The sequence below is a fragment of the Eubalaena glacialis genome, chromosome 6 (genome assembly GCF_028564815.1).
Source record: "Eubalaena glacialis isolate mEubGla1 chromosome 6, mEubGla1.1.hap2.+ XY, whole genome shotgun sequence".
Lineage (NCBI taxonomy): Eukaryota > Metazoa > Chordata > Mammalia > Artiodactyla > Balaenidae > Eubalaena > Eubalaena glacialis.
The window spans coordinates 4,205,461-4,413,184 of NC_083721.1; the positions used below are offsets into that span (position 1 = coordinate 4,205,461).

A 207,724-nucleotide genomic window follows, 5' to 3' on the forward strand; every position below is an offset into this window, starting at 1 on the left:
GTCACCTTCGTAAATGCAGAGAGAGAGACAGAGACAGAGAGATGGGAGAGAGACAGGAGAGAGAGAGAGAGAGAGAGAGAGAGAGAGACAGGGAGAGACATACAGAGAGAAAGAAAGAAAGAGAGAAAGGGAGAGTATTCTTCCTGTGGACCAGGCACTGCTCCAGCCTCGTTGGTCGCCCTCTTTTGGGGCTGCCCGCCCCCCTCCTGTCCATTCTGCCCAGAACCCACTGTAGACTCGGGGGCATTGTTCCCTGATGATTCCAGACGTGGGATTCTAGCTGCCCGAGGACAGCAACTCCCCGGGTGGGACATAGGATGCTCCTTGACTCCTGAGCAGGTGCATAGCTGTGCTGGGCATGGGAAAAGCTCTGCCCTTCGACATCAGAAGGCCTGGGTGGCTCCTCTTAGAGTGACACGTGAGGTCTGGCTTTGATCTAAAATACGTGTGCAGGATAACTCGATGACCACTTTCTCAGAAGGGCCTGGGCTAAACCCTGATCGCAGGCTGTGGAGGAAGCCGTCCCGGTGGTGCCGTTCGGTCCGCAGCTCCCCTGACTCATCCAAGAGGCAGAGCGCGCTTGCACCACCGGCTCCATCGTTCTGTCCTTCCCAGGTGTGTTGTGTCTGGTTGCACCTGGGTGACCCACTGGGCAAGAAACCATTCAGGAAGGGAGGGAACTGGGTCATCGTCAATGCAGCAGGGAGACAGGAGAGCTGTTGGGAGCCCACTGCACAGGTAAAGAAACCAAGGCCAGCCTCCTCCCCTGCCTTTTCTCTGACCTGTCCAGGGGCCCCTCCTCTCCATCCTTCTCACGGCTGCTGCCCTCCGCCTGGCCCCGAAGGAGGATGCCCCTGACTGCTCATCCCCTTCCACACCCCTCTGAGGTGGCTGGGCTCCTGGCCTCAATCGATTACCCTCCTTGAAGGCTGGCATCTGTTCCCAAAGCCCAGACAGCTTGCAGGTCTACTGAAGGGGAATCCAGAGACCCCAGCACCTTCGGGGGCAAACCCATGGGGTCCTGAGTTGTTGGAATGGATTTCCCAGGTGGTCAGAGACAGGGCAGCGCCACCTCTGACACAAGGAAGGAAAGTCAAAAACCACTGACCTGCGCCCCCCGGAATTCAACACCGAGTTTGTTGGGTTTTGTAAGGGTGAATCGTCCTGACGGGGGATGTCATGACCCAGCATTGTATCTGCAATTGTTTCCTCAGGAAAAAGCAGAGCGGGCTGGCTGTCACTCCAGACCCATCCCTGTAACCTCCCACCCTGATTGCTTCCGCTTCCGCCGCAGCTGCCCCTGGAGGGACCGTCTGTGAACAGATGCAATGGACGTGACGTTGGCCTCTGTCCATCGATTCTGCAAACCACGTGCCAGGCCTCGTTCCTGGACGAGACGGCGGCAGTGAATTTGGGGCACGGAGTCCCTGCCGGCTCCAGCCACCACTCCAGGGGACCTTAGGAGAGCAGAAGTGTCTCAGCACGTTTTTTAGAAAAAAGAATTCGTGACTCTTTACAGTAAGGCGTGAACAGATTTTTAAAGTTTTGAGTACTACAGGAACATCAGCTATTAAAACGTATATACTGTAGACATTTTCTCTAAAGGAAAGGAAATTGCAAAGAGTACTTTTATCATTTTCATCAGTAAAGTTAGATGACTTGGGGGGATGGCAGGATTCTAGGCTGCATGCTCGTCTCCTGCAAGGGGAACTAGGATGGCACACGCACCTGTGCCGCTTAGCCGGTTCTGGTCTCATTTTCTCTCCCTCTTCTACAGGCAACCTTGGTTCGCTTTGTGTGAGTTGAATGCAGAGGAGATGCCCCGCCACCCTTGTCCTAGGTGGTCACCAGGAAACCCACGAGGGCAGTGGAGTTCTGCCTGGTGATTGGGTGTTTCTGTGTCTGCTGAAAAGTCCGAATCTGCTGCCCAGGCCAGCATCTCCCCTGAGGCCCCAGTCTGTTCCCAGGCATCACGGCGGATCCCCTGCATCCAGACTGGGGCTCCACGTCCCCTTTCCTGTCATTGTAGTGAATGAAGCACCACCTGCTCCAGGTGAAGCCTCAGTGCCGTCCTCGACTCCTTTGTCTCTCACGCCTGCAACCAATCAACCTTCAAACCCTCACGCTTCTCCCTCCAGACCCCCAAATCCTTCTCCTCTTCTCCAGTCCTCCCACCCCAGCCCTGATCCAAGTCCCCAACTTTTCTTCCCCAGACTATCCTGATGAACTTTTAAAAAAATGTATTGAAGTAAGTTGATTTACAATGTTGTGTTAATTTCTTCTGTACGGCAAAGTGACTCAGGTATACGCATATATATATTCTTTTCCACATTCTGTTCCATTAAGGTTTGTCACAGAGTACTGAATATCGTTTCCACTGCTCTACGGTAGGACCTTGTTGTTTATCCATCCTATATACAACAGGTTGCCTCTGCTAATCCCAAACTTCCATTCCTTCCCTCCCCTCCTCCCTCACCCCCTTGGCAACCCCAAGTCTGTTCTTTATCCGATAAACTATTTGTCTCTTCCCTAACCCGACCTTGACTCTTCCCATCCAGTTTCTCTGCTGCAGTGACCAAGGTCTCATAAAACACACCGCAGCTTAATCCTTGCATGGCATCCAGGTGCTTTAGGATAATGTGAAGATTCCAAATTGGAACCTTTCTACTCCTTTTGCAAAGCTCATCTTCATAAGATGTGGTATTCAGAAAACACCAGTCGGATGACTGATGAAAAGTAAAAAGAAAAAAGGAAAAAGCTGTTTAATCCTTTATGAATTCTCTGTACACAAGATGGATTATGTAGCACATAGGAAAAACTGCTTAAAATCCCCTCTCCTCTCTCGGTAGCTGGTCAAAGGCTCCTGCCTGACTCCCCTCACCCTCACCCAGCCTCACCCCTGCTCCCAATGTGAGCAGCTCTGGCTTTTCTCTAAGCCTTTCCACACAGCTCACCATGCCATGGATTCCAGAAGCCAAGCAAAGGGCAGGTCGTTAGCCAAAGTCCTTGGGAAAGAGTCTTATTGATTACCTCCTGCATCTTCTCCTGGAGGTCTGCAATCTGCCCTTTGGATTACAAATCAAGGTCCAAGGATTCTGAGGGAAGTCAATTATAGGACAATTGTGTGGATAACTCAGCCAAAGCCAGACCTAATTTAAGAAGAAATTGGGGAACCTTTAGCTCAATGATAAAAAGTCACTAGAATTTGGACTCTATCACTCACCAGCCATTGGCCTTTGGACAGCATATTTACTATCCCTAAGCCTCAACCTCCGCATCCATAAAATCGGATGGTGGTGGGGCCCATCCCACCCCCATCAGTTTATTGTGTAAACTCGCTGTGATAAACTTAACACAGTACTTAGGATGCTGAGTCATTTGTTCAGGATGCTCGGCCTGTGCATGACATGAATAAATAACATCTTACCTAAAGTTCCATCAGGGCAAGTGGGTCCCGCACTGAACTTTGTGTCCTTTGAGAGGAGTCCCAACGACAAGCATTGAATTCTGCCAGCTCCTTTTAGACACAGCCTTCGGGAGACGTAATTTAAAAAGAAGCAGTGACAATTGTTTGAAAGATGACACAAGATATCCTACCATAAAAATCTGTTTGCCTATTTTTTTTCAGACTGATACACCACAGGTCACAACACCCACATGTGAATAATGTTCTCAGGCGATCCACTCTAGGGCAGAATTTTGGGGAAAGGAAAGGGACAATGGGGAAAGAACAGTAGGTGACAGTTCTAAAAGGAAAGCTGCTGTGTGTTAAGGGCGATTTTGCGGCACCAGGAAATGGAGGCAAGTTGGCGGCTTCGAGCTGCTGGGGATGATAAATCATGAGAGAGGAAGAAGGCTTGGGGAAGGAAAAAGGGGACACCCCAAGGAAGTTCATGCAACACTAAATACCCGTCGAAAGCCATTTAAAGAGAAAGCTGTGAAAAAAAAAAAAAAAAAAGCAATAAATTTAGCAACAAGGAAACCACCAGGCATTTGGGGAGCTACACTTTGCTCTGGTTTCCAGGGACTAGTGACTCATAAACCACACCAGTCACCCCTGGAAACTAAGCATTTTGCTACACTCAATGGAAAAATACAAAAAGGTATCAGGGATGGGGCAAGTGCATTCTAGGCATTTCTGGTGATAGGACAGTAATTATTCTAGTGTGGTTCAGCAAGAAACTGAGACCGGGGAGAGGTGAAGGTGACCAGGGTCACCTGCTGGAAAAGCCAGAAGCAGAGTTCACACCGAGTTCAGGTCTGACGGCAAACCCCATGCACCTGGCGGGCCGCTCTCGGAAAGCAGGTCATGAGCCTATGCCAGGATGCACCTAAACGTGGATTCGTAAATGTTCGCTGAACAGAAACGCATGATCCTAGAGCTGAAAATATATATCAAGTCTGCAATCAAACAGAATATTAGTATCTACTTCTTTCTGGAAAGTACCTAAAATGAAGCATAGTGGAAAAAGAATATTTGGCATTGTCACTTTTTCCTAATCTTTCATTTCAGGAGAGAGAGAGGGAGGAAGGGAGGGAGGGAAGGAGGGAGAGAGGGAGAGGTGCGTGCTGTAAATATTCCCGTGTGTAAAGCCGCCCACCCCCCATGCGCCTCCTTTCCTCTGTTGCCACCCAGTTTTCTTTTGACTTTCTCAGTGGTGCTTCTCTGTTCCCTTCCTTCCTCTTCCCACTTTGGTGAAACCTGCCGTTGCCTACAGGATTCTCCATCTTTGAGGCTCTTCTCTGACCTGGCTCCCTCCAGGTCTCAGAGGATCTCTTTCCTACCTTCCCGTCAAACTTCCCAAACCACCCCCTGCTTCCGATGTCTTGCTATCTGGCGTCTGCCTGGAACTTGTTGGAGAGTGAAAAGCTAAGAAGACACCTTCCTTCAAGAGCCACTTCCTCTCCACTGGTTGAAATCCCCACGACCTACCCAGGGTCCTTGAAACCTGGGGGCTGAATATCTACCAGCTTGGGCTCCCAGGATTCCCTGTTGGGGAAGCAAGGAGGCCTGACCCCGGAGCCGATGGAGGCAAAGGGAGAACAGAGAAGAGAGAATAGACAGGCGGAAGGCAGACCGTGGCTTCTGGTGGCATCATCAGGGCTAAAGCTGCGCTGAGGGGCCCAAAGAACTGTCTTCTCTACCATCTCTCCTGAGACCCCTGGAAGGTGCTGAGACCCCTGGATGCTCCCCCTGGGCTGTCTCGTCCCTCTCTGATGTGTCTGAGTGGCTCCCCCAGGGGATGGAGCAGACAAGCTTCCTGGTCCCAAGGCTGCCTGAGAGACAGAGCTTAGGTAGAGGGTGGGTGGACAGTCGGTGGTCCAGAGCCAGAACAGACAAGATGCCAACGGGCAGAGAATCCAGGGGGGAGAAATGAGGGGTACAGAACCAGAAACTTCCCGGGTGCGTCTCCTGGGGGCCTGGAGGGGGAACAAGAGACTCAGTGGAAGGAAGGCAAGCGTTTCAAGGGTCAAGTGTGAAGACAGAATTGAGGAGCTGCAGGTCTGGGAGGATGAGGGCAGACTGAAACGGGGGTCCCAGGGCCAACTTAGAGCAATTTCCAGAGTTCTGGGTGGGCGCCGGGCTGCAAGATGTGACAGCAGGAGACTGGTGAGACTCTGCGGGTGGTGGATGCTATTCTGAGAAGTCTGCCCGGGAAGGTAGGAAAGGGATGGTGTGAGACAGGGTCTGCCTTAGCTCAGCCGCTATGACAAAACACCAGGGACGGGGAAGCTTATAAACAGCTGACAGTTATCTCTCACGGGTCTGGACGCTGGGAGTCCAAGATCGAGGTGCCAGCAGAGTCAGCGTCTGGTGTGGTCCGTCTCCCTGGTTCATGGACCGCGTCTTCTCACTCTGTTCTCGTCTGGAGGAAGGTGGCAGCAAGCTCTCTGGGGTCTTTTTTATAAAGACCCCGATCTCATTTATGAGGGTTCCACTCTCATGGTCTAATCACCTCCCAAAGGACCTACCTCCTAACGTCATCACCTTGCGGGACAGGATTTAACCTGTGAATCTGGGGGGCACAGATCATAGCGGGGTCAGGGTGGACACAGCGGACTCAGTGGGCAGCGTCTCCCACCCGCAGGTGCCGCGGCCCAGTGTTGGTGACCCACAGAGGCAGAATTTCTTTGGATTAACAAGCGCAACCCTTCAGGTGTTTTGGGTCGGGGACGGGCTCCAGGGAGGACAACTGTTCATAGCTTTCTTGGTCTATTGAGTGATTGTTGTTTTTTTAAAGTTTCCTTTCTTATCGGTAAGACCACAGTCGGCCAACATCCGATGTGGGCTAAAATGCAAAATGCTGGGAGCCAGACATCCAGTCACCTGTCCTACCAGGCGTTTGCTTGCCAGGGGCCCTGGGCACCCAGGGGACAAGGCTCACTCCGGCCACCACACCCAGTTCGAGTGCCCCGCTTTTCCTGTTCGCATGGTTTGGGAGGCAGTGAGGGGACAACGGGGTGAGGCGGGCGTTGCCCTGGGTCACAGTCTTTTCCCTCCTGAACTATTGTGAGTTTGGCCAGGGTTGACCACAAAAACCCCTATGTGTGTGAGTGTGCATGTGTGTGTGCGCGCGTGTGTGTGTGTGTGTGTGTGAGTATGTGTGTGTGTCTGTGTGAAAGAGAGAGCCAGAGAGTGCCGTAAGCCTGTTTACCCTTAGATAAGAGAGGTCTTGGCAGCCCTGCCAAATTCTATTTAAGAAACATGCCCCCGGGGGGAAGGTGGCTTATTCTGCCCCAGGGAGAGAGAGCCATTCTACAAGCAAAGGGGGATTGGGGGCCTTTCCCCACTTCGCTGTGGCCACAGACCTGGGCTTTGGACAATCTCTCCTACGGTGTGGGCTTGCTGGTCCAGAGCCTGCGTACCGCAGATGCTCTGTGCTGATGGAGAAACACCCAGAATGTGGGAAGCCGGCCCTTCCAGGGCATCCAAACACGGGAGAATTTGGACCATAAAGACTCCTGGAAGAATCTAATGAAGCGAGAAAAAAAGGGAGTGGAGCTGATTGGAGCAGAGGAGATGGGGCAGCTAGTCTGCGCACAAGGCCGGGCTCTGCCTCAGTGCTGGGACCTGGGGAGTCCCTTGCCTTTGAAAGCTTCAGTTTCCCCATATGTAAAATGAGGGAATCAAAACCAGTCCAGTAATCTCGGAGACACGCTAATAACCCAGCTCTCACAGCAGCAGGCCGTTAGCTGGGTCCCTGAACAATGCCGACAGCCGTGGGCCCCCTGACCGCGTCCTGGCACTGGATGGTCTTTCATGATGACAACGGTCACCCATGGCAACTGAGTCTCCAGCAATGCAGCATTGATACTTGGAAAGTGCTCCGGGAAAGAAACAGTAAATTCTAGATCCCTACTCTCATAGCCGTGCGGCGGATTTCAGGGCACTGCAGAAGTGACCCCTGCCCCGACGATGGCCGCACCAGGAGGGACACAGCAGACGTACCTGGTGCTGGAGGCCCCTCAGCGTTCCTGGGAGGCTGCTGTAAAATGCAGACGCCTGGGCCCTGTCCCAAACCCCCTGACTCAGAGCCATGAAGGGTAGGTCCAGGGAATCTGGGTCATGTGCTCAAGGGGTTTCCATGCATATTAAAGTGTGGAAGCCCTGAGAAACCGGGTAGCAAAGTTTGATTTATAAAACGTGAATCCTTCAAAAGTTGGCCAGCTTTTACAAATGAACCTATCTACGAAAGAGGAATAGACTCACAGACAAAGAGAACAGACTTGTGGTTGCCAAGGGGGAGGGGGAGGGGAGAGGGAAGGATTGGGAGTTTGGCAGTAGCAGATGCAAACTAGTATATATAGAATGGATAAACAAGGTCCTACTGTACAGCACAGGGAACTATATTCAATATCCTGGGATAAACCATCATGGAAAAGAATATGGAAAAGAATGTATATATGTGTATAACTGAGTCCTTTTGCTGTACAGCAGAAATTAACACAACATGGTAAATCAACTACACTTCAATAAAAATTAAAACAATAAATAAAGTAAAAATTATTTTTAAAAAGTTGGCCAGCTTTTATTTTATTTTGCTGAAAAAGTCTCACCTAATTCAGCTCAGAAATGCCCTTGGTGTAGACAGCTGTGTTCATGAACATCTTGGTTTTAAGTCCCCAGGTAAACAACACCCTCCTACCAGCTCGCCTTCTGGATTCCCACAGTCTTATCGTCTGGTTCCTTGGGCATTTATGTTTGCAACTCCTGTTCCAAGAGTGGTTATTTGAGACAGATTTCAAGTTTCAGGGCAGGGATGCTGTCTTACCCTTCCTGGGCTCGTTTATGTCAGGGCAAGAGGCTGGATGCAATGGATACTCCGTGTAAATGCTTGTGGAAATGAATTAAAATGAAGTGCCTGGATAAAGGTCACTAGACTTTCGTGGAAGGCCCAGATAATCTGCTTTATCATCCATAGGCACCTAGTGCCTTTTTGAGAGCTCGCTATCAAATTATTTTATAACCGCAAATACGTGGGATTGGTCAGGCTTCTCCCGGAAGTAACCTCAATGAACAAGGAACAATGAACTGATTTGTCTAAAGTCTCCCAAGTAAAAACACAGTTGAGATAAGAGTTCTGAACCACTGTCATCTTCCAATGAGCCCACAGTGGTTCCAGTTGTGGGAAGCAGAAGTAGGTTCAGAAAAAACTATGAGTAAGCAATTCTTTAAATGATCCATGAATTCTCTAGACAGTTCCAAAGTTTAGAAAACATTCATGTGGTTAATGCACAATCTCTGTCTAAGATAACTGTGAAAATAAGCCATGTTTGTACCTTCTAAGGGATTCAGCAGTCCCATTACCCATTATTTCTAAGAGGCTTCAGAACAGTTCATTGGACGCAATGCTTCTTTCTGCCTTCTCTTTGCTTCTTTTGGTGTCCTTGGCCCAGAGAATCTGTAATTTGGTGGTTCTCAGACTTGACTGCCCCTGTGGAGATTTGAAAGCTCCTGTCAGAGAGGCCTCACTCCTTATCAATTAAAACAGAGCCCCAAGGAGTGGACCCCAAGCATTAACAGGTTTAAAACATTCCCCTGGTGTTTCCGATGGGCAGAAAGATTGTGATCCACTGCCTTCACAAAACGAAACTGGACTTTCTCCTCAAAACAAATCTTAATCACTTGACAAATGAATGAGAAAAATTCACTTGGAATAGAACGAACCAAGTGAAATTCAGATTGTCCAATAACTGCCTCACCAGAACCAATGAGATTGTTGCCGGGGATTTTATTTCTCCCCAAACAATAGTTATATTAACTGATGTAATTTACTGATTTCTGTTCTCTTGTTAACCTCTCCTGTATTTGCTTTTCTTCTTCCTGAAGTTATTGGGTAGCACAGTAATGTCAGTCCTGGCTGAACAGTGGAATGACCTAGGGAGACCAAAAATAACTGATGCCTAGTTCTGGGGTGTGGCCTGGGCACTGCAACTTAAAAATTTTCCCCAGATACTTTAATGGGTATGCAAGGCTGAGAGCCACTGATTTTGTAGTTCTTTCATCAAAAAGTCTGTGTTAAACGCTTCAGTCTTTTTAAGTTTGAAGTCTTTCTTCTGCATTTGGTCTTGATAATCATTTGGTTGTTCATAGAAATTCTAGGTCGAAAGTCATTTTCCTCTGCCTTTTGAAAGTTTCCACTCACCACCTTCTATCCTTAATGTTGAGATGTCAGCTTTTAGTCTAATTATCATTCCTTTGTGTAGCTCACCTACCATTTTTCTCTCTGCTACCCTTTAGATTTTCTCTTTGTCCTTGTTGTTCTGCATTTTTACTGCAATGCATCTGACAGTGGGTTTATTTTTATGTATCCTGCTTGCTTCTCTGTGTTATCTTTCTATTTGAAAACTCATGTCTTTCTTCAATTTTGGAAAGTTACCTTCTGCTATAAGTTGGATCTTTCCTCCACTTTTTCCTATATTCTCTAGTCCTGGAACACCTATTAAATGCATGTTGTAGGGTCTCATTTCATTTTCCATATCATTTAAGTCTCTTTTATGTTTTTCATTTCTTTATCTCTCTGTCTGTTAGCATTAATTCCTTGGTACTATCTTCTATTTCACTAATTGTCTCTTTAACTGTGTTTAAATCACCCTGTTCATTAAGTTGTTTATCTCAATATATATTTTCTTAATTTCCAGGATCTCCAATCAGCCAGTTTTTAAATCTACTTCTTCTTGATTCACAGCTGCTTGTTTCATGGAATCCTATTTTTTGTTGATTTCTGTTGTTATCCTTTCCTCTGTCGCTTTGAAGAACACACACAGCAAGTTAAAGTCCTCTGATGATTGCTCTATTATTTAGATTTCCTCTGGAGCATTCTTCCGTTTGTTGCACTTATTGGAAATGTTTTCAAGGCATTTGTTTTCCCTATGCGTTGAAACGTCATTTTGCAGCTCCTGTTTCTTTGTTTGTTAGCTCTCCTCTTCCTTCTCTCATCCTATTATGGTTGACAGACTCCTGGTTAACTCACCCGCAACTCTACCCCACTCCAAGGTCAAACAAACAACCTTTGTCAAAAGCAGTCCAGCTTTTTGTTCATGGGTGGGAAGCCATGCCCCTCCTCTTTGTTTCCTAGAGTGAGCTGGCTCTGGGCTTCTCCCACACACTGGGTGCCTCTGGTGTCCTTTCCCATTTAGGATGTGAAATCCTGGTGGCACTGCCCATGTCTGGACCTGGACACATATAGGCTGGTAGCTTTTTCCTCTTCTCTGAGTTTCCTCATTCAGTTTCAAGCCCATAATATTTTAAAAAAATAACGATGTACATAAAATATTTTCTGTATACATATTAGGATGCTTTAGGGTACAAGAAACAGAAAACCCAACTCAAAGTGACTTTAAAACAAGGAAAGTTCCCATGTCGTGCAGCTGCACATCTGGCAATTCTTGTCCGTTTGTTCTACAATGTGCTGGAAGCTTCCACTTGTCTTTCTAGACTGTCCCAGCCCTCCCTGTGCTGCCTACTCAGCTGACTGCCTGAATAGATGTCCAGTCAAATGAGGCTACTGGAGAGCATCAACAGGAGATCCTAGAGGGAAAGGAGAGTGAGGGGGTATTTATTCTCCCTGCTCTCTCCCTGCAGGGACCCTCAGGCCAGCTGCATCCTCCACGGACCAGCCCAACTCCTCTCAGAAGGGCATCTCCACACAGCAACTCTGTCTCCAGGTTTCAGAAGTCTCCTGTCTTCTTTCAGGACTTGGGGGTGGAGGGCAGGATGGAACAGCTCCACCCCATTACTAACTCCAAGGGGGGCACTGCACTTATTTCTTCTGCACTTTTTAAAGCAGTTACTTTATTAAAATCTTTTCAAGGGAATTCCCTGGCGGTCCAATGGTAAGGACTCCACGCTTTCACTGCCGAGGGCCTGGGTTCAATCCCTGGTCAGGGAACTAAGATCCCACAAAGCCGCACTGCGTGGCCAAAAAAAAAAAATCTCTTCAAATTATTCCTATTTGAATGTGCCATCTACTGGGAATTTGCTTGATAAAAAGTCACCAGAGATCAGTGTATTTTTGTGTCTCCAATCTGCCATCCACAGTATGAGCTTCCTCCTAACGGTGGTTTGTTATTAGATGGCTACGGGCAGTAATTGTTGATATGTGTTAGTATCCAGTGAGAGAGAAAGAGGCCATCCCTTTAGAAAACAAAGACTTTTTTCGAGAAGCCACCAGCCAACTTCCCTTGATATTTCATTGGCCATAATCATGTCCATTCTTGAGCCAATTCCTTTCCACTGGGGAAATGCCATGTGTTGATTGGCTTAGACAGGGGTGTTCTGACCAATTGTTACTGAGGAAGTTGGAATTTCTGTGACTGGCTTAGATTTTCTACCTCTGAGATCCATCCTTCAGTCATAGGGCTGCTGCTATATGTTGGGGCAGGGATGGAATGAGTGACAAGGAGACAACCATCATCTCTGCTAAGTTGGGAGAGGACAGAGACATGGTGAATCTCAGGGTGTGTTTCCATGACAACTCCCTTTGCCATGTTGCCTGGCAGTCTATAGAATTTCGCAGTTCAGAAGATACTTGCTATTTGAAAGCAATGGTTCCTAAACCCTTCATAAGTCCCCAAATCCAAGATTACAGCCAAGATGCAAAATGCCCTCAGCCTCCTTACCTGAAACAGAATGACTATCACAGTGTTGCCTTGAAGCTTGAATGAGATCTGGTGTCCCGTGAGGACATCCATGCCGGGTGGGGAGGTGGTGGCCTGGATTAGGCACTGCTCTGGGCCTGGCTCCTCTGAACCTGCAATGTCCACAACTCAGCGTGAACATGGCAACAATCCGAGGACCATAGTCAGAGGCTTGAGGGATTGCTTGATGGGCCAAAGGCAGACTGAGTGCCAAGTGTCAGGTACCACACCCTCTGTCCCTTTCTGTGGAACTTGATCTTGAGACAGTTTTTATTTCAAGATGGATCAGTGAAGGACTTTTCTTCATGAGAAGAGAGATGAGAAATTACGTGAATCATTTCAGATCATTCCATACAAGGATAAAAGGGAGCTTATATATGGGGCATGTGAAACTTAATAAAGCTTAAGCTTAATTTAAACAATTGAAGCTTACCCACTCTCCCTGGGGAAAACTTGACCTAGAGAATAAAACTGTTGAAAAGAAAACAAAGGATGACATGTGTGTGTGTGTGTGTGTGTGTGTGTGTGATCATGTTTGAGCATATGTACATGTGTGATGCCAAGTCCATGCATATGTATATACATGTGGGTGTGACCATGTGAGGTCATGAGCATGTACGTGCATGTGCGTGTGGGCATGTGTGTATGTGTGTGAACACATGTGCATGTGTGTATGTACACACAACTGTACTCTCTACCATGCATGGATCTCCTGGGCTCCTAGAAATCAAAAGTAGAATAGAATTTAAAGATCAACTAACTCACAATCTCTTTTGATCCCAATCTGAACTTAATTAGAACAAAAGACCCAGAGGTCTACCAACATCTGCCCATTTTCATCCTGCAGTAGAAAAAACTTGTTGGAAACAACAACAAAAATGGAGAGAGATAAATATTCAACTTGCCCTAGAACTGTATAGGAACCCCCTATGTGCACCTCAATTAGAAAAGAATGTCGATTTCTATACGTTACTTGATATTATAACCAATGCTCTATAAAGTTTCAAATAATCCAATAGTGTTAGTACACTGAACTAGAGAGAATTTTACAGACACTATCTTCTGTGCGGACTCACAGGCAGCGCATCGTTGCGGCTCCAACAAGCTCCTTGGGCACAAGACCTCAACCCACACCTGCTCATCAGGAAGGGTTTGGGTAACACATGTGAACTCCAAGGCACAGGGCTTAGTTATTAGAAAATTCTAGACCAAAAATCCTATTGATTCATTTCTCTTTAAATAACCGAACAACCCAAATCAAGTTAAATTGATAATAAAACAAACTAACAAAACAGTCATTTATAAGCAGGCAGCTTGATAGCAGCAACTGAAAACCACAGCCAACTCAAAACAACACTAATGATGCCAAGAAAGAAAAATCTTCAGAAATCACAATCACTGCACAGATCCCTAAATAAAGTGTTTTCCCTAAAAAACTCATCCCCCAGTAAAAATTATGTTGCCTTCTATTTAAGTTCTAATAAAGTTTATCATATTATAAGGCACTCATACTTGTTTTTCAAATTAATGTTTTTATTGTGAAATATAACACCAGCTTTTTTTTTTTTTTTTTTAATACGAAAAGCAAGCTTCTTTTCCCTGAAAGCACAATAGCCTGAAATGACCTCGATCAGGGTTTGGTTGGGATGTTTAGAGCAGCCACCTTGTTGACTCACTCACAAAAGATAAAGAAAAAAAGACATTTAACAGGGATTGAATTATTCCAGAAGGGATGACCTCACACTCAGGCACCTAGGGTGTAAAGTAAGCCTTTTAAGAACCACATTAAAAGCAATATGTTATGTAAATTCACCTACAAAGGATGAAACAGAAACAATGTTCTCATGTTATGTAAAAAGTTACAGCTTGGGATACAGTTTCTAGTGACAGCACCCTGCTTGAGTCAGCTTGCTCTAGCTCAAAGAAATGAGACAAAACTGAAAACCATATAATGTACCCTGGAAAACTATTAACTCAAAAGTGGCAAAGAAACTGGATGACAAAGGGGCAAGTAAGGAGTTTGAATGATATGGCTTCATCGAATGGGAGCACGGAAAATCAGCGACACGGTCGTTTGGAATTGATATAGATAATACCTGATATTTTAATGTATGTAATGAAATTAATACATTTTATATTTTAGGGAAAGATTTGACTGTTTAATCTGGGTCATTAAATCTTTTATGGATTTTCTCATATGAAAATGTCTTTAATGGTCAGGGTCCCCTATCTTCGAGGACATGAGGGAGCTTCCTGAGTTTAGATTGAAGCAGCAGACACTCAGGGCTATAGCATCAATACCGTTTTTGCAATTTTAGCTAATTAGCAACATGCTAATTTTTTAAAAAAATTTTTTGGCTGCGCGGTTTGCAGGATCTTAGTTCCCCGACCAGGGATTGAACCCACGCCCTCGGCAGTGAAAGAGTGGAGTCCTAACCACTGGATCACCAGGGAAGTCCTGCAACATGCTAATTTTATCCAGGGCCTTTAAGACAGTCATCTTTAATAATTAATTTCATAGGCTACAAATAAATAGCCCGTTATTTTACACAAAAACAAAGTCAACACAATTAGACCTCTTTTTCAGGTAAGAACCAAAAAAAGGCTATTTCTTTCTGCCCACTTCAGTCCCCAAGGAAGGACAAACTTTGAGAATGTGGAGGACAGATGGGCCAACAGGTAGGGAGCAGAGAGAGGGCAGAGCGAGGTACAGGAATCCCCGTAGGACGAGCAAAGGGGCTGCATCTGAAAGGAGAGAGGAGACCCGGGGCTTCAGGGCTGGGGTCCCTTTAATAACAAAAACTCACATCGCCTTTTTCTCAAACACTTTGCTCCTGGTACAGCAGATCCCTTTAAGCAGAGGCATTCTACCTGGGCTCACCTGGGAATCTCCTGGCAGCAGAAAATCCTCCAGAGCCCCAGGTCTTGCCCCCATTGATTCGGACCTGAGTGGCCTGAATGTGGCCTGAGCATCCCTGGTTTTCCTGGAGCCTCACAGGTGAGTGCAAGGGGCGGTCAGAGCTGAGTACCGCCTCCAAAGAGTTAGGAACGTGCTTCCCTTCAGAGATGGGGAAGGAAGGTGGATGCTAGGCCAGTATGTTCAGAAGAGTCGCCAGCAGCCTGCAGGCCAGAGGGCTGACCCCCAGACCGACAGACCCCTCCGGTCTTCCTCCAGCCCCTCTCCTAGACTGAGGGGCCCCCCTTGATGGTGGGGAGCCAACCCCGCCCCCCCCAACAGGCGGCCTTTGAGAGTCACCTTTAAGACCCAACTCCCACCCATTCTTGGGGGTGGTCTTCAAATTTTCACTTCTCTGACTTCTAGAATATTTTTGAAAGACCAGGTGCCTCCTTGCACTTCCTAAGCTGCTATCTAAACACTTCTATCACACATCTAATTAGTGAAGTATGGAATCCAGAATATTGTGAATATTGACATTTTAAGTACAATTTTTTAATCATCTTTAAAAGGTATCCAATAGAATCTAAATAACTTACAGATCTGACCGCCACCACTGGCCACTTAGAAAGTACAGGAACCAGTCCTTCTTTTACAATCAGGAATTTCACGTGGATTTTTTTCCTCCCTGAACTTGCATTTCCACCCTCCCGCCCTCCCGATTTAATCCCAAAATAATCGGTTCAATATTGATAATGCTGAATTTTACCTGAAGGTTTAGACATCCCCTGACCCTTCTGTGTTCCGGTAAATGGCTCACAGCAAGGGCCACCCCCCACTTCTTCATAAGACTTAAGAAGGCTCCCAGAGGCCCCCTTGTTTACCTGTGACGAGGCTGTGTGCAGACCCTCCGTGTTCGCATTCTTTGCCTCATAAATGATTAGCTGAAGTGGTCATTCCCACTGATCACGGAACAAAACACTGGTTACCTAGAGCGAAGCTTCTCTCCTTCCAGCCTCCTGAATTTTGGCCTGTGCCCCAGGCAGCCTCTTCTCCACCAGAATCCCTGTCTTCCATTCATCTCACTTCCCTGGGCCCCGTTCTTTTCTAGTTTTGTTCTCTCTACTCTAGGGAAGAAACCCCCTTTCGCATCATGAGATGCTTGCAAGTCTTTGCTCAGAGTGGCTCTCCTTTTGCAAGAGGCCCTTTTCCTCCCTTGCAATAGCCTTTCAGAAACTGTCTCTCCTTACCAAGCCTGGATTCAATTTGGTTTTGATTTGACAATATGTATTTACGGCTTTTTGGATTAACCTGTCGGGCTTCTTTGGAAGAAAATGTAATTTTTAAATTACCTGAGGCATAGGGCACCGAGCGTCAAAAAAGCTCTTGAATTGTGAGTTTTTGTCACAATGCTTAATGCATAGCTGATGATGGCAATGTGAGTATATAGTATAAATTTTGATGCGATTGTAACTTCTATGTTTAATAAACCGTTTGTTGGAACTGTTAATGAGATGGTGTTTGAGAATGGAACACACGCACACACAGCTCCTTCTAAGGAAACGTTACCAACCCACTGTCTTCATAGCATGATGGTACCACTCCTGGCGTCTGCTCCCAGGCAGATGGCTCGATCTTTCCTTACAGGAAATTCCCCAGAGGCCCATCAACACCGCAATGGCAGGTATCCGCAGACAGCACAAGATTCTTTCAAACCCCTCACCTCAAAATCCTCTCCTGTCTGTGTCCACCTATCCTACCATCCGGCCCAATTCTAATCAAACCTCTCTCCCGCCAGCCAGCCAGACTTCCAACTCACGAGAAATCCCGACCTTGTTCCCCCTACGAGACACTCCCTCCCCGGCTGTGCGGAGTTGGATGCTGCGAGCCTGCTGAGCAACGATCTCGGCTTGTCATGGGAATACAGGCAACGGGCTGCTCCAGTTTTCCCACCTTGCTTATGTTTCCAGATGCGTGAGAAGTCGGGCATCAGCTGGATTTCTGCTCTTTGATGTATAAATGTCAGGGCTGAGAAGCTTGGTGATCTCAGTAAGAAGCTGGGAACAAAGGGCTGGTCCAGCCACACTGCCCAGCTTTGAAGTCCTTCCGAGCGCCTGGCCAGAGTCGCATGATGTAAGCCAGGCAGCCAGGCTCACTAGACCTGACACCCCTCTCCCGGTCTCCCCACCTGCCAGGTGGGCCCAGTGCTGTCCAGCCCTGGGGGTATTCGTGGGCTATGTCAGTGGGGCCTCCAACAGTGCCTGGCACACGCGACGGGCCCCCTCCGGGTGTGAAATAATTTTCAGCATGCTTTCAATGATCTCTCCGTGACGACCCACTCAAGGCCCTCATCTGCCCGGGTTTAAAGCCAGCCTGGAAGCTGCACCCCTCACTTCCTCCGACTTAGGGGAAGGGCAAGGTCAGGAGGTGGGAGGGGGCTTGTTTTCAGCTGCCTCTCAGCAGAACAATTTGAGTATGGAGGCAAGTTTGGAGGGTGAGGATTAGACAGTGATAACCTTGACACCATCCTTGCCTAGCAGCCATCAGGGACTCTCCGCTGCCCCTGACTCAGGAGCTCATCTCCTGAGCCTTTTCCTGGACTTCTTCCAGCCCCACGGGGACAGCCTGTTCTGAGCTGCCTTTCTTCTTTGAAAGCAACAAAGGACATCTGCATTCAAATACAGTTCCTTTCCCCAGAGCCCTCCCCTCCCTTAAATCCTCCCCGACTTCTGAGACGACCTCTTAGCTGCTTTGTCTTCTCGGCAGTGACCTGGGAGATGCATCTGAAGGATCCTCTCTCTGCTGGCTACAACTTCTGTTTCCAACACAAGAGTCAGCAGCAACTTAAAGGGGGGTGCGTTGGGGGATGTGTTTCCTGACCTACAGAGCCCTCGGTTCAGATCCCAGCCCAGCCACTTATAAAGTGTGAGGCAACTCAAGCTACTTAACATCTTCGCGCATCTTTCCTTGGTAAAATTGAGATTCCATCAACCTCATAAAGGCAGGACCTAGGCTGAGCAGACACTTAACTAGGTCTCAGATTGGGACCTGGCCGCTGGAAGGGGAAGCCGCTCAGTAAATGTGTCCAGACGAGTACCATCCCTGCCCACTGCTGCCCGGGCCTTCAGGCACCCCAGATATGGAGACAGGTGTCCCCCACCACACCGCCACAGTCTGCCCAGCCCTGGGCCCCTGATGGCCTCCAAGCCAACAACCTTTCAGGCCAGGTGTCAGCAGCGGACCCAGTTCTAACTGCAGCTATTCCTGTAGAGCTGTGAGTGAAAAAATATTGCCTGTCATGTCAGTAAACAAAGGATGTTGCAGCCATCAAGCCATCACACACAGTCGCCCTGATGATGAGCCCTGAGGGAACTCAGGATGGAAACAGGATGCCCCCCATCCAGCAGTCAGTTGCTGCAGTCACCCCTGACGGTGCCCCCTGAGGAGACACAGGATGAGAAAGCACAGGGTACTGGCCCCAGAGAGCTGAGGTGCACATCAAAGGAATGATTTCAGTGAGCCCGGACTTTTGTGTCTTCCCATACAAGTAAATTCCTTAACTTGAGATGTCTGGCTTTCTTTTATTAACAGTAATCTTTTGATGTTCCGACTGTCTGGTCTTTATTGCAAAAACCCCGTACATCCTGGCTTCTCCCTGACCTCTTCGGAGCTGACCCTCAGAGTCATCTGAGATGCTGTGTCCCAGGCTTAAGTCCTCAGAATGTCCACCACATAAAGCATAATTCTCATCTTTCAGGTTGTGCATTATTTTCAGTTGACAGAGCCATACCTGTCACTCCAGAATGAACTCGTTCTTCAGGGTGGGGAGTCTTGAGGGTGGGCAGGCAGTCGGCACATCAGCTTTCCTCTGCCTCGGGTCAGGTGGTCCCAACTCTCAAAACCCACTGCCTCCCCAGGCCAGTCCCGGGGCTGACGAGGGAATGGTCCCTCCACCCACGCTGTTGTCAGGATGCCTCTAGCCTGTATCGGTTCCCCATCAACGTGTGGGACGGTTCCTTCCTTCAAGTTCTGTTCTGTTACGTTGGTCTGTCTGTGGTTCCCTGAATGGGCCCAAACTGGTGTAACCACTAGTCCTTTAGTGATGGTCTTTTTTTTAACATGCACAATTGACTACACATTTTCTTTAAAACATAAAGAAAACCAACATTTCTATTTCCTTCATGCAGGAGACATGGACACCCTGACACCCAACCTCTAATGATCACTATTGTCACCTACTGGTTAAGCTATTTTAAACACACAACAAAGGGCTGTGTGTGTGTGTGTGTGTGTGTGTGTGCCCACACATACTTCTCTCTGTATTAGTTTTCTTCTCTATTGCGGCTCTAACAAATGACCACAAACTTGGTTGGTTAAATAATACAGATTTATTATCTTAGAGTTCTGGAGGTCAGAAGTCAGACGTGCATCTGAGCTAAAACCAAGGAGTCAGCAGGGGGCTATGCTCCGTTCTGGAGATTCTAGGTGGGAATCTGTTTTCTTGCCTTTTCCAGCTTCGTGGCATGTGTGGCCCTGTTCTCCATCTTCAAAGCCAGCTGCCCTCTATCTCTCTGATCCTCCTTCAGTAGTCACAGCTATCTCTTACCTGCACTGGAAAGGTTCGTTCATGATTAGGTTGGGTCCACCTGGATAACTCCCCATCTCAAGGTCCTTATTTTAATCACATCTGCAACACCCCTTCTGCCACACAACGTTGAAGAGTCCCAGGTTCTGGGGATTAAGGCATGGACATCTTCGGGAGCGCCATCCTTCTGCCTGCTGCACTTTCTCTCAATAGAACATTTAATTTCCCGCTGTTTTGTCAATTTCTGTGTTCTTCATTATTTCTTGAATCACCTGCCTTCCCTGAGTTTCGATTTACTTCTCACTCAAGTTCTTATGCTAATGTTTTGGGTTTTTTTTAATGAGAAATGGTGAGTGGGAAACTCCATTAACCTTTCCTTGTCTAAAATTATCTGTATTTTCACTCTCACTCTTTTTTTTTTTTTTTTAATTTATTTTTATTTATTTATGGCTGTGTTGGGTCTTCGTTTCTGCGCGAGGGCTTTCTCCAGTTGCGGCGAGCGGGGGCCACTCTTCATCGCGGTGCGCGGGCCTCTCACTATCGCGGCCTCTCTTGTTGCGGAGCACAGGCTCCAGACGCGCAGGCTCAGTAGTTGTGGTGCACGGGCCAGGTTGCTCGCGGCATGTGGGATCTTCCCAGACCAGGGCTCGAACCCGTGTCCCCTGCATTGGCAGGCATATGCTCAACCACTGCGCCACCAGGGAAGCCCACTCTCACTCTTGATTATACCGTTGCTGAGTATGAGATGCTAGCGTGACAGTGACTCTTGCTCAGTGCTTTGAAGATTGCCCTTCCTCTGGGGTCTATCACTGGTGATGAAGAGTTTGCTGTCTGCTAATTTTTGTCCTTTTATTGGTAATCTGCTTGTTCTCTCTGGCAGCCTTCAGGATTTCCCATTCTCCTTAAAATTCTGAAGCATCACTGCCATATCCTGCATCAGCCTTTACCTTCATTCGAGTGCTCAGGGCTTGGAGGCCACTCGGGTGTCACAGCCGGGGTGAGGGTCCCCACCAACAGGCTCTGGTCAGTCAGGGACCTCGGTGCCTGGGTGGGTCATCCCAACTTGCTCTGCATGTCAAATTTTTTAATTGGTAGGTAATTGACTTTTTTAGTAGCTTTTTTGAAATAGAATTCACATACCATACAAGTCATCCATTTAAAATGTACGATTCAATGGTGTATATTGAAGAGTATATATTCAGTAGATATTTAGTATATTCACAGAGTTGTGCAGCCATCATGACAATCAATTTTTGAACATTTTCATCACCTCCGAAAGAAACCCTGTCCCCTGTCATATATCCTCATCCCATCCCCCACTGTGACCCTGGGCAACTTCTAATAAGCCTGCTGTCTCTGTCTTGCCTGTTCTGGACATTTTGTACAAATGGAATCATACGATATGTGACTTTTGTAACTGGCTTCTTTCACCTGTCATAACGTTGTCAGGTTCACCCACATTGTAGCAGGTGTCACTGCTTCATTCTTCCCTTTTGTGGCAGAATAAGATTCTAGGTAAGTCATTTCTAACCCTAAGGAAGGCATGAAAGAGAAGCAGAGGTCAGAGCTGAATTTACCATGAAATGAATCCAGCTTAAGCTTCAGGCTCTTCAAGTGCAAGAGCCCCGACCGAGGCCCTGGGCACTAGAGACAGTGAAAGTCCAGCCCATGTGTATCAAGTGAAGGCATAGCCAGGACAATCTTGGGGTTTAAAATATTTTTAACAGTTAAGAGAATTTGCACTATTTGAGAATATAACAAACTGGACTTGTGATTCCAACCTAATGTGTTTTTGAATAATTGATGCAGATTTTGATATCAACTTGAAAGATAGAATCTTACTAAGTTTTTAAAAACATTATTAAATATTGGAAGATGGCTGACAAGTCACTGTATTTATAACCTTAGATTGTTAAAATTACTTGGGTGCCTCAACAAGTTTTGTTTGTGAGATAACTAAAGTATTTGAAACAAAAATATAAATATTTAAAAATAAGAAATGCAGTTCAAAATGTTTAAGGACATTGAATAAACAGTTTTTGAAGCACCCTTCCTCCACTAAGGCTTATCAAAATTCTCCAGTTTTGTAAGTAGAATAAGATAAAGTGAACTTCAAAGCCTAAGGAAAAAAAACAAGTTTTAAAACTTTTCACTATTGATAAATCAAATATTAAATTTTTTAAAAAGGCAGTTGTGGGTAGTTTTTCCCATGCACAAAAGAGGTCCTCCTGGACACCACGAAATCCAAACAGAAAAACACAAGTTCCTCCTCCAGTTATAGCTCTGAGAGGACCCACATCTTCTGTAAAATTAATTTGCCAAGAGAGAATTCATGTTCCAAAGATCAATTTCTTGCATGTCTCCCAGCATTGGCATTTATGATGGGGTTTGGGTGTCCAGCCCCTTTGAGGTGAGCTCACCTGTCCCGGTGCCGTGGATTCCTGTGGCTCCCTCCTCCTGGCCCCCTGCTCTCCATCCAGAGCCAGGTCCAACCCTGGCACTCAAGGGCCCTGTCCTGTCCTCACTGGGGGCCCAGGCCTCCCAGGACCAGTTTCCTGACAGCACCCCAGCGCGGAGGGGTACAGAGTTATTCTAGCCTGTGCTTCAAGCCCTGAGTCCGAGTCTGGCTCTTCATCTCTCCGGATGCCCCTCACCCGCCACCGGCCGTCTCCCAGGCCCCTGGTGGCCTCAGGGGAAGCGTTCTTGTCATTCAGCCTGTGGCCAAAACACCCACTGGTCACTGAGTACTTTGTATTTACCTTGCCTGCCCCCACAAAAGGGGTTTTTCTGTGTATTCCTTTTTGTTTCCTCTTTACTTATGTCATCCTTTATTGCTATACGTTTTGAGGTGACAAAAGAGTCTCAAGGTACCAGACTCTGGGGGAGGTTCTATTTTCCTCTTTATATATATTTCTGCAACATTTAAACTATTTGCAAACATTTATATGCTCATTTATTATCAGAAAAAAATTTCAAAACACAAATTGGGAAGGAGAGATGTTGTGGGCCCTCATCTGACTTGATCCTCGGTGGCACTGGATCCAATGATCATGACTGATCACGCCCTCTGGTGCACGGTTTCTCCTGGGTTTCCGTGACCCCACCCGGAGTAGTAATATCATAGTACTGCAAACTGTGCAGCTTAAACAACAGAAATTTACTTTCTCATTGTTCTGGGGGCTGGAAGTCAGAGATCAAGGTGTGGGCAGGGCTGGTTTCTCCTGCAGCCTCTCTCCTTGGCTTGTAGAGGGTCGTCTTCTCACTGTGTGCTCACGTGGTTGAAGGGGAGCAGAACATGCCACCCCAAAATGTGCCTCTTTAGCCTGTGGCTTATTTTGAGCTGAAGGCAATCAAGACCCAGCTGACTTATATAAAACTTTTACCTCTCCCTTAACTGCCTGAAAGAATTTAGATAGAGGGCCTGGCCCAGAAAGAGGGTTCTTATCAGAGATAATTGTTTATCTGACAGACTTACCTGCAGGGCAGGGCAAACATCTAACGACCAAACCTCTGCTCTTCTTAGCGTGAGTGACCCTCCTCCCCTTTGGAGCCTAGGCCCCCATCCCGTTCCTTAGCTCAGGGTGGTATATCAGCCTCAATTGCGGGAAGGCCTCTGGGTCTCGTATTTTTATGCGGATCCCATACATACAAATTAAATGTGTTTTTCTCCTGTTCATCTGTCTTACATCAATTTAATTATCAGACCAAAGAATTTAGAAGGGAAGAAGGGAAAATTTTCCACCACGTGGCCTTTCCCATGTGCACGTGCACCCCCGAGGGCTTTCCGAGTCCTCCTCTCCTCTTATTGGAAGGACACCAGTCAGACTGGATTAGGGCCCACCCTGAGGGCCTCATTTTACCTGAGTCATTTCTTTAAAGACCCTGTCTCCAAATATAGTCACACTCAGTGGTATGGTGGGGTGAGGGCGGCAATGAGGGGGTAGGGCTTCGACACGGGAATCTGGGGGAGGCCACAGCCCAGCCCATAGCCCCACCTTGCCTGGTCTTCCTCCCACCCCTTTCCAGGATCTCTGCTGCCCACAGGCCTCCACCCAGAGCTCCTTTCTCTGGCTTCCTCCCCTTGGTGACCGCACACAGCCACAGGCTTTAGACATTGCTGTCTCCACTCTGTACAAATGATTCCCATATCTCTCCTCCCGCCCCGCCCTCTCGCCCCAGCTCCAGCCTCGAGTTCTCAGTCCCCTCTGTGATATCTCCATTTAGGTATCAAGTGAGCATCACAGATTTAACTTGTCCAGACCTGTACCATCACCTCCCCACAGACTTGCCCCTTCTCAGCTCAGTAGCTGACAACCCTATCCTTCCAACGGGTCAGGCCAAGAACCCTGGAGGCATAAGACTGGTCCTTCCCACTAACCAGGAGAGCAATGCGCTTGAGTGCCTTTCTTCTAAACTAACCACATGAGGCTGCAGACAAATCAAGGCCCAGAGACTTGCTGCCGGCTGATGGCGGGTCTGGGCTTCGTGCCGGATCCCCATCACCTGCAGAAACAGGCTGGAAGGGCTTGGAGCATCCAGGTGAAGAAGGCCTTCCCAGCAGACCTGTGCTGGCTGGGCGTCTGTCCTCTGGCAAAGGCTGAGCACTTCACAGCCCTGCGACGAGGCAGGGCTTGGTACCAGAACTTCACCTTGGAGCACAGAGTGGGGTTTACCTGGACGCTAATGAGGTGAAAGCCTTGGGGCCCTGGGAGGGTGGTGTTCACGTGAGCATAGCATTTTTGCAAACATCACACAAGTAAGATGTTATACCTGCCATCGTGAGGACCGCTGTCTCTGCTCACACTTGCCTCCAAGCCAGTTCTCTTGGTGATGCTGCAGCTGCCATGGACTTATTTGGATGGATGCTCAGGGGAAGCTGAGTCGGGGATACATTGCAGTTGAGATGAGTAATTTTTAAGTTGTCTGCCATCGTGTGTAGGTAATTCGTTGTTAACTGGGAGGTGTGGGAATGGCTTCCAGGAATGCTCCAACCGCCCACAGGGTGAGCTGGGGCGCAAGGATGCTGGACAGGCGTCTCCCCATCATGCGAGCACAGCACGTCCTGTGGTGCCCAGCACCCTACCTTTGTGGGAAGTGGAGTAGAGCAAAGGTTCTAGACCTATGGAGCCAGAAGCTGCCCTGCTAAGGAAAGGCAGGGGGTTCCTCCATCCTCTGCACAGAAATGCTATTTTTAAATTGTTGTCATAAGAAGTAAGCAAAGAGTACGCTCCCCGCCAAAGTGTAGTTTAAACGTTATTCTAGAATTAATAAAACCCTTAGGTTATTTATCTGAATTTGTACTATCGTGGTACTGTTAGCTTGTTAGCATTTGCCATTTATTGTGGTTTCTCATTTTATTTTAGTTTTTTTGAAATTAAACATTTTAATCCTATCCATAAACACTTCTTCTCTATTCATGTTTTATTACACTTAAAAAAAATGAATTCATGACATGTAGTATAAAAACGGAACAGCACAAAAGGAATGAGAAAAGAGTAACTATCTCTCCCCGTCCCTTAGTTACAGAACAGATTCTTACAGGAAATGCAATTACTTTAAAATATTTCTGTGAGCAGTATTTTGTGATTATCTTCAAATTACAAAATATCACTATTTATTGACGTTCATGTTTTCCTGTTCCAATCAGCAAGGATTTTGTCTATTCCAACACCTCTGTTACTCCTCCTTCTCCTCCTGGATTTGGATTGTTCTATCACTGATTTTAGTTCCTTTGATGGATATCTCTGCAATGTGGATTCTCATTTTAAATAGATATCTGATCTTGACCTGCTTTGGGATTTATAATTTTGTATTTTACTCCTTCAAGAGGGTCTTTCCAAATCAGATAAGCTCCAGCAGTGGGTCTGGTCCTGGTAGGGCCTCTTGCAAATATGCATCCCCCTCCTCCAGTGGCGCTGGGTTCCCAGGTCTGTGCAAACAGGCGGTTTGTTGACAAAGAAGGAGAGCTGGAGCAAGCCAGTGCCACAGAAAACCGGGCTTCCCACCTGCCCGGTTGCCCGTCCCGGTCCGTTTGAATTGAGGTTTTGTTTGGTTCTCTGCAATAGCTTTGCTCTTTCTTCTCTTTTCAAGCCACCTTCAGATCCATCATTTCCTGGACCGTTGACGCAATAAGGACGGGCACACCCCCAAGTCCCTGCATTACAGAGCTGGACACGGTCGCCGGCCGGCAGCCGTCCCGCTGGACCCTGGGGGCCTAGAACCCGAACCCAGATTTCCTGGAAACTCCAGTCCTGGCCTGGATGCATGTATGTCCAGTGAGGGAAGTCGTCTGAAATTTCCAGCAACAGCAGAGATGTGCTCAAGGAACCGTTCTCTCCTCCGGGCCCAGAGAAAGAAGCCCACGGGCCCCAGGGCTTAATTGCCTCTGTGGGTGTTTCTGGTCCAACTGGAAAAACCAGGTAGGCTGGGCTCTGGGTGATGGGCCAGTGGGAAGAGGGGAAATGTTTCCTGGTGCACCTGGCGAGAAAGGGGAGAAGCAGAGAAGGTGAACCATTCAGCAAGGAGCACAGCCACCAGATCTGCTGGGGGAGGGACAGAGCCGGTCCTGGGGGCGGTCTAGGCCCCCCATGCAAGCACCCCGGCTATGGACCAGGCCACACAGGCCCGGCAGAGGAAGGGTCAGGACTCACTTCAGTCTCTTGCTGAGTCCCCATTTCTACCAACCCCCCAGCTCCCTATCCCATCTCCCAGCTGTCAGCCAGCTCCCTGATAGGACAGGGGACCACACTTCATCTAACAACCTGGCCAACACTTGCTCTGTGGCCTAGAAGTAAACTTGGAAATGTCAGAACCTGCCTGCCCGCCGTGCTAGACCACCTGGGGCTGGGTGTACGGCCTCTAGGGCTCAGGCCTGGGCCTGACTTTGCTGCCTCCATCTCCAGGTACGGTGCAGGCCTGGCAGCCACCTTGACCGCAGCCCCCTGGCACGTGGGTGCTGAGCCTGACGACACAGCTACGTTTAAGGACACGCAGCCCCTTCCCCACCCCAGCCTCGACTACCTTGCGACTCTGAACAAGATGCTACAACTCTGGGCCTCATCTCTCAAGCAGGGCTAGTGACACCTAACTCCTTATTCACACTCAGGAAGCACCACTGATGTATAGAGCACATGGTAGACCCTCCAAACTTAAAAAAAAATTAAACCTATTAATCTATTCAGGCTTCTATAACATAGATACCATAGACCAGGTGGTTCAAACAGCAAACATCTCTCACAGTTCTGGAGGCTGGAGCTGAGGATGTTCAGTGTGTGGTCAGGGCCTCCTTCCTGGTCCACAGATGGCCGACTTCTCACTGCATCCTCACATGGCCAAAGGGGCAAGGCAGCTCCCTGGGGTCTCGTTCATAAAGACGCTGATCCCATTCATGAGGGCTCCATCCTTAGGACCTAATCACCCCAAAGGCCCCACCTCCTAATACCATCACATTGGGGGTTAGGATTTGTGGATGAAGAATGTCACCTGCCATACCAGTAAAAAAAGAATGTTGTGACCAACAAGCTATCAGCTACTGCAGCAGTCCTTCGGTTCTGCATCAAATGGTCACCACCGTTATTCCCTAAAGATAGCAAGACACTTTCCTTGCCTCTCCATTTTCTTGGGTGAACTGGACCCTGGAGAACACAGCGAAAGAATTGTCAGATGCTGTCCACGTACAGTAATAACAGGCTGCACTTGTGCAGAATCAAGCAAACATAGTGCCAAGGCTGCTACACAGCTTATGTCCTTTAATCTTTCTAATAACCCCATGGAGGCAGGCGCTACCGGTCCCATATCACTGATAACTGAGGCTTAGAAGATTTCAGTAGCTTTTCAAGATTACACATGTTGAGATTTTAACTCATATATTTTTCTTACACCTCCCCTTTTCCCCCTCATTCAGCTAGAGCTGGCTGTGGACATTATTTCCTGGAGACGGAGTGGCAGGTGGACAGAAGTGGGTCTTTCTGGTTCTTTTAGTCCAAAAGCCTAAATCCTTAGGAGAATTATTTAGAGAGCATCCTTTAAAAGGCTGTAAAATGAAGGGAGGAGAGACTTTGCTAAGAAGGAGAGGAGAGGGCTGGGGTTTTGTGTTTGGTGTCTATGCCGTGCCCTTTTCTAAGTGGAGATCAATTGTTTCAACTTCCTCTTGTATAGACTGCTGGTCACCTTCTCCACAGGGGATGTGGGTTTCCAGGTAAGACGGTGACACAGTCGGGCATCCTGAGTAGCAAGTGCTGTGGTTTTGCCGGTTTTGCCTTTTCCCCACGTGGGGCCTCATCTGGGCACCGCAGGGCCCAAGGAGACAGCTACCAGCAGTTGTTATTCTTTACATTTGTGCTTTTTTTTTTTACGGGGCTGCATGGTATCTACTTTTAAATTTTTATATTGAAATGAGTGGATTCATGTGGTTTGAAAATTTGAGAATTTAATGTAGCCGTTGTGATAATGAAACATACCTTGAAAAAAAGATCCAGGACTGGGAATCCCTACAAGGAGGCCTGAAAGGACTGGGCAGGTGTGTTATTTACTAGAATTGATTTATATGCCACCTGTCACAAGAGTCTGATGCAAGACTGCAGAAGAGAATAAGAAGACCAAAGCAATAAGGTGACTAAAGTCAACAAGCAGGATAGAAGGACAAAGAGGAAGCAAAGCATACTGACTACAGAGGTGAACACAGCAAATGTATTTCCGAGCTTCCTGGAAACCGAGGGCATGGGGGGCAGCACGGCAGTTCTCCTTGGAAGCAGACAGTCCTTTCCAGAAGGACCAGATCTGACACTGACATCTTTTCACCAGGCACAGACAGGACCGTGTGTGATGTGGGGTCCACGCCCACAGGTAGAGCTGATAGCAATGCCCATTCCTAGGCTGGGTTTTCCTTCTATAAATAATATAGAAGAAAATCCTCCATTCTTGGAAGGACCTTAAGATTGTGCCTCCAAAAGACATGAAGTGTCTTCTCCTCCCCTTCCACTCTCTCTCGACTCCCCAGTAACCAGATGTATCACCACTGGAATCGCCCTCACGGTGGTCCTGGGATCAAGCCAGGGTCCAGTCTGGTCCTTGCTTACATCACAGGCCAGCTTTTCCCTTCTGCTAGGAACCCCTTCTTCTTTCAGCCTCCCAGGCCCTCTCGCCCCTTGGTCCCTCCCGACCCCGATCATGGGCTGTGTCCTCTCATCTTCCTTCCCTGGGCTCCCCCCGACCAGCTCCATCCGTGGGGGACACTCTCTTCCAGGGGGCCTGTCTAGACCCCTGGCTCTCAGTAGCATCCTCTGCGGGTAACTCCAACTTTGGGTCTCCTTTCCCTCAAGTCCAACGCAAAGTCAACATCTCCACTTAGAGGCTCAACTGTCAACCGTGTTAGTTTCCTAGGGTCATTGTAACTAAACACCACACACCGGGGGGCTGAAACAACACAGTTTTTTCCTCACAGTTCTGGAGGCCAGAAGCCCAAGATCAAGGTGTCGGCAGGTTTGGTTTCTCCTGAGCCTCTCTCCTTGGCTTGTGGGTGGCTGTGTCCTCACATTTTCTTCCCTGTCTGCACACATCCCTGTTACCTGTGTGTCCAAATTTTCCTTCCTGTAAGGACATCAGTCAGATAGGATTAGGGCCCACCCTATATGCCTCATCTTAACTGAATCACCTCTTAAAGGCCCTACCTCCAAATGCAGGGTATTCTGAGGTCCCGGGGGGTTAGGGCTTCACCATATGAATTGGGGACAGACACAATTCAGCCCATAACAGCATCTCAAACTCAATCTGCCCAAGACCACATTCTTAATCATCCCCAAATCTGCTTCCCCATCTCAGTAAATGGCCCCTCCAGTGCCCCAGTTGTTCAGATGAAAGCCCTTGGGGGTCCTCTCTGAGCCCCCGCTTGCCTCTCAGCCCACACGCAGTCGCTAAGGCTGCTCCCGTCAGCTCCATCACCATCCCAGCTGCCAGGACACTCTTGGCCTCACTGAACGCGCCTTCTCCATGGACCTCCCTTATCCGCGTGGCTCCCCGGTAATTCGCTCTGAACACAGCGGAGAGCAGCGTGCCCCTTCCAAAGGTCAACCAGGCCCTGGCATTTCTCTGCTCCCATCCAACTCAGAATACAGCCGCACATCCTTCGCGAGGTCCCGAGGGCTCCCAGAGCCTGCCCCGTTCCCAGTGCCCCCAGCTCTCCTCTCTTACGTGCTTTTTACGGTTCCTGTTTCTTCTCCCACACAGCCTAGGGCTGCACCCCTGGGCCTCTGCCTGGAAAGCTCTTCCCCTACACAGGGGCACCTGTTTCCCTCCAGCCTCATTTCGGGGCCTCCCGAATGAGAAGGAGCCCCCTCTCTGCCCCCTTGCCCTGGCTGAATTTTTCTTTTTCGCTCTTAGCCCCATCTGACACTCCTTGTTTATTGTTTATGAGTTTCTGCCTTTTCTGGTGTAGCAGAAGCTGCATAAACACTCGCTCTCCCAGAGCCCCCAGCGCAGGCCTGGTTCACGGCAGGGGTTCAGTACACGTGGGGGCCTCCAAGAGCAGAGGCAGGCGTGGGCGGGGGGACCCTCCACTGGTTCCCCCACGGCCTCTACGTAAGGATGTGAAGAGTAGAGAGGGAGCACCGAGGAAGGCGGAGGTGTTTGGGTTGCTTGTCCGCAGCTTCTGGTCCCAACCTTCCAGGGAGACAGGGACCCAGAACACGTTGCTGGGCATCCAGCACTGACCGTGCTCCAGAGCTTCTGGAGCAGATCGTACAGTGGTTCCAAGTGTGTTCCGTGCCAAGGCCAGCCAAGCAGATGCCCACGTAAACAAAGGAGAGCAAAGAGCTTTGTCAGGCACCCACTTCTACAAGGATGAAGTCGTAACCCACGGCAGTGCCCAGTCAGAAATGAGGGCAATGACGGGAGGAGGTACCCTGTGCTGTGGACAAGGAGGCCCCCCTAGATAGTTACATGCATGTTTCAAAAGAATGTCAGTGACCCCAGATTCTTGCATCTTTCATGCATAGAAAAGCACTGACATCATTAACTCGAGATATTTGTTCTTTGTGACCAGCAGTAAGTAATCTTTGACCAGGATGTATGCTTGCTGGCAGGTGTTTCCCAGACAAAAATCATGCATAAATCAGCTTCTCCCCAGCCTCCTGGGAACAGTTTCCTCAGAGCTGCTATGAGGCTGTCTACTGGGCTATAGTCCACAGAAAGCCCCTGAATAAAACTTAAACTCACAACTCATACGTGCTGTGTTTTTTTCTTTAAGTAGACAGGCATGGGGCTCCTGGGGCCACCCCTGTTCCATCTAAAAGGTGTGGGCCCACTCACCCAGAACTTTCAAGTCTTAAAGAGAAGCTGAAAAGCTGGATTTATGTGAAGTTTCCTGATTTTAAACTGTTGGTTCAAAATGGTTTTAGAATGTTGTGTTTCTGGGAAGACATGTCATACCTGGCTTGGACACTACAAACAATTAAGAGCTTTGTTCTAGATGAATCTAAAGTGCCTTGACACATTTTTAAAGTGATTGACACTTTTATGTCTGGCCTCTAGCCATATAGTTAAGTCAAAGAGAAATTAGGACACAAAAACAGTGATTTAACTTTGCAAACCATGGAGAGGAGAATACTGCCGTAGGGTTCATTCCTCCTACTTACAAGATGCTGCGGGGACAGGCAACCTCACCACTAGCTTGTTCAGCACTTTCACGTGAATTAGAATAAGTCACTCTTTCCACAAGACACTTTCTGACATCTGCTGGAAACTGTCGTGTTAAAGATACGCATCCCTCATGACTACAGATGTGACCGGCACCCCCTGGAGTTGTGCAGTCCACAACCTGCACATCCACACATGACACCCTAGGTATGGACGTCTCTCTCCAGCCCTTTCCAGACCTATACCAGTTTGAGAGTTGTCTGAATTCTCCACTCCTTGGAAAAGATGAAATCTTGGATTTGCCTAGCTCTTTCCAATTTGCAAAGTCTCTCCTTATTCACTGGTTAATCCCACAGAAATATTTATGTTATTATGCCTATTTTGTGGATAAAGGAACTAGTTAAGCAATTTGCCTGTGAGATTACAGAAGGAGTTAGAGGCAGAGGGAGCTGGAACCTCAGCGCTCTGACCTCAGGGGTCCCTGGAGGCGTGGAATGCTCCACCCTGCGTGGCTCTGGACATCCTCTTCCTTATCCTTTGGGTAGGTGGTGCTTTCACTCCCATCCCAGCACCCAGAGTTCACTGGGGGGCCATCTCCAGTCCCCACCAGGGCACCTCCTGGGGGCGACTGGGGAGGACTGGGAGCCATCCTTTTTGAAGGACATAGTAAAGGAGAAAAGAGATTGTTGTTCTCTTCCATCTTTAATGCACAGTGATTTATTGTTTTACAGCAGACATTTTGTACCCAGGACTGAAAGACTTTTACAGCAGGGAACATGACTGCTGTTTAATTTTCTTTATTAGCTCTATTGAGTAATTTATCACTGTCCATCTACAGAAAATTGGCCCATTACTGTCAGGTGCAGGCTCCCTCAACATCCCTCACCCTCCGAGACAAAGCCCAGCTCGCTAGTCATGGTGGAAAGGCAGAGCTCGCCTGTGTGGGAGAGGGGGGCAGGTGGGATCTGCCCTGGACTGGAAATTGGGGGCTTTTAGGGGGTGGGGGTCTGGGGGTGGGGACAGGTATGATTAGGGTTGGGTGTGGATCATGCTACCAGAGCCGGATTGGTGGGAACAACCAGGCAAGGAATTTGAGGCAGGGGTTCAAAGAACCTTAGGGCACAAACTGTTGATACTTTCCATTGAAGAGTTGGTGGGCCGAAATGGACAAATTCTTAGAAAGGTATAACCTTCCAAGACTGAACCAGGAAGAAATAGACAATATGAACAGACCAATCACAAGTAATGAAATTGAAACTGTGATTAAAAATCTTCCAACAAACAAAAGTCCAGGACCAGATGGCTTCACAGGTGAATTCTATCAAACATTTAGAGAAGAGCTAACACCCACCCTTCTCAAACTCTTCCAAAAAACTGCAGAGGAAGGAACACTCCCAAACTCATTCTATGAGGCCACCATCACCCTGATACCAAAACCAGACAAAAATACTACAAAAATAGAAAATTACAGACCAATATCACTGATGAATATAGATGCAAAAATCCTCAACAAAATACTAGCAAACAGAATCCAACAACACAATAAAAGGATCATACACCACAATCAAGTGGGATTTATCCCAGGGATACAAGGATTCTTCAATATATGCAAACCAATCAATGTGATACACCATATTAATAAACTGAAGAATAAAAACCATATGATCATCTCAATAGATGCAGAAAAAGCTTTTGAAAAAATTCAACACCGATTTATGATAAAAACTCTCCAGAAAGTGGGCATAGAAGGAACCTACCTCAACATAATAAAGGCCATATATGACAAACCCACAGCAAACATCATTCTCAATGGTGAAAAACTGAAACCATTTCCTGTAAGATCAGGAACAAGACAAGGATGTCTACTCTCACCAATACTATTCAACATAGTTTTGGAAGTCCTAACCATGGCAATCAGAGAAGAAAAAGAAATAAAAGGAATACAAATTGGAAAAGAAGAAGTAAAACTGCCACTGTTTGCAGATGACATGATACTATACATAGAGAATCCTAAAGATGCCACTAGAAAACTACTAGAGCTAATCAGTGCATTTGGTAAAGTTGCAGGATACAAAATTAATGCACAGAAATCTCTTGCATTCCTATATACCAACAACGAAAGATCAGAAAGAGAAATTAAGGGAACATTCCCATTCACCATTGCAACAAAATGAACAAAATACCTAGGAATAAACCTACCTACAGCGGTAAAAGACCTGTACTCAGAAAACTATAAGACACTGATGAAAGAAATAAAAGATGACACAAACAGATGGAGAGATATACCATGTTCTTGGATTGGAAGAATGAATATTGTGAAAATGGCTATACTACCCAAAGCAATCTACAAATTCAATGCAATCCCTATCAAATTATGAGTGGCATTTTTTACAGAACTAGAACAAAAAATCCTAAAATTTGTATGGAGACACAAAAGACCCCAAATAACCAAAGCAGTCTTGAGGGAAAGAAACGGAACTGGAGGAATTAGACTCCCTGATTTCAGACTATACTACAAAGCTACAGTAATCAAGACAGTATGGTACTGGCACAAAAACAGAAATATAGATCAATGGAACAGGATAGAAAGTCCAGAGATAAACCCATGCACATATGGTCATGTTATCTTTGATAAAGGAGGCAAAATATACAATGGAGAAAAGACAGCCTCTTCAATAAGTGGGGCTGGGAAAACTGGACAGCTACATGTAAAAGAATGAAATTAGAACACTCCCTAACACCATACACAAAAATAAACTCAAAATGGATTAAAGACCTAAATGTAAGGCCAGACACTATAAAACTCTTAGAGGAAATCATAGACAGAACACTCTATGTCATAAATCACAGCAAGATCCTTTTTGACCCGTCTCCTAGAGAAATGGAAATAAAAACAAAAATAAACAAATGGGACCTAATGAAACTTAAAAGCTTTTGCACAGCAAAGGAAACCATAAACAAGATGAAAAGACAACCCTCAGAATGGGAGAAAATATTTGCAAATGAAGCAACTGACAAAAGATTAATCTCCAAAATATACAAGCAGCTCATGCAGCTCAATATCAAAAAAACAAACAACCCAATCCAAAAATGGGCAGAAGACCTAAATAGACATTTCTCCAAAGAAGACATACAGATGGCCAAGAAGCACATGAAAAGCTGCTCAACATCACTAATTATTAGAGAAATGCAAATCAAAACTACCATGAGATATCACCTCACACCAGTTAGAATAGGCATCATCAGAAAATCTACAAACAACAAATGCTGGAGAGGGTGTGGAGAAAAGGGAACACTCTTGCACTGTTGGTGGGGATGTAAATTGATACAGCCACTATGGAGAACAGTATGGAGGTTCCTTAAAAAACTAAAAATAGAATTACCATATGACCCAGCAATCCCACTACTGGGCATATACCCAGAGAAAACCGTAATTCAAAAAGACACATGCACCCCAATGTTCATTGCAGCACTATTTACAGTAGCCGGGTCACGGAAGCAACCTAAATGCCCATCGACAGACGAATGGATAAAGAAGATGTGGTACATATATACAATGGGATATTACTCAGCCGTAAAAAGGAACGAAATTGGGTCATTTGTAGAGACGTGGATGGATCTAGAGACTGTCATACAGAGTAAAGTAAGTCAGAAAGAGAAAAACAAATATCGTATATTAACGCATATATGTGGAACCTAGGAAAATGGTACAGATGAACTGGTTTGCAGGGCAGAAATAGAGACACAGATGTAGAGAACAGACGTATGGACACCAAGGGGGGAAAGCGGGGGTCGGGGGGAGTGGTGGTGGGATGAATTGGGAGATTGGGATTGACATGTATACACTGATGTGCATAAAATTGATGATTAATAAGAACCTGCTGTATAAAAAAAAAAATTAAATTGAAAATTAAAAAATAAATAAATAAAATAAAATAAACAGGAAAAAAAAAAAAACCAACTGGTGGGCCTTTTGGAGGTTTCTGGAATGAATGAGCAAGTCATGTGCCTGGGCCTCCTGGAATAGCAGTCATGCTATGAAGCCAGTGGAAGTAAAATCTTGTTGATGCAGAGACAGGGAAGTCTGGGCATGGGCATGGGTGCTTTCAGTTTTTGTATTTTAAAGGACAGAGTCACTGAAGCAGCTACAATTTCTAAAAACCAGTGAGAAAAGGAATATCTGTGTATTTGGATCTTTAAAAAAATATACACACACATTGCATATACATACTGTGTATTTATATGTGTATGCACATGTATGGGTTTATGCACACATACATATGTGCACATATATGTGCATAGATACCGAAATTGTGCTCAGTGGGTCACACATCTCAAATGAACTGAACTAGAGGCATGTGAGTCCAGATGAACTAGGCAGCGTACTGATCAGTTACAGTTCGTTTCCTGAGTGGGGGTAGCCACACGGAGAGCATCCTCCTACCTGGAGAAGTGGAAGGAGGGCCAGGCAGTCCCTGCAGGCTGCGGACCACCCCGAGGTTGCTCCTGTTCCACTTGGCAGCACGTGGCCCCCATCCCAACAGAGCAGCCGTCTCTCTCACATTCTGCATAGACTCATGGCTGGACATTGTGTCTCTCTGGGGAGAAAGAGATTGAAGGGTTTTATGAAACTTTGGGCCAGCCATTAACAGGGAGAAAGAACCCAGAAAACAGATGCAGCTCCCGAAGTTGCCTTCCTGACCCAGAGCAGGAGGGGTTTTTAGCGGAAAGAACGTACTAGGGGTGGTACATTCAGCCAGTGCCAAGGTCTGGCTATCGAAGCTTGGGGATCCCGAATGTCTCCTCAAAGTCTGAAGGGGCATTTAAGCATGAGTGCCAAAAAGAGCGTCTGTAGCATCACCAGCCAGGCTTAATCTTTTTCCAAAAGGTTATTTGAATGCATATGAGCCAGGAAAGAGAAATCGGGTACAAGCATGAAAAAATCAAGCATGTTTTATAAAGAGAAATACTTGTGAAAAACAAAACCTCTGAGTTTTAGATCTTTAAGAACTTACTATGAATGGAATAACATCTCTAAGTTTTCTCTTTTGCAAGGAAAAAAATTATCCGGATCATCAATACCACTCTTTGTCAGCAGGGTGAAGATTCAGGGCTCACATAGGGGTTCAGTGGGGTCCATTTCATCAGAGCAACCTTTCTGCAAATATATTGCATTTGGTAATGAGCACATTTTAATTTCTCTTGACTGTAATGTGCATCTGCAAAGAATAATGAAAACTGTATCGCTCATTTAGAAAACAATTTTAACAAAATGCTAAGAAACATAGGAGGGGTGGAATATTATTTGCTATGTAAATGAAGCTTATCACGAGAGTCCCCTGGGTGTCTGACCTCACTGAGCACCCCTCCCCCACAAGCACCTCCCCCTTCCTGCTGTATACCTGTGGGGGAAGGGTGGGGAGAAGAAACCAGGGGCGCAAATCCATCTCATCTCCCCTCTTAAGCCCTTCAAGGATGCCCCTGCACTGAGGTCCAACCAGGCTCTTCGAATGGGTCTGTGAGGTCTCCGAGGTCTGACCCAGCCCAATGTTTTCAAAGCAGCACATTTCCAATGAAATCTTGTCCACGCTGCAAAATGGACCCAAGCAGACATGGACGAAGGAGAGAGTTCAGACTTGCCGGGATTGTCCCACCTTGGTCTCCATGCGCCCACAGGACTTGGTCCTCTCCAAGCATGTGCAGTGGTTACAGGCCTCCCTGCCGGGGCTGGGGAGAAGCAGCTTCTTTATGCTGTCTCTGTCCCCCACTGGAGCCACTCACTGGCCCCTTCCTCCCCCATCTTGCCAAGACTGCCAGCCTGGCCTTAGTCCTGGTCCTGGTTGGGAACTCCCAGCCCCTGGACAGTCCCCGAGGGACGAGCTGGCCAGCAGAGCTGCTGGTCTCGGTCTTCTGGAAAGCACGAAGCTTGAAAGGAAAGGATCTATGACCACGACCTCCCCCGAAAAGTGGCCCTTTATGCCTCAGCACCTGGCTGTATACAACCTTTCATTCAACTCTGCGGTTTTCAAAAAGCTCAAGATGTGGGCTTGAAATATAACTCTGCTGCCTGACCTTTAGGGAAGTTTATTTAACAATAAATTGTTATTGTGAGAGTAGTGGGGCATCTACTAAAACGCTTTAAAGGGCATGGCAGGCACCTGTATATGAGCTCGCATTTGCACTTTACCTGCAGTTCTGCTGCCATTTGTTGTCTGAAAATGTTGGCATTCAACGATATGATGAAAATATTAGTCTTGACCTAATAAAAAAGTCTTTCACTCACTAAGGGATAGAAACACAATCCACTGGGCTCTTGACAGAGGGTAGGTATTGGGGGGTCTGATGATAACAGTCTTTGGTGCTCCGAGGTAGAAATGTGGTTTGACAAGAGACAGAGCTTGAAACTCACCAGGCTGAGGTTGATGGTTCCTCCATCAAGGGGTTAATTCCAGAGTGGATTAATTAGAAATGGATGAATTCACATACGTAGGAAGTGAATACCCTTAATTTATGGTTCTTAGGCGCATGGGTACCATCTTGAGAGTCAGGAACACGTCACCATGATGATGTGGGTCCGAGTCAGGGGAGAGGTTTTGCTAGAGGGGTAGCAGGTATGTTTTAGGGGGAGGTGGTGTGTCCTGAGAACTACTAGTAGTACTACCAGTAGTAACAACTGGGTAAGAGTAATACTTTTTCTAAACCTTTTACATGCCGCTTGCTCTTCATTTTAACCAAACTTCCTCTCCATGGCTTTTCCACTGAGGCACTGAGAGGTTGAGTGACTTCTGTCCTGTGCCAGGTTCCCTGGGAAGCGGGAAGTTTCTTGAAGAGTGTTACTGGGGTCAGTGTTTTGGGAGTGAAGGAAGCAGAGTTGGACAGGGGATGGGCTGAGCTGTGGTGCCGTCACCACAGAGGCCTGGGCCACCTCTTGGGGAGCAGAGACCTCCTACTCAGCGGTCATTGTGCAGATGCCCTCCTGGGAGAGGGGGGTCCTGGGTCTGGGAATCTGGTGCGTCAGGGCCGGAGGTGGGCGTTTGGGCGGGACGCAGCGGGAGCCACCCAGGATGTCATGGAAGAGCCGGTGCTCTCAGAAGCACTGCAGTTAGAGGGTTACAGGGCTGTCCCTTCATCGCTGTGAGAGGGGACAGTCACGGGTGAATAAACCTATCAGCTCAAGAGTTCATATTCTTGAGAGGAGAAAGAATATCAAGCGAGAAAAAAAGTCACAGAATCATGGAAAAAGCCAGAGCATGGCGCATGCCCCTGGCCTGGCCGGCACAGGAGGCCCCGGGAGGGAGTGGTGTCCCTCCCCAGCACCCTTCATTGTCTGCACCAGGCCACCGGCCAGTCAGGGCCAAGGACCAGGCCTGGGTCTAGCTGTGAGGAGCCTGTCTGACCAGAATTGGTTGATGGAAACCAAAACCCAGCAAGCTGGCCACAGACCTGGAACCTGCATCACCAGAGATGCCCCAGGCAGCATGGAAAAGCCATAAAGCCTCTGCCCGGAATTGCAAAAGGAAGTCACTCCAGGGCAGAGCTGGGGGCCACCAGCACCTCTCAGGACGACAGCAGGGCAGGGAGTCCCGGCCCTCCCCACTGGAAGGTGTAAGGGATGGCCAGGTGGCCACCAGATACTGCTCTCCTCCTCCCTTTTACCAAGTGGCATTTTTTATTGCCATTGTCCTGTTTTCTGTCCATCATTATGAATCTGGTGTGCTGGGGACAAAGTTGGAACTTAGCCCCCAGAGCCAGGCTCAAGGAGGCCTGCTGACCTGAGTGAGTGCACATCCGCCATTGCACGGTCCTAGGTCCCTGGGTGCGGGGTGTCTCCCCATGGAGGTGAGAGCAGCTGGGTGGGGAGGGCCAAGTTCGGATGCATGGGACCCAGGGCACTGGAGGAGGCCGACAGAGGGAAGCAGGAGGTAGGGTGGGCTGTTCCTCGCTCACTGCCAGCTGCTGTGGGTGCTCCCCACGCCCCTGGCACACCCTGTGCCCTTGCAGTTGTCTCTCCCTGGGTTCTGGGGCAAAGGGGGCCAGTAGGACTTGGGACAGACTGGGAACACTGGCCCCTCCCACATCCTCGTGCCAGGAGCCCCGGCCCCTGTCTGATGCAGCCACCCAAGCGATGGCTGAGCCCATAGACCCAGTTCTAGTCTCAGCCCCCCACCTGTGTGTCAAAGGCAGGCCAGGTCCCACCCCCCGCCCCCTGCCCTGAGCCCCAGGGTCCTCAGCTGTAAAATCGGGAAATCAATGTACCTGTCTCACAATGAGGCAGTGTAAACTCCAGTGTGGTGACTGGCACAGTAAATGTTTAACGAAAGGTAATTGTTATTTTTAGAGGGCCAGACACCCAGGACACGCTGAGCCTTGGAGCAAAGCCTTACAACTGGCTCCAGCCACGAAAAACAACAAACATTGAAAACCTTTTCCTTGTTTGAACAAGTGGGATCTGAATTCACCCAAAGAACTTGCTGAAAGCACGGAGACGGTACCAAGCAACCATGGGAGATGCTTTTCCAGCAGTGGCGTTTGGGTAAGGGGCCTCATCCACTTCAGAAGGACGGGCCAAAGGTCCTGAGCTTGCCCAGGGATGGCTTCATGTGTCTCTGAACAGTCCTCCCCATCATTTTGGCTTGGAATAAATTCTCTGTGTCCTGCATCCCTATAGTTCAATAGACTCGATTCTTTTTTGCTCCTTTTGAGTCTGGGTACCCATGGGCCTCTTGGAGCTGGTGAGTACCAAATCCACAGCACAGGACTTCCCTGGTGGTCCAGTGGTTAAGACTCTGCACTTCTACTGCAGGGGAAACGGGTTCAATCCCTGGTCGGGGAACTAAGAGCCCACGTGCCGTGCAGCGCAGCCAAAAACAAACAGACAAACAAACACCACAGCACAGAATTATCATCTCCATCTTAAGCAGTGTGGGCCCAGAGATGGTCTTATTACTGACAGATCATGACTAGCTCCATCATTCCCATCCGGCGAGTCATGTTCAGTTACACACATTTTAAAACCAATTTGGTTAATGATATCACATCAGTTGTAAAATTATGAAATATTCCATGCATACAATAGCATATTTATAACGCAAAAAAGCTATAAAGAAAACATAAAGGGAACACCTACTAGGTAGTCACCATCCAGGTTAAGAAACATATTATCACTGATACATTATGCATTATGTCCAGTCCCCCCAGTTTGCATCTCCCCCCCCACTGAACTCTATCCATTTCCACTGGGGGAAAACCACAATACTGAATTGGGTGTTTATCCATTTCTTTCTCTTTTCCACAGTTTTGTCATATATGTATATACCTCTAAAAATGTTATTTAATATTGAATGTTTAGAACTTTATATAAATGGACTCCTCTGTATGTTGTCCTCCTGCAACTTGCTTTTTTGCTCCACATGTTGTGAGATTTATCCATGGTAATGGGTACAGTTGTAGTTTGCCCATTCTAATTGCATCATCTGAATAGATCAATACATACTTATTTCTTTTCCCATTAGAAGGGACTGACAGGAGTTTCCTGTCAGTATTTAGGTTGTTTCCAGGCTTTTGCAATAGAAATAGTGCTTCTGTAAACATTCCTGTAGAAGGTTCTGGGCACTTTGCAAGAATTCTTCAGGGCACAAACTTGGGGGTGAAATTGCCGGGTGAAAGTTTTAAACACCTTCAACGTTACTGCAGAACTCTGAAGTTTTTCAAAGTGTGTTCACCAATTACACCCTCCTCCTTTATCCTCTCCTCCCCTCCAGCTGACTCAGTTTGGGCCATACATGGTAGCGAGTAATTTTAATTTTTGCCAATCTGGTATGTGTTTGTTTTTGTGGTAAAACATACATTACATGAAATTTACCATTTTAACCATCTTTAGGTGCACAGTTCAATGGCATTAAGCCCATTCACGGTGTTGTGCAACCATCACCACCATCCATCTCCAGAATTTTCCACCTTCCTCAACTGAAACTCAGTCCCCATTAAACACTAACTCCCCATTCCCCGCCCCCAGCTCCTGCCACCCACCATCTACTTTCTGTTTCTATGCATTTGACTCCTCTAGGGACCTCATATAAGCAGAATCCCACAGTATTTGTGTTTTTGTGTCTGGTTTATTTCACTCAGCATAATGTCCTCAATCTTCCTCCATGTTGGAGCCCTCACTAAGTTTTAATTTGTGTTCCACATTCTACAGTGATATATCTACAAAGATATGTCTGTTCTACAATGATAACAACCCCCAAAAGGGGTTGGTTAGAGGATTTGACCTTGTGCTTGAGGAGGTTGTCTAACCAGTCTCTGTCTGGTTCTTGTGTTCTCATCTGATGCTGAAGCTCGCAGACCACAGGGCACTGAGTGATTTCGTATCACTCTGCTCAGGCCACCATAAAAAATTATCACAGATTGGGTGGCTTAAACAGCAGACATTTGTTCCTCACAGTTCTGGAGGCTGGAAGTCCAAGATCAGGGTGCCGGCCTGTTTGGTTCCTGGTGAGGACCCTCTTCCTGGCTTGCAGACAGCTGCCTTCTTGCTGTGTCTTCACATGGCCTTTCCTCGGTGTGTACAGAGTGAAAGAGAGAGAGAAAGAGATCTTCTTTCTATAAGGCCATCAATCCTATCAGTCACCAATCTACCTATGACCTCATTAAACCTTGATTACCTGAAAGTTCTATCTCCAAATACAGTCACATTGGGTTGGGGCTTCAGCATATGAATTTGGGGTTCATAATTCTGTCCACAACAGGTGTAAAATGGGGGAGGGCAAGGGCAAGCTGTAGCCCACAAGGTTAGACTGTTGCCCCTGACCTTGACAGGGGTGTCCTGCAGAAGCTGAGGTGGGGCTCATCATCACAGAGGTAAACACATGTGGCCAGGAGTCCCAGAAGTGGGAGGGTCGGGGGAAGGGCCTGGCCACTGCCTCATGCAGGAGGTGAGCCAGCTGACCAGCAACAAGTGTGGGAAACCTTTCATTCCTGCTTCATTTCTCCACAAATCTCCTTTATCAGGTAAGAAACCTTCCTTTTATTTTATCTTTGCAAAGCACTTTTGTCATGAATCCATTTTAAATTTTATTGAATGCTCTTTCTATATATATTAAGATGGTTTTATGATTTTTCTGTTTTAATGTGTTACTGTGTTGAATTACACTAATAGCTTTTCTAACGTGAAATCAGTATTACATTCCTAGGACAAACCCAATTTAGTCATAATCTTTTTTTATACATTGTTGGATTCATTTTCCTAATTTTTTAAAGGATTTTCACTTTTATATTCATGAATTAGATTGGCTTATAATTCTTCTTGAACTTTCTTTGCTGGCTTAGGCTCTGATGAGCTGGAGAGTATTTTCTAAATCCCTATTCCTTGGAAAAAATATTTGAAAGACTGGAATATTGTGTTTCTTAACTCTTTCTAAGAATTAACCTGGAAAATCCTCTGGCCAATTATTTGGTGTAGGCATCTACATATGTCCATTAATAAAGTTTGCTCATTGCATTGTTCAAATCTTCTATATCTTTACTGAATTTTTATTTGTTAGTTTGTTTGTTTGACCTATCATGACTAAGAGAGATGATGGAGGATTTGAAAAGATCTTGCAGTTCTATAAATATTTTTCTTTGTACATTTTTTGGAGACTATGTTGTTAGGTATAGGCAAGTTCACAACTGTTATATTTCTCAAGTGATTTGTTTCTTTTACCATTACTAAGTGACTCTCCTTATTCTCAATAAAGCCTTTTATTCAAAAGTCTGTTTTGTCCATTATTAAATTAGCCAAGCCAGTTTTCTTTTACATATGTTCATTCTATATATGTCTCATAAATTGCATGTTTCTGTCTTTAAAAATTAGACAATCTGAAAATCTATATCTTTCAAAAAATCTATTCATATTAACTGGACAGTTGGGAGTATTTACATGTATTATGATTACTGATGTATTTGTATATATTTTTAGGTTTGTATTTTATGCTTTCTATTTGTCTTATTTTTTTTGTGGGTTTGATTTTACTCCTCTTCCTCCCCTCATCTTTCTTTGCTTTATTTTGTTAAATTTCCCTGAGTTTTTTCTTCCTTATCTCACTTTTTTCTTCTTTGGGTTTGGACTAGGTCAACATACATTCTATTTTTATTCTTTTACAATTTTCCTTTTAACAAGCATACTCAAAGGAGTCTCAAGTTAATCTATGTGTTTATTCTCCTCCAGAAGATTACAATTATTACAATGCTGTAATTCTGTTCCTCCCACTTAGAGGAACAGAATTAAAGCATTTTCCAATATTTTAGTTCTACTTTTTGTTGTTGCTGTCACTGCTTTACCTATATAGATTAACCATTATCAGTGGTGCTTTTTTAGGGTGTCAATATTTGTTTAGATTTATTTACATTTTTACCTTATTCTTGCCTCACCATTTCCTTTTGCATGTGAGATTTGCCTTCTGGGATTATTTTTCTTCTTCCTGGACTTCATCCTTTTCAAGTTTCTTTGTTGTGGTCAACACTGTCTTGGTTTGTCTGTAAATGCCTTTTCCCTCTTTCTTGAAGGACATTTTTACAGGATATAACATTTTAGGTTGACAGTCATTTTTTTCTAACATTTTGAATATTTTATTCCACCATATTCTGTCTTCCATCTGGGGGCTAGGTCTTTCACTTCAGGATGTTTTTTTAGATCTTTTCTTTATTTTAAGAGTTCTGCAGTTTCGCTATATTACATTTAACTCTGGATTCCTCTTTTTTCTGCTCAGAATTTGTTGTGCTTCAATAATCTAAGGATTCATGACATATCAATTTTGGAAAACAATTTAATCATTATTGCTTTTACCTTTGTTCTCTCCATTTTCACATTTTTGAGGTCTAATCAGACATATTTTAGATCTTCTTACTCTGTTCTCCATACCACTCAGCTTCTTTGTCATATGTTTTTAAAAATAATTTTGTCCTTCTATGTGAATTTTGGATAATTTCTTCAGGTCTATATCCCAAGTCACCAATTCCCTCTTCAGCTATTGAAAATTTACATTGTTGTTTGTTTGTTTCTAGAAGTTCTATTTAGTATTTTACCCCTAATTCTGTTAATTTTAAACAATCCTTGCTTCTCATTCATTTTTAGAGTCTCTGCTTTATTTTTTCACCTAGCAAACATATTTATTTTGTCATTTGTATCTAATAACGCCAATATCTCTGGCCTGATTCCACTTTTTGTTATGCTTGTTGATTTTTTTCATGGTGTCTTATTTTAATTGTTTTTAATTAAATTAAGCTCATTTTAATTGACTGTGTGGGAATTTCTCCTGGGTTGAGGAGTGTATTAGTCAGGGTTCTCCAGAGGAAAAGGAGCCAGTAAGAGATATATGTTATGTGCGTGTGTGTATATGTGTGTGAGTTTATTATTATAGAAATTAGCTCACCTGATTATGGAAGACAAGTCTCATGACATGCTGTTTGCAAGCTGGAGAATCAGGAAAGCCAGTGGCAGAATTTAGTTTGGGTCCAAAGGTCTAAGAACCGGGAGCATTGATGTTGGAAAGCAGAAGATGGATGTCTCACATTGGACAGAGAGAGCAAATTGGCCCTTCCTCTGCTTTTTAGTTTTACTTAAGCCCTCAAAGAAATGGATGAGGTTCACCCGTATTGTTGAGGATAGATCTTTACTCAGTCTATGGATTCAAATGCTAATTTCTTCCAGAAACACCCTCACAAACACACCCAGAAATAATATTTTACCAACTACCTGGGCATCCTTTAGCCTAGTCAAGTCAACACATAAAATTATCCATCACAAGTGGCATTCCATTAGAGAGGCTATGAGTTTGCTTCTGCCACGTGCCTGGGGCATTGCCAATCTGGGGCCGCTTTTGAATAAATTCTTGATGTTTTTCTGACTACAAAGATAGTGGGAATTAGGGTTCAAAACGTAAATTCTCGTAAGAGGGCTTGCTGGTAGTTATCAATTCTCAGGAGAGCATTAGTCCCCCTCCACTGAGAGCTAGGACTAAGACATAGACAAGTTTATTGGTCATCACCCATCAGTGGGGTAGATACAATTATTTTTTAATCATCCTTTTTCTGAGGGTAGGGCTTTTGGGTGTTGACGTTGTGGTATCCTAGCAACCTCTCACCTTGCTGAGGCCTGTGACTTTGTTTGTCATTCACCCCACCCCCTGCCCACAAAACTCTGCAAGACTAGAGGTGTTTAGGTGATTTCAGGATGCCTGCCACGACCCTGACTTCCCTGCATATCTGCTCCCACTTCACTTTTGTGTCTGAGTATTTTCCAAGTTTTCTTGCAAAATCAGCTGTAATTTTAAAGCATAGTAACAATATATAGTCTATCGAGCCCTTTTGGTTATTTTGTAGTATGAGCATTATTTCAGGATATCTGGCCTGCACACTGCCATGAACAGAATTCTGCTACTTATTTTTAACCTATAATAATATTGTTTTGTTTTCATTGTATTATGGCTACTCCACTTGGTCGAGAATTCTGACTTCCACTTGTGTTCATGGAAGATGTGGTAAAGGGTGCTTAGCTTCAGAGATGGTTGGATTCAGTTTTTCAATGCTGTCATCAAGAATTGGGTTTCTTGTCACCTCTATGCTGTGGGTTTTTTGTTTTTAATTGAAGTATAGTTAATTTACAAAGTTCTGTTAGTTTCAAGTGTACAGAAAAGTGATTCACTTATATATATTTAATTTTCCATTATAGGTTATTATATGATATTGAGTATTGTGCTATACAGTAGGTCCTTGCTGTTTGTCTATTTTATATATAGTAGTCTACATATGTTTATCCCAAACTCTTAATTTATATCTCTCTCACCCCACTATCCCCTTTAGTAACCATAAGTTTGTTTGCTATGTCTGTAAATCTATTTCTGTTTCGTAAATAAGTTCATTTGTACCATTTTTTTAGATTCCGCATATAAGTGATATCATATGATATTTGTCTTTCTCTCTCTCACTTCACTTAATATGATAATCTCTAGGTCCATCCATGTTGCTGCAAATGGCATTATTTCATTCTTTTTTATGGCTGAGTAATATTCCATTGTATATATATACCACATCTTCTTTATCTAGTCATCTGTCAATGGACATTTTGGTTGCTTCCATGTCTTGGCTATTGTAAATAGTGCTGCAATGAACATTGGGGAGCATATATCTTTTCAAATTAGAGTTTTCTCCAGAGATATGCCCAGGAGTGGGATTGCAGGATCATATAGTAACTCTATTTTTAGTTTTTTAAGGAACCTCCATACTTTTCTCCATAGTGGCTGTGTCAATTTACATTCCCACCAACAGTGTAGGAGGGTTCCCTTTTTCTCCACCCCCTCTCCAGCATTTGTTATTTGTAGACTTTTTAATGATGGCCATTCTGACTGGTGTGAAGTGTATGCTGTGCTTTTTGGTGGAGGAGCTATCTTCATCCTGGTACTAGCTCCCTGGTGATGGAAAGATGGCTATCAACAGTTCCTGTGACTAATTGCTTCTTCTTCCTCCAAGCACAAGGAAGAGGGTCTCTGGAAGCTCCAGCAGAAGAGTAAAAAAATACCAGCTTCCCCACCCTGACCCCAAACCTCAGAAAATCTCTCTTCCAAGTCTCACTGGCCAAAAGTGGGTTGTGTGTTCTCCCTGAAGCATGAATTCGGGCAGGGATGGGATTCAGCTGCTGAGCCAGACACTGGCCACGTGCTCCCCTCCAGCAGTGGGGTGGAGTTGGCTCCCCAAGCCGGTGATCTGCTCCTGCGAGATGTGTAAACTCCAACAAAAGTTCGGGAAAGTTGCCAAAAGAAGGGAAAATGAATAGTGAGAAAACAATCACAAGAGGGATGAAGGTACAGACACACATACCGCCTGGTGTGTAGGTGGACTTTGGGGTTTGCTGGAACAATGGTGCTATTCCCAGAGGGCTCCAATTACGCTATTTAAAACAGAAATAAGTGAGTCGCCACCAGAAGACCACCTGACCTGACCTGTCTGCTGGAGACGGTCCTCAAGGGTCTTCTACTTGGACAACCTGGACACCAGTGATGGGAGAGAGATGGGAAGGGCTGGGGCATAGGCAGGATGGTCTCCTGTTGTGGATATAAGGATGGGAGCCAAAGGAGAGGGTGGAAGGAACTTACTAGGAAAGTCCAGTCCCAGGTCACCTGCTCAGGAAGGAGCGCTGAGCTAGCGCAGCATGTGACTTGGAATGAATTGGGCTTTCTTCCGCTTCTACCTGATTCTAAAGCAATCCACGTTAATTTGCGTATTGCAAACAGCATTGAAAAGAGCCTCTTAAAAGGAGGCAAGATTTATCTTACCCTCTTTCCTCACCCCCTGTCTCTTGCCTTAGGTGGGCGGGAAGACCTCAAGCCACTCTTGGGGACGTTCTGAGGGAGGAGGAGGGAGTTGGGACCTGAGGGCAGAGAAAAGACGCCCAAGAGGACTGGGGAGGGTCCATGGCGCAGAGGGCTGTGTCTTGGGCTCTAGTGTCCGGGCCAGCGGCCCTTGGGAGCAGACACCTGGGTCCTCTCCGAGGGCACAGAGGCCAAGCGGGTCCCCAGCGCCAGGGCTCGGCCGGGTCATACGAGACTCGGTCAGCACTCCCCAGAATCTCCCTCCTGAATCCAGACTTGAGTGTTCGGGCGCGAAGCGCCGGCGACCGTCTCGGTCCAGGGGAAGTGGGGAGGGAGATGCGCTCCTCCCCAACCCTAAAAGGCGGGCTGGGGACGAAAGCGTCCCCGGGCTCCCTCTGGGTCCCGCCGAGAGCGCGTCCCGGGCTTTCCCCGGAAGAAACTCCTCCTCCTGCCGCCCCCGCCCGGACCAGCCTCGCCCGGGACAGCCGTTCCGGTCCGTCCCTCCCCCTGCCCGAGGTGACCCGGTACTGGCGCTTGGGGGTGTTACCCTGGGCACTCGGACACCGCCTCCCGGATTAAAGCGAGAGCCGGGGAGGATCAGGGACTCCGAGCTGGGCCGAGGAAGACGCGAACTCCGGCGGAGGCGGAGGAGAAGGAGGAGGAGGAGGAAGGCACAGGGGCGGGGAGCGCCGGGACCGGAGCTCCGCAGGTAAGCAGCGCGCGCGGTGGGTTCCTGGGGGTCCAGGGTGCGAGGGAGGCCCTGGGCGCCGGGGAGCGACCTAACCGCCCCCCGCGCTGGGTGGGAGTAGCGGGAGGTGAAGCCAGGTGTGAGCAGCTCCTGCCCGGCAGGTGCGTCCTCCCGCCCGCGGGACGCACGGGGCTGAGCCGAGCAAAGCGACCTGCGTGAGGTCAAGAGGGCTGCGCGTGCCTGGGACGCCTTGGCGCGCGGGTCAGAGGCCCCCGGCTGCCCCGTTGGCATCACTCGCCCGGGACAGGTTGCCCTGCGGGTCCTTAGCCAACTGGTAGGAGACAAGCGTGCCGCGGGATCCCTCGGGGTGGGTCCCCTCGGCTGAAGTCGGCTCCTGCTCCCCTGGCCTCTGGGCCCCGAGCTGGGGACGAGGGGTGCGCCTTTTCCCTTTGGGGACGAGGAAGAGGGAGGCTTGTCCCTCCGCTTCTTTGTTTCGGGAAAATCTCTGCAGCCCCGTAGTGTTACCTGAACTCCTGCTTCTTGGTTGCCTCCCGAAGTAGGGAGAAACTGGAAACTCTCTGAGATGCCGGGAGCGATATGGCCGGCGCTGCGGGGACGGGCCCGCAGGGCCCCCGGGCGAGGTGCTAACGGCTCGGTAGCCCCGGGAAGGCACTGCCCACAGCCCGAGACCCACTGCAGCGACCCGGAGGCGACGATCAGGGCTGGGCCGCCCGGACACCGGGCACCCCTGCCCCGGGAGGAGTGGTCCTGGTCTCTAGGCGCACGCTCCCCGCCAGGGACAGGGCCAGGCACCCGGGCGCTTCGGTCCACGGCAGGACCCCGGACCGGGGCCGGGAGGCTGAGCGCGCCAGCCAGATAGTGGGCGCCGTTACCGCGGCTTCGTGGGCCCTGCGGAAGAATTGCCTTATGGCCCCAAATTGCGTGCTTCCAGGCCCCAGAGGGCCTGGTTGCAGGTGGCCGCCGGCACTGGCTTGAGCCCGGGCTTTTGCGAAGGGCCCGCCGCGCCGAAGGGCGCAGCGCGGTGATCCCAAATCCCGAATCCGTTTCAATTCCGTTTCGGACGCCCAGGCGGCAGCGGGCCTGTCAGGTGGAATCCCAGTGGATCGTTTGGGAGGGAAAGGATTGCGACCCGAGGTCTGCCTATCGGGCTGGGGTTCCCCAGGGCTCTGCCTCCAGCCTGCGAAGCCCGCCCGGATCGAAGCCCGCGCGGTAGTCCCCGGGCCAAGTACGGTAGGGGGTACACCGGGGCGCCAGTGCGTCCAGGGACTGCTGGAGCTCACGGCTGCAGAGAGCCAAACAAATGACGGAAAATTACACAGGCTGCTAAGGAGAGTTTCAAGGTGTTTAGAAAACCTGACGTGAGGGGAGGGTTGTTGACTTAGCCTGGGAGGTCGGAGAAGACTCTCCAGGAAGTGAGGATGGAGCCAACACCCCACCGCAGCCGGAGGAGAATGGGGGCTGGGAGTGTGGGCAGGGCTGACACAACCAAGGGACCTGGGGGCGCAGGCACTGCTGCTGCTGAGTGAGGTGGAGGGGTTGGGGGAGCCCAGGGGATCACTGAAGGGATGCTCCCCTTCCTCAGCTTTACCAGAGGCGGGGCAGGCCTGTGTCCCCCCACCCCGGCCAAGCTTGCTGGACCCCCGAGGTCAGGTTGAAAGGCCAGGGAGCACCAGCAAGCACTCAACACAGGAGTCCGGGGGTTGCGGTGGAGGCCTCTGCCTGGAGATTGGCCGCGGACACCTCCCTCTCTGCTTCGAAAAATATCACCTGGTGAGCAGCAGGGGGCTTTGTTCTTGACTCCGCAGTCTGTTTGGTCCCCAGCAACGTCTTTCTTATTGACGCCTCCAAGGTCAGTCTTCTAGCAAGTTTGTGTAGTTGCCAGGAGCCTACAGAGCCCAGGAGATGGCGTGGAGCTTGGCCCCCTGGCACCCTGGGCTCAGTCGCCTTAATTTTAGGAGAAAGTTGGGCCGCACTGGTGTTATCATAATAACAGCAAATGTGGATGTGGCGTTTTCTTCCAGCCAGGCATCATTCCAAGCTCTTTATGATGTATTTAACTCAGGTGAGAGGAAACTGAGGCAGAGGGGTGAAATAACTTGCTGCAGGCCCCATGACCTGTAGGGAGAACTGGGGATGCAGGCAGGCCACCTGGCTCCAGGGAAGCTGAGCGATGCCTGGAATCCTCGCGGGAGAGGGGCTTGCTCGCGAGCCAGGCTGGCTTCCCCATAACCCAGCCCCACCTGGGCTCCGTGCTGCCCGCTTCCGGGGTGACCCGGGCAGGAGAGCCAGGGGCAGTGCAGAGGGTTGACCTCCCTGGGTGATGGGGCCAAGGGTGAAAATGTCTTGCAGGCAATGAAGCCTAGACACATGAAAGACATTATGTCGGTTGTCACCGTCATCATCCTGTAAGCATACTGACTGCGACTCTGGGCCTGGCCTGGGGCACGGGGGTCTATCAGGATGTGCAAGCCAGGGCTCTGGGCTGGTGTCTGTCACTCTTTTCCACCTAAGCCTGGGGCAGGAGTCCTGGGGGGCTTTGTAACCATTTGGGGTCATTGCCTTGGTTTCAACTGCTGCATCAGACTTGGAAGGAATAGGAAATCTGTTTTTCTAAGTCCCCTAGAAAGTTCCAGGCTTGGGAACCAGGGCATGCCTGAGCCTTAGGCAGGGAAGTAGAAAGGAAAGGCGACTGGCTCAACACAGTGTCTGGTCAGCCTCGCCTACCTAAGGAGGGGAAGCTGGCCCTGCTTGAGTGGGGGATGGAGAAGGGCACTCAAGTCCCACATACTCATCTGCCCTCTGCTGCTCTCACAGCTCTGGGTCTCCTGGGGTGCTGCTGCTTCCCACAATTGCTGAGCCTTTGCTGCTCTTCCTGGTCCCTCCTTACTTTCCAGGGCACCTGCCAGGGGACCCCTGCCACTGGGCCGGCCCCAGGGCAAGCTAAGTGGCCTCTGGGGATAGGGATCAAGGGTGTCACACACGTGAGTGCTGAGATGTGGATTGGGCCAGTCTTGGTGAGTTCCTTCCTAGCTCGGGGATGGGGAGCCCTATACATAGGCCATCTTGGGGAACCCTGGCTTGCAAGCCCCCCGGGGCTGTAGGCCTGGGTGTGTGGGAGGGGACTCCGGGTGCCCCCTGTGCCATTGACCATCCAACTGCACATGGAGTAGCAAAGGGCTCGGCTGATCACACAGGCAGTTCCGGGGAACAACCCAGAGACAGAACTTGAGGTCAGCAGGAAGGGGAGGTGACCTAGGACTTGGTTTGCCCTGGCCACTGGACAGCGGTTGGGAGAAGAGGAATTGGGAACGTGGAAAATGTCATGGGCAGCCTTACAGGCATCCAGGGAGAACGGCAGACGCTGATATTCTGGTGAGGGTGTGGGCAGTTCCTTGGACTGTAAACAGTGTGGATTTTGAAGAGGGAAGGTGACCCAAGGACATGCTTTTTGCTCCTGTTAGAGGCAAATCAAGGAGAAGGAGGGAAGGACTTGCTGTGGGTGGAAACTGCAGGCATTTAGTTTGTGTGTACCATCAGGCATCAGTGGGGTGGGGTAGGGTGCAGGAGGGGTGAGGGTGCAGAAGTGTGATATGAAAGCAGGAAATGTTTGAAAGGCACCAGCTGAAGTCTAGGAACTCATGCAAGGGCAAAGTGGACAGAATCGTTGGGAGCTCAACCAGGTAGGCCTGGGAAGAGAGACCGTGCGTGGCCTTCCAGTGGACGATTGTTAGAGAAATATTTTCTAGTGAGCTCTCATCTGGAAGATGAGACTAAGCCCAGGCTTTGTGATTACTTGTTTGTATGTGACCCCATGTCAGAATCCCTTTAAGGTCCTTGATTCCCGAGGGACCCTCCTGGCAGGGCTCACACCTGGCCTCATTGGAGACTTGATCTGTACACAGGGCACATGGAGCCTGTGTTTTCTAGGGATGCATTTGGAGTTTATCCTTTGCATTTCCCATCAAAAAGAATAAAAGATCGTCATGTCTGGCCTCACAGCTGAAGCCTAATTTGGTTCTAGAATGTGCTGGAGAAACGACCTTCCAGTGTTGGATCAAACTTTTTCTTTGGTTTGAGGAACTGTTTCTTCCAAGGCAACCCAGTCGATATTGAAACTTTCTCATTGTTGGAAACTTGGTTTCCCTGGATTGAGTTAAATCTGCCTTCCTGATATTTCTGACCATTTTGATCCTGGATTCTTCCTTTGGATTTTCACAGAAAAAAATCGAGTCCCCTTTCCACACAGCAGTCCCTTAGCTGCTATCATTATGTTATTCCTGAGGGCTCATCATGTGAAGGGCACGGTGCTAGGACACGTACACACTTAATCCTGGCAAAAACCCCACTGACGTGTTATGCCCATTTCACAGATTGACTCGGGCAAGTTCTTCAAACCTTAGACAGTGGCTTTTGCACTTTGTCGAGGCCTCCTCCCTCCCCGAGGGATTGGGACACCTCTCCTTCCTGCCTGTCATATTCAGCATGCAGTCAGCTCTGTACACCTGGACCTGTGAGGTCACCCACATCCTCAATTTGGAGGCTGTTTTTGTCCAGGTGCAGGCTTTCCGGCACTCTCTCTCTCTTAAATTTCATCCTACTCATTTGGCCTTTGGGATGCAAATATATGTATATATATATGGGAATGCTTTCTTTGTATGGTACAAAGCTAGATTTGAAAAAAAAAAAAAAAGGACCAGACCCAGGTCCTGCCCTAAAAAGTTTGTAATCTCGTTTGCACCATGAGGCATTCATAGAAAAAGAAACTTGGATGATGCAGGCAGTACTTCTGAGCTGCTGTCTCTCTCTCCCTCTCCCTCTTTCTCTCATTCCTGTGTCAATCACAGTGTGTGCCATTTTTCTGATGGTCTTATACTTGTTTATATTGAACTGTTACTTAAATCCACCACGGTCTGTTACCTTCCCTCTAACAGTGCATTTTGTCCCCAACAGGACACGAAAACATCTTTACATGTAAGGTGATTTTATGCAGTGGTTGAGGCATAAGGGGTTCCATTGGTCATGGATCATTGGATAGGGAGTGTCTGTTGGTGTCTGGAGTTTGCAGAAAGGATACTGGATCTGAGGTCAAGGAAGGTGGGGCTTCTTCCTCCCATCACACCTCATCACACCACCAGCATCTCGAAGGTACCTGGCGGGGCCCAGTGCAGGAGCCCCTGTGTGAACGGTGTGTCGGGGGAAAGTCAGTGGAGCCTTCATTACAGGGAAAACCCCTGACCCCCGGATGGGGGTCAGTATCTATGAGGCTGACCTCATTTGCGTTGGTTTGGTAGTTTTCAAAATAAACCTCCAGCAAATGTGTTCTGAGGTCCAGAGGAAAGACACGACAGTATAAGGAGAGGCTCTTCTTGTTTGGAAATAGCTTCAGTACTTCATGGGAAGCTGGTAGGATTCCACGGCAGCATCCTGTTGAGTGGTGGCCGGGCAGGTGACTCGAGGCATGAGTCAGCCCTCTGAAAGGAGAGCCCGGGGTGGCCCGGGACAGCCGTGCTCTGTTGTGTGGCTCAAGTGGGTGAAGTTGGAGCGGGACCTCGCCGGGAATAAAGAGGCGGACCGAGCTTCGGCACACGTGCTCTTTGTCGCTTCAAGGAAAAGTGCTTCATTGAGGCTGGCTTTCTGGAATTGCGGGCAATCATCTGTGTCCTTTAACTGACAGGAAGGAACGTTGGAGAAGCAGTGTTGTCTCTCACCATCTGGGTTGTCTTTCTCCTTTCAGAAACCAGTTAAAGAGATTTACTATCTTGTGTGGGCGTGGAATTGCCTGTTTCAAAGATGAACCACATGGAACGTGATCTCCTGGTCCTTTTGGACAGCAGTGCGTCTCCCGTCAGGTCCAGTTCCCGAGGGAGACATTTCCCCCTTCCTTTGTCTTTGGCCACAGAGAGTTAGAGGGGGCACGACTCTCGTCTTTCCTTCCAAAGTCCATGCAGCCAACCTGGGCACACTTGGTGTTCCGGGTTCTAAGGGTTTGTGGGCCGTGGGATCGCTGGGTGAGACCGGCTTGCGCTGCGATTGCTTCTGGGTCCTGGGCTTTTACGGGACAATTCCCGGCCACGGCTCCCGGTGCCCCTGGAGCTCCTGCCTTCCTGGTCTCCCGCTGTTAGGGATCTTGAATGAATAGGGAGCATGGATTTCGGGCACTGATTCATCACTCCTTTCCGAGGGCTCTTAAACTGGGAAAGCCGCCAGTGGGATCAAATTTTCATTTCCTGAAACTTCAACCAACCCTATAACTGGCAAGATAGCTCAGAGGCACAGGGAGTGACAGCCACCGAGGGCAGAGAAACCAGGGGTTAGAATGTTCGCTGGGGCAGGACTCGCCTGAAACTAATCCGAGGAAGGTGCGAGCTTTTCCTGCTTGGACTAGAGGATATTGTGCTGCTGTCAAGTCTCAGAACCCTCTCTCTTTACAGAGCAGACGTAGGAAAGGTTATTAATATGTGATAATCACACCCACTTAAAGGCTTAAACGTCATATATATTCTGAATGGTGATCTCTTCCTCCTGTATATTGTTCAGGTTTATTTCCTCATACTCGGAAAAGTGTTGACTCTTTTTTTAAATCTTAAAAAAATCTTAACGCTATCAGTACAAACTGGTTCTTTTATTTTATCTTTGCATGAAGAGTAAATAAATGATCTGGTGCATCTTTCTTGTGACTTGTTCAACGAGGTTTCCTGAGATTAAACAGCCATACTTATATTTTTATTTATAGCAAGTTAATGTTTTTTATTTTTAACACCTTTATTGGAGTATAATTGCTTTACAATGGTGTGTTAGTTTCTGCTTTATAACATAGTGAATCAGCTATACATTTACATATGTCCCCAGGGTTTTCTTTTTTTAATGTAATGAGTCAAAGAATAATTTTGCTCTGGAGTCTGAGAGGCAGTGCCCGGCAGGAGCTGGCTCAGTTGCCTTTGGCTCCATTGGATTTTCAGAGCTGGTGGAGTTGGTATCTTGAGCACCCTTTCCAGATGCAAATCTGCAAATCTGCAAATGCTACCAATCAGGCCCATCCTGCCTCTGTGGGCTGTTCAACATTTATCAGCTTTATGATCACTTTTTTTTTTTTTTGGCTGCGTTGGGTCTTCGTTGCTGCGCGCGGGCTTTCTCTAGTTGCGGCGAGCGGGGGCTACTCTTCGTTGCGGTGCGCGGGCTGCTCATTGCGGTGACTTCTCTTGTTGCGGAGCACGGGCTCAGTAGTTGTGGCTCGCGGGCTCTAGAGCACGGGCTCAGTAGCTGTGGCACACGGGCTTAGTTGCTCCGCGGCATGTGGGATCTTCCCGGACCAAGGCTTGAACCCGTGTCCCCTGCATTGGCAGGCAGATTCTTAACCACTGTGCCACCGGGGAAGCCCTTTCTGCTCACTTTCATTTAACAAAAGCGTATGTAGCACTTCCTGTGTGCCAGGCACTAAGAGCTTCTTTATCGACTCATTTTACGCCCCTAACAACCCTGTAGTGGGTGCTACTGTTAACCCCTTTTGCAGACAAGGAAACCAAGGCCCAGAAACATTAACTGAGTTGCCCCAGGTCACAGGTAGTGAGTGACTGAGCTGGGGTTTGGATCCAGAGTCTAGTCATCTTGCTGTCTGCATCTGCTGTGTGCCAGGCACTTTACAGATGAAAAATGATCAGACCTGCTCTGGCCAGCTCTGAAACCCAGAGCTTTCTCACTGTGGATGGGGTCCTGTGGAGGCGTGATTGTGAAGGCCGTTTCTTGGAGTATTGTTTGGTCAATTCAGGGCAGCCAGGAGTGGTGGACAAAGGCCATTATTTGCTTATGATGGGAAGAGTGACGTCAGATAAGCCTTTACTATAAAACTTTTTACGTTGATGGTCTTTCTAGATACTGCTGTTCACAAACGTCTGCGAACAAGGTGACCCAGGGCTTTCTCTTCATTACCGATATCCTTAGAAACCACCCAAATGGTTAGTTCTGAATTTCTTTCTTTTCTGGATTTGGGATAGTGAGTGGAGTAGCACGTGGGTATGGATGTGTTTTATGGAATTTCTCAATATATTTGTTTATTAAGATTGGGGCGGTTCTGTGCGGATTATTTGAAAAGTCAGGTGTGGCCTCCACGTGGGTCTAAGCTCTAGACCACGTGCTCCACGGTGGGGTCGGTGGCGGCTCCATCGTCCCAGTGGATGCTCTGCAGAGTCTCATCACACCTGCCATGGCCTGGGCACCTGAGGTGTCTGCCTGCGCCCTCGCGTTAAATCCGCACTTGAGCAATCCAGCGTGATGGCTGCGTCCGCTTCTGTCCGAGATTCAGAGAGGTCGGTTGCCCAAGGACACCTCAGGGTGTGACACTGCCAGGAGTGGACCCGGATTTTTGCCTTCCTTCACCTCCACCCGACTCAACGGTCCATAAGCCCCTGTGCGTGTTTCTCTTTTCCTGGGTTCTCCTTGGGGTGGAGGTGACGTCGGGGAAGTCTGGGCCTCCGGTGGGAGCTGGGTGAGTGCCGCAGGCCCTGGGCTTAACAAGTAAGTGGGTCCCAGTCTTCTTCAGGATAAGCAGCGGCAGGAGGAGGTGGTGAGGTGAAGGCGAAGGTGGGCGGGCAGAACCGCCATGCTTCTGGCGAGAGGTGATCCTTTACTCCGTTCTCGATTCATCGTCTGCAAACTCACCGGTACAGAAATAGCACAGTCTTGTCGTTGTTTCTTCTAGGTCAGCTTGGACGTTCCAAACACCTCCTTTTACCTGATGCTGCTGATAAAATCAGGATGGCTTTAAACTCAGTAAGTGGTTAATCATTACCTTCCTGGCCTTTCCTCTGTTCCCGGTTCCTTCTGTTATTTCCAGCTATGTGTGTGGGTCAGCATTTTCAGAGCTGCTTGCAGGACTGCCTTTGCTCCCTGGATGCTGTGAAGGCATTCTTGGGGTGAGGGGTGAGCAGGGGTTGGGAGGGGGGGAACCACGTGACAGCTGCACAGCCGGGCGTCTCAGAGCTCTTGGAGGGGGTGTGGATGTGTGATTCTCCCCTGGGCCTCTTCTCTTCCTGTTCAGATTGGGGTGGGACAAGGGACAAGGGTGAGGGTGGGGGGACCGATAGAGCAGGACAGTGGTGAGAGGGAGTGAGTCCTGGGGAGAAAAGAGCGCTTGGGACACCGCCGGCCAGCAGAGCACAGAGTAGCCTTGCTTCCTGGTAGCCTGGGACAGGCTATGGCTGCATGGGGCATTGGGCTGGCTGCCCCTCTCCCTGAGACCCTGCCCCCCCCAACACACACACTTTGGAGACAAATGCACTATCTTTATTCCCCATCGCATCTCACTCATCGTCTTATACCTGGGAATAAGTGCATTTAGTAGTTATTCTACTGGTTAATGACAAAATTCTTCTCTCTCTTCTATCTGGAAAATAGACGTTTGCTTCCCCTGCCCCTTTATTTAGTATTATGTATTTATTTATACTAGATCCTTTTTAAATTTTAAATCCACAGCGCAGGAATTCACTGGGCCAAACTGCTATGCTGGCTCCCACCTTTCCTGGGAAGGACAGCATGTTCTTAGATGCTTCAGATAGAGGCCAAATGCCTGCGCCGCTTTTTGGCCTCTGGTTCCGCCATTTAGATGAGAGATTACATTTTGTATTCCCTTTCTGTTACTGCTCTGGTTTCGAGTGTAATCTTTGGACTTTGGAAGGAGCGCATTGGTGAGTTATTAAACTCGCATTTGGCCCATTGCTTTCTAATCACGCTGCCCTGGAGGCCCTGTTTAAAATTCTCAGCATCAGGTCACCTCTGCTCAGAATACTGGTCCTCTCTGAGCTCTCAGTCAACAAGGAGCAAGGGGAGAAATTACTGAGTGGGGAGGAGTGTTGCATGTGGACACTCAGATAAGAGGGCAAGTGTGGCTCCCAGAGTGGCCCAGCCAGTGGGCGGTTCAGAGGGGCTGAAGCAGGACAAGGTGGCAGGCTGCTGGGGTCTGGAGTGTCCAGTGGGGGGCAGGGCCTGGAGAGGGCAATTTTTAAGTAGGCAGAGGGGGAGGGGAGGGCATTCTAAGAAGATAGAAACCAGCCAAAGGATGGAGCTGAGAGTGAAATGGAGTAGCTGGGCCCCCCTTTCCACGTTTGTGTGTGTACACACTGTGTCCCAGAAATTCCACTCACAGGGACGGAGCTGCTGAACTCCACACACTCTCAACAAACGCACGTGCCCTAGAAAGATGCTCGTGGGAGCAGATCTGGTAGCCACATCCCCAATTGTAAATCCTTTAGGTAGATTTCTTAATCTCTGTCACTCACGTTCCTGTCTGCAAAATGGGTGTACCCATCACAGCCGTACCATCTTAGGGGGTTATGGTCACGCTTCAAGGAGGGCATGAATACAGATGCCCAAAGCAGGTGAGTTCTCGAATGTCAGCTATTATTATTCTCATTATAATTCTGGCATTGCTAGCCCATAACTTTTTACCCCACTCTCAGGGGATAGGGTATTGGCTCATTCCCAGACTTCTACACATTTTTTTACTCAGTCTCAATGTCAGCCATTTGTTTTTTTTCTTTATTTCAAAAGATGAATAGTAAACAAACAAACAAACCCCAAAACTATTGCCAATTAATTGGAAACGCTGGTGAGTTTTCATTCTATGTGAGTTCAGTGTTTGGCATAATTAAAGATGCCCTAAACGAATCTGCAGCACTGACCCAGCAATCCCACTACTGGGCATATACCCTGAGAAAACCATAATTCAAAAAGAGTCATGTACCAAAATGTTCATTGCAGCTCTATTTACAATAACCAGGACATGGAAGCAACCTAAGTGTCCATCGACAGATGAATGGATAAAGAAGATGTGGCACATATATACAATGGAATATTACTCAGTCATAAAAAGAAATGAAATTGAGTTATTTGTAGTCAGGTGGATGGACCTAGAGACTGTCAAACAGAGTGAAGTAAGTCAGAAAGAGAAAAACAAATACCGTATGCTAACACATATATATGGAATCTAAGAAAAAAAAAAATGGTTCTGAAGAACCTAGGGCCAGGACAGAAATAAAGATGCAGACATAGAGAATGGACTTGAGGCCACGGGGAGGGGGAAGGGTAAGCTGGGACGAAGTGAGAGAGTGGCATGGACATATATACACTACCAAATGTAAAATAGATAGCATAGCACGGGGAGATCAACTCAGTGCTTTGTGACCACCTAGAGGGTGGGATAGGAAGGGTGGGAGGGAGACGCAAGAGCAAGGAGATATGGGGATATATGTATAAGTACAGCTGATTCACTCTGTTATACAGCAGAAACTAACACACCATTGTAAAGCAATTATACTCCAATAAAGATGTTAAAAAAAAAAGAATCTGCAGCGCTGTCCCAATGTCTTGTCTGAGTGTGATGGGGTGTATATTTAACCTTTAGGATAATTAGGGTTTTGTATCACTCATCTTCTTTAATTTTTTAAAAAAAATTTTTAGTGGGGTATAGTTGCTTTACAATGCTGTGTCATTCATCTTCTTTTTAATCATTCAGGGATCACCACCAGGTGTCGGGCCTTACTATGAGAACCACGGATTCCAACCCGAAAGCCTCTACCCTCCACAGCCGCCCATGGCCCACCGTGCCTACGCGGGGTACCCGGCTCGGTACTACCCGCCCGCGGTGCCCCAGTACACCCCGAGGGTTCAGACGCACACCTCGACACCCGTCATCCTCATGCAGCCCAAACCCCCGTCGGGGATAGCATGCACCTCAAGTAGGACTCTTTTTGCATTTATTTCCTCTAATGGAGCCCGAGTTTTGGGTCTGCCTTCTCCGGTCGCCCGTCTGCCCCACCGGCTCTGGTGCCAGCTCTCCTCTGTCTGCCGGGCTGGTCTGGCTCTGCATGCCTCTCCCCTCCCCCACTCTGTGTCAAAGCTGTGGGCCTGGGTCTCGCCTCCTGTGGGCCTTTGGGGGCCTCCCGGCTGCTAAGACCTTCATCTTCCACTAATGCTCTGGTACTGGCTTGGCCTGTACCACCCAGGGTGGTCTTTCTAGCTGAGCTTCTCTGAACTGCTTCTTGTCTGCGTGGTTTATCTCTGAATCATCTTGAGTAGATGGTAAACCCCCAATGCAGGGAGAAACGATTTAACCTTTCTCTGTGTACCATTCCCTGGTCACTGCAAGTCACGTTCAAGGTGCTCAAAGAGTAGCTTGTGTATTTTGTGTTTGGTGAATGAAGTGGCCAGTGGAATTGTTGTACAGAAGCATTTTCAACATTTCTCTTGGCTCGAAAGAGTAGCCAGAACTGACTGGGCCATGGAGGAGGGTTGAGGGACTGAAGGTGGTGTGTCCTCTGCCCATCACCTTAATCCCATATCTTTCTTACCCTCTCATTCATCTGCTTTCTTTGCATTGCATTTTATCTCTTCTCCCTCCAGACCCCTTCCTGTCGCACCCCTCCCCAAGCTTTTAATGCAGGCTAGTTGACGTGGTAAGAACTGCCCAGGCAGGAGTAGTACTGCCAGTACTAGTATGAGCACAGAGCTAGTACAGTGGCTGGACCAAGGAACATTTTCACTGATAACGTTTTTAGTTTAATTCGTGAGATATGCCTACCTACGTACACAGCTTGCACAGTTAAAGATTAATGACAGAGTGAATTTCCACGCGCCATCACCATGCCATAAATAATGGCAGTAAGGAATAGTGAATAAGACCCGTACCCTTTGAAGACGCCCCTCCGCAGACCGCTCCAGCTCTTCACAAGTGCCGTCGCCCTTGGATTTCTGCCTCAGTCCTTGCCTCTGCCTCCTTCACGCTTCACAGGTGGCTCCTCCATCCTTCCTTCTCCCCACCGCTACTCTCTTCCATTCCTGTGTTTTCTGCCCCTGCTCCTTTCCTGTGTGGTTCTCTTTCCCTCCATTAATTTGTCTCGGATCAAGGAAACACTTGTCTCTGCACTAATGTCTCTCTGGTGGTGGTTGGTAGATTGAGACCAGAGGCTGCTAATCGGGGTGATTCTGACCCCCAGGGACATCTGGCCATGTCTGGAGACAGTTTTGGTGGTTATAACTGGGCTGGGGGTGCTACTGGCATCTCCTGGGTAGGTGCCAGCGACGCTGCTAAACATCCTCCAGGGCATAGGATGACCACTCCCCCACCAAGAATGACCCAGCCAAGAAGTCCATGGTACCCAGCTGAGGACCCCTAGTCTTAGCCTATCATGGTCTTAGCTCATCCTTCCCTCTCTTCCCCAACACTTGGCAACCACTGATCTAACTATCTCCACAGTTTTGCCTTTTCCAGAATGTGGAGTTAGAATCATGCAGCATGTAGCCTGTCAGAGCCTTGACAGTATTTTGCAAGTTACTTAAACAGCACAAACTCAAAAGAACCCCAGCAGGAATACAAAGGAAATTTTTATCTTAATGGCTCTATTTGTTTTAGCAAGGGTCATAGATGTTTCACATTGAACCACAATGCATACACGTGTTAATGTTTGGGTTTTGGAGGACTGAAGGTCAACAATCCTGTGATACTAACACTTGACACCGGACACGATAGGGCTGCATCAACAATGGATAACAATGAAGGTAAATGATTAGTCAGTTATAATTACACTCACAATCTGTACAACTGCAAACCAGCACCCAGTCATGTCTGATCGACCAGACAATGATTCCGAAATGCCTGTCCACCAACGGTGAGGTCCGGGACTCCCGCCGCCCACGGTCCTGGTGAGGGCTGGGCAGGTTGCCACCCTCTCAACGAGAGGTTCACGATACCTAGTTTAATATCCCTCAACTCACCAGGCACGTTATTTTATCTTGGATAAGATGACACATAGGGAAGTCTCCTAAAGGAAGAAATCGTCCTTGCCTAATGGGTCAAATTGGCCATTTGGAATTTCCCCTGAGCTTCCTTGGTGACCCTGCCCTGCCTTCCGTAAGACGCAACCACCGTGCCAAGTCCTGATAATGTGGCTGGCGGCACGCGGAGCTCCTCAGACCGGCGGCTGTGACCTCACCCCTGAGCCTGTGGCACTGCAGACTCACGCCTCCTCCCCCCGAGCTGAGTCAGAATCTCTGGGTAACAGGCTCCCCGGTGATTTCTAAGCCGGTTTGAGCACAGACTGTGGAATTTGCAGAACATGGTAACAAAATGAGAGGCGAGGCTTTGAGCCCTGATCAGATGGGTCAGCTCTGGTCTATCAACTCCAGAAGCTGAACGTCTTGGTCTGGTGGACTTCTGGAAGCAAGAATGTGCACAGGTGGGGCGCAAGGCCCCCCCGCACTCCCCCTCTGCAGCCTGGGTGTCCTCCTGTATGAACTAAGGAGCTGGAGGGTCTGTGTGAGAGCCTTCGCCCCGACTCTTCCCTCCGCCTCTCCGCCTATCCCAAGGGAGCCCTGGGCCTGGGGCTGCTCTCTGCACAGGAACTGCTGAGGGCGGCGGTGGTGGGTGCCTTCCTCTGAACCTTGGCATGACGTTTGGCTTACACTCTGACCAACAATGGCGTGTTAGTTTGTTTTGACTAGAGAGCGCTGGTGACCTTCTCCAAAGACTTGTATTCTTAGCTGAAATGTGAGCCCAGAGTTCCTGTCCCCAGACCCGGGAGCGATGCCAGCGATGCCCAGTAGAACTTCCTGCAGTGATGGAATGTCCTGCCTCTTCACAGTCCCGTGCAGTAGCCACTGGTCCCATGGGATCACTGAGTAGTTGAATTTACAGAACGATTTAAAATCATTTAACGATAATTAATTGAAGCGCAAATAGCCACATGTGGCCAGTGACTGTTAAATGAGTCAGTGTGACTCTGTCCCGTCCCTCCCTAAACCACCTTGAGGAAGAGGCTTTTTTCCTGCTGCCTTGGGTACCACTGACATGGAGATGATAGTCTGAGGAGCATTATTATTATTTTGCTTATGCTTATAATCACCGGAACAAGGTATGTTTCCTTTTTTCAGCCATTTTTTTACATTCATCATTTATTTGACTACCTTCAGGCCATACTTTTTGAAGAGCTTAATTTTAATGTATGTTGCTTCATATCACGGCTTCCTGCTTCGGTTCTCAAAAAAGCCTGAAGTTCAGTGCTATGGAAGAAGTAAGACCTCCCAGGATACATTCTTAAAGAGAAAAGTCACATTTTTAAATGTATAAGAAATTATTATTCCTTGATAGGATATACCATATATATTTGAGAGTCTAACTTCTAAGAAACTTGGAGACTAAGTTGTTTACTCGACTCTTTTCTTCCAGGGACTAAGAAAGTCCTGTGTGTCACCTTCACCCTGGGGGCCCTGCTGGCGGGAGCAGTCCTGGCTGCGGTGCTGCTGTGGAAGCTCTGTAAGTGCAGGCCAGGGCCGAGTCGTGGTGTGCCGGCCCTTTAGTGGCCCTACTCTCTGGGCTGGGGGCTCACCTACAGCCCCTCGTGAAATTTCTCATCTCTTTCCTCTTGTTTGGTTACGTGATGCATGAATAACCTTTCTCGGAAGCGGCCAATCTCGTTTGCATGCTTCCTCCTAATCCGTGGGTTGTCAAGATCCCATGCCCTTTGGGTGTGATATTGATACACGTGGGAGAAGCACGTTGTGTTTACCCCGTGCTTCAGGGTACTAGGTGGCACCTGGCACTCGTGAGCACAGTGAGTGCAGCACCTCGGGGCCACACCTGGTCCCTGTGTCTCAGTGTACAGCGGTGGCTGCCACAGGCCCCTCCTGTACCCACAGCCAGGTCTCCTCCATCAGCCCGGGGCAGGGTTTGTGGATCACAGGACTCACCTGTGTGGCAGAGAGGGCGGGTGCTGTCCAGATCCGAGGCTAGGGGTCCTCCCCTGACCAAAGTGACAGACCCGAGGGGTTCAGGATTCCTGCAGCCAGCCACGCTTCCTGTGACGTACGTTGTCGGCAAGGACTCATCCCCTCCTTTTACACTAAAGGAGGAAAAGCTCACTCCCTCTTGTCACCTGGGTGCTGGGAGGTTTTCTCGGTTTCTCAGCCTGACGGACATCTCCCTTCCATTTCTCTGCCAGTGGAGGACCAGTGCTTGGGGATGGAATGCAGCTCCTTGGGGACCTGCGTCAGCCCCTCTCACTGGTGCGACGGCATCCTGCACTGCCCCGGCGGCGAGGACGAGAACCGGTGCGGTGAGTGGCGGGGCCGTGCCGGCCGCCTCGGGAGGGGACCGCTCTGCCCCACCACAGGGGCCACAGCAGGGCAGGCGTGACGGTGTCAGGCCCGTGTCCTGAACGTCGAGCGTTCCACAACTGAGTCCCTTCCTGGAGGCCGAGCCTTGCGTCTAAGCCCGGTTTTCAGATGAGGAGACAGGCTCAGAGGGGGCGAGCGCCAGCCCTCCACCAGCATCGCACAGCATGGGGGAAGGGAGACCACAGCCCAGGGCCAGGCCAACGTGCCTGCCCCGGCTGCCACAGGACGTCACTAAAACAGGCAAACTGTTTAAAACATAAAGTTGGGAGTGGGCTCTGCGTTTTCTAAACAAGCTGCCTTTCAAGTGATCTATGTCTGTTGTCACGGGGTGGGCACCTCTTCTGCTTTTATTATTTTCAATGAATTATTTCATGGGTGGTAAAGTGGTCATGCCAGGGAAAATGATGCTTGAGGATGAGGCTTGTGCTAATACCCACTGAGGGCCATACCCAGAGCCTAAAGCCTGCTGCGTCCTCTGGGAGCTGTTAACTCTGAATGCAGGTGATGCCAGACAAAGGCCGGGCTCTACCCCGCCTCTACCCTCCTTCTGCAGCCATCCTGGGGGAGGATGGATCTCCCGTACATCCCGTTTCCGGGTCAGGGCACCTGTGTGAGATGCAGTGCGGACTTGGCCGTGGCATCCTCAGGGTTGGGCGTTAGGCCGGAGCTCAGCCTCTGCACCATCTTCATGGAGCCGCGTCCACGCTGGAGCCTTGGCCTCTAAAGCGCCGAGCTCCTGCAGTTCCTTCCCGGAGAGGGTTTGCGCTTGGCGGTGACTCACTCACTCTGTAAACTGTCGACATAGTGCCTTGCCTTTATTTTGGTGATAATATATTTGTCACCATTTTCTTGAGTAAAGTAGGGAGTTTTTGAGGTCGAGCAGACGTGGCTAAGCTATCCGGCGGAATGACCCTTGACGCTTTCCTACCTGTGCACGTGCGTGTGCCGATAAACTCTAGCAAGACAAACTCATGTTACCTGGAGAGACTGTCTCTCTCTCTTCTTAATACTGAAGTTGTATTTATTTAAATACATTAAGAGTTAATGTACTCAAATAGATCGTAATTCAGGAAGTCCCTAAGGGTATGCAGTGAAAAATCTCATCTCCCCCATTTCACTTACACTCTTGCACACTCACACATAACACACATACACACACACTCACATATTCACACATAATATATACTCACACACTGTGAGATAATAGAGAATATGTATTGGTCTCTGCCCCCGATTCCCGGCACAGGGCTCCTGAAACTCTGGTGATTCCTAAGTGATAAGACCACCAGGAACATCTTTGGTTCTAGTATTTGGTCCTTGACCCCAGTTCCTGACACAGAGCTCTTAAAACCCTTGTCATTTCCTGGATGATGGGAGTGTCTTTTGTTCAAACGAGGTGACTCTGGATGGGGTCCTGAATGGCTCCTGGATGGGGGCTGGTCACCACAAAGAACGAGCTCCGGTTAGAAGCTTAAAACTGTCAGCCCTGCACCCCACTGTCTTGAGATGGGGAGGGGCTGGACATGGAATTAATGATTGAACATGCCTACGTGATGGAGCCTCCATAAAATCCCAAAAGTACAGGGTTGGGGAGCTTCCGGGTTGGTGACCCCATGAAGACTTGAGGAGACCAGCGCACCCAGAGAGGGCACGGAAGCTCCTGCCCCTCCCCACATACCTTGCCCTATGCATCTCTTCCTCTGGATGTGCATCTGTGTCCTTTATCCTATCCTTTATAATGAACTGGTAAACAGTAAGTAAATGATTTTCTGAGTTCTGTGAGCTGCTCTAGCAAATTAATCGAAGCTGAGGAGGGGGTCATGGGAACCTCTGAGTTCTAGCTGGTCGGTCAGGAGTACAGGTGACAATCTGGACTTGGGGTTGGTATCTGAAGTGGGGGGGTGTCAGTCTTGTGGCACTGAGCCCTCAACCTGTGGGGTCTCACACTATCTCCAGGTAAAGAGTGTCAGAATTAAATTGTAGGACGCCCAGCTGGTGTTGTGGAGAATTGCTCGGTGTGGAGAAAACCCCCTACACATTTGGTGACCAGCCGTGTCAGGAGTGACACGTTCTGTGTGAGCAGTAAAGAAGACACACAGGAAACCAGGATGCGAGGAAGAGGAAAGAACAGGGTAGTTTTTCTAACACACACACACAGACACACACACACACACAGACACACACGCCTGTTCATCAGCCAATCATGTTTTTTCCTTAGGGGCAACTAATAAGAGTAACTTGTTTCTCCTTGCACAGAGCTTTTGCACGAAAAAGTAAACATGTGTTTGCATTGTTAATGTGCCCATTTCCCAACGGTTACCATCCAGCTGACTCCTCAGGACTTGATGACACATCCTGGAAGTCACTGTTCTGTTGGGATGTGAGCCTCCCCTTTTCCTCTGCTGCACTCGCAGTGTTCCTTTGCACGGAGTCCTTAGCAGTTTCACGTGTGCAGAAGGAGAAGAGTTCCCATGCCCCGCCTCCACCCCTGCCCTCATGTACAGTCGCCCCTGTTTGTAACATCTTGCACTGGGGTGGTACATGCATTGTAAGTGGTAAGTCGATATTGATACATTATTATTGACTAAAGTCCTTAGTTTACATTAAGGTTTACTCGGTACTGCAGATAAATGTACAATGTATACATCTGGACAGTAGGTTTGGACAAATGTCTAACATGTATCCATCATTACAGTATCATACAGAGTAGTTTCACTGCCCTAAAAATCCTCTGAGCTCTACCTTTTCATCCCCTACTCCCCATCCCCAAGTAACCACTGATCTTCCTACCGTCTCCACGGTTTTGCCTTTCCCCAAGTGTCTTAGAATTGGAATCCTTCAGGATGGAGCCCTTTCAGATGCTTCTTTCACTAAATGATGTGCATTTAAGGTTCCTCCACGTCTCTTCGTGGCCTGATAGTTCATTTCTTTTTAGTGTTGAATCGTATTCCATTGTCTAGATGTCCTACAGTTTGCGTATCCACTCACGTGGTGTGTGGAATCACTCATCACAGAAGCAGTAGGAAATGATCAGACCAAGGCTGGTCATTCCACAGCAGAATGAGCCTCAGATGCCAGGCCCTAGGTAACCACTAATCTACTTTCAGTCTCTATAGATTTCCTTCTCTAGACGTTTCACAGAAATGGGATCATACAGTGTGTGAGCCTTTGTGTCTGGCCTCTTTCACTCAGCAGAATGTCGTGGGTGTTGTATTGTATCAGTGTTTCATCCCCTTTCATGAACAAATAATTCTCCATTATGCGGATGGACCATATTTTGTGCATTCATCAGTAGATGGACATTTGGGTTGTTTCCACCTTTTGGCTCTTGTGGATAATGCTTTCACGAACATTTGTGTACAATGTTCACTTTTGTCTGAATACCTGTTTTCAGTTCTTTTGGGTGAAGGGCATTTTTTGCGGGGAAAGGCTAGATTCTCGGCGTCCCTCATGTGTAGCTGGTGCCTTGAGAAGAGGGAGCCCAGCCCTGCCTCTGGGTCCCAGGGCCTCTGTGTCCCAGGGAAGGTGGGGCTCATGTGGCGGACAGGACGATGGTTTGAGACTCACCAGAATCTCCCTTCCTGCAGTTCGTCTCTACGGACCCAACTTCATCCTTCAGGTGTACTCAGCTCAGAGGAAGTCCTGGCACCCCGTGTGCCAGGATGACTGGAGTGACAACTACGGGAGAGCAGCGTGCCAGGACATGGGCTACCCGTGAGTTCCGAGCCCCGTGGCCTCCGTGATGATGGTGACAGGCACAGAAACATAAGATCAGTGCTTCCCTCTGCCCCTCCCTGGAAGTGCCAACACAGGGGCACCACGAACCTTTGTCTCCTCTCCAAAGCTGCTCTGGGAAACCAGCAGGGGACTGTGGGCACCACACTGCCCCATCCCCCTCCATGGCACCCCCCAGCCCTGCCTCTGGGGCCTCCATCCGCTCCTGGTTACTCGAGGCTGTCCAGTGCTGTGGTCACCAGGGTCCAGGGTGCTGGCCGAGGGCCTTGGGTGACTCATTTCCTAAGGAGCCCTCAGGCAGGGTCGAAGCCTTGACTCCACTCACCTCCTGGGTGGAGGCGAGAGGGGAGGGCTGCAGGGAAGGTCGGAGGGAACAGATCTGCATAACCTTCACTGCATGAGTGCAGAAGGCGCTGGAGGCCTTTGAACAGAAGAGAGCTGATCAACAGATTTATCCATTAGAGAATTCATTCCTCATGCAGCCACCAGAGGAAGTGGGAGAGGGGGGTGGGAGTGCCCCCTCCTCGGGATTCCAGCCAGGGACACGCCAGACCATCCTTGTCAACGCGTGGCAGCCGTCTGGCCTCCCAGGGAAAGGCTGTGCGATTTCATTGCCACCGTTTTGTCCTTGGGGGTGTCACCGTGTGACTTCTGTGCAATTCTAGTGTGTTGCCTTTATGCCAGTTTTCAAAATGAATTACCGCTTGATAAGAAAGTTGGCATCTTAGCTAGTGAAATACTTCAAAATGCCAGCCCCCAATTGCAGCGTATGTCACTGTGAATGACGTAGTGAGGCCCCATCACGGTTCAGGGTCTGTATTTTATCACTGGGAGCATTTTAACATGGGTAATTTTGTTACATTATATGTACTCACACATCCTTATTCTTACTGCTTCTTTATCCTAATCCAGATTAGATTAGAAACACAACTGATGGAGGACTTTTCCCTGACACTTCAGGCTTATCGGATGGAAAGATGGTTATAACGCAGCGTCACTTGACTGGAAGTTGTGTTTTTGTTTTCCCAAATGCTAAGGTGTTCCTCGTAACCTGAATGTCATATTCTGATATAGCTATAACATAGGATTTACGAATGCTCACAAAAAACCCATTATTTTAAATAAGATTTTCTGTCTTTTTCAGGAATAGTTTTTTTTCTAGCCAAGGAATAGTGGATGACAGCGGGGCCACAAGCTTCATGAAGCTGAATGTCAGTGCCAACAATATCGATCTCTATAAAAAACTCTACCACAGGTATTTAATTTGGTGATTTCTTTTTTAAAATTTATTTCATTGAAGTATAGTTGATTTACAATGTTATGCTAATTTCTACTGTATGGCAAAGTGATTCAGTTATATATACATTCTTTTTCATATTCTTTTTCCATTATGGTTTATTACAGGATATTGAATATAGTTCCCTGTGCTATACAGTAGGTCCTTATTGCTTATCCATCCTATATATACTAGTTTGCATCTGCTAATCCCAAACTCACAATCCATCCTTCCCGCACCTCCCTCCCCACTTGGCAACCACAGGTCTATTCTCTACGTCTGTGAGTTTGTTTCTTAGATAAGGTCATTTGTGTCATATTTTAGATTCCACATATAAGTGATATATGGTATTTGTCTTTCTCTTTCTGATTTACTTTGCTTAGTATGATAATCTCTAGGTCCATCCATGTTGCTGTAAATGGCATTATTTCATTCTTTATTATGGCTGAGTAATATTCCCTTGCATACATGTACCACATCTTCTTTATCCATTCCTCTGTCGATGGATATTTAGGTTGTTTCCATGTCTTGACTATTGTAAATAGTGCTGCAATGCACATTGGGGTGCATGTATGTTATCGAATTGTAGTTTTGTCCAGATATATGTCCAGCAGTGGGATTGCTGGATCACACGGTAACTCTATTTTTAGTTTTTTAAGGAAGCTCCATACTGTTCTCCATAGTGGCTGCACCAATTTACCTTCCCACCAACAGTGTAGGAGGGTTCCCTTATCTCCACACCCTCTCCAGCATTTGTTATTTGTAGACTTTTTGATGATGGCCATTGTGACTGGTGTGAGGTGGTACCTCATTGTAGTTTTGATTTGCATTCCTCTAATAATTATTGATGTTGAGCATCTTTTCATGTGCCTGTTGGCCACGGTGATTTCCTCTTTCCTTTCAAAAACTGTGTAATGGGAATGAGTACGAGACGTCAGGGAGAATCACCGTACAGAGTTTGATTTCTCTGCTGCAGCTGCGGGTTTGTCTGAGTTTCTCACGGGGAGGAGGTTGGACTTTAAGTAGGACCCGTCCCTCTCAGCAGCTCTGGGTTTACTCTAGGGAAGTGGCTAAGGTCTATTTGCCATCTTGTTTGTGCCCTCTGCGCTCTGCCCTCCATGGTATTGGGTAACATTGCACAATTGAAATTCCTCTTTCCTGATTTTTTTCTCTCTCCGGACATTAGACACGTACCTTACTGTGTGTCAGGGTGTGTGTCTAGGAGTCCAAAAGAATGTCTCAGGGTCCCCACTGGGGTGATCAACTCATCCTGGTTTGCCCAGGACTCTGCCGGTTTCACACTGGAAATCTTGCTTCCCAAGAAGCCCCTCAGCCCCAGGCAGCAGGGGTGGTTGGTCCCCCAGCCCAAGCAATCGTGTCAGAGGATGCTGTGCAAGGGGTGGGCCTGGGAGCGAGCGGCTGGTCCAGTGCACCAATGTTTCCTGTACCTGGAGGCCTACTTGCAGCGCTGGGTGGGTCACAGTGCGTCTGGTGGGTGGAAATGAACCTGAGCTGGTCCCATGGTTGATGGTTTAACTGATTAGGAGGGTGGGGGAGAGGGCTGGGCTTGAGCTACTCATTTTGTGTTGCATATGTTTAAAATGGTTGCAGTCTTCCTAGGATCATTATTACTATCCGAATGTTCCTTAACGTGAAAGATACACAGTGTCCTTCTCGCTTAAGTCTTCCTCAGCTCCCAGGTCCCTATCTCCCATCCCCAGGTGGCCAGCCAGGCCGTCACCCCCCTGCTGGCCAGGTGCCAGATGCTGCATTTAGGGGAGGATGGACGGGTCACACTTCCCCTCCTCCCCTGTGAGTGGGAGGCTGGGAGCAGCTTTGCGTTCCTGGTGGCCCGGGGGGCTGACTCCTGCCTGGGGTGCCTGGTCTGGCTGTCCCCAGGAATGTGAGAGGGTGAGCCCAGGAGAAGGGGTGCACACGGCCAGGTGTGCCCATCAAAACAGCAGGCCGTGGTTTGCCCTCCCGAGAAGCTAAACACAGCTGCCTGGGCTCTTTGTAAATGCCCCCGACTGTCTCTTCATCGTCTTTGGTTACATGGAATCAGGGCTGAGCAGGGGAGGGAAGGCTGCCACCTCTCGGTAACTCACAAGGTGGCTGCAGGGTTTGGAGGAAAGAAGAGAAGGTCATTGCCTGGCATGTGGTGTCCCTGGCATGCATGGCGTGAGGTGGGAGAACTTCTTTCCTCTTTGCTTTCAGAAGTTGCTCTTTGATACCTGAGTCCTCGCAGGGTTTGTCTGAGTGGCTGCTTCGTGCCCTGATGCTGGTGGCTGCACGGTGTGCAGAGGAGAATGCAGAGGAGAATGACCTTATGATCCTTAAAAAGCATCTTCTCTTAATGGGAACGTGTCTTCTCTTGGCATCCAATGCCCCCCAGCCAGAGACCACCAGGACATGCCTTGTCCTGGAACTGTGGGTGTCTCCATGGAAGGGGGTTAGAAGGGACTTATTACAGGGTGTGGGCTTGTGTTGAGTCATTTTGGGGAAGGTTCCAGGAAGCAGGGCTTTGCCCTGCATTGGATGCTGTCCGGAAGTGAGGGTGATTCTGTAGTTGGTACCTTAATGGTTTTTTTTTTTTTTAGAAGGTGGGTGGCAGGCATGAAGCCAGGCTACGGCTGGGATTGGCAAAGAAGTGCGGCCACTCGTGTCAGCCAGCCTAGGGGCCTGTTGGTCACTGTGTGGTTTGGACCAGGTTCATGGGATTGTGCGGTGGGCGTGCCTGCGTCCTGCTCCATCATGTAACAGTGGTCTGGCCGCATGTTGGTGCCCAGGGAACTGTTTATGTTCAACAGAACATGGCCAGGTTCGAACATGTGGGTGTCAGGGCTGTTTCTCTTCTCCTCAGCATATTGGGGGAAAATTCAGTATACAATGGAACGCATTGGTTGTTTCTTTTTCATATGTAACCTGGAATGTCTGCCCCCCCAAATGAGTAACTTTTCTTCTGTTCCCAGGCAAATGATTGACTGTATACTTTCCTGTGCGGTAAATGTAAAGCAGTTATAGGAACCTGGAAGTTTACGAATGTCTTCCTTACAAAATTAAAGGATGATTTTAAATCCCAAGGAAAAATAATAACAGCTGATATGATGTGTGGTTATCTTCACAACCACCCTATGAGTTGGTACTATATTAGCCCATTCTGCAGATGGGGAAATTGAGGCACAGAGAGGTTAGGAAGCTTGTCCAAGGTCACACAGCTTGGATATGAACCCTGCACTTTGACTCAGTGTCTGCTCTTTACTACTGTCCCCTATGTATATAGATTTACTTTCCTTATTCAAGTCTTCAACTGTGGACTCTTCTATGTCTGGGGAGGCAGAGAGGGAGAACAGTGGAAGACAATATTTATTTCTAAGTATTTTGAGAATCAAGTGTCTCGTTTGTTAGAGTGACCAGAATTTTCCCCTCTTCTTTTGTAGTGATGTCTGTTCTTCAAAAACAGTGGTTTCTTTACGCTGTATAGGTAAGTGATTCTTGGTTTTCCTTTTTGTGTTTCTAAAATAGGAAACATTTGGTACTTATAGAAATGTATCTCCCTGTGTCTCTGGGGGATGTGGAGAGATGAGGTGGGGTAACAGGTCAGGACATGCCCAGCACTCTGCCCAAGGGGCTCCTTTCTTGAATTGGATGCACTTGAGACGCCTTCAGCCTCAAGTCCAAGAAGCAGCTGTCCCATGAGGACGGGCAAGCTCAAGAAACTGACGGGGCCTCACTCTAGGGCATCCCCGCGCTGGAGCTGGAGGCCTGTGGGTGTCCCCATCCCTGTGTTTGGATTATTTATAGTTTCCAAACCTCCTACTGGTATGCAGGACAGTGTCCGTGCGCTCCCTCCTCTGGGACAGCCCCATCCTGTTCCCATACGGGTCTCAGGCCTGAAGCTTGGCTTTTCAGTTTGAACAGGTGAAGCTAGCAGACGCCCCTAGGTGGACGCATGGCCCAGTGGTCCCGCTGGTACCTTCCCACCCAGGCTGGCTCAAGTTTCTTTAGGTGCGGAGAAAGCATGGTGCCTGCCCTGCCTTCCCACGCATGCTACGCCATCCACCTCCTGGCAGCTTGAGAGCAGCACACATGAGAAAAGCCTGCTTAGCTCTGTTCAGGAATCTTGGGGCCTCTGAGCATTCGAGGGGGTTCCAGGGCCTTTGTTATCCAGGCCCCCCCCCTGGGTGTACGGGAGAAGCCGATGGAATGGCACGAGTGCCAGGGAGCAGGGGCACCCAGTGCCAGCAGAAGTGGTGCTTCCTGGGGGGAGGGGGGGCTGGAGGGCTGTCCTCTCACCCCACCCCCCAACCCAAAGAGACCAGGACACAGTCTCTGAAAGTCGGACCCCCAACAAACAGCAGCAAGAGGAGACAACAGTCACCCTCCGGCCAGGCAGGACCCTCGGCCTGGGGGCCGTCTGGGCACTCAGTGTGACGGGCGTCAGGGGGCCGGGAGGGGGCGGCCCTGCTTCGCTCACTGGCCGGCTGCTCTGTGCTTGTCGCCCTCAGAGTGCGGGGTCTCGGGGAAGACGAGACGCCAGAGCCGGATCGTGGGCGGGTCGAGTGCTGCCCCGGGGGACTGGCCCTGGCAGGTCAGCCTGCACGTGCAGGGCACCCACGTCTGCGGAGGCTCCATCATCACCCCCGAGTGGATTGTGACCGCCGCCCACTGCGTGGAGGAGTAAGTCCCGAGGGGGCGGGTCCCGGGGTTGGGAGGCGGAGGCTCTGGGCCCTGCGGCGTTGAGTGAAGTCTCCGACTCTTTCGAGTTCCGGTTTCCTCGTGGGCAAGTGGGGATTCTAAGGGCGCCCAGGTCGTTGCCTCGCTGGGAGGGTCAAATGACCCGTGAAGCGCGTGGCCAAGCCCATCCCTTCAGCGTGTGTCCATTACTCGCGGGGTCTGGCGCAGGGATGCGGTGTGGGGCTGGGGTGATGCTGTGATCAGAACTCCTTCTAGGGACTTCCCTGGTGGCGCAGTGGTTAAGAATCCGCCTGCCAAGGCAGGGAACATGGGTTCGAGCCCTGGTCCGGGAAGATCCCACATGCCGCAGAGCAATTGAGCCTGTGCTCCACAACTACTGAGCCTGCGCTCTAGAGCCCGTGAGCCACAACTACTGAGCCTGCGTGCTGCAACTACTGAAGCCTGCACGCCTAGAGCCCGTGCTCTGCAACAAGAGAAGCCACTGCAATGAGAAGCCCGTTCACCGCAACGAAGAGTAGCCCCCGCTCAACGCAACTAGAGAAAGCCCGCGCACAGCAACGAAGACCCAACACAGCCAAAAATAAAACAAATAAATTTATTTTAAAAAAAAAGAACTCCTTCTAGCCCACAGTCTTCTCAGCTCTGTCCCACCCTTCCTGAGGCCCCTGCCCTCTTGGGAGGCTTGGTCTCCCCTGGGTGCTCGTCCCCAGAGAGGGTGCACTCAGAGACACTCAGACCTCACGCTGCCATGCCGGAAGGTTCTCTCTGGTCCATTAAACACCCTGGGCCACAGCACTGCCCATACAGGTGGGTGGGGAGGGGCAAGGGCAGCCATCATTTATAGTGTTAGCTTTTGTAGAAGATACTGTTGCCCCTCCTTTTTTCTTAAACATGGAGGGTTTTTTTGGGTTTTTTGTTTGTTTGTTTTTTGGTCACATGGCTATTTTGAAAAAGCCTCACTCATGAGAGCTATTTTTCTTTAGAGTGAGGCAGGGCCTGGCTTGGCCATTCTTTGGCTGAGTGGCTTCAGACAGTTCCCTCGAGGTGTCTGACTGTAGCATCTGCACCTGTAAGACAGATGTGCTGCTCCAAGGGCTGTTGTATGGTTGAAGAAAGCAGTGTTTATTGCCCAAGAGCGTTCCCTTCCTTCCATCCACCGTATTCCATGGGCTGTAGGATTTAGGATTTTCTTAGAAGGGAAACACCCAGATAAAGGTAATGCCTGGATGGCTATTAGACTCAGAGTCTATTCATCAGTACACACTTATTAAGCACCTACTGTGTGCCAGGAAATGCTCTAGCATGTAAAAGTCAGTAAGACCCAGCCACGCCAGAAATGGGGTTTCAAACCTCAGGAAGGCACTTAGGCGCAGGAATAAGCGTTCTTGGAATTGCGAGGGTTTACAGGCTGGCGCGGAAGCACGGGAGGAATAGGATTCACTGATGATGAGGTAAAGGAGGGGAGGGGGAGGCTGTGTGAGGTGGGGAGGGGGAAGGGCCTGAGACCACCTGGCCAGTCTTGTCCTGGGGCTTTTGACAAATCACGTCACCTTGCAGACCTTGGCTCCGGCGGATGACTTCTGAAGACCGTCAAATGAGCGTTTCATGTTTGTGGTCCTGACATCCTGAGTGGTGTTCGTCTCTGTCTTCCAGACCTCTTAACAATCCCAAGATTTGGACGGCCTTTGCAGGAATTTTGAGACAATCTTTCATGTTCTATGGAAACGGATACCGAGTAGCAAAAGTGATTTCCCACCCAAATTACGATTCCAAGACCAAGAACAACGACATCGCTCTTATGAAGCTGCAGACGCCTCTGACTTTTAACGGTGCGTAGCTGTGTTCCTACAGCCCAGCGTATGTGAACAGTTTTGAATGCATCTTAAGGAGAGGTTGACTGGAAATAAAATGTGCCGTGATGACCAGAAGGAGGGAATTTGCACTGAGTTGTAGTGTGTGGAGCCAGGGGAGGGGTTGGCTGCTAGAAGAGGGCTCAGCGGAGGCTGAGTCACCCCAAAATGTGCCTTTGGCCACTGAGGGATGCATTCACTGCGGCACTTTTCCTCCTCGGCACGATGACGACTTAATCAGCACACGTGAACGTCTAGAAAAGTTGTTTCATAGTCAGCATCTGGTGGGTCAGACTTCACTCGGTGCTGGTTTGCAATAGTACCTGTTGTGAGTTTAATTATAAATTGCTAATCATTTACCTTCATCCTTATCAATTTAGTCTGATGCAGCCCTACCACGTCCAGTGTCAACTATTTGCATCACAGGACTGTTAATCTTCAATCTTCCAAAACCCTCACTTCCAGAGGGGGACGTCTTGCCTGTTAGAAGGAGGGTCCTGGCAGGGACAGCAAAGGGGATGCCAGGACACACTGGAATCCAGAAGTCTCCTTGGGCAGGAGGCTGGTGGTCCCAGGCCCAGGGAAGATCCAGGCAGACACTGTCGCCCGAGGCCTTCAGTTAGACCGGACCCGCTCACGCTGTTTTCCCTTCTTGAAACAGACAGAGTGAAACCAGTGTGTCTGCCCAACCCGGGCATCATGCTCGAACCGACACAGTCCTGCTGGATTTCCGGGTGGGGGTCCACCTATGAGAAAGGTGAGGCTCCCAGCAGGGGATCTGCGGGTCTCAGGAGCAGAGCACTGGGTCCTGAAGCGGGAGGTCTAGGTTTTGATCCTGGTTCTACCACTAAATGATTGGACGACTTTGGGCAGTTCGCCCAGTCTTTTTGCCTGTTTCCCCACGCGCTAGATGGGAAAATCCTAGCTGCCCTACTTAACCCATGCCCTTATTAAGACCAAATGGAACAATGTGCGGAAACTGCTTTTTGAAGGGTGAAGGCCACCTAAATGTGAGGGGCACACGGCCCCCTATGTTTGCATCCCATGGTCGCTAACAGGCGGCCCGGAAGTCTGCCTGCCTTTGATGGCTGAGTGATAACGGACTCAGTGAGGATGGGCTTGTGTGACTGGCAATGCCAGCTGCAGGCGTCAGAGGCTTTGTCCTCCTGCCCTGACACCACAGACAGGGAAGAGGCACTAGACCCTCCTGACGCAGACTGGCCCAGCTGCCTTCAGTTATAATTTGCTTTCATCTCAGATAACGTTTTTCAAATGAAGGGATCCTTGCTGTTGAATTCTTATGGAGCATTGGATGGGCTTAGTCCTACATTTATATATTGTTTACATCCTTCCAAAAGTGTTTAGGGCACACCTACAAGGGATCCTTTAAAGCACGGTGAATAGCTCAAGGGCGGGGTGGTTTGGGGGGGTAGGGGGAGATGGTGGTGGCGCTGGGTGTCCTGGCATCTGGTCTAAAGAAAGCTCCTGGGTTGAGCCTTCCAGTTGTGAGCAAGGTTTCCCAGCATCCAAGACAAGAGGGAAAGTCAGCCACGATTTGTGGAGCACCTACCAAGAGCTGGGAATGCAGCAGTAAACAAAATGAGACAAAAATCTCTGCCCGCAGGAACTTCACATTCTCCTATGGATGTCTGGGGGCAGGATATGCTCAGACAGGAAATGAATAACTGAACTAGGTGCTTTCAAACAGTGGAGGTTTGCGACAGCGAGCGGTGGTCAGGGAAGGCTTCTCGGAAGAGAGGACACCTGAGCCAAGATCTGCATGACGAGAGTGCCTTAGGAACAGAAGGGCCAGTGTGGCCAGGGCACGATAAGCCAGGGTGAGGGGTCAGGCTGGGGCCAGGTCGCATAGGGCCTTGTAGGCTATAATGAGGATATTGGAGTGACTTGATCTGACAGCTGTGTAGGGAGTCACGGAAGGGTTGGGGGTGAGGGCAGACGGAACAGCGTGGTGAGGGGACCAGTGCTGTGTCCTCCGAGACAAGAAGGCGGCTCAGACCGGGGTGGTGGGTGTGGGAGCACATTTGGGACAGAGCCACCAGATCTGCTGGTGGATGGAGTGTCAGCAGGGAGAGAGTGAGGAGTCACAGGAAGGCGGCTTCCAGCTGTGACCTGAGCCCCCCGGTGGGTGGTGGGACCATTCCCCGAGTCCGGAGGACAGGGTGGTGTGGCTTTGGGTGGAGGAGCCCTCTAGGAGAGGTACTGCTTCAGCACGGTAAGCCCACGGAGCCCAGAAGACATCCAGGTAGCAACCGGGGGACAGAGAGCGCAAGTCCCAGCGAGCGTCTAGGAAGTTTCCGCCTGCCGGGAGCCGAGGGCGGGTGGTCAGAGTGGAGGATCGTGTGGGGTTGAGGACGGCCGGGTGTTTGAGGTGGAGACACAGGGCCCCTCGGGTGGCCCTGGGAACGGTCCAGAGAAGAGGGAGCAATGGAGGAGGAAAACTGACCCCAGGGAACCAAGTGGCGGGGTGACGGGAGAGGATGACTCTAGGACACAGGTGGGGCTCCCCAGCCCCAGAGGCAGGCAGTCTGCCCCAAAACCAAATCTGGAGCCGCTTTAAACACAGGCCCCAGCAGCTGGAAGATACCCCGGTGCCCCAGGAGCCAGTACGGGAGGAGGGGCATGGGGGTCTCTCCATGCCCCCGGGAGGGAGTCCAGGCTCCCTGGGAAAGCCAGGCTGTCCTCTGTGGCAGGGAAAACCTCGGATGGGCTGAACGCGGCGATGGTACAGCTCATCGAGCCCTGGCGGTGCGACAGCAAGCACGTGTACGGCGACCTTATCACGCCGGCCATGATCTGCGCGGGGTACCTGCAGGGAACCGTCGACTCCTGCCAGGTGATGACCAGCTTGTGTTCGGCCTCTGGGCCTTGCCCAGCTCCCACGGGGCCCGTGAGGAGCGCCTTCTCCCCGACCTGGGACCCGGGGGACGGCCGTGGGAAGTGATGGCCATGGACGGTGCGAAAGCCCTGGTACCGCCAACAATGCACGCCGCTGCTTCCTCCGGAAGGCGCTGTGTGGTCGAAGTGTCAGTGCCACAGAAATAAGTATTTTGACTATTTAAAAGTATGGACAGCCATTTATTTGGTAACTATTAACTGATGCAGACTAAAATCCGTCGCTGGTACAGTCTCTTTGGGGGATTATATTACTATCACCTCGTTGGAGGAGACCTGCAGACCCTCCCATTACCCCCACCTTCTTGCCCTCTGTGATGTACGGCTTGTGGTTTCACTTCTGCTCTGCAACCTGCTGTGTCCCCCAGGGTGACAGCGGAGGCCCTCTGGTCACTCTGAAGAGCAGCATCTGGTGGCTGATCGGGGACACGAGCTGGGGGTCTGGCTGTGCTAAGGCTTATCGACCGGGAGTGTACGGAAACGTGACCGTGTTTACAGACTGGATTTATCAACAAATGAGGGTAACTTTCCCGTCCTCCTGAGTGGGTTCTCTGACTCGCTGTGTCAAAGCCTAGGAGGTGCGGTCCCCATGCCAGGTGGCATCCCCTCCCCCACTGTCCAGGGCCCACCACTGGTGTTTGGATGAAAACGTCTGGGGCTCAGCTTTGCAGGGTCCAGAGCTGACTGTGATGGGCTTCCTTGTGCTCTGCTGACCACGCTTAGTTCTGGCTCAGGTGGTTCTGTTTACCCACCCAGGCGTCATTGAATCAAACTTCTGGTGATGGGCAGAGAGCAGGGAGAGGCAGGTCAGCCAGCCGTGACTCTGCCCTGTCCTTTTCTGGGCTATCGAGTACGCCCTGGGGCGGGGGAACAGCTGGGCTTCTCTGGTACAAGGAGAGGTGGTGAGGAGGGGAAAGATCCCAGGGGCTCCCGGGGACCCTGCCACCTCAGGCTCCCGGTCTGGCCTGCAATGCATAATGGAGCCCAGCCCTTGGGCTCTGCCTGGATCCTGGGTGAGGACCAGATGTCTGGCCATCGCACGGGCCTCGGGACTGGCAGAGCTCCCAGATTTCGGCTCCTTCTAGGGGTAGGCTCCTGGTGGAAGAAAAAGTTCTATTCTGTCCCCTCTCAAGTCTCCAAAGGTACCCAGGTGCAGAACCAGAGGGCATTGCCCAATAAGGTCCAGCCTGCATCTCCCGAGAGTGAAACCGTAGGACCTAACACCTTCAAGTGGCCATGGGGACCATCCAGTCCCCGCCCCACAAAGGGCCAAGTGCTGGAAATAGATGACCCCCTCTGACCCGCGGGGGGCTATGTGGTGGAGGGAAGCTGGGGGGCTGCGGTGGGGCTGGGAGGAGAAGGCAGCCCGGACCCCTTGAGGGAGGTGAGCCAGGCCAAGGGGAGACTGTCCCTCCAGGATGAGAGAGCAAACGGGCAAGGTGTGTTAAGGTACTGCCGGTGGCTCAGCACGGCCAGAGCGGGGAGCGAGAGGGCTGGGTAGCAGCAGAGAAAGTGGGGTAGAAAGCAGGACTAATTAGACACTTGACGTCTTTCAGTGGCTAAGGTCACGCTCGGTTTGCCCAGAGAGGCCTGTGTCCCAGCTGTGCTGAATGATTGGATCCCTACACACCCCGTTCCCCCTTATGCCTCAGGGCCTTTGCACATGCTGTCCTCCACTGTCAGCCTAACCCCTTGACCTTCATGCTGTAGAAAAACAATATCCCTTTGTCTTATTAAGCTTACTCATTGCTGTATAAGGGCCTCACGTTCATTTAGGGGAAAAAATAATTTTCTACCTTTGTTTGTCTCAAGAAAATAACATCATTTCTTTTTCCTTTTTGAACAGGCAAACAGCTAATCCATACAGCCTGGGTCCTTGACACCATTCCACAAGAAAATGAAGGGGCTGATTTTTAATCGCCGTGCATAATTATTTTTAGAAATGACTCCCAGGTCCTTTTGTTTGTATTAAATAGTGAACCTGTCTGCCTTTGGCACGCTCCACAGTTCTCTGCAGGCCACGTGGCCTCCCCCACCCTGGGCCCACACTCCCGGGCCCTTTGTCCGACAGGGGAGGCCCAGCTGGGTGTGGGCACGCAGGGTCAGTGCAGACCAGAGGGATGGGGGTCTGTCCCACGGGGGCCTCCCTTCCAAGCCCCACTCCAGGGGCCCCTCTTGGATGCACATGGGGCTGCTGACTTCTCAGCTGTTGGACGGCTTGAGATGGGAAGGGAGGAAGCCAGGTAGAACCTGCAGGGGCCACCTTCTGGGGCCATAGCCAGTGAGGGCCACTTGGGGTAGCCCCAGGGCCTATCTCCCCATGAGGGATTTTGCTGATCATTTTTTAGTGCCTTCTTAGCAGCCCTGGAAGGTGGCTGGAAATAAAGGGACCAGCCCTTCATGGGTGATGACTTGATAGCTACTTGTCAGGGCACTGAAACGTTTTTTCCTTCTTGGTGGGGGGGTGAGGGTGTAGACGGAGCCCTCAAAGCAGATGTGTTCAGTGCTGAGCACTGCTGGGGCAGGGGCCCCCTGCCTGTTGGGTGGGGCTCTGTCCAGGGAGACCAGCCTTACCCCATGTCTCCATCCTGTCCCTCTCCCCGGAGACTGTGCTACGCCCCACCCCCTACTGTGGTCCCCACCCCGAGTGGGGTGCCTGCTGACCCTCTTAAGGCCTGCTAATCACATGGAAATTGAGGTGACCCAGGGCAATCAGGGATGCTGATTAAAGATACACTGTTTCCTGTAAAGTTTCTACATGTTACTACCTCAGTGCTCATGGAATCTGGGCCGTGATCCTCTAAGTAGCTCTACACTTGGCTCTCTGAAACTCCTGTTGTCTTTGCCTGTGTGAACAGCAGCGGACTTGAGCTGCTTTTACAAAGTGCCTGGCTCCGAATTTAATGCTCTGTAAATGACACGCTAAAGCACAGCATCTGTGCTTGTGACAAAGGAGAGAGAGGAGTGTGTTGGACTCCCTGTGGCCCCTTCCAGCCCCTAAAGTTTCCCTGGAGGGAAGGTCACGTTTCAGTTGCCAAGTGTGAAGCATAAACGCAGGGCCGTGAGGTTCTGCCCCCCCTCAGACACACTGGTGTTTCCAAGAACAAACTGAGTGATTCTGTGCTAGGACTTAACCTTGGAACGGAAGGCTGTACGATCCACTCGCAGGATGCTTGGGCAGCAGCAACCGCAGGGACCGTCCTGACGTGCCTGCTCCCCGAGGCGGATTTTAAAAAGCAGTCATGGTGAGAAGGCATTCCTTCTTTAGTGCTTCTCTTAATTTATGTGACCACTGTTTGTCTTCTGTTTTGTATCTTTTTTAAACTGTAAAATTCAAGTGTGAAAAATTGTACAAATAAATTATGCATTCTTTTTCCAAACGTGTGTTGAGGCTCTGGCGATCTGTGTGGCCACCGCGAGCCAATCTGCATTACCTTGTAGGGCCGGGATGTTGGAGCAGCTGCTGCGTGGTGGGGTGGGTCTGAGGCGGGGGTGGGGGAGGGGGTGGGTCTGAGGCAGGGGGGAGGGGGGAAGGGGGTGGGTCTGAGGTGGGGGGAGGGGCCGGGTCTGAGGCCCGGGGGGAGGGGGTGGGTGCTGGGCGGATGTGGTCTTCTGGTCGCCCTGCCAGCCCCCCGGCCTCTCCTGTAGGAGGTGACCCCTGGTGAGCTCCTGAATGGGCATCGCCTGTACCTCCCACTTCTCCCAGATTCAGACCCCAAGACTCAACTCTCTTCTAGAACTCTCTGCCCAGTGTCCCAAGAGTTTTCAGAACCTGCCTTCCCAAACACGAGTCTAGCATCTCTTCCCCTAAAGCTGTCTTCCTAAAATCCCCGTGAGCTCACAGTGGCAGAGCTGCTTCCTTAACTAGCAAGCATCTCCGTCCCTGGAGTTGCGACCACAAGTGGGAGAGAGAGATTGGGTAAATGTTTTCCAGCCTGGAACAAAAACCCATCCTCATTCTTCAAATTCTCCAAATCCAGCAGGTCCCAAGAGGTAACAGGTGATTGGAGAAAATGGCCATTGTCTTCATCATGTCAATTTGTGTTAAAATTATGGAAAAACTTGTAATTAAAAAAGAAAAGCACATGTTTTTGTTAGATAACGTTCAAAAATACAGTTGATTCTTGTTACTCGTGGCAATTATGTTGTACAAAGTCATCGCGAACCCTGAATTAGTGAATATTGAATCATGGCTCCTAAGGGACAAATAGGGGCAGGTGCCTGCCAGCCACTGGTCTTTGTCAACCCATCACTACATAACCTTGTTCAGTTTGTGTTTGTTTAAAGACACCTTATGGGTATATATTGTTGGTTCGTTAACATTGAACTTATGGCCAACAGCCCTAAAACTCACTCCTGAAGGACGCTTCTCCATAGGGCACAGCCCAGCCTTCCTGCACTTAGCACACTAGACAGCTCTTTCCCACTCTGCTTGGGGCCATTTCAAAAGTACAAAAATGCTAAAAAAAAAACACTGCACTGAATAGACTGAAAATGATACTTCTTTACAGTCTGAGCTGAAACTCATTCAGCAACTCAAATATTTTGCCCCTCTGCCTCTGTCCACAAGTGCTGCTAGTGTTGATTTTGGGGGGAACCAATAAATTTTAGCAAGTAGGTGAATCCACCCATAAGGGATCTGCAAATAATAAAGATTGTATACCTAAAAACGTCCATGTGGGCAAGGCAGTTGACATTCTCTCCAGTCATATTTTTCATTTTGGAGTCCCCTCGTGAATGGTTTTACTTTTGGATGAGGCTGATTTCACCTAAAAAGTCCAGCCAGAACACTGAAAATATTGATATTTTTGTACTTAAACCTTTATAAAAGACATAGGTTAGATTTGCTTAATATAAATTAACCCAAAATACTAATTAAAGTGGAAACGAGTATTAATGAAAGTGTGGAATCTGTGTTGATCATTTTGTGGCTTCTTGCAGCTGGGGCAGTAGGTGAGTTCGCAGCATGGAAAATGAATGAACTTTGATTCACTTCTTGCTGAGCTGTTATGGAGGTCGGGGTACAGTCCTACCTTAAACTCAGGTCCCTGGTCTGTTCTCAGCTCCTTCTCTCTGGTTCTCCTGTGGTTTCCCTGCCCTGGCTCTGATTTCAGAGACTTCTTCCTTATGACCAAGGCTTCACCCTGGAACCTGACTTTGTAAAGAGCCGCACACACACACCCCTGGTTGAAGTCAAATCCTTTGCTGCTTTGGACACAGAGAAGGTGATGTGGCACAGGCCAGAGCTCTTCTCCCAATGCACCCAGTGTTTTAAGGGCTGCGATTTATGCTACTTCCAAAGTAACACTTAAAACACTCACTGTTGTACCAACTACCTCATTTTAAATGAATTAACCCCATAAACATGGGTGTTTGAGCCATTGCGTTGCTGTGATTAAAGAACCTGATCTTATAATCCCCTGAAAATCCACTGATCCATTTGAATCCACTGAAGGTGAGTGGATTCAAGGTCAGTGCCCCTTTTGCTGCTTTTATGGCTACCTGGTGGATGATTTGCCCCTGGGACTGGATTCCTTTCCTCCCAAACAAAAACTGACCATGGGGACTTTTCTGGCTGGCTGGCTGCTTTTGTCTTTGCTTTCTGCTCCAGAAGGAGAGAAATAAAGGGAGGTGCTCCATAGCATCTTAGAAAATAGGCATCCAGCAAGTCATTTGGACAAGTGCCCAGCATCTCCTATGCCCACTCCACCCCTCACAGCATTTAGTAAGCACCTGCAGACCCTGCATTCTGGAAAACTGAGGCTTCCTACTTCGGTCAGTTCAATGTTATCTGGCCCCTCTCCTTGCTCTGCTCCAGACTCAGCCCCATCCTAAGGGATCAACTGAAGCCCAGGCTTGCCTGGAGGGAGGGACCATGAGTGGGCATCATTGCTATTCTAGTATATTCTGCACAGGTTGATGGACCTTCAAGCCGATGCTGTAGAGCAGGCAGCAGACTCTGGAGATGCAGGTTCTGATTCCGGTGGTGCCCCTCATGGGTGGAGATGGGAGACGGGAGATGGAGGATGGCAGGGGCAGTTCAACCCCTTGCCTGAGCCTCTCCGCCCTCTGAGTGAAGGAATCACACAGAGTGAACTCCAGGGCTGTCTCTCCCTGAGTCCTGAACAGGTGAGAGGAGAGACAGTGTACTTCTCCCCTATCGATGGCTGGTCGGAACAGGCCTGAGGGATTCCTGGACACCTGGGTTCTTTCTGGGTAAAAGGAAAGTGATTATGAGCACCTTGTGAGTCCCCAGCAGGCTTGCTCCCTGGGGAAATTCCCATTCTCTGGAGCACGTACTATCAGCTTTCTTCCTCCACGCAGTCTAGGAATCTCCAGGAAAACCGTAGCAACAGCAAAGAAGAACCCTTGGCAACACCATACCTCTGATTCTGGTCCCTTGTTGGTGTTGGAGCAGTTACTCGGTCCAGCCACGAGGGGGCGCCAGCCTCCAAGTGTCCAGAGCATCCCCTCTCGTACATGAATTTTCATATTGTCCCAAAGCATTGAGGATCACGGAGTCCTGAGTGTCAGAAGGGCCCTGGGATGGGGGTGCGGGTGCGGTGGGGGCTGGGTGGGAGGGGACAGTGTAGCTAGTCCACCTCCCCCTACAAGCGGTTGTCCCGCTGGGCCTGGGAGTGGACAGCTCGTGAGACAGCCACTCCCTTTCTGGCAGGGTGTCTGTGCGAGTCCCCAGCCCTGCCCAGTCCAAGGAGGACAGTCAGGACCGTGCTGTGCTCCTTCTCTGCCCCCCAGACCTGCATTTGCCTGTAAAACCCCACTGGGTGGGCAGTGACCTCTCTGGACTTGGGCTTTTTACCCTTCAGCCTCATGCCAGGTGGCCAGCGATTAAGCAGACTGGACACTTGATCAGCACACATTATAAACAACGAATGCCGATTGCGTCCCATGCTGTCCCATTTCTTTAACTGTATTCCCCGTTTCCCTTCAGCCTCTCATAAATAACCGACCACATTCCTCTGTTCAACTGTTCGTCGTGACCTGATCCAGCACGGAGGGAAGCGGTAGTGCCCACCGACCGCTCCACGCGTTCTCGCCTGCTGTCATTGTCAGACTTCTCCCCCCAAATAAAGGTGTCAGAGAAATGTCTGGTCAAAACAAGTTTATTACAAATCAAAGAAATAGGCTTCTATGTGCACTCACACACGTGGCACTAATGCCCCTGAAACGTCGGGTGTGAAAGGCTATTACAGAAACTGGAATGACCCTTTTAGGATGCTGGGTGGGCATCAGTAACTGATGAAGTGATGGAGAGAGTTCAGGGAAAAGGCAGGGCAGGCGTGGACCATCTATGTAGATCACTTGCTGCTTGAAGCCAGCGTGCCCATCACAGCTTCTTACTAGGTCGTCATGCACTAACAGCAGGGATGATGGCTACAGTCTGACTGCTAACCACTGGAGCAACTGTGAAATGGTCAGCGAATGACGCGAGGCTGGCAGGGAGAGATGCCGGTCGTCCGCTCCCTGGAGACCCCGGGGCGGGACGGCGGGAGGGCGGGCTCAGCCGGGGAACTTGGCGAGCCGGCGCCGAGCCCGGGTCAGCCGCTCCAGCCGTTCCCTCAGGAACTTCCTCCTGTCGCTGGTGTCGCTGCGCTCCTTCAGCAGCCAGTCGTACCCGTCCTTGTTCTGCAGCAGCTGCAGCATGCCCTTCTGCAGCTGGCCGCCGAACGTCTTGAGCATGAAGAACTGGATGATCAAGGGGATGTGCCCGGAGATGCGGGTGCTGACCTCCTGGCAGGAAGGGAGGGGCAGTTCACAGGAGGGTGAGGGGCTGCGGCCGCCCGGAGAGCCTGACGTCACCGCGGAGCCCCGGCATGGACGAGCCCTGGCGGGCGCAAGCTCCCCACCTGGGTTTCAAAGGCACCCTCGTCCTCTGTGCTCCAGGCCGCACCGCGTCGGGGGCCAACCCCGAGCCTGGGCTCCCACCAGCCTCTCCTGACCACTAAGTGCTTACTTCTGATGCAAGAGGGTAAAATGTGCTCTAAAAAGGTAAATGGGCAGACTGAGTACAAAAACTACATTTTTAAATTATTTACAACTCTGCCCCAAAGATTTTATAACCTTTTAGACTAAAATTATTTAGCAGAAAAGGAGCTGGGCTATCAAAAGCCAAGGAAGGGAGCTCTCTGAATTCTAGGCACGTTGAAAGTTCGTTTCAACCTTCCTTTCTCCCTCTCTGTAACTGAGCAGGTCCCTATGGGGTCCTGGGACAATAGCCCCTCCTCACCCTACCCATGTCCTCTGCTTGCCCTTTGTCTATAAAAAACAAAAAAAAAAGTATCCAAAGAATAAATTTAATCAGAGAAATGAAAAAAGGCAGCAACAAAGGAAAATAGTCAAGCAAAAGAAAATAATAATAGTTTAGCCATTAAACAAAGTCAAGGACTTTTAGTTCTTCCTCAAGGGCTACAGACAATGTTCTGTGCCATGTCCTCTGAGCTGCTTTACAGATACTAAAACCCCCGCCAGGTAAAAGAAGTTAATTATATGCTGCCCGCAATCACGTAGACCCCAGATCGGATGGAACCAGAGGGTTGATGATGTTGACTCCTGGTGATGTCACCACCAGCCAATCAGAGGAATGTCCACGAGCTCATCACGCATCTCACAACCCTCCCTTTAGCACATAACCCTTCCTCTTTTCCCTATAGAATCTCCAAACAAAATCTGGATAATGGGGAGTTGGTTCTTTGGGCCATGAGTCTACCTTCTCCCCAGGATTGCTGGCTTCCTGAATAAAGCTGTCTCTCCTTTTACCCAACACTCGTCTCTCAGTACCGGATTCTTGAGCCATGAGAAGCAGAACCTGAGTTGGGTAACGTCACCACACCCCACCTGTTAGTGCAAAGTTTCTCTTTCGTAAGATAAGTTGATCTCTCAACAAGCTGATATATACTGGTACTGTAGCAAGTTCTGCGACCTCTCTGTGCTTCAGTTTCCTTCTCTATAGTATGAGCACCTGGCCTCATGGGAGGGCTGAAAAGATTACACGAGCTAAAAATAAAAGTTTAGAAAGATGCCAGGCGTGGAGCAAGCACTCAGGGTATGTGAGTGGAGGGAATCAGTGAGATGGAGCTGGAACACACGCTCCGTGCCCCAGGATGAGAGCAGGTGAGGGATGGGACCGCCAGTGTCACCAATGCAGGGCGGGAGAGGAGGGACAGGCAGATGGAGGTATTCCAGGGGGATGCTGGGGCCAAGAAACCGACGTCTGATGTTGGAGAATGGACACCAGCTGAAAGGAAGGGCTGGTCTGTCTGACCGACAAAACCACACACCCAAACAGCTTTTGAGAGTCTGGTATGAACACGGCTGCAAAAGTCATTTTCCCATTGTCCTGGAGATCATCCAAATCATCCCTAGTTTTGGGGAAGTAGGAGATGGGTAATGTTCAGCCTGTGACCCACGTGTAACAGAAGCAGGGGTGGTCAGGCAGAGCCACATAGGGGGAGGGGAGCAGCATGGGTCAGACAGGGAAGGAGAGGGAAAGCCTCTCCTGCCGGGGAGCTACCTGGTGAGCACAGTAGCCCAGTGAGCAGGGCTGGTGCAGAGTTCTTCCTGACCAAGTGGGTGTGGGGAGCTGAGGTGGTGGGCCACACAGAGAATCACACAGAAGGGCCACGTTGGCATGAGACCATCTCTTGGTAGCTGAGAGGAAATTTCTGAGTAGTGAAAATCAGCTCCCCTGGACCTCTCCCCTGGGCCCTTTCCCCGGGGATACTGTGCAAATCATTGCCCCAGGGAAATCCAACACACTTCATGATGGGTGTGCCAGGGAGGATAACAGCTCCGAAGATGTCCCTATCCTAATCGCAGACTCTGCAAACGTGTTCCTTTACATGGCAAAGGCGAGCTGAAGTTGTTGATGGAACCAAGATTGCTAAGCAGCTGATGTTAAGAGAGGGAGTCATCCCAGAGAGTCTGGTGGGCCCAGTGCAAAAGAGGGAAGCAGGCAGGAGGGCAGGAGGGACAGGGGGAGACGTGAGTCTGGCAGAAGGGTGGAGGGATGCAACACGGCTGGCGGCCTTAGAAGATGGAGGAAGAGGACACGAGCCAAGGAATGTGTGCAGCCTCTAGAAGCTGGACGAGGCAGAGAAAGAGATTCTCCCCTAGAACCTCGAGAAGGCACACAGCCCGCTGACACATTGACTTTAGCCAGTGAGGGTCATACTTAATAGGAAAAGTGGGGTTCTCATTAAAGTCAGAGACAAGGCAAGGCTGTCTGTTGGCTCACTATCGTTTCGAGTTGCATTGAAGGGACCAGATGAGGTGAAAAAAGTTTGAAGTATAAAACTGGAAAGAGGAGGGAGAGTGTGAAGCCCCCACTATTTGCAGAGGGATGAGTGTCCACTAGGGAAACTCAGGAGAATCATCTGTAAAACTACCACAAACGATAAGAGAATCAGTACGGTTAACAGGTATAAGACAATATACAGAAATCGTATCTACTAACAACAAACAGAAGATATAATGGAAGACAAGGCTCGTTTCCGGGAAGGACAAAGTCGAGAAAAGATGTAGGAATAAACTCCAGAAGTGCGCACGATCTACACAAAGAGAACTTTAAAACACTTCTAAGGCCCCCAGAAAGGAGATCTCAAGAAGGAAAGACCCCTGATGTTCTTGAATAGGAAATTTAAAGTCACAAAGATGTCAGCTCTTCCAGCGCAGACAGAAATTGTCCTGAGGAAGAAGGAATTTGGCCTGTTCTCAGCACTCTTCAGCTCCTGCCCAGGAGTCTCCTGTCTGGCTTTCCTGATGGCTTGTCCTACACATCTTGGACTTGACCAGCCAGGCTCCACAATCATATAAGCCAATTCCTTTGCTTATATTTATCAATATAAAACAAGCCTTATCCTTTCCCCAGGTGTAACAGTCAGTTTCACGTGTCACCTTGGCCGGGCTGTAGACCCACTTATTCAATTGAACTCTCATCTAGGTATTACCGTGGAGGTATTTTGTAGATGTGGTTAATGGCTCCGATCAGTTGACTTGAAGTAAAGGAGATCATCCCCTAGAATGTGGGTGGGCCTCGCCCAATCAGTTGAAGGCCTTAACGTGTGCGTGTGTTTGTGTGTGTGTGTGCACGTGCGTGCACGCGCATTACTCACTCTAAAAGGCTCTGCCAGGCAGGTGAGCAGATGAAGGGGGTTGAGCTTAGCTGCAGGAGAAGCCGAGGGGCACACGGGTGCCCCCGCCTTGCCCTTCACCGGCTTCACTCACACATCCTAGGGTCTGCAGGACACGGAGTTCCACCCTCAGTTTGAGCCTTGTTGCTCAGAGTGTGTCCCCGTCCAGCAGCGTGGCATCCTCTGGGAGCCCGTCAGGAATGCAGAATCGTGCCCCACCTCAGACCCGCCACGCCCCACCTCTGCATTTCCACAGGATCCTGTACGTGCATGAGCATGGTCAGTGTGAGAAGCTCCGCCCAAAGTGATGGAGACATCTGGTAAACCAGGAGACTGCCATTTGCTTTCCTGTCCAGACTTTCACATATCCCAAGGGCTCTGAGTTGGGCATCCTTCCCCAGGATGAATCTGATGGCCCTTCAAGTTATTTGAAATGGAGGGTAGCAACCAAAGCACATGTCTCTGCGAGCAGCTTGTCTGTGGCCAGAGGCCGCCGCCTTCCAAAGCTGCGGGGAGGGGTTCACTCACACTCCTCACACTGAATATTCACAAGAACCCCGAGAGGAGGTACCACTTTATAGAGAAGAAAGCTAAGGCTCAGAGAGGTTAAGTAACTTGACCAGGGCCACACAGCCAGCCAAAACCAGATGCAAGTGGCTGTAAGTAACAACCCTTCTCATCTCTCTGATCGAGTTGCTTCTACAGAGGCTTACCCAGGGCTGAAAGATGGAGCTGGCAGTCACCTTACACTGACAAGACAGAAAAGAGGCACTCACAGAAAGGAAACGGATGAGAAGTGCCGTTCTGAGGTGCTCGCAGACTCACCTGGTGGTAGGCGATCAGGTGCTGAAAGATCTCTGTTGTGGAGGGGTCTGAGGGGGTCTGTGGTTGGAAATGAGAGTTTGACTTTTTGTTCTTTTCTTCTTCTGCCTCCTTCTCTCTGACCCGCTGTAACGCACGCCGATAAACCTGGTCCTGGCAGTAGACGATCTGCTCCATTTCAAAGTGTAGTCGGATCGATTTCTCAGCTTCCTTTTCTTGTTCTAATCTAATGTCTTCAATTTTGGACTATGGCAAAGGAGAAACACAAAATTTCCTTCTAGAAACAAATCACTGGGTCACAGGAAGAGAGGTCCTCTGCAAAGACCTCCACCAGCAAGTGCCAACTGGAAAATAGCATGTGGCTTTGGAGCAGCGTCTTGTCCCTATGTCGGCTTATCTGGGCATGGGGAGGCGGGGTTCCCATTCCCAGCCAAGGGTCAGAATTTCCCGGGAAGCCTGAGCCACACATGTGAGCAGAGCCTGCATCCCCAGAGCCTGGGAACCCGCATGGGCTCTGTTCTTGGGCCTGATCTCCAGCTTTTTCCTTTTCTCTTTTACACGTTTTTCCATCTGAGGAGGGGGAGTATTTTTCCACCAGAGAGCTCACAGGGGGAGGCTAGATTTCAATCAGTCAAATTCCGTATGTTTCACGTTCCTGGAGTTTAGAGAAACTGGCTGCCAGAAAGCCAGGGAGGAGACCCTTCACACAGAAAGTATCTGGACCCCCAGACTTCACTGAGTGCCACGGAGTGTGATGCACGATGCCAGGTGCAGTCCTAAACCTTTTCCTCTATGTTTCATTACAACCTCCTGCAGAAGGCATTCCTAGTCCCATTCCGTGGATGAGAAGCCAGCGGCCCAGGCACGTTAAGTAGCCCCAAGATCTCTGGCTTGAGAAAGGCAGAGCCAGTCTTCCCATCTGTACTGGGTCTCCATCCCCTCCATATTCATACATTGAAAGCCTAATCCTCAATAGGATGGCATTTGGAGGTGGGGTCTTTGGGAGGTCATCAGGTCATGAGGGTAGAGCCCTCACGAATGAATTGGTGCCCCTCTGAGAAGAGACATCAGGGAGCTGTCTCCCCCCGCCACCCATGTGAGAATACAGTGAGAAGTCAGCCAGCACCTCGAGCTGGGATTTCCAGCCTCCTGGACGGTGAGAAGTAGATGTCTGCCGTGGTATTAGTTATGTAGCCCAAGCAGGACGAGGGGGAGCCCTTGTTCTGAGATTGGACAAGTCTTTTCCATTCGGCTTCCTCAATGAGTTTTGGGATTCAGGGCCATTTTCTTCAGATGTGACAGTGTTCCCCACTCACTACAGCTCTCTTTTGTTCCTGTGACTAAATATTTCCTTTCCGAATTCTCACTCTCTCGCTCCCTCTTACTGCCTTTAACCAGACATCACTGGTCAAATCGCTAGATTCACTATTGATCTTGATTATTTGCTCCTCCAAACACATAATAAAGGTTCAACAGTTTTAATGTAAGAAATCTATTTTCTAGTGTCAGGCTTACATTCTTTTTTTTTTTTTTTAAGTAACATCTGGTGGGCTTTACCTTGGCAGTTCTGTGGAGGTTGAAAAATTCATTAAAGTTTTTTTCTGAAACATCTGTGAAGGCAGCCCGGATTATATCTGGTGAAAGAAAAACAAAGAAGTCCAGTATTGCTAGAAGGATCCATGATCTTCACAGATTGTAAAAACTAAGAGGATAAAACAGCAGGAAACAGTTCCCTCCCTCCCCCCTCCCTCCCCTCCTCTCTTCTCACTGAAGGAGGAACGTGTGCTTTTTTGCTCAAAAACTCCCTGGAGGAACTTGAAAAGCTAAATGTTCCCTGGCATATTTACTTGACGTTTAAATTGTCATCCCAAATATAAATAGTTGCAAAGAATGCAATTTCTGGTAAGTTATAAATATATTAATATTTATAGTAAAACACATCACTCTTTTAAATACATCAATGGAATCGAAATAGCTCTAATTCATTTGAAAGAAAGAGGTGAACAAACTCTTATTTCAATCAGAAAATTTACATTGTTTCTTTTTATTTTATTTTTTTGTTTTATTTTTTTAGTTTTTATTTATTTATTTATTTATTTATGGCTGTGTTGGGTCTTCGTTTCTGTGCGAGGGCTTTCTCTAGTTGTGTTAAGCGGGGGCCACTCTTCATCGCGGTGCGCGGGCCTCTCACTATCGCGGCCTCTCTTGTTGCGGAGCACAGGCTCCAGACGCGCAAGCTCAGTAATTGTGGCTCACGGGCCCAGCTGCTCCGCGGCATGTGGGATCTTCCCAGACCAGGGCTCGAACCCGTGTCCCCTGCATTGGCAGGCAGATTCTCAACCACTGCGCCACCAGGGAAGCCTCTTTTTATTTCTGAGACCCATATTTCCACTTGACCTCCTCACAGAATGTTATCTTAGTATGACGTACAGCATCTTTATGCTTGGAAATCTTTTGACTCCAAATTGCATGCTTCAGAAGTAGGTATAGATATATTATATACCTATATATATATATATTTATTACATATATATATAAATGTTTTCTGTAACTTGAAGCCTTGAAGTACTAACAATTTTCTTCAGGACCGAATGAAGAATGCACAATTGATCAACAAAATACAATTACAGATTTCAGTTTATAGCTATTAAGCTTAAAGGTAAAATTTAATCAGAAATACATGTCTTAGAAACTCTTATAAGGCTGTCCCCCCAACCACTACTAGTTCGTGGATCCACGAAAGACTATTACTTAGTGCTAAAAGGAGACAGCTGAAGCCTGAGTGAGAAGGGGGTCAGCCAAGGTGGCGATGAAGAGAAGAGATTCAGGGATCTCTCGGAAACTGAGGAGCAGAGCATTTCACGGAGGAGGGAGTGGTCCGTACTGTTTCATGCTGCATTTCTCCTCGACGGTGCGGACATAGTTTCCTATTTGCACGTGACAACAGTGACGCCACCCTAGGTTCATACAGCACTTTAGAGGCTCAAGACACTCGCATAATGTAGAGCTGTTTAGTCATCAACCTTACTTCTCAGAGATTTCAAATAAACAGAGTATTTTGAGACTGCGAAGTATTCATAGCAATGGAGTAGAGGGCGGTGAGGTGTGGTAGGAAATATGCATTCAGCTCTTGTCCCTGGTTCCTGACACAGAGTTCCTAAATCCCTTAGAATTTCCTGGTTGACAGGAGCATCCCTTGTTCTAATGAGGCGGCCCTAGTTAGCTTTAGGATGGGGACTGGTCACCAGGCAGACCAAGCCTTTGGTTAGAAGCCTTTCAGCCCAATCTTCCCCCTTCTCCCCAACCTCTGGGGGCTGGGGGAGGGGCTGGAGATTGAGTTAAAATTTGATTATGCCTCCATAGGATAATGGATTATACCTCCATAAAAACCCTTAATGACAGGGTTCGGAGAGTTTCCAGGCTGGGGAACACGTCCACGTGCCGAGAGGGTGGTGCCCCACGCCGCCCCGCCTCGGGACAGAAGCCCCTGCACTTTGGACCTGCCCAGACCGCACCCTATGCATCTCTTTCATTTGCAACCTTTGTACTATCCTTTATAATAAACTGGTAAAGGTAAGCAAATCCTTTATAACAAACCAGTACAGGTAAGTAGCGCGTGTTCCTGAGACCGTGAGCTGTTCTAGCAGAGGATGGAGCCCAAGGAGGGGGTCGTGGGAGCTCTGATGTATAGCTGGTCACTCAGAAGTACAGGAGGCTCGGACATGGAGCTGCCATCTGAAGTGGGTGGTCTTGTGGGCTGACCCTTAAGTTGTGGGGTCTGTGCTAACTCCGAGCAGTTAGTGTCAGAACGGGAATGAATTGTGAGACACCCAGGTGGTGCCTGGAGAAGAAGATTGGTTGGCTCGTTGTGTTGGAAAACACCCCAGCAGGAAGTACTAGCTTCGACCCTGTCCTAGAAATAAAATACCTAAAAGCAAAAGCAAGGACTCACCAGTGACTGTGTGCAGCATGTCCACAGCCGGATCTTCCAGAACTCCGACCTGCTTTTTTATGATGGCCTCAAACGTCTTATAATTCACAAACCCTGGCAACTCTCTGCCACGATACCGCTTTTCAAACTGTTGGATTTCTTTACATATGGCGTTGTAACCTACAGAAGGAAAGAACAGCTCTGAATTATTTTACAAAAATGGCCTTGCAGGTTTTGTTGAACACAATACCATTCTAAACTTTCTGAAAGTACAGAGGGGCAGGAAAAAAAATCAAATCTGATTTTCAAATCGAAAAAGATTCAAGGACTGCAGTAAAGAAACAGATCTCGAGATAATTGTCCTTAGTCATCTCAAGACGGCAAGAACAGAGCCAGGGTAGGACGTCAAAAAACAGCAAATGCAGGAACTTAGAGTAAGACAGATTCTTGAAAAGGTACCTGAGTAGGAAATTTTGTAAATCAAATTCGATTTTTTTTAAAAAAATTGTATCATAGAATACTATGATTGCAGACCCTTTAAAAAATAGAAATGACCATAACACCAGCTAGAATCAGTGACACAGCACATATTCCTGGGCTGTAGCAGGAGTAGAAAGTGTTTATAAATCAAAGGGATAATATAGTTAGATTATTAATGTGATATGGTATCACTGTTTACTACATAAAGCACTTAATTTTTTCTTTATATTCTTGGAATTCTTTTTACTCTCAACAAACTGGAGTGTGGAGAAACACCTCCATTGCGGGGTAAAAATGCAGAAGGGCTATGGTTCCTTTTTTTTTTTTTTTGAAGAACTAACCAGGGATGGTAGCCTGGTTACCCGCTTTTGGTCAGGAGATATTTTCTCAGAGACATTTAAAAAAATCGAGATCTAATTCACTTACCATAAAATTCACCCTATTAAACTGTACAATTTTTAGTATATTCACAAAATAGTGCAGACATCACCACTACCTAATTCTCGAACGTTTCCATCACACCATGGAACAGCAGTCATTCCCCATTTCCCTCTCTCCTCAGCCCCTGGAAACCACTGATCAACTTTCTATCCCTATGGATTTGCCTATTCTGAACATTTCATATACATGGAATCAGACAATCTGTGGCCTTTTGTGTCTCATTTCTTTCACTTAGCATAATGCCATCAAGGTTCATCCATGTCGTAGCATGGGTCAGGATTTCACGCCTTTCTATGGGTGAATAATATCCCATTGGGCACTGCACTGTGTCTCCCCCAAATTCATTTCTTGAAGTCCTATCCCCTAGTGCCTCAGAAAGTGACCGCATTTGGAGACAGGGCCTTTAAAGAGGTAGTTAAGTTGACCTGAGATCATGAGGGGAGACTCCAATATGACTGGTGTCCTAATAGGGAGAGAAGATCAAGACACAGACACACACAGAAGGACGACCATGTGAAGATACTGGGAGAAGGCTGCCATCGACACACCAAGAAAAGAGGCCTCAGAAAAAACCAAACTTGCTGACACCTTGACCTTGGACTTCCAGCCTCCAGCATTGTGCGAAAATAAATTTCTGTTGTTTAAGACACTCAGTCTGTGGTACTTTACTGTGACAGCCTTAGCAAATTAATACATATGAATATACCACAACTGGTTTATCCTTCATCAGCTGATGGACATTTGCATTGTTTCCACTTTTTGGCTGTTATGGATAATGTTGATAAGAACATTCATATACAAGTTTTCATGTGAACACCTATTTTCATTCTCCTGGGTATACACCTATGAATGAAACTGCCAGGTCATCCGGTAACGATCTGTTTAACGTTTTGAGGAACTGCTAGAATGTTCTGCAAAGCATCTCACCATTACATTCGCTCCAGCAGTGCATGAGGGTTCTAATTTCTCCACATTTCTGTCAGCACTTCCTGTTAACTGTCTTTTTGATGGTAGCCATCCTAGTAAGTGTGAGATGGGCTCTCCCTGTGGATTTAATTTGCATTTCTCTGATGGCTGATGATGCTGAACATCTTGTCATGTGCTTATTAGCCACACGTAAATCTTCTTTTTTGGAGAAATGTCTATTCCAATCCTTTGTCCATCTTTAAATTGGATTATTTCTCTTCTTTTTGTTGTTGAGTTGTAAGAGTTCTTTATGTATTGTGGATACTAGCCCCTTATCCTATATATCAGGGATCCCCAACCCCTGGTCCGCGGCCTGTTAGGAACCGGGCCACACAGCAGGAGGTGAGCGGCAGGCGAGTGAGTGAAGCTTCATCTGCCGCTCCCCATCGCTCGCATTACCGCCTGAACTACCCACCCCCTCCTACCCCCCAGCCCCCTGTCCGTGGAAAAATTGTCTTCCACGAAACCGTTCCCTGGTGCCAAAAAGGCTGGGGACTGCTGATATATATGATTTGCAAATATTTTCTCCCATTCTGTGGGGCATCTTTCCACTTTCTTGATAGTGTTCTCTGATGTACAGAAGTTTTAAATTTTGATGAAGTCCAATTTTTCTTTTTTCCTTATGTTGCTTGTGCTTTAGGTGTCCTAGCTGAAGAAATCACTGCCTAATCCAAGGTCACACAGTTTTAAACCTATGTTTTCTTCTAACAGTTTTACAGTTTCAGTTCATACATTTTGGGTTTTGATCCATTTTGAGTTTATTTTTGGATAGGGGGTGAGTTAGGGGTCCAAATTAATTCTCTTACATTTGGGTGTCCAGTGATACGTAACTGTTAATTTGTTGGGAGGAGTTTAGCATTTTAAAAAATGAGCTGTTTTTCTTGCAGGCTGACTGCCGTAAGCACTTATGCCATAAAAACATGGCTGGGCAATGCTGTGAGGGGGTCTCTGGAAGCCAAGGACTGTTGTCTTCCTTGAGACGGACAGAGCGGGGCCCTCCCTCCACATAAGCACACAGCAGGCGTGCAACCCTCTGTGCGTGGACTTAGTTCCTGTAAGCAGCACGGAGACTGTGGACACATGACAAGTTACGGCCCCAGGAATGAGCTTCCTGGACGTTTCTCCAACAAGGCTCAGTGTTATTTACCCAGTCCCACCCTGCATGCCCTCTGCCAAGGAACAAAGGTGTAGCCTTTGAATTCTGCAAAAACTCGCATGATTTCTCTTCCCATGTTCCTTACTCGAAGCCAAGGAGGACTGTCAATTTGAACAGCCCTGGTCAGTTGAAATAAATTATGGAACCAGCCCCACTCCACCTACCCCCCTGCCACCAAATTGTTGGAATAAAAGCAAAGTTACTTGAAATTTCCCGCAGCTGCTGTAGCTTTATCATTTGTCAATATACGATTTACTTTAGGCTTCTTAAAGGAGTAAAAAAATAAATTTCAGATCACATTTTCTACTTTTTTCGGACTCCTGAGGATTTCACGATGCAAGGCTGGTACCTAGCAAGCCGTTGTATTTTCTTTTCATCGCTGCAACTATAAGATCCATTACGAGACACATCAGGCTTCAAGGCCTTGGTGGGTTAACCAAGATCAAACTGGGTTATTTCAGGGGCAGCACCATTGGTAACAAAAAGAGCGTGACACACATGACACGACCTGCTCACTGATGAGGGAGGGCTGATTCTTCTAAGAGTCATGATTGATATGGGCCAATGAATCTGCATTTTCTCTCTAGGTGTCTTCTGAAATCAGTACTAGATGCTTGCTGGCCAGAGTTCAGGGATATGAAACAGCACGTGTGGCTTTCACGCCACTAACTCCTTACTCTGGGCATCCTTCACCAACTGCATCACCCAGCCCCCCGGCCCTGGACTCAACTTGACTTGCAGGGTTTACCATGGTGCCTCGGACTCACCTTTTTGGAAATTCTTTTCAACCACAGTACTCCATTTGTAGAACTCAGTTCGCATTTTGTTAAACAGCCGAGAGTCAGACTCTCCCACGAATTCTTCCCCTTCTATTTTATTAGTGATCTCTTTATTAAAGGCATCAATTTTCTGCCAAGAAGAAAAACGTAAGTATCAGCGGAGATATTCCAAATACAAGCAAAGCAGTTTGGCGGTCGCATGCATGCAGAGGGTGGGCGAGCCCTTCTCTGCTGCCTTACGGGCCCGGGTGGGAGGACAGGAGAGAAGAGGCTTTGGCAGCAGACAACCCCAAACTCCCCTCACTGCCCAGGGTCTCGGGTGAGGGCCCTTGAGGAAGAGGCGATGCTGTGAATGGGATGGTCTGCCACTCCCTGCCCACCATCCCCCAACCCCAGCCCCTTTCTGGTGCTAAGTGGCCAGAATGAGTCCGGATCAGCTTTAGGGGAGTGAAGAGAGATGCCCACAAGGCCCACGCACGATCCCTTTGTGGACAGTGAAGTGTGACTCTGCAACTTGGTGCCCCTGGCAATACTCACATCTATCAGAAAGAACATCTTTCCACTTTCGTCTTCCGGGATATCTAAACCATACTTCTGTAGCTCCTCTGTTATTCTCTGGTGACTCTCCTTTATTTGATTTTCTAACAGGGGCAGAGATTTCTGAGGAAAATCGAAAACAGTGGAAAGACATAAATATGAAGAGGGAACGAGTCAAGGTTGGCGATGATGGGAAAGGAAGAGTTAGTCCAATGCTCATAAGATGCTAATTTTTAATTAGGCCAAGTGGATAGTTTATTAGCATCCCACTCAACGTGTGGTCCTCAGACAGGCAGCATCCACACCACCTGGGAGAATCCCGGGCCACAACCAAACCCCCTGAATCTGAGCCGGCACCGTCACAAGATGCACAGCAGATCCACGTGTGCTGACGTTTGTTAGCCGACATGGTTAAGCTTTGTGTTTGCAGGATTCTATTCAGAGATTGGACAGCTTTGCAAGTACTTACACAGATGTGCGTGATGAGTTCAGTGGTCAGTCTTTCGGCCAGGCACGGGACCGTGGCCCTTCCTTCCTCCAGAAGATCCCTGCAAGAGAAGACAACGTACATGTCCATCTGGGTCTAGCCAGAAAATGCAAGTCGGCTCTCTGCTCCTGGGGAAAGCCAAGGCAAATCCAGTTACTTCCCACTGGATGGAATGTCCTGCAACTGGTACCCAGCAAATGTTCAGAATTGGATCGCATAGAATTGACTGAATTTCAGTAACGTTGGGTATTTCAAAAATGGTATAGAATGATCCCTGCCAGCTGATATATTGTGTCTCATGACATCTGACTATAGAAATGGTCTTTATAAAAATATGCAGTCACCTCTAGATGTTTTCATAACATGCACATACCCTTCTATATACGTAATGCATATCAGTATCAAGCTTCATGAAAATATACTGACACAGGTGTATGGATGAACCCTGAACTGGGGGACCCACCCTTCCCCAAGAGGAGAACTTAAACCATGGGCTGGTTGGAGGAAGGAAGCCAAGCCCTTCTCTCACTCTTTCCAAATATGCGTTTGCAGGGTGAGTTATTACATGATTTTCTATATTTTAAGGGACTTTTTAGGATGAAGGGCAGCCAGGAAGCATGAGTTCACACACCTCTTTGCAAGAATACACTCATACCTAAGTTTCAGTTTCCACACCTGTCTATTTTTTAAATTGTGGTAAAATATACATAACATAAAATTCACCATTTCAGTCATTTGTAAGTGCACATTCAGTGGTATTAAGTACAATTACGTTGCTGTGCGTCCGTCACCACCATCCACCTCCAGAACTATCCCATCTTCCCCAAATGAAACTCTGTCCGCATTAAACATCTCCCCAGCCCCCTCCCCCAGGCCCTGTCTCTATGAATTTGACTCTTCTAGGGGCCTCGTATAAGTGGAATCATACAGTGTTTGCTTTTTTGTGACTGGCTTATTTCACTGAGCATAATGTCCTCAAGGTTCATCCATGTTACAACATGTGCTAGAATTTCCTTCCTTTCTAAGGCTGAATGCTATTCCACTGTATGGACGGACCACATTTTGTTTATCCCGTTCATCTATCAATGGACACTCAGGTTGCTTCCATGTTTTAGCTATTGTGAATGCTGCTGCTATGAACACAGGTGTACAAGTATCTCTTCTGAATTATATGTCTCTGCAGGCTTCTGGGAGCATCAAATGTGATAATGTTTACGAAGGACATGGGTCTCCACCTACATACACACGTGTGCAGACAAGGGATCTCAGTGACTGTGTCACTTTTTTTCTCCACATCTTATAAGCTCCTTTTTATTGGCATCTCATTGCACAGCACTCTAATGGTTGCCAACACTGTGATCTCTTATTCTGGTTCATTTATATAAATCCCATGATTTTCAACATTTAGATTCCAAATTTTCACAATGAAAAACAAATCTGTAAAAACAAATATTGTATAATATTGCTTACATGTGGAATCTAGAAAAATGGTACAGATGAACTTACTTGCAAAGTAGAAATAGAGACACAGATGTAGAGAACAAACTTATGGATACCAAGGGGGAAGGGGGGGTTGGGACAAACTGGGAGATTGGGATTGACATATATACACTACTATGTACAAAATAGATAACTAATGAGGACCTACTGTATAGCACAGGGAACTCTACTCAATACTCTGTAATGACCTATATGGGAAAAGAATCTAAAAAAGAGTGGATATATGTATATGTATAACTGATTCACTTTGCTGTACACCTTTAACTAACACAACATTGTAAAGCAACTATACTCTAATAAAAATTTAAATAAAAAACAAACCTGTGCTGAACATCCTTTAGCCAACATTAGTGGATACATCTCTGATTACTTTCCTGGGTGGAATTCCTAGAAATGAAACTCAACCTCGGGGACGCACCTATGCAGACCGGTTCGCATGTGACCTCAGCATACATTCCCAGCAGCAGAGGTGAAGGTCCATGCCCCTCCTTTCCCACCAACTCTACATCTTCTCATTATTTCAAATCTAACCAATTTATCAGTCTTTTCCTTTTTAAAAAATTTCATTTTTGGCATTAGGGTTAGAAAGACTTTTATCCTGGGATTATAAATTCTCTGTCTATATTTTCTTCTGGGATGCTTACGGTGCCTTTCTTGTACTTAATTTTAAACTTCAACTGATATTTATTATATTTTGGTATCCCATGTTAAGTAAGGTCACAATTTAATTTTTTCCCAAATATTAAACAATTATCTCAATGCCACTGATTGATGATCAAACTGACATAGCCCAGGGATTTGAAATGCCACATTTATCATAGACCAAATATATGTATCTGAGTCTTATTTCTGGGTTTTCTACTTTGTTTCTATCCTGTTTCACTTATGTGTATATTCCGGTTCCAGAACCATACTATTTCAGTTATTGCAAAAATCTCTGCCTTATTTTGATGTTTTAAATTTATTCTTTGCAGTACTTTGTGAATTCCTCCTTTTTTCTTCCAGGCAAATTCCACGGTCATTGTCAAGGAACAAACACACGTGGATACTCTCAAAATCTGATCTCAGACAGCATCCATTTTGCCCCATGAGGACAGAGGTCCTTAATTTTGGTTCACACTCGGAAAACACCACCCGCCTACCTGAAGTGGGCGTGGTTCTCAAAGAAGTCCTGCTCCTTCTGCAGGGCCTTGGTCAGGCTCAGCTGGTGCTGGATGTCCTGCTGGCCCCGGCACTTGACGATCATGTAGCCCTTCTTCAGGTGGAAGACGAGGTTTCTCACCACGTCCACTACCTTGTCTTCGGTGCCTTTGTCCACCAGATCGGGCTTCGTCAAGATTCCTACGACCCAGAGACTTTGCTTAGAGAATGCTCACAGCTTCGCAGAGTGAAAAGTTAAGGACAGCTCCTTCCCCTGGGAAGGCAGGTCCCCTGGCCCCTGGTTTCCTCCCACCCTGCTTGAGGGCAGACAATAGGGCTTGCAGAGCGAAGGTGTGAGGCTCAGCCCCTGTGTTCTCCCCAAGCTCACATCACCCAGATCTCGGCTCTCACACCAAAGAGACAGTAGCACGTAATGGCCCTTTTGTGTTCTTTCTGTCCAGTGGAGGAGTTCACCCTCAAACTTTCCTGTGCATCTGAACCACCTTAAGGTAGGTCTTAAAATGCAGAATCTCAGGTCCCACCCCAGAGATTCGGATTCAGGAGGTTCGGTGGGATCGAGGGACTTGCATTTCTAAAAATTCTCCGATTATTTCTGGGGCAGGTGGGGTCTGGCTCACACGTGGAGGAACACTGGTCCAGCCAGGACCAGTTACATCATTTGCGGGGCCCATTACAAAATGGAAACGCAGAGCCCCTTGTTCAAATGTTGAGTATTGCAAGATGGCAGCATCAGAGCATCACACCAGGTGTGGACCCTTCCGGGTGCGGGGCCCCATGGGGCTGTCCAGCGAAGCCAGCCCAGGACTAACCCTGAGGTTTACCATGTCCACTGGTAGCTGCTGCCCTGGCCCAGAGATTCCCATCCCAGGCACGACAGGCAGCAGGACAAGCAAAGAATGAGCGCCTGCAGCTAAGGATGGTGAGGCAGAAGGTGGAAGGGACTGGGTCCTGACGGCGTCACTGAACAGCGGTCCCGAGGGAAGCAGCCTGTGCCCAGAGTTCTGGTTAGGCGTGAAAATAAATCGCCATTTGTTTCAGCCACTGTACTCAGGTTCTCTGCTATTTACAGCCAAACGCATTTTTTAAAACATAAAATTTAGGGCTTCTCTGGTGGCGCAGTGGTTGAGAGTCTGCCTGCCAATGCAGGGGACACGGGTTTGAGCCCTGGTCTGGGAAGATCCCACATGCCGCAGGGCAACTGGGCCCGTGAGCCACAACTACTGAGCCTGCGCGTCTGGAGCCTGTGCTCTGCAACAAGAGAGGCCGCGATAGTGAGAGGCCCGCGCACCGCGATGAAGAGCGGCCCCTGCTCACCGCAACTAGAGAAAGCCCTCGCACAGAAACGAAGACCCAACACAGCCAAAAATAATTAATTAATTAATTTTTAAAAAAAACATAAAATTTACCATTTTAACCATTTTTAGGTGCACAGTTCAGGGGCATAAAGCACTTCCACATTGTTGGGCAACCTTGATCACTAACCATCTCCAAAACCTTTTACTCTTCCCAAGCTGAGATTCTGTCACCACTGAACACCCACTCTTCTTTCTCCCTTTCCCCCCGTTTGACTTCCTGTCTCTATGAACTTGACCACTATAGATCCCTCATATAAGTGGGATCACACAGTATTTGTCCTTTTGCCCTGGCTTATGTCATTAAGCATAATGTCTTCAAGATCCATCCACATTGTAGCAGGTGTCAGAATATCCTTCCTTTGTAAGGTTGAATACTATTCCATTGTATTGATATATCACATTTTGCGTATCCATTCATCTGTCTGGGACACATGGGTTGTTCTACCTCAAATGCATTGTCAACTGACATAACTGCTTTCTGATTTTGCCTCACCTCCTGAACCCGCCATGCCTCTTATAAGCAGGTAGACAAGGATTACAAGCCAACACATGGCCAACAGGAATCAAATGTGGCCCATTTCATCTGGCCTCAATGTGTTCTCAAAAGGCTCTCATCTTGCGTGTGTGCCAGGAAGCAACCACTGGATTCAAGGGATGCTTTTCCACTATCAAGCCACCTACTATTTCTAGATTCTTCCGTCTTCTTACCTATGGTCCTGTCTCCTTGGGGGTCCACCTCCTGAGCCATGCGCAGGGCCTCCGTGGTGGCGATGTCCACATTAGCGGGGACCACCACCAAGTTGATGGTCTCCTGCTTAAGGATGTACTTCCTGATGAGAGACTTGATCTGTAAGAAAATGAGAGGGTATGAGAGATGAGACAGGTCCTGACCTTGTACTTGCTTCAGACCCTCCAAATCCCAGACGTATTTCTCCAAAGAAGCAACTATGGAGAAACGAGCCCACAACACAAGCCTGGTGGCACTTCCCAAGTCAGAGGAACTAAGTTCTCTGTGGCTGAAACAGGGAAAACTGTGAGGTCTTAACTCTTTAACTATCTCCTAAGACCTCAAATCTGACAGTCACAATGAAAAACAAGACGCCAAAAGAATTGCTTGACTATTCCCTAAATCTTTAATCCATAGGGTGAGATTCACTGACGTAGGAATATCGTTAGACTTGCTTCTAATGCTCTCTTATGCTTCCCACATAAAACCCCTTCCTAACACGTGCTGGTTTAGATATGGCACAAAATGTAACTACAAACAAAAGGAGTCACCACATAAAACACAAATAGGGCTTCCCTGGTGGCGCAGTGGTTGAGAATCTGCCTGCCAATGCAGGGGACACGGGTTCGAGCCCTGATCTGGGAAGATCCCACATGCCGCGGAGCGACTAGGCCCGTGAGCCACAATTGCTGAGCCTGCGCGTCTGGAGCCTGTGCTCCGCAACAAGAGAGGCCGTGATAGTGAGAGGCCCGTGCACCGCGATGAAGAGTGGCCCCCACTTGCCGCAACTAGAGAAAGCCCTCGCGCAGAAACAAAGACCCAACACAGCCATAAATAAATAAATAAATAAAATTTAAAAAAAAAAAAAAAAAAAACACAAATAAAATGCATTTCCAGCTTTGCCTGTTTGCCTTTTTCCACAGAAGCTTCCACCCAACTTGGCGGAGTAGATTTCGACCATCACACTCTCCGAATTCCCCACCTCCTAATACCCACTCTTCAAGCTCAGCCCTGGACTCACTGATGCTCTAATGCAGCCCCACCCCCGCAAGGCCCGGGCCAGGATGGAACCTGACGTTTCACCTGATATTCAATGTCGGCTGGCTGATTGCCCACAGCGATCCTGGTGATGCCGGGAAGGTCTATCAGGGTCAGATCCGGGACATGAGGGGAGCTGACTTCCAGATTAATCAGCTCATGACTGATTCCCGTGCCTTCCCCAGCAATGGCAACCTGGACTAGAGAAGAGGAAGGAAGAAAACAGAATAGAGCTTAGGATGAATATCACATTACAGCGAATCCTCTGAAAGCAACTTCCACAGTGATTCATGGATGAGGCATACAGTGAGTCCCCTACATACGAACGAGTTCCATTCTGAGAGTGCATTCATAAGTCCAAGCGTTAAGTTTCTCTTTTCAGATGTCTCACATCGATGATGTAATCTCTGTGGTCTGCATTTACTGAGCCCTGCCATAAATTAGCCTAAACCAGGGTTATGCAAGGACATGCACCCCACTCTTGGAGAAAAAGGACCCCCATTTCTGAATAGGGTTCAGTGATGCCCCAGTCAGCATTTTGGAATGCCTTTTTACCAGGATAATAGGTGAAGGGGTTCCCTGGTCCCATACCCAGATACCTCTTCCATCAGATCTGTGGGATGGGGAAGCCCTTGAATAAGGGACCAATGCTCCATATTTGGAGACAAGCTTCAAAATTCACATTATGCTCAGATACGTACTTACATACTAAACAATAAATTACTGAGGTCAGATTCTGTCCAAAGCACTGGTCTTAATGAGAGTAAAAGAAGAGAAAATACAAGAAAGCTGGGGGCCGGATGTAAGGAAGGGAGGGTTCCCGAGGGACCAGGACAGGCCCAGAAAGGGGAGAGTGGGAATGGTGACAGGCAGACCCCACCCACTTCACCCAGTTGACCAGACAGCCAAATAGGCAATGACAAACAAACATGGGACACTTACCTTCACTGATTACCTTTTCCACCTGCGAAGCATCTGAAATCTCAGTCTCTTTGTCCCGGAAACTGACTTTGCCTTTCCACTCATCTTCCTTCACAAGTTTTTTCAGTTTCAGCACCAGAGGACATCTTGTAACAATACCTAGGAGGTCATTATCCATCAGTTCTATACTCTGCTCTTAACAGTCCTATATGGTGGTCTTAAGACCAGTGGTTCTCAAATTTTTAAATAATCATCTGGGGAGACTGTTAAAACTGTAGACTTTCTGGTCTCACCCTCTGACACTCCGACACATTCTATCTGGGGTGACTCACGAATGTGCACCTTGAATGTATGTCTCAGGTGGTGTCTGGCTTGAAAGCCACTTCTTTAGACCCCCTTCTTCACTCCAGTGTTTTCCATCAGCCCAGGTGGCAAACTGCAGTGGGGAGCCCCAAACTTCTGCAAATGTCCTCCGCCATCCCCCAGTGCACACACCCCACTCCTATCAGGAAGGGGGACTGCCCCCATCAGGCCACCTCACCACAGTCTCCTGACTGTAAACTTCTTCCAAATCCCACCCGCCTTCACATCTGACCTGTATTTCAAGACCCAGCTCAGGTCTGCCTTCTTCCCTGGAGCCCTCACTGATCCTTGGCCTGGTAGCTCAAAGAGCACCACTGAGCAGAGAGCACCAATCTTCACCTCCCAGATGGAGGGTCACCTCTTGGGAAGGGGCTCAGGAAGGATACCCACGTGCACAGTGTTCAGGGCTGAGGACCCACATGCATTTACTCAGACCTTCCGCAAGTGTAGGTTATGTACAATCCACACTAAACATGTGATGAGAGGATGTTATGAATTGGGTCTCCTCCCCCCGCCACCCTGTCAAACTCATATGTTGAAGCCCTAATGCCCAATGTGACTATACTTGGAGATAGGGTATATCTTTAAAGAGGTAATTAACATTAAATGAGGTCATAAGAGTGGGGCCCTAAACAACATGTCTGGCATCCTTCTAAAAAGAGGAAGAGATCCTAGACATGGGTGCACATAGAGAAAAGGCCACGTGAGGACACAAGGAGAAGAGGGTCATGTGTAAGCCGAGGACACAGGCCTCAGGAGAAACCAACCCTGCTGACACCTTGATCTCGGGCTTCCAGACTCCAGAACTGCGAGAAGTAAATTTCTATTGTTTAAGCTCCTAGTCTGAGGTCCTCTGTTACTGCAGCCTGAGCTGATTAACATAGAGGGCAAGTGCTTATGCAGCTGTCCAGGGCCTGTGGGAGCTGCCCTCCCGGGGGCCTTCCCAGCGACCTCCCCTGAGCCCACTGGTCCCCGGGATGCCTTGTGGCTTGCAGGAGGCTGGCCCGGCAGAGCTTACCGCTGCCTCTGGGAAGGGCGACCCCCGATAGCGCCTCCAGCACAGAGCTCTTGCCCGAGCTCTGGTCCCCGATGACAGCGATGGCGGGCAGGGCCAGGTCCTGCTCCACGCCCAGGGCCCGCAGGGAGTCGATGAGGTCGATGCAGGGCCGCACCTTCTCCTCGTACTGGTTGTACAGTTTGTTCTCGGACCCCTGGAAGAGGCAGAGTGGGAGACCTCTATCATAGCCTGCAGGTCACATGCCATCAAAGATGGACAACTTCAATCGACCTAATATATACAGGTGATCAGAGTTCTCAAAAGAGAGTGGGGGCAAAACAGAAATAAGTACTTGAAGAAATAATAGCTAAATTTTTCCCAAGCTTGGTGAAAACTATTAGCCCGAAGATCCAAAAAGCTCAATGAATCCTGAGCAAAGGAAACATAAAGTAAACTACATCAAGGCACATTATAGTCAAATTGCTCAAAACCAGTGATAATGACAAAATGTTTAAAGCAGCCGGAAAATAACATGTTATAAGTACAGAAGAACAAAGATGAGATTTACAGCAGATTTCTCACTAGAAGCTATACAAGTGAGTAGACAGTGGAGCAACCTTTTTAAAGTACTGAGAAAAACCATCAACCTAGAATTCTCTACCCAGCAAAAATATCTTTTAAAATAATGAAAGTGAATAAGGACTTTTTCGGATGTACAAAAGTGAATGAATTCATCACCAGCAGACCTGCACTACAGGAAATGTTTAGGATGTCCTTGAAGCCAAAGGAAAATGATATTGAATGGACCTCTTAATCTATACCAAGGAATTTACACCAGAAATGGTGACCACTATGCTTTTTTATTACTTAATTATCTTTAAAAGACATTTGACTATTTGAACAAAAATAACAATGTATTGTGGGGTTTAAAATATTGATAAAATTAAAAATCATGATAAAAATAGCATGAAGGCTGGGAGGGGAGAAATGGACACATACTATCGTAAGGTTCTTATACATGAAGTAGTATATTAGCACTTGAAGGTAAACTTGATAAGTTAAGGACATATAATATATTCCCTAAAACAGTTTTATTTAATAAAACGGAATCATAAAAAAACTTGATTAATTCAAAAGAAGGCAGGAAAAGAGGAAAGAGGAGATGAAGAACAAGGCAAATAGAAAACAAATAGCAAAATGATCTTTCCAAGCCCAATTACATTAACAATCACAGAAAATCTAAATAGTCTAAATACTCCTAAAATAGTCAAATGACTTTGAAAAAGAAAAACAGAGTTGGAGGGCTAACATTCCCTGATTTCCATAATTACTATAAAGCTGTAGTAACCAAAACAATGTGATACTGATGCAAAAATGGAGAAAGAGAATGGAACAGAATACATAATCTAGAAATAAACCAATATATTTGTGAACAACTGTTTTTTGACCAAAGTACAAGGGCAATGCAGTGGAAAAAAGGTAGCCTTTTCAACAAATGGTACTGGGATAACTAAACATCTATATGCAAAAAAATGACCTTGAATCTATGTTTTACACCATGTACAAAAATTAACTCACAATGGAACACAGACCCAAATGCAAACTCTAAAACTACAGAACTTCTAGAAGAAAACACAGGAGAAAATCTTTGTGACTATGGATTAGGCAAGGATTTCTTAGATACGGCCCCAAAAGTACAATCCATAAAAGAACCAACACATAAATTGGACTTCATCAAAATTTAAAACATCTAATCTTTAAAAGAGACTGTTAAGAGAATGAAAAGACAAGGCACAACGTTTGCAAAGCTTATATCTGACAAAGGACTTGTACCCAGAATATATATATAAAGAACGCTCAGACCTCAACAACAAGAAAACCAACAACCCCAGTGGAAAACAAAATAAGAAAAAATCATTTTACCTTTTACCTTTTTCTAATTCCTATTTTTGTGTATGCTTTATAATATAATTAAATTTTACTGGAATAGTTGTTTTATAGCATCGTGAGAAGGTGTTCATATTTTGGACCAGATGAGCCTTTGTGGTCGGGCTGTCCTGTGCATTGTAGGAGGTGTAGCAGCATCCCTGGCCTCTATTCACTAGTCACCTTGAGTTGTGACAACCAAAATGTCTTCAGACATTGCCAGGTGTTCCAAAGGGTAAAACTGCCCCCAGATGAGAACCACTGCCTTACAGAATGCCTGAGAGCAACATTTCATACGTGGGAAATGTTGACAAAATTCAGCAGAGAAGGGGGTACACACACTGACAGGGATGCCCTTGGCCAAACTTTAACGGGGCTCCTTTGAGCCCCCTTCTCCTCTACGCCTCTCCTTCACCTACTGAGTCCAGACTTAGCAAAGAATCGGGCTAAACCAGTTCATCCAGAAGCTCCTCAGCTTTGACAGCCAGTCAGTTTCTTCCTCACCTCCCTTGATCCTAACCTAATTCCTCTAGGTAATTCTTCCTCCTGTCCTCCACCCTGCCCGCGGCCTATAAATCCCCACTTGTCCTTGTATCCACATTGAGCGCAAGCTCTCTCCCCTATTGCAATAGTCTTGGATAAAATCCTCCTTGCCATTTTTAAACAAGTGTCCTGAGCAATTTTTCCCTATAACAACACTTCAGAAAGGTTTGGAGCACGATTCCCCACAGAAGGACTCGTGGTGCCTGTGCACCCACCTGGCTGTACCTTTACACTCATCAGTGGCCTCAGTCTTAGCCCTCCTTATGGGTTCTTTTTGTTTTCGTTTCTTTATACCACCCATTCATGAGAGTTTATAAAACATGAATACTAATTAGTCAAAATGCATGTACCAACCACCTGGGTTAAGAAAACACATATTCCCTGTACTTAAGACACTCCATCTACCCCTCCCCAGGCACCTTCTTCCTAAAACCACTTCACCCCCAGAAGGTCCTTCTGTTCTCAGGTTTGTGATAACAATGTCCTTACCTCTTCATTACAGTTTTACCACCCGTGCATCTTTCCCTAAACAATACATGGCTTATGGTTGCCTGTTGTGGATCTTTATATAAATGGGATCATATAGTACATTTCTTCTGTGACTTGATTCTAGGGTTCACCATTGTTTATTTATTTTTAATTTTGTTTTTTTTTGGCCACGCCATTCGGCTTGCAGGATCTCAGTTCCACAACCAGGGTTGAACCCAGGCTATGGCAGTGAAAGTGCCAAGCCCTAACCACTGGACCACCAGGGGACTCCCGCACCATTGTTTTTTAGACTCAGCCATCTTGATACCTGGAACTCTAGCTCATTCCTTTTCACTGCTGTATGGAATTCTACTGCAGGAGCATACCACAATCTATGTATGCATTCCACTACTCATGGGCACTTGTGTTGTTTCTGGTTTTGCTTAGAAAGAATGCTATATGAACGTGGAAAAATGCTTCTCAAACTTCAGCACAAAGAAGAATCACTTGGAGGGTCTGTTAAAACACAGATGGTAGGCCCTGTCCCTGAAATTTCTAGTTCACTAGGTCTGGGGGAAGGATATGTGAGGGTGATCACTTGCATGTCAAACTTCCCTGGGGATGTTGATGCTGCTTCTCTGGGGACCACACTCTAAGAACCAAGGTCTACACCTAGAAGTGGAATTGCTGGGCCATAAGACACCCCCTGTTCAACCTGGCCGAAAAAGGCTAAGCTACACCCAAACATATGGGTGTGAGCACTGTGAGTTCCTCCTGCCCTCTACCCTGCCAGTTACAGCCAGGAGAGAGACGACAGTTATATTAGGGTGGTGGAAAGATGGGTGGACCTTCTTATTTTCTATGTCCTTCAATGTAGTTTGTAATATTGTTTAAAACGTTGTTAAACATTGATTATGGAAATGGAGCCAACTGGAAAGAGGCTGAAGATCCATTGTTTTAAAACATGTGACAGCAATAAACAGAGCTCTTCCTAAGTGCCCCGCCTCTACCTCTTCTCAACAGCCACACAAAGTAAATACTATTATTATTCCGACTTTACAGATGGAAAATCAGGCTTCTAAAGGGAAGAATAACCACCCAAGATCATACAGCTGCGAGTGTCAGCACTGGAATCAAATTCAGGTTGAATTGATTCCAGAAGCCAAGTTTGGTTCCCACCAAAAATATGTCTTGATTCTGGGAGAAAAGACACCACATGGCTTCACTGTGAGGTGGTGTCACAGTGACACCTCAGAGGTTTGAACTCAAGACCGAACCATGACGTGTGCCCGTGATAACACAGGGCTCCTCGGGCCCAGTGCCTGGGGTCAATTCCTACACTAGCCAATCAGCATCTTGCCTGGTTTTCCAGACCAAAATTGCACCCCAACCAGCATCAGCTAAGGCAAAACACTGTCTGCATTTGGCTGCAAGAAGGGCCCAAACAGAATGAGTAGAGTCTTTGTATCCACATCCTGCCCTCAGAGAGATGTGGAAGCGGGCATCTCTGGGCAGCAATGGCATCGCTGTATCAGTGGGCAGCCCGCAAGTGGACACAGCTCATGTCCACACGGATAGTGGTTTTCAGGCATCAACTTACTGTTTCCTCATTTTTCCCCACCAGATCATCATTTCCATTTAGTAACAGACGACTGGATGCAGAAGGTGAATCGGGTTCTTTGATTTCCAAGTCAGAATGAACCATCTTCTTCCTTTATCAGGTCAGCTTAAAACCAAGTAGATCAGGATTAACACAATTCAGAAGCTAGGTACATTCAATCATGGAACCAAACCCACCATGAGACACACTGGGACACAGTGGGAGCTCAGAAAGAAATGACAGGACAACTCCAAGGAACCAAGTGTCAAATGAGGACAAATGCTCCAAACCAGCTCAGTGGTCTTCAAGGATATGCTTCCGGATCTCCAAAGATTTTTTTAAACTCTGTATTTCCCATCATGATTGTAGGTTGAACATCAAAAAATTTTTTCACCATAAATTTAAATAGTGGCAAAGGATGAAATTTCTGATGTATTTTTAAGTTTACATTTAAAAGTAAAATTATTATAAAATTCTTTCCAGTGTAGATGAGGGATTCTAAATATTATGATAATTTAACACCAAACCTATGTTTTATAAAATATGAACTCCAAGTCTTTTACTCTGTTCCTTTTGATCCTTGACTTCAGATTTTTGTTCCATTTCCCCCACCTAAGTGGATCTTAAAGTCATTCATTTTGTTTTTGAAAGCATTTAATTGGCCACCTTAACATACTTGTCTGCACCCAGAAAATACATATGCATATATTTGAAATTCATTAAAATTTTTTTCTGGGACCATAATTCTCTAAATATTAAAATTTATACATCTAATAATCTTAGATAAAAGTAAATGAAAATATTTCTCCTATGACTTGAAATAAATGTTATAAAAAATATAAAGCACTTACTTACCTCCAATATACCTTCCTTTTACTTGACAATGTAACGTTGACTAGTCGGCAGAAATTCAGAGCTGTTCTCCGACACCTCCTTGAAATCAGACAAAACATACAAATTAGACCAAAACCCGGGCGAATAAATGACAGCACTCACCAAGTTTCTTCCCCATTGCTGAGAATGGTGCAGATGAAGGGGGGATGTGCTTTGAAAGAGATTCAGTTCCCTGAGTCCTTTTTGTAAACCTTAAATATTTAAACTCTAAGGTAGATGGATAAGGCACAGAGCCTTGCTGTCAATGTACAGCCTGAATCAACACTTTTTGTGTGTGTGTGTGTGATGCTCTTCTTGCTTCTTCTCAAGGGACCCTACCCCAAGGCCTATATGATTTTGGGTCCATACTGGTGCAGTTGAAAGGGCAAGGTTGCTTAAAAAAAAAAGTGTATTGGGGGGAGAGGGATGCATTCTGTTCATTGTATAGTGAGAGAAAAGCAATTTTGAAAGGTAATCAATTTTAAAGAGTACTTATGGAATCTGGCAATCTGGAAATTTATTCCCTAACCACCACCCACTCCCATGCCTTAGGAAAGACTTCGTGTGCCCAGGCGGTCCCGGGCTGGAGCTGGGGCCCCATGTTAGAGACTACAACTTCGGTTGACCTTACTGCACCCAGTCAGGTGGCATCATTAGTCCCCAGGGCTAGCACCCCATGACCGTGGGTTCTTTGTGAACAAATTCCCTTCTTCTGTTTGTTTCATCAAATGACATTCCCTGAAAGCAAAATCTTGTGACTTTTGTCTGTACATCTTAAATATTTGTATCTATCTTGGATCATCTTTGAAAATCAGTTTGGATCTCAGGAGCAAGGCCATCTCAGTAATAAAAACCAGTGTTTTAATTATTCATTACATTCAGCATCCGGCTGCACTTGTCACACTGAGCTGAACGCATTCACCCATTCTGGCCATGCTAGAGTCAAGCCGTGTGATCCTTAGCCCTCAGTCCCAAACTGCTCATGAAACGTCTAACCCATACCCTGTGTTTGCAGACAAGACTGCAGGAAGCTTCGAGGCGGGCACAGCACTTGGAATCTCTCTCCTTTCCAGCCCCCATCTCCCCAGTCCTGCACACCCACACCGGTCACTAGTGGGGTTACTGCACCAGGCTCTTCTCTCACTCCAAAGGTTGGGGAGGGTAGGGATGGGGAGAAACTGCCCAGGTGTTGTGGGTTCTTTCCATTCTGTCTGTCCACTCAGGTTCCCACTGTCCATGGGGGTGGCTGGCTGGCTGTACCACCCCCCTTCCCCTTAAGATTTCCCAGAGTGCTAGTTTGCCTATGGCTCCCAGACCCAGATGCCATTCCCCAGTGTCACTGGAGAATCCCTGCAGTGGAGGGCGGGGAGGGGATCAAAGGGTTGCCCAGGGGAGTTCTGTCCTTGTGAGAAAGCTTCCTCAGCCCAGTTTGCAGAGAGGAGCAGGGATGCGAGGGAGGAGTTGGCTCCCCTAAGCCCTAACTAAGGGCCACCTACCAAGCAAATTCAAGAAAATGCCGGGTTCAGTGTCTGCAAACTGCCCAAATAATTCAGTCCAGTTAATCCTCTCAGGACTTAGATTTGCTTTTTCTCATCAAAGTGTTTTGCCTTCCAAAAACTCACTGACATTTACATTGTTTATGACTGTAATAGGGAAGAACAAATCTGACTCCATATTAGATCTGTTTCTTTTACTTTTAACCTTTACATTCTTTTCCTTTTGCTACAAGTTAATCATTAAAGAGATGTCGCCTATAGCTTAAAGTAAACATCATGGCCCCCAAGCCTGAATGTAAAATGAAAATACCTTTTCAGCTCACAGGAAACACTCTGACCCAGCCCACCCGTATATGGCTGCAGGAAAGAAGAAATCAGCACACCCCTTCCTCCAGTCAGGCTGAAATCAAGAGATATTTGCAACAATTTAAGGCCTTCTTGCTTTACCTCTTCACCTCCCCGCTTTTTGTTCTACAAAAGAATCTAGCATCCAGACCCCGGGAAGAGGGTTCTCTAGGACATTGGTCTGCCGTCTTCTCGGACTCCCAGCTTTCCGAATAAAGTCCTTACTCCTTACCCGCAACACCTCATTCCCAATTTATTGGCCTCTTCCAAGGCGAGGAGAAAGAGCGCAGACTCGGTAATTTGGTTAAAAGGGAGAATATCTTGTACTTTAGACCTAATGCTCTCTATCAAATCAAGATGAGCCGTATCGGGAGGTGGGCAGAAGAGAAGTGAAGAAGGACGGGGCGGGGGGGGGGGACGGGGGGAGGGCACGTCCACAGCGGGTAGGGAACTTCCTGGCCAGCAGCTCTGTTCTAAAGTAGAAAGATGACACGAACATTTTAGGAGCCTTCTGGGGACTTCACAGCTGAGGGGGAGCTGGGGGGAAGGGTTGACATCCCTTGACCTTACTTCCGACAAAAACTTCATTTAAAATTGGACTGAATAACTCCGAGGATCCCACACGCGCAGCTCTGCGGTCACCCGCGGTGGGGTCGGGGTGAGGAGGGCTGCGGTGCAGGTCTCAGCAGCGCCTGGGTTTTCCGTCAGCCCGCAGGGCTGTCCTACCTCCCTCCATCCTGAAGACTAAGTGTGCCGGCTCCACGCCGTCGCACCCGGCTGCACAAGCTACGGGGAAGGCAGACCCTGGGCATCTCTCCATCCGCCGGGTTAAGGGCTCTCCGCGCAGGGCACTTCTGCGCATGCCCCATCTCTCCGGCCAGCCCTTGCTTCCTATAGGGCGGCTCCGGCACGCAAAACCTCCCAGCGACCCTCCGCTCCAACCTCCCTCTATTCAGGATTGGTGGAGACCCCTGGTCCATGCGCTTCCAAGGAAACCCCCGGGCAGCTGACTTGTCTGGTTTGCGCTCCTTAGCAGGAAATATAAACTGATATATGAAGCTTGGTCAGCCGTTTGGGGTGCGCTCGGAGGTCGCGCAGCAGTGGATGTGAAATTTTTGCAGTGCGCCCCTCTTAACCAGCTCCCTCGGAGACCCTCTTTGCCCCCATCCCCTCCACGTGCCCACCGTCTCAGGCAGAAAAGCCGCCAGTTTGGGGGGTGGAGGACTGTTTTTGATGCATCACCCAGGAGCCTCAGCAGCGTGTCGGTAGGAAAGTTGAATCAGCAGTGCTCTGAGCCCAGCCAACATCGCCATTATTATTACTATCGTCATCATCATATTCATTATCATGTCAATATCACTAATGATCATGATCGTTCTTACTACTACTAGCTTGCGCAATACCCGCACCCCGGAGCGCTCAACTCCCAGCCAGCCGCCCAAATGCCCCGAGGCCTCTGGCCGGCGGAGGGTGCCCAGACCCAGGAGCGCGACACTTACCGTCCCCGTGCACTGCAGTGACCGGCGCCAGGCGCCCGCCGCTCTTCGGTTTTAAGCAGCGCGAGCGCCGCCCCTCGCTCCCCGCCCGCCCCCGGCCGCGGGGAAACGAAACCCTCACGTTCCCAGGGCTATGGGATTAGAAAAGAAACCGAATAGCGTGGCTCACCAGCGCCTCCGGCGGCCCCTGCGCCCCGCGCCCCCAGCTGCAGCCTCCTCGAGGCCCCCCAGGTGTGTCCCCGCACCAGCAGCATGCCTGGGAGCTTGCGGGAAATGCAGATTCTCGGCGCCCACCCAGACCTGCTGCACCGGAAACTCTCGGGCGCAGGACCCAGCTACCTGAGCTTTATCCGGCCCTTCTGATGGTTCTGGCACGGTTTGAGAACCGCTGCTCTGACAGTCCTGAGTCATCCAAAGCTGAACGTAGCTTTGAACTTAGCCGGTCCCTTAACCTCTGGTCTTCTGAACAGATGCTTGATAACTGGGTGTCTTAAAACCCTGCCGTAGGTTCACTGGGAACATTCCAGCACCAAAACGGATTCTTAAGCTTTCTAAGCTCATGGCAGCTCCCCACCCCAATTCCTCCTCCCCCCTCAGACCCACATCATCCTCCTTTCTCAATTCTCCTTATCTTCTTCAAGCCCTCCCTGGAGTTCAGCTCATTTGCTTTCTTCAGGATGGAAGTGGGTGGAAGATGGAGGGGAGAGGTGGCAGGGTCAAGTAGACCAAAGAGTGGTCCCTCCCAGTGAGGGCTCTGTGGGGGGCAGTAACCTTTCCTTTTGGAAGGAGCTGGCACCGCACCTCCCTTCCCCTGTGCTCAGCTAACGAGCCCTGACAACAAGCCTCCTCCCTACAAAGACCCCTATTATTAGGAAGAACATCCCTCACTCCACACAAAGACCCAGGACCTGCTCCCTTTCCAAGTGCTGTGGTCAGGTGTCGACTGAAAGAAAAAAAAACTGCACACCTAAAAATTGAGAATCACGTTTTATTGGGTGGACTTACTGAGGACTTACCCCAGAAGACGGCCTCTCAGATGGCTCCGAGGGGCGGCTCCGAAGAAGTCAGGGAGGAAGCAGGATGTATAGGAGTTTCTGTAACAAAAAGCAGGTAGTCGGAACATCAAAAGATTACTGTTAATTAAAGAAAAAGCAGACATCTCAAGTTAATGACTTCAGCACTTTTCTATGTATGGGAAGATGCAAGAGTCTGGGCTCATAGAAATCATTCCTTTGATATGCACCTTAACCATCTAGGGCCAGTATCCTGCTTTTCTCCACCCTGAATCCCCTCAGGATGCACAGTCTCCCGTAGCTGCAGTAGCTGATGGCTTGATGGCTGCAACATCGTTCGTCTACTGATATAGCACGGGACATTCTTCACCCACACAGGGAAAGCTTGGATGGAACCAAATTCAATATGGTGGCACCCAAAAGGAGGGGAAGAGGCCCCACAGAGCAGCTCCCTGGCCTGACGGCTGCCGAGCTCTGTAGGGCCCACTGCTGGGGTCTGGGCAATCCCACCCAGGGTGGTCTGATGGGAGAACACACGCTTCCCCAATAATTATCCAGGAACACTTGCCTGGCTGCTTAGCTGTCCAGGCCTCGGTTACTTCCTAGTTATAAAGAAGAGTGAAGACTTAACTCTGAGGAATGATCCTACTTCCTGAAACCACATGAGGCTCTCCCGGTGATTCCTGTTCCGGCATGAATTCAGAAAGAGCCACTAGCAAAAGTGAAAACTGGCTGGGGCCAAAGCCAGCGCCAGGGCCAGGACTAGGGGCAGGTGAGTGAGTGAGGTGCCTGGGGTGCAGGGTTTAAGGAGCTGCTCACTCTCAGTAGGTCAAGTGCATCCTTAATGTTGGTGCCCAGTTGCTTCACACTCCTCCCGCTCTTGCCTCCCGGCCAGGGATTTGGTACCTGCTGCTTCCAATATGCACATTAGATGGCAGTTCCCTCAAGAGCCCAGGGGCGTGTTTGGGGTATAATTGAATAATAACACAGTAATAGCTCATATGCACCAGGCCATAGTATGTGTTTGGTGCCAGCCTGAGAGACTAGCTCACCTTCACCACCAACCTGTGAGGGAAGTAAGATTGACAGGCCCATTTTACATATGAGGAGACTGAGGCCAAGGAATTAGGTTACTGCTAGGCCCCTTGGCTAGGAAGTGGGGGAGCTAAGATTGCAATCTAGGCTTTTATTCCCAAGCCTGTGCTCTGTAGCACCTTCTCTCCATGCTAAAATCGACAAGATGCAGCTCCTGTTCTCAGGAAGCTCACAGCCTTTCACCTGAATTGCTGATGATTCTTTCCCTACTAAAGAGACATTGATGACTCTATATTCTAACAGATAAGTGTCAAACTCTTAGCCCTTGAGAATTGTCCTCCAGGCTCAGCACCCCACTTCTGCTGCCTATCTGTCCCCCTGGGCTCCTGGAGACATTTTCCTCCCTTGCTAAGTCCCAGCGGCATGTTCCCTGTCTCTGCAGCTGCCCTAGGGAGCTCCTTCTAAGCCTGGGTCACACCTCTTCCAGCCTCCGCTTCCCCTGGCTTAGCTCAGGCAAAGAGGCTTTGCGTCTCAGATGGATGTTCTAAATAGTGGAGCATGTAGCCACCTCCTCAGTGGGGCTGTCACCTCGACAAAGTTCTCATCAAGCCTGGATTCCTCCAGTGCCTACCACCCAGCAACAGTAGGTGCTTAGTAATCATAGGCTGAGTTTAATCGGACTGGGCACAGCCATCTCAGCCCCTGGGGATCCCACCATAGCATGCGCCTGGCCCTACCCTCTTACTAACGTTTCTTAACTCCATTAAAACGTGTCTGGCAAAAACACAGCATCCACGGGAGAGCATATCAGGGGCCAAACAATCACACTGACCCCAGAACTCCTGCTGCCTGTGCAGTCACGGGTGCCCCGGGCTCTGCAGGTCTCTCTGGTCCTTGTCCAGCCCTCTCATCACCTGCTTGGCCTGGCCTTGCAGAAGAGAGGTGAGCTGGTGCTTATGGGAAACCAGGCCCGACAAGCTTCCAGGCATCGCTCCCCACCTGCAAACCGGTGCATTTACTCAGACACCTGTGGGAAGCGAGCGGCGCCCTGTGCCTCAGGGTGTTCCACTGCAGGGATGGGAGGGGTGGAGGTATTCCAGCGCGCTCAGCTTGGCGTGCCCCATTGCCTGAATGCGATGCCGCCTCACTATGCAAGAGCTTCCAACTCAGGGCGCTCCTCCTCTACCTGCGCGCTGGGCTTCTTCCCAGGAAGCAGCCTGCCTCCGTCCTTCTCCAGGCCTAGTGCACTTGCTTTCTGGGAGCCCCACGCCCCAACTCCCCTCTTCCCCAGGACCATGGCCTTGTCACACTGTCTTGGCCATTTTGAACGCCCTGTCTGCCACCAGGCCGTCAAGGGCGCGGACAAGTTCGTGATGTTTGCTGTTGTACTTGGGGTCCAGCACAGTTCCTGGTACACAGTATTTCAATAAATGTTTCTAGAATGAATGAATGAATGATGAGTCGGAGGACTGGCTCTGGTCTTGCAGACGTGGTCGTCACGTGACCTCGGAGAGTTACCCTAAGCCGCTCAGTTTCTGATCTGGCGTTTCCCAGTCAATTCAAGCTCGGTTTCGGTTTCTTTGCTCTGAGAAAGGGAAGTCCAGCTCCCGCCCCTCTAGAATCCAGGGGCGGGAGAGGCGGGGGCGCATCCCGGAGGAGGAGGGGGCGGTACCGGGAGGGGGCGGAGCGCGTTGGAGCGGAGGACGCGCGTGAGGAGGAGGGGGCGGAGTCCGGGTCAAGGGGTGGCGCCTAGGGGGAGGGGTGGTGTTAGGGGTCCGCCCCCGGGCCGGCCAAGGCGTCGAGCCCGCACGCCGCTGGGTGGGGTGCGCTGCGCTGCTGCTGGGACGTTGCATCAGGCCCGGACGCAGTTCTTCCGGAGCCCGGCGGCACGCGGGACTGCGGGGTAACCGGGAACCGCCGGGGTAATGCTCCTGGGTCTGACGCTGCCCGGGCCGAAGCGCAGAGCTGCGATCCCCGGCCAAGCGCCCCCTCAGTCCCGCCTGAAGCGCGAGTGTCTGGCGTCACTGCCGCGTTTTGTTTTCTCTTCTGTGCTGGTGACATAGACCCGGCTTCTCAAAGGCTGGTCCCGGGGCGAGCAGTGTTGGCTTCACCTTGGAGCTTGTTAGGAACACAGGGTCCGTCCGTCACTCTGCTGGAGCTGAGCTGGTGGCCCTGGGACCAGGGTTAGTGTACATGGGGCCATTCCAAAATCATTTTTTCCTGGATAAGGGTCAGCTGTCTGTCTGGCATTCGTCTGGTGATCAACACTTGGTGAAAGTTTGCTTTAACGATGAAGGAGGCAACAGCACGTGTTCCCTGCCTTCCCAGGACCTCTCCCAGGGGGTAACAGGAAGTGGCCCAGGCTGTTCTTTCCACCAGTTCTTCAAATTCCAACCCAGGCTGCCCATTCCTCCTCTGCCTGCAGCTAAGCTCCGTGTTTTATGGAATAGGAAGTGGAGGGAGCCCAACACAGTATCTCTGTGTTAAAACTGTCATGTCTTGGTTATGGAGCATCTGTGGAGTGACCATGTCAGGCACTGGGCTAATTTCTCTACACATATGATCTCTAATATTGCAAAAGTAAATCAAGTAGTAAATGGAGCTCAGAGAGATGGACTTGATCTCGGGTGGCCTCAGCCTGCCACGGCTTGAAGCAGGATTTTGGTTCCCTGTCCAGAGACTGAAGTCAGGCCGTGACAGTGAGACCCCTGAATCCTAGCCACTAGACCACAAGGGCCAGTGGCCAGTGATAAGGCCCCTGGACCACTGGCTTTGTAGAAATAAATTTCCACAAAGAGGCGGAAAGTAGTGAAACAAGAAAAGTGTTTATTAGGAGGAAAAAGAGTACGTGTGAATAGGCACACACTTGCGGGCTCAAGAGAGAGAGTTGTGCCCTAGTGCTAGTTTGAATCACTTACATGGGGCATTTCTTCCGGGTTTCCTCTGGCCAATCATCTTGCTTTGCCTGGCTCTGAGACCGTATTTGGTGCATCTCTTAGCCAAGATGGAGTCTAGCAAAGAGGCCTATGGGTAGGATGACATCACTACTTTGGGATGCCGTCTCCCTCCCTTTTTGACCTCGGAGGAGCCTTTCTGTGCGTGTGTAGTCAGGAAGCGTTACCGAGTCCAAGCTCGCTCTGCTCCCACGCACGACAGGCCAATAAATCGGGAGACAAGATGCTGAGGCAAGGAATAGGAACTTTATTCGGAAAGCCGGCAGACCCAGAAGATGGTGGATTAGTGTCCCCAGAAAACCATCTTCCCGGGGTCTGGATGCCAGTTTCTTTTATAGAACAGAGAGGGGGAGGAGGTGAGGAAGTAAAGTAAAAAGGCCATAAGTCTTGCAAAACATCTCCTGGTTTGGCCAGCCTCGGGGAGGGGATGTGTTAATTTCTTCTTTTCTGCAGCCATCCACAGGTGAACAGGTCAGGGTGTCTCCCTGTGAGCTGAACAAAGGCACTTTGGTTTAACATTCAGACAGAGGGGCAGGGTTCCCTGAGGCAAGCCCTTATGTATGCCTATAGCTTTAGGCAGAACAAAAGCAGTGGAAAGCAAAGGTCAAAGTAAAAGAAACAGATCCAACCTGGAGTCAGATTTTGTTCTTCTCTGTTGCATTATCACTGCACCACTGATTGGAGAGAATATCCCTCCCCCATCCCACCTCCACCCCAGTGTGGAATCTCAGGGGAAGGGAGAGGAGGGAGTGATATGGAGCAGGACCCTATGGGGCCCCTGGGCACAAAAGCCTTTCTGTGTCCCCCATTTCTTGATTACAGAAAATAGGTTTCATTCAGCCTCCATGACCTTCCCTGAGTTCCAACTGGGCAGGTTCAAACAGATGCTAATTAGGGAAGGGAGGGGTTGTGAGACAAGGGAGGAACAGTCAAGAGAAACAATAGTGCAGCCTTGGGGCAAGGTCCTGGTTTCCATCAAGGGATACACACAACAATATCTTCGAGCTGTTTTGCAGATACTGAGACCCCCACCGGATGGGAGAAGTTAACTGTGTGCTGCCCACAAGCATGTAGACCCCAGACCTGTTGGAACCAGAAGGTTGGTGATGCTGATTCCCACTTACCTCACCACCAACCAATCAGAAGAATGTCCACCAGCTGATCATGCCCACTTTGAACCATTACTATAAAACTTCTCACTACCCCCTCCAGGTTGGGATACACAGTTTTGAGGGCATTAGCCCACTGTGGCCCCCTTTGCCTGGCAAAGCAATAAACCTGTTCTTTTCTACTTCACCCAAAACTCTGTCTTCAAAAATTAATTCAGTGTTGGGGTAGAGAAGCTGGATTCGGCTTCAGGAGGGATCGTATTCAAGCACAGGCAGATCCCCAGACTTTGATCAAAGCAGATTTCACCTGTAGGAGCAGATCTGCAGTGCCCAGAGGCAGAGGAGAAAGGAAGGTCCCACAAGTAAGGTATGCTGTGAGACACTTAATATACACACAGTCAATGGTCAGACCATCTATGAAAACAGAAGTCTGAAAACAGAACAGGCTGAAGCAACCTGCCCAGGAAACCAATCCATTGTTAACAGTAGCCAACCAAGGAAGACAGCCTGCCTTAGGCCAATGTGTAGGAAGTCAGATAGCTATCTACCAACAATCCAGGAAGTCAAACAATAACTCCTGTAACAATTAGCCCCAAATGACCGGGGTTTTTTACAGAACCAGGTCTGTTTGCAGCAGAGAAAGAGTTTATTCACAAGGCAGTCAAGTGTGGGGAAGGGAGAACAAGTCTCAGACCTGCCTCCCAGAAGGCGTGGAGGTTGAGATATTTATGGGATACGCAGGGTGGTCTTAGAGTTGGGGAAAGGTGATTGGAGGTGGGGAAAAAGGTGAGGTAATCAGTGTCTTGCACAGGCGCATCTGGGTTACATGTGTCGACTATGAAATTATTAAGAACCTAAAAGTTGAGCGTTATGTTTTATTCGGTGGGAAGTTTTAGAACTTCACGCCTGGGAGGCAGCATCTCAAGTAACCCTGAGAGAACTGCTCCAAGGAGGTGAGTGGGGAGCTAGGATATATAGGAGTTTTGCAACAAAGGGCAGGTAGTAGGAACAAATGATTACTGTTAATAAAAGAAAACTAGATATCTCAAGTTAAGGAATTTAGTGCTTTCCTATGTATGGGAAGATGCAAGAGTCTGGGCTCACTGAAATCATTCCTTTGATTTGCATCTCAGCTATTCGGGGCCACTATCCTGTGCTTTATATCCTGAGTTTCCTTAGCGTTCACCTTCGGGAGTGGCTGCGGTCTGGTGGCTGCTAGATGGCAGGTATTCTTTCCTTCCTGAGTTCCCTCAGGGCTCACCAGCTCACCATAGGCTGTAGCTGCAATTGCTGATGACTATGACACCCTTTGTTTCCTGACAGGGCAGCAAATATTCCATTTATCACTGGTTTCTGCATATTCACAATGGAGGCGCGTAACATGATGGGAGGGTGGAGTTTTCCAGCCCTCTGGCCTCAAAAGGCCATATGTTGGACACCTGCACAAGCCCAGGTTTAGGGTCAGTGGTCCCAACCAGCCTTAGCTGGCTCACACTGTACGGGACCTGAGCCAAGTTCCGGTAGAACTGGGCTATGTGTAGCTGGGAAGGTGTGCAATCAAAGAGAAAAAGAAAGAAAGAAAGGGAGGGAGGGAGGAAGGAAGGAAGAAAACTAAAGGGAGCTTAATTGGTGAAGGCAGTTTACAAGCCGAGGGGTTTTTACAAGCTACCCCCTATCTGTTGTTCTGCAAGGCAGGCTCAAGAATTCCTGTTAGTTATCAGTTTCTGTCAAATCTAGGGGGGCATGGTTTCAATTTGGTTAATATGAAACTGCTAGGTGGTGTTTGGGGGGCTCCGAGGAGCTCTGGTTCTCTATGTCTCAGCACAGAAAGAATTCAGCCAGAGGCAAAGTGATAGGTAAGAAGTGATGTATTAGAATAGGACACTTGGTGAGGCTCACAAGCAGGTGGGTGAGAGCATTCTGCATCCCCAAGAAGTTAGTGGGCTACAGTTTTATGATCATAGGAAAAGTGGGAGGGGGAAAAGGCCACCTTCTTCCTCATTCTTGAGTAGATGTCGTGCTTCCATCATCAGCTCCTCCTCCATGTCAGGTGGGGTAGTTTTCTTGTCCCTACATGGTCAAGCCAGGACTGTCATGGCACAAGGGAAATGATGAAAAAGGCAGTAACATATGCTAAAAATGGTAAATCATCTCAGGTTTTAGTATAATGTCACTTTTCCCCTATATTTTTGTTTTTAGTGTGTGCAGAGGAGCATGTCCTAGGAATCATTAAGTCACTGAGCTCACTGTGCAGGATGTGGGTCTTATTCCACCATTGTTTTATTGTTTGGGGGCACGTCTCATGCTTCTGTTGCATGGTTTTGTTGCTAAACAAGCATACTTGGTTTTGTGGTTAAGAAAACCTACTTTCTTGGGCTTCCCTGGTGGTGCAGTGGTTAAGAATCCACCTGCCAATGCAGGGGACACGGGTTCGAGCCTTGGTCCGGGAAGATACCACATGCCGTGGAGCAACTAAGCCCGTGTGCCACAATTACTGAGCCTGCGCTCTAGAGCCCACGAGCCACAACTACTGAGCCTGCGCGCCACAACTACTAAGCCTGCGTGCCACAACTACTAAGCCTGCATGCCACAACTACTGAAGCCCGTGCGCCTAGAGCCCGTGCTCCACAACAAGAGAAGCCACCGCAATGAGAAGTCCGTGCACCACAACGAAGAGTAGCCCCCTGCTCGCCGCAACTAGAGAAAGCCCGCGTGCAGCAACAAAGACCCAACGCAGTCAAAAATAAATAAATATAAAAATAAATAAATAAAATTAAAAACAAAAAAAGAAAACCTACTTTCTTGATTGATCATTAACTTACAGGGGTCTCCCATACTTTTTTCTTTACTTATAATCCCCTAGTAGGATTAGCTATTTAAGCACCTACTTTGTACTTTTACTCTGTCCCTATCAAATAGAGTCCCTACTTTTTTTTTTTTTTTTAATTTATTTATTTATTTTTGACTGTGTTGGGTCTTCGTTTCTGTGCGAGGGCTTTCTCTAGTTGCGGCAAGCGGGGGCCACTCTTCATCGCGGTGCGCGGGCCTCTCACTATCGCGGCCTCTCTTGTTGCCGAGCACAGGCTCCAGACGCACAGGCTCAGCAGTTGTGGCTCACGGGCTTAGTTGCTCCGCGGCATGTGGGATCTTCCCAGACCAGGGCTGGAACCCGTGTCACCTGCATTGACAGGCAGATTCTCAACCACTGAGCCACCAGGGAAGCCCGAGTCCCTACTTTTTTGTCCCTACTTTTAATTTAGGACTCTAAAGAAAAAAATGTTGCCTGCCATTCCAGTTCTACAAGGATCAAGCCGTTGGTCCCGGTCCCGTGGTTGCCCACCCACAGTGCACCTGAGGGGAATTCAGGATGGAGAAAAACAGGAGGCGTACTGTGCTTTGGATATACCAGCCCTTAGAGAGTTAAGATACCTATCTAAGGAAAAATTTCAATGACCCCAGATTCTTGCATCTTCCCATACATAGAACAGCACTGAGATCATTAACTTAAGATATCGGTCCTTTGTGATTAGCAGTAATCTTTTTATGCTTGATGACATGTTTTTCCCAGCAAAAAATGTTCACAAATATCCTGGCTCCTCCTTTACCTCTTTGGAGCAGTTTCTCAGAGCAATCTGAGCCTTCCTTTTTTTCCACTATAAAGCTTTCCCACTCCTCTGCCTGCCCGTTGAGTCTCTGACAAAATGTAAGCCCTGGTGGTGGGCCCTCTTGCTATAGCGAGCTGTGAATAAGTAACTTTGCTAGTTCTTGTGGACTAAGAATGCTGCCTGCCATCAGTAAACAAAGGATGTCACAGTCATCAGTGATTGCAGCCACCCCAACGGTGAGCCCCGAAGGAACTCAGGATGGAAACGAGAAATGCCGCCCATCTAGCAGTCATCAGACTGCAGCCATCCGACAGTGCAGCTTGTGCAAACGCAGGATGAATGAGAAAGCACAGGACGCTGGCCCCAGATAGCTGAGGTGCATATCAAGGGAATGATTTCAGTGAGCCTAGCCCCTTGCCTCTTCCCATACATAGAAAAGAGCTAAATTCCTTAACTTGAGATATCTGGTTTTCTTTAATTAACAATCTTTTGACGTTCCAACTACCTGCCCTTTGTTGCGAAAAGTCCTATATATCCTGGTTTCCCCCTCACCTCCTCGGAACAGTTTTCTCAGCCTTTATCTGAGATGCTGTCTCTCCAGGGTTGAAGTCCTAAGAATGTCCACCAAATAAAACATAACTCTCAACTTTTACGTTGTGCTTTTTTTTTTTTTCATCGACATTCTCATTTGAGTAGTCTTCCTTTATTTCCACATTTGTTATGAACAAACCCCAGATCCACAGTAGCACTGGAGGAGGAAACGTGTGTGTGTGTGTGTGTGTGAGTGTGTGTGAGTGAGCCTGGGATAAGAAGGAAGAGCAGGGAACATGTCTATTTCTTTACTCCTGTGTTTTGTTCAAGGAGTATTCTCCATCAATGTAGGGATGGGTGTGGCAACGTCCAAATCCTGTTTGCTCCTCCTCCTGCTTAGCTGGACCACATTTCCCAGCCTGCCTTGCAGTTAGGTGTGGCCACAGGCCTGACGTCTGCCCATAGAGGGTAGGAGTAGTGATGTACACTACTCCCAGGCCTAGCTTCTGGAAACCTTCCTTGCAATCCTCACCAATCTCTCTTGCCTCACCTGCTGGCCAGATGTAGAGGGTGTGGTGGAGGATCAAAGGCCACTGAGATGGTGGGGTCACTAGGTGGAAGGAGGCTGGTGCCCTAAGGGACAGCGTGGCTCCGAACCCTGCCAAGCCACCTTGGATCACTGTGATGTGAGCAGGAAACACCCTTGGATTGTGTTAAGCTGTGGAGATCTTAAGGTGTTTGTCGAGAAGTTAGCTCCATTCTTTGACCTGTTGGAAAGCCAAGTGTAGTAGCTTTGTTACTGAACTCAGATTTGGCTGCTCACTGCTCAGAAGTCAATATTCAAGAGGCAAATATTGGCAGAAAGGAAAGTTGGTTTAATCAGAAAACCCAGCAATCTGGGGAGAAGGTGGGCTCATGTCCCCAAAACCAACTCTGAAGATTCTGCTCAGCCATGACAGTTTTTAAAGGGAAAAAGGGGAAAGAATCTCAGTGAATCATCAAGGCAGGAAGTCAAGCTCTGCATCATTTTCCATTGCGTGCAGGCTGGCTGACGCCTCATGATCTTTCTTCATATGTCATCTTGCCCAAGTGGTCTGCCTGCTGGAGGTAGAGAGCTAGTCATTCTCTAACTACATAATTCTTCATTCCTACTTCTTTTAATCTAGGGAAAGAATCAACAGGTCAGACAAGGTATTGTGTGCATTTAGCAGGAGAGAACAAACTTCTGTTGTTTTAAGCCATCCAGTTTGTGGTACTTTGTATCGCAGCCCCAGGAAACTCATACACCTGGCTCCAAGCATCTTCCCTGGATGCCTCACACCTGGGTTTTGGGGTCAGTCCTGAGGTGGTAAATGAGAAGCTTTGGTTGAGGCTGTGTATGTGTACACATGAGTGAAATGTATTAAACATTTAGGGGAAGCTTTGACTATACAATTTATGAAACAAATAATAAACATCAGATTTTATTTTTATCAGAATTGGTTGTTCACAACAGCATTTATTATATGAAGGGATTTGATTCTTTTCTTCAGCTCTGCTACTATTTGTACATGTGACCCAATTCATAAAATGAGGGGGAAAAGCCAAAAAGAAAAAAAGTATGATACCTAAAGTGAAACCAATGTTTTGTCTTTTAAATTGTCTTCTCATAATCTTTAGGTTCAATATTACAAATTTCTTTAAAATCAGAGTAACTTTGTGAGACAAGGATTCCCACTTTTGCCACTTTTATTCAACATAGTATTGGAAGTTCTAGCCAGAGCAGTTAGGCAAGATACAGAAATAAAAGGCATCCAAGTCAGAAATGAAGGAGTGAAATAATCTGTGTTCACAGATGATATGACCTTATATGTAGAAAACCATAAATAGTCCACAAAAACTGTTATAACTAGTAATGAATTCAACAAAGTAGCAAGATATAAAATCAACACATAAAAATGAGTTGCATATATGTAAACTAACAATGAACAATCTGAAAAGGAAATTAAGAAAGCAATTTCATTTACAATAGCATCAAAAAGAACAAAATACTTGGTAACTAACTAAGGAATTGAAAGACTTGTACACTGAAAACTATAAAATATTGCTTAAAGAAATTAAAGAAGACACAAATAAATGGAAAGACATCCTATGTTCATGGATTGAAAGACTTAATACTGTTAAGATGCAAATACTACCCAAAGCTATCTATGGATTCAGTGCAATTTCTATCAAAATTCCAATGACATTTTTTTGCAAAGATAGAAAAGCTCGTCCTAAAATTCATATGGAATTTCAAGAGACCCTGAATAGACAAAAAAAAAAAAACCATGAGAAAAAGAACAAAGCTGGAGGACTCACATGTCCTGATTTCAAAACTTACGACAAATCTACAATTATCAAAACAGTGTGGTAATGTCATAAAGACAGTCATATAGACCAATGCAATAGAACAGAGCCCAGAAACAAGTCATTGCATATATGGTCAAATGATTTTTGACAAGCGTGCCAAGATTAATAGGGAAAGAACAGTCGTTTCAAAAAATGGTGCTGGGCAAACTGGATATGCATACGCAAAAGGACTCTTATCTAACACCATATACAAAAATTGTCAAAACGTATCAAAGAACTAAACATAAGAACTGGCTGGAAGAGCTTTAGAATTGAGGGCTTCTCTACAGACCTAGAGGTAAAGAAAAAAAGAGGTCTTTGTTGGAGGGAAAAATTGCTGGCATTTTTGAACACCTGCTTTGGGACACATAGTTTGTAGAAATGGTTTCACTTAACCTTCCTAAAATTCCTGTGAGGTCATTAGCTTAGTTTGAAGAAGAAAATAAAATTAACCATAATCCTCCAATCTAGAGATGACCACTGGTGTGAAGCTCTATGTTTTTTAAAAATATGTTTTTCCTTATTAAATTTCTCTTTAAGACTTAACACAGCAATGGAGTTCACTGCAATTAGAGAAACTACAAATTAAAAATAATATCACTCAGCCTCTTTTCTCCCCAGGGGCTGGGAAACACCATCACAGCAAATGATGGGAAGCAGGTGGCATGACTGAATTTATCAGAAAGTGACCAGCTAAGGGACACCATTCCAAACAACTAAAGTCTGGATTTAAGCCATAGCCTCAGGTAATCTCCATCATTCATTGGTTCAATGAGATATTTATTAAGTGGCTACTATGTGCCAGGCACCATGCCAGATTCCGGAAATACAAAAGAATATGAACTGACCTTACCTTTCTGAGGTCTCATAGTCTAATGCAGAGGGGTGAAAAATTAACAAAGAATGACAGCAGTATTTAAGAATGCTGTAACTGGGGGCTCTGGGGCCCAAGGGCTGGAGAGCCCCCTCTTCACAGAGGACGAGGAAGACCTCCTGGTGGAGGTGACAGCTCTGTGGGTTATGGGACTTCAGATATAAACTCAGGTGCTGAGTGCAGCACAGTGAAGATGGACACAGACAGCAACAGAAAAGTCTGGCCCCAAATGAGAAACCACTTCCTGTACCAACTCCCTTACAATCATGTGCATAGCAAAACCCAGCAGCACTGGTGTTCTTTTGGAATTTACCCCTTTAACTGGGGGAATTCATAGAGAGCTCGCCGTGCCTGAGTCAGCCGGTGAATTTTCTCCTTAAGGAATTTCCTCTTGGCTGCCATGTCACTCTGTTCTTGAAGCAGCCAGGTATAGTGCTGTTTTTCCTGTAGTATCTGCATCATGGCTTTCTGCAAGTAATCACCATTCTCTCGGAGCATAAAATACTGAATTATGAATGGGATCTGGTTGGCGAGACGTTTGCTGGTTTCCTGGAAGAGGGGATAAGAAGGGTCAGCTGGAGGGGTCTGGGCCCAAGGCCTGTGGCTGCAGAGAAAAGTTCTTGGATGCATGCATGGTCTACTTGCTGAGTCCTGGTGTCCCGTCCACCTCCACACCAGTGGTCAGTACCAAACCAAGGGAAAGATCGATTTGGGTCGCCCAGTTTTCCCTGCCCAGGTATTCCCTCTGGCACGAAGAACCCACCTGTAGGCTCGCAAACCCATACCACGTTCTGGACATCCCAGCCCTTCTGGGAGCTCCACCCCCACCCCCGCTTCTCCTCCCTGGAGAGACCTCCCAGCTGTGAACCCTGGGTCCCATGTGGGAGCCGATCGGGACCTGCGTCAGCGCTCACCTCATTCCCTCCTTTCATCAGCATCTCCAGTTTGCCTGACAGCTGGACCCCACACCTGGGTAACTCTACTTTCTATTCTGATCAAGAAAGGGCTTCAGGAGTTGGGTTTCTTTGCAGTTTAAAAGCTACCTCCTTCTCTATGCGCCCTAATACTTTAGTCCACGGATGGAGTGTTAGAAACCATGAAGCCGACTGGGTCGCAAAATCTAGGGAAAGCCTTTTTCATTCCCACTTTGTGGAACTCGCAAGTTTGAGGCACTTAAAGAGCTGAGTGCCTTCTGAACTATGAAGGGAAGCTAAACTATAACCAGTCAAGTTAGTGCTTTGCTGTATTCTGATAATAGTAATTTTGTAATTTATGCATAGCACAAAATACAAAGAACTTTGGAGATGGAATTAATTTTGAGTGCATTCTCCGCTACATGGGAAACCTGATTTGGGGGCAAATTAAAAGTGCTTTGGTAAGGTTACTATAAAACTATAATGAGATTATATATGAGTAGTTTTTCACAGCCAAAGGGCTTGGTACACAGCAGTAGCCTCTCCCCTCTTTGCTCAGCTAAGCAGCTGTCAACGCGGTTACCCCGCTCTCTGCTCGGCAGGAACCACAGTGCACTGTCCCTGTACCCCTACAGGCTCACCGAGAAATACGCATTCAGGTGGACCCAAATCTCAACAATGGAGGAAAATGAAGGCGGATCATTTAAAAGGGACGATTTCGACTGAAGATTCTGTGGAGGCTTTTCCACTGGGTTAAAAATCTCTTCTCGGACTTTGTTCAGAACCACGCTGTAAATCTGATCTTGACAATAAATCAGTTGCTCCATCCTGAACTGAAGCCGGATCAGATTTTCTGCTGTTTCCGCTTGTTTTGTTTTTATGTCTTCAATCCTGCTCTGATCGAAAAAGAAAGAGAAACATTACTTCTCTTTTTCTTCCCCCCCCCCGCCCCGGTTGTTTAAACAGCCTAGGAAGTACTATTATGTTGAACACGGAGTTAAAAATAATCCGAGGTCAAAGAAGGCCTGAGACTTTTAAATGGCGATTTTCAGGTTCCCCCTTCACCCTCTGCTGCCTTCCTCACCTGTCCTATCTTGTGACTCTGCCCCTTGCCTGTGCCAGGCTCACCTTCTCTACTGCCGGTCTCTGTGTGTGTTTGTTTGTTTAGTATACGTGCTGCCAAAGGGATCACACGCCTGTTCTTTTTCTCTGCCCCGACCTCCATCTCCTCCCACATCCCCGTCTTTCTGCTTCCTCAGTTATGGTTTATTCTACATTTTCATGCCCATCACTCTTGTTTCTGCAGTTGGCTTGAATCCAAGCATTCAAGAATGTCTCCAGGGCTAATGGGCACAGTGGGATAACAGCTCCATATCTGTGTTTCCCAGAAATCCTGCGACTCCCATGTCACCTACACGGTCAAAGGCATCCCGGGAAAGGGAGAGAGGACATAGTGGAATGGGTTCACTTCTTGGCTTTTGAGTTTCAAACAGACTTTTGTGCATTGAAGGCAGAGACAGTAATTTGAGAGAAGGGAGAAACTGTGAGCTTCACAAGGGCAGGTTTTCCTTCTTTTTTAGGAGTGTATGTGGCCAAAACCACGTACGTGACAAACCACACCACGCCCCACCTTGCAGATTTGGGGCCTGAGAGTAGAAGTGGGCTCTGCATCACTTCCCAAGAGGAGTTTCACGGGAGGACACAAGACCCTTGGTTCTGATGTGGCTCAGGAGAACAGGGTACAGACCCAGGGGGAGTGCGTCTGGGTGGGTGTCGGGTAGCCCTGCCCAGACCTTATTCATCCCAGGATGGCACAGGGGGCAGAGGCCCTTGGACTTTCCTCGGCCACAGAGCAGCCTGTGTTTGCATCAGAGTGCTCTGCGCCCTGGCAGGGCTGGGGAGGCGTTCACGAGGACCAGCCCTGTAGTCAGGAGCATGGGGCACCCAGGGGACCAACCACTAAGGCCCAGGAAGGACACATACATCTTGAAAGCTGCCAGCCTGGAGAAATGGTGATCAAGGACCAGGCACGTCACCCAGCCCAGGACTCAGACACAGCCCCTGGGATAGTTGTAGAAGTGTGATTTGTTTTCCACCAACTGGCCAAAGAGGTGAAAGGAGAAACTCTTTTGTTATAGAAAAAATGACAAATGTTTTTTCTTGTTCTCCTGAGCCCGTGGAATGAGCTTCTGACGCATCCGTCTAGGCCTGGGTGGAAGAGGATTTTTATCTAAGCCCAGGTGGGAGCCAAACACCCCTCTCTTCCCTTTCCTGAGGGAAGGGTTCAATAACTAACTTGCTAAGTGAAAACCCACACAGCTGTGGCAATATTTTAAGTCAAACGTATAAAGATTTTGGAGTAAGACTAGTCCTTTGTGCAAGAATAAGATTCAAAAATACCAGCCCAGGGGCTTCCCTGGTGGCGCAGTGGTTGGGAATCTGCCTGCTAATGCAGGGGACGCGGGTTCGAGCCCTGGTCTGGGAAGATCCCACATGCCGCAGAGCAACTGGGCCCGTGAGCCACAACTACTGAGCCTGTGCGTCTGGGGCCTGTGCTCCGCAACGGGAGAGGCCACGATGGTGAGAGGCCCGCGCACCGCGATGAAGAGTGGCCCCTGCTTGCCGCAACTGGAGAAAGCCCTTGCGCAGAAACGGAGACCCAACACAGCCAAAAATAAAATAAATAAATAATAAATAAATTAAAAAAAAAAAAAACACCAGCCCATCACTAGGTATGGTCATCGCCATCCGGCCTATGTCCTGCCAGGCTGCAGAAGATCTTGCAGAAAGGGTAACCAGGTCACGTGCTCCGTTTCATTTCTCCCAGGCATTTCTCCGGAGCAGAAGCAAAATGACAGATGCTCCTGGAGTCACCAGCCCAGCAACCGTGCCATTATAACCCTGGCCTTATGTTTCCAAATGATAGTAAATATCCAGCTTCTTTCAAAGGTTAAACCCAGATAAATCAGCCAGTAGTACAGGCTACCAACAAGTAAGCTGTGGGCACTTACCTGGACTGTGTGATTAAGGTTGTAAAATCCACCAAAATATTTTTGGGCTGTGTCAGTGAAAGTTTGCCATATAATTTCTGATCAAGGAAAGAACAAAGCATCAGTAAAATGCAAGCAGGAATGACATGGGTTAAAGACACAGGGAGGATACATAATGATACAATGACCCCATTCTAGGGCCGAGCTCCCCAGATCTACAGACCAAGAGAGAAGGCGGGGATGGTACATAATCCCCATAAAGGGAGATGCCAAATGCACCACCACCCTGAGCAGGTCCTATCAATTTCTGGTCCTTTCCTGGATGTGTGTTCTCTGCAAGGTTAGCAACAGACTGTTCCTCATACAGTGGCGTCCAGGCTTAGGTATGAGGTAGATAAAGTTCATACACACTCTCGTCCTCCCCCCAGATGGGCAAGCATCTGCAGGCTGTGTTTGGTAATTCCATTCCAATCTCTCCCTCAAGGCATTGAGACTATGGGAGGTACTGGGATGATCATTTGAAAGGCACTTATGAGAGTTCCTCACCAACGGCCTTCTGGAGTATCTCGAGTGCTGGGTCTACCAGTTGTTCGAGATACTGCTTCATGATGGCCTCAAACGTCTTGTAGTTGACAAATCCGAGAAGTTCCTTGCCTCGATACTGCTTGTCATATTTTGAGACTTCTTCATGAATGATATTCTTAACTGCAACATAAAACAAACCACCAGGGTAAATTCTAATAATTTCACGGACGTTTTAAAGATAGGGACTTTTTCTCAAGTCTTGATTACCCAATGAACCCTATGACAATGTTTCTAAACAGAGTTTTTTTTATAACGAAAAAAATATTCATGGTCTGATGATGCCAGTTTGAGAAATACTGACTTTTAAGAACCAAAACTTTATTCTATTCAAACGTGTTTCAGTTGAGAGTCATCAACCCAAGAAAGAAGTTGAATGTTTATAATTGGTAGGAAAAAAATCTGATTAATTAAATGAAAATAGAAACTCAAAAATTCTTATGGCACTTACAGCTCTCCCAAGAATACATCCAGACTACAGCTGGAGGACTCCTACCATGGAAGGAATAGTGCTGTTTTTATCAAGTGCCAAAACAAAGATGCACACACACGCACACACACACACACACGCACACACGCACGCACACACGCACGCACACACGCACACACGCACGCACACACACACCATGGGCACACACCCTATTGGCATTTGGGCTGCAGCAGAATGGAAGTTGGAATTCTGCCCGGGGAAGCAAGGAGTTTCTTGTCAAAGCATTGACCACTCTGGTCTTGGATTAAGGGTGAAGAGGAGGGAAGAGACGGGGTAAGTGAAATTGCCTCGCCTCAGAACAAAGGAGCAAGAAGAAAGCTGGAAGTAGGTGGTGGAATCGTCTTCTGTTGAGTTGGTGAGGTCAGCGCACCACACTGATGGGTGGGAAGCTGTTACAGATACTAAGGGGTCCCTCGTGTGGGCACAGTCAGCTTTTCGCACACTTTTCATGTGCCGGAAGTAGCTTCTGGTCTTGGTAAACATGATGCTGCTTTTGCGGGAGCCCTGTCCCCAGACTTACCTTTTTGGGTATTGGCTGCAAGTATGAGTATCCAGCTTTTAAACTCCTCTCTGATTTTGTTATATAAGCGGGACTCTTTCTCCTTTACAATTTCTTCTCCTTCTATTAACTTTTCAATGTCCTGATTAAACACCTTAATTTTCTGAAAAATGAGATAAAAGCATCATTCTGGGCTGTAATCATATTACAGAGCTGGGATCTGGGACAGCTGAGTGTGGTGTGGGACCTGGGGCTTCAAGGGGGTCCGATGACCCACCAGCCACTTCATCTCCCAGGTGAGACCCAGGGAGGGCAGGGCAGGGCTCCCACAAGCCACAGGCGGGGAAGCTCACATATAGGGAGGGCCACCTCAAGATGTGCAGGGCCACCAGGAAGGATGCGACCATCTAAGGAGAAGCCAGTTTCTGTGTCTGAGGGTCACATGGGGTCCCTGGTAATCCTCACCTCAATTAGAAAGAACATTTTATCGGCTTCATTGCTGGGGATGTTGTCTCCACACTGGCGCAGCTCCTCTGTCGCCCTCTGGTGACTCTCCTTTAGTTGATTCTCTAACAAAGGGAGCGATTTCTGAACAAAAGAAGAGCAAACAATGAAACACTGCAGCTTGATGAAATTAGCTGACAAATTTCTTAGGTGTATGGGCAGAGTCTCATTTGAAAGCATTCAAGGGGATCCGGAATTTCTATTATTGTGTGAAACTTGTTGAGATGGACCCCTGTTAAGAGCTCAAGAAGGGCTTTGGATGCAATGCTATGCACTACAGCTTGTACCATCTAGTGTCAAGAATTTTGCAGTTCTGTCAAGTGACCAGAGCGGGTTGGAATCAGATGGGGGCCAGTTTTTGTTTTTGTTTTTTTGTTTTGTTTGGCTCAGTGTTTTTCATTGAGAGAAAAAAGTATCCTGTGCTGACTTAAAAAAATGCACAACATGAACAATGTGAGTTAAGTTTTATTTGGGGCAAAATGAGGACTATAGCCTGGGAGATAGCATCTCAGATAGCTCTGACAAACTGCTCCAAAGAGTTAGGGGGGAAGGTCAGTATATATGTGATTCTGGTGAAGGGGGAGTCCATGCCATCAAGCACATATGTTTTGCAGAAGGTTCTGCTAGTCTCGTGAAGGTTACTGCTGGTCACAAGGAGCAGACGTCACCATGAAGGATTTTAGTGCCTTTCTAGATACGAGGAGATACAAGAATTGGGCTCATAAAATCTTCTGAGAATATCTAACTATCTGAAGACCTGTTCTGCCAGTTTTTCCCAGAGCACAGAGGGCATCATTCCTGATCTCCACCCTGAACTCCTTTCAGGGGGTGTCCAAAGACAGCAGCTGCAGCAGCGCATGATTTAATCCTTGTAGAAGTAGATGGCAAGTGCCAATTTGTAGTTGACGCTTGAACATAATGGAAGATTTCTTTAGTAAAATGTTATGTTGGTGGTCATTTGAGCATTACAAACTGATAAATGGTGCTTTGGTAGAGGCTATGTCTGTGTGTCGCTGTCAAGCTGGGTACAGTCTTAAGCAGTCAACATTGCTAACAACAATTTAACAAAGAGGAGGAGCAGGAAGGATGCAGAGGGGCACCAAGGAGGGTTATCTTTGGGCCAAGCATCATTCCAAGCCCTTCACATCGCAGTGAAGCCCTGCACTGCAGTACAAAGCATGTGTCTTCATTGCCTCTTTTTCACAAGAGAGGAACCTTAGGCTCAGAGAGCCAAACTGCTTGATATCATTGCTGAGCTGGTAAGCAGTAGAGTTCCACTTTGCATCCCGCTCACCACCTTTACAGCCCGAGCAGGTAAACACTGCAGGTAAAGACACCTGTGTGAATGACGTTGGTGCAGCCAGCCAGGCAGGATGAGCTCATTGAGATTTAGAGGCAGTTTGTGGATTAGGGTACCAAGAAGTTGATAAGGTCTCAGCCTCTCTCTCTCTCTCTCTCTCTCTCTCTCTCCAGTTTGTACTTGTATCTCTAGGCAGAAAGGTAGTAATTTTTTCCCTGATATTTCAAATTATCATAATTAAGTCTTAATATAAATTTTTAAAATTAATTTAAAATAGTACAAAACTTAAATTCAAAATTTAAAATGAAATATTTAAATGTTGAGAACTATGTTATAAAAAAATTATCAAAATGCAAAGTGTTTTTGCAAAAAAGATGTTTTTCTCAATTAGACAGGGGATATATCTTTTAGACAGGGATATGTCTTTCAGAATTCTCTGCTGCAAACTGAGGGGATTCCACTAGACTCAGTGCTCCTCAAAGTGTGTTCCCCAGATCATCTGGGAGCTGAGAAAAGCAAATTCATGGGCCCTGCCCCCGCCAGACCCACTGACTCCAAAACTCAGCCAGGGGCCCAGGAAGCTGAATTTAAACAAACTTTCCAGGTAACTTTTGTGCACACAGAGTTTGAGAACCACTGGCCCCTTGCAACCAAGTATTCTTTGGTATGTGTTTTCTGGTTCAAAAGAATGCATTGTTTTTGCGTGACATGCAATTTAGCATGGACTGGAGTCCAGCCCCTAGGATCATCTCTGCTCTAAGGGTTAATTTTCCATCTTCTCATGTTGTTCTACCTCATGTAAAAGGTTGAAGCAAGCATGACAAATATTCTGTTTCTCATTTGGCTTTCTGTCTATTGTTCTGATTGGGTGATTTCCATTTTCCTATCTTCCAGGTCACTTAGTTATTCTTCTGCACTATTCATTCTGCTATTCATTGCCTTGAGCTCAGCTTTTGTCTTGGCAAATGAATTTTCTAATTTTTCTTGGCTCCTCCTTATGGTTTCGAGTTCCTTTTTACAGTAATCTGCACTTCTGTCGACAGCCTTTCTTAGTTCCTTCAGTATTTTCATTACCTCCTTTTTGAACTCAGTGTCTATTAGACTGAAGAGGTCTGTTTCATTGTTTGTTCCTTTAGGGGAATTCTCTTGGTCTTTTAAGTGGGAATGGTTCCTCTCCTTCTTCATTTTACTTATGTTTCTCTTACTCTGTGAGTTTAGGAGAAATGATTATCTACTTAGGTCTTGGAGGGCTAATTATATGTGAGAGCGTCCTCGTGTAGTTTGTGCAGGTTTAATATTTTTGGTGCAAGGGCTGTTTTTAGTATGGATGCCTGCTGCCTCTTTCCTCAGTGTGTCCTGGCCATTATCCTCTTCATAGGGGGTGTGCAGATATGGCGGCTGTCGCACGCTCCCAGAGCCCGCGACGGTAGGGGTGGTGGCTACAAATATTCTCCTTCTCAATAAGCACTCAGCCACGGTTCCCCTATCTTCAATGACATCATGAGAACTTTGTGGTTGTCTATCTTTGAGAATCGGTGAAAACTGAACATTTATTTCCCATAAGTTTGAAGCTGGGAAAATGTTTTTTATAATGTGAATTGTTAACAACCTGTTAAAAAATTTGCTAACTCAGCATTCACTCCTTTTTACACAGCTAACCTGGTATTAGAGTTTTCCTCCTTCTTTCTTTGTTTCCCCCAAATTGACAGATTCAACTCTTTGTTTCAACATTATGCAGTTATTGCTTTCCCATTTCAGGGACTCTCTCATGAGCCTCTGACCAGGAGAGATTTGGTTTTCAGAATGTGCTTGTTGTCTGCTGGTTTGGACAGTTCACTGGAGTGTCTTAGTCAACCCATGACTAAGAAAGTGACCTGGACAGGCTGCCATTTTTATAGCTTGCAACTCAACCCATTGACTCACATTGATGTGCCAGATGAGCTCGGTGGTCAGTCTTTCTGCCAGACAGGGCACTGTGGCCTTTCTTTCCTCCAGGAGAACTCTGAAACCAGACAGAGCACACATGAATTTATAAAGGGTCCATATGATCATTTTCCAATACTGGGCTTTGTAAGTGGATAGGTGAGCTCAGCTCCTTGGGGCAACACACGCCATCAGAAAAGCCAGGCAGTGAATGTGGACAGTTGATAATTATGGAGCAAGCTCATACCTAGGCAAGCACAGCGCTGGGAAGGTTACATTTATTTTCTCTTTTTGTCATCCCAATAAACTCATAAGGTAAGTCATCTTTTCAGGAAAAGCAAAACAAATATAACATCATAGAGGTTAAGTGACTTGCCCAAATTAGTATTTTTTTCTTATAGCAAATATTTATCCCTGAATAGCAATATCAATCTTGTTAAAGAAGAAAACTGGAGGCATCATAGTTCCTGTTTTCAAATATATTACAAAGCTACCGTAATTAAAGCAGTATGATGCTAGCATAAAGACAGACCTATGGACCTACGGGACAGAATAGCAAGCCCAGAAATAAATCCATGCCTATACAGTTAACTGATTTGTGGCAAAAGTGCCAAGAATACACAATGGGAAAAGGATAATCTCTTCAACAAGTGGTATTGGGAAAATTGGATATCCACATGCAAAAGAATGAAATTGGACCCTTATCTTACACTAGACACAAAGTCAACTGAAAATTGATTAACGGGTTAAATGTAAGACCTGAAACTGTAAAACTCCTAGAAGAAAACATGAGGGAACATCTTCATCATATTGATCTTGGAAATGATTTCATGGATATGACACCAAAAACACAGGCAACGAAAGTAAAAATAGACAAGTAGGATGACATCAGACTAAAAACTTCAGCACAGCAAGTAAACAATCAACAGAGGAAAAGGCAATCTACAAAATGAGAGAAAATATTTGCAAACCATCTAACTGGTAAGGGGGTAATCTCCAAAATATATAAGGGACTCTACAATTCAATAGCAAATAAACCCTAATAACCCAATTTAAAAATGGGCTAATGATTCGAATAGAGATTTCTTCAAAGACATACAGATGGCCAACAGGCACATGGAAAGATGCTCAGCTACTCATCTGGGAAATGCAAATCAAAACTGCAATGAGATATCACTTCACATCTTTTAGGATGGTATTATCAAAAAAACAAAAGACAAGTGTTGGCAAAGATGTGGAGAAATTGGAACCCTTGTATACTGTTGATGGGAATTCAAAATGGTGCAGCCACTATGGAAAGCACTAAGAAAGTACCTTAAAAAATTAAAAATGGGACTACCATATGATCCAGCAATCTCACTTCTGGGCATTTATTCAAAAGAATTGAAATCAAGATCTCAAAGAGATATTAGCACTCCTATGTTCATTGTAGCACCATTCACAATAGCCAAGATGTGGAAACACCTAAATGTTCATGGAAAGGTAAATGGATAAAAAATGTGGTAGACATATGCAATAGAATATAATTCAGCCTTTAAAAAGAAGGAAATTTTGCAATATGTGACAACATGAATGAACCTTGAGAACATTATGCTAAGTGAAATAAGCCAGTCACAGAAAGACAAATACTACATGATTCCATTCATGTGATCTATCTAAAACTCATGCAATCAGAGAGTGGGAATGGTGGTTGCCAGGTGTTGGGGGGAGGAAGAAATGAGGAGTTGCTAACCAAAGGGCAAAAAATTTCTGTTATGGAAGATAAATAAGTTCCAGAGCTCTGCTGAAAAATATTGTGCCAATAGTTAACAATACTGCATTGTTCACTTAGACATTTGTTAGGAGGGTGGACCTCATGATAAATGTTTTTTCCACAATAAAATTAAATTTTAAAAAATGTTTACACGGTGCTTACTAAGCGCCTACATGATTCTAAGGGCTTTACAAATATTTAATCACTGAACAACCAATTTTAAAGAAAGGCAAATGCACCAGAAGGTTACGTACCTCGCCCAGGGTCGCACACCAGGTGGTCTGGTTGCTAAGTGTTTGCTGTTAACACAAATTCACGAAGGACCCAGTAGGATCATTTTTCCAGTGCTACTGTGAGTGCCTTTCCTGCAAGGGCTGAGTCCCAGCATGTGGGCACACAAGGATTAAATCTCAGATGTTCAACAACAAAGCACTTCAGCACACTTTTTTATCCAAGACTTAACTTTCCCAGAGACCTTGAACAGTGGTTTTCAAAGTGTGGTCCCTGGGTCAGCAACATCGACCTCAACTGGGAACTAGTTAGAAACATAAATTCTGGGGCCACACCCCAGACCTCAGAGACTCTGGGACAGGGCACAGCCAGCTGGATTTTAACAAACTCTCTCGCAGATTCCACTGCTCCCTCAGGGTTGAGAACCATGGGTGTGATTGTTACAGAATCTTCTCTCTGCTTGGTGAGCAGAGTTTTCTCTCCCTGTGACCCCTAACACTACTGAAAACGATCTGTTTCTTCCATTCAGGGCAGGAGCAGAGAGAAACAAGGAACCAGGGTGGTATCTACAGAGTGCTGCCCAGAACATGTGCGTGTGCCATATTATTTAATCCTAACCGCAATCCTGTGAAACATTAGCAGGATGAGAAAGCAAAAGCTCAGAGAGGCTGAGCCATCTCCCAAGGGCACAGAGCAAGTATCAAACCTGGTCTGCAAAAACTCACCATTTTCCCACTGTCTCTCCTTAAAGCAGGAGTGACCTCTATATCTTATTACCCTTCTCCCCCCTGAACTTGCTGTTCCTGAACAGCAAGTTCCTAAATAAAGTGAAAGGAAAAAAGTACCCGATTCAACGGGAAAAATCCCAGTGTTTTTCAAGATTTTGTGGGACTCAAATGAGAAAGCAAGTGAAGACATTTTGAGAAACCAAAGTGTGCTCTGCCTTATAAAATACCCTATTACAATTTTTAATCAGTGTCATCATCAGAGTCCAAAAAAAACTGGTTTGTTTAAGTAAGCCAATAAATTTAACACCGAAATAAAGACGAGGGTAGGTTATGCTAATTGTATAATTTTTATATATAATTTGGTAATCATCTAGGCCAATTCTGGTAGGCGGGGCTGCTTTCCATGGAGTCCAAGGTTGTCCTAAAGAATCTTACCTGAAGTATGGATGTGTTTGAAAGAACATCACTTCCTTCTTGGTTGCTTCGGCCAAGCTCAGCTTGTTCGTGACCTCCTGCTGACCCCGGCACTTCACTATCATATAGCCTTTCTTGAGACGGTATGTGAGGTTCTGCATGACTTTCAGGACACCTTTCTCAGTGCCCTTGTCCACTAGATCTGGTTTGGTCAGGATTCCTGTGAGGTGATTAGAGAAGGGCACTGGAGAGGTTGGTTCTCTACTCAAATATATTGAATGCTGCTAGGCTACGGGATCTTTTATTGGCCATGACCAGCAAAGCCTCCTGCAGCCTTGATTGCCCAGCGCCTGACAGCCCATTCATTCATTCATTCCATCGTCACTCCTCTTACTTGTACTTTTCTTCACTCACCCATTCACTCAACTCATTTACTGCCTTGTGTAATTTATGTAACAAATGTCTCTTGGGTGCCTGCTGGGTGCCAGACACTTAGGCAGCATACATCATCGGAACCGACCCACTCCGTCACCATGCTTCCAAAAACACGTCATCCCCTACTGTAAGGAGGGCCTGTGCCCTCTCTCTAATGTCTCCTGTCACAGACTCACTCTGCCCCTTCTGGTTGGGTACCTCCTTCGATATCTTCCCTGCCTCCCTCCCTCATGTTCCTGCCCTCACTCCTTCCTGCTCACATTGGACTAAAAGCTTTAATTTCCAAGTGACTGTGTTCTTGATGGACACTTGGTTTGCTTCCACATTTTGGCTGTTGCGAATAAGGCTGCTGTGTACGTGAGTGTATGTTCCATCTCCTTTTTAAACCTAGCACACTGTTCTCTATTTCTGTCCTTGACCTAGAATGCATGGAAAGTTTGCATTGATGTTATAATGCTGTTTGGAATATACTAAGGCCAGATTGTGTATACTCTATGGTTATAGTACTTAGCTGAATTTATAACAATAATAGCTAATATTTAGCAAGAACTTTTGGTTATTAGAGTTTGTGGCTAATGAGAAGAACAGAAAACTACTACTGGTGTTACTCAATTTCTCTGGAGACACTGATATCCAAATAGATCAGTCTACTGAACAGATGATATTATCTTCTGTGGTCATCAATAAGACATCCCTAATGACTTATAACTGCACCATGACTGGTGACCCAAAACCTGAGTTTTCTCTCTGGTTCAATGTGTTCTAGACACCTGTAGAAGTCAGCAGCTAACAGGGCACAAGTGTAGTCTGGCATATAATAACACATTACACTTGAGCTGTATTCCCCTAGCGTTATTTTGATCCTTACTGGAAAACTAGGCATTTGTTGAGGAAAAAGTGGAAAAGGCAATGATATACTGAGTATCCATTTAGTCGAGGAAAATGACTTGCAAATTTTCAGGAAGGCAAACTCCACGGGTAGGTGAAGTGATTGGGAGAGAAGTGATATTGAATAATAATATTAAAAATTTTAAAATAGCAGCTATTATTTGCCCAAGGATATGTAGCCAGTAAGTGGTAGAACAAGGATTCAAACCCAGGCAGTCTGTGCTCTTAAACCAAGTCCCCTATAATGCCTTCCAGAGTGACTTTTTTAAAAAAAAAGAAATTTAAGGGAACCCATCTGCCCCAGGAAGCGTTCTGCTTGAATATAAATTCTGCAGACATCTGTGCTCCAATGTAAGCCTGGAAGTATGTTCCCTGAGTATGTTCATACAGGCCCTGGGAAAGTCTTTTCCATGCACCAAGGACTCACAAGAACTTTACCTGTGGAATTGCAGAGCTGATGGGCCACTTTCTCCTTTCTGGACCATTGTGGGAGAGCAAATAAGGCATTTCTCCTCCCCCATCCAGAATGGTTCAAGAATGCAAATAAGGGACAATAGGAAGAAGGGTAAAGAACCTCCAAATGTTGGCCACACATCTAACCCTGACTGTCAGTGAGGGTGACCCATCTGCTGTGCTCGACTTCACCCTGAGCCCATGGAGCTTCCCTGGGAACAGCACTTGGATCTAAGGCAGGATGTGGGCGCCTCTAACAGAGCTACATTCCAGGACCTTCTAAATATATAAGGGGTCTCCCCCTGGCTTCCTGTCCTCTAGAAGCTTGGTTCTTTCTTCTTACCTATGGTCCTGTCTCCATCGGGGTCCACCTCCTGAGCCATGCTCAGTGCCTCCGTGGTGGCGATGTCCACGTTGCAGGGGACCACCACTAAGTTGATTGTCTGCTGCCTCTGGATGTACTTTTTGATGAGTGCCTTGATCTGATGCCAAGGAATCACAAAGGAAGAACACATCTCTGGTCACTCAAGAGCACGGCTAGACATCCCAGAGCATGACCCAGTTTTTACACTTCTGGGCTTTGGCTTAGCCTGTCCCCTTCCTCTGGAATGTCCACCCACTTGTCCTTATTGAGCTCTCTGTTGATGTCCTACTTATCCTTCAAAGCTCATCACTGATATTTCTTCTTTCACAAAGACTCCCTGATTCCTATGGCTAGATGAGAGCCCTCCTTCATCGACAGATCTTCCCTGTGATACACCTGAGATTATGGCAGGAAGAAGCAGCGTGCTCTGACCCCAGGCAAGCATCTTTCTCATACCCTAGGAAGTCCCACCCGTTTGCTGAATGAAGCGGGGTAAGAAGTGTGGAATTAGTCCCTTAACGCAGTAAGGGAAATGACCTAACTACACTGCTCCTAGAGAGACAGAGAATGGTGATTTGGATATAGGAAGAAAGAGTAATTTAACTGCCCAAGACAGTGGAGCTAGCAGAGACCCCATCCAGAAGGGACTGACACAATCCTAGTTGGGCTATGGTTGAGTTCCCAACACTGGAAGTGCCTCCCATAAAAAGGAAGAGGGCAGTTAAGTGACCCCAGTCCTAGGGCAGGAGGGTATCATATTCTCCCCATCCTCCACCTTGTCCCTTTACACCCTGGACCTCAACCCCGCTCCTGAGACCATCCTTGTCTCCTTGGCCTCTATGTGAGCTGGCCTGGCAAAGCTTGACAAGGCTGCTCTTGGGGTGAACCCAGCCCAAAGATCATGTGTGACTCTGGCATCCCAGTGACGACTGTGTCCTCAGGCAACCTTAGGGGGGAAGGTCTTTGGCAAAGAAGCCCAAGGCTCAGCGGCTGTCAGTTTGTACTGGGTCACTGCTGGTCTGCAGTTCTCATTCCTGTGCATTGTGGTGGCCTTTCTGCCCCTGATCAGAGATAACAGTCTGTGTTCCGATTGACTTACGTAGCGCTAGTTTAAAAAACTGTTGCTAAAATTGGCAGATCCCATGTAAAAATCCAATTTCCGGCTTCTTTTAAATATCAGGATAGTGGTAACACTGGGCCAGCATTCTCACAGGACAACATTGGGCAGGGCGTCAACACCTATACACCTCCAGTGCCACTGAGTCAACTTTGCCTGTTTCCATGACCTGCCAGGCCCTTGTCAGAATCTGAGTATGAGGCCCCAGCCCTAGATGGTCCTACCCCAGTCTCCTCCCCAACTACTCAGAGTGAGGGCTGCGAAGGTGCACCAGAACCCTTGGGGTTTCCAGCAGAGACCTCAGAAGTCTCCCCAACTTAGCGTGGGACCCATTCCCAAGTTCCAGAAAGGCTCACCTGCAGTCCAATATCATGGGGCTGGTTTCCCACGGCCACCCTGGTGATGCCGGGAAGATCAATGAGGGTCAGATCTGGAACCTCAGGGGAGGTGATCTCCAGACTAATGAGCTCGTGGCTAATGCCAACTCCATTCCCAGCTATGATATCCTGGGCTACAGAGACCGAGAGAAGAAAAACCGAGAGTCCAAATGAACAACCCAACCTAGCAGAAGCAGTGAAACCTGTGGGCAGCTGCATATTTCACCTATATTTGGGGACAGCCCTGATGTGAGAAATAGGCAGGCAACTTAGGGCACAGCCCTGATTAATTGCCTAATTCTTTAGAGATAGAAGTTGGGGTCGGGGAGATGACAACCAGGATGTTCCTTTGTAAACCTTTCCTGCCTTAATTATCATTCAGGGTCACTACCTAAGATATGATTTTGTAACTTTGCACTGAAGTGTACCATACGCACAGGAAAGTGCCCATTGTCTTAGGCACGTGGCTTGGTGAGTTTCACAGGCTGGACCCTATATTGGTGCTTATAGCTGAGGGCTCTTCCTTTTCATTACCATGTGTTATTACACCCTGTGCCTTGATCCAGTCTACTGTTGATGGACATTGGGTGGTTTCCAATGGGGGGCGGGGGGGGCGATCACAAGAGTGCTGCTATGAAAATTCTGGAACCTGACTTTTGGTGCACCTTTTGGCGCACCTTTTGGCTGGGGGTATACTCAGGACCGGAGTTTTGGGGCATCATGGGGTGTGCACACCTCCAGCCTTAGTGGATATTGTGCCAGTTTTCCAAAGTGGTTACAGCAACTTACCCTCCCACCAGCAGTGGACCAGGGTTCCAAGACGCTATTCTAAAGATGCTCATTATACGTCCTTACACAGAACGTTCACCCAAGCTGGCACCCATGGTGCCCTCCTAGTCCTGCCCACAGAGCTCATGGCTACAGAGAGTCTGGGCAGATCTCGACAGGGCTGCAGGATGTGCCGGGCACGAGGCATCCCAGGACAGGCATGGCCGGCACAGAGGGTGCAGAGCTTTTATCATTTGAAGCTAGGAAACTTGCCAATTGAGGGTCTCAAGAAGTTTCTGTTTTGAGGGGTGGATGCTAGAATTGGGGCAGTACTTCTCTATTTTGGGAGGGATCCCTCTGGTGAGCCAGCTGAGACAACAGGATTCTCGGGGTGCTGAGCCCGCAGAGTCATGTAAAAACCCCAGCCTCAGATGCTAAGTTTATTGCTTAGTGAGGAAGAAGCCCATCTCCCTGGAACGGAAGCTGTGGCTGCAGAGTTTCCTGTTATGACCAGGGTTAATTTTCGCCTGCCTGGCTGAGCCCAGCTTGAGAGCAGGAAGGGGGAGAAGCCTGGGGGAGGGGTGGGCATGCTCAGGGACCTGGGGGGCAGGGTTGCGAGGGGGTGACCTCCAGGGTCCCCTCTGAGCAGGTACGGAAGTGGATTCCAGGAGCAACTGAGCCTTTTGATCATTCTGTGGTTACCTAAGGCTAATCACAAGTGTTGGCTATGCTTCCAGAAATGATGGGTGGGTGGGGTCAGCGTTGGGGGAAGCTGCATCAGATGGGGACAGGGACGTGGCCACAGGCACCCAGCCACATTAGGTTAGAGCAGCTCCTTGGGACACACACACCCAGCAGTGACCAGGGTAGCAGGGGCGGGGGGTCCTGTAGGGGACACTTCCCAGAGGAGGGGCAGGTAAACTGAGACCCAAAGAAAGAGTAGGAATTAGGCAGGCAAGGACGAGGGACAGCATGTGAGGGACGGCATTTGAGGCAGGGGGGCTGGCACATGGAAAAGCCTGGAAAGAAGAGACGGGTGCTTGCTGTGGAGCTGGAGAGGCCCCGATGACCGACGATGACTGGGTTAGAAGGAGCCCACCTGTAGCCGCCCGCGGGGCCCTACCTTTACGTATTTCCCTCTCCACCTGTGAGGGGTCTTGCAACTGCAGCTCCGTCTTCCGGTAGCTGATTCTCCCGGCCCACCTGAACTCCTGCTTTGTCAGTTTCAGCACCAGCGGACACCTGGTTATGATTCCTGAGAGAGAGTTTCCCAAACATCCTAAGTTTCCCTTAAAAAGAAGCGTTCACAGGTGCCCTTTGCTCTTATTCTCCCCGGTGTCCCCAGAGGCCTCGTCTGAAATCTCTAGGGCCTAGTTCAAGCCCCATCACTTCCCCCCGGGCCCTAGAAAGGCCTGGGGCGTGGTCCAGGTGGAAGCCCAGGGCCAGGACAGGCAGGATGTGAAGCCGCGAGATCTGCCTGACCCTGTCCGGCCCCTCCAAGCCTCTCCCGTTCGGGCGTGGAGGGAGCACACAGCACTGTCCTACGAGGCGGGTATGCCCAGGGCCACCTGCCTGCCTCACAAGACTGCCATGGCCACACTGGCCTCCAGACTCTCTGCTCTGTTGTTTCTCTCCCCAAAATGCTGAACCCAGGGCAGAGAGGAGGAGCCCTGTCCCCACTCTGACTCCATCACGTGTCAGGCACCGGGGCTGGTGGGAAACTCACAGGAGACTCTGGAGAAAAGGACCAGCTGCCTGTGGTCGGGAGGAGGCACAGGCCAAGGCACTCTTACTGGCGGCTGTGTAGGGCCCAGGCAGCCCTCCGGCATCCCCACTCCCTCCTCTGTGCCCAGGAGGCAGCCCTGGCCCCACGGGTTCTGGTTGGGTTTGGCCGATGGGCAGTGCTTGCAGGAGATGGGAATGAGGGAGGGAACCAGGACAGGGGAACTTCTACCCACTACAGGATGCCATCTCTTTCCTTCTTTTTTTCCTTTATAATTATTTTATTAAATCAGAAATGTACAACAGCTTTTTAACTCTACACACACTTAAAAAATGTTTAAAGGAAACAGGGACTTCCCTGGCGGTCCAGTGGTTAAGACTCTGCACTCCCAACGCAGGGAGCGTGGGTTCGATCCCTGGTTGGGGAACTAGATCCTGCATGCTGCACAGCACGGCCAAACAAAAAAAAATTTTTTAAGGAAACATTGTGTCTTATCACACCATGATCCTGGCTAATAGCTTCTCAAAGTGTTGAGAAAATTCTTCAAAAAGACTTCACATGTTACCTGAAACTCACAAATTAACAAGATCAAAGAAGAAATGCTTCTACACTCTTAGAAAGATAACTAGAAAGAAACCGACTGATACAGGCCCAGCGATGGCTACTGACAGGTGAAAGAGGACTCAGAAACTAGGGGCAGCAGGAACATCCAGGGCCCTGCCCCCCGGCCCCCTGCCCACACCATGCACTCCAGACGCAGCCGTCCAGGGCCTGTGGGAGCTGCCCTCCCGGGGCCCTTCCCAGCGACCTCCCCTGAGCCCACTGGTCCCCGGGATGCCTTGTGGCTTGCAGGAGGCTGGCCCGGCAGAGCTTACCGCTGCCTCTGGGAAGGGCGACCCCCGATAGTGCCTCCAGCACGGAGCTCTTGCCCGAGCTCTGGTCCCCGATGACAGCGATGGCGGGCAGGGCCAGGTCCTGCTCCACGCCCAGGGCCCGCAGGGAGTCGATGAGGTCGATGCAGGGCCGCACCTTCTCTTCGTACTGGTTGTACAGGTTGTTCTCAGGCCCCTGGAAGAGTCACAACAGACTTCACGGTCTTGGCCTCTGATGGGGCTCCCACCACCTTTGGGAATTTGTGGCCGAATTGATGGATCTACTGATGTTGGGTTAGAAACAGGAGGGATGAGGGGTGGATCTGGATGCGCCTGCAGGGAGGTCCCTGCGCTCTCTTCCTGTGGAGGCTTTGCTTCCGCTGCTGGGGGGAATATCTGGCTGGGGCTGGAGATGGAGGTGCCCGTCTGAGCAGGCCATCTGGCGCCAAGGGGCAGGCGTTCCCAGCCAGAGGGAGGAGAGGAGCGGGCCCGCGGCTGCCGAGCTGGGGTGGGGTGGGGATGGCAGGCTGGCAGTGATGACAGCGTTAGTCATAGCTGGAGGCAAAGCTCCCAGGAAGGAGCCCCCAGATTCATGTCCAGGAAGGCCACTGCTGCCCCCAGAGACTGCGTCTGTCCCTGGTGCTTGTTGGAAGTGCCCAGGAGAGAGGGGGACCCCAATTGTGCTCCTGGGGCTGGACCAGACTTGCAGGTTTTATTTCCCGCCTTTCCCCGCCCCCACCAACCCCCGGGGGGTGCTGGGATGCGCCCTTCCTGACTATACCTGCACCCGACTTACCTTGGACATCTGCTGGTCCCTGTTTCCTTCTGGCTGCTGATGGTTCAAATTCAGCAGATTGAAGTCCTTGGCGAGGAAAACCGGGTCCGTCCCTCCCCCTTGCCAGTTCGGCGGGTACATCACCTGTCCAGGTGCTGCGCCCGGTGGCCGTAGCGGCTGCTGCTGGAAGGAATTCATTTCTTCTTTTGGACACTGTTGGGAGGAAACTGGGCTGCAGGTAGGGCTCAGGCACCAGCTGTCGCCTGGGGAGCTGGTGGGTGTGGTCACCACTGCTCAGCACCTCCGATCTTCCTGGCAAGCTCTACAAAGACACAAGTTGGGAACGTGGCCCAAACGTCCCCCAGCAGACCTCCCCAGGGCTTCATTTTTTCCAGCTCCGCCTTGCCCAACCCCGTACAACCCACCCTCTGCACACAGGGGAGGCCGGTAGCCCAGCACAGGCCCCGTCTGCAGGAGGGGCGGATGGCAACACGCAGGGGCAGAGCACAAGAGGGGTCTCCATGGGCCCCCAGGGCCTGGGGACAAGCGAACTCCACGTTTCCATGGGAGAGTTTGAATGTCCCGCTGTCACTTCTGATGGGCTCCGTGTCACCTGAGGTTCAGGACTGGGCAGGAGACTGTAAGGCGCGGAGAGATGACAGGCAGCCCCTCCTGGGTCCATTTGAAGCCAATCTCTGCCCTGCCATCACTGTTTCTCACACAGACTAGGTCAGCCTGCTGCGGAGCCTGGGAGAAATGGTTGTTTGGGTCTCTTGCTTCTCCATGGGGCCTATAATCAGGTAGTTAGCACCCTAGAAAGAGTTGGCGGTACTGAGTGCCGGCCTCACCCAGCGCTGCTCTAAGATGCTCATTTCATTTTCACAACCCTACGTGTTAGCTCCTAATCTTCATTTTTCCAGGTCAAGAAGCTGAAGCGCAGAGGTCCAGTTACTGGCCTAAGTCAGGGCCCAGAGACCAGCGACTCTGGGTCATGAACCCTTTCCTGCTATGACCTCCACTGGGAGCAGAGTGGATACGGTGAGTTGAATGGCTCCACCCCGCTACCAAATGCACGTCCACCTGGACGCATGAATGTGACCTTATTTGAAAAAGGCCGCTTGCAGATGTAACTGATAAGAAGTTGGAGATGAGGGTGGGCCCGAAATCCAAGAAGAGACAGGCAGAGAGGATTTGAGACCCAGAGACCCACGGCCAGAGGGCAACAGAGGCAGACATTAGAGGGATGCTGCCCCAAGCCGAGGAACCCCAAGGGGGGCAGGAACCCCAGAAGCTGGGATAGAGGCCTGGAAGGGATCCTCCCTCACACTTCCAGGAGGAACTAATTCTGCCGACGCCTCGACCTGGAACTTCTGGCCTCCAGAACCAGGAGAGAATAAATGTCTTGTTTTATGCGTCTGAGTTTGGGGAATTATTTATGCCAGCCCCACGGCACTAACCAGTGGGGAGGATTGGAGTCTTGAGGTGGCCCCTCCCCCGTAGCTGGCCTTTGGGGCGTCCACTTGTACCCCGTGTCCAGCTGCGGTCCTGCAGTCCAGCCCTCCGTCCGTCCTCTCTACGCGACAGCGGCCCCTGTGCACACATTGTGGCCCTTTTCCTTCTAAACCCCTGGTCTCATCATGTCACTGCCCTTTCTAAAAACCTCTGTCATGTTTTCTTTCAGAATAGAGTTCTCAAAAAATTTGGTCCTAACCTAGCTTCTCATATTTTATAGCATCTCTGAATGCTGGGCCTAAGAGTTTGCCTTCCTCAGACGGCACATATGCACATTCACAACTTTGTGTGTGCCACTGACCTGTTTTTAAAAATGAGGGTGATTTGTTCATTCATTCATTCGACACGTATGCTTTGAGGACTGATATGGGCTGAATTGTGTCCCCAAGTTCCTATGTTGGAGTCCTATTCCCCCAGGACCTGAGTGTGTCTGTACTGGAGATATGGCCTTTAAAGGGGAGATTGAGGTAAAATGAAGCCACTAGGGTGGGTCCTAATCCAATCTGACTGTCTTTATGAAAAGAGGGGATTAGGACCCAGAGGTGCACAGAGGAAAGAGCACGTGAAGACACGGGGAGAAGACGGCCGTCTACACACCCAGGAGAGAGGCCTCAGGAGAAACCAACCTTAATGACCCATTGATCTTGGACTCTTGGCCTCCAGACTGTGAGAAAATACATTTCTGTTGTCTAAGTCGCCCAGCCTGTGGCACTTTGTTATGGTGTCCTGAGCAAACTAATACAAGGACCTACTATGTGCCAGGTAGTTCCTGCCATAGGGGTACAGTGGTGATCAAGCCAGATAAAGTCCTTGCTTCTAGTATATACATTCTGTCAGGGACACCCCCCCAAACAAATAAGCCAACCAACAATGATATAACCCCAGGTGACGATGAAGTGTCTGGAAGAAAGGTAGTGGCTTATAGAGCCAGGGGTCAGGTGTCAGGGGGTAGGGGTTCTGTTTGAGGGTGTGTCCGTGTACAGGAAATGAAGGAGCAGAGGAGCAAACATTTGAGGACCTGGGAGGAGCCTTCCTGGCAGAGGAAACATAAGTGCAAATGTCCTGAGGTCAGTATGAGCTCAGGGAACTGGGAGAAGCACCCCTTTCTCCTGGGGGGCTCAGAAAGCCCAGCCCAGGGGCACCTCCTTTCTTGGGAGGGGGCTGGCCTCTTTGCCTCGTCCTGTCTGGGCTGTGCCCTGGCCTTTCCTGGCATTGTTAGGGCTGGACCTGACACTTGGGTTTGGGCTGGAAGAAGGCAGAGAAGGTCTTCTACCTGCACTCTTCTGAGTGGTCAGCCCCACTGACCCGGAGACTGTAAGCGAAGGGGGATCCCCAGGTTTGGCCCTGCTCCCTGGGGAGCCCTGCGAAGGCTGTCAAGTGGAAGGAGCGCCCTTACCTCTGTGTTCAAATCCTAAGCCAGCACTTCTGTTCCCTCTTGTGGATGAAGGGCAGTGAGATCGCTCAGCAGAAACTCATGAGGGAATTGGTTGGAAGGCCAACCTCACAGCCAGCCCGTCAGCCGATCCCGATGTTTGGGGCTGCGTGGGAATGATGCAGGCACTACCTGGCCAGGAACCGCTGGCACGTAGCCCTTGGAGTGCCCCATGGCCTAAGCTAGCTTTAGAGGAAAAGGCTCTCAGACAACCCCTCCCTCTGGCTGGGGACCAAAAATAAATCTGGGTTTTTTACAGCTGTTTTGCATCTTCCCGTTCTTCTTCATTTCTCTGAGTCCCTGAGGTTTAGCCTTTGATGTGTTCCGTATCTCACAGTCTCCCACGCTACCATACTCCCCAGTGAAATCATTGGTTTTACAATACACCTAGCCTTCCAGCAAGTATCAAGAGAAAATATGATCTCATGCAAAATATCTCTGCTTTTTTTTTTTAATTAATAAAATTGCCCTAAAGGACATATCCAGCGGAGTTCCCTGGTGGTCTAGTGGTTAGGATTCGGTGCTTTCACTGCTGTGTCCCAGGTTCAATCCCTGGTCGGGGAACTGAGATGAGTGGCCCGGCCCACCCTCCTCCCCACCCCCCCAAAAAAAGAACATATCCAGGGATTTATTTAATCTCCTTAATATAAGGAAATTATAGTAAAATTATATTAACTTCCTGAATATAAAAACTCAAGAGATTACTTTGCAGAGGGCCCAGCTGGAGGAGTTTGCTCTCCTGGTGAATCGAGTGCTTCTTTTTGTTAAAGAGGGAAAGAGACCATCTGTCCCACGCAGCCTTGGCCTTGGGAGTCAGGAGGCTCAGGACAAATTGTGGGCGGTCCTAGCTGCCTCTGGCTTGGCTTTGCGCCTTGGCTCCTGTCCCCAAGGCCTTAACAAAGATTATTCTAGTGTTATGGTTTGACTGTGGCACTTTTTAAAACAACTTAGAGCAGGGCATGAAAGAGCTAGTCTCGGCGAGTCTGTATGTCCTCTGCCTTTTCTGGGGGGAGGGGGTGGGAGGTGGAGGATCCAGGGTGGGGGGGGTGGAGAGGCTGCAGCTGAAGAGGCAGTGGTTCCACAGAGAGGCTGGGAGGTGCAGCGTGGAGGAGTATTGGTGTCAGGGCTTCCGTGTGGCAGGATGGGGCAGCAGGATCATATCAAGTGAGGGGCCCCGAGCTCTCTTTAATAATATAAAGATAAGAGGCTGAGGGCATAAGAGCAGCTGTGGGCAGGAGAGAGGTGGCCCGTCCCACACAAGTGTCACTGAGGTCACCTGCAGAGAGGGGGTTTCCTGCCTTCCCTCTCACGGGGCAGGACCCAAAGCACTCTAGAGGGACCCTGCCTGCCCCTACTCCCCACCTAGATCTGTGCAGGGGCAAAGGGCTGTGTCCACTTACGAGAGCGTGACCAGCAGCCCAGGGGAAGAAGCAGCCCAGGAGTGGACAAAGGGTGGACTGGCAGAGAGGACCAGGGCAGGACGATGGGGGGAGGGAGATGGGAGGAGGGAGATGGGAGGAGATGGGAGGAGGGAGATGAGAGGAGATGGGAGGAGGAGATGGGAGGAGGGAGATGGGAGGAGATGGGAGGAGGGAGATGGGAGGAGATGGGAGGAGGAGATGGGAGGAGATGGGAGGAGGGAGATGGGACTAGGAGATGGGAGGAGGGAGATGGGAGGAGGGAGATGGGACTAGGAGATGGGAGGAAGAGATGGGACTAGGAGATGGGAGGAAGAGATGGGAAGAGGGAGATGGGAGGAGATGGGAGGAGGGAGATGGGAGGAGATGGGAGGAGGGAGATGGGAGGAGATGGGAGGAGGGAGATGGGAGGAGATGGGAGGAGGGATATGGGAGGAGGAGATGGACGGAGGGACCACTGAAGGGGAAGGGGAGAATCACTGTGAGTCATCCCTGGCCCCTTTGTGTGTCCTCCATCACCTGCAAGGATGGAGGCTGTGCTGATCTCCGTCCCGGCAGAGGACAGTTTATTACAAAAGGATGTAACTCAGTCCCAGCCAGATGGAAGATGCTCACAGGGCAGAGCTGGGGTTGTGGCTCAACCTGAGGACACGTCAGGAAGCCCAGAGCTGTCGGCCGGCCTGGCCACACACACCGGCACAGCCGTGCAGCCGAGCCCAGTCTCCCACCTTCCCCCAGACTGGACCATCCCCTCGTTTCTGATCACCTTCCAGCCCACCCAGCCCTGGAATAGTTGGGAGAGCGAATTCACTCCAACGTGGACAGCTGGGACCATGGCGACGGCGCCCCCTCTGTTGAAGACACCCTCAAATTGTGATGAGATTACTAACATCACAGATAAGCCCCATGAGGGATGAACAGGTGAAAAAAGGGACTTAGCCGAGACTGTAAAACTGTGTTCCCAAACTGGGGGCCCAGGCATCCTGGGGAGCCTCAGCAAACCGGCAGCTACACTTGGGGTCATCAGAACTTCCCAGGATACACAGGGATGTCTGTTGGCCACCACGTTACCTACTATTACTGAGTTCCTTGGACCTAACTCATGAATCAATAGAACTATTAGGCGTGTCTGTTGGTCGGGGCACCATGAACCAATTACTGAGACAGTCAGGGTGCCCAGGACGGAGAAAATTTGGGAACATCTGCTATGAGAGCGAAGGGGAGATTCTGAAGCATCATGAGGGTGGGTGTGGGTGGAAACAGGCTAAGGAAGGAGTCAGGAATGGGGACGGGGTGATGGGACAGCTGGCCAGACACGTGGCCAGGCGGGCTGGGAAGGGCTGGGCAGGGAATGAGGCCAGGAGGAGGCGCAGGTGGAGTTCCCAGGGGCTCGGCGACCACTCTGGTGTCTCCTTTGCGCTCTTCATGTGTGCATGGAGTCTCACGTGCTGTCGGATTTCATTTCTGCTTTCCCTATTTTTCTATAAGACGGGAAGTGAGGTTCCGACAAGTTAAGCATCCGAGACACCGTCCCACGGCTAGAAACCCACAGACTCAGGACTCTCGTGAATGGTGTGTTACTTCGAGAATGAGGAAACAGTAACACCATTCCGATTTTGAAACCTCAAGGCAGAGCATTACCGTTAGTCATGGGTAGAGTTCAGAAACTGCGATCTTGAAGACCAGCCCCTCCTCCCTGGCCCTCTTCCTTGGGACTGTTTTTGCTTCTCCGGTGTTTCCAGCTTTCTACATGCTTCAGTCAGTCCCAGAGGAGTCGCTGGTCCCAGGAGCCTGGATCCCAGCTCCCTGTGACCATCCCCCGGCCCCTGGGTCTGGCCTCCAGGACCTTCACCGGCCCTGGATTCTGCTGGGATGTTCCACAGCTGGGCAGGCTCACGCCCGCGTCGTGGAGAACCCTGCAATTCATTTAAAACTTCCTCCTTTGACAGATTTGTGCTGAATCTGTATGACCCCTCACACAGACCTGTGGGGATATTTCATCTCCTTTCTTAGTAAATAGAAATTAATTTCTCCTAAAAGCAGAATACAACAACAAAAATCTGGTTCACTGAGATTCCGTCACAGTTTCCAGGAAAGAGGAAGAAAGATGTCATTACTCTCAGATCCAAGTCTAAACCTTCCCTTGGCTTAGCCCCTGGCTCCGTGTGAGCGGGCGGGAAAGAGCTCAATGTCTGATTGTCCTGTAAAATCTGCCAGAATGGGTCATGGGTCACGGCTGACCATGTGGCCTGGATTATTTCTTCCTGCTGGCTGCGTGACCTCAGCATCCTGAGATATTCTGTTCAGTGTCTCAGGAGGAACCAACACTGCTGAGGCCTTGACCTCAGGCTTCCAGCCTCCAGACCTGGGAGAGAATACATTTCTGATATTTAAGCCCACCAGTCTGGGGTACTTTGCCATGGCAGCCCTAGGACACTAACATAACGTTTCTTTGCTGGGCAGACTTGGCATCAGTACCTGTCTCTCTCCAAGTAAAACTTTGAAGGCATAATCATGTACCGGTACATGCTACAAGGGGAATCAGCAAATGCTAGAAATCAGGTGTCCTCGCCCTTCAGAAGAGCCAGCTTTCCAGGACACCACGGAGGGTGGCCACCACTACCATGGGCAAGAGGGCTCCTGAAGCTCTGAGGCCAGGCTCTGGGGCTTCAATTCTGATGCCGGTTCCAATGCGTGTGTTTTTCTACATCACCAAGCAATTAACTCAATTCTGATACTATTTACCAGGACATGGCATCAGGTGTCACAGGGCTATCAGAGGGGGCTCAGCCCTACTCAACAGCTCCCACCCCATCCTGCTGTCAGCTACAAATTGTCACTTGCCACCTGCCTCCACAAGGATGAAGTCACCCTCCACTGCAGTCGCTGACGGTCGGCTGTAGCCCTCATTCTGCCCCCAATAAAACTTAACTCACAACTCTCACGTTGTGCGTTTTTTTTTTCCCAGTCGACACTGCCCACCTCAGATGCCAATGGCTAGCAGGTACAGGTTGTCACCTGTGCTTCTGGCTATAGATCAATCGGAGGTTCCAATGACCCCCTCCTTGGAGTTGAATAACCTGCTAGAGCGGCTCACAGAGAAACATTTTGCTTACTAGACCGCAGGCTTATTATAGAAGGATTTAACTCAAGAACAGCCAGATGGAAAGACCCAGAGGGCAGGCGTGGGAGGCGTGGGGAGCTTCCATGCTCCCTGTGAACACCACGCTCCCAAATCTCACGTGCTCACCAGAAACTCTCCAAACCCGCTTGGGTTTTAAGGAGGCTTCATTACATAGACCTGATTGATTAAATCATTGGCCGTCAGTGACTGAACTCAACTTCCTGCCCCTCTTCCCTTCCCGGAGGCTGGGGGTGGGACTGAAAATTTCAGCCCTCAGGTCACAGGATCGCTTCCCCAGGCAACCGGCTCCCATCTCATTAACATAACACTACGACCTGAAGTCCCTTCATTAACATAACAGAAGACAATGCTCTCTTCACTCCCAAGGGTTTTAGGAGCGCCCCGTCAGGAACTGACACAGACCAAATAATATATTTCTCTTTTTTCCTACAGTTGTAGGTATTGTGAAATAGTCTCCATGATGAGTTAACATCTGCCCTCATACTTACATTTTTTTCTTGTGATGAGGACTTTTAAGATCTACGTTCTTAGCAACTTTCAAAAATGCGATACAGCGTCATCAGCTCTGAGATGTAACGTACAGCACGGTGATTATAGTTAATATATTTCTTATTATAAATCACAGAGCACAAAGCTCTCTCCCCACCCCGAGATGTGTACCTTCCACGGAAGTTCCCAAAGCCACTTCTTTGTGTCCCCAAGGCCTTTGGCCAGATCTGGGGAGACGGGCCCCCTTGCTCTTTCTAGAACGTGCTCTCTGCCTGCAGGGGTGGCTGGAGGCCAGCACCAGCACAGGCAGCTTCAGACGCCTATCTTTCTGTCTCCAGCCTTCTGGCCCAAGCTATACTTACCAGAAAATCCTTTCAAAAGGAAAGGATGGTGTCTGCTGCATGAAGACGTGGTGAAGCATCCCTCCCTGCCCCGACCCAGCTCTTACCCGAGCACCTGCAGAGTGGAGACCCGGCGAATCATCATCTCTCTCCCTTCCTCCGCTTCCCTTTTATAGAAACGGCTCCTCCCCTTGTTGTTCTCTTTTCCAGCAGCGAGAGAAATGAAACTAATGGCCCGTCACGGAAAAGAAACTGAAGACTCAATGCGCTTCCTGGTGACTTACACAGTTGTCCTCAGACTCCTGGTGACAGTCTGCGTCTGAGTTTCCTGGTGGGCTTGTAAACACACGGGGGGCCGCCCTGCCACCCACACCCGGGATCAGATGCCTGAGACTCTGCTTTGCTAACATGTTCTCAGAGAGGTTGGGGTCGGACTACCCTTGGAGACCCGGTCACTTAACACAGCGCTCTCCAGCAGGACTTTCTGAGATGCTCTGTGCTGTCACTCTCTCCCCATGTTAAGCTCTGAACACGCCAAAAAGGGACGTCCACAGGTCCCCGCAGTAACCCACTTGTGCAGTGCGTACCCTCTTACTCGGGTTGGTCCCTGTGCTCTCGGAGAGCTCTTGCTGGGAACTCAGCCCTGAGCTAGCCCCGCTTCCTGGTCCTGGGTTGGTAATACTACAGGCACGCACCCCAGGGGCCCCCAAGGTCTCCCGGTGCCGGTGGCGGCGCTGTGACTAAAGGGGGGTGGATGAGTCAGGCATTCCCATCACCAGAGTGTGGGGAACCCCGAGGAGCCCCCGGGATGAGGGGCTGGCACGGGACGGGGGAAGCCGGCCTCAGTTTCGGCTTCACTCCCGTGATCCTTTCCAAAACAAAAAATAATATTATAAATTAGAAAATAAATCCTGAGCAGTTCTTTGCTCATTCACTTGACTTGTAGGCAAATTTCCCTTTAAAGAAGAAATTTAGAGGCTAAAAAAATGGTTTTCAAACCCTGGTATTAGGAAGTTACAGGGAGGGTCTCTGGGGTCTGTGTCCTGCGGGATCTATTGCCCGGATCATCCAGAGGCCCTGGGCAGAGGTGAAGGATGGAGGGAAGAACTGGGCAGCCGACTTCACCGCCAATGTCTTGCGTCACAGCACAGGTGCGTCTGTGCTCCAGGAAAGTTACAAGTGAAGGCACCGCACAGAGCGACACCCACCTCCGTGGAGGCAGCTGGAGGACCCCGCACCCCCCGTCAGAGCAGCATCCGCTCGGCACGCCCCTCATCCCGACAGCATCAAAGTGCTGGGCTGGTTCTCGAGCTGCGGGGAGCTTGATGACGATCCCCAGCCAGAGCCCCTCATCCCTCTCGGCCCACTGACCCTCTGAGGAAGGGCTGGCCTGAGTGCTCATACAGCCCCGAGCCATCTGGAGCCAGAATGCACCCACCCTCGGCCAGACCTCTCCTTCTGAGTTTGCTTTCTCAGTCGTACAGAGGAGACCATGCAATGTCTCCCTGATTAATGGATTAAGGAGATGGAGGGACCAAGGAGTCTGTGGACAGACAAGAGTGCTAAGTGTGTGTTTGTGCCAGTGGGGCGAAGTAGCAGAGGCCGCTTGGGGGTGGAAACCCCCTGACTCTTCACTGTCTGGGCCCCAACTTCTCCAATCGGGGTGACGATGGTGACCCACCTCAGGGCAGATGCTAGGAGGACAGGCCTGGGGTGGGCAGCGCGATGGAGGGTCCTAGCTGGTGACACACTTTCCTGTCAGGAACGAGCCGTGTTCCTGATTTTGTGGTGTCAGAAGTCCAAGCATCTAGGAAATAGGGATGCTGAGAGCTCAAGAAGTGCCTGCCTTTTCCAGGACAGAGGCTAGAGGCCCTCCCCTCTCTGTGGGAGGGGCTGCCCTTCCAGGCCCCGCCAACCCACCGCAGGGAGGGGCAGGTCTGCACACCTGGGAGAGCTCACGGGGGCGGGGAGGGCTTAGGGTCACTTCCCCGGGGTCTGTGTAATTAGGACAGATGTTCAGGGGTGGCTGCCCATCTAAGGCTCGGTTTCCTTGGCAACTTTTGGTTTGTTTTCTGGTAATAGACTTTATTTTCTAGAGCAGTTTTAGGTTCCCGGTAAAATTGAGGGGAAGGTACAGAGAGCTCCCCTAGACACCCTGCCCTCCCCACCCCCATGCACAGCCTACCCCACTGTTGACCACCCCCTACCCGAGGGGCACATTCGTCACAATCCACGACCGCACACTGTCACCCGGAGTCCACGGTTTACGTTGGGGTCGCTCTCGGGGTTATACATCCAATGGGTTTGGACAAACGTGTAATGACATGCAGCCACTGTGACAGTCCCCTACAGAGGAGCCCGCTGCCCTCAGAGTCCTCTGTGGTCCTCCTGATCACCCCTCAGGGGTCTCCATGCTGCTGCCTTTTCAGCGATGCCCTAATGCTCTCCAGACGCCTCTTCCAGGCCTCCTCCGAGGTGATCCAGAACCCAGAAAGGAGTTCTCTCTGATTGCTTGTCTGTGTCCAAACATCTCCTTTTGTTAGGACACCAGTCATACTGAATGAGGGTCACCCTGCTTTAACTTATGACACCTACAATGACCCTGTTTCCACATGAGGTCACATTTTGTGGTACTGGCGGTTAGGACTCAACTCATGAATTTGGGGGGAACAGAATCTAGCCCATAACAGGGCCCCAGCCAAGATCCTATCCAGTGGTTTGCAGACCCCTCTGCAGAGAGAGAGGCCCAGGCTCCCTGAGGGGCCGACAGTCACCCACCACTGCCACGAGGTTGATGTCCCCCCTGGTTGGCAAAGGGGTGCAAGGATGAGGGCTCACATGTGTCCTGGCAGGAGCTTTGGGGGACCTCTGGACTTCTGCTCTCTCTGGCTTCCATGCCTGAGATGGACCCTCCTTCAGCCTGGCTCCGGGCACCCAGAGCTGAACCTTGGCTGCCCCGCGAACCGCCTACTACACGAAGGAGACCTCAGCACTGTTGTCAGCCACTGAGATCTGGGTGGCTTGATCCTGCAAGGGTGCTGAAATTCAGGGTGCCACGTGCTACCATGTTTTTCAAAGGAGGCCTGCCAATAAAAGTGCTTGAAAATCATTTGTCTATCCCAATCCCTCTATTTATAGATGAGAAACTGGAGGCTCAGAGAAGCACTCTTAAGCTGGTATCAAAGTCTCCTACCATTTCTGGTAGCCAGGCTTGGGAGAGAGGTTAAAATGGGCACTTGGCAATGACTTGAGTTTCTTAACCCCAAGTCCCCGGGTATCTTGGTCTGTAGATCTATGATGTGTCTCCTAGGAAGCCTGGGGTGTACAGTGGCTCTCCCGAGAGCAGACCCTGCTCACCTGTCAGAGATCCTTCTCCCCCACCCTGTTAGACAAGGTCCCACCGGCCACTGGAGTGACACCCCAGCACGGAGGCGGACACGGAATCTCCTCACTACCGCACCGCTGGTGCCCGAGTTAGGCGCACCCAGATTTGTGGAATGAATAAGTTCAGGGACCTGCAGGGGGAGTTCAAGAGCTCACCTGGGGTTGACCCAGGAAGGTGGCTAAGCCCTCTGACTGCTGCTTATCCTGAGAGGTGACCGTCCGAAAGGAGGGTGTGCTCGGTGATCGGGGAATAAAGGTTTTCTCTCTGCAGAGCTGTCTGGACCACAGGGGTCAAACATAGATCCAATCGTAAAACGGCTCCACAGCTGCACAAGCAGTGGCTGCTTCCCCCCAATCCTCTCCTGTCAAGGTGAAGTCACTGCATCCCCTTGAACAATTCCCATGCATTTCAGCTGTCCGGCTCATTACCCTCACTCTATAAACACTGGCGTAGAAAGTCTGTGTGGCAAGATTTTATACAACTGGCAAATATTTTGGTCGGTTGGTTGACGACAAATCCAAAATACTCATCAAATATTGACTGTTGGATAAGAGTTGTGGTCCATTCGGGATGCATTTGTCTATAAAAAGCACATTTATTGAGGCCGGGCAACGTTAGCTTGGTCCTTTTGGTATGCAGCCTTCTACCTGGATCTCTGCGGGCCAGCCCGAATACCTGTTCTTCACATTATCTGAGTGGTTGACCTGTGCAAAGGAAAGAAAAGGATTTAATTTATCCATTCATCTAATCAACTAGCTGGTTAGTGTGCCAGCTATGAGCAAAGTCATCAAAAGAGAATCACTTCCTAGGACGGGATTTGTTACAACCTACTCAGGGTACGTGATTTCCTCTCAATGTGACTCAGTATTTGAAGCAACTTGATTCAACACGTGGAAAACTTTCTGCAATGGTTTAAGTGTCCTTTAATCCACGTGCCCAACAGAGTAGCCACTAGCTACATTTGGCTACTGAATACTTGAAATGTGGCTAGCGTGACTGATGAACTGAATTTTAAATTCTATTTAACGTGAATCAATTTAAATGTAATCTGCAAATCCGGCGAGTAGCTGCCATATGGGACGGCACAACTCTCAAGTCTGGTTTTCAGTTCTCTGGGAGAAGGACTATATATTTTTTTCAGGGTAATCGGAGTGTTCCTTGCTCAGAAGGAACACTTGTTCCTTGTTCAGATTGATTTGACTTTAAGGCTTTCCATCTTCAATTCTTTCACAGATAATGGAGCACCTTAAACTAATGCTTAAAAAGAAGAAGAATGTGCATTCTAAACTTTGGAATTCTAGTTTTATATCTCTTTTTAATATAACAGCTTTGCTGAGACAGAATTCACATCCTATAAAATTCACCCATTTAAAGCGTACAATTCAATGGTTTTTAGTATATTCACAAAGACATGCAGCCATTATCACACTCAATTTTAGAACATTTTCATCCCGGGAACAAGAAAACACATACGCATCCGAATCTACTCACCATCCTCCACAGCCTTTAGGCAGCCCCTAATCTAGTTTCTGTCTCTGGATTTTGACTATTCTAGAAATTTTATAGAAATGGAATCATACAATATGTGTCCTTTTGTGTTTGGTTTTCTTCACTTAGTGTGTTTTCAAGGTTCGTCCATGTCATAGCATATATCAGGACTCCATTTCTGTATGTGCCTTAATAATATTCCGGTGTGTGGATATACCGTATTTTATTTATACATTTTAAAATCTATTAATCAGGAATTTGGGTTGTTTCTGCTTTTTTGCTGTTATGAATAATAGCACATTCTTGTACAAGTTTTTGTGTGAACGTATGTTTTCATTCTCTTGGCTATGTATCTATTAGTGGAATTGCTAGGACATATGGTAACTGGTTTTCAGGAAGGGATGTTTAGCAACCACTCACCTTTTCTCTCTGAATTCCTGCAGGAAGTTCAAAGCCTTTTGCTCCAAGAAATACCCAGCTCGACCTGAACCGCATGTTCCTGATCTCTTTACTTCCCAGGGCTTCTATGGCCTTCTTAGCGTCCTCCTTCAGTCTGCGGGGCAAAGGGGGAAGCGTGTGAATGTCTCACCTGCAGTCTCGGGTATGTGGTGCTAGGACACAGTCTGTCTTAGGACAGGTTTCTAAAGCAGCGCCTGCCCTCCTGGGGTGCAGGGCAGGAGGGAAACTCACACGCTGGCTGAGTGTGTCACATCTCTAGTTACACATAAGGCCACCTCCAGGACTCTTTTAGACTCAGTTTGGGGCACAGAGTTTTAATTCTCGATTCTGAAAAGCCCTGGGTCTTGGGGTTCAGTCATCCTCATCCCCAGCCAACATAGTTTTCGGTCCTTGCTGCTCTCCTGTTTCCTGACCACAAAATAAAGCGGACAGAAGTTGCTGAAAGATGAAAACAAATGTCAAAACTGTCCCTTTCATATTCAGAAAAGTCAGTATCAAAAAAGAAGAAAAGCAAAAACAAAACCTAAAGAATCCTACCGTTGTAGAAAGGTGCAATTCAGGGCAAAGTAAAGGGAGGTGGGCAGAAAGGAAAAGAAAAAATAAGTTCAGATTTTCCTAAATGGGTTAAATCTGAGTCTTTCAAAGCACATGTCAAAGAACTTCCATCTGGGAAGATGCTCTTTTAAGAATAAGATCTGTGGGCTTCCCTGGTGGCATAGTGGTTGAGAATCTGCCTGCTAATGCAGGGGACATGGGTTCGAGCCCTGGTCTGGGAAGATCCCACATGCCGCGGAGCAACTAGGCCCGTGAGCCGCAACTACTGAGCCTGCGCGTCTGGAGCCTGTGCTCCGCAACAAGAGAGGCCACGATAGTGAGAAGCCCGCGCACCGCGATGAAGAGTGGCCCCCGCTTGCCGCAACTGGAGAAAGCCTTCGCACAGAAACGAAGACCCAACACGGCCAAAAATAAATAAATAATAATTAAAAAAAAAAAAAAAGAATAAGATCTGAATTCAAACAAATCTGGGAAATGCCATGTTCAGGAGACCCATCTCGGAAATTCACGATGCCAATAAGCACTCTGACGTTCTCGGAAGTTAGGCAGTGCAGACGCACACGTTTGCTTAGGAGAGAACACTTGGAGAAGCACTGACCAGGTCATTTTCCCCCTAGTGAAAGCACTGTGTATGTGTGCATGTGTGTGTGCGTGCGTGTGTGTGTGTAAGTCCCACCCTGGGCTTAGCTCTTTGGCCAAGGGTTAGCTTTGCTATTTTATTTATGGTCAGTGGTGGCTTTGTCTTGCTACCTGGAAATATTCCTTACTTTCTAGGATTTATGTGCTCCACCAGCTTGTCATTTTTCTAGAAATACAGTCTGTTCATCATGGTTTCCCATTCCTTTTCCTTGAAGAAGCATCCCGCTCCTTGGAGCTTTGTCCTCTCCTAAATGATGTACTGAGGGACCCTGACAGGCCTGGTGCTCTGCCCGCCCCCGCTGGCTTCCCTGCCTCTCGCCCCTGCTGTGACACGTCTGTGCGCTCACCTGCTGCTACCATCATCGTGGGTCACCATGAAGAGTAGGGACTTCGAGGGAGCGCTCTGAATAAAATTCGTCATCGGTCCAGAGTTATCTGCCGGGTCAATGCAAATCAGTCTTAGGACCTTCTCTGTCAGCAGAGACTCTGGCCCTAGAGGCTGTGCTTCTGCTCTCAGCTTCTGTGCCCTGGGCTCTGAATCCTCTGATTCTAGAACTGTCTCTCGACCATGCAAATGATGCTTTAGCGCTTTCGTAGTAAATGGCCTGTGGGTTCCACGGTGGGGCAATGTGAGGCAAGCAGCATGATCGGATCATAAAGATTCTAGTGATCAGCTTTGAAACCAACCGGCAACGACTTTGGCAACACAGGTGCGCTTTTCTTTGCAATTAATAAGAAAGCACCAGACCTGGGCATGACCCTCTAAGAGCCGAGTGGCTCCAGGACACTGATGAGAAATACGAGACATACAGACCACACCGGGATGGGTAAGTCCTTGCTAAGAGACCCCTCTGTTTCTTACAGGAAGAAAATAAAGGCTCAGCTCAAACCCTGTTATTTACCACTGGGGCTTGTATTTGTAGTTATGATTAACGGCGTCGTTCCCGAGTGCATCCGGGCACTTCTAATTGCTCCTCTCCATTATCTTTATAAAGATTTGTTTCAGGTAATTCTCAGTGTTAAATAAAAGCAACTGCAGTCAAGATCCAGAGTCCAGAATGGAGGGACAGTTGGAGGAGGATGGACACCCTGGGCTCCAGGAATGTGTGCATCATGCCCAGCGCCGTGAACACAGCAGTAATTATGATGACATTCAGGGCTGGATGCTGATCACATTATTCTACATGTTTGGTTTAAAAAAAGAAAGAGATGTTTTCTCTTTCCCATTATCTGACGAAGGGGCAGAAGGAAAAGATCCAGGACAAGTGTGATCAAAGAAAAGACATTTTCTAGATAATGCCTTCAAACTTTAATACATGAGCTCAGAGACTACGAGGATTTATGTAAGACAGTTCTAGAAAAAATTTGCTTCCGGCAAATTTTTTGGTAGCCAAAATAAGAATGTTTGACGTTTTTGGTTGTGCTTTTTTTAATCCTAATTTATGTGTATAATTCATTTTAATTTTAAGAGGAAAAGAGTTTCCTTACCTCCTTCGTACATATCAAAATACTGTGTTGCTATCACTTTCCCAGTCACATCTGGAAATGAGAGAAACAGTTTTTAAAAGAAGGTACATGGGGACTCAGGGGATATTCTGAAAACAGCGTGTTCCTTCTCTGTCTCCTTCCGGGAAGCAAGACTGCCGTGGTCCCACCTGACCACTGCCGTGGTCCCACACTGCCTTCCCTGGAGGGGGCCCCACTGATTCAGGTCAGGAAGGCAGGGCTCACACCGGCTGCCCAGAGCACCCCTCCCGCCTGCTTCCGGTTAGATTCACGCCCACGTTCTTTCCCAGTGCACCTGCCTCTTCCCACAAACACCAGGGCAAAGTAAAGGGAGGTGGGCAGAAAGGGCAAGAAGCCCTTTCTGCTGCCACCTGTAGCTTTTCCTGCAGATCAGGCACATTTTCCTCAGGTTCCTGCAGCCCTCTGTCACTGGGCTATGTGCTCACCTTGCTCATAGGGACAGAAACCAAGGGAAACCCTTTCCCTAAACCTGCTACAGTTCTTACTATTGCCATTGGCAATAGTGACAGATGTTTCTTTTTCCAGGTCTAAGAGGAGGCCAGGCTGTGCTTCCCCTGAGGCCCTTTTATCAGACAAAGGTAGGAACTGGTGTCACCTTCTGCTGGGCCACCAGGAATCAGAGCAAACGTGAGGCCCAACTCCAGGGTGTCTGTACCCCCAGGTCTGCTGATCTGGTTTTAGCCCTGACTTCTGCAGGTCCTTCTTTGTTTTTTTAAAATCAGTTTATATTTGATTTCAGTTTTTTGGTAGAACCACAAATCTCTAAAGTGAGGCACTGTAAAAAATAGTTAAATATATACTCTTAAAATGCATTAAAATATAAACCTAGACTAGATCGTGTGCAAAAATCATAAAGAAACCCAAGGTACCACTGAATATCCAATCACAGAGCTTTTAGAGGAGTTTTAAAGAAAACATTTAATAACTTACAGTTGACAATGGCAACATTTATTCCCCTTGCAACATTCCCGGTCTTTTCTCCTATGAGCCTGAAATGTAGATAAGCATCGGTCAAAGAACCCCTTTCTCACAAGCAGTGAGTAGCCCTCCCTGCCCTGTAAGATCCTCTCTTGGCAAAATCACCGTCCATCCTTTGTCACTTACCATTTCCTTGTAGATACGCACTGGCCTGGACCCAGCTCCCTTGAAAGTCACCCCTACACTCGCTCCACACACATCCATCCCCACACATCTCTACAGCCTGAGTCCCTCAGGGAACCTGGAAACTGCATTTAGTCTTATAATTTATACAAATGGCCAGGGAGAGAAACACCAGTGTTTGTTTAGCACAGGCTCTTTGCAAACATTCTCTCACTGAATCCTCAAGCTCCTCATGGGTGGGCATTCATTCTCCCACTTTATAAATATGGAGTACAACAACAACCAGTAGAATGGATTAGGAGCCAGAAAGTCTGGAGACAAACACACACACACACACACACACACACACACAAAACCTGGTTACTTTCATAGTCTGATGAAGCTTACTAGACCATGAACAAGGAGATGAGAAGTGGGATGAGGAAGGAGATGGCAAAGTAAAGAGATACTGAAGATGTATACTTGCTGGGCTTCGACAATTGATGAGATGAGAGGAACACAAGAGAAGGGTTGACAAACATGAAGGACACATTCAAACTGGCTGGCTGGAAATAAAATGAGGTACAAGAGGTGAATGAATAAGAGATGGGTCTGACCCAACTCTGGTATCAGCTTCCTTGCGTCCTCTCCCCATCAGTGCTCTGACGGAGGTTTTGCGGACACCTGGAGATGCTTTTATCCAACCACAAAATGTAACCCTGCTTATCTCCTTAAATAAATCCCTTACACTACCTCACTTAATTTTTACTTTTAAATTGGAGAATATGAAATGCCAGCTTCAAGGGGATTGTGTCCTAAAACCAGGAAGAAGACTGACCTTCCTGGAAATGTGAAATATTACTGAAGATCTTGTGTGTGTGTGTGTGTGTGTGTGTGTGTGTGTGTGTGCATCTGTATGAGTGCATGCATCCTCTGTCAAGTTTTAGAATCAATGATATGTTATCTTCATAAAAAGTCAAAGGCATGCAGATTAGAAAAGAAGTGTTATGACTGCCTTTTTTTTTTTTTTTTGTAGATGACACGATTGCCTATGTAGAAAATCCAGTGGAGTCTACGACAAAGCTACTAGAACTAATAAGTGAGGTTAGCAAGGTTGCAGGATACAAGATCATTATATAAAAGTCAATTGTATTTCTATATACTAGCAACTAATGATTGGAAGTTGAAATTTTAAACTTAACTTTTTTAACTTTTAAATTTTAAATTAAAAAATATATACAATAGCATAAAAGTATGAGATACTTAGCAATAAATATGGCAAAAGTATCTGCAGATGCACACACTGAATACTACAAACCGTTACTGAGACAAATCAGATTTAAATAAATTGAGGTGAGTAAAAGACTCAATATTGCTAAGATGTCAATTCTCCCCAAATTACCTAGAGATCTAATGCAATCTCAAAAAGAAAAAAAGAAAAAAAGCCAGTAGGCTTTTGTGTAGGCATTTATAAGCTGATTCAAAAATTCATATGGAAATAGAATCTAGAATAGTCAAAATAATTTTGAAAAAAAAGAACAAAATTGAAGAAATTATATTATTGAACTTCAAGATTTACTGTAAAGTTACAGTTATCAAAATGACTGCATATAGTGAAAAGACAGACAAACAGATAAATGGAAGAGAATAGAGGGTCCAGAATTTGATATACACGTATATGGTCACTTGATTTTTGCCAGTGGTGCAAAAAGAATTCAGTAGAGAAAGACAGTATTATGAAAAATAGTGCTAGAACAATTAAGTAGCCATGTTTTTAAATGACCACAATTCATATTTCACACCATTTGCAAAAATTAACTCAAAATGGGTATATCATATAAAGTGGAAAACCTAAAACTATCCAACTTCTAGAAGTTTGGAAGAAACTTTGGAGAGCTTTGAAAAAAAATTTTGTGGGTTAGACAAAAAGTTCTTAGATATGACATGAAAAACATGCTCCATAAATGGAAAAAATTGATAAATTAGACTTCATTAAAATTAAGAATTTCTAGGGGGCTTCCCTGGTGGCGCAGTGGTTGAGAATCTGCCTGCCAATGCAGGGGACACGGGTTCGAGCCCTGGTCCGGGAAGATCCCACATGCCGCGGAACAACTGGGCCCGTGAGCCACAACTACTGAGCCTGCGCGTCTGGAGCCTGTGCTCCGCAACAAGAGAGGCCGTGATAGTGAGAGGCCCACGCACTGCAATGAAGAGTGGCCCCCGCTTGCCGCAACTAGAGAAAGCCCTCGCACAGAAACGAAGACCCAACACAGCCAAAAATAAATAAATAAATTAAAAAAAAAAAAATTAAGAATTTCTGCTCTTTGATAAATACTGTTAAGAGAAGAAGAACACATGAAACAAGCTGGGAGAATCTATATGAAAATCATATATTTAATAAAGAACTTGAATACAAAACATATAAACCAACCTCAAAATTAATAATAAGAAAACAACCCAATTAAAAATGAACAGATTTGAATAGGCACTTAGCAAAGTAAGATATACATACAGCAAATAAACACATGAAAATAGGCTCAACATCATTAGTTATTAGAGAAATGCAAATTAAAACCACAGTCAGATACTGCTGCATACCTATTAGAATGTCTAAAGTTAGAAAGACTGACCATACCAAGCACTGGTGAATATAGTGGCAGATAAATTGAAACTCTCATACACTGATAGGAATGTAAAATGGTACAGCCACTTTGCTTTAAATATCTTACCCCACTTTCTTCTTGCTTGCATGGTTTCTGAAGAAAAGCCTGATGTAATTCCTATCCTGTTCTTTTATAAGTGAAGTGTTTTTTTTGTTTCGTTTTATTTTGTTGTTGTTGTTGGTTTTGCCTCTGGCTACTTTCAAGATTTCCTCTTTGTCTTTAATCTTCTCTAGTTTGAATACAATTTACTTAGGTGTACATTTTGGGGTATTTATCCTGCTTGGTTTTCTCTGAGCTTCCTGGATCTGTGGTTTGGTGTCTGTGGATAATTTTGAAAAGTTCTCAGCAACATTACTTCAAATATTTCTGTTTCTTTCTCTCTTCCTTTTTCTGGTATTCTTTTTACATGTATTATACCTTTCGTAGTTGTCCCACAGTTCTTGGATATTCTGTTCTTTTTTATTTTTCAGGTTTTTAATTCTTTTTTTTCTTCCTCTTTTCTCAGTTTGGGACGTATTATTGCCATATCCTTAAGGTCAATGATTCGTTCCTTGGTTGTGTCCAGTCTACTAATGAGCCCATAAAAGGGGTTCTTCATTTCTGTCATGGTGTTTTTAATTTCCACCATTTCTTTTTCATTCTTCCTTAGGGTGTCCATCTGTCTGCTTACATTACTCATTTGTTCTTGTATCCTGTCCACTTTTTCTATTACAGCTCTTAGCATATTAATCATAGCTGTTTTATATTCCTGGTATGCTAATTCCAAAATTTCTGCCATATTTGGGCAAGGTACTGATGCTTTCCCTGTCTCTTCAAACTGTGGTTTTTTACTTTTAGTATGTCTTGTTATTTTTTATTGAAAGCCAGACATGGTATACTTGGTAAATAGGTCTTTAGTGTGAATGTTATGTTCATGTGGCCGGGAGTTAGGCTCTGTTTACTATTTGCTGTAGCCGTAGGTGTCAGAGGCTAACATTTCTCCTCTCTTTCTTGGGTATCCCTATAGACTCTTTTACATTGGGTTTGAGACTTTCAGTTCTTTTCAGCTGTAATCCCTTGTTATTTCACAGGAGCCCTATTATGTGGTAGTAAGACGTCAGGAATGAGGAAGTGTTCCATAGTCCTGTGATCAGGTCTCAGTCTTTTAGTGAGCCTGTGCCCCTGAGCTGTGGCCTTCACAAGTAGCTTTTTTTTTTCTTTCACTCCTTAGGGGAGACAGGAAGGCCAGAGGGTCCTGGAGTTGGGTATTTCCCTCCCCCAGGTTGGCTAGTCTTTGGTAAAACCTTCATTGGTTAGACTCTGGTAAAACAGTTTCCCCTGAAGGCAGGCCTGCTAAGAAGAACAGAACACTGTGGACGTATTTCAAAATGGCTACTTTCCCATTACCACTGCCAGAAGCATGAGGGGATTTTTTCTTCAGTCTTCCCTCTGAAAGCCTGGTAGGGCTCCTGGAGGAGAAACTCAGGGAGGTGTAGGAGCTCCTCCAAGGCTTGGCCTCCAGGAGTTAATCTCTCAAGCTCATCCAAGCTCAGTCTCCAGCAATTAGTCACTTACCCTTTAAGGGTTCCTACCGGATGCTGGATCCAGCTGAGCTCCCTGCTCCAGGCAATCTGTGATTTGATGAATCTGCCTGTCTCTCCAGTTTTCAGGGTGGTGGTTTGCCCTGTGACCTCAATTCTCTTGTATGTATGCATTTTTAATATACAGCATAATTTGGGGTTTATGTGCTGTGATTCAATCTAAGAATTGCCTCCTTTTAATTGGCATTTTTACAGGCCACTTAATATATGTGAGATATATTTGTTCTTTGTGATACCTTCATAATTGGGTTGTTTTCTGGTTTTGCTGCTTTTCAAATTTTTTAATTTTTGCTTTCACTATATGGTGTGTATTTTCTTTGCTTTGTTAAAGGTCAGGTATTAACTAAAGCATAAGCATATTTGAAAATGTCACCTAAAAAATGAAAAGACAAAATATGGAGAACAGTTTTATAACACAAAAGGGCTAACTACCTTAATACATAAAGAATCTTATAAATCAATTAAAAAAGGCCAGTGATAGGAATAAAAATGGGCAGGAGATATAAACAGTTCACAGAAAATAAATACAGTCATCCCTCCATATCTGCAGGACATTGGCTGCAGGACCTGTCACGGATACCAAAATCCACGGGTGCTCAAGTTCCATAGCCGGCCCTCCGTATCTGTAAGATCTGCACCAGTGGATTCAACCAACCATGGATCATAAACATAGTATGTGATCCATGGTTGGTTGAATCCGCAGATGTGGAGCCTATGGAGAGGGAGGGCCGACTGTACAGCCGTTCTTAGCATGAAAAGACCCTGGATTCACTTTATTGCAAGAGCAATAAAACACTAATCTGAAGACTAACTTTCTTCTCTCAGAATGGCAAAAATCAAAATATTAGTCAACATGCCTTGCTGGACAGACTGTGAGGAAACAGTCATTCTCATTGTGTTAATCTGAGTCCTCTGAAAAGCAGATAGCAAAACAGGGTTAAATGCACTAGAATTTTTATTAGGGGAAATAACCTATGAGAGAAGATGAGAGGGGTGGGGTTAAGCAGGGCGAGTTGTCAGACCCCAACTCAAGCCTGACCCTAAGGGGAGGAAAGGGAAAAAGCTGGGGTGGGCCTGTCCTAGGCTGCCAGGCAGCCTCAGGAGACTTCGGCAAGGCCATTGGGCATCTTGGAACGCAAGCTGGGCTTCAGCTGAGCCTGTGTGGCCCAGGAATGGGGCTGCCTGGTATCTCAAGGTTCTGATAAGGATTCTCTCCTTGACCAAACTCTACTCAGGCCCCCTCAAGCTCTTTTTAAACTAGACCTGACTTTTGGACTTCTGTTCATCTCTGCATTGTCCCATTTTAGCAAGAACTCTGCTAGGTCAGTTTAAGCAGAAAGCCCCACCTTTGATATGCGATCACCATCCATATTCAATCAGTTTCTTAATCCTCCTCCGCCCTCCAGGTGTCTGATCGCCCTGTCCCGCCTTCAGAAAGAATCTTGTTAACCTGTTTAGCCGGAATCCCCTCAACCCTGATGCTTCCTCTTTGTAAGTTTCTATCCACAATCTCCACCCTGCTCCTTGGCTGTAAATTCTTGCCCATGATGTGTCTGGAGTTGAATCCAATCTCTCTCCCCTACAAGACCCCACAGGAGTGGTCCCTACACTTACTGCCCCTTGAATAAAGTCGGCTTGACCATTTGCACGAAGCGTCATGCGTATTTTTTTCTGTAACAGGTCTCAGTCACTGGCTAGGAGCAGCCAGGGGAAGCCGGGCCTCCAGCAAACCTACTATGGATTTCAGAATGCAGCAACTGGAACTCTTGGTCAATGAACTACCTGCCACTAGAAACCTGAGAAGTGCATTCTCACGGTCACCACACTCAAACATTGCCAGAGTGAGAGTCATTTAATTCCAGGCCAAAGACTTCAAAATTCAAAGTGGGAGCTATTTATAATTGAGAAATCTATCCTCAGCCAAACTATCAGTTAATCGTTGGTGGGAATGAATACATTTTAAACACGAAGAATCTTTAAAACTATTACCTCCCCTTGTACCCTTTTCTCAGGATGTTATTGGAAGATGTGCTCCAGCAGAACAAGGGTGGAAACTAAGCAAGTGGAAGGTACCGTATCCAGGAAACAAGGACTCCAACAACAGAGAGGGAGGCAAAGGTCACCCCCAGAGTGGTGGTGGAGAGGGGTCCCCGAATGACAGCCGCACAGTAGCTGCAGGGTAACCTGGCTGACTGGAGAGGGACAGAAGCTTCACAGGTGAAGCTGGTAAATATCTGATGTGAGAGATTTATTTTAACCAGAGGAAAGTTTAAGGATTAAACTGATGTAAGTTCATGGAAAACCAAGCGAGCCAACAATAAACAAACAAAACGTAATTATTGTATACAACATGCTTCAGTTGAAGAACCTCTGCTTAGTCCTGTTAGAAAAAAACCAAACTGGAGGGACTTCCCTGGTGGCGCAGTGGTTAAGACTCTGCGCTCCCCATGCAGGGGGCCTGGGTTTGATCCGTGGTCAGGGAACTAGATCCCACATGCATGCGGAAACTAAGAGTTCGCATGCCACAAACTAAGGAGCCCGCCTGCCGCAACTAAGACCCGGTGCAACCAAATTAACTAATTAATTAAATAAGTATTAAAAAAAAAAACCAAACTGGAGGCCACGGTTTGAATATATCCCTAGATGGACCCTCACAGTCACACAACCAAAACTTAAAACTGCCCCGATGTCCCCCAAATGCTGACTCTGACCTTAAACAAAACCTAAGCTTTCTTTATGTCAGCATGACCTTGCAGTTATGAACAAGTCAGCTCATGCAATGCAAAGGCACATAAGTTTCTAGTAACAAATCACACTAGAAAACACTGTACTTACTCAAACTTTATAAGCCGAGCCGTGGCCACGGAGCGCCACGCCGCCTAACCGCCTTCCATTTGGAAATCTTGTTTGCCAGGAGTTGGGTTCTCCCTTGGTAAAATAGTCCTATCAAGTAAACTCTCTGAATTTTATTTTCACAGCCATAATCATGTAAATGATGAATTTTGCTCAAACCATGATGACAGTATAGTAACTTAATCAGGACAATGGTAAGGAAAGAGGACAGGAATTGTGTGATAGTGGAAAAGAGCTGACCTCCCGAGGGGCAAGGCAGCAGATAATGCTGAAAACGGGAAACACGGAAGTTGTAATGTAAACCCGCTGTTTAGAAATATGGGTGTGAGTGAGTAGGGAGACTCTGCTGACAGATGGAGGGGGCTGTCCCTGGGGGAGGTACATTTGCAGGCGCCCAGGACATGCTGGTTGTAGGGATGAAGCAAATGGCAAAAAACCTCTTGTCTTTCTACATAAACCTGTGTGTGTGTGTGTATATATATATATATATATATATTTTTTTTTTTTTTTTTTTTTAAGGCCCCACAACGTGGTCTGTGGGATATCAGTTCCCTGACCAGGGCTCAAACCCAGACCCTCGGCAGTGAAAGCGTGGAGTCCTGACTACTGGACTGCCAGGGAATTCCCAAACCTGTATATTTTATTTGTAAAACAAGATCTCTGCAACCCATACTTTCTGTTCCAGGGACTTGTTAGGAGAAAACACAACGCTAAAGCCACAGCAAGTGTCTTGGCATCTGGCCTCATTGATTCCTGTTCCTTTTAATTTGCTTTTGTTTGTGCTTATCCTGCTTTATTCTGCACTGAATTCTGAAAAACATCTAGAATACTGTTTGAAGCAGGCAAGCTACCTTTGGTTCTACACATTCATATAGAGGGTTAGTTGTTCCTTTAGACTATTGGATTCAAGTTGGTCCACCCAGCAGACCCTACGTTTGCCAGGGTGGAATCCTGGCTCTGTCACTAACAGCTGTGTGATGAGGGGCAAGTGACTGAACCTCTCTGTGACTCAGTTGCCTTATCTGTATCATGGGAATAATAATGGTACCTACCTCAGACAGAGTTCTATGAAGTTAAAGTATAAGTGAGTTGGTTTGTACCAGGTAAGATGCAGTAGCTCCTATGCCATGGTCGGGAGAAGGTGTCAGGCACTGTGGAGCAGGGCAAATCCCGGGCTCTGGGATCTGAGCTTGAATAATCCCCTTCTGGCGATGTGATTCTGGATGAGTGACCCCCTCCCACTGTCCCCACCCCTCCCAGGTCTTCCCGCCTCTTCCTTGCCAAGGGGTCCTTCTCAGTTTTCAATCTACCTCACTGACAATCCCATTCATCAGGGCATCACCTCTGAAATTACACACACACACACACACACACACACAATTACCATACAGCATTTACTATGGGCATTTGCAAACTCTGTTTGTTCTCTCCAACTATACCACTTGTTCTTAATGGGGTGAGGGGTAGGATTTTGCCACCTAAGGGACGTGTGACAATGTCTGGGACCTGTGTGGTTGTCACAGCTGAGGGGAGGATGGGTGTTCTCTGGCATCTAGTGGGTGGAGGCCAGGGGTGCTGCTAACCCTGAAATGCTCAGGGCAGCCCCTACCATGCAGGGTGTCCATGGGGTTGAGGCGGAGAACCCTGAACTGTGACGTCCTTGGGCAGGAGCCACGTGTTCCATGTCATGGTCCCTCTGCTGAGTGCCTCACCCTCTGGAGTTCATCGGTGGATGAATGTTTATCAATAAACTGTCCGGCGGAGCAAAGGGGGCCTTAGAGACATGATGGACCTGCAGAGTGAAGGGGCTCTTTCTACCTAACTCCCAAATATTGAATGAGGGGATATGCCAGGACTGTGTAAGGTGTACGAAGCTGAATCCGACCCCCTCTCTGAGCGTGCTGCCCGCTCCTTGGGAGAACAAGGTACGTGCAGAGACCAAGGGACTGAGAGTGGAGGGGTGGAAATGCAGCAAGTGCCAAGTGCTGTGGGCAACAGCCAACCAACAAAAAAAGGGAAGGTGTGCCTGGTTTGGGGCAAATGGTGGGATAATTGGGAATGACTTCCTACTCAGGGTTAGGAACAGACCACATTTTCTCTCATTTGTAATAATTACTTAATCACCCAAACCAGCCTTAAGCTCGGTGTTGTGGGTTGCACTGTGTTCCCTCAAAGTTCAAATGGTGAAATCCTAACCCCTAGAACCTCAGAATGTGACTTTATTTGGATATAGACCTTTAAAGAGACGACTGAGTTGAAATGAGGTCTTTAGAGTGACCCTAATCCAAAATGACTGGTGTCCCTTTTAAAAGGGGAAAATTGGATCGAGACACACACACAGAGGGACGGCGCTGTGAAGACACAGGGCAAAGTTGGCATCTACAAGCCAAGGAGGGAGCATGGGACAGACTCTCCCTTGCAGCCTCAGAAGGAACCAGCCCTGCCCACACCTTGATCTTGACTTCCGGCCTCCAGAACTGAGAGAGAATGAATGTCTTTTGTTTAAAATGCCCTGTCTGTGTACTTTGTTACGGCAGCCCTAGCCATGGAATACACTGGGCTAGGACACTTCCAAGTGCCAGGGTTTATTGGGCTGTCAAGGATAAGGCAGTCGCACAGAACCTGAACCGAGCTACGTAGTGGGTAGGGGTTGCAGGGAGAGACGACACCAGCTTTAACCCGTGAGGGTGAGGATCAAAACCCAAATGCAAGGACAGCCGTGTCCGCTGGGTTTTGATGTTTCCCTGACTTTGAAGAGCTAGAGTACAAAATATGTACTCAGGTTTTTGCTAACTGCTGTCAAATGAAAGTTCAACAGGGGACACATAAAACCAATCTACGGGTCCCACCTCCCCACCCTCGGCATGGCGGGCATTCTCAGTTCCCCTCGGATGCCCGCCAGCCTCTGCCTGACATCAAGAAGATGCCTTTCTCTCCTGGGGCAGACTTGCTGCTTGGTCAGCCTCAGAGAAGGGAAAGAACCAAGTGGGAGAGCTAGGTTTTCTTTTCCCGCTGTAGTACTTACACCTCATCTTCAAAGCAGATCTTGGCGTACTTGTCCCTGCCACCGCCACTGAGCAACCGGTAGGCGTAGGTGTTTGGGGGACACGGGGTCCAGTGGTCACATTTTTGCCTTTTCGGGGCTGGGGCTGTAACGAACAGCAATATAACAGCGTCATGCAGTATTGATCAGGTGAACCCACTGCTTGACTGTGAACGGCAGCTGTTCTGTCCCAAGACTTCACACCAGCAAGTCCCAGTAGCAGTGGGGGAAAACCAGGAAGACACAAAGTTAATTTAACCTGCTTTTGTCTTCAAATAGCAAATATGCCAAAGGGAGGGGATGTTGAGTAGGCGGAACAATTTCAGAAGGGTTGGGAATCACTCTTGATCGTCATGACTGCCATTCTTGGATTGCAAGGCATAGCCTTTTGTATTCCAATTAAAGGAAGACTAGTTGGGTCTAAGAGTGCTGGTGAACCAAGAAGTAGCCTATGGAGCATCTATCCAGCTTCTGCATTTATACTCCTGAAACACACACACACCCCTGACCACCACTCTAGCCACGGCTGACCCCTCTCCTTTCCCTCGAGCTTGAGATGCTGAGCTTTTCTGCCTGGGCTGCTATGTCAGTGCTGGCAGGCCCTGGAGATGTCATGCCCAGTGACAGGGGTCAGCACTTGGGGAGGACTGGGGTCAGCTGGCGCTGGGTACCCTCTGTATCTCCCACTGCTGGGTGCCTCGTTGCCAATCACTACCACTCATGTCTCCCCCCTTTCACAGGTGTGGCTGTCCACCGTCACCCACAGAACCCACTGTCCTGCGCTGGGTTCAGTTTAAATCCCGAGTCTCCAGAAAAAAAAAATCAGAAAGTGCTCTCATTCCCCCAGTTTGACTGGGGACGTGCTGTTTTATGGATCGCTGCGCTCCTCTGTTTTAGCACATCTGGCTAGAAACACAGCCAGCAGAGTGGCTGGAAGGCCCTGTTGGGGGGAATCAGGACACAGGTAGCGCTGTGATGGCCAAGTGCTCTGGGGATTGAGCTGGACCGGGGCTGAACTGCTTGGTGAACACACGGATGCGGGTGCACACCCAGTCCTGGTGTCCAGGAGGACACAGAGTTCTTGGGGCCTCTGCACCCCAACATCGTGCTTACTCAGCCCATCACATCTTCCTCCCCTTTACCTACCTCATCCCCATCACTAACCAAAGCCCCAACCCACCCTGCGCTGCCCAGCTTGCCCTGATTTATTTTCTTTTTCTTAGCCCTCATCACTGCCTAATATCCTGCAATTTCCCTTTTAAAAGCTTCTCCGTAAGGACAGGGATGTTGTCTATTTATTTTCACTTTGTAACCCCAGCATCAAGTCTGTGTGCAGCACAAGCAGCTGCTCCATCAATGTTGTTGAACAAAAGTGTAACCGAGCAGGACCCTATGGGGCCTTCCTGAGAGAGATCTCCCACCGCCACCACAGAGTCCTCTGCCCGCCTCTTATTTGTAGAAAAGCTGTAGTCTCCCAGGGCTCTCCTGAGTCACAAAAGCCTGGCTCAAGAATTAATAATTGACAAGTCCAGGAAGCACAGAGTCCCATACAGGATAAATCCAAGGAGAAACACGCCAAGACACATATTAATCAAACTATCAAAAATTAAATACAAAGAAAAAATATTAAAAGCAACAAGGGAAAAACAACAAATAACATACAAGGGAATCCCCATAAGGTTAACAGCTGATCTTTCAGCAGAAACTCTGCAAGCCAGAAGGGAGTCACAGGACATATTTAAAGTGATGAAAAGGCAGAACCTACAACCAAGATTACTCTACCCAGCAAGGATCTCATTCAGATTCAACGGAGACATTAAAACCTTTACAGACAAGCAAAAGCTAAGAGAATTCAGCACCACCAAACCAGCTTTACAACAAATGCTAAAGGAACTTCTCTAGGTAGGAAACACAAGAGAAGGAAAAGACCTACAATAACAAACCCAAAACAATTAAGAAAATGGTAATAGGAACATACATATCGATAACTACCTTAAATGTAAATGGATTAAATGCTCCAACCAAAAGACACAGACTGGCTGAATGGGTACAAAAACAAGACCCATATATATGCTGTCTATAAGAGACCCATTTCAGACCTAGGGACACATACAGGCTGAAAGTGAGGGGATGGAAAAAGATATTCCATGCAAATGGAAATCAAAAGAAAGCTGGAGTAGCAATTCTCATATCAGACAAAATAGACTTTAAAATAAAGACTATTACAAGAGACAAAGAAGGACACTACATAATGGTCGAGGGATCAGTCCAAGAAGAAGATATAACAATTGTAAATATTTATGCACCCAACAAAGGAGCACCTCAATACATAAGGCAAATGCTAACAGCCATAAAAGGGGAAATCGACAGTAACACAAACATAGTAAGGGAATTTAACACCGCACTTTCACCAATGGACAGATCATCGAAAATGAAAATAAATAAGGAAACACAAGCTTTAAATGATACATAAAAACAAGATGGACTTAATTGATATTTATAGGACATTCCATCCAAAAACAACAGAAAACACTTTCTTCTCAAGTGCTCATGGAACATTCTCCAGGATAGAGCATATCTTGGGTCACAAATCAAGCCTTGGTAAATTTAAGAAAACTGAAATTGTATCAAGTATCTTCTCCAACAACAATGCTATGAGACTGGATATCAATTACAGGAAAAAAAATCTGTAAAAAATACAAACACATGGAGACTAAACAATATACTACTAAATAACCAAGAGATCACTGAAGAAATCAAAGAGGAAAGCAAAAAATACCTAGAAACAAATGACAATGAAAACACGACAACCCAAAACCTATGGGATGCAGCAGAAGCAGTTCTAAGAGGGAAGTTTAGAGCAATACAATCCTACCTCAAGAAACATCTCAACTAAAAAACCTAACCTTACACCCAAAGCAATTAGAGAAAGAAGAACAAAAAAACCCCAAAGTTAGCAGAAGGAAAGAAATCATAAAGATCAGATCAGAAATAAATGAAAAATAAATGAAGAAAACAATAGCAAAGATCAATAAAACTAAAAGCTGGTTCTTTGAGAAGATAAACAAAATTGATAAACCATTAGCCAGACTCATCAAGAAAAAAAGGGAGACGACTCAAATAAATAGAATTAGAAATGAAAAAGGAGCAGTAGCAAGTGACACTGCACAAATACAAAGGAACATGAGCGATTACTACAAGCAACTATATGCCAATAAAATGGACAACCTGGAAGAAATGGACAAATCCTTAGAAAAGCACAACCTTCTGAGGCTGAACCAGGAAGCAATAGAAAATATAAACAGACCAATCACATGCACTGAAATTCAGACTGTGATTAAAAATCTTCCAACAAACAAAAGCCCAGGACCAGATGGCTTCACAGGCGAATTCTATCAAACATTTAGAGAAGAGCTAACACCCATCCTTCTCAAACTCTTCCAAAATATAGCAGAGGCAGGAACACTCCAAAACTCATTCTACGAGGCCATAATCACCCTGATACCAAAACCACACAAAGATGTCACCAAGAAAGAAAACTACAGGCCAATATCACTGATGAACATAGATGCAAAAATCCTCAACAAAATTCTAGCAAACAGAATCCAACAGCACATTAAAAGGATCATACACCATGATCAAGTGGGGTTTTTCCCAGGAATGCAAGGATTCTTCAATATACACAAATCAATCAATGTGATAAACCATATTAACAGACTGAAGGATAAAAACCATATGATAATCTCAATAGATGCAGAAAAAGCTTTTGAAAAAATTCAGCACCCATTTATGACAAAAACGCTCCAGAAAGTAGGCATAGCAGGAACTTACCTCAACATAATAAAGGCCATATATGACAAACCCACAGCCAACATCGTTCTCAATGGTGAAAAACTGAAACCATTTCCTCTAAGATCAGGAACAAGACAAGGTTGTCCACTCTCACCACTATTATTCAACATAGTTTTGGAAGTTTTAGTCACAGCAATCAGAGAAGAAAAAGAAGTAAAAGGAATCCAAATCGGAAAAGAAGAAGTAAAGCTGTCACTGTTTGCAGATGACATGATACTATACATAGAGAATCCTAAAGATGCTACCAGAAAACTGCTAGAGCTAATCAATGAATTTGGTAAAGCAGCATGATACAAAATTAATGCACAGAAATTTCTCGCATTCCTATACACTAATGATGAAAAATCTGAAAGAGAAATTAAGGAAACACTCCCATTTACCATTGCAACAAAAAGAATAAAATACCTAGGAATAAACCTACCTAAAGAGACAAAAGACTTGTATGCAGAAAACTGTAAGACACTGATGAAAGAAATTAAAGATGATACAAACAGGTGGAAAGATATACCACGTCCTTGGATTGGAAGAATCAACATTGTGAAAATGGCTATACTACCCAAAACAATCTACAGATTCAATGCAATCCCTATCAAATTACGAGTGGCATTTTTTACAGAACTAGAACAAAAAATCTTCAAATTTGTATGGAGACACAAAAGACCCCAAATAACCAAAGCAGTCTTGAGGGAAAGAAACGGAGCTGGAGGAATCAGACTCCCTGACTTCAGACTATACTACAAAGCGACAGTAATCAAGACAGTATGGTACTGGTACAGAAATAGAAATATAGATCAATGGAACAGGATAGAAAGCCCAGAGGTAAACCCATGCACATATGGTCACGTTATTTTTGGTAAAGGAGGCAAGAATATATAATGCAGAAAAGACTGCCTCTTCAGTAAGTGGTGCTGGGAAAACTGGACAGCTACATGTAAAAGAATGAAATTAGAACACTCCCTAACACCATACACAAAAATAAACTCAAAATGCATTAAAGACCTAAATGTAAGGCCAGACACTATAAAACTCTCAGAGGAAAACATAGGCAGAACACTCTATGACATATGTCACAGCAAGATCCTTTTCGACCCACCTCCTAGAGAAATGGAAATAAAAACAAAAATAAACAAATGGGACCTAATGAAACGTAAAAGCTTTTGCACAGCAAAGGAAACCATAAACAAGATGAAAAGACAACCCTCAGAATGGGAGAAAATATTTGCAAATGAAGCAACTGACATAGGATTAATCTCCAAAATATACAAGCAGCTCATGCAGCTCAATATCAAGAAAACAAACAACCCAATCCAAAAATGGGCAGAAGACCGAAATAGACATTTCTCCAAAGAAGATATACAGATTGCCAACAAACACATGAAAGGATGCTCAACATCACTAATCATTAGAGAAATGCAAATCAGTACTACAATGTGGTATCACCTCACACCTGTCAGAATGGCCATCATCAAAAAATCTACAAACAATAAATGCTAGCGAGGGTGTGGAGAAAAGGGAACCCTCTTGCACTGTTGGTGGGAATGTAAGTTGATACAGCCATTATGGAGAACAGTATGGAGGTTCCTTAAAAAACTAAAAATAGAACTACCATACGACCCAGCAATCCCACTACTGGGCACATACCCTGAGAAAACCATAATTCAGAAAGAGTCATGTACCAAAATATTCATTGCAGCTCTGTTTACAATAGCCAGGACATGGAAGCAACCTAAGTGTCCATCGACAGATGAATGGATAAAGAAGATGTGGCACATATATACAATGGAATATTATTCAGCCATAAAAAGAAACAAAACTGAGTTATTTTTAGTGAGGTGGATGGACTTAGAGTCTGTCATACAGAGTGAAGTAAGTCAGAAAGAGAAAAACAAATACCATATGCTAACACATATATATGGAATCTGAAAAAATAAATGGTTCTGAAGAACCTAGGGGCAGGACAGGAATAAAGATGCAGATGTAGAGAATGGACTTGAGGACACGGGGAGGGGGAAGGGTAAGCTGGGACGAAGTGAGAGAGTGGCATGGACATATATACACTAACAAACGTAAAATAGATAGCTAGTGGGAAGCAGCCACATAGCACAGGGAGATCAACTCAGTGCTTTGTGACCACCTAGAGGGGTGGGATAGGGAGGGTGGGAGGGAGGGAGATGCAAGAGGGAGGAGATATAGGGATATATGTATACGTATAGCTGAATCACTTTGTTATAAAGCAGAAACTAACACACCATTGTAAAGCAATTATACTCCAAAAAAGATGTTTAAAAAAAGAGAAAAAAAATAAAGCTACCCTATGGTGGGGGGGCGGGGTGTGTTTGGGTAAATTACAGTTTGGGATTAACATATACATTCTACTATATATAAAATAAACAAGAAGGATTTACTGTATAGCATGGGGAACTACATTCAATATCTTATAATAAGCTATAATGGAAAAGAATCTGAAAAAGAATATATATATAACTGAATCACTGTGCTGTACAGTAGAAACAAACACAACATTGTAAATAAACGATACTTCATTAAAAAAATAAATAAAAATTAAAAAAAGAAAAAAAAAGAATTAATGATTGAAAGGATGTGAACATATAGTGACCAAAATAGCAGTTGGGTCAGTAGAACTGCTAACAATTTAAATAGTAAATCAGCCATATGGCAATCACAGAATCTTTAGTTCCTCCCTGAAGGACATGGATAACAGTATCTGAAAAATATTCCTGAGTTGTTTTTCAGGTGCTAAAACCACCACCAAGTGGAAGAAGTTAACTACTCGATGACCATGAGCACATAGCCTCCAGAACCACTGCTGCCTGAGGATTGGTAAAATGTGACCCTGCCTCTTACCTCACCATCAACCAATCAGAGAACTCTGCCCAAGCTGATCATGTACTCCAAGACTCTCTCCCTCACCTTGCCTTTAAAAATGTTTCCCTGAAACCCATCAGGAAGTTCTGGTCTTTTGAGCACTAGCTGCCCGGACTCCTCGCTTGGCATCTGCAATAAACGCTGCACTTTCCTTCACCACAACCAGGTGTCAGTAGACTGGCTTTACTGCAAGCGGGTGAGCAGACCCAAGCTTAGCTCAGTAACGAATGAATGGACATCTGGCCCCTCGTGGGGCAGAAATCTGCACCTACTTTGGCAGAAAACTCAGAGACACTGAACCCTGCTCCCTCCTGCAAAAGGGAAGAGGGACGTTGAGTCAGGGCTTTCTGCACACGTGCTACTGCAGCTCTGGTCTACTTTTACCAATTTTTCCTCCTGTGGATTCTAATTTTTTAAATATCAAAGGACCTTGGGATTTTATCTTTTCTTATCTAGTTTCTGAAGAAAAAAATTGAAAGTAATAGACAGGCAAAAGGAAGGAAAAAAATCCTACGTATATTCACTCTACAGAATCTTCACTGTTTTACCTTTTGGTATATTTCCTTCCAGACTTTTCTATGCCCGCAGAGGGCATCTGCAATGTTGGAAAACATGGATTAAACATATACAAATAGTATGTTACCTCACTTACATTTTCATATAATATACTCAATATGTTTTTTCTTAATCTCCAGTTACCTAAATTTAAAGCAAGGGGTTTGACCATTAATATGAAAAAGTGCCATAAATACGGTATCTGCTCAATCTTTCCCGGTTTTGAACACTGAAGTGTATTTATTTCAGTTTTTTAAAAATTTAATGGTAATGCTTATTACTTTGAATTTAGAAGTAATTTACCTAAAAACACACTGAGCATGGTACTTGAAAATGTAACTAACATACTGTTTAAAAGTTAGGTGTGCCCTGTTTCCTGAGTTTGTAGATGTCTTGAGTATGTATACAGATGGTCCTTGATTTACGATGGTTCTACTTTATGATGGTGCAAAAGGGACATGCTTTCAGCAAAAACCGTGCTTCGAATTGTGAATTTTTATCCTTTCCCAAGCTAGTGATGTGTGTTCCAACGTCTTTGTGATGCTGGGCAGTGGCAGCTGCAGCTCCCCGTCGGCTACAGGACCAGGAGGGTGAACAACCGATACCCTGACAACCATGCTGGACGCAGACAGCCCTTCTGTTTTTCATCTTCAGTACAGTATTCAGTAAATTACAGGATATAGTCAACACAATTAGAAAATAGGCTTTGTGATAGACGAGGTTGCCCAACTGTAGGTTAATGTATGTGTTCTGAGCATGGTTAAGGTAGGCTAGGCTAAGCAAGGATGTTCAGTATGTTAGGTGTATTAAATGCATTTTGAACTTATGATATTTTCAACTCATTATAGGTTTATTGGGATGCAACCCCATCATAAGTGGAGGAAGCTTTGTACTCAATCTAGAGAGAACCCTCTTAAAGTGGGATCCACACTCATTCTGCCTGCCACCTGCATTTCCCTTAATGTAGGCGAGCCTTCCCTGACAAGCACACAGACTTGCTCACTGGCCCCTGCTGTTCTTGGCAGGACTCCTTCAAGATTCACTGAACCAGCTCCCTGCTCTTGGAGAAGGACATTATTTCCAGGCCCTATGCCGTCATCACGATGCTGTCGGAGTGCCCTGGCTACATGATCCTTTCGACCTCGGTCCTCACCGAGTGCTGGGCGTGCAGACAGGTGTGCTGTGACCCACAGAGGTGGATGGTCTAACACAGCCCCGGCCCCAGCAGAGCTTAAAAGATAAGGTCACGAGGACGCCGCGTACCGCCTGACCCCCACAGGTCATGGTAGTTTGGAGACAGAATGACAGCAGATTCGTATGGGAGGTAGGGAAGGAAACCAGAAAGGGTATTTTACTCTATTTTTAAGCCAGCTGAAAAAACAGAAGCAAACAGGGTCTGCTAACATTGCCAATGATTGGGAGAAAGATTCCCATGGGGTGAAAGAGACAGCATATCTTCCGGAGCCACGGCTAAGCATCACCCACGCTGCTTTTGAGGCTCAACAGTTAAGAACGACTACACAGGTGTAACTATCCATCTTCCCAGCCACTAACCCTGTGTGCCAACTCTCTCCTGTGCCAGCCACATGGTCTGATCAGTAAGTACACGACGCAACTCAGAGAGCAGAGAGAAGTTAAACTTGGGTGAGAAATTAAACCTCTGAGTAACAGGGAAGGAGAGGGCCATAAGGCGAAAGAGCACTTCTTTGCAAAAATGTTGGGAAGCTTTAGAAAACAATCTGCATTTTTATGATTTAGCTAAGGGCTGTGCCTGCAAACATATCAAATAAGAGCTTTATATATTTAATATAATGTAAATAATATTAAAATATATCGCTATATTGTAAAAATAGCAAGTGAATGGTTTCTTTTTTATTGAAGTATAGCTGATAGTTGATTGAAAATGTGTGAGTTTCAGGTGTACAGCAAAGTGATTCAGTTTTATATATATATATACATATATATATATATATGTATATATATACACGGATATATGGCTTCTTTTTTTATACATTTATTTAATTTATTTATTTTTGGCTGTGTTGCATCTTTGTTGCTGCACGTGGGCTTTCTCTGGCTGCGGCAAGCGGAGGCCGCTCTTCGTTTCGGTGGGTGGGCTTCTCACTGTGGTGGCTTCTCTTGTTGCAGAGCACGGGCTCTAGAGCGCAGGCTCAGTAGTTGTGGCGCACGGGCTTAGTTGCTCCATGGCATGTGGGATCCTCCCAGACCAGGGCTCGAACCCGTGTCCCCTGCGTTGGCAGGCGGATTCTTAACCACTGCCGCCACCAGGGAAGTCCCGGATATATGGTTTCTAGGTAACGTTTATTTCAGGTGTACAGCAAAGTGATTCAGTGATACACACACACACACATATCAATATAAAGTTTGTTTCGCCTAGAAATAAGCTGTGAAGCTGAACTTGCAGACATTCATTACTTGCCCTTCTTTCTTTGGCACCAGGACCAACAGGCCTTGTGAGCCCTGAGTATGATCTCTAAGTGCACCTCCAGGACAGGGGCCTAAGGCAGGGCAGCAGGTTCCAAACTGGGGTGGGGTGGGGAAGCGTGGCCGGAGGAGACAAAGGGAACTGGATCAAGCCACACGGAGGTTCCAGGGAGTTTGGGTTCTTCCACTCAGCTGTCCCTTGTCCGTCCTCCTGCCCGTCAGAAAGAAACATGGCCAGCCCTCCCTCCTTTCCAAGGGTTCGCATCTTGGATTCAACCAACCAGGGACTGAAAAGATTCCAAAAAAATTCCAGAAAGATCCAAAAAGCAGAATTTGAATTTGCATCCTGCAGGCAACGATTTATATAGCATTTACATTGTATTAGGTATTGTATGTAATCTAGAGATGACTTGAAGGTGTAGGAGGGTTTGTTAAGAGGGTAAATCCTCAGAGTTCTCATCACAAATTTTTTTTTCTATTTCTTTAATTTTCTATCGATATGAGATGATGGATATTCACTAAACTTGTGATAATCATTTCCTGATGTTTGTAAGTCAAATCATTATGCTGTATGCCTTAAACTTATACAGCGTTGTATGTCGATTATATCTCAATAAGATTGGAAGAAAAAAAGAAGAGAAAAAAATAAAGTATACGGGAGGATGTGGGTAGGTTATGTGCAAATATTGCACCGCTTTATATAAGGCACTTGAGCATCCGTGCATTTTGGTATCCGCGGGGGTCTGGAATCAATCCCCCATGGATGTGGGGGGTGATTGTAGTAGTCACAACCCGGCTTGGTGTTCCAAAACTCACTGGAAACCTCAGAAATGCCTGTCACAGCAGTGAGCTGCCACTTTATGCCTGTCCGACTGGCAAACTCAGAAAGCTGGGACACGCGAGCTGGGTGAGGACGGTGGGAGACAGAAGCCTGGCAGGCAGGCCCATTCTGAAAAGGCGTCGGGCTTGACTGAGTCACCTGAAGCTGACACGCATGCTATGGCTCCACTCCTGCGTATGTAAATCCCAAAGAAAATTTCAGCCAGGTCCACAAGGAGACCTGTGAGGGTGTTCCCCGCACAGCATCTGTGTGGTGATAAGCTAGAGGCAATGCGGAGCCGTCTCCCAGCCCCCAAGAGGGAAAGAGGAGGAAAATGCGAGGACTCGGGCCCCGGCATGATGCAGCTGTGAGCAGCTTCCGAGGAGAAGCAACCCACAGCACGACGGGGCCTTGGGCATGGCGCTGAGTGACACCAAGAACCAGGTTTGTAAGAGCACCGGAATGCAGGCTGGCAAAACAGGACAGCCTGGTCTGCAATTACGTGTTCAAACAGAAAGGTGTCATTAGACGCCTCCGAGCGCTGGGAGAGAAGTCAGAGAGGGAAGTGGAGATAAAGGGAGAAATCAACGAAATGAGGGAGGCTTGGGCCGTGGCAGTGATGGCGTGGCAGGCAGGTTGCCTCCACCCCTGGTACAGAGGTGAGAATCGGGGAGTGTGGTCAGGCCACTCGAGGTGGCTGTCCTCTTGCTCTCTGTTCATCCCCTGCTTGACCAGGGCCTGCTTCACCGACATCCCACTCACATGACTGACCTTCCTACACGCTTGCCCCAGGCTCAGCTAGTGATTGTTCTTATCAAAGGGGCGGTGAGGGGCCTGGCCCTCTGCTGGTTTCGCTGGTAACCGATGAGCCAACCTGAGGCCAATTCCCCCTGTAACTGCCAAACTCCCCCCTGCCCCTAGGAGCAAAGACTGCGGCCAGGTCCTGCCCACTTCTGGCGCCCACGGTGGGGTGTCGTTCCAGGACCTCGTTCCAGACGGGCAAGCTCCCCCATCCATCAGACCAATGATGTCTGCATTACTGACTCTGGGCACTTTCTTGGGTCTTGAAGCTGGGCAAGTGCAGGGCTTGTAGGCCTGCGGGGGGCAGCCCAATGGGGAGAAAAGGGCGAGAGGTAGTCCGAGGAGGGGAGACTTGGGAAGCTGAGCCCCGCCGGGGGAGAGAGACTGTGCGTCTGTCCTTTCCCAGCGGCGAGCACAGAACCTTCCACAAAGTCGAGGGACTGAATGTGAGGCCTAATCCCCCCCCCCCCCCATGAAACACGAGGAATAGGGAGAGGCAGGGAGGCCAGAGCAGGGAGAGCTGGTGCCCACGCAGATTCCAGCAGCTCCCAAGGATCCTGACCAGGAAGAGTCGGGCCACGTCTAGAAAATGAGCACGAGCCAGTGGGACTTGCCCGTGAGTGCAAAATCGCGTGGCAACGGAGGGGAGGCAACATCCAACCTATGGACAGATGGTGTGAACCCAGGAGAGCTGGACTTGCAGGGTAAGAGTTAACTTCATGGAAATCGGAAGCCAAGATCAAGGGCCTCCACAGCTGAGTCAAGAAATGGGCCATTTTAAGAGAAAAGATAAGGAAGTGGAAAAAGCTAAACCTGGATAAAGGGGGGCCAGCCCAAGAGATGGGAGTGGGTCGTCTCACTCGGGGGGGCCTTGGCCACGGGGGTTCAGTGCTCAGAGCCTCGGCATCCGAGGCTCATTTTGCTCAGAGCCCAACACTGATCTCACGTCTCATCGTGATCCTTTGCTTCCGATGCTGAGCGGATGTGTCCCCCACACGTGGCCTGGGGGACTGCAGAACGTAGAACAATGGGCAGGGACGGAGTAACGGAGGGGCTCCAGAGCCCTGCAGCCTGCAGAAGCTGAGCTCGTCCTGGAGCCTGGTCCCAAGGCGGGGAAAGCACCCTCTTCCTGCCTGTCTGGCAGGCACAGGAGGGGGGCAGCACCTGGATAAGGGGCACATGTCCCTGGGGAGCATCTCCCCGGCCACACTGCTGATGACAGCGCAGCGTAAGCCTGGCCGCAAAGCCAGCCTGGCCCCATGCACCATGCTGTCCCCTTTTAACCTCTCGTTCATGTGAGCACTGGAGTATGAATCAAAGACTCAACCTCCAAACTCTGAGTCCAGCCCCCAAGCAGTCACGTGTCCCCCCAGAGTGGAGGTCCCAAGCCAGCAGGTGTCAGGATGCAGTGTCACGGCCGGCTCTCACCACCACCCTTGGGTTCCCAAAACTTGATGTGCTTCAGTCTCGGGGGAGGGTGACAGGTCCTCCCTGGCCCCCACTGGTGGGAATCAGAAACCATGTAAACGAGCCCTTCTGAAAACACCAGGTCAGAGGCAGCTCCTAGAGGCAAGCCTGTAACCAGGACCAAGTTCACCTTTTGTGTAAAAATGGAGACAATGAGAAAGCAAGCCCTTTGAGGGCGGCTCCCATGCCCTCCACACATGGGGTCTCCCCCACGGTACTGGGCCTCGTCCACAATCCATATGCAATAATCTATCTGATTACAAGCAAATTCACTGTGAAAACCTTATTTAAAATAAAAACACCAATCATAGTCGATTTCTGGAAAGTTCTCTTTTTTTTTTCCTGGACACAAAAGGTAATTAAATGGTTTTTTTACAAATTTTAAAAATCATTACCCAGTTCTTTATATTTGTGCAAATTCCTTTTGTATAGTTTATTTCTGTGTTAAAAATACACTAGCACACTTATTTACCATGAGATTGTGAAAAAGGGTGCAGATGACTACTTTAGGGTCCCACACATTTTCCAGTGTAATTTTTAGTGGATATTTTATATTTACTTCATTCCTAATTCCAACACATATTTTTATTTAACGCATCTTGCCCATAAAGTTTGTTTTCTTAACATCATGGTTTGCCTTGGGGTCTCATGAGGCATGAGGAGGGGTACCTACCTTGGAATAGTATGGGAACTACCAGAGAGGCTTTTTCCTCTTCCTCCCCCTCTCCCTCCTCCTCTCCCTCCCCCTCCTCCCCTCCCCCTCCTCCTTCCCCTCCCCTCTCCTTCCCCATCATCATCAACATAAATGGCCAGTAGGGGCAGAGCTGAGGTCAGGGCCCAGTCTCACCACAGCAGCTGGGCTGCGAGTCCTTGCTTGGACCCCACTGTGGTACCCACCTTTGAGGACAGGCCTCTCACCGATGCTCCGGATGCTGTAGACGGCGCTGGACAGGGGCAAATCTGGAATGAGCTCTGCCAGCAGGTACCCAGAATACCAGGCACACAGGGAGGCGAAGATGAAGAACACTGCCTTCAGGGTGCCTGTGGACAGAAGAGACAAGACACGTTGGGTGCCTCCCCTCCGGACCCTCTCCTCCTCGGCCTTCCCTGGATGGCATCCCTGCACCAGTGTCAGCAGGATGCCCTGAGGGGAATCACCCCGGGAGGCGGTGGGCTGGTGAGGGCCCGGGGCCACTCAATGGGGCCACAAGAACGGGTACCAAGAACAGGATGTGAAAGCGGTCCAGGCCGAGGTTCCATATTTGCTGCTGTGTTGAGTCTCAGAGCTTCCTCAAAGGCTCAGGTCAAGGACTCATCAGGCGGCCCTGACAGGGGCCTAAGGACAGAAGTGGCCCTTCCCTCGTGAGCCGCTGGAAGCTCCTGGAAGCAGACGGAAGTTCTGGGGGGCAGCGGGGGCAGCTCTGTTTTGTTTACTGCTGTGTCAGCAGTGCTGAGGATGGTACCTGGTGCCCGTGAGCACACAATCGCCCCGTGACACTGGAAAAGGTCCCCAGACTGTCAGTATCCTCAGAGACAATGCTGCGGGGACACCCAAGGTTCCTGGCGGCAGAAAGTCCCTGCAGAGGATTTGTCGACTCCAGAACCTGCCTCTCAATTCTGCAGGAAAAGGCACTGCCCCGCTCCTGGGTTACAGGAGGCCTAGGCGACAGCTCTGTCCCTTCACAGACAATCTGCCTCCGGGTCTTTCAGATTTTACTCCTTAAATAGTTCACAGATCAGGACTGTGCAGGATTACCAAAACTGCCAAGATTCAGGGATGGCCCAAGGCCCTGCGTAAAGGGACCTCAGGGATGGCCCCATCAGCGTTTGTGTACTGATATGTCCAATCCTAAGAAATAAGAAGAGGACGGATGGGTGGATGAACGGAAGGAAGGAAGAGGGTAAAACAAGAGGGGAGGGGAGGGGAGAGGAAGAGCCCGCCCACCTGACCACACACCCTCCTCGGCTGCCTCATTTCTGTCCCCTCTCAGGCCAGGCATCTGGAAACAACCGTCCTCTGGATCAGCCTCCAGGCCTCACCTTCCACCCACGGCTCAGGGCAGCTGTGCTGGTCTAGGCCTCCAAAGCCTCCAGGCTGCCAGCCCCAGGCCCCCGAGGACGGTCCTGACCCGCCCATGTCCCCCCTGGGCAGCACCCACACTCCCGGGGCGGGCTGGGGGTGTCTCCCACGTTGTCTCTGCTGGCTTTTCCCTCACACGGTGCAGCCTGGGTCTCTCCGCAGGACCCCCGATGAACTGAGACCCAGACCATCCTCCGAGCTCCCGACAAGCGTGTCCCCTTGCTGATCCCTCTCAGCACCCGGGATGTCTCGCAGGGCCTGACACTTAGCACGTCCCAGATGAAACCCTGGATTCTCCCCGGCTCCCCGAATCTGTTCCTGCCCCACCTCTTGCCCAGGACAGGGTCAGATGTCTGGGCCTCTTCCTGATTCCATACGTCCCCCTGCCAGCCCTCAGTGGGATCCACCAGCCAGTCTTGCTGGGGTGACCTCCAGAGACTTTGCTTCATCTCTACGGCCTCGGTCTCCCCAGGCCCGCAGCATCTTAGCTCTTCTCTCTCTCTGCTAGAGAACCTACGTGCTCCCCGTGTTGGGTGCTTATCTATCAAAGGGGTAGAATAAAGAATATATCTCATCTGTATCCCAGTTTCTGGCACAGAACTCCTAAAACCCTTGGAATTTCCTGATAAGAGTGTGGGCTGTTGTTCATAAGGGGCCCCTTTCGGCCACGCCTGAGTTTATGCTAATGAGGGGGCTCAGGGTGGGGCCTAGGATAGCTTCCGGGGAGGGGCCAGCCAGTCCAGAAAGACCCAGCCCACACCTCAGCCCCGCCCCCGACCTCCAGGAGGGGAGAGGGCAGGCAAGCTGTCCTGTGACCAATGACAGAATAAGCCCCCAATGAAACTCGGGACTCAGAAGCTTGGGGGGCTTCCTGGTGGGGAACACACTGATGAGCCAGGAGGGCGATGCGCCCTGATTCCCGGGGCTGTGGGCACGGGACTCCTCTTCACCCTGTACGTCCCTGCATTTGGCTGGTCCTCCTGACTTGTGTCCTTTAGAATAAAACTGTAATCTTAAGCAGAGTGATGCTTTCAGTGTTTCTGTGAGTTGTTCTAGCAAATTATTGAACCCCCCCGGGAATTGTGGGAACCCCCAGATTTGTAGCCAGCTGGTCAGAAGTGCGGGCGGCGCCCGAAGCCCGTGGCTGGCGTCTGAAGACAGGGTAGCTCGTGGAGGGCACTGCCCTTAACCCCTGGGCTCTGGAGCTTATTGTGGGTGTTGAGTGTCGGAGCTGACCTGAATGGCTGGACACCCAGTTGGTGTCAGAGGGCTGGTGTCTCCCCACCCAGAGCCCTGAGCAGAGACCAGTGGGTGTTCCCCGGCCCCCTTTCCAAGTGTGCAGCCGCAGCCCTGCAGCACCAAGCCCGGGGCATCCTCTCTCTCTCTGGGCAGTGATGAAATGCAAACCTCTGTCTGTCAGTCTGGCCGTGTTGAGCCCTGGATCTAGGCTCCCTCTTCATGCCTAGCACCTAGAGGTTCCCCCCACTGGTTAGGTTATATCGGGTCAGTATTTGCTGGTGTTTGGGGGGCGGCTGGTTAGCTTAGGTAGTCATCCTGGTGAAATGGGATGCCTCTGTCTCACCTGGACCATTCGGTCTTTTTTCAAGTGCATATTTCAACATCAATTATTTCTTTCTCTTTTCCAAATTATGCAGTCCCTAAGATGGTAGAACGTAATGCAGAGATGGCTTCCTGCTGGGAAATGCCTGAGACAGCGCGGCCGCTGCAGTTCCTAGGATGGAGGGACATCTCCGAGCCGGAAAAACCAGCCACAGAAAACACAGTGAGAACAACAGGTGAAGCCGGCGTGCTGTCCTGGAAATTCCTGTTTGCTCTGTGCTCCAGCCGTGCTGACCCGCCGCAGTGGCTGCCCTTTCCTGCTGTACCCTGGGTACGAGTTTGTCCCTCTGCCCCCAGGGCGCTCTCCTCCAGACCCCTGGCCATCTGTCCCCTCCTTCAAGGACTCCAGTGCGGCTCTGTGGCCTCCTGGGTGAAGCCTGCACAGGCACCCTCAGGTCAGCCCTTCACACGCCTTGTCGGCGCTGCCCACCATGGCTCTCCCCTCCAGGTCTGTGCCCGCATACCTAGGACAGTGCGAGGGTCACAGGATGTTCCAGAAAATGCCGCTGGATGTACCCTGAGTGAACAGTGTGATCTGACTGCTGGAAACATGGATTCAGCATCGATAAGAGTCTCAGGTTCAAAGACAATAGTGCAGTGTCCTGTGTGTTGAATCACAGCCAGACTATTTTATCCAAGTGTCGTATTTGAAGAAAATTGGCAAAGCAGAGATTATTCAGATCTTCTGAATGTCACACGTGAGATCTTTGAGTGAAGAGTTGCTTTTGATTCGGAGATGACTGAAAGGGAGCATGATGTCACCTCTCAGATACCTTCCTCCCCGCATGCAAGGGAGGCACGGTTTGGTCCCCAGGTGAACAAGGACACATGGGTGGAAGTGACAGGGAAGACAACGAGGAGAGAATAAAAGCCCACGCGTCCTCACAAGGAGCACTGTGAACCCCGGGCTTGTGGGGCCACAGGCACCCCTCCCTGGACATTTTCCAGGGCTCCTGGGAAGGCTACAAAGCGTCTGTGCTCCGGGTGAGGGGCGCAGAGGCGGACCCCCAGGCCAGGTTTCCTGCCGTGGCTGCGGAAGCCATGACTGGAGCCAGAACCAGCTTGGGGAGGGAGGCAGGCCCAGCAGTGCGCACTGGGACCAGTTCATCGTGAGAAGATGGGGCACGGGCTGGCGGTGGACCCTGCACCCGGGATGGGGCGGGCACAGGGGAGGATTTGTCTTGGGAAAGGTGAGGGCTCAGGGACTCAGCTAAGACAGCTCTGGGGGGGGGGGGGCGCGGAGGCCCTGCCCTGGAAGGAGGGGTCCAGCAGCTTCAGAGTTGGAGGGGAGGCAGAGAAAGTACACAGAGTCCGCAAACCTTCTGTGGCTCTGTGACCAGGATCCGGACTTTTCTCATAAGGTAATAAAGTCGACATCAGCCCACGGACACATCCTAAGCACTTCCACCCAGCAGGCGCCGTGAGTATTAGAGCAAAGGCCAATCCCGAGCACAGGTAGGAAGCCGGAACTCCCTCCCCAGAGGCTCTCTTTTAGGGCGCATGTGTGTGTGTCCTACCCTCACTCCACCCTCAGATTCTTGGGGGTCTCAGGCTGGCCCTGACACTTCACTTAGGCTGGAGGACAAAGCAGTCCTGAAGCCAGTGTACACGAAGGCAGGCTACAGGTAAGGGGGGGGGGGTTCCGGGATCCCCCTCCCATCCAATCCAGGGGCGCTGCAGAGGGCCATTCTGAACCCATAAGGACACACTTTGGAGGGATTTCCTTCCACATGAAGTGGATGAGGTTGAGGTCTGTCACTGGCCACCTCCCCACAGGAACCCACATTCCCTCGCCTTGAGGCAGCCACACCTGCACCTCTCGTCCCTGAGGGGTGGATAAGCCAGACTTGGGGTGCAGCTGCTTTGTGGCTCCAGGCTCTGCTGGCCCCAGTGTCCACTGCTGTCCCTGTCCTGCTGACGGAGGCTTTTTGGCAGTAGGGCTGGGAAGTGTCACAGCTGAACACCTCAGCAGGTTTGCAAGGTAACCCACCTTCCAAAGTTCACATGCCAACGCCCTTAATTTTGAGGAATTAGGATGACTGCTCTGGGAAGCTTCCTCCAGCTTGTGAAGGGTGGTGGTGGCTTAATTTACTTCATCCCTTTAGTCTGAATGTCCTTCTTGTGAGTTGTGTCCCTACCTGGGACAGACCTGGGGCTTGACTGAAGCATCGAGGGAAATGCTGCTTCCACGAACGTTACCTAATCTTTAGCTCACAGAATCAAAAGTGATGTGGCCCTGAGCTTCTGTGAGTAATTTCTCTGACAGCCACACACACCGGATATATGCAAACCTGGTGTGACCTCAAACCTTGATGTGAAAGGACCACATAGCTCATAAATGAATCACTAGGGCTGCATGCGAAAAAGCTGTGGGTGGAGGAAAAGCAATCTGATCATATTCAGCATTTTCCACTAAGTGAGCAGTAAAATTGGACGATAAGTATATAATACAGGCATAATGAAAAAAATTCTTCCAAAATAGCTGTAATGAAAGTCAGTGCCCTAAGGGAGATCTTTTCTCCCAAGAAAAGAGATATGTATCTCCTTGCATTTATCCTACGATGCACACAAGTTACCAGAGACAGTACTGTTCACAAATAAGTGGTTCTGTAGAAAACTTGAATATTTTACACAAATAAAAAGTCTCAAAATTTGGCTTTCCTACCCATTGGGGATGGAGCAGAAAGGGGGTGCTCAGAACTTTCTGCAGCGTGACCACACAACCAGAACGCCACTTAGGAAGGAAGGAGACCACAGGGTCAAACAAACACCTGGAGGCAATGACCTGCCACTGAGAGGTGGGGAGCTGGTCTCTAGAGAGGCCAAGAGAACTTCCCAGTTTTGAACTTTTAATTTTTGCACAATACGCTGCCTTGCCCTGGGAGGAATCCAGATTCCTCAGATTATAGGAAGAAACAGCAAAACCAATTAGAAAGGGAATGTGTGTCAGAGGCCTGTCGGTTCCGGGACCCCAGAGCGCCTTGCATACGCAGGCAGGCAGGCAGGAGAGGCGCACGGAGGCCACTGTCAGCAAGGCGAGCACTGGGAGATGAAACGGCTCGGGAAAGAGTCGGAGGTTTTCTTTCCTCCTTCCTGTTTTTTTCCCCCAAATCTTCTCAGGCTCAAGTAGTTTGATAGAATGGTGTGTGGGGGGGAGAAGCCTTGTAAAAAGATGCTACCGGAACTGTTATAATAAGGGACAATGGGACAGTCCATGCTAATGAGTCCCCACTTCTCACCCACCCACAGGCTGGTGACTTAAAAGGGGTTGTCCCCCTGTCTCCGCACTTTTCATCATTTCCTTGGCTGGTCAGGTGGACCTGCGGCGAATGACCTCTGACGGCAGCCCGAGGAGCCCCAGCTGGAGTCCACAAGTGCCTCTAACCGGCGCCCGGCAGCCCCCTTCCTGGCCCAGGAGGTCGGAGATGGGGGCGGGGGGCGGGGCGCGCCCCTGCCGGCACCTGCGCTCGGCGGGAGGGAGCCCTCTCCCCCTGGGACTCATCGGGCGCTGCTCTAGCTGCGCTCAGCCAACACCTACTTTCCAGGCAAAACGTCACAGTCACTGATCTGCCCGCACCCCGGCCCTGCACGCAGCTGGGGCAGTGGCGCCCGGCAGGAGGGCGGCGGGAAACCCCAGCCGATCTGCCCCTGCTGGATTCGCTTGGCGCCTTCCTGACCCCAGGTCTAAGAGAAGACCCTCCCTCCCGCCCCGTGCCGCCTCCACCTCTGGCTCAGCGTGCCAGGTGCCAGGTAGGGCGAGGGGCGAGTCTCCCATGCCGGGTCCCCCTTCCCTCCTCCCGCACTCACCGGCAGCCGCGGGGCGCATCTTCCAGCTGCGGCTCCGGACCCTCCGGACCCTGGGCCGCAGCTCAGGGCGACCGAGGGAGCCTCGCAAGGACTGGGCGGACCCCTGGGCGACACGCCCCGGGGGCAGGCCGGCGGCGGGGAGGGCGGGCAGGTGCGCGGGGGCAGGTGCGCTGGAGGCGCCCTCGAGCTCCGGCTCTGCGGTCCAGGCTGCCTGGGGACCAGAGAGAACGGGCGGGTTTTGCTCTGAAGGGAGGACGCCGTCGTCCCTTTACGGTTGGCGGCCCCAGACCCCAATCGAATGTCTCACAAAGTCAAGTGACCGCCAAGATAGGCATATTAGGCATATTCTGAGTCTTTGAGACGTCAAAGCCAAGTCCCAGGGAAATCCAGGTTCGAAGTCCAGGTCCCCGTTGCACAGCTGTTTAACTTCCTGCCCGCTGCTGTTTGCACAGCCCAGCAGGCTTCCTCCTTTGCTCCTGGCTGATCAGGAAACATAGGGCGAGCACGAGGTCCCAGGCCCCATGGTCAGGGTGGCAGGCCTGCAGGTCCTTGGGTTTACAGGAGGCCGGGCTCTGGTGGGAGTTAGGCTTCCCCGAAGATGGCCCACGTCCAAACAGCTGCTTCTCCGTGCCACATGTGGGCTTGCATTGCAGACATCCGTCAGGTTTTACACAGCTTTTGAAGCCACTGTAATCACAGAGGCCTCAGGCTCCCAAGGGTAAGTTAAGGCTCCAAGGGCAGTTGGTCACTTTTGTGGAAAAAGAGTTCCAGAGAGGCAGGGTCGCCACCCTCGGTGTCCACTGGCTCCTGCAGTTCTGCTCCCCCGAGAAAGCCCAGAGGCTTCCACAGTGACGCAAAGTACCCTGGGGTGTCACGGGGGGCTTGGCTGGGACCCGCCCTCTACCGCCGTCTTGGCCTCCTGAGAAGCTCCCGTCCGGTGCCATCCAGGGGGCCTGGGGACACATGCCCTGTGGACAGTGTGGCCTTATTTTTCTAGGCCACCCTCTGCCTGCTGTCTTCTAAATCAGAGGGAACAGAAGAGAGGGGTCTCAATTAGGAATCCTTCCCCAGGACTTCAGACCAGTACCCGGCCCGAGCATGGCTCGTGTCAGTGTGGATGCCTTTCTGAGCTGCTCTACAGCAATACCCAGGAGTCATTCTCCAACTATTCCTAGCAATTACATTAAACACATGAATCAGCTCTTTAAAGGGAGTGCTGGTTTCATCTGCCAAGAATCTCACCTTTGTCTTGAGCTCACTTCATTTCAGAGATGGAGCTTTTGTCTCTGGGTTTGCTTTCAGTTTTTTTTTTTTTTTTTAAATGTGGTCAAAAAGTGTGTAACATAAACTTGATCACCTTTTACCAAATTAAAAAATATACACTTTTAAGTGTACAGTTCAGTAGTGTTAAGGATATTCACATTATTGCACAACAGAACTCCAGAACTTTTTCATCTTGCAAAACTGAAACTCTGCTCCTATTAATCACCAACTCCCCATCTCCTTCCCCGCAGCACCTGGTAACCACCATTCTATTTTCTCTTTCCAGACTCTGACTACTTCAGATGCCTCATATAAGTGGAATCATGCAGTGTTTGTCTTGTTATGACTGGCTTATTTCCCTTAGTGTAATGTCCTCAAGGTTCATCCACGTTGTAGCATGTGACAGGATTTCAACCCTTTTTAAGGCCGAATAATATTCCATTACATGTATAGATAGACCACATCTTGTTTGTCCATTCATCCCTTGATGAACACTTGGGTTGTTTCCACCACTTAACTAGTGTGAATAATGCCACTGTGAACATGGGTGTGTAAATATCTTTTCAGTTCTTTTGGGTATATACCAGAAGTGGGATTGCCGGATCATATGGTAATTCTATTTTAATTTTTCTGAGGAACCATCATACCATTGTCCATAGTGGCTGCACCATTTTACACTCCTAATAACAGTGCACAAGTGTTCCAATTTCTCCACATCCTCACCAACACATTATTTTCTGTTTTTTAAAACTTTTATAGTAGTCATCCTGAAGGATGTGGGTGACATCTCAGTGTATAAAATGATACGTATCAGGAGCAAACATTACTCGTAATACACATGAAAAATGTACATGAAATGCATGTAAGTGAAAAAGCAGGAACAACCAGTGGACATTGATGCATATAAAAAGACTGGAAACACATAAAAATGAAAAAGCTGTTGCATTTCCCTGAGCACACTGTAAAGCCACATTACTTTTAAAATTTTGAAAATAAACTTGCACTGAAAAATAATATACCCTCTGCTTCATTCCCCCTCCCAACCTCAGGTTTCCCTGGGCCACTGGCTCAGCTTCAAAGCTCTCCTCTCTCTAACAGCCCCTCGCCCCACAGCAAGCCTGTTTCATAGGAGTCCCCTCCACAGGTACGTGCCCCCCACCCCCAGGTCCAGAGTTCCCTCCTCAGAGACCGCCACTGTCCCTATAGCCTTCAGAGCTATTCTCTGCTTATGCAAGGCCGTACATATTTCCCTCATCCTCTTTACACACAAGATATCATGTTGTACGTGGTATTTCACAACTTACCTTTTACGTTATTTATAATATCTCGGAGAGCGTAGTACATAAGCACACACAGACTTGGCCTGCTCTACTTGACTCCTGTATTCTAGTCTACCACTGGATTCTTTTATTGTTTTATTGTTCTATTCTTTTATTATTCTATTCTTTTATTGTTTGATGAACCATCTTTTACTGTTGGATTGTGGATCTTTTAACCACATATCTTATTGTTGCATTAACCTATTCTTTAAATAGGCTGCAGAAGGACATTTTTGGTTATCTTCAGTCTTTTCTGCTATTAATAATGCCGCAATGAACACCTTTGTGCATCCATCTTGGCATAAATATCAGGGTGGATTTAAAACAAATTCCCAGAAGTGAATTACTGAATTAAAGGGTATGTGAATTCTGAATTTTACCAGATATTTCCCACAGCTCAACAGAGAAGTTATACCCGTTTACACGCCCACCATCCAGCATACGAGAATGCCTATTTCTTCATACCCTTCCCAACACACCGTATTATCCAACTTTTTGATCTATACTAACCTATTGTTGAAAAAAAATCTTAGTATTGTTCTAATTGGTTCTCTCATTAAAGTGATGGCCTTGGCATGCTTTCATAAGTTTAAAAGCCATTTGTGATTTGTGTCTATTTCTTTTTTTAATTTTTTTATTGTTTTTTTATTGGAGTATAGTTGCTGTACAATATTGTGCTAGTTTATACGTACAGCAATACATATATCCCCTATTTTTTGGATTTCCTTCTCATGTAGGTCACCACAGAGCATTGAGTAGAGTTCCCTATGTTGTGCATATTTCTTTTTCCAGGAACTATCTAGTCACATACATTGCCCATTTTTCTATTAAGTTGTTAGCCTTTTTTTTCTGATTATAGTAGCTTTGAGAAATAATTTGTGGACTAGATAATACATATACATAGATCAATTTTTAAACGTATATTAAATGGTAGGTAGTGATAAACCACCTCCCTACTCCTGCATCCTCTCTATCCAATAGAGAACCAAGGTTATTCATTTCTTGAGTGTCCTTCCAGAAGTTCTCTGTACATATTCAACAAATAAGAGTATCTTCCCCCCACACTTCAACAAACTGTAACATCCTCTCGCTCTGACCCACATCTTGCTTCTCAAGATACCTTGGAGAGTGAGCTGCCTGTGTACACAGAGCTCTTCCTCATTCTTTCCACACCTGCAGAGCATCCTACAGCAAGGATGGACCACAATTTACCAGCTGTTTCTTTTCCACCTTTTGTTAGGGCTACTACTCTGTAATGAAAACCTCTCACATAGAATGTTTCACTTACGTGAAACAAGTAAATAAATAAATTCCTAGAAGAACTGCTGGGCTTGTCTACTGGTAATCCTGAGATTTTGCCAAAACAGACCCGGATGCATTTTGTATTCACTGACATGCCCCACTCCCCTGCCCCCCAGCTGTGTTTGTGCATGTTTCATTTCAAAGACTTTTCAGGGGCTTCCCTGGTGGCGCAGTGGTTAAGAATCTGCCTGCCAATGCAGGGGACACGGGTTCGAGCCCTGGTCCGGGAAGATCCCACATGCTGCTGAGCAACTAGGCCCGTGCGCCACAACTACTGAGCCTGCGCTCTAGAGCCTGAAAGCCACAACTACTGAAGCCCGTGTGCCACAACTACTGAGCCCACGTGCCACAACTACTGAAGCCCACGCACCTAGAGCCCGTGCTCCGCAACAAGAGAACCCACCACAATAAGAAGCCCACGCACTGCAGTGAAGAGTAGCCCCCGCTCAATGCAATTAGAGAAGGCCCGCACACAGCAACAAAGACCCAACACAGCCAAAAATAAATAAATAAATAAATTTATATTAAAAAAAAAAAAGAGTCCGCCTGCCAATGCAGGGCACACAGGTTCGAGCCCTGGTCCCGGAAGATCCCACATGCCGCGGAGCAACTGATCCTGTGCACCACAACTACTGAGTCTGCGCTCTAGAGCCTGCGAGCCATAACTACTGAGCCCGCGTGCCACAACTACTGAAGCCTGCACACCTAGAGCCCGTGCTCCGCGACAAAGAGAAGCCACCGCAACGAGAAGTCCGCGCACTGCAACAAAGAGTATCCCCCGCTCGCCGCAACTAGAGAAAGCCCACGCGCAGCAACGAAGACCCAAAGCAGCCAATAAATAAATAAATAAATATATTTTTAAAATAAAAAAAAAAAAGGCTTTTCAAGGATAATTTTTTACTGCTTGATTTTCACCTTACTTGCTTACTTTGGGAAAGCACTGCCGTTTAAGAAGAGGCTTTCCGAAATGCACATTTTGGGGCCCCCATCCCAGACTTATTAAAACACAGCCGTTTGTGGTTTAACAAGCCCTCAGGTGACACTGATCTATAGCATGGATGGCATATAGATCCATGCTTCCCACTGCACTCTACCTCCTCCCTATCCCTGACAGATATCATTAATGAAACTGAGCATTTCTTTTTTTTTACAAGATTCTTTTTTTTAAATATTAATTAATTGATTGATTTTTATTTATTTGGTTGTGCCGAGTCTTATCTGTGGCAGGCGGGCTCCTTAGTTGTGGCTCCAGGGCTCTTTGGTTGCGGCTCCAGGGCTCCTTGGTTGCGGCTCCAGGCCTCCTTAGTTGCGACTCGCAGTCTCCTTAGTTGTGGCAGGCAAACTTAGTTGCGGCATGCATGTGGGACCTAGTTCCCTGACCAGGTATCGAACCTGGACCTCCTGCATTGGGAGAGTGCAGTCTTATCCACTGCGCCACCAGGGAAGTCCCAAACTGAGCATCTTTCCCACTGAGTCTGGATGAAATCATAGAACCCTTTTCAATACAGTGTCCACAGTCACTACAAATCAATCCAAGTTGGCACGGCTGGTCAGGGGATGGTACTCTGAGGTCTCAATTAAGCATTCTTTCTTTTTTTTTCTTTTTCTCTTTATTGTTTTTTATTTAACCATGCCATGTGGCATGTGGGATCTTAGTTCCCCTACCAGGGATCGAAACTGTGCCCCTTGTGTTGGAAGTGTGGAGTGTTAAAAAAAAAAAGAAGAGGCTTTCCTTAAAACACTTCGATGCGAAGCAACCAAAATAGCAAAGAGCTGAGAAGGGAGGGGACACCCTCGCATATATAAATATAGTGTAAAGCGCCCCTGCTTTCTACACAAAGGGACATCTACTGTACATATGGATATATAATTCTAAATTGTGTGTTATAGCTTTTACAATCCTATATTTATTAGTTCCTTATTGTAGGTAATAAAAAATCTTCTTCCCTGTTTGTTTTTGAGTATGAAATTTTTCCTCCTAGGCAGTTAAAAAAATTTTGATTTTTCTTTTTACAGTTTGTTGAGCTTTGTTTTGCTTAGAAAGGCCTTTTTCTCCCTCCCTTTCCCCATATTTTCTTATTTTTTAATTAAAATATTTGATCCCTCTAGACTAAATTTGGATGGAAATCCAAACTTATTTTCCTCCAGCTGGCCAGCCAGTTGTTCACTGTTTGTTGAATGAAAATCCCCCTCCATTGATCTGAAATGCCCCTTCCTCATATTAAGTCCCATGTGTAATCGTGTCCATGTCTGACTTTATATTCTGTTCTTTCTGCCTTATTTCCTTCTGCTTAGGTATTTCCTAGCGATTCTTGCATGTTTACTTTCCACATGAACTTTTTTTTTATATTTAAAAAAATTTTTTAGTTTATATTGGAGTATATTAGTAATTAGTATACTAATTAGCAATGTTGTGTTAGTTTCAGGTGTACAGCAAAGTGATTCAGTTATCCGTATACATGTATCTATTCTTTTTCAATTTTTTTTCCCCAGTTAGGTTATTACAGAGTACTGAGCAGAGTTCCCTGTACTATACAGTAGGTCCTTGTTGGTTATCTATTTTAAATATAGCAGTGTGTACATGTCAATCCCAAACTCCCAATCTATCCCTCCTCCACCCCACCTTCCCCCCTGGTAACCGTTAAGTCCGTTCTCTAAGTCTGTGGGTCTGTTTCTGTTTTGTAAATAAGTTCATGTTTACTTTCCACATGCACTTTGAACTCAGCTGACTGTTCGTGACAGTTACCACCCTCCAGCCATGGAGCCCCCCACCACGGGGACTGTTCCCGACGTTTCACTGAGAAATCTTTTTCAACCGCACAAGAGGCTAAAGGGAAGACATCTGAACCATTTTGCAAATGGCAAAGTGAAACATCAAATGTCACAAAGTTCATCAGTTAGTGAGCGAGGATTCTCCAGGATTCCAAGTGACTCCACACTTAATCCCTCTGTGAGTTTATCTGCTCACTTAAATCACAGCAACAGGGCAACTCCAGGGCCTCTAATAATAGTATTTTAATAGTCATGGTCCCTAAGTTCCATCTACTTGTATCTGTGAATAACCTTGCTTCCTAAGTTTAATTCTCCATCTCAAAAAGCTGTAGCACATAAAATGCTAAGACTTAAAAATATTTTTTTTACATAATTAGATTTAACGTCTTTACAATGAAGTCAATTCTGTTTTTTCTTATTTATCATACAGCTGGAGATTAAATGCATTGAAATGTCCAGAAATTTCTGGAAACGAACTTCCCCTCTTCCCCTTCCGCAGCTGTGAGACCTTATCACCGGGTCTCCCTAACATCACTCACCCTTTGTCTTTATTTGCTCCGTGTGTAGCTTTTTCTGACTTTCCCTCCAGTTCACTACTTATGTGTTCAGCTCTATGGAATCTGCTGCTAAACCTGTTCCTTGAGTGTGTGGCTGTTGTTACTGTGTATTTTTTTATTTCTAGAAATTCTATTGGGTCCTTTTTCAAAACTGTTAATGACTTTTTATAAAATTCTGTTTCCTGAAGGTATCTCAAAGGCTGCTTTTAGTTCATTAGTCATAATCAGCCTACCTAGTAAACAGCCTACCTCTGATGATCCTGATTTGTCTGAAATGCTTGGAAGCTGTCTTCCTGGATGCGCACTGGAGAGGGCATTTGAAAAACTATATAGAAGAATGTCTTGAGGCTAGTGAAAATAATTTTCTCCAGAAAAGATTTGTGTTTGCTTTTGCTAGGGGTCTGAGTCCTTACCACACCGGGACCATCTTTTAAAATTGTATATATTCAAGGCTTGAAAATCCCTGGACAACCCAGTCAATTCCAAATAGGATATAACTCAACACAAGCTGTTCACTTGAGGTTGACGTCTACGTCAATGGAGTTGGGCTCCCGATTACTTAGTGTGGAGAGTCTACTGTCAGACTCCTCAGCTCTAACTCGGGGGGTTAACAAGTGCCCTTGGGTAAAATGTGGCTTCCTGGTACGCTTCCACAGGGCTGGGGGGGGGGGTGCATCCCTGAGGGCACAGCGAGATGGTGAGTTCAGACTGGTGGAGAGCCCCAGGATGCTGGGGTGTTAGAAGGACGTTACAGTGAAAGAGGAAAACAAGCAGGAGATGTAAAAGATACGGAGAAGAGGACATCAAAAGGCCCTCAGACTACCCTTGAGACCGGTGATTGAGGCTATCAATGTCTCCTTCCTGACGGTCACATCTGCACACAAAGGGGGCTCCTCCGAGAGGGTTTCCCTGGACCCACCCGTCACTCCCCATGGCTCTCCTTCACTGCTCTTATCCCCATCTGAATTCTTTTCCTTGTTTGGGGGGCTGTTTACTGTCTGTCTCCTTCAGCAGGATATAAGCTCCACCAAGGCAGGGCCTCACTGTGAGCATCTCTGGGACCCCAGCGCCTGGAACAGAGCCTGACACAGAGGGGCTTCTTCACAGGTCTCTGGTGAACACGTGGATAATGTGCAAACCACTGATTCCACGGTAAGAGACGGCAAGTCAGGAGGGGGCAGCACCCTGCGAGGGGAGTGGGGTTATGAAGCTGATCTGAGATGAGGGGCCAGAAGGCTGCTCAAGGGGCAGAGCCCAGGAAACAGGAGGATCTACAGGACCCTGGGAAGGGGGAAGATCAGAAACAGGGAAGGAATCATTCAATTAAAGGTAATAAAGACCAACCTCACCAACCTTGGTTTCCTTCTTCCAACAAGGGTTACAAATGAAAGGCATTCGGAGCAGAGGATGGTCTCGACCACACCTTAATGTCTTGGGACCTAAACATACTAGATGTCTTTTTTTTTTAATTAACACAAAAATTTTAGAGCTATTTTAGGTTCACAGCAAAATTGAGGGGAAGATACAGACTTTCCTATATATCTCCTGTCCTTCACTATCAACATCCCCACCAGAGCGTATATTTGTTACAACTGATGAACCTACATACACATCATTACAATGAACCGACACATCATAAACACCAAAAGTCTAGTTTACATTAGACCTCACTCTCGGTTTTGCACACGTTTGCACAAATGTATAATGGCATATATTCATCATTATGGACTCATACAGAGTAATTTCCCTGCCTTAAAACCCCTCTGCCCTGCCTAGTCATCCTTCCATCCCACTCCCTGGCAACCACTGATTTTTTTATTGTCTCTGTAGTTTTGTCTTTTCCAGAATGTCATGTAGTTGGAACGATACAGTGTATAGTCTTCTCAGATTGGCTTTTGTCACTTAGTACTATACATTTAAGGCTCCTCCGTATCTTTTTATGACTTAATAGCTCACTTCCTTTTAGCACTGAAATATTCCATTGTCTAAACATACTAGTTTCTTTATCCACTCACATACTAAAGGAAATCTTGGTTACTTCCAAGATTTGGCAATTATTAACAAAGCTGCTATAAACATATGGGTGCAGGTTTTCGTATGAACATAAATTTTCAAGTCCTCTGGGTAAGTACAAAGCAGTACAAATGCTAGATCGTATGGTTAGCATATGTTTAGTTTTGTAAGAACCTGCCAAACTATTTTCCAAAGTGGCTGGACCATTTTGCATTCCCACCAGCAATGCATGAGAGTTCCTGTTACTCCACATCCTTGTCAGCATTTGGTGTTGTCAGTGTTCAAGATTTTGGCCATTCAAATAGGTGTGTTTTGGTATCTTATTTTTGTTTTAATTTCCATTTCCCTGATGACATATGATGTGGCACATCTTTTCCTATGCTTATTTGTCATCTGTATATCTTCTTTGGTGAGGTGTCTGGTAAAGTCTTTGGCCCACTTTAACAGGTTGTCTGTATTCTTGTTGTTG

The 207,724-nt window shown here is 47.9% G+C and overlaps 4 protein-coding genes across 9 annotated transcripts; 1 reads left to right on the top strand and 3 right to left on the bottom strand.

Annotated features, from left to right (window-relative positions):
- Window positions 1-48,172: 48,172 nt before the first annotated feature.
- On the top strand, window positions 48,173-82,318 carry TMPRSS2 (transmembrane serine protease 2). Of its 2 annotated transcripts, XM_061193888.1 has the most exons (15): window positions 48,173-48,308; window positions 56,178-56,260; window positions 57,004-57,074; window positions 59,815-60,037; window positions 63,523-63,609; window positions 64,295-64,408; window positions 68,057-68,183; window positions 69,349-69,459; window positions 72,918-72,961; window positions 73,986-74,157; window positions 75,829-76,004; window positions 76,687-76,782; window positions 78,737-78,879; window positions 79,307-79,459; window positions 80,785-82,318. In XM_061193888.1, the coding sequence occupies exons 3-15, from the start codon at window positions 57,060-57,062 to the stop codon at window positions 80,794-80,796; spliced, it is 1,473 nt and encodes a 490-aa protein (XP_061049871.1). In that variant the 5' UTR covers window positions 48,173-48,308; window positions 56,178-56,260; window positions 57,004-57,059; the 3' UTR covers window positions 80,797-82,318. The 2 variants fall into 2 exon arrangements, with proteins under 2 accessions (XP_061049871.1, XP_061049872.1); XM_061193889.1 differs by lacking the exon at window positions 56,178-56,260 and having other exon boundaries at window positions 48,182-48,308.
- Window positions 82,319-86,046: 3,728 nt separating this feature from the next.
- Window positions 86,047-116,612, bottom strand: MX1 (MX dynamin like GTPase 1). 2 transcript variants are annotated; one of them, XM_061193891.1, is made up of 16 exons: window positions 116,500-116,518; window positions 114,966-115,055; window positions 113,142-113,219; window positions 112,287-112,412; window positions 107,771-107,963; window positions 106,411-106,548; window positions 105,514-105,668; window positions 104,412-104,550; window positions 102,330-102,528; window positions 99,670-99,748; window positions 99,201-99,323; window positions 98,652-98,793; window positions 94,863-95,021; window positions 92,468-92,544; window positions 90,914-91,156; window positions 86,047-86,690 (listed from the first exon to the last, which is right to left on the bottom strand). In XM_061193891.1, exons 4-16 carry the CDS (start codon window positions 112,389-112,391, stop codon window positions 86,460-86,462), a joined length of 1,983 nt encoding a protein of 660 aa, XP_061049874.1. In that variant the 5' UTR covers window positions 112,392-112,412; window positions 113,142-113,219; window positions 114,966-115,055; window positions 116,500-116,518; the 3' UTR covers window positions 86,047-86,459. The 2 variants fall into 2 exon arrangements, with proteins under 2 accessions (XP_061049874.1, XP_061049873.1); XM_061193890.1 differs by lacking the exon at window positions 114,966-115,055 and having other exon boundaries at window positions 116,500-116,612.
- Window positions 116,613-128,244: 11,632 nt separating this feature from the next.
- On the bottom strand, window positions 128,245-158,622 carry MX2 (MX dynamin like GTPase 2). 4 transcript variants are annotated; one of them, XM_061193895.1, is made up of 15 exons: window positions 158,446-158,528; window positions 150,232-150,409; window positions 150,109-150,144; window positions 149,316-149,508; window positions 147,841-147,972; window positions 145,929-146,083; window positions 144,435-144,573; window positions 142,337-142,535; window positions 139,190-139,268; window positions 135,928-136,050; window positions 135,484-135,625; window positions 134,438-134,596; window positions 133,913-133,989; window positions 131,543-131,797; window positions 128,245-130,536 (listed from the first exon to the last, which is right to left on the bottom strand). In XM_061193895.1, the coding sequence occupies exons 2-15, from the start codon at window positions 150,283-150,285 to the stop codon at window positions 130,297-130,299; spliced, it is 1,983 nt and encodes a 660-aa protein (XP_061049878.1). In that variant the 5' UTR covers window positions 150,286-150,409; window positions 158,446-158,528; the 3' UTR covers window positions 128,245-130,296. The 4 variants fall into 4 exon arrangements, with proteins under 4 accessions (XP_061049878.1, XP_061049876.1, XP_061049879.1 ...); XM_061193893.1 differs by lacking the exon at window positions 158,446-158,528 and adding an exon at window positions 158,532-158,622 and having other exon boundaries at window positions 150,109-150,409; XM_061193896.1 differs by lacking the exon at window positions 150,109-150,144.
- A 3,785-nt stretch (window positions 158,623-162,407) lies between these two features.
- On the bottom strand, window positions 162,408-198,100 carry FAM3B (FAM3 metabolism regulating signaling molecule B). Its single transcript, XM_061192854.1, has 8 exons — window positions 198,030-198,100; window positions 191,420-191,563; window positions 177,679-177,802; window positions 167,408-167,466; window positions 166,439-166,489; window positions 165,298-165,385; window positions 163,718-163,850; window positions 162,408-162,513 (listed from the first exon to the last, which is right to left on the bottom strand). The coding sequence occupies exons 1-8, from the start codon at window positions 198,046-198,048 to the stop codon at window positions 162,424-162,426; spliced, it is 708 nt and encodes a 235-aa protein (XP_061048837.1). The 5' UTR covers window positions 198,049-198,100; the 3' UTR covers window positions 162,408-162,423.
- Between the last annotated feature and the right edge of the window lie 9,624 nt (window positions 198,101-207,724).

Bases quoted from the DNA above. Each gene is read 5' to 3' on its own strand.
- TMPRSS2 (XM_061193888.1), top strand. The intron at 74,158-75,828 runs GTAAGTCCCGAG...TCTGTCTTCCAG, and splicing joins GCCGCCCACTGCGTGGAGGA to ACCTCTTAACAATCCCAAGA. The intron at 76,783-78,736 runs GTGAGGCTCCCA...CCTCTGTGGCAG, and splicing joins GGGGTCCACCTATGAGAAAG to GGAAAACCTCGGATGGGCTG.
- MX1 (XM_061193890.1), bottom strand. From the start codon at position 112,391: ATGGTTCATTCTGACTTGGAAATCAAAGAACCCGATTCACCTTCTGCA. The intron at 104,551-105,513 runs GTGAAACGTCAG...ATTTTCTTACAG, and splicing joins CAGCCGACATTGAATATCAG to ATCAAGTCTCTCATCAGGAA. The intron at 98,794-99,200 runs GTGAGTATTGCC...TCTTCTTGGCAG, and splicing joins AGATGTTCTTTCTGATAGAT to AAAATTGATGCCTTTAATAA.
- MX2 (XM_061193893.1), bottom strand. From the start codon at position 150,285: ATGAATTCCTTCCAGCAGCAGCCGCTACGGCCACCGGGCGCAGCACCT. The intron at 136,051-139,189 runs GTGAGTCAATGG...TCTTTTGTTCAG, and splicing joins AGCTCATCTGGCACATCAAT to AAATCGCTCCCTTTGTTAGA. The intron at 131,798-133,912 runs GTAAGTGCCCAC...TTTTTCGATCAG, and splicing joins ACCTTAATCACACAGTCCAG to AGCAGGATTGAAGACATAAA.
- FAM3B (XM_061192854.1), bottom strand. The intron at 167,467-177,678 runs GTAAGTACTACA...TCTACATTTCAG, and splicing joins ATCTGCTTTGAAGATGAGGT to GCTCATAGGAGAAAAGACCG. The intron at 162,514-163,717 runs GTGAGTGGTTGC...TCCTTTGCACAG, and splicing joins CAGGAATTCAGAGAGAAAAG to GTCAACCACTCAGATAATGT.